This window comes from Thalassophryne amazonica, chromosome 16 (genome assembly GCF_902500255.1).
Source record: "Thalassophryne amazonica chromosome 16, fThaAma1.1, whole genome shotgun sequence".
Classification (NCBI taxonomy): domain Eukaryota; kingdom Metazoa; phylum Chordata; class Actinopteri; order Batrachoidiformes; family Batrachoididae; genus Thalassophryne; species Thalassophryne amazonica.
Genome location: NC_047118.1, coordinates 61,233,176 through 61,508,851, shown reverse-complemented (window position 1 = coordinate 61,508,851; position 275,676 = coordinate 61,233,176). Strand labels below are relative to the sequence as shown.

The following is a 275,676-nucleotide window of genomic DNA, read 5'->3' as shown; positions in this document are numbered from 1 at the left end:
GGGGGGGGGGGTGCGAAAGTTGTGTGAAATTGCAATTGGTTGCAGACAAGATTGTCCAGAACTTTATTCTGAAGCAATTGAAGATGCTCTTTTGCCGGTCCGTCATATTTGACTGAAGTCACTGTTCTGAGACGAGTTCAAGTATTTAAAAAGAAAACTGTCTTGCAAATGACTACAGAGTCATTATTTAGCTTCCCAGATTGCCTTAGAATGTTGGAAACAGGGCCTAGATTTTTAAAATGGTCTGGGATGGCACGCTGCTGGACTCCCCTTGCCACAATCCTTCCTTGACCTGAAGCGAGATACACTCCTGGTCATTGGGCATTTTTTCTGAAATGTGCCCAGCATGCAGTCATCACACCACCACAATGGCATTACAAGAGCGCAGCAGCCGTGACCTCAGCCAGACCTACCCACAAGAATTACCAGACATGGTCACTACTCAACGTGATGAATAATTTACAATGTCAACATGACATGCTGCTATATATAAAGATGCAGACAAGACAATGCCACGATGCAACAGTGGAGCACCAAAATCTCCCATATTCATCAAAGTGGCATACCGTGTATCCAGAAAGTATTCACAGCGCTTCACTTTTTCCACATTTTATGTTACAGCGTTATTTCAAAATGGATGAAATTTTTTTTTTCACTCAAAATTTTACACACAATACCCCATAATGACAAACTGAAATGTTCTCGTTTTTTTTTTTTTTTTTAGATTTCTGCAAATTTATAAAAAAAAAACAAAAAAAACTAAGAAATCACAGGTACATAAGTATTTACAGCCTTTGCCATGAAGCTCAAAATTGAGCTCTGGTGCATCCTATTTCCACTGATCATCCTTGAGATGTTTCTACAGCTTAACTGGAGTCCACCTGGGGTAAATTCAGTTGACTGGACATGATTTGGAAAGACAAACACCTGTCTACACCAGTCAAGGTCCCACAGTTGACAGTGCATGTCAGAGCATAAACCAAGTATGAAGTCAAAGGAATTGTCTGTAGACCTCAGAGACAGGATTGGCTTGAGGCACAAATCTGGGGAAGGGTACAGAAACATTTCTGCTGCTTTGAAGGTTCCAATGAGCACAGTGGCCTCCATCATCTGTAAATGAAAGAAGGTCGGATCCACCAGGACTCTTCCTTGAGCTGGCCGCCCATCTAAACTGAGCGATTGGGGGAGAAGGGTGTTAGTCAGGGAGGTGACCAAGAACCCAATGGTCACTCTGTCAGATTTCCAGCATTCCTCTGTGGAAAGAGGAGAACCTTCCAGAAGGACAACCATCTCTGCAGCAATCCACCAATCAGGCCTGTATGGTAGAGTGGCCAGATGGAAGCCACTCCTTAGTAAAAGGCACATGGCAGCCCATCTGGAGTTTGCCAAAAGGCACCTCAAGGACTCTCAAACCATGAGAAACAAGACCAGACCTGAATCCAATTGAACATCTCTGGAGAGATCTGAAAATGGCTGTGCACCGACGCTCCTCATCCAACCTGATGGAGCTTGATAGGTGCTGCAAAGAGGAATGGACAAAACTAGCCAGAGATAGGTGCGCCAAGCTTGTGGCATCATATTCAAGAAGACTTGAAGCTGTAATTGCTGCAAAGTGCATCAGCAAAGTATTAAGCAAAAGCTGTGAATACGAGGTCTGTGAGAAAAGAATCCGACCTTTTTATTTTATGCAAAAAATATATAGATTTGATTCATATGTTTTTACGTCAGCCAAGCTTGAACCTTCGTGCACATGCGTGAGTTTTTCCACGCCTGTCAGTTGCATCATTCGCCTGTGGGCAGGCTTTGAGTCAGCACTGCTCCACCCCTCTCGTCGTTGTTTCATTGCGAGGAAATGGTGGAATGATTTGGGCTTTGTTCCATCAAAATTTTTTCAGAAACTGTTAGAGACAGGCAGCTGGAAACCATTCTAAAAATTTATCTGGATTTCGGTGAAAATTTTACGGGCTTCACAGAGAATAAGGAGTGTTACTACAACTTTAAGGACTGCCCACAATGGCGCATGGCGTGCCACGCTCTGAGCCGCCATCGAGAGGCAGAAACCACCACATCATTTCTAAACGGATGGCTGTGTGAAGCCGGGACCATCGTGTGCAATTTCTGTGGTTATCACAAGAGCTGCACATCAGCCATTTTCCGGCAGATTTCACTTTTAACAAGAGATTTTGTCATGGAAAGCCGCGCGGAGGCTTTGCGCATCACGACCGATTCGCTGATGAAGCGAGACAAAGGAACACCTCCGTTTCGGAGTGTTAAAGGACAAGTTGGGACAAGCCCAGCTCTCCACAATTTCTCTTATACTCACTCGACTGGTAAGCACTGAAAGCCGAGATAGGCATGTCCCAACTTGACCTTTAACACTCCGAAACGGAGGTGTTCCTTTGTCTCGCTTCATCAGCGAATCGGTCGTGACGCGCAAAGCCTCCGCGCGGCTTTCCATGACAAAATCTCTTGTTAAAAGTGAAATCTGCTGGAAAATGGCTGATGTCCAGCTCTTGTGATAACCAGAGAAATTGCACACGATGGTCCCGGCTCCACACAGCCATCTGTTTAGAAATGATGTGGTGGTTTCTGCCTCTCGATGGCGGCTCGGAGCGCGGCGCGCCGTGCGCCATTGTGGGCAGTCCTTAAAGCTGTAGCAACACTCCTTATTCTCTGCGAAGCCCGTAAAATTTTCACCGAAAGCCAGATAAATTTTTAGAATGGTTTCCAGCTGCCTGTCTCTAACAAGTTTCTGAAAAAATTCTGATGGAAAAAAGCCCAAATCATTCCGCCATTTCCTCGCAATGAAACAACGATGAGAGGGGTGGACCAGTGCTGACTCAAAGCCTGCCCACAGGCAAATGACACAACCGACAGGCGTGGAAAAACTCACGCATGCGCACAAAGGTTCAAGCTTGGCTGACGTAAAAACATATGAATCAAATCCATATATTTTTTGCATAAAATAAAAAGGTCGGATTCTTTTCTCACAGACCTCGTATTTATGTATGTGATTTCTTAGTTTTCTATTTTTAATAAATTTGAAAAAAAAACTTTATTCATGTTGTCGTTATGGGGTGTTGTGAGTAGAATTTTGAGGGTTAAAAAATTAATTTGCTCCATTTCGGAATAAGGCTGTAAAATAACAAAATGTGGAAAAAGTGAAGCACTGTGAATACTTCATGGATGCACCGTATGGGCAGTGATTATGAAGGACAGATGCTGCTGCAACCAAACAGCTAGAATGTTTGCCATCACGTGATCTTGATGGTGCCCAGGTGGTGTCTTGGTGGTGTCTGCTGAGTTTCATGTTGCATTTGTGACAACATCTTGCTGATTTGTCATCTTCATTCAAGTACTGCCAAGATTAGTCATAATTTGGCCAGACGCTGTGACGAATCCACTAGGACATCGATGAGACTCAACTTCAATCTAGGGATGGGCACAAAACCACCTATAATGATTCAGAGTCCAGACCAAAACTTTGGGATTTTGGAGTGGCCCAGACAGAGTCTTTGGGTGAGGTGACCCAGACTCAAGACTGAGACCTCGAAAAACACAAGTCTGAACTTACAGACCCCATGTTCCAAATGACTTTTTTTTTTGTGACTCATGAAACCAAATTTAACAACTGTGGACTGTTTGCTCATTCAAAAGTTTAACACCTTATGGGGACGTGATGGTCTAGTGGTTAAGCGTTGGGCTTGAGATCAGAGGATCCTCATTTCAAGCCCCTGCCTGATTAGAAAATCACTAAGGACACTTGGTCAAGGTCCTTAATCCCCAGGTTGCTCCCAGTGTGTAGTGAGCGCCTTGCATGGCAGCACCTTGACATTGGTGTGTGATTATGTTTGTGTGAATGGGTGAAAGTGAGTCATAATTGTAAAGCGCTTTGAGCATCTGATGCAGATGGACAAGCGCTATATAAATGCAGTCCATTTACCATTTACCGTTGACAAGAGCACTGCACTATGGGATTGCCTATAAAATATAGCACCAGTCAACACAATGTGACTTTATTATTCTAAAACTATAATTTTTAATTGGCATATATACTTGGTCTAGTCTGGCAGATTCAATATTCAGTAGAATTATTTTCAATTTCAAGATGACAAGTCTGATCTCGAGACCAGACCTAAGGACTACAGCACAAACATCACCACAACGTATCATGTTGCGTCCAAACGATGGCTATTTTTTGAACTTTTCAAAACTATTGCAGCATGTTGTGGTCCCTCCCAACGGCATACCATGACATCAACAAATTCACCAATCTTATGTTGAAGGTGGAAACTCCAGTTAAACCAGACTGAGGCAGCTGCAGGAGTAGAGTAATGTATTTTTCCACGCCCTAGCTGCCCTACTTCTTGAGCAATCAGCACACTTTCACAGAATGACACTGAACTGATTTTTGCAGCCAAAATACGTGTTTGGCTTTTAACCATTTCTACTACTCCTGTGGTGCATCAGCACAATCAAGTCCCACCCAGGCACCCATTTGCCTACAACACTGTGCTAACTTCGAACTGCCAGAGTTAACTCAGAGTTTCCATCACGACTGAGCCATGATCTGAGTGAATACGACAGGTATTGTATTTTAAAGAATCAAAACTGGTTGGATGCATGTTATTTGGCGGCAGAGGGTTCGTTCTGCGTTGGTTCCTCCGTCTGTCTGTCTGTCTTAGATCTTGCTGTTTTCTCAGTGTTTCTTGCACCATTATGTAACTGCAGCAGCTGTCTGAAGCCAGAGGTACAGGAGGAAGGTGTATTGTTCAAAGTACTGCTCTTGCTGTGTGATCAGAATAGCAGAGATACACCGGTGACAGTTTCTGGTTCCATCATCTCGGCTCATAAATGCTTGCTCCCATTTTTCTGTGCACAGTAATAGAAGTTATTTTTTCCCTACTTATTTTGTGCCTCTCTTTCTCCACACACAAACAAACTGGAAGGGCACTCGGAGAGCCGACAGCAGGTTGCTACAGGGACAGTAATAGACTTGATACTCTATGCCACTCATAATGCCAACATTCAAGGTTCCTCTTCTATTACTGACTCCAAATACACTTTCCCCTTGTCTTTCATTTTTGCTTGGTTTCTGCTGGCACACTGCTGGACAACAGCACCGCTGGCAGTTGTGCTTAACCAGGGCCTTGACAAATCTCTATGGAAATTCAGTTTGTGATCTGCATGTCTGGTTTGGCAAAATTTAAGCAGGATATCCTTCTTGATGCAACCCACATTTATCCAGGGTTGGGATTGGCACATAGAAGGCACTGGCTTGTCAGCCTCATGTGGCTGACTTGATGACTCAACGATGTGATTATGCATTTCCTCAAGATCATTGGTGCACATGTTGTATTGTCTGTGCTGTTCACAAACACATCGATGTTTTAATTTCAGAATATGTGTCATTTCTGATGAATAGTAAACAAATGTTAAACGGTGCCACCGGCAATATTATTCAAACAGGTGTGTTCACCTGACAAGCCAGCAGTGACACACACACAGTTTATAGATGGGCCAGTCAATGTTTGCTTAAATAGATACGGTCTCTATAGGTCTGTTTGTGCAGGTACCTATCCAGATTCTGTACCATGAAGCAGATTAGAGTCTGACTCTCCCTGGAAAGGGTGCCAGATTGAATTAGGTTATTTCCCCGGCCAAAGCTGTGTGGACTGGGACAATGCTGATGATGTGTCTCACCAAAACACACGGACAAGTAGCATGGCCGCAGTGATGCCGGTAACGCGTTACTAAGTAATCTAACCACTTTTTTTTAGTAACGAACAATCTAACGCGTTAATCTTTCCAAATCAGTAATCAGATTAAAGTTACTTCTCCAAGTCAGTGTGCGTTACTATTATTTTTGCATTGTGGGTCGATAGTAGCATTAAACTTGGTCCATGGACAGGGGGTCGGGGTTTGACTGAAGTGCCCACTTTAAGCGAGCTGTGAGCTTTTCATCCGCGGTTTTCTGCAGCAGCTAAGACTCGTCCTCACCTCTTAAAGCGCAGTGACAACAGCACACCTGCACTGAGCTTTACAAAGACATTTTTATGCTTTTTTTCCTCCTTTATTTAGAATTCTGAGCTGAGCCGCTCAGTATCTGCTCGTTAAAAACAGCTGATCCTCCGCGATGCATCAATAATTAACACTATTTTCCACTCAAATGCACCTAAACTCTCTTTCTGAGGACCACATGATGTGAAAATGCAATTAAACTTTCTTACCTGTAAATCTGGTCATGTTTTCTACATAAATAAATGTTATCTATTCTTTGTGCTCAAACGCCAAAGCAGGAGTGAATCCAGATGGAATGCGGGCGTGGGGCAGGGATGTGCCCCCCCCCCCCCCCCACACACAACACCCCTACATTAAAGGTCCAGTTTTGAAGCCTATAAATACTACTTATAATAATAATAATTTCGACAAGTAAAATGTTTAGAGAGACTTTAAATGTTAGAAAAATGTTAGAAAGAATTTAACAGTTACATTTATAAACAATGTAGGTTAGAAATTGCAAGTTTTACTGTTACAGTGCTGTCAACAGTTAAATATGAGTTCAAGAAAGAGGTCTTTATTTTACTTTTTATAAAACAAGTATTTATTTTCATTGAAGTCAAGAAAAGGTGACTATGAAGTGAATTTTGGCAAAACAGGTATCATTGTCATGTTGAGGTGGCAGAGGGTTGTTGTCGGCAGCTGGGGGAAAGTAACTAAAAAAGTAACTAGTAATCTAACTTAGTTACTTTCACAATTGACTAATCAGTAAAGTAACTATTACTTTTTCAATGAGTAATCAGTAATCAGTAGTTGGATTACTTTTTCAAAGTAACTGTGGCAACACTGCATGGTCGGGAGTCAGACCGAGGTCTACATATGGGTAGCCCAACTGCTTATGCTGGTGACCTACCTGCTCTACTTTAAACAAATGTATGGCTGGATATTTCCCTTTTATTTTGAATGTTTGCTTGTGATGTCATAAGGATCTGGTGGGAAATATTGGAGCCTTGATGGCACCTGTCCATCAGGTTGCAGATGTAATAATAATTTAGATTTCTTCAGTGAAGGTATGCACTCTCTGACTGCCCATGCATCCCCTTTCAGGGGTGTCAAATAGTAATTCTTTGTCAGAGCTCCTCTGCATCACTAAATCCAGGAGACTGTAGCTGAGACATGAGAGTGAGTTGCCCATTAACCAAAGCTTTAGTGGATCAATTCCTGCTTCTCCCTGTCTATGTTCTGAAATGTCCTTGAACAAGACATGGACCTCAGATTACTGCCAGTATATCAGCCTGTGGATGTCTATGAGTCGCTTTGAATTAAAGTATCTGCCAAATGTAAAAATGCCAGCAAAAGAATCCTGTATCTTTTGTAGGTAACTCTTGCAGAAATATATTTTTGAAAATTGGCTGGAATACATATCAGTCTTTTGTGAATGTGACTAAAATGAACCCAAACCTTAAATTTAACAATCACAAGCAATATTAACCTGGGACAGCTGAAGTTAATGGATAATTTTCAGATTCTAAGGCATGTTACCAACGTGCGCAGACTGAAATCACCTGGACCTACAATCAATCAGAGCAATGAAACACAGTGTGCTGAGTGATGCAAAAAGCTCATATGAACTGTAAGCTTAACTGTAAGTTTAAATAAGCTATCAAGCTACTATTAGCATTAATAACGCAACATAGTTAATAAAGGGGTGAGGTGAGTTGTAGCTTGCTGCCTTGATTGTACTGGTGTTGTTATCATGTTCTGAACTCACACTACATGTACTTGCAGATTAGCTTCCATAGCTACACCTAGGGTTGGATACGTAGCTACTTACATCTACGTGGGCTGCAGTTCGACATAATACACAGGCCTTTGCTGTGACATTGTTTATTCAACAATTTTTAGCCTTTACATAAGGTCTGTACTACGACTACTCTTCTATCACGGTACTACTCTGTGTTCCACTGCAGTAAGAGCTGTATTTGAAGATACTAATGCCATGTCTTTTGACCTTCTCAGGGGAAAGTTCTGACTGCAGGGCAGGTTCTGCTGACAGTTGGGAAAGACCAAAAGCCTGGATGCTTTCAGGGGCACATAAGACAAACAGGCCAATTATGAGCTTGAACAGTGTCTGGGGTGGGATCTCTCTTGCTTAGCTAGGTTTGTTTCCATGTAGCTATGTCCCTTATTGACTTAGTGGGGTTTGCCCTTTGCATCTCCACCCTTGTAACACATCTAGACCCTGAAGGGTAGTTAGGGGCTGCTGAAGTTGGTAGGGGAACTGGGATGTACTGCATTGCAAGGTGTATTTGAAGGTTGTAACCAAATCTTAGCCTTTACATGAGGTGAAGTGAAATCCCTGGAAAGTTTTCATGGAAATGCATGTCTCGTCAAGGTCAGATTCTGTGGAGACTTTCAAGTCCAGACTTAAGACACACTTATTTTCCCTTTCGTATGGCTAGCATACTGGCATAGTATAGTTTTGCACTTTTTACTCTTTTAATTCATTTTTTTTCCAATTTTCAATTTCAATTTATTTTCATTTATATAGTGCCAAATCACAACAGAGTTGCCTCAGAGTGCTTCACACAGGTAAGGTCTAACCTTACCAACCCCCCAGAGCAACAGTGGTAAGGCAAAACTCCCTCTGAGGAAGAAACCTCAAGCAGACCAGACTCAAAGGGGTGACCCTCTGCTTGGGCCATGCTACAAACATGAATTACAGAACAATTCACAGAACAATTCACGGACGAATATACAAGAAATGCTATTGGCGCACAGGACAGGAGGATCGCCAACACGAATACAACTCCCATCTCTGGATGGAGCTACACCTTAAACAGAGAAAAAAAACAGAATCAGGCATCAGAAAGACAAAAAATACTGTATAATTTGCCAGCATTAAACAACAAGAAAAACAGAGAAATACTAATGTGATTGCCGGCCACTAGCCCTAAACTTCACTAAAAGACCCAGAATTTAGGTAAAGTTGAGGCTGCAGCCCACTCCAGTTACTAATAAATGAATTAAAAGAGTAAAAAGCGTAAAACAAAACTGTACCAGTATGCTAGCCATATGAAAGGGAAAATAAGTGCGTCTTAAGTCTGGACTTGAAAGTCTCCACAGAATCTGACTGTTTTATTGACGCAGGGAGATCATTCCACAGAACAGGGGCACGATAAGAGAAAGCTCTGTGACCGCAGACTTCTTATTCACCTTAGGGACACAAAGTAGTCCTGCACCCTGAGAACGTAAAGCCCGGGCCGGTACGTACGGTTTAATTAGGTCAGCTAGGTAGGGAATTATTAGGAAACGGAGCGTGCCGCGGACTCAACTTTACCTAAATTCTGGGTCTTTTAGTGAAGTTTAGGGCTAGTGGCCGGCGATCACCTTAGTATTTCCTGTTTTTCTTGTTGTTTAATGCTGGCAAATTATACTGTATTTTTTGTCTTTCTTTGTCTTTTTTCTGTCTGTTTAAGGTGCAGCTCCATCCAGAGATGGGTGTGGTATTTGTGCTGAAAACCCGCCTGTCCTGTGCGCCAACAGCATTTCCCGTATATTCGTTTTGTGAATTGTTTTGTAATTTGTGTCTGTAGCATGGCCCAAGCAGAGGGTCACTCCTTTGAGTCTGGTCTGCTTGAGGTTTCTTCTTCAGAGGGAGTTTTTCCTTACCACTGTTGCTCTGGGGGGTTGGTAAGGTTAGACCTTACTTGTGTGAAGCGCCTTGAGGCGACTCCGTTGTGATTTGGTGCTATATAAATGAAAATAAATTGAAACTGAAAATCGTCACTTGCAGCCATGACTCTAGGCTTCCAACTGAAAACTGGCAGTGCTCCATGTTGATTTCTTCCTAATTGTGGACCCTGAGCGGCATGACTGTAATTCCCAGTTTGGTTGGTTCCCTGATCGGATTCCAATCACAGATCAAATGCACTAACCTGAGTGTAAACATGGGATTTGACTGTTAACCCACAAAACTCTTAAACAAATAAACAAAAAATATTTTGTCAAGAGTGCTGTTAATGAATATCTGTGCTGACTTTGCCAATACTTTAACACAAATCTCACTGAGCCCATCAGTCATCCTTTGTGATGATCATGAGCTATTTTCATCCTCACTCTGGGCATCAAGAATCAGTCTCAATGGTTGGGCAGCTGTGAATCTTGCTATGGGTCTGTTGGCCATGCTTCCTTGCAAACCAGTAAAATATAATTATCTGAGTTGGCAAATTACAACACTGTCTAAAGCTATAATGTCACATCTCATAGATATTCCTGGGGGGTCATAAGTGACCCCACACAAGTTTGGAATGTATCCTTGGAAAATTCTGTGAACAAATGCAGCACAAATAGATTGACAAATTCATGGTAGGAAACTTTTTTCCAATTAAAATTACAAAAATGCTGAACAAAAATATATCCCTGGGGTCATACATGACCCTACTTGGTCACATGAGGGTTAATTACTTAAACCCACCACTGTGACTATGAACTGTGGAAGGACACTCAGGGAGGACAACCTTAGATGATGGAGTATTAATGAGCAGAACCAATAAGACAACAGATTTGAGAATCTAGAGTGAATGCAGGGGCGGCTCTAGGTTCAGGTGAAGGGCATCCTATCCCTGAAAAACCTATCAATCTATAGCTTTTTTCCTGCATTCTAGGGCAATCTGGGAAGCTAAATACTGCAGCAGCCTCATCAATTGGCCTTTGTTTATGCAAAACTGTTCCCATATTTCCTTACACCTTTGGTCAGTGGCTCAGGGGGGTTGCAGCCCCTCAACACTCCATCCCCCCTTCCTCCCAGATCCGCCACTGGAAAGAACTGAGAAGTGAAGAGGGATGAGAAAAGATGGGTGAGGAAGGAGGAGAGGAGGGAAAGTGCGCAATAAGAGAGGAGGAGGAGGAGGAGGGACAAGGACAGCTCATGAACTTCACAGAGCTGGACACCTGCCAGATCGCTTTAATGAGCAAAGTGCTGCACCCGACACCTCGCCCCTAATTGTGCATGCACGCGCCATCGCAGGAACCTTATTTTGCCTCCACTGCTCTGCAGCATCCCACCATCCACCGCTAAGTACTCCCTCCAGATCAAACAAGCGGTGCGCACTAACCAGAATACAGATGAGGCTGCGCTCTTCCTCTACAGCTTCTCCTCTCTCTAAACTCACAACCGCCCTCCTTTCTCTGCTCCGCCTCCCACTGTGATGTTCCTCACCCTCATGGACAGAAATGCGTCAGCCCTCACTGGACGAACACGCTCCACTCACACTGGCCTGGTTCGTCCGACAAAAACACAGTACCTGGGAATGAAGCTCAGCTGCATGTGCATGCACAATGTGCTCCTGATCTGATCTGGGATGGCGTTGTTTACAAAAAGGAGGTACCCGCCATTGCACGCCACGAGAGAGTTTCGAAGGACAGTTTGCTTCACTGCTGTGGAAGACTCAACAATCAGCTAATCCTTTGAGCCGATGCAAACTATGGGGGCAAAAAATATCATCACCTTCAAAATGGGTGTGAAATTTTTCAAAAAGCACACACTGTGCCACCCAATGCACGGTACTGATGGAACTGTCAAAGTGTCAACTTAATGGGTTCTCCTCACTCCTTTTCGAGTACGTCATCACAACCAGGCTTTTGTCTGTTTTCAACAATCTGAACAGGCTGTTGGATGAAGTCTGCTGTCACCTTCACGATGATAACACCAAAGCTAATCCCTCCCCAGCACATCTTTCCTTTTCTTTCTCATGAATACTTGGATCTTGGAGAGATTATCCCTCTTAGAGCCGAGCACAGTCGCTTGCCAAAGATTGTAAAAGAATTGTTTGTTCATATTTTCGGCTGTTCAACTTGATTTATTCGTGTCTTAGTGTGGCCATGTCCAGACTCAAATCTGAGTATGAGTACTTCTTACAAACATTTTTCTTTTTTGTCAATAAGGATAAAATCAGGTGCCAAAATCAACACTGGTGGAAAGTCTTTGTCAAATAAGTTTGTTTATGCACTGTTACTTAACACCAGTTTAAATTTCCATTTTTGATCAGTTCTATTTGAAAATGTGTGGGTAGAAACTAGAGCCCGACCGATATGGCTTTTTTGAGGCTGATGCCGATAATGATATTTGGATGAAAAAATGCCGATAATCTATAAATCGGCTGATTTGCAGAGAGCCGATAAATCAGCCGATATTATTATTATTTTTTTTTAAATGAATAAAATGTTCTTTTTTGGACCCTTAACAAAAAAGGTATGAGCTAAAAGCTGAAGCATTGTCCTCATATTGATTAACTTTATAACAGAGAAGAATTTTCAAGTTCAAAAAATGCAATCAAGAATTAAACCTTTGTGAAATTAGCAAATACATATCCTTAAAAAGAGTTGTGAAATACATCTGATCTCGTACCTCTTGTTGCTGCAACTTAGATATAGGTTCAGGATAAGGATATAGATCCTTATAAACTTACTTGTATGCTTTTGTCAGCCGATCAGTGCAGTGTGACGGCAGACTACGGGGGCCGGTGATGGACACATTTAAGCAGGGGTGTAAGCAGCTCTCAGTTGAATGGAGTCAGAGCTCCATCTACTGGACAAACAGTGCAAGGACATTTTACATTGCCGACAAACATTATTTCAGTAACTGTTCTGTTTATGAGAATTTATCGACGTTCTATCAGCAAAATTTCGGCCGATAGTGAGTACTTTGAAATGGGCTTATATCGGCCAATAATATCGGCCGGCTGATATATCGGTCGGGCTCTAAAATATACAGAAGAAGAAACAGCTCTCAGATGGCAACACCTGCACTTTACATCCTTGATATTATGTTATCTTGCCTATAAAGGTCAGCTGTATATACGTATATGTGTCTTGAAAAACATCCACATCGACCATCGTAGTCCAATAAAAGGAGGAGAGAAACATTGACCCAGATAAATGGCTGAAAATGAATGAATGATATAGAATTTCTTGATTATGTACTTTATGTACACAATCACCACCAGGGGGCATTATGTGCATTAGCTCACACAGTCAACACCAGGGGATATTTCAAGGATGTACAAAAACTGTATAATCAAATGCCTTAAAATATTTTATTGATGTTTAGTCAGGTGAACATGCCTTTTCATACTTCCAGACACTTCTAATGACATTTTTGCCTGTTTCTCGCTTGCCACATCAGATCACATTATGTAGCTCATTCGTCAGGGATGATGTTTGTGTTCTAAATCAATGTTATGCTGATTAAGTTGGGTGTTGTTCTGACTGAAAAGACAAATCCCCAAACATGTAAAAAATATCACCATTCACCCTTAAAAACGTCACATAAAGATGATATATGGGCATTTCATTGGTAATGGAATTGCAATGACAGCAAAATCGCTCCATATTTTAGCTTATTGTTAAAAATTTGTTCTGATTGTAATTCTGTTGCCATAGAATTAATCTGCCTGCCTGCCTGCTCATCTGTCCATATGTTAGTACATATGTATGAGTGCCAACTGAAAACTTTTGAGCCTAATCCAGAAAAAGTAGGGTGTGGTTCTCCATCTTTTGCATTCTGAGAAACCGATATTTGTTAAGAACAAGTGAAGTTTTGACTCACTGGCTGAAATGTTGCAAAATGCTGGTGCTGAACACAATCATGTGGAATGCAACAGCCCAGCTGGACATCATTCCAAAGGAGGCCTTCCAGAAATGCTTCCATCAATGGCAGAACTGCCGGAAGAAATACATACGAGAGAGTAGGGCTCCTGAGGAATCACAAGAGTGATGTGTTTGACTAGGAATGCCTGAAGCAGCTGAGGAGAATGAGCGCCTACGGGACCTCCAGATGCAGTTGCTTCTCCTCCGCCATCAGTGGTTGCGACACTAATTTCACTGACACTCTCCGCATGCCCAAATCCTCCATCAAAATGGAAAGTACCGAACCTATGTTAATCCCACATCCTCTGCAAGTTCTTGGATGGTGACATGACGGTCATCCATGACCAAAATCCATATTCTGTCAATTACTTGGTCATTTCGACTTGTGGATGGCCTCAAGTGGTTCTGTCATGTTACAACAAATAAAAATCTGAAGGGTGTTCAGTATTTGCCTTAATTTGAAGGCTTGCTGCTCATGACTGATCTGCTTTGTGGATGAGAAAAAAATTCATGCATGCACAAGAAGGTTCCGTGCACCTCTCCACCAAATGACAACTTGCACACCTCACTTGTTTCTGTAGCATAAAATAAGGTCAAATATGTTTCGGATACACCTCGTGTATGTACTACTCTGTTTTTCCGTATATGTGTGATTCCGAAAAAATGGACGTAAGAGTGAAGGATTCATGGATCTTTGTATCCATATTTAATGTTGAGCATAAGTGAGCGTTTAGTCCGACACGTGCCGAGGCCCGTTGGGCCAGTACTTATTCAATGCTCTGCTCTGCTGCTGCACGTGGATGTAAAAAAAAAAAAAAAAAAAAATTGGCCCATCTTGTGTCACCATTTCAAATAAACCTGTCAAATTGCCCCTGCCCAAGAAGTCGGAAAAAAAAGGCACATGGGTCAAAATTATGTCATTCATGATGTGTTTGTTGATGTAATTCTCAGGTCACACAGCTTTGTTTATTCATGATCTAACGTTTCGCTATGTGCCACCCCCTCAAAATCACTGCTCCACCTTTGGCCAGGTCACTTCCTGTGGGTGGTCCTGTTTGACTGAGTTTTGCTGCTGTGGTCTGGTGGCTCCCTGCAGCCTTTCTCTTATTTGTGACACTTGTCTTTAATGAGGGACAAACTCTGTTTCTGGCTGCCTGCCTCCTAACCCCCCGCAGTAAACACACATGAGCCTCTCGGGGCAATTAGTGGAGCACTTGGGGCTTGTAGCACGGTGCACGCACACACACTCACATACACACAAACTAATGACAACAAACTAGTTAAAAACCGAGGCTTCAGTACCTGAGGAAGCAGACAAACAAAGGTGATGGATCGATGGACAGACACACAACAGAAAAAAATAAAGGGAAGGATTGTAACAACCAGTGTGATGCAAGTTCATCTTTGGTGAGCTTGGGTGAATCTGATTCGCTGTCAGACTGCGAGCTGCTGTGACATGGTGTCTGACCTTTGGCAGTACGATGGCGATGCACCTGCAACCTTTTCTCAATGAAAAGTCCTGATATTTCTGAGCCATAAGAACGTTCTTGCCTTGTATTCCTCACATCTTTTTTCCTCCTCGTCAAACTGTTTGTCATCGTCTGTGTATTCCGCTGCTACATTTACCATCTACTTCTCTTTTAAATTTCTTAGCAGGATTTATTTCATGAAATGAGGTTAAAACTATACTAGCTGGAGTACGTATGAGGAAGAATCTTTTATATTTTTTTAAATAATCTTGATACTTAAGAAAGGACTATGTACTGTGTCTTGGATAAAGCCTGGTGGTTATGAAGGTCTTTTAACTAAAGGAGCACAGTGGGGCATTTTTCAACATTTCTTAAAAAATCTTTAACTTGTTAACAGTAAAATCAGACATGAAGACAGTAAAATCTACAAATATCTGACATTTAACCTCAATGACCTTGTCCCAAGTGATTGACCTCTGGCTAATCTTGCTAGAGCAATTCAAGAATCCACCTCCATATGTGTGCCACGTTCGGTGCAAATCAGAGTAGAAAAACTAAATTTTGAACCTCTGACTCCAGTAGACTTGACCCCAGTGATTGACCTTTGGCAAATTTGATCTCACCTGGGCAATTCCAGCATCCACTTACTTACTTACTGAAGCCAAGCTTGGTGCAAATCAGAGTGGAAAAACTAAAATTTTAACATTTGACCTCAATAACCTTGACCCCAATGATTGACCTTTGGTAAATTTGATCACGACTGTGCAATTCCTGAACCCTTCTCCATGTGTGCAATGTTTGGTGCAAATTGAAGTGACAACAAACAAACAAAAACAACAACAACAAAAAAAACCTTAAATTTTGACCTTTGACCCCAATGACCTTGATCCCAATAACCATTTTTTGGGTATTTTGGTCTTGCCTGCACAATTCTGGAACCCCACCTCTACATGTGCGCACATCACATTGGGAAAATTTAAACTCTGACCTTTGACCGAAATCATCTTGGACCCAATGACTAATTGTTGGTAAATATGATGCAGAATGCACCTCCACAAACAGTATATTCCATATTTGGTGCAAACTGGAGTGAAAAATTTAAGCCTTATCCTTTGACCCCGATTAACTTGACACTATTTTTTGACCTTTGGAAAATTTGAACTTGAAAAGCCAAATTTTAACCTTTGACCCCACTGACTTTGACCTTTCCTCAACAAGCCCCTTAAGAGCAATTTTGAGGTCGGTGGTCATACACATATCAAATTAGGGGGAAATTAGCCCAAGCAACTCGTAGTGGTACACACACACACACACACACACACACACACACACACACACACACACACACACACACACACACACACACACACACACACACACACACACACACACACACACACACACACACACACTTCTGAAATTATAGTATGATGCTGAGAGGAAGACTGTTTTTCAGCTTTGCCCTTTTCATATTCACACTTGTAAGCTGCTTGTTGTCACTGAGCAGTTCCACTGCAGCAGCTGTAATTAAGGACCTAGCTCAAGGGCACCTAAGTGGTGGTAATAATTTTATTCATCTGGTTATTTGAGCAAACCTGCAGACCTTCAGCCACTTGAACCTTTAACCTACTAGATCCCATTTGATTCAGTTTCCTCTGTGCTGCAGTAATTCCATAATGAAACCTGTTGGATGTTCACGTAACATAACAAACAGCTGAGTGAAATCTCAGGCAGAACTTTTCTGTGTTTTCTACTGTATAAGTTGAAACAAGCATGATGGAAGTTAAAGAAATTCTAATGCAAAAGTTGATATTTGGCAGAAACCAAGTTTATCTTTTTGATTCCTTTACACGGAACATTAATGGAACATTTCAGCTCATGCTCTTCTGCAGACACACAAAATGATTCTGACCAATCACAGCAGTCTACCTCCCAAACGTTTTACAACATTTTGTCAGTTTGAATGCAGGGTGGTCTTCCATCAAAAGTGTGAACAAGGTCATGATCAAGGTCAGAGGTCCAATTCTATGGTCACAATTGACTGTTACGAGCTGCAGCATCACTGAAACACTGGTTGTTGTGATGTGGATGCAGATGCAGAAATTATATGTCTATATAACTTTTTACTTTGTAAGATACTTTTGATCAACTTTAACAACTCAAAAATCCATGCAGATATCTTGATGAGCAATTATGACTGTATTATGCAACTGATTAGCCGCAAATACAATTTGGTTATGATCCAGAGAGCTCCAGATGGAGGGCAGGAGATGGAGAGACACTCGGTGGGGAGTTTTCACCTTTCATTTCACCACAGCAACGGGTTGCCAATTTCAGAATGCCCTTTACTGACACACACACACACACACACACACACACACACACACACACACACACACACACACACACACACACACACACACACACACACACACACACACACACACACACACACACAGAAACCTGCTCACTGCACACCTCCCAATCTCCATCACAATCAGCCTCCTTTCATTGTATTGCATCATTCGGAAACCCAGTGTTAGTCTGTACGCGTGCATGTGAAGGAGAGAAAGTCAGAGGAGAAGGAAGGCGTGTGCACTTTGTGTGCCCTACCATTTGTGTGTGCGTGTGTGTGCACCGTTTTTTTTTTTTTTTTTTTTGCTCTCTCTGGCAGCTGTTATGTATTCCAGGTACGCTGCCATGCTGTGCCAAGCCAGTGGGCTGCCTCTTGCCTTATCTTTTTCTTTTTTGCTGCAGAAAATGTCGCTGTCACATGCATGTGCACTGAAATACACAAACACATGCACACACACAAAATCCGTAGACTGCTGAGCAGAACACTGAAGTGCACATAGAAGTCCACTGTCAGCTAAAAGTTTCACATTTTGTAAAAGGAATATGTGTGTGTGTGTGTCCATTGTAAGTGAACGGGTGAGTGAGTTACTCTATCCCAGCCAGCCTGTGTCGACAATAACTCAAAAACTAGTAAATGCTATCACCTTGTACATCTCTAATTTATAGGTCATCTAATGAGAACGCACGGATTAACATCTGGCCAAATTTGATCCACCAGATCAGTCAAAACAGCAGCTTTGTTTCGCCTGTGTAATCTCCCATAGACATGTCTGGATGTGGCATTTGCCTTCATGTGAGCCAACAACTGAAGCCAGCGACTCCAGGTTGAAACATAACGCCCACTACATCACCAAATACAGGCCAAAATAAACAATAACGAGATGATACCAACACTTTTCATTGTTACTCCAAATTAGGGAAGGAGTGACAATACTTTTTCATGTCTTCTGTATCTGCTGATACAAGTTCCAAGGTGACTTTTTCCTTTTTCCTCTCTCTTCAAATTAGTAATCTGCAAACAAATGTGTTTTTCTGGATATCTAACAAAATATCAACTCAAAGGGTGAAAGAAATATTCTACTTCTCTAAATGAACACATACTTACAAAACCAACAACACAATTCAGATATGCAACTGAAGACGCTGATCAGATTTGGCTTTGTTAAATTTCTGAAGCAGCGATTCTGGCCAATGTCAGGGCGATATGAAAAAAATTCAGATCAATGCACCACTACTGCAACTTATTTCATTTCATTTCATTTATTTATTTATTTATTTCATTCATTTAAAAGAAAAAAAAAAAACAAAAAAAAAAAACAGAAAAGCAGAAATAAAGCATCTCCATTACCAGAATGAAAAGGAGCAGAGAGAAGAACAAGTCTTATATTTTATGCCCCTTTTTACAATACAATCTTTCAATATTCAGCGTCATTTTTCAACATTATTTATAGCAAACTCAAGCTTTGTCCAAAACCTTTGAAACACCTGTGCTTTGAACATTATTCAAGACTTCGCATGAAAAGGATGTTGAGCGCTGTGCTAAACACTCCCACCTGCTGGATGTATGAAAGAATATGTACCTATGTCAAATCCTGAATGTAATATCCAAGGGTTGACGTTGACAGCATGGTGGCTTAGTGGTTAGCACTGTTGCCTCACAGCAAGAAGGCCGTGGGATTGCTTCCCACTGTTGGCCTTTCTGTGTGGATTTTGCATGTTCTCCCCGTGTTCGTGTGGGTTCGCTCCAGGTGCTCTGGCTTCCTCCCACATCCAAAGACGTGCTGGTTAGGTGAACTGGAAACTTTAAATTGTCCGTAGGTGTGCCATCCAGGTGTGAATGTGTTTATCTAAAAACTGGTGTTCTGTCCAGGGTGTACCACACCTCACATCCTATGACTGCTGGTAGAGGCTCCAGCCCCCCCAATCACCCTTAATTGGAGTAAGCGAGGTAAGCGGGTATAGAAGAGGGATGGATATTCAAAGGTTGAAGTCAGCACAGAGTACCGCTCCTATCAAGGCAGTACCTGCGAGTCCTGAATGGATGAATTTCAAAACAATGTGATTACAAAGGACACAGTGTGAATATGGCTAAAGCGAGTTGTCTAACTGAAACGTGTGTGATTCAGAGACTTGACTGTTGCTTTGTGCCAAAATGTCCTTAAGGAAAAACACAGAAGTTTGTTTGCTTTGGCTGAAGTATTGACTCTGTTCTAACAGGTAAGGGTGAACTGAATTACTTACAAATTCGGGACAAGGAAGTGTTTGTAAGAGGATGATTTATTCGCATGGAGGTGAAAAAGAAAAGTGATTCTCTTAATGAAGGTGAGAAGGTTAAACTTGGGTTGTCATGACGATGCGTTATAAAGCACTGCGAACAAGCGGAGTGGTGCTGACACACGAGTGATACAAAAATCCATTCATATCTTTGAGATATCCTGCTAATAAACACTTTTGTTCTGTGGCGGTGATAATCGGTGAGTACTGTAACATATTGCATATCATCGGCTTTCCCCCTGCAGCTGCTGTGTATATTGTAAGAAGCATTTCGTAGGAGACCGCACTGTGTCAGAGGTCACAAGTCCAGATCCTTGGTTCAAATCCGCATCAGACCAGAAAGTCATGAAGGGCCCTTGGACAAGGTTCAGCTGTGAATAGGAGCATCCTGATGTTGTGTGTGTGTGTGTGCTTGAATGGGTGAAGGTGAGGTGCTCCATCTATGCAGTCCATTTATCTTTCATCCCAAAGCATTACAATTAATGAGTAAATGGAGCAGTAATCCTGGCACCATGTTGAGCATTGCACATTCATTTTTTTAAATATGTTATTCATGCAAACATACCTGATAATATACCATAAAGTCCAGAATTTCTGTGCGTTTATGGTTGCATTGGAGCATTTGACTAAAAGGTACATAACTATGCCTATATATTGCAAGACCATGGTGAAAATTTTAATGTAAATGTGCAATATGAAAACACATTGTGCTGCCACATTTCAATATGCAACATGAATGCACAAAGTCCAATATGGTGCCTGGATGCATGCCTATGATACAGGTGTGAATGTTGAAAACTCAAATGTGAATCAGTGCCAACTGTGCAATGTCCAGTATGGTGCCCAGTGTGCAACATGAATGTGCAATGGCCATGCACGATGTCATATATGGTGCATAATATGGTGAGCAATGTGCAGCATCCAATATAGTGTTAGGTTAGTGTTGTTTTCACCCCTGTTTGTTTGTGAACATCCTGTACTTCACAATTTTTCATATATTGTTATGAAATTTTTAGAGCATTCATATCCTGATAGGCAACAACTGATTTAGTTTTCAAGGTCATAGGTCAAAGTTGGTAAAAATCTTGGAAAATTGGAAAAAAAAATCCCTATCCTTTAACATTGAGCAAATTTTCAAAAATTCATAACTCTGTCAAAAAAGATAGAGTTTCTTTCATATTTGAAAGCATTATGTAGCATGGTATCCTTTACTGACTGACAGAGTTTGATCTGGATCTGATCTGGATTACAGATATTGTGGCCATTTAAATTTAACATTGAAAACCCCATTTAATATATATTTTATATTATATCTCAGTCAAATGTGCTCCAATCACTCTCATATTTGAAAGTGAGGTTCAAACTGGCACTCATTATCACCTGACAAATCAAATATCCGCTTAATCCACAATCCGGATCCGGATTGTGGATTAAGCGGATATTTAATTTTAACATTAAAAAGCCCTTTTGATCTTGATCTGAAAAGCCACTTCTAACAGGACTTTGACCTTCAAAATTTATCTCAAGATAAAAATTGGTGTAATTCGAAGTTAGTGTTGGCGGAGAATGCGCTCTATGAGCACAGTGCTGTACTTGTAAGCGGTCGTTCTTAGCAAAAAGAGGCGCTCGACAGAGTGCTGCTGTAGTTCAACACATCTTACACAAACGGTATTCCTGCATGTTCTTGTGCAGTTATTTACATTTTGTCGTCTGTGTTGCTGCGTTGCTGCAGGGGGTTTAACTGTTCATCTTCCATTCATATATTCTTCCTTCATCTCATTCTGACTCTTGCACACATTTTCTCTCCTTCGAGGCACACCTTCGCTCCATCGTTCACTGTCTCACCCCTGTTTTCACTCCCCTGACACCTCTCGGCACCCTCTCTCTGTTATTGGCCCTCACCCCTCCTCTCTTCGTCTCCCCTAAAAATTCACACAAACAGAGCTGCTTACACGCACATGCAGCCTCATCTGTCTCCACCTCCCTCTTGCCCCCCCCTCTCTGTTTGTAGCATCGTTTTCAGTCAGCAGTGACACTGCAGTCTCAGTGCATCATTTAAAGGCCCACTGTGGTACAGCGAGCTTTGAAGTGAGGATATCAACCATATTACATAGGTGCAATGCAGTAAAGTAAAAATTAGAGCCCAACCGATGTATCTGTTGACTGATAATATCTGTTGAGTGATAATATCGGTACATATGAGCCTTTCACAAACATATCAGTGTCAGCATTAATTTTGCTGATATGAAAACTTTTATTTTACTGAATAAACAATGCAGAAAAAAAAAAACACTTTGGTGTTGTAAATTTGTCCAGCAGAGCGTGCTCTAACGGCATTGTTTACAATGCTGTTAAGCATAGTTGGGACCCCATCACCCCTTGGCCACATTAGCTTACAATAAATGGAAGCAAAGGGACCAGCTGTCATTCATTTTCAATCAGAAAGAGCATTTTTTACAGTGACAAGAGACAAGTAGTTGCTGTACCACCAGGTGAACTGGGTCAAAATCGATGAGAAATCTGTTTTATGCAAATTCTGAGCGCTGTGATGTGGTGAATACCAATCCGAGTGAAGGCAGCAAGTTAGTTGGATGTTAAACAAAATAATCCAAAATGCCAAAAACGCTCTTAGACACCTGTATTTCTGTATAAATATATTAAGGTTGCCATTTTCCTGCTTATATTTAGTGAAACATAACGTGAAATAAACAATTTGATATATTGGCAGATGTAGGTAGCGTTGTTGTAAATTTTTTCTTCCACAATGTCAGTATCGGTCCCCAAAAATCTGTATCAGTCGGGCTCTTCTAAAAATATTTTAAAAATAGCAAGATTAAAGCTGTATGGCCTTTCAAATTTCACAAAACTGATAAGATTTAGTTTCTACTGAAATCCAAGTGTTATAATGTTGGTTTAATTTTGAAATGTGCACCCACCCCGTGGAACAGTCTTCCTGCGACCGTGAGGCAGTCTGAGTCTGTGGACATTTTTAAGTCAAGACTCAAAACCTATTTTTATTCTCTTTCTTATGAATAGTTTTTATTTTTATTTGATTTATTCTTTTACTTCTGTTTTTATTTATGTATTTGAATTTTTTAAATTCATTTTTAATTATTTTTTCAATTTTATGTTGACTTGTTTTATGTAAGGCGCCTTGAGATGGCTTTTGCTGTGATTTGGCGCATTATAAGCTAATTAAATTAAATTAAATGTGTTGCAAAATTACAGCTCATTTTAATGAAGAACATATTGACCTTGGAGGGGGGGATATTCCTTAACAAATATTTTAGTTTCCTTTTAATGCTGTTTGCAGGAAGAAGTGCGTGTGCACATGCCAGCACAGTCTCATGTTTTTTTTTTGTGATCTTGCCACGAAATCTGTAACATTTTGGTAACGCAGTCAAGGTTAGTTCACTATTTTTATCCCTAACCATAACCACCACACTGTGCCACCCCAGATTTTGTGATACTATCACAAAAAAAAAAAAAAAAAAAAAATTGTGATATGTCACAAAAATCACCAACTGCCATGACATCCGGTTGCACTTACATGAGGTTTTGAAATTACCAGATGATACTTTTGACCTTGTGTGATGCACGTACATAGGGTGTGCACCCGAGCATCCATAAAATGTCTTGTAAATCACTTCAGAGATGTTATCTGGTTTTGAAAACAGTGTTTTTAGATATGGAATTGTTGATTTTAGATTTAGTATTGTTTATTTTTACAAAAATTTTAGATTTACACATAAATAAGCTGTTTTGCGGCGTTTTCCACCATCTTGAATTATTTTGGTTAAGAGCAGCCAGCTGACTTTACGAGGCCTTTCTGTACTCTGATTGGCTGTCACCATGTGCTTCCCATCATCCTTCGTGCAAGTCGGGGGAAGAGCTCCCTTGCGATCTATGACATGGCTGTCATCGACTGTCTGGGTCATTACTGAATGTAGCTCAAGGCTGTCTGTTTGTTTGTTTGCCCCCCGTTTAGGGGAACCATTTAGGGGAACCATTCCCCATGCAATACAAACTTGGTCATATTGCCAATGTCATATTATGAGTCCCCTTTAAATTATAGTGGTGCCAAAGAAAATTATTTTTCTGACTTAAATCTTTAAAAAGCAAAGGCTGTACAATTTTAAGTTTTTATATCTTCACTTGAGATGCTCAAATAGGAATTTTTGACGAGCCCACTCTTTAGAAAACAGTAAATCTTCGAGTAAAAGGACCATAAACGTGTGATGGATGTGGTAACATCAGTTATGTCCACCTCCTGCTGTGACGGAGCCGCCGTGGCGCCTTGCTGTCCTCTCACAGCACTATATGTCCCACACGCTCAGCCTCAGGATGCTGAAACGGGAATTTTGCAGATGATCCCTAACTGCACGATGGGGGGGGGGGGGACAAGGTGCTGGTGAGGAAACGGGGTCGAGGCAGGTGTCCCGTGATGTGCGTGTGCATAGGAGCCGCTTTCTCCCTTGTAAGGATGCACCACGCAGAAACCGAGTCCCATGTGGTGGACCCCACTGTTCTCCGTTTGACATGCACACGCATGCACAGACAGACAGAAAGACGCACGCACACGCCCCCCTCTCGCGCTTCCATCCGGTCCAGCACGCACGCGGCGGTGTGACAGAAACGTCGTGCTACCTGCGTTCGGGCTCAGCCGTCCTCCTCCTGCTCGTGTCCCTCCGTCCTCCTCCGGTCCAACTGTTCAGATGCGAGCTGAGCTGATCCGAGCGGGAAGAACAGTGCCGAGGCTCAATCCTTTTCCCTGCGATGCTGAAAATGGCACCAGTATTCCCGGATAGAAACAGCCTGCCTGACACTCTCTCACTCTCTCTCTCTCTCTCTCTCTCTCTCTCTCTCTCTCTCTCTCTCTCTCTCTCTCTCTCGCCTCCCTCCTCTATTTGTCTGATGCCATGTTGCGTGCACGCAGGGCAGGAGGCGGGCTGAGGGGGGGAGGCTTAGGGGGATAAGAAAGCAATTAGAAGACACCCCATCTAACTTCCACTCAGGAATATGTTTCATGGAATTAACTTTTGGGTGGAAGTGGAGGTGTGAGTGTCACCTGACAGCAGAGACATTGGGGTGTGTGTGTGTGTGTGTGTGTGTGTTGTGAGACCACCTGCTCCGTACCGTCTTTCAACTCTATGTATATTACACTGCTTGCAGGAGAGAAAATAGGCTGGACTGATAAAATGCCAAAAAATAGCATTTATTTGTGAAATAAAAACTGCTCCCCTTAAAAAAAAAAACTTTCTGGAATTCACCTAGAAAAAAATTAATTGATATTAAAAGCCCCCCCCCCCCTCGCTCACACACACACACACACACACACACACACACACACACACACACACACACACACACACACACACACACACACACACACACACACACACACACACACACAAAAATTAAAAATTAAAAAATAAATCTGCAACAACCAACCAAACTTCTTCCTCTGGCTGCTCCTGTTAGGAGTCGTCACAGCATCAGTCATTTCCGTCTCACCCTGTCCTCTCTGTCTTTGTCCGTCACATCAACGACCTGCATGTCCTCCCTCAGCACATCCATAAACTTCCTCTTTGCTTCCTCTTTGGCCTCCCTCTTCTCCTCCTGCCTGGTGGCTCCATCCTCAGCATCCTTCTCCCTATATTGACACCTTTACGGTGTCAAATCTCGCGCGTAATCACGTTCTTGCTGGGGAGGCTGAGATTTCGTTGTCAGTGTAAATAAGCGTTTGCGGCAACTTGTTTGCGGCAACTTGTTTGCAACATTGCGTCGTTATGGAGGTGAGTTCAACCAAAATATGTATTTAGGTGTTTAACTAAGATAACTGTGAGTCTTTAATGTGAGTTTTATAAAAAAAAAAAAAAAGTGTTGCTGTTATTGTTGTGTGTCATGAACCGGTTCTTTTCGGGTATCCTTAAGAAATAATTCAATCCATCGGCATCAGTAGCCTTTTTGCTTAACGATTCCCTTATTGGTCCTTCAGAGCAGCCGCTGTTTTGGGGGGTGTTTTTCAGGAAAATGTTCATTTCTCTACATTGATTACAGACCCTGCAGCAGTTCTATATAATCAACCGTTTCTGCAGCACAGCTTTGCTTTGAACCTTAATGAAGCAGTGCCTCAATCTTCGATCTGCTGCTTCATTGGCTCTTTGTTTTATTTTGCTTTATCTTAATTTTTCCCCACTAAATCCCTAAAGAGCATATGTTTGTGAGTAATATTTACCTTTTTATGTTAAACTGACCTGTTATGGTCTTCTGAAACAGTTGATAGATGCATTTTATAACTTAAAAATGGGACTGATGCTAACAGGTTAGTGTGACTATTGCATTTTCAATGTTAAGGTTAGCATTAAGCTGAGACATTATCAAGCCTCCCTCTCCAGCCAGGATTCTGGGATACTCTAAAGGATTCTGGGATACTCTAAAGGATTCTGGGATACTCTAAAACCATGAATACCCTGGACAGTGGCGAAGCAACCTCAGCACAGGCCCCAGTGCAAGATATATTGGGCACTGCAGTCTTGTTTGAGGGTGGGCGCTGAAGGGGTAAAATATGACGCATATGACATAATTTCTCTATTTCCGGGGGAAAAAACACGGCATTTTCTCTGAGTTTTTGGGCAAATTACACACAAAGTGAAAATGCAAAGAAAAAGTGTTTGTTTATGACGCTGAGCACAAACATGTCGAGGCGGTTTTGCAGGCAAGAGAATGGAGCTACTCTGGTTAGCTGCATAGACTAATACTTATTGCCACAACCTCTACCATCTGCTTCATCTTTTCTTCTCCACTGGGAACCGAAAAAAAAACCACTTTTTGCAACTGCTTCGGTGGATGTAGCTGAAAACAAAACAACACACTGTGTGAAGTTATGCTGTGTGTATTGCACAAACACAGTGGAGGTCCCCGTAAGTGCACATGTCCAAACCATCTAATTCTCACCTGTCTGACTTTGGCTCCAAACCGTCCCACCTGAGCTGTCCCTCTGATATGTTCATTCCTAATCTTGTTCATTCTCGTCACTCCCAAAGAGAATCTCAACATCTTCAGCTCTGCCACCTCCAGCTCTGCCTCCTGTCTTTTTGTTAGTGCCATGTCTCTAAGCCTACATCGTAGCTGGTCTCACTACTGTCTTGTAAACTTTCCCCTTCACTCTTGCAGATATTCTTTGGTCACAAATCACTCTTGCTACCTTTCTCTGCCCTCTCCACACTCTCCATTACTTTGGACAGCTGACCACAAATATTTAAACTCATCTACTTTCACCACTTCTACTTCCTGTAACTGCACTATTCCACTGGGATCCCCCTCAATCACACACATGTACTCAGTCTTGATCCTACTGACTTTCATTCCCCTTCTCTACAGAGCATATCTCCACATTTCCAAGATAGACTCAACCTGCTGTCTACTCTTACTACAGATCACAATGTCATCTGCAAACATCATAGTCCATGGAGACTCCTGTCTGATGTCATCTGTTAACCTGTCCATCACAATTGCGAACAAGAAAGGACTGTGAGCTGATCCTTGGCGTAATCCCACTTCCATCTCAAATGAGTCTGTCATTCCTACTGCGTTTTTCATCGCTGTCACACAATCCTTGTACGTGTCCTGCTCTATCCTCACATACTTCTTTGCCTCTTCAAACTCCCTCACACAATACCACAAATCTTCTCTTGGCACCCTGTCATAAGCTTTCTCTAAATTCACAAACACACAATGTAACTCCTTCTGGCCTTCTCAGTACTGCTTCATCAGTATTCTCAGAGCAAATATTGCATCTGTAGTGCTCTTTCTCAGCATGAAACCATATTGCTGCTCACAGACCTTCACCTGTTTTCTAAGCCTAGCTTCTACTACTCTTTCCTATAACTTCATGCTGTGGCTGATCAACTTTATGCCTCTGTAGTTACTGCAGCTCTGCACATCACTCTTGTTCTTAAAAATAGGAACCAGCACACTTTGTCTCCACTGTTCAAGGCATCATCTCACTTTCCAAGCTTTTATTAAATATTCTACAACAACCAAACAACAAAAAACAACCAACAAGCATGGCAGGGAATAAATAAATAAAACTAAATCTGTGAAAATATTCTCATAAAATTTTAACTCGAAACAGTTCAGACTACCAGTGGTCAGACTATTAATTCCACAAAATTTTGTTTTTGATGAAGTAAAAATAAAGATTAAAAAATTCAGTCTTAACATCTACGTTAGCAAGGAAAGGAAGTTAAAAGATATTCTGCTTAATGTTGCTGTTTTGAATTGTTCTGTTTCTTCAGCTTCCGGTTTATGCGAAATTAAAGCAGAGCAGTCACTGTGTGTGTGTCTGTCTCTCACTGCGTCTGTGTGTCTGTCTCTCTCTGTGTCTGTGTCTCACTGTGTCTGTGTCTCACTGTGTGGGTGTCTGTCTCTCTCTGTGTCTGTATCTCTCTGTGTCTGTGTGCCTCTCTGTGTCTGTCTCTCACTGTCTGTGTGTCTCTCTCTGTCTGTCTCACTGTGCCTGTGTGCGTCTCTCTCTGTGTCTGTCTCTCACTGTGTCTGTGTGTCTCTCTCTGTGTCTGTCTCACTGTGCCTGTGTGCGTCTCTCTCTGTGTCTGTCTCTCACTGTGTCTGTGTCTGTCTGTCTCTCTCTGTCTGTCTGTTTGTCTCTCTCTGTCTGTGTGTGTCTCTCTTGGTGTCTGTGTCTCTGTGCCTGTCTCACTGTGTCTGTGTGTGCTTCTCTCTCTGTGTCTGTCTCTCACTGCCTCTGTGTGTGTCTCTCTCTCTGTGTCTGTCTCTCACTGTGTCTGTGTGTCTCTCTCTGTCTGTCTCTCACTGTGTCTGTCTCTCTCTGTGTCTGCGCGTGTCTGTGTCTCACTGTCTGTGTGTGTCTTTCTCTCTCTGTGTCTGCGCGTGTCTGTCTCTCACTGTCTCTGTGTGTGTCTTTCTCTCTCTGTGTCTGTCTCTCACTGCATCTGTGTGTGCCTGTCTCTGTCTGTCTCTCACTGTGTCTGTGCGTGTCTCTCTCTCTGTGTCTGCGTGTGTCTTTCTCTCATTGTCTCTGTGTGTGTCTGTCTCTCTCTGTGTCTGTCTCTCACTGTCTGTGTGTGTCTCTCTGTCTGTCTCTCACTGTCTCTGTCTCTCACTGCCTGTGTGTGCCTCTCTGTCTGTCTCACTGTGTCTGTGTGTGTTTCTCTATGTGTCTGTCTCTGTCTGTCTCACTGTGTCTGTGTGTGTCTCTCTGTGTCTGTCTCTCACTGTCTGTTTGTGCCTCTCTGTGTCTGTGTGTATCTCTCTCTCTGTCTGTCTCTCACTCTGTCTGTGTGTGTCTGTCTCTCACTCTCTGTGTGTGCCTCTCTGTGTCTGTCTCTCACTGTCTGTGTGTGCCTCTCACTGTGTCTGTGTGTGTCTGTCTGTCTCACTGTCTGTGCGTGTCTGTCTCTCAGTCTCTGTGTGTGTCTGTCTCTGTGTCTCTCTCTCACTGTCTGTGTGTCTGTCTCTGTGTGTGTCTGTCTCTGTGTCTGTCTCTCACTGTCTGTGTGTGCCTCTCACTGTGTCTGTGCGTGTTTGTCTCTCAATCTCTGTGTGTGTCTGTCTCTGTGTCTGTCTCTCACTCTCTGTGTGTGTCTGTGTGTCTCTGTATCTGTCTCTCACTCTCTGTGTGTGTCTGTCTGTGTGTCTGTCTCTCACTCTCTGTGTGTGTCTGTGTGTCTCTGTATGTCTCTCACTCTCTGTGTGTGTCTGTCTGTGTGTCTGTCTCTCACTCTCTGTGTGTGTCTGTGTGTCTCTGTATCTGTCTCTCACTCTCTGTGTGTGTCTGTCTGTGTGTCTGTCTCTCACTGTCTGTATGTGTCTCTCTGTGTCTGTCTCTCACTCTGTCTGTGTGTCTGTCTCTCACTCTCTGTGTGTGTCTGTCTCTCACTGTGTCTGTCTCTGTGTCTGTCTGTCTCTCTCTGTGTTTGTCTCTCACTCTGTCTGTGTGTGTCTGTCTCTGTGTCTGTCTCTCACTGTCTGTGTGTGTCTGTCTCTCACTGTCTGTATGTGTCTCTCTGTGTCTGTCTCTCACTCTGTGTCTGTCTCTCACTCTCTGTGTGTATCTGTCTCTGTCTGTCTCTCACTGTGTCTGTGTGTCTGTCTCTGTCTCTGTGTCTATGTCTCTCTCTGTGTCTGTCTCTCACTCTCTGTGTGTGTCTGTCTCTCACTGTGTCTGTCTCTCTACCTGCCTCTCTCTCTCTCTGCATCTGTGTGTCTCTGTCTCTCTGCCTGCCTCTCTCTCTGTGTGTCTGTGTGTGTTTGTCTGTCTCCCACTGTGTCTGTGTGTGTCTCTGTGTCTGTTTCTCACTGTGTCTGTGTGTGTTTCTCTGTGTCTGTCTCTCACTGTCTGTGTGTGTGTGTCTGTCTCTGTGTCTGTCTCACTCTGTGTCTGTCTCACTCTGTGTCTGTGTGTGTCTCTCTGTGTCTGTCTCTCACTGTCTGTTTGTGCCTCTCTGTGTCTCTGTGTGTTTCTCTCTCTGTCTGTCTCTCACTGTGTCTGTGTGTGTCTGTCTGTCTCACTGTGTCTGTGTGTCTGTCTCTGTGTCTGTCTGTCTCTGTGTCTGTCTCTCACTCTCTGTGTTTGTCTGTCTCTCTCCCTGTGTCTGTCTGTCTGTGTGTGTTTGTGTTTCTGAGTGGATGGGGAGGAGGCTGTGTGTGTGTGTCTGGCAGCACAGCTGTGTTCACTCTGAGGGAGCTGGAGAAAATTTAAACGCAGTTTTGCGCCTGCTTCATGTTCCCTTTTTTTGTCTGTGTGAATTTGTTCATCCTTTTGGATGTCTGTTGTCATTTGGGACGAGTGCGTGTGCCTGCCCGAGTGGGAAAGGAGATGTCCAAAAAAAGTCAGCATGATGAAAGCGAGTGATGAGATGAGAAAAGGAGGACACAAAAAGAGGGATGTCTGTCCCCTACATGTGAGAGAAAGAGTTTGGGGAAGGGGGGGGGGGGGTACAGTGCAGGGTTTGATGGAGATGGACAGAGAAGCCTCTCCGCAGGGGACAAGTGTGTGTGTGTGTCTGTGTGTGTGTGTGTGTGTGTGTGTGTGTGTGTGTGTGTGTGTGTGTGTCACAGATTGTGCCATGAATGAAAATAAGGATCGAGGAAGAGGGAGGTCTCTCTCTCTAATTGATTGACAGGTGAGGGGTTTTTTGCAGCCTGCTCAGGTCAATAATTAGCATCCTCTCCCCTGATGTCATCTCTTTCTTTCCCCCACCGCTCCAGTTTCATCTCGCCTTCTCTCCTTTGCTTTCCTCTTCTCCTTTCTTCAATCCATTCATCCAATCCCACTTCAGTCACTTTTCCTGCTCCCTCTCTCCTCTCCTCCCCTCCGCTCCCCTCCTCTCCTCTCCTCTCCATAATTGCTCATTCATGCCTTTCACACATCACGCCGCCTTTTTCCTCACTTTCATAAACGCGCGCACACGCGCATTGACAGACGCGTGCAAGAAGGTTCAAATCCGATTGATTTGGGTTTTAATTTCTCTCCTTCGCGATCTTGATGTGAAACGATGCACCACAGGTCCGTGACCTTGACGGCAGATGTGGAGACTTTATTCTCCGTGGAATGCGCGCACGCGCGCTCACACGCACTCACACGGCGCCGTCACCTGGAAATGTCAAAACCTTCCACGACATGAACGCTTTCCATCTGCGTTCTAATTATAACCAGCGTGGCGCTCGTCCTAATTTTAGCCACAGCCGTGAAATAGTCGTTTAATTGATAATTCATGAGCTCAGACTGTCTGCTGCTTCTGCACTGAAAACAAGAAGAAGAAGAAGAAAAGGAATGTCGATTGAACTTTAAAAAAATAAACAACCAATTGCTTTAAGAGATTTTCATAGAATTGTTGTCTTTGGCTTCTGTCCTTGTGTTCATGCTGATCAGAGTCAGCAGGGGCGGATCGAGCTTCAGCTGCGAGGGGTGGGGTGGGGGGTGTGTGAGTTGAATTTGGCACACCCCTGCTAGAGGGGGAGTCTAAATAGTGACTCTCCAGTCATTATTTTTAATCCATAATTAAGATGAGAAACCTTCCACTTCTGCATGCTGCAGCCTTCATCAATCAGTCTTTGTGATCAAACCTTGAGCACACCTTTGGTCGGGGGCTCTGGGTGTGGGAGTGATTCACCACAAGACGTGTGTCGCTGTCAATCTTGATGAAAGCCTGCGTCTGCTGGCCACGTGCAGGTCTTCACGAGGAACATTCCTCCCATGGTGTGTAGAATGGGCTGTGCATTGAGGTGATGGACAGGAAGGCTGGGACAGCGATGGAAAGCCCCCCGATGGGCCTCCTGAGTGTTGGTACCATCGTAACCGTGGGGGTTGCGAAATATATATATTTTTTTCTATGGGGAAGAGGCATCTTTTTGACATTTCTGTTCATTTCTCAAAAACTAATACTCATTGCTGAAACCTTACTTGGTGACAATCAACAAGTGAAACTTTAGATTAATTCAGTTTTTAATGGAAAGAAATGGAGTTACAAACATCATTCCACAGTTATTGCCACAGTTATTATCCCGTATTATTATCCCCCTCACGTAGGGGAAGAAGGAGTAACAGGAAGACAGAGGCAGGGAATGAGAGGAACAGCAGGAGCCATTAAACCAGCACTGATGAGTATGTCTGGTATTTATATTGCAAACTGTTTTTCTTTTTTACTTTCACTTTTGATACTCTGTGTGCTTCTTACTCTGTGTGCTGCTATACAATGCTGCTGGAACCTCAGTTTCCCTGAGGGAGTCTTCCCAAGGGATCAATAAAGTTCTATCTAATCTAATGTAATTTTATTCAGCCTTGGCATAGGTCTGCACTCACCAAGTACCACTGTAGTTATGATTTCTCATATGCCATATTCTTATAGTATTTAAAGAACAAGCTTTAAATGGTATTTTCACCCATAAGTTTTATATGCTGGTATCACATTAAAGTGTTATATAGTGTTGACTGATTTCTTTGTATTACAACAATAATAACACTTATAATCCTTTCAAATGAATCATGTCAATTCAGGCTCATTTCAAGTTCATTGGTGGGTCAGTGTGGGAGGTGTAAAGGTCAGGGTCGATGAGGACTCATCACACCTTGGATCAATGGGAGGCAGGGCAGCTCTGTGTTGCCATAGAGACAGGAGGACATTGGTGTTGGATACTGTTACTAGGCAGGAGAAGCTGCCTCTGGGTGATGCGAGAGAGCTGGACAAAACATCAGGAACAAACCCAGAGGACATGGAATGCTGTGACTGGGTTATTGTTTTGGAACAGCTGGAGTTATACAGTAAAACTTGTGGTCACATGGTTTGGTCACGTTTGTCAGAGCAGTTAAGAAACATGTTGTGGTGTGCAGGAGTGGTGCACAATCTAGTGGTCAGTGCTGTGAAGTGCACCAGTGTGTAAATACATAGACTGGTGATAAACACTGAAGTCTGTAAGTTCTGGGCCACCACAGGAGTTCTGATGCTTTGGAATCTGGTGACTGTATTTTTTTAGTCTGCAGAATTTGCACTTTTGTGGAACCTTCTGTATTTGTGGTTTTCTCCACTTATTTATTCAGCTTTTTCTGTTAATTTCTCTTTCACTCATTTGTATTGTGTTGTAAAGGGTACAAGGGAGACACAGAGCTGCAGCACCTGTGTCCAACATTAATACTTATAAAAATACAAGCATCACTTTTCAAAATGCTCATGTATGAGCATCATTGGATATGTTCTAATTTTATAAAAGCTTGAGGTCATACTGCTGTTTTTCGCCAACTTTTTGAAGATCCATGGTCAAAGGGATGTTGTCACAGAAGTTAAAAAATCAAGCTGCAGTTTATGAATCACTCATATTGATACATCTTTGGCTAAACTTGGATTGTGGTAGTTCTGTATGATTGTGAGACTTGGACGGGAATCAGTGAGCTAAGGTGACAACTTGGGACCAGTGTTGTATAAAGTACCGGAAAATCACACTTAAGTAAAAGTACAGACACCCCTTTAAAAATGACTTTGGTAGAAGTTAAAGTCACTGATTGAAATGCTACTCAAGTAAAAGTCTTAAAGTATCTAGTATTTGTTGTACTTAAGTATAACAAGTAATGTACAACTAAATGTACTCAAGTACTGAAAGTAAAAGTACAAGTAAATGTTAATAATCAAAAACGGACTGATTTTTTTATATTACAAAGTTTATCTAGGCTTGTAAATGACTGGTAGTATTAGTCAAAATACTTAAACTTGTGCACATCACACAAAAACACTTCAGAAACAAGGTTTCAAAACCTAAACGAGAGTAGGCTACTCACTAGGTGTTCACAGGAAAGTTATTTATTTCTATATGTATTTATTTATTTTCATTGTTACATGGTTTTATCTTTTCTGTTGTGTTTTGTTTCATTAGGTTCTTTTTGTCTCTTTCTCTAAAATTGTATTGTAACATTATTAGTCTATTATTATTGACTATTATTGTCTATTATGTAGACTATTATTGTTGTTGCTATTATTAATATATGAATAAAAATAAATTTAAAAATTACAATTTGACTCTTTTACGACAACGAACGCTGAGCCATTAACTATACAGAAAACAAATCAACACTAAAGTGCTGATGCGAACAGCTTAATGCTAACTTTAACATTGAAAAGGCCATAGACATGCTAATGCGTTAACATCGGTCCCATTTTTAAGTTATAAAATACATCTATCAACTGTTTCAGAAGACCATAACAGGTTGGTTTAACATAAAAATATTAAATATTACTCACAGACATATGCTGTTCAGGGTTTTAGCGGGGAAAAATAGGATAAAGCGAAATTAAACAATGAATCCACGAATCGTAGATTGAAGCAATGCTTCGATCTGCGAATCACTGCTTCGATTGGTTCAAGGTTCAAAGCAAAGCCGGGCTGCAGAAAAGTTGATTACAGTCCCACTGCAGGTCTGTAATCAATGTAGAGAAATGATCATTTTCCTGACAAACACCCCCCAAGTGCACAAGTGCATAACTGCAAAAAAGCCTACCGGACATGCCTCATGACAAATTGGCCTGACTTCGTTGCAGTTACTAGTTGTCTCTGGGTGAAAACACGACTTTTTTCGTGTGTGGGTTTTTTTTTTTTTGTAACGAGTAACGGCATGGTGTATAGAAAATGTATCGGAGTAGAAGTATGCAATTAATTTTGGAAATGTAGTGAAGTAAAAGTGAAAGTAAGCTGAATTAAAAAAACTCAAGTAAAGTACCAAGTCTCCCAAAATGTACTTAAGTACAGTAGTGAAGTATTTTTACTTCTTTACTATACAACACTGCTTGGGACTAGGTCTCTGGAGGATCCTTGGGTATCACTGGAATGACTTTGTGTCAAATGAAGGGTTACTTAGGGACACGCTGTCATTATATATATATATATATATATATATATATATATATATATAAAAAAAACTTTCATGAAAAATTAGTTCAACTGCAGATCCTTTATTTTTTGGAACATTACGCCACCTGTAGGACGAAGATGGAACATCTGTAAAGATAAACACAATGGTTGCGTGCCATCTACTGTCCGTTGACTGTAATTACATCTCAAGCGTCCACAGATCTCTTGTGTATCTGTAGTGAAAGGTAGACTTCTATTTTATTGGGCTGCAGGAAAAGCCTTTTTTTTTTTTTTAAATATGACGTGGTGTGAAGTTTTAAAGGGTAAAACACAAAGTTTGTATTGTAGACATTTACAGGTGAGCTTAACCTTAAATCCAGATTTACACAAATCAAGTTTTATTTCCAAAACCTGCCATAAAAGACAGTATGATTCTCCACCCAAATTTTAAAATAAGACATAAATTGCACTAAAATGCCACAGATAAACAGTTTTAAGCATCTTACACATTTCTTTTATATATTGTGTGGTGTTATGGGGTAGGGGTGGTGGCCAAGCCTTGAATGAGATTGTTTCCAGGGCAGAAGGTTTCTGCTTCTCCATGTCATGTGGAGAGATGTCAGGAAGGGCATCTGGTGTAAAACTTGTGCCAATTCACCATGCAGATTCACCTCAGATTTGCTGTGGTGACCAGGGTGCAAACAAGGGAGCAGCTGAAGGGTCTTACTTATCTTCTGGATGTGCTTCATATTTTTGCCATGAGAGCTGCTGACCTTAAGGTTGATGCTGTTGAGAAATTTGTGGAGGTGACCTTGGGAAACATTTCTAAATTAGGTGTAAGAATGATTTTGTCTGAACATTTTGGCTGTAAAGTGGATGAAACCAGATGATGTTTCTTGATCTGTTTCAGCTCTTTTGTTGGTTTTGGCTTTGAGTTTTCACATATCTGATGTTCTTGTTGTACCTGCTGTATCATCATTGTACAACTGGAATTGTGGAATAAGGCTCACAACACCACATAATTTTCATTTTTTTTATTTTTTCAAATTTATCAAAACAAAACAAAAAACTAAGAAATCACATGTACATAAGTATTCACACCCTTTGCTCAATATTTTGTTGATGCACCTTTGGCAGCAATTACAGCCTCAAATTCTGGCGATCCTCCTCTGCTGCCTGCCGGACCCTCTGCACCACCAGTCCTCTTTTGGCTTTCGAATTAGCTTTACTCCACCTCTTGCCATCGTAGTTCCCAAGACCCAAACGGCCTTGACATACCACGCCGACGATCTCCTGATGTCTCAAGTGTGCTTCTGCCTCAGTAACTGCCTGCTGAGGCCTCCACTTTCTACCGCACTTGATGTTCTTACTTGCGTACCTCACTTTCCCATCATCAGATGAGTGGAGTGTGCTGACTGCTCTCACCTTGGCGGCTTTAAACTCTTCAGCCACCGATGTTACTGGTAGGGAGAGCTTTGAGGTCTTGCTATAGAGACTGACTGAGCTGAAAGATGGAGGGAGGCCCATCTCCGCAGGAACTTGCTGCAGAGCCTTTCCATCCCTTCTACTTGGTACATGGGGAAGTCATAGAGTGAAAAGGGCCACTGCAGTCGTGGTATGATCCCATATTGAAAGCACCACACCTTAAACCTCCCAGGCAGTTGGCTATTGTCAACTGCCTTCAGCCACGTGCACAGCTGGACTATGGTGCTAGTGAGGTTATCGCCGTCCTTAAGGGAACTGTCATAGGCCTTTCCAAGGCACCTGATTCCCTGCTCCTGACTCCTTGGGATGTCCACACCTTGAATGCTAAAGGAATTTCATTTTGGCTTCCCTTTCAGGATAGTAAGGCTCCTCGACTTCTCAGGCTTAAACTGCAGCCGGGCCCATGTCGCCATCCTTTCCAGTGCACTTAAGATCCATTGTGTTCCTTGGATTGATGGAGTCATGACCGTAACGTCGTCCATAAAGGCCCGGCAGGCGGTGTCTTATGCCATCATCTGCTTTCGGGCCCCTACACTGTGCCCCTCCAACCTCAAGCAATAGATTCATTGCAGCTATGAAGAGGGCCACTGAAATTGTACATCCTGCCATTATGCCTTTCTTAAGCCTTTGCCATTTGGTGGTGAAGTCATTCGTAGAGAACCTCATCCTTAGCGCGTCCAGATGTGACATGGTAAGCTCAACTACCTCTGCCGGTACACGGTAGTGGTCCAATGCCTTCTGGATTAACTGATGTGGGACGCTTGGGTAGGCTTTGGCAAGGTCCAGCCATACAACGGAGAGGGTTTTGTTATTACTCTTGGCCTCCTTAATAAGCTGGCTGATCACTGCTGTATGTTCCAAGCAGCCAGAGTAACCTGGAACCCCACCTTTTTGAACACTTGGGTCGATAAACTCGTTGGCAAGCAGGTATGCTGTTAGCCTTTTGGCAATGATGGACCAAAATATCTTGCCCTCTACATCCAGCATAGAAATCTCCCGGAATTGATCGAGCCTCTCCGAGTTTAACTCTTTGGGCACGAAGCATCCCTCAGCAAGTGTCCAGAACCCAGGTTCCTGCTTTTTCTTCCACAGTGTCCTTAGGAGCTTTGCTAACCTCTTCAGAAGCTGTGGGCAGTTTTTATAGATTTTGTAGGTGGTACCTGATGGCCCTGGCGCTGATCCTGCTCGTGCTTTTTCAACTACCGCTCTTACTTCATCCACGGTGAAGTCTGCCATGTTGAAAGGGGTATGTGGCGAAAGTGCTGACAGTGGGAAAGGGCATTCCCCCAGAGGGACGTCTCTAAGGGGGTCGCCATGTGCAGCTGTTGTAGAATCTTCTACCTCTGCCTTTGAGCATTTCAGTGTCACGCTCTTTTGTTTTCCTAGGAGCTCTGTTGTAAATTGGAAAGGGTTATTTACAAATGCTTTCCTCTTTCTGCGCTTCTCCCTCTGCTTCTTGCGTAATGTCTCCACTCTGTGGAGGTGGACCAGGTTTTTCCGGACCTGTGCCCTGACTTCATTCAGGTCTGTCCTCTCCACTATGTTTGCTTCCCGCCATCTTTTCCTAAGTTTCTTCAACTCTCCTCGCAACTCTCTAATCTGTCTCTGCCTCCTGCTAGGGCGTGATGGTGGACTAAGAACCTTCCCTTCCTTCACGCCAAAAATGTCGTGGCATGCCTGGTACACCACTTGGACCATGGTCTCGATTTTCCTGGCTGCCTCTCCTTTCAAGATATTATCGAGAGTGGTATTCAAGTCTTGATCCAATTGTTGCCATCTGTGGTCTGCTGCTGATGGTAAGTTCAAACGTGGTTTCCTCAAAAAGTCTTTAGGACTTTTGGATTGGCTGCCTCTTCCAGTGCTCCGAGCAGTTAGAGCGGAGAGGTCCGGTGCACTGTGGTTTGCCTCCTGGCCCTGGTCCTCCATCGACTGACAGGCTATACTGATAAACTCAGAGATAACTCACTGTGTAGTATCAGTTGCCTTGCGTTGCTGGCTCTGTTCTTTGCACTTAGACTTGCCTTGATGGATTTTGACCCCACGCTCGTTCTTGAAAATTCTTCTGCAGACATTGCATCTTTATTTAACTTCACCTTCATGACTTGAAGCATCCTTTCTCGTACTCCTTATGCCATTGCCCAGGTCTTTAATCGTATAATCCGTCTGTGGTGGCAGATTATTCTCCCCCCCTCCTCGGTCTGCCTGGGGGTATTCTCTTTGTTCAGTAGTTGTAGCTTGTTTGTGCAGTGCTTCGGGGTGCTATCCCTGGCACTATAGCGTGCCGTCTTTCCAAGCTGTCATCCATTCTTTCATGGATGTCAGTGGGTCTTCCCCACCGCCAGTGGGCCTTTCCCCACGGTCATATCAGTACAGGTGAATAAACATCAAAAGATGCTACGCTACAAACAACTACAGACTATGTAGGCTGGATCCTTACTCCCGTTCCTTGCTTCACCTCTTCTGTTGGAAAACCCTTCTGCGTCATCAGCAGGTATCTCAGGGTCACAGGTGTTTCGCCGCTTAACCTGTACACCTCGCCTGAGTGGGGCTGCGGAGGCTGACTAGCCTTCGCCTGCAGAAGGGTTCCAACTTTGGGCCCTCATCAGCCACAGCCACCTTGAGCTCGACTCCGCCATGCTGGCTATTTCCCTGATGGCTTGCTTCAGCTGTTTCGACTCCAGACCCACTCTCTGGAGGAAGTAGTGCACCGATTTTGCTGGAAATCCACGGCAGCCTACTTCAATTGGGAAAAAAGTTGTATGCCACCCTTTTAATGCTGCTTCGTCCGCCAAGTCCTGATACTTGGTCTTTTTTAGATGGTGGGACGTGGCTAGCCTCTCCTCCCAAGGCACAGTCAGCTCTGCCACAATAATGGTTTTTGTTCTCCTGGACAGGAGGACCATATCTGGTCGAAGGGTAGTTACCACCATGTCCTGAGGGAAGACAAGTTTCCTCTTCACATCCACGCTTAACTCCCAATCGAAAGCCTTCTGCAGGATGCAAGGTAGGTTTTTGGCTGCTGTTCTGCTCTTAGGTACTTTGCCGCCCTCTCTTAGGAATTTTACGCCAATGGATGGCGGACTGTGGTTGTTATTCGTCTTAATCCTCTGGTTTTCCACCCACTCGGCAATCTCCATGAGAACCCTGTCATGTCTCCACCTGTAGCATCCTTCCGCTAATGCCTTAGAACAACCAGTCAAGATGTGGTTCAGAGTACAATAGGCCACCCCACATTGCTTGCAAGAGGGGTCCTCCTCTGCACCCCAGATCTTTAGGTTGCTTGGGGTTGGCAGCAGATCAGACACTGCTCGTAAGAAGAAAGACAGCTTCCCCTGGTCAGTTTGCCATAGCTCCTTCCAGGACAGTCGACGCTCCAGTGCCTGGTCCCACAGGGTCCACTGGCCTTGGGAGGCTAGCACTACTGCCTTCACCTGGCGATCCTCCTCTGCTGCCTGCCGGACCCTCTGCACCACCAGTTCTCTTTTGGCTTTCGCATTAGCTTTACTCCACCTCTTGCCATCGTAGTTCCCAAGACCCAAACGGCCTTGACATACCACGCTGACGATCTCCTGATGTCTCAAGTGTGCTTCTGCCTCAGTAACTGCCTGCTGAGGCCTCCACTTTCTACCGCACTTGATCAATTTAGTCTTACTCCTTCCAAAATTAGCTGGGAGATGTACCTAAATGTTCTTTAACAGAATCTAAAACAGCACACATGCAGTCCTACGTACACACAGAAATGTGGTCTTTTGTTGCACATTTTAATTAGAATAAACAGATCTTCACAGTAACAATGCAATAGCAGAAAACATCAGTAAATCAGTTTGTGGTGCAGCCTGTTAGGTCTTCAGAGTATTTATAGCTATATTTACACTGGGAATATGAAAATCCAAATCCAGTGCTCAGCATCCTTACTGCTGTGGGACAAATCTTTTTAAACCCCCTTTTTACCTGCAAGAGTCCAGCTGGTCAGACGTTACATGTTAGTAGCTTTATCAGTCCGATCCATACTGACAAAACAAAAGCATTCAGGTCGTGTTCTTTCTTGTTTTTCTTTCTTTTTCTTTTCTTGTCCATTGCACAGAATCTGGGTTCACCAGTGCACAAAACTCTTAAGAGAAAAACCGCACCTGAGCCACTCAAAATATTCATTGTATTTAATAATTATTATTATTAGAATGAAAATAAGAGTGATGATAAAAATAAATTTTATCATCTAAAAATAAAAGTATCCAGAGGCAAATCAATTGAAATTGAATTCAAATACAAAAGTGAATTCAAACTACGAAGGAAAATTATTACCAATGATCTAGTTCAGACACCTCATATCTTTTCAATGCGTGAATAACCTGTAGTTTGGTCAAATATAAATGTAACTACATACTAATTATACTTTTTAAAAAATGGCTACGGACAAACGGCTACAAATTAAATTATGTTGCAGATACTAATTGGGTCACAGGAAATGGATCTGAAGAAATGGATATACACAATACTAAAATGCATGTACACAAGTGTGATGTCACACTGATGCTAGTTTAGATTTTTGGAAAGTGTTTTCTGACCTTACTGTTGTAAAGCGCCTTGAAGTGACACATTGTGATTTGGTGCTGTACAAATAAATTAAACTGATCAGCTGTCAGACTACATTTGGTACTGAGCTTCCAAAAAGAGGAAATATGTATAAAAGATACAAAATCAAAATATGGCAACATGAAGGAAACAGCTGAATTAGAGTTTAAAACAGAAGGACAATATTTCCCTGCATACCTCCACCAAGGCCAAACATGTTGAGCGATGTTAAAAATGCTTTTTTTCAGGCGCAGCACAAATGTAGTGTTTTCTGTTTTTAGGCCAGAACTAAGATGTTTTAGATAAGTAGTTTGTAGATAGGTAGCTTTTGGAAAAGTTGTTGGAAAATAGTTCTGTTATGTGTCTTTTCCCCCAAACTGTATAGTTTCTATTAAAGAACACACCTAACCACCCTATTTTATTTTTTTTAATTCAGGATTTCATTTTCTAGTAATGAGCTCTCCATTGTGCTGATCACACACACACACACACACACACACACACACACACACACACACACACACACACACACACACACACACACACACACACACACACACACACTACACACTCTACATCACATCAGTAATGTTTTATAAAAAAAAAAAAAACAAGATCAATCCAAGATTTCTGACATCTACCAATCAGAATTCAGATCACCTCCAAAATTCACCAGAGTCTTCCATGCCCTTATATCTTATCTGTGGTGAGAATTTGTCGAGAATCCGTGATGTAGTTTTGACATTTTCCTTCACAGCCTATATAAACAGAAATCTTGATCCAAAATCAGGATCTGGATCACCTCCAAAATTTAATGGAGTCTTCCACACCCTAATATCTATCTATGGTGCAAATTTGGTGAGAATCCGTGAAGTAGTTTTGTCGTAATCCCGCTAACAGACAGGCAGACAGACAGACAAACAAATAAATAAACCCTGTATATATATTAACACCTGAATGCATCATGGGTCTTTACTTAGACAGTCATAAAAATGTAGGTGAATGAACCCAAGTAATGACTTAAATGTGTTATTTTTGGTTCCTCGTGAAAGTTGTGGTGCTCATTAAGATGCTATTAAAAGACTACAAGCAGTCAGGCGGCACTCATCAATCATTTTAATGAGCATCTTTCACTTTGAACGGAATGTAAATTTGATTCTACAGACATCTGAGCCTTAACATGCTTTTGGGAAATGGGGGTCCAGTATTGAGAAAAAAAAAAATCACTTTATTCATTTTTGATTAATGTTGCGCAAACACTTGGTGAAAGCATGACTTCCTTGGTGGAGGTAAATATGTTGGAGCATCATGGTACGGGCTTATTTTCCTGCTTGCAGATGGTCTTTAATTCACTTTGTGATCACTGAGGTGGAAAAAAATGACTTCTGACGCGTTTTACAAAGTGAGTAATGCAGTGAAATTTTATACACTTTCAACCTTGTCATAAGTTGCGATGGATTGATAAAGCTTATTATCAGATGATACAGCATCCAGTCAGTGATATTTCTCATTTGGTACTAATATCATAAAACACTGAAACTGAAAGCAAAACATACAGGACACTTATGTCTCATAGAACCTCTGAAAAAAACAAAAATACTACATCTCTAAATAAAGTCTCTGAGCACAGTCATCAGTAGTGTCTTTAAAAGCAGGATCCGCAGAGGCATTGATGGCAAGTTTAGGAATTCACTGAATTCAGCTCCATGTGAGGAGGATTTTTGGTTCAGTCCCATTTGTCTGTTGTCCATCTGTAATTGCTGGTCCCCATCATTAAGCCTTGTCCTCACTACCTGTGTCCTGGGTTCCTGTGCATACTCGTTTCTCCAGATAAGTCATCCATCACAACATTGGAAAAGCCTTCTTTGTCGACGCAGTGTGCCAGAACCTGTAGCAACAGGTGGAGCCTGCGGTCCATGGCCTGCAGGTGAGGCTGGATCAGCACGGGGGACAGGCGGTCATGCAGCAGCGACTCCTCCATCAGGGAGCTCAGCTGGTACTTCTCTTCGGCCAAAAGCTGCAAACGCAGGTATGTAGACTTTCTCACCCTGAACAAAGATTAAATGGAAAGATGATTAAAAATCAGATTAAACGTGATTAGTGTTAATGACACGACAACTTATAATACTGTAATCTCTATTAATTATGAATACATACTTTTGATAATGAAATAAACTATTTTATATCTGATCCTGGCTGATGATGTATTGTTGCTGTTTTTGCCTACATTTGTTTATTTATAATTTGGCAGCACTACATTTTATTATAATATGCACTATGTGCTGGATTGTCTCTGGGGCACACTTCCTCTATCTATCGATGGTCTTCCATGATATCTCTTCTTCCTGCTCCTTATTACCATCTGTCTTCAGCTGTCTGAGGTATTATTGTAGGCATTCATCTGAGGCATCTTCATAGATGCTCCTCATCTCATCCTAGATTGTGGCTCTGACACACATTAATCCTCCTTCCATTGCTCATAGAGTCTTAGCATACTGGACTTTCTGTGGCCAATTTATTGTGGCCTCTCTCATTGGGTTTGTTATAGTAGCATGTTGTCAGTCCTTGTATGTCTTGTTCCAGTAGCCCATTTCCCATCAGTGTGTCCTGGTTCCTCAGGAACTGACACAGATCTTGTTCATTTACATGTTTCTTGTTCATGTTCCAAGGTAGGCTGGGGGAGGAGATAGCATGGGGGTGTCTAACCTGAGGACCCTTACTGGATATGTGTCCTGACTGGTGTTCAAACCGGGGTTTGAATCCCAGTCAGGGGCCTTTGGAAGGAACAACCTGTTGTTCCAAAGGACCACTACACTACTCAGCTGCGCATATATATATATATGTATATATATATATATATATATATATATATATATATATATATATATATATATATATATATATATATATTTACAAACATTAGACAGTTATTATTATCATCTCAAATACAAATTTTCATATATATTTCAGTTCTCATTTTTTTAATTGAAGCAACATGTTTGATTTTCCTGTGTGTGTGTGTGTGTGTGTGTGTGTGTGTGTATAACCAAAGTGCCCAATAAAGAAATAAATAAATGAATAAATAAATAAATGTGGAAATGCAGGGTTGTAAATGAATAAAAAATTATAAAAATAAAATAAAAAAGTAGAAAATGGAAATGAAAAAGGAAGTAAAGTTAAGCAAATTACAAGTAGTAGAAAATATTTATTGTTTATATATATGTATAATTTTGTAGGTCTGGCTGTAGTAACATTGCAGTTGGCAGCGTTTAGTTCTCATGCACACCCAGTGCATCTAAAATTCCCTTTTTATGAAAGCTCACAGTATTCTTGGAGCAGAAAAATGTGAAACAACACTTTTTTTTTTTTTTTTTTTTTTTTAACCATAAAATACCTGTTAATGACCAAAGAGATCAGGAGAACTTTAATTCATTCATAGTATTAACCTGATATTCTCATCAGAAGTTTTCAACATCTTATGGGTTCTGCAATTTGTGTAAAAAAAAAAAAAGAAAAGAAAAAGAAAAAAGTGTAATTTCTTTGGCCAAACTAATACTTGACCATAAAGTCTTTTGTGTTTATCAAAAGGAAATAAATGCGTATAACATCGTCTGTAACTCAGAGTGGAAACACACAGATGTCTGACCTGCAGCACTGACTAAGAGGCACCAAGATGGAGAGTTCATCATGGGAATGTTTTCCAAACCTACAAAGTTTAGGACACAGGAAACAAAAGACCAGTCAGGTTTTATTACAAAACAGCTGAACATAATGAAGAATACTTGAAATCTGTATTTTATAAAAAGTACAAAACAGGATCTGGCTGCATTTTTTCTTTGCACTAAATGATCATACTGTCAGTATTGGGACTCAGTTTTGTGCAACAAAGTGTGACAGTGTTAAATTAGCTTTTTTGTGCATTCCATTTTTAATCAATTATTTCATATTTACAGTAAATTCTAAACACATTTTAAAGCTACAGTGTGTAGTATTTACTGACATCTAGTGGTGAGGTTGCAGATTACATTTTGCAGATAATCAATGTGTATGATTCTCCATTTCACAAACATGACAGTTCTCAAACCTTTTAGCCTGTATGAACGATCTTTACTATTTTTTTGTTGTACTATTATACAACCACTTTAATAAGATAATAGCACACATTTATTTTCACAACAGCTAACATTTTTTGACAATATTTAAGTCTTAACCTTAGACTATCAATACTTTTTATGTATTTACTTTGAGCAAAAGGGTCTCTATGGCTGTCTCTAAAGCCGAAGCACCCACTTGGAACAACATGTGGAATAGAAGTGGTGACAGCAGAACTCCCTAAAGGAGGTGGTGTTTCTAAATAATACATAAAAAAACTATTTTTGCCTTTTTGTTCAATATACAATACTGTGCAAAAGTCTGAAGCACTCCACTGTTTCTTTATAAATAATCCCCCCCTTCTTTTTTAAGTTGCTATAAGGACCCAGTCACACGGCGATAGCTGAACGAAAAAAAAAAGTCACAAATTGTCGAGAAAATGTAGACGAACGATTCTGCACCTTCCCCATCATTGAAAAACCTGTGATTCAGGTGCGCAAAAAGGAATGAAACAAAACGAAAACTATAACAAAAGAAAAACTAAGCAACCGTTGACCTTGGCGCTTTAAACAAAATCAAAACATTCGCGATGACGTGACTGACAGCGGGTATGAGACCGAGCGCAACCAACCCCGTGCACATGTCTGTAGTACTCGCATGGGCAAGATTTGGTTGTCTGGACAACAGATGAGAGATGTTTGTCTTCACAACAGTGTGTGTGACACACAAGCCAGCCACAAACAGCTGGAACATGCGTCAATAGTTAAAGTAGTTGATAAAACATCCTTACCACTGTTGTTTCTGTATGACCACGTTGCTTTTCGTCCCACACATAGACGAGTCGTCAGTGATACAAGGACGTTACGTGCAGATCATCGGAGCTTTACTTATTGATCCGTTCAGATATCAAACGTTCGTGCAAGACGTCGGACTTGGGAGGTTGGACAAAGTTGGACGACAGTCAAATGGAACGCTAATATTACGGGGAACTATGCAAACAATAAGGAACCGTCAAAACAGACAGCAAAACTAAATATAGATGATAGTTTGAAAATTCTGATGAACCGCCAGCTGCAGGAACGAAGCTGGACGATGATTAAACGAGGCCTCCAAAGGTCAATGTAAGTCCAGATTTCTTGTTTCGGTTGTACTTCGTTTAGTGCCGTGTGACTGGGTCTTAAGTTCACATTTGAAACTGTAATTTTTGATGATACCTCTATTAATTTTATGACATTAAATATGAATGTGTGAGGATTTGAAAAGAATTACATCTACTTTAAAAGGCGTTAAAACGTTTTACCCTCTTCCGTTGTCCAGGTGAATAATGAAGGTGTCGTTACCAAACTTCTCAAATGTTTCGTAATGGTGGCGATCCATGTTACCTGTTGTAAGAGAAGCAATGAATGTTGGGGAAAAATAGATGTGATGGTTTAATGAATGGATGAATGAATTTCTTGTTACCCATTAAGAAGTCAAAGATGGTCATGTCCATGATGTCCAGCAGACGAGGGCCTCGGTCATATGGAGGGGTCTGCTTAACCTCATCACAGTAATCTGGATCCACCTCCCACCTGAGAATCAATGAAAAATATCCAGAAGTCATTTCTTGGCAGCTTGACAAAGAAACACTGATGATGATGATGATGATGATGATGATATCATCGGTGTTTGACTACAGCTGATCCTATTAAAAACAAAACTGTGGCAATATTGCAGAATTGAGCAGATTTAATCAGGTTCTGATTTGATCGTGATAGTTCAGCAGACCTGTAGTAGGGGTGGTGGCCAAGTGGTTAATGCGCTTGGTTTCAGTGTAGAAGGTTCCGGGTTCACATCCCACCCCTGCCACATTTCTCCATGTAATGTGGAGTTGCGTCAGGAAGGGCATCTGACATAAAACCTGTGCCAATTTAACATGCAGATCCACCTTGGATTTGCTGTGGCGACCCCGAGTGCAAACAAGGGAGCAGCCGAAGGGACTTACTTTAGTTCAGCAGACCTGTAATATTAGACTGTTCTGCTTCTGTAAATGCAAAGAGAATATTTTTATTTATTTATTTATTTTTAAGTCTGTGTGACTCATAACATGGAGATGCAATACGTTTATGGGGATATTCACAATTTACTGTGTACTTAGTCTTTGTGGAGTAAAGGCTAAAATATTTAGCATCATGTTAGTGGTGGAGCTGAAATTATTAAATTTGCTGTTAAAATGGATTCAGGCATAAAACTAATCCCACATTACTGTTTAATACTGTGCACAAAATTATTGTTAAAGAGGTAGATGGAACATTCCAAAGAGATTACAGAGACAGCGGTGGGCACAGTTTAGCTAATCAGCTAAACGCTAATTAGAGAAGCTATGCCGTTTCATCAGCTGATGAGCTTCTCAGCCAGCTTTGAAAACCATTAGCGGACCAATTAGCCTCAACTTTGAGGCTAATTGGTTTTTATTTTCTCTAACTCCAAGTTACCAAACAGTTTTAGTATAACATTTAATGGCCAAAAACAGTTGTAAAATCTAAATACGTACATATTTGTTCCTTTTAGAGTTCATATGTTAAACCAATAAGTGACACAATCCTTGAGGAGATGGAGGTGGTTATTCAGGGTTTTAGAACCAAAAAGACCAAGCCAAAGTAAAAGACATACAATAAATTTGTAATAAGGTACAAGGGCGCAATTTAGAACTAGAACTTAGGGGGGACAAAGTGTGAGGCCCGCAGCGCAGAAGCCCATGTGCTGGGGGTCTGGGGGCCGCTTTAGGCCCCCAGAAGCCAACGGTTTCTAGATAAGCTCAGATGCATTCTGAGCATCCAGAACAGTAATTTTAATGTTTTGAGAAGACCATAAAGTGGACACCATTTGACTTATGCAATTTGAAACTGTGGATATAAGTACTTTATTCTGAGAATAGCCAGCATTGATTTTATTAACATCCTGGTGTAAATAAGGTATCACCACATGTGTAGAACTCAAAAAGAATGATAGGTTGAATTCTCATTAAAAAAAAACCAACTGCAATGTGGTAAAATGTATTCATAAATATGAAAGAACAGGCTCTTAATAATTATTAACTATCGCATACTGTATGTTTTTTTCTCAAGATTTGTTTTTGCATAAGTTTGAAAAAACAACAGATCATAAGTTTAGGATAAATTACTTATCATGAATTTAATTTTCGAAGTGGCACTAATGACAACACTCATACTGAACATAATTTCGCTTGCATAGACTGATTTTGGAGATCGAGCAATAATTGCAGAAGGGCTTTCTGAGGTCCCAGATAGCTTTTCTGATTTCCTTTTCTAACTTTCAGAATTTAGTAAATTAGCATATGGTCCATTGATACTTATGTGTAGACACTAGTCCCTAGAGGCAACTATTTTTGGTTTCAAATCTGGGCAAATGCAGTCCCAGAAAATTCCGAATGTGACAAACAAGAAACAGGTGTTGTAAACAAGTCAATGCTGCTAAAAATACAAACTTGCAGAAACAAAGCTACTATTCTGACATGGTTTTGCACATAAGACTAACATGGTTTGCACATAAGACTGGCATAGCATGTTTCAAGTGCACACATATGGGTGATTCTTAGACTACGGGCACTTATTATGTCCTTTGATCATATTGTATGAAAAACAGAAAAAAGGGGAAATTTCACACTTTTATAGTTATCTTTACAATGAAAGTGTGTTAAGAAATTTGTTCTAGTAGTCTATGATGACTTTTTCACCTTTTGTCAGCATCTTTACATGCAAATACTGCCGTTTTGTGATTGTCCCACACCCAGACTTTTGATCTTCAATGATAAAAATGAATGGTAAAGAAACGTTTTTTCTAATGTTTTAAAATATCTCTGAATAAAATATCAGTAAAATAATCAAAACATAATTGGGGTATTCAATGTCATACAACTGTTGTGATTTTTTTAAACAAAATGTAGTTGTCCCACACTATTGCCGTAATTTCCACCACAACACTGTAATGTCCCTTTAAACAGTTTGTATGAAAGATTGTTTGGGTAGTTTCTATGGAGATAAACAGTGACATCAGAGCACATGTATATAGCGCCAAATCACAACAAACAGTTGCCCCAAGGCGCTTTATATTGTAAGGCAATGGTGTGGTGGAAATTACATTTACAAGGCCAATAGTGCCCGTAGTTAAAGAATCACCCATATATGTCAGAAGGTGGGGGGCATACCATATTCTGTCCCCCCTGGTTGAAAAGGTGGGGGGGATATGTCCCCCCCATTCCCCACCAAATTGCGCCCATGATAAGGTAGATTCAGCTAAATGTTTTAATGGTTTATGAGTTTAGTGTTATCACAGGTATCTTTTCAACTAACAGATTAGCAGTTATGAAGTGAACTTTTAGGTTCGCTGCGCCCACCACTGGAGAAACAGCAAGACGTGTTGTCATTTCTTACTCGGCTTTCTTGCGTTTGTGGTAGGAGCGTCTCCAGGGGTTTCTCCATGTTTTGCGTTTTGCTAAGTTGAGGTCTGGCAGAAAAGCTGCTAGCGAGCCCTCTATCTGGTCTGGTTTGCCACACAGCGCGTGCTCAGTGGAGCAGTAGTAAGAGCATTCTCCATAAAAGCAGACATTGTTGGCTGAAGGGAGAAAAGCAAACACTGATTTAGATGAGGAGGATGAAAGGTCAGGCTGGTTAGCATTTGTTAAGAACACAGTAACTGGAAAGCCACTTTGCTCAGAAACCTTGAGGCACAAACACGTGCTTTTAGCAATGTGACTGTCACTGCCCTTGTGACAACACAAGCATCCCAGCAGCAAGTTGCACGGTGGCTAAGCAGTTAGCAAGAAGCTCCAGGGTTCAAAGCCCACAATCCCACACTGCAGAATGTTCTTGTACATCTGATGTAAGTTTAACGAAAGTCAAAAGAAATTTCATGACTGTAAACTGCAATACCTCTATCAACTACAGGGGCAGTATAATGCTAATCATCAATGGCTGTACTGCATACAGTAGTGTTCAGAATATTAGTAGTGCTATGTGACTAAAAAGATTAATCTAGGTTTTCAGTATATTTCTTATTGTTACATGGGAAACAAGGTACCAGTAGATTCAGTAGATTCTCACAAATCCAACAAGACCAAGCATTCATGATATGCACACTCTTAAGGCTATGAGATTGGACTATTAGTAAAAAAAAAAAGTAGAAAAGGGGGTGTTCACAATAATAGTAGTATGGCATTCAGTCAGTGAGTTTGTCAATTTTGTGGAACAAACAGGTGTGAATCAGGTGTCCCCTATTTAAGGATGAAGCCAGCACCTGTTGAATATGCTTTTCTCTTTGAAAGCCTGAGGAAAATGGGAAGTTCAAGACATTGTTCAGAAGAACAGCGTAGTTTGATTAAAAAGTTGATTGGAGAGGGGAAAACTTATACGCAGGTGCAAAAAATTATAGGCTGTTCATCTACAATGATCTCCAATGCTTTAAAATGGACAAAAAAAAACAAAACAAAAAAAAACAGAGACACGTGGAAGAAAACAGAAAACAACCATCAAAATGGTAAGAAGAATAACCAGAATGGCAAAGGCTCACCCACTGATCAGCTCCAGGATGATCAAAGACAGTCTGGAGTTACCTGTAAGTGCTGTGACAGTTAGAAGACACCTGTGTGAAGCTAATTTATTTGCAAGATTCCCCTCAAAGTCCCTCTGTTGATTAAAAGACATGTGCAGAAGAGGTTACAATTTGCCAAAGAACACATCAACTGGCCTAAAGAGAAATGGAGGAATATTTTGTGGACTGATGAGAGTAAAATTGTTCTTTTTGGGTCCAAGGGCCACAGACAGTTTGTGAGATGACCCCCAAACTCTGAATTCAAGCCACAGTTCACAGTGAAGACAGTGAAGCATGGTGGTGCAAGCATCATGATATGGGCATGTTTCTCCTACTATGGTGTTGGGTCTATATATCGCATACCAGGTATAATGGATCAGTTTGGATATGTCAGAATACTTGAAGAGGTCATGTTGCCTTATGCTGAAGAGGACATGCCCTTGAAATGGGTGTTTCAACAAGACAATGACCCCAAGCACACTAGTAAATGAGCAAAATCTTGGTTCCAAACCAACAAAATTAATGCCTCGCAGATGTGAAGAAATAAACTAAACTAAACTAGTATTTAGTTGTGTGATTCACAGGATTGCTAAAAAAGCAGTTTGAACATAATAGTTTTGAGTTTGTAGTGTCAACAGCAGATGATACTATTATTGTGAACACCCCCTTTTCTACTTATTTTTTTTACTAATAGCCCAATTTCATAGCCTTAAGAGTGTGCATATCATGAATGCTTGGTCTTGCTGGATTTGTGAGGATCTAATGAATCTACTGGTACCTTGTTTCCCCATGTAACAATAAGACATATACTCAAAACCTGGATTAATCTTTTTAGTCACATTGCACTACTATTATTCTGAATACTACTGTATGTTATAAAGAAGAAAAAACAAAGAAAAGAAACATGGCTGGGACAACAACAAAATGAAAATGGCAAATGTTTTCTGTCACTTTGTCCACACTGTTTCTGGCTCTCCTCTGACAAATTTATCAGTAAAACTGGAGTGACACCATAAAAATAGTTCATATTCAGTGCTAATTTTCCAACTGGTTGATGAATGCTTTAACACACTGGTAAATATGTGAAAAATTACACTAGCGACACATGATTTCTCATGAAATTCAAGTATATTCATGATTTAATGATCAGATTGTTTCCCTGCAAATGTAAATTTACGTAGGTAAATTCTAACATACAAATTTCTGTAAAAAAATGAAACTTTTTAAAAACATGAAAATAAAATATTACCTGACACTTTTGATTACTTTTACTAAATGTTTGTCAGTATGGAACTCATTTATTCAAATTTTAGTCATGACAACTCAACTGTTATTTGCATACGTACAAAATTATAGACATAAATTAAAAATATGGTGTCAACAATTGTGACTGGTATTTATATATCGATGTATGTAAATGACATACCCTTCCTGTCTCTACATCTCCAATAAAATGCTAGAAGTACCTCTAAGCTGATTAATTTGAAATGTTTTCCACATCTTCACATCCAGATGACTATTTGTAAGATGAAAACTATGACCGTAGTGTCCCCCTTTTTTTAAAAAAATATTTTACGTCATTCAACAGCCACAGTACCTGCAATATATATAATATCAAACATAAATTGCGATGTAAATAATGTTCTGTGTGTTCCATTATTTGGCCAGTTAACCTTTAGCACTCTTCCAGTTTCTGTTTAATAAATGATCTGGTTCATTTTAATGCTCCATCCTTTTCAGACTTACAGATTCTCTCTTTAGGTCTGTGCACACAATCTGCTGTTTACATCTACACATTCTATTGGATTATTTTCAGTTTTTTATTAGCAGAGTCTAGCTACATAAATTTATATGATTTTTTTGCAGCATTTTGAGTATACTTGGTTCCAGTGTTACCAAATGTTTGATTCTGGTTTTGGATGAATCATCACATGCTGGATGGATCATTAATGTCCTGATCCACACAATCCAGTCTTTGCTACATGTTCTTGTAAAGACGACAGGTTACATAAAATGTGAATTTTTTTTTCAAAAGATAACAGCACAGAGATGCAGATCTTCTGAATCAACAGCCACAGCAGCTACATCAGTTAGCTCAGCTTCACGGAGTTCCTACCTGGTGAGATGAAGAAGGTTCTCCAGAGCTTCTTATCACGAGTCGCGTCTCTGATCTCCTTTGTCATGTTGACGAGTCTTCCTGCCACTGGGGGTACTCGACGGAAATCAAGGATCCTGCAGTGAGGGACAAATTCGAGGCTTTTTGTAGTAAAATGTAAAACTCTACAAATACAACCAGTTTGAATTAAATTGTAAAGTAATGCAGATTGACATATTGGATGGATGCAACACCATATTAGATTAGACTATAAGTAAAGTAAGGGGCATTTTTTTTAACCTCAGTGAGATTCATGCACATTGTCTCAGTTAGTGTTCCCTACTTGCATGATGGTCATTGATATCTTTTACCGGCACACACTTTAGTTAGTTTGGTTAGTTTGTCCAGTTGACTGAGTTTTGGGACAGATTGGTCATGGTCAAGCAAAACATGCTTATCATAATATGTCTGCTTCCAGTGTGGCTAAAGATTTGATCAAACACTCATTACATCCGCCAAGGATGTAATAAAATCATTGATGTTTATTTATTTATGTACAACCCCTGGCAAAAATTATGGAATCACCAGCCTCTGAGGATGTTCATTCAGTTGTTTAATTTTGTAGAAAAAAAGCAGATCACAGACATGACACAAAACTAAAGTCATTTCAAATGGCAACTTTCTGGCTTTAAGAAACACTATAAGAAATCAAGAAAAAAAGATTGTGGCAGTCAGTAACGGTTACTTTTTTAGACCAAGCAGAGGAAAAAAATATGGAATCACTCAATTCTGAGGAAAAAATTATGGAATCACCCTGTAAATTTTCATCCCCAAAACTAACACCTGCATCATATCAGATCTGCTCGTTAGTCTGCATCCAAAAAGGAGTGAACACACCTTGGAGAGCTGTTGCACCAAGTGGACTGACATGAATCATGGCTCCAACACGAGAGATGTCAATTGAAACAAAGGAGAGGATTATCAAACTCTTAAAAGAGAGTAAATCATCATGCAATGTTGCAAAAGATGTTGGTTATTCACAGTCAGCTGTGTCTAAACTCTGGACCAAATACAAACAACATGGGAAGGTTGTTAAAGGCAAACATACTGGTAGACCAAGGAAGACACCAAAGCGTCAAGACAGAAAACTTAAAACAATATGTCTCAAAAATCGAAAAATGCACAACAAAACAAATGAGGAACGAATGGGAGGAAACTGGAGTCAACGTCTGTGACCGAACTGTAAGAAACCGCCTAAAGGAAATGGGATTTACATACAGAAAAGCTAAACAAAAGCCATCATTAACACCTAAACAGAAAAAAACAAGGTTACAATGGGTTAAGGAAAAGCATTCGTGGACTGTGGATGACTGGATGAAAGTCATATTCGGTGATGAATCTCGAATCTGCATTGGGCAAGGTGATGATGCTGGAACTTTTGTTTGGTGCCGTTCCAATGAGATTTATAATGAGACTGCCTGAAGAGAACATGTAAATTTCCACAGTCATTGATGATATGGGGCTGCATGTAAGGTAAAGGCACTGGGGAGATGGCTGTCATTACATCATCAATAAATGCACAAGTTTACGTTGATATTTTGGACAATTGAAAGGATGTTTGGGGATGTTTCAAGATGATAATGCATCTTGCCATAGAGCAAAAACTGCGAAAACATTCCTTGTAAAAAGACACATAGGGTCAATGTCATGGCATAGGGTCAATGTCAACGAGTAGATCTGATTTGATGCAGGTGTTAGTTTGGGGGATGAAAATTTACAGGGTGATTCCATAATTTTTTCCTCAGAATTGAGTGATTCCATATTTTTTTCCTCTGCTTGGTCTAAAAAAGTAACTGTTACTGACTGCCACAATCTTTTTTTCTTGATTTCTTATAGTGCTTCTTAAAGCCAGAAAGTTGTCATTTGAAATGACTTTAGTTTTGTGTCATGTCTGTGATCTGCTTTTTGTCTACAAAATTAAACAACTGAATGAACATCCTCCGAGGCCGGTGATTCCATAATTTTTGCCAGGGGTTGTATTTGTCTGTCTGTCTATCTGTCTATTAGCAGGATTACGTCAAAACTACTGCACGGAATTTGACAAAATTTTCACCCCAGATCAATATTAGGCCATAAAAGAATCTATTAAATTTTAGAGGTGATCCGGATCCAGATTCTGGATCAAGTTTCACTTCATATAGTCTTTGAAGGATTACATCAAAACTACTTCACAGATTCTCACCAAATTTGCACCACCGATAGATATTAGACCACGGAAGACTCCATTGAATTTTGGAGGTGATTCGTATCAGGATTGGTGGACGTCAGAAATCTCTGATCGCTCTTGTTTTGATCAATAAAATATCTGACCGATTGGTAGAAGTGAATTCATAATTTGAAGTTGTATATCGTGACGATAAAAAGCCCCATCTGACTTCTCCATAACCAATGGAGCTAGAGAGATGATCCGAAGCTCATTGATCAGCGATTCAGCAAAGTTTAACATACTATTGTACAAAAGAAATCATAATGAAGTTATTAGAATGTAATAAAATGACATCACAGCCTAAAACACACATTTATTACATATTTCATAAAATAAACATATTTCAGACAGCAGAATAGGGTATGTATCGGCCTTCTGATACCTTTTATTCAAGTACATGTCTGTGAAATAAGTTACATTTTTACCTTTTCTGTTGGATGGTTTAGAGGCAGACATTCAAAAAAATATGATTTTTAAACAATAAATTAACAGTTAAAACTATGTTAATATAAGCGGTTACCTGATAGCTTTTTGCAGTGAGTTTTACAAGTGGAGAATTAAATCAATCGATCAGTTGAATCGTATGTGTGGGTGGTTCATCAGATAACTGAAGGAAATATACTCTTCAGGGGCCTCATGTACAAAGTGTGCATACGCACAAAAACCTGGTGTACACACATCTGCACGTCCACGTGCAGATGTATAAAAAGTAACTTGAGCGTAGAAATATGCAGTGCATCCCTTGAGAACCATCCCTGGTTCTCAAGACCAGGCACATAAGTGGCTCTACTTTACTCTTTTCTACTCTCCTATTTTACTCTTCCTTTTTAGATATTTAGATATACCTTTGTATACTGGCATAGTTCCACCTTAGAATTGGAATATAATATATAAGATATACCTTACTGAATTTTCACGCAAAAATCCTGACTGGTGTACTCACGTTTCTACAACTATTGTGTCATCTCAGACATGTACAGGTGACGAAGGGGAACCCTTAATGGTGTGAAAACAAGAAGTCATCAGAGTGATGTGCACATCAGAGACACACTGATGAACATTTAACACACCCACATGTTTGCAATTATATGGATGGATATAAAAGCACATGCAAAGTGATGCGGAAAATGGCACTAACAATGGCTGCATTAGCGTTGTTGGACGACTTTGCTAATGGTGCAATCCGACGTGAGCGTGTACTCGGAGAATGCGAGGATTACTTCCAAATGAGGATAATCTGGTCTGAAACCGATTTTGATTACCAAGGCCACTGTTACTGGAGTTGTGCACAGAACTGCAGTCGGCCCAGAGTGCAATACGGCAACACATTGCTGACCACGCTGGGCTTCCTGGCATCAGGGGCATTCCAGCGGGAGCTGGTCGATCGGTCAGGCATGTGCAAGTCAACCTTGCGCCGAGCCACCAGCTGTGTGGAACGCAATCATCCAAATGTCATCCAGGTACATTCCAACATTGCAGCACATTTTGCAGCAAGAGCCGGTTTCCCGAATGTAATCGGAGCTGTTAACTGCACATATTTTGCTATAAAGGCGCCATTACATGATGATTTTGTTTCTGTTAATAGGAAACATTTTCATTCCATCAATGTTCAAATCATATGTGATGCACAAATGTGCATCAGGCAGCTGGCACGGCGAGCCATGGAGTGCTGCTTGTGTTAAAACAGTTTATTCGTGTAACTGTTCCAAACAAAAACCAGCGTGGACACATTTGGGCATGTGCACATTCAAATATGTTTTATTATTATTATTATTATTGTCTCTTTTAAATTTTTGCTTGATGGTGAGCTGCAGAGCTTCTTAACAGGCGTCATGTGTTCAGCATTTGTCAATAAATGTGTGTGTAAATTGTGAATGTCTCACCTTTTTAAACGTCAGTGTGTGTGAGATGTTCTACGTCGGCCTCACACACACTCACGCTCTGTAGTTACAAAGAACATTTTTCCAGTTCCATGTGCACTGAATAACTGTCCCTGCATGTCTCCACAAAACTTCCAGTCATCTATAGTATAATTTCTTTTCTGTGTTACTGTTCATGTTGTCTGATGTGATGTCATGGGGAATCCCTGCTCCAAGGGCCTATTAACAGTGATGCCGGTAACGCGTTACTCTAATCTGACCACTTTTTTTAGTAACGAGTAATCTAACGCGTTAATCTTTCCAAATCAGTAATCAGATTAAAGTTACTTCTTCATGTCACTGTGCGTTACTATTATTTTTCATTGTGGGTCGATAGCAGCATTAAACTTGGTCCGTGGGCAGGAGGTCGGGGTTCGACTGAACTGCCCACTTTAAGCGAGCTGTGAGCTTTTCATCCGCGGTTTTTTGCAGCTGCTCGACTCGTCCTCACCTCTTAAAGCACGGTGATCAGCACACCTGCACTGAGCTTTACAAAGACATTTTTATACTTTTTTTCCTCCTTTATTTAGAGCTGAGCTGAGCTGCTCCGTATCTGCACGTTAAAACAGCTGATCCTCCGCGACGCGTCAACAACTAACACTATTTTCCACTCAAATGCACCTAAACTCTCTTTCTGAGGACCACATGATGTGAAAACACAATAAAACGTTCTTACCTGTAAATCTGGTCACGTTTTCTGCATAAATAAATGTTATCCATTCTTTGTGCTCAAACGCCAAAGTAGGGGCGAATCCAGATGGAATGGGGGCGTGGGGGAGGGATGTGCCCCCCTCACAACACCCCTAGATTAAAGGTCCAGTTTTGAAGCCTTTTTTTACTACAACTACTAATATTACTTAAAATAATATTAATTTCGACAAGTAAAATATTTAGAGAGAATTTAAATGTTAGAAAAATGCTAGAATGAATTTAATAGTTACATTTATAAACAATGTAGGTTCGAAATTGCAAGTTTTACTGTTACAGTGCTGTCAACAGTTAAATATGAGGTCAAGAAAGAGGTCTTTATTTTACTTTTTATAAAACAAGTATTTTCATTGAAGTCAAGAAAGGGTGACTATAAAGTAAGTTTTGGCAAAACAGGTATCATTGTCATGTTGAGGTGGCAGAGGGTTGTTGTCGGCAGCTGGGAAAAGTAACTAAAAAAGTAACTAGTAATCTAACTTAGTTACTTTTACAATTGAGTAATCAGTAAAGTAACTAAGTTACTTTTTCAAGGAGTAATCAGTAATCAGTAATTGGATGACTTTTTCAAAGTAACTGTGGCAACACTGCCTATTAATATGAAATTGCATATTTAAATGGGGTGTGGCCAGGGAGGTCTTTGGTTCCACACTCAATTCCACGTTCAGTGGGATGTACAAATGGAACATGCGTAAATTCATGCCTACACACACTTTCATACATCTGAATATTTTTGTGCTTACACCAGATTCAGGGTTTTGGCGTACACCAGCTTTGAGTAGAAAGTCCAAGCAAGTCTTTGTACCTGAGGCCCCTGGTGTCTATATAAGACTAAGAAAAAAGTAAGGACATCAGGATGTGTTTTTTTTCCCTCTGTCCCTTGGTGCAATAGCGTTTAATGATTCCTAATCCAAACTGTCAGGACTTGAATTTTGCTCATGCTGGATCATAAAACATATTAATAATTCATCCACTTTACAGTGCTTTCTGTCTGCTTGTGTGATTGGCATCTTAAGCAGCTTTTATTGACAGCTGACACCCGGCTTCCAGGAAAAACTAAAGTATTTATATGTGCTTCTGCCCCTACAACCCACATCAAAACGCACAGGCACACAAACAAACACACACAAAGGTACCAACCTACAAACACGTATTGTATTGACATGCCAACCGTTATCTCGGCATTTGTCACTCCCCATAATGCAGCGTATCACTATGAACGGTGCAAGCGAGCACTGGTAGAGTTCCAGTTCCACACTGTGCCTTTTACTCTGCATTATTTGTGTCCCATCATTGAGTATACAAGCAAAAATGCACTGAACAACACCGAAACTCACAATTTGCCTTGCTGAGCGGGATCGTAGGATAGACGTATTCCTGACAGGTCTGAAATATTGGTGTTGTAAAAGAAGAATCCATGTAGAGAAATACACTCAACAAAAATATAAACGCAACACTTTTGGTTTTGCTCAAAGATCTAAAACTTTTTCCACATACACAATATCACCATTTCCCTCAAATATTGTTCACAAACCAGTCTAAATCTGTGATAGTGAGCACTTCTCCTTTGCTGAGATAATCCATCCCACCTCACAGGTGTGCCATATCAAGATGCTGATTAGACACCATGATTAGTGCACAGGTGTGCCTTAGACTGTCCACTATAAAAGGCCACTCTGAAAGGTGCAGTTTTATCACACAGCCACAGATGTCACAAGATTTGAGGGAGCGTGCAATTGGCATGCTGACAGCAGGAATGTCAACCAGAGCTGTTGCTCATGTATTGAATGTTCATTTCTCTACCATAAGCCCTCTCCAAAGGCGTTTCAGAGAATTTGGCAGTACATCCAACCAGCCTCACAACCACAGACCACGTGTAACCACACCAGCCCAGGACCTCCACATCCAGCATGTTCACCTCCAAGATCGTCTGAGACCAGCCACTCGGACAGCTGCTGAAACAATCGGTTTGCATAACCAAAGAATTTCTGCACAAACTGTCAGAAACCGTCTCAGGGAAGCTCATCTGCATGCTCGTCGTCCTCATTGGGGTCTCGACCTGACTCCAGTTCGTCGTCGTAACCGACTTGAGTGAGCAAATGCTCACATTCGCTGGCGTTTGGCACGTTGGAGAGGTGTTCTCTTCACGGATGAATCCCGGTTCACACTGTTCAGGGCAGATGGCAGACAGCGTGTGTGGCGTCGTGTGGGTGAACGGTTTTCTGATGTCAATGTTGTGGATCGAGTGGCCCATGGTGGCATTGGGGTTATGGTATGGGCAGGCGTCTGTTATGGACAAAGAACACAGGTGCATTTTATTGATGGCATTTTGAATGCACAGAGATACCGTGACAAGATCCTGAGGCCCATTGTTGTGCCACATCCAAGAACATCACCTCATGTTGCAGCAGGATAATGCACGGCCCCATGTTGCAAGGATCTGTACACAATTCTTGGAAGCTGAAAATGTCCCAGTTCTTGCATGGCCGGCATACTCACTGGACATGTCACCCATTGAGCATGTTTGGGATGCTCTGGACCGTCGTATACGACAGCGTGTACCAGTTCCTGCCAATATCCAGCAACTTTGCACAGCCATTGAAGAGGAGTGGACCAACATTCCACAGGCCACAATTGACAACCTGATCAACTCTATGCGAAGGACATGTGTTGCACTGCATGAGGCAATTGGTGGTCACACCAGATACTGACTGGTATCCCCCCCCCCCAATAAAACAAAACTGCACCTTTCAGAGTGGCCTTTTATTGTGGACAGTCTAAGGCACACCTGTGCACTAATCATGGTGTCTAATCAGCATCTTGGTATGGCACACCTGTGAGGTGGGATGGATTATCTCAGCAAAGGAGAAGCGCTCACTATCACAGATTTAGACTGGTTTGTGAACAATATTTGAGGGAAATGGTGATATTGTGTATGTGGAAAAAGTTTTAGATCTTTGAGTTCATCTCATACAAAATGGGAGCAAAACCAAAAGTGTTGCGTTTATATTTTTGTTGAGTGTACAAACCAGAATTCTTCGGATTTCACCCGCATGCACTGTTGCATAGTGATATGTTGCCTTATGGGTAATGACAAAAAAGCCATATAAAGTACAAAACACAACAGCAAGGTTAAATTGTTTTTATAATCACCAACTGGGTAGCAGGCTAACATAATTTGATGGACACACAGTGTCAAAACACATTAACTTGCACATAAATTTAGCAAACTCACTTGCTAGTTAGCAAAACTAGCTAGCTTGATAAGGCACTGTAGTAATTTACTTACTCAAATTAGCTTGCTATCACCTTCGGTCACTATACTCAAATAAGTAAGTAAAATTAGTAAGTCATATTTATGCAATCCAGACTTTAAAAAAATACAACTGACTAAAAAACAAAAATGAGTCATCACACAACTGCAAGGTTAAATAAGTCTGCATAATCACCAAATAGGTAGCAGTCTAAAATATTATGATGGGCACATATTTTTGAAAACATTGCTTGCTTGCATATAAATTTAGCAAGCTAGTTTTCATGTTAGCTGCATGATAGTCAGCAAAACTGGCTTGATGAGGCGCTGTTATGCTACGTTCACACCGGGCGCGATCAGACGCTACAAATTCGTGGGGGTTGCGTGGCGATGGACGCGCCTCCTTTGCCCGGTGTGTCGCTCTGCTTTTGCTGTGAAAAATTCGCCCCGGTGCGTCATCAAATAGGAGGAACTTCCATTCCGCTCGCAGGCTCCGGTTGTCAGTCAAGTTAACATGACGGACCTTGATCACATGGAGCGAGTTGTTGTGGAAAGCTCCCAATACAGGGAGTATCATTATTGGCTGCAGGAGCTGCGTCTGGATGACGGCCGCTTTCAGTGGTCCTTCCACCTCTGCTGGACCCAGTTTGAGGACCTCCTGTCCCGTTCACGCGCGCACATATAAACAATAAAAAAAAAAGAAACTCCGCTGCTTGCTGCAGCTCACTCTTCCCCTCAAAAAACTCTGTCATAATTGTGTTTAGAAACCAGTCACCATTTGTTTTATTATACACGTGTTTAGTTAATAAGTAAAATAATCTTCAGGTACGATTTGCTCGCGCGCGCACGTAAAAAAAAAAAGAAAGAAACTCCGCTGCTTGCTGTGGGGCTGCTCCTCGCTCGTCCTCAAAAACTCTGTCATAATTGTGTTTAGAAACCAGTCACCATTTGTTTTATTATACATCTGTGTAGTTAATAAGTAAAATAATAATAATAATAAAGTTGGCAGCACCCTCACATCGGGGTGGCATTATTTGTAAAGTGCTTTGAGCGTCTGATGCAGATGGAAAAGCGCTATATAAATGCAGTCCATTTATAATGTCTGTGTTTGTCTACCATCGTTTGTGGCTTTTTACAACAACAGTTTGTGGCTTTTTCCCCCACTGGGGAGATTTTTTGTGCCATTTCTGGTTTGTGTCTTCATCTCCCATAAGCTTGTATTAATTTGGGTTACACAGATGACAGAGAGAGCAGATGTGCAAAGAATGGGAATAGCATCGAGGTGATTCACAAATTATGAAAACTGCAGGAAAAATGTATGAAAATGATTTAAATAACTTGCTAGAGTCGTTTATGTCTTCTGTACATTGTAATCACATAGTAACATGGCTCATCCATTTCTGGGCTTCCAATATCAACATCACTCAAGAGGTGGTATTATGAAACTCGTCATTTGGACTATGTGATCCTATATTATGTTTGCAGTCCTTGTTTTTGATGCTGCTTCTGTCAACTCAAATGTCAGCAGCTACAAATTCACCAGATTTGCTCTGGCACAAGACATTTTATAACTATAGTCACAGCCGAATTCACAGAATGTACTGCAAATTACTTAATTCTAAATTAACCCATCAGTCATCCTTTGTGACAATCAGAAGCTGTTTTCATCCTCTTGGCATCAAGAATCAGTCCCCATGCTTGTGCAGCTGTAAATCTAGCTATTCTAGGTCTGCTGGCCATGCTTCCCTGCAAAACAGTAAACTATAATGATTTGAGTTGACAAATTTCAATGCCATCTGAAGCTATAATGTAAAAAATCTCATAGATCTTCCTGGGGGGCATAAGTGACCCCACACAATTTTGGATTATACTTGCCACATGGATCGGCTGATCCTTGCAAAAATTCTATGAACAAATGCAGAATAAATAGATTGACAAATTCATGTTAGGAAACTTTTCCCGATTAAAATTTGCAAAATATGCCCGGGGTCATAAATAGCACCCCTCGGTCACTTGAGGGTTAATCATTCATATCCAGAATTTATGACTTTCAGATCAAAGACTGATTTAATATCGATCATAACATGATGTTCCTACACTTCTAAGTAGGTGGTGTCCCTTTTTGAGGCATTTAATTATATTTCAGGTTTAATTAAATATTGTTTTAACTTATATCCACTACAGCTTTATTCAATTCATGCTAATGCATGCGTCTGTAATTTTTTCTAAGCATTCATGGCCAAAATGCCAGTGGTACCAAATAAAGGAATACATGTTTTTTACTTTATGCTCTTCCTGTGTTCAGACAGGATGTCTGGGTGTTCCTATTCTCTCTGCTTTCAGCTTTTCTTGTTCTCCTTTTCTCTCATTCTCATTCTTGTTTCTAACCGTGTCATATCAGAACACTACACCCATTCAGTGCCTGTTTAGCCTGCCTGACTCTATGTTTGGGGTCCAAATGACCCAGTCCCCTTTGAGAGTAAATGTAATCCTCCTGGGAGCAGGCAGACACACAGACAGACTGACTGAGTGAAACCCAGTTGGTGAAACTCTAGACTTCACAGGACGGCATTCAGGAGCCGCAAACTGCACCGTCATGTTCGGCCCCGGTGACAAAGGAACACTTGTGTGTGCGTGTGCATGCGTGTGTGTGTGTGTATTTGTCTGTTAGAGCTCACTGAAACACTTCCCCTCCTACGCACCAGTCACAAAGAGTTCAACAGATGGCACACAAACACAGAACGGAATAGAGGATAGAATATTTTCTTTACACCACCTCTTCCTTGTTTTGATATGTTTCACAGTCTGGAATTGGAAATCATGAAGTGGAAACATGGACTTCTAATCGGACACGCAGCCTGGCAGTAGATCAAACTGATATCGAAATTCTGCTGAGGTCACGCATCTAAGTTATAATTGATAAACTGCTGTCTATGCTGCAACAGAATCTAAAACAGGCACTCCAGCACTCTAGCTTGTCTCACTGGGAATGGAGCTGTGATTTCCTGTTTGGCACTATCATCGTGCCTACGCACGCACACCCCTTACCTCATTGGAGAGTCAGACTGTGGTCATAGCAGAGATTGGCAGAGCAGATTTTATCTGTGCAGACTAACAGAATGGTCGGGACACAGGACTGGAGGATCAGTGAGGCTGGATCCTGCTGCAGCTCTCGTGTTGTTGGTGTGGAGATAATTGCCACACATATAGCACCTTAAACATTTGCAAGGTTAAATGACTGGGGAGCACACTAGGATTACCACTTACTGTATTACTATAGTACTACAGTTAATAGTCAAGAGGTTAAAAAAAGGATTGATTTCGCTGTTATATAGGAAAAACACATTTGGGCCATTAGACAAGGTGCTTAATCCCCAAGCTATTCCCTTCAGTACAGTTGAGCACCTAGCATGGCACCATGCTCATACAGAAACGTCTTTTGATGCGATGCTGGGGCACATCAGCAGTGGTGCATCTCATGTTTAGTGCTGCTTGTTGGACCCCTGGTTGAGGATGCAACTCCATCTTTCAGAATAATGACATGGACAACTACAACAATCTACAAGCTGACCTAATTAAACCTTACGTACCGGCCCGGGCTCTGCGTTCTTAGGGTGCAGGACTACTTTGTGTCCCTAGGGTGAATAAAAAGTCTGTAGGTCACAGAGCTTTTTCTTATCGTGCACCTACTTTGTGGAATGATCTCCCTGCATCAATAAAACAGTCAGATTCTGTAGAGACTTTCAAGTCTAGAATTAAGATGCACTTATTTTCCCTTTTGTATGGCTAGCATACTGGCATAGTGTGTTACTATGGTTTTTACTCTTTTAAATAGATTTTATTAGGAGGAGCGGGCTGTGGCCTCAACTTCTACAGTCTGGGTCTTTTAGTGAAGCTTAGGGCTAGTGGTCGGCGATCACCTTAGTATTTCTTCTGTTTTTCTTGTTGCTTAATGTTGACAAATTCTACTTTATTTGTTGTCTTTCTGCCACCTAATTCTGTTTTTTTTCTCTTTCTGTTTGAGGTGCAGCTCCATCCAGAAGTGGGAGTGGGTGTCTTCTTCTGCAAGCCTCCCATCCTGGACACCAGCATGGCCTCCCAAAATTTGCTAAATATTTGTATTGTCAAGTGTGTTGGTAGCATGGTTCAAATCACCCCTTTGAGTCTGGTCTGCTTGAGGTTTCTTCCTCAAATCATCAGAGGGAGTTTTTCTTTACCACTGTCACCTGTGTGTTTGCTCTAGGGGTTGGTAAGGTTAGACCTTACTTGTGTGAAGCACCTTGAGATAGCTTTGCTGTGATTTGGTGCTATATAAATGAAATAAATTGAAATTGAGTTAATGTGGAGTAAGGTGAAAAGAGAAGTGGCAAAAGCTAAGAGCCCCTTCACACATAACCCAAAGTTGGGAAAGAAACAGAAACCATCTGAGAAAGAGTGAAAAGAAAACTGAATTGGCGAGCTGCAAAAAATTCCAACCTGCTCTCAGGAGAGACACAGATTTTGGACAGGGGTGAACGATCCTGCAGTGCCGGTTTTGTGCACATGCATGAACAGTGCGAGGATGTACATTGTGCTCAGACAGCAGTAGCAGCTCTGGACATATTATATACGAGGGCTGTCCGTAAAGTATAGGTCCTTTTTATTTTTTCAAAAACTATATGGATTTCATTCATATGTTTTTACGTCAGAGATGCTTGAACCCTCGTGCGCATGCGTGAGTTTTTCCATGCCTGTCGGTGACGTCATTCGCCTGTGAGCACTCCTTGTGGGAGGAGTCGTCCAGCCCCTCGTCGGAATTCCTTTGTCTGAGAAGTTGCTGAGAGACTGGCGCTTTGTTTGATCAAAATTTTTTCTAAACCTGTGAGACACATCGAAGTGGACATGGTTCGAAAAATTAAGCTGGTTTTCAGTGAAAATTTTAACAGCTGGTGAGAGATTTTGAGGTGATTCTGTCGCTTTAAGGACTTTTCACAGTGCGAGACATCGCGCAGCGCTCTCAGGCAGCGTCATCAGCCTGTTTCAAGCTTAAAACCTCCACATTTCAGGCTCTATTGATCCAGGACGTCGTGAGAGAACAGAAGTTTCAGAAGAAGTCGGTTTCAGCATTTTATCCGGATATTCCACTGTTAAAGGAGATTTTTTTAATGAAAGACGTGCGGACGGGTCCGCGCGTCGGGACGCAGCCGACGCGGCGCGGCGGCACAGGAAAAGCACCTCCGTGTTGATAACCATTTGTTAAAATCCAGTTGGCTTTTGATGGCTTTCAGTGGAGTGAGTATATGAGAAATTGTTTATCAGCTGGAGATGTTCCAACTTGTCCTCAAGGCTTCCAACAGAGGTGTTTTTCCTGTGACGGAGCGTCGCGGCGGCTGCGAGCCGATGCTGCAATCCGCCCGCACGTCTTTCATTAAAAAAATCTCCTTTAACAGTGGAATATCCGGATAAAATGCTGAAACTGACTTCTTCTGAAACTTCTCTGTTCTCTCACGACGTCCTGGATCAATAGAGCCTGAAATGTGGAGGTTTTAAGCTTGAAACAGGCTGATGACGCTGCCTGAGAGCGCTGCGCGACGTCTCGCACTGTGAAAAGTCCTTAAAGCGACAGAATCACCTCAAAATCTCTCACCAGCTGTTAAAATTTTCACTGAAAACCAGCTTAATTTTTCGAACCATGTCCACTTCGATGTGTCTCACAGGTTTAGAAAAAATTTTGATCAAACAAAGCGCCAGTCTCTCAGCAACTTCTCAGACAAAGGAATTCCGACGAGGGGCTGGACGACTCCTCCCACAAGGAGTGCTGACAGGCGAATGATGTCACCGACAGGCATGGAAAAACTCACGCATGCGCACGAGGGTTCAAGCATGTCTGACGTAAAAACATATGAATGAAATCCATATAGTTTTTGAAAAAAATAAAAAGGACCTATACTTTACGGACAGCCCTCGTATGCTGTGCATAAATCAACGGAAATGTGAATGCACAAAATAATGTGAGTGCACAGAACTTCATAAGAACAATGAATGTACTGTTTAAATGTAAGACAATCATGTTGCCGGCCATGATTCTGCACTCACTATAAAGAAAACACACACACACACACACACACACACACACGCACAAAACAAAACACAACTGCACTTTTTAATATTCTTGTTACAAAGAGTGGACAGTACAAGAATGATCCTCCTCCTGGACACCAGGAAGTAATGAAGTGACATGGATGACTTTTTCTTCCTTTTATTTTTTACATAAATGAGCTGATGTTCTCGTATCATGAACACATCAGCTGGCTACGTATGAACCTCTGTCCAGCGTGCATGGAGGTGCTGGTGACTGCGTTGGTGATATGTGGTTTTATTTATTGCAATGTGAGAAGAGCCCACCGATGCACGTGCCTCGCGGTAGCATCTCATTAGGTGATATTCTGCATAGCATGATATGTGTTCCCTAGCTGTGCATAGCGATGATGCAATGGTCAGCTGCAGCTTTGACTACCTGCTTGTTGCCGTGCACACTGAGACGTGGTTGGGATGATCCAATGTGTTTTTATTTTTCCCTATGTCATCATCGTTTGCAGACACGTGTGCAGCATCGTGCGCTGCACATGGGTGAGTTGAGCACATGTGACAATATGTGTCAGCTGTGCCATCATGTCTGACGAAGGGCTCTTGCCCGAAACATTACATTCATTTTTTTGTTAAATAAAAATTTTCTTTCTGGGAGCGCTGTGGCTGTGTGAATCATTCGGTTTTTCCCAGTTGTGCCATCATGGACATGGCAACCATTCAGCTGTACGCACTTTGCTCACTGCGATCACACTGCACTACAGCCATTGTCCGCAACCTCAGCCACACCTCGACTATAGGCTCGTGATGTGGGGGGGGACAACACACTCACACGCCATCTGTGTTGCGGGTGGGTGGGTGGGTGGGTGGTAGCACACCATTTGTGTTGCAGGTGAGGAGAGAGAACACTCACCCCTTGTTAGTGTTGTCCGGTAACACACTCATGGAGCACTTACAAAATGTGGGGCCATTTGCACTCGCAGCGCAAAAGTGGTCACCTGCTTTCTATGTTCGTGCTGGGAGTGCAAATGGCCCCACATTTCATAGTGTCCCATGAGTGTGTTACCGGGCAACACAAATGGCATGAGTGTGCCGTCCCCCTGTGTTAAATAGGGAGTTCTCAAAAACTGACGGACTATGCTGGAAAGAGACTAATGATGGAAGCCACCAACTTGCCCTGACAACTCTGAGTTCTTGGCTTGCGTGGTTGTGGCTGAAACTGTGCATAAAGCCCTAGTCCCACCGATTACTGAACGATTAATGATGAGCCACATAGCATGTCTTTTTTGGTACAAGTTGAGTTATTCAACAAATGTTGGAGAATAGTGGCTCTGAGAGGCTCTTAGAGGCAGAATATTCAGCTCATCTTGGAGCATGGACCTAATTTCAAGAAGTTCAAAATTCAGCAAAAACAGTGTGGGACAGTTTGTATATGAGGTACTACGAGGACAAACAAGGATGTTAGAGGCATATTAGTGGTGAGGACGAGGCTGTTAAAAGCCCATTATCTGAGTATCTGGCAGCTACGAGGATAGGACAGTCTATTTATATGAAATTATTTTGTCGTAGTGGATTAATCATTTTCTGTCAGATTTTGACTGTTGAAAACACCTCTAATCGCTTCCAGACTCACAGAGGACTGTTTCAGCTGCTTTTTTTTCCTCTCACTCCTGTGGTTCAGGAGGTGGAAAACATATTTGGAACAGTCTAAAAGGTAATTATTTGTAATGTTTTAATTGTAATAGCTTGGTAAAACAGTTGCATGTTCATTCCTTCTTATGAGCTGTTGTAAAAGTATGTTTATGATAGATTTAACATCTCATTATAATCGATCAGATGAGCTGCGCTGTTATGCGGTGTACTGACACAGTCACTCGCACGCAGTGTTTTTTAATTGTTTGCGCAATGAAACTGTGAATTAGGAATGCAACATACGAGGTCTATTAGAAAAGAAACCGACCTTTTTATTTTTTTCAAAAACTGTATGGATTTGAATCACGTGCAATTACATCAGACAAGCTTGAACCCTCGTGGGCATACAAGAGTTTTTTCACGCCTGTCGGTTGCGTCATTCGCCTGTGGGCAGGCTTTGAGTGAGGAGTGGTCCACCCCTCCATCTATTTTTTCATTGCTTAGGAATGCCTTAGAGACTGCCGCTTTCCTTGATCAAAAATTTTTCAGAAACTGTAAGGCACATCCGAGTGGACACCATTCGAGAAATTCAGCTGGTTTTCGCTGAAAATTTTAAGGGCTGATGAGAGATTATGGAGTGTTACTGTCGCTTTAAGGACAACCCACGGAGCCGGATGGCGCGCCGCGCTCCGAGCCGCCGTCGTCAGCCTGTTTCGAGCTGAAAACTTCCAAATTTAAGCCTCTGTTGACCCAGGACGTCGTGAGAGAACAGAGAAGTTTCAGAAGAGGTCGGGATCAGCAGTTTATCCAGACAATCCACTGTTAAAGGCGATTTTGTAATGAAAGACGTGCAGACGGATTTGTGCGTCGGCAGGCAGCCGCTCATGGTGCGGCGCCACAGAGAAACACCTCCGTGTTGATAACCATTCGTAAAATTTAGGCGGCTTTCGATGGTTTTCAGTCAAGTGAGTATCCGAGAAATTGTTTAACAGCTGGGCATGTTCAAACTTGTCCTGTAACGCTTCCAACGGAGGTGTTTCTCTGTGGCGCCGGGCCATGAGCGGCTGCCTGCCGACGTGCGAATCCGTCCGCACGTCTTTCATTACAAAATCTCCTTTAACAGTGGAATGTCCGGATAAACTGGTGATCCTGACCTCTTCTGAAACTTCTCTGTTCTCTCATGACGTCCTGGGTCAACAGAGGCTTAAATTTGGAAATTTTCAGCTCGAAACAGGCTGACGACGGCGGCTCAGGGCGTGGCGCACCCTCCGGCTCCATGGGTTGTCCTTAAAGCGACAGTAACACTCCATAATCTCTCATCAGCCCTTAAAATTTTCACCGAAAACCAGCTGAATTTCTCGAATGGTGTCCACTCGGATGTACCTTACAGTTTCTGAAAAAATTTTGATCAAGCAAAGCGGCAGTCTCTGAGCCATTCCTAAACAATGAAAAAATAGACGGGAGGGGTGGACCACTCCTCACTCAAAGCCTGCCCACAGGCGAATGACGCAACCGACAGGCGTGAAAAAACTCTCGCATGCCCACGAGGGTTCAAGCTTGTCTGATGTAATCGCACGTGATTCAAATCCATATAGTTTTTGAAAAAAATAATAAGGTCGGATACTTTTCTAATAGTCCTCGTACAAGACTGCACCATTCCCTTTCTCCACTCAAATCCACAAAAGCCTTTAACACCTTCAGAGTTGTCTGTGTGTCTTGATGGCTTCCCTCACTCGTTTCCTTGCAGCATGGTCAGTACATTTTTGAGGACTGCCACCTTGACACAGATTCCCCATGCAGTACCATATTGTTTGTATTTCTTAATGACTGACGGACGTAAATAAAAACCAAGAAATGATCATGTATCCATCCCGTGACTTGGTTCAGGAAACCTGGCTGCAAAAAAGTGTTGATTTAATCCCTACATTTAGAATAAATTACCCTCACCCAAACTTTTTTTGGAAGGTGTTGCGGGGCCTTAAATGAAGGAATTGATGTATATATAAAAAATTGAATTAAGTTGGCCATGTGAAACATCTTGGGTTCATCCTGTCTGCAATGAAATAAATAGAAATCAAAATAAATATAAGGATCACAGCATTTTCCATATAGTACCAATGTTTTCTGATTTGGGGTTGTTCATTTTGATGTGGTAGACGTGCATACACGTTCCATCTGTGTCAGTAAATTTGATTATAAGTGAAGGTGGAGTCTGTAACATGGCATCAAAGTAAGAGCAGTGAGTTACATTACCGCCTGCTGCACCGATTCTACCCTCCAGCTTCTTCTTGGACTTAACAAATCCTACGGTACTTTAGGTCGGCCAATTTCATCTTTTCCATTATGTGCATGATTTTCCTCAAAGAGCCGGAACATTTTTTATAATTGTCTTAGCACTATTTTAAAGAAAGATTTCACAAATGTAATTGCCAGTGGTCTCATCTCTTCACGTGTAGGTTTTCTAGAATGTTTGCCGGCTGCCTGTAAAAGGCTTTTTTCCTAATTTATTATCCTTCCACAACCCATTCAGTCATATTTACTTTTCTTTGCTTGTTTTTTTTCTTCCCTTTAGAGGTATCACTCCTCAGCGTGCTTCTTTCATTTATGAAATCCTCTTTAAATGTACATGGCTGAAATCCATTACCTTAGCTGTGTAATGGCCTTAAAATGTTCTCTGCAGGATTGAACACATGTAATCTGACATTCTTCCTGGAACACACTGTGATGGATGAGTTGAAAAGCACAATCATACAGGAAAATGGGGGAGAAAGAAGTCAGCGCACAACAGGTTTTGGGAGAAAATGGCCAGAAAATTTACCTGTCGAGATGAAAAGCGGCAATCTCTGCATTGTGTCTCTCAAAATCGGAGAAATAGAAGAAGTCTGGAGGGGTTTCCTGCTCCCGTGTTTGTCTGAAAGAGAGCAGATATTTTATTGTTAGATTCTCATATATTCTATTGATATTTGGATCAACTTCACCCTCAAATTCTAATCACTTCCATGACGGCAGCTGATTCTGGATCCAATGCCATATCAAGCAGCCATTCCAGACAACCTGGATAGAGACAAGTGTGGACCCAGACATCCCATCTGGGAGGTACCACAGTTTTGGTCCAGTTTCCAAAATCAGATGTGTGCCAGCTCATGGTACTAAAAGATGTATTTACATATCTGGGCAGGGACTTTTTCTTTGTCTATGTGTGGCCCAGACTGACATCCTGTCCAGGGTGTATCCCGCCTTATACCCATGACTGCTAGGATAGTAGTCCATGAGCCAGTCATGAATTTTGACCTAATCGGTACCACTTAAGGGGACGAAATGATACTTAGAATCCAACCTCAGTGTATCATGGCTTACACAAAAATGTATGATAGCCATCCCAGGGTGGTAGCTATAGCCAGGTAGGGATCAATGAAGAATTACACAGAGGTCAAACTTGAAAAATGCTCCAATCATGTTGAAAACTATATCACATTATTTGTCTGATCATAACAATTCCAAAAAGGTATAGTTGTACTATCTATGATGGAATGTTCTGGAGTAAAAACAGCAAAAATGGTGACAAAGGTCAATTTCAGTTTGTACAGGCGTCAAAAGTTAAAGTTGCTCCAATTTCAGCAAAAAAATATGCAAATTATTGGTTGAAATAAAAGGATCAATAAATGGAATAGTTTTGACTGTGTTGAATGCTTTGTCTCCAAAGTTAAGGTCAAACAAGGTCAACATCCATTGAATTGTATGACATGTGACGTTACCCTGTATCATGGTAACGAAGCATGACAGATGGTGCAAAATATTCCTTTTTAGAACCCTATTAACCCAAACAATAATTTGCATAATTGTTTTACTGAAATTGGAGCAACTTTAATATTTGACCCCTGTACAGACTGAAATTGACCTTTGTCACCATTTTTGCTGTTTTGACCCCATAACTCCAGAACATTCCATCATAGACAGTCCAAACTATAACTTTTTGGAATCATTATGATCAGACAAGTAATGTGATGTAGTTTTCAACATGATTGGAGCATTTTTAAAGTTTGACCTCTGTGTAATTCTTCATTGACCCTTACCTGGCTATAGCTACCACCCTGGGATGGCTGTCATACATTTTTGTGTTGGCCATGATACACTGAGGTTGGATTCTGTGTCGTTTTTTCCCCTTAAGTGGGACCGAAAACCTGCTTGGCCCATGGACTATAGGCTCCACCCCCCCCAATAATTTCCATCACTTTTTACCATTATTGGAACAACTTTAACTTTTGACCCTTGTAAAAACTTAAACTGACCTTGCATTCCATTTTTTGTTATTTTTACCCCATAACTCCATTGAATTCAGTCATAGATAGTCCACATTATACCTTTTTGAAATCTTTACAATCAGACAAATATGATTGGAGCATTTTAAAATTTTGACCTGTGTAATTCTTCACTTGACCCCTACCTGGCCGCCTATTGAATATTCAGGTGTACACTTTGCTTTATCAACAGAGTAATGTCTAAAGAGTATTTGTGCCATATTTGGCGCTTGCATCACCATTTGAAGGATTCCTCTGTAAATATTCTCTTATCTGCTGCACTACTACTTGGACAGGATGCCAATCCGATACAGGTTAGATCCCCAACCAAGGCTGGTACTCATTTACAGCTGGGTGGGCTGAGACAGTGCAGGTGAAGTGTCATTTTGAAGCATACAAACAGATACTGTGATCAGTAATCTGACTCTAGTCTTCATATTCAGAGGTTTCAGTAGCTGCTGTCAGCAATCACAGTTGTCAGGCTACTTTACAAAATGCCAACAATAACTTTTAGAGAAGTCACAAACCACCCCTTAAGTTTCTGCACGCATATTAACTGCAGAATAATTGTAATCCTTACATAATGGTGTGAAATACAGGTTTATTGTCATGGTGAATTGTTTTTAAAGTAATAACTGCCTAAACCTCAATGCAAAGATCATGTGATGTACTATAAGCAGTTGTGAGCAGAGAAAAAGGAGGAGCTACATGTTTATGTGAATGGTGCCGACATTGGTTCTAAGCACAGAAATATTCACTCTAAAATATCAGGTGTTGAGAGTAGAATGTGTGCTCTGATATAATTCACTGACTTTGTGTTGCATCATCTTCATGACTGTGCTGTGGGGTGGAGCGACTGGAAGTACAATGGGACTCTCTTCCCCCCCACACACACACACATACACACACCACCACCACTTTATCAGTTCTGTGCTCGCTAAGCTGTCAGTGTGTTTTTAAGTATTTCAGACATTTTCCATAAATCTGAAAAAAAAAAGTTTTCTAATGCGAACCACTGAATGGGTTTCAGATTCACTCAGACAATACAGATGAATTAATGTATGCTGACGTTAGATTTATTTGTGACCTTTCCGAGTGAATTAAAGCCATTAATGAATCTCTGATGTTTTAGATGAGGACATAATACAATATTTCATATTGAAACTATCCAAAAATATGTGTAAATTTATTTCATTCACGCATGTCCATAAATAGTCATAATGTGAATGCACGTTTCCAGGGATGGCACTAGAAATTTTTGATTTTTTTTGGGGGGGTGGGGGGTAGGTGGAGGCATGTTAAAAACATGTAAAAAGTATAACGATAAAAATTACAGCCCTCGATTCATCTGAAAAGGCACCAGACGTCATCTACAGAAGCATAGAAATTCTAAAGTTGATCAGAAACCCCTTCCTGGACTCTCCCCCTCAAACACCTTTTGGCATTCACTATGGCCCCAAGAAAGTATGTAAGTGTTGCTTTTTCATTCCAACTTCTACTTCCTTTCTTAAAGCCACTCAGTGACATGTCATTAATATACAAATTAACTGATGGTATTCAGGTTGTACTTCCCATTTTTACCAAAGGTCATCAAATATGGCCATCGGGTATTGTGAAGGCTTTGCATCCGTCTGTCCATCTGTCTGTCTGCGCTCAGCATAAGCCCAGTCCTACTTACTGCCAGAGTGTTCAAATTCACAGGGAACATTCTTGGGACACAGACCTAGGACAAGTTCAAAGATGGCTAACCTTGACTTATTTTAAGATGGTAAAAAGTCACATTATGTTTCAATCAGTTCGGTTTGTTTTTGAGTGGTATAGAGCCGCACCTTGACATCAGTGGCTGCTTTCTCCAAAACCACTTCATTTTGTGTGTTTATATAGATGTTTCTCATATATTATGGAAAAGCTAGTGAGAAATAAACACTTCTAAAACTGAAAATGTTGTTTTTGGAACCTAACAACAACTCTGAAGTTATTATTTCACGGACGTTAGCATGGTGACGTCACAGGCTGGTCACTAGCTGCAAAACTCCATTTTGTTTGTGTGTAAATATAACCTCTTTGTATCAGGTCTGGTTGACGGATGAGGCAGGACACAAATGCAGGACTCGGACACAAAGCTCTCTATGTAAAAACAGTTTACTGAGATAGTAAACGGGGTCTGGTACACAGGAAGGCAGTCTAAAATGAGCAACAGTACAAGGAGCAGGCTAAGGCATGGTCGAGGAAACAAGCAGATCATCAAAACACACATGAGGCTAGCAGGTCGAGAATACAAAAACAGAGCTGGAGAGAAGGCACTAGGTGCATCAATCTGGTGAAGGACTGGGGGATCTGGAGAGCTACAGTAGTGTTCAGAATAATAGTAGTGCTATGTGACTAAAAAGATTAATCCAGGTTTTGAGTCTATTTCTTATTGTTACATGGGAAACAAGGTACCAGTAGATTCAGTAGATTCTCACAAATCCAACAAGATCAAGCTTTCATGATATGCACACTCTTAAGGCTATGAAATTGGGCTATTAGTAAAAAAAGTAGAAAAGGGGGTGTTCACAATAATAGTAGTGTGGCATTCAGTCAGTGAGTTCGTCAATTTTGTGGAACAAACAGGTATGAATCAGGTGTCCCCTATTTAAGGATGAAGCCAGCACCTGTTGAACATGCTTTTCTCTTTGAAAGCCTGAGGAAAATGGGATGTTCAAGACATTGTTCAGAAGAACAGCGTAGTTTGATTGAAAAGTTGATCGGAGAGGGGGAAACTAGAAGACGCCTGTGTGAAGCTAATTTATTTGCAAGAATTCCCCACAAAGTCCCTCTGTTAAATAAAAGACATGTGCAGAAGAGGTTACAATTTGCCAAAGAACACATCAACTGGCCTAAAAATAAATGAAGGAATATTTTGTGGACTGATGAGAGTAAAATTGTTCTTTTTGGGTCCAAGGGCCACAGACAGTTTGTGAGATGACCCCCAAACTCTGAATTCAAGCCACAGTTCACAGTGAAGACAGTGAAGCATGGTGGTACAAGCATCATGATATGGGCATGTTTCTCCTACTATGGTGTTGGGTCTATATATCGCATACCAGGTATCATGGGTCAGTTTGGATATGTCAAAATACTTGAAGACGTCATGTTGCCTTATACTGAAGAGGACATGCCCTTGAAATGGGTGTTTCAACAAGACAATGACCGGAAACACACTAGTAACCACGCAAAATCTTGGTTCCAAACCAAGAAAAGTAATGCCTTGCACATGTGAAGAAATCATGAAAAACTGTGGATTGCTAAAAAAGCAGTTTGAACATAATAGTTTTGAGTTAGTAGCGTCAACAGCAGATGCTACTATTATTGTGAACACCCCTTTTCTACTTTTTTTTTACTAATAGCCCAATTTCATAGCCTTAAGAGTGTGCATATCATGAATGCTTGGTCTTGTTGGATTTGTGAGAATCTACTGAATCTACTGGTACCTTGTTTCCCATGTAACAATAACAAATACACTCAAAACCTGGATTAATCTTTTTAGTCACATAGCACTACTATTATTCTGAACACTACTGTATATACACATCCAGGTGATTAGGTGCAAATTGAGAGCAGGTTTGCATGGAATGCACCAGAATGAGGGAGTGGCCAGAGAGAGGGAGACGCCCACCAACAAAAGCCAGGACAGAGAGACAAGACAGACACAAGCAGAAAGAACCCAACAAGAGAATACACACACAGGAAAGCAACATAACCAAGAACATCTAACAAAAGAACACAACCAAACCAAAACATGAAAATAAAGCCAAACAAAACTCACATCCTGACACTTTGTCATATATTATATGAAAGCTAGTGAGAAATAAAGACTTGTGAAACTGAAGACGCTGTTTCTGTAACCTGATAACACCTCTGGAGTCATTTACAAGACATTTTGTGGACATTAGTGTGCAGGCTAACTTAGGCTAACTCAAAGGTAACTTCCTGTGGAGTTATACGAGGTCTATTAGAAAAGTATCCGACCTTATTATTTTTTTCAAAAACCATATGGATTTGAATCACGTGTGATTGCGTCAGAAAAGCTTGAACCCTCGTGTGCATGCGTGAGTTTTTCCACGCCTGTCGGTTGCGTCATTTGCCTGTGAGCAGGCTTTGAGTGAGGAGTGGTCCAGCCCCCTCGTCGGATTTTCTTTTGCCAGGAAATGGCGGAATGATTTGGGCTTTTTTTTTCCATCAGAATTTTTTCAGAAACTGTTAGAGACTGGCAGCTGGAAACCATTCTTAAAATTTATCTGGCTTTTGGTGAAAATGTTACGGGCTTGGTAGAGAATAAGGAGTGTTACTGTCGCTTTAAGGACGGCCCCCAGCGGCTGTGGGGCGCGACACGCTCCGAAGCCGCCATCAGCAGGCTGAACGACCATTTCATTTCTAAACGGATGGCTGTCTGGATCCATGACCATCGTGTGTCATTTCTCTGGTTATCACAAGAGCTGGACATCAACCATTTTCCTGCAGATTTCACTTTTAACAAGAGATTTTGTCATGAAAAGCCGAGCGGAGGCTTCGCGCGTCACGATGGATTTGCTACTGGAGCGAGACAAAACCACCTCTGTTTTGGTCTCACAGGACGGCTTTGAGATGGCGTTCAGACAGCTGTCGGTGGTTTTTCCATCGAGTGATTATCCAAGAAATTGTGGATGTGCCTGGACATGCCAGAACATGTCCCGTGAGGCTTCATCACGGCGTTGCTTTGCGCCATGCGGCACCGCCGCAACGCGCGAAGCCTCCGCTCCTCTTTCCATGACAAAAACTCCTGTAACAGTGGAATGTGCCGTTCATTTCCAAACTGGACGCTGTGTTTTATCCGGGACATCGTCTGACTAGCACAGGAATTGTGAAAAGACGTGGACAGCACTTTTTCGGCACATTGAGACAGACGTGCGGAGGAATTCCGCTCGTCACGGCGGTGCCGCATGGCGCAAAGCAACGCCGTGATGAAGCCTCACGGGACATGTTCTGGCATGTCCAGGCACATCCACAATTTCTCGGATAATCACTCGATGGAAAAACCACCGACAGCTGTCTGAACGCCATCTCAAAGCCGTCCTGTGAGACCAAAACAGAGGTGGTTTTGTCTCGCTCCAGTAGCGAATCCATCGTGATGCGTGAAGCCTCCGCTCGGCTTTCCATGACAAAATCTCTTGTTAAAAGTGAAATCTACCGGAAAATGGTTGATGTCCAGCTCTTGTGATAACCAGAGAAATGGCACACGACGGTCTCGGATCCAGACAGCCATCCATTTAGAAATGAAATGGTCGTTCAGCCTGCCGATGGCGGCTTCGGAGCGCGGCGCGCCCCACAGCTGCTGGGGGCCGTCCTTAAAGCGACAGTAACACTCCTTATTCTCTACCAAGCCCGTAACATTTTCACCAAAAGCCAGATAAATTTTAAGAATGGTTTCCAGCTGCCAGTCTCTAACAGTTTCTGAAAAAATTCTGATGGAAAAAAAGCCCAAATCATTCTGCCATTTCCTGACAATGAAAATCCGACGAGGGACTGGACCACTCCTCACTCAAAGCCTGCTCACAGGCAAATGACGCAACCGACAGGCGTGGAAAAACTCACGCATGCACACAAGGGTTCAAGCTTGTCTGATTCAATCAAACGTGATTCAAATCCATATGGTTTTTGAAAAAAATAATAAGGTCGGATACTTTTGTAATATACCTCGTATTTGTCTCATTAATACTTGCAAATGTACAGATCTACAAATATTCCTTGATTTTCACAACTTCTGCTCTTGTCAAAAGCTCATGTACTCACACACACACGCAAGGCCTCCTGCAGACGACGTTAAAACATAAATATTGTTTTTGATTGATAGAGGGGTATTGTTGAACATGTACAAATTGTATGTAAGACAATAGGATCTTAATAATTAACCAACTTCAAGTTATAAAGAACACATTGCTCATACGGCCGAGGGTATTCTAGCATTGCGTTATATTTTAACTTTGCATGGTCCATGTTCTTTCAGGTGCTATTATTTTATTTACTTGATTTAGTGGCTGAGAGCTGCTGAGTGGAACACACAGGGTGGGAACCCCCAACACACACCTGTCGCTATAGAGTAAAAAACAGACCTTCTTCTCTCTGAGGCAGCAGACATTAACCAGCGCTGTAACCGCGCTGCCCTCGTTTATCTTTTGTCCCCTCCACCACTCCATTAGTGCGGATTGGACTTCAGGGTGGAGCTGTACATTAGTTTTCAAGGCGCTCTCTTTCTCTGGAAAGCCAAAGCACTGACAACAATAACAACCTGTCCTGTTGTTCTTTCATATGTCAGGGAAGCAGCCATTTACCATAAATCAATTGTTGCTATTGTCATCCCTGCTTTTCCGCCAAGTGCAAGCGGGGGTGTCACTCAGTTTTTCTTTTTCAGGGGATATAAGATGTTGTATAGATTAAAGAGCAGGATGGCAGCGACAGGTTTGGATTTCAAAAGGTGACCTTATGAGGGGAGAGCAAACTGTATCTGTGATACACCTCCTTCAAATCAATTCCAGATACTAAGAAGTGCTTCAAAAGTCACCAGAAAAACACTTAAACATTGTTATATCAGGCTTTTTTCCACATGAGCCATAGTTCCTGAAACATACTTGGGTTTAGGTAGTCTCTGTTGGTTCTGGCCTGTTGACAGGTCATCTGGTAACGACCACCAAATGGCAAGAACCTTTTGGAAACACCTGAAATCTTGAGATTGGGGGAAATGCACCAAAACCTTTTGACTGATAAAATGATAAACCTTTCTGGGTCTATCTAAAGCTTGGTGCAAAGCAGTGTCAGTCCACACTCTCAATAGCAGTTTGTCTGATTCCAGTGCGCTCTTAAAGAAGATTAGAGATGATAATCTGATTGGTTTAATTGAAATTACACCAAAAAGCACGCCCATGACCAGTTAAGTGACAAAATGACTAATGGCATGAATAAGAGAGTGACTGGACTGGGGACCGATTTCGCCAGGTCCAGGCATCGACACAGTCCATCAAAAAACAACCAAAGAAATTATCGATCAGTTCAACTGGTCGTGGTGCGGCTGATGGCTAAACAGACCAACTGTGGATAAGCAGACATAGCCACAGATGTCACAGTGCTACATGTTAGCTACAGTAGTCTACCAAGGTTGGCATTTTGGTTGGTTTTGTTTTCTGCGTCTTTGCTTCTCTTGTAAGTCTTTAATCCTGCTCAGCTTGAACAACGCTGCACCAGTCCTGATTAAGTGGTGCCATGTGGATCGATCATGGGCTGTCGTCTCCCAGCTGTCTCGGTCCAGGTTGCAAATTTCCAGGTTGGATTTTAGTACATCCCTGTACTTGTTCTCTTAGGCTGGGCAGACACTATACGATATTTTCAATTGTTTTACTTGGCTCCATGTTGTGTGGGCCGCCTGAAGAGGAGGTACTGCTGGCCCACCACCAGAGGGCGCCGAGATATCATCTACCTGTGAAGGTAATATCCTCAGCCAGAAACTAACTGTGTCCTAGTCTGAATTCATTTTGCAGCTGCTTTCCTGTGGAGTGCCTTATCAGTGAGGTTGGCATAATCCACGACGGCTTCGCTTCACACCCCAACCAGATAAGTGTTTGACAGGAGCTGCACGAGTGTGTGTTAGAGGTGGAGGTGACTTTCCACCTTCTGACTGTTTTTGTTACTGGGTGAGCACACACCCACGTCTCATTGTTTGTGCTCCTCGCCAGCAGTACCAGGTCCGACAGTCGAGGACGGTGATCACCTGGGAATTCGGGACTTGGCGGCTCCAGTATTCACCGGGTTCTGTGGCGGTGGAAATCGTGTGGTTCCGGCTGTTCTCAGGACAGACGTCTTCTATCCTCGAGCCTGCCCACACGTCACTTTTGTGGATTGACTGCTATTAGATTCTGTGATTGTCTGTATATTCGTTGTGCACATTCACAACATTAAATTGTTACCTTTTGGCTCATCTATTGACCGTTCATTTGCACCCCCTGTTGTGGGTCCGTGTCACTACACTTTCCCCAACAGGATATCTCGGCCAACGTCATGGATCCCGAGGGGCGTCTACCATCTGTTGGACAGCCAATGGAAGAGCAGGGTGCACAGGCGTCGGCTGGAGGCGTGATTGGTGAGTTGCAGCACATCCTCACCGCCTTTACCGCTCGGATGGACCTGATGACCGAGCAACACATCAACCTTAATCGCAGGATGGAGGCTCTCACCGCACAGGTGGAAGCGCACGCTCAGGGCGCTGCTGCAGCTCCTCCTCCTGCCGACCCAGTGCCGAATACAGACATTCCACTGGTCATTCAACGACCCCCCCACCATCCCCTGAAGCATACATAAGCCCCCCAGAGCGGTACGGAGGTTGTGTGGAGATGTGAGCGGACTTTCTTATGCAGTGTTTGCTCGTCTTTGCACAACGTCCCGTGATGTACGCGTCTGACACCAGCAAGGTGGCCTACGTGATTAATTTGCTTCGAGGTGAGGCACGCGCTTGGGCTACAGCGCTTTGGGAACAAAGTTCACGGCTCCTTGCCTCTTATACTGGGTTTGTGAGGGAGCTCAGAACTGTTTTTGATCACCCGAACAGAGGCGAAACCGCGTCTACCATGCTGCTGTCAATGAGACAGGGGCGCCGGAGCGCAGCCGCATATGCAGTCAACTTCCGCATCACGGCTGCGAGATCCGGCTGGAATATGACTGCGGTCCACGCCGCCTTCATAAACGGACTGTTGTCGGTCCTGAAGGAGCACCTGGTGGCTAAGGAGGAACCGCGGGATTTGGCGGAGCTTATCGATTTGGTTATATGGTTGGACAATCGGTTAGAAGAACGCCGACGGGAGCGAGGTGAAGGGCGCGGTCAGGCACAAGCCGTCCCTCTTCCTCCCGGGTCCGAAAGGGAGTCGTCTTCCCCACGCTTCACAGCCACAGCGCTCCGTGTGGCTACAGCTCCCCCTGCTGACGATGCTAGGGACACGAGCAGGGCCACATTCAGCAGGGCCACTAGATGGCACTCTTCTCCCTTTTATCACACACAAGACACTACCTGTAACCCTGGTAGTGTCTGGGAATCACCGGGAGGACATTGAGTTTTTTGTAACTCCATCTACCTCCCGCGTGATTTTGGGCTTCCCATGGATGACTAAACACAATCCCCGGATCGATTGGCCGTCTGGAGTTGTGGCTCAGTGGAGCGAAACCTGCCACCGGAATTGTTTAGGATCCTCGGTTCCTCCCGGTGTAAACGCTAAGGAGGAGGTTAAAGTCCCTCCCAATCTGACGGCGGTGCCGGTTGAGTACCACGATCTTGTTGACGTCTTCAGCAAAGATCTGGCGCTCACCCTTCCCCCGCACCATCAGTACGATTGTGCCATTGATTTGGTCCCGGGCGTTGAGTTCCCGTCCAGCAGGCTGTACAATCTCTCACGTCCCGAGCACGAATCAATGGAGACCTACATCTGGGACTCATTAGCTGCCGGGTTGATCTGGAATTCCACCTCCCCAATGGGTGCAGGTTTCTTTTTTGTGGGCAAGAAAGATGGCGGACTCCGTCAATGCATTGATTACAGGGGGCTGAACGACATAACGGTTCGTAATCAATACCCTTTACCCCTGTTGGATTCAGTGTTCACACCCCTGCATGGAGCCCAAATTTTTACCAAACTGGACCTTAGGAATGCGTACCACCTGGTTCGGATCCGGAAGGGAGACGAATGGAAGACGGCATTCAACACCCCATTAGGTCATTTTGAGTACCTGGTCATGCCGTTCGGCCTCACTAACGCCCCCGCGACGTTCCAAGCATTAGTAAACGACGTCTTGCGGGACTTCCTGCACCGATTCGTCTTCGTATATCTGGATGACATACTCATCTTTTCCACGGACCCTGAGACTCATGTCCAGCATGTACGTCAGGTCCTGCAGCGGTTGTTGGAGAACCGGCTGTTTGTGAAGGGCGAGAAGTGTGAGTTCCACCGCACCTCTTTGTCCTTCCTGGGGTTCATCATCTCCTCCAACTCCGTCGCCCCTGATCCGGCCAAGGTTGCGGCGGTGAGAGATTGGCCCCAACCAACAAGCCGTAGGAAGCTGCAACAGTTCCTCGGCTTTGCGAATTTCTACAGGAGGTTCATTAAGGGCTACAGTCAGGTAGTTAGCCCCCTGACAGCCCTGACCTCTCCAAAAGTCCCCTTCACCTGGTCGGATCGGTGTGAAGCCGCGTTCAAGGAGTTGAAACGCCGGTTCTCGTCTGCACCAGTTCTGGTGCAGCCCGACCCTAGCCGCCAGTTTGTGGTTGAATTGGATGCCTCTGACTCAGGGATAGGAGCCGTGCTATCCCAGAGCGGAGAGACTGATAAGGTTCTTCACCCGTGTGCCTACTTTTCCCGCAGGTTGACCCCAGCTGAACGGAACTATGACGTCGGCAATCGAGAACTCCTTGCGGTGAAAGAGGCTCTTGAGGAGTGGAGACACCTGTTGGAGGGAGCATCTGTGCCGTTCACGGTTTTCACTGACCATCGGAACCTGGAGTATATCAGGACTGCCAAGTGGCTGAACCCCAGGCAAGCCCGCTGGTCACTGTTCTTCGGGCGTTTTGACTTCCGAATCACCTACCACCCCGGGACCAAGAACCAGAGATCGGATGCCTTGTCCCGGGTGCATGAAGATGAGGTCAAGACTGAGCTGCCCATCATTCCGGAGTCTGCTGTCGTGGCCACCCTCACCTGGGACGTGGAGAAGACCATCTGGGAGGCCCTGGCACGGAGCCCGGACCTCGGAACTGGGCCGAAGAACAAACTCTACGTCCCACCAGAGGCCAGGGCTGTTGTCTTGGATTTCTGTCACGGTTCTAAGCTCTCCTGTCATCCGGGGGTGCGAAGGACCGTGGCAGTGGTCCGGCAGCGCTTCTGGTGGGCATCCCTGGAGGCCGACGTCCGGGAATATATCCAGGCCTGCACCACCTGTGCCAGGGGCAAGGCAGAGCACCAGAAGGCACAGGGACTTCTTCAGCCACTTCCCGTGCCTCATCGCCCCTGGTCCCACATCGGTCTGGATTTTGTCACGGGCCTCCCGCCGTCCCAGGGCAACACCACCATCCTCACGATAGTGGACCGATTCTCCAAGGCGGCCCACTTCGTGGCCCTCCCGAAGCTCCCCACGGCCCAGGAGACTGCAGCCCTTCTGGTCCACCATGTCGTCCGTCTGCATGGGATACCCACCGACATCGTCTCTGATCGTGGTCCCCAGTTTTCCTCACACGTCTGGAGGAGCTTCTGCCGGGAACTGGGGGCCACCGTGAGCCTCTCGTCCGGGTATCACCCACAGACCAATGGACAGGCGGAACGGGCTAATCAGGAACTGGAGCAAGCCCTGCGCTGTGTGACGTCCGCACACCCAACGGCCTGGAGTGACCATCTGGCCTGGATCGAGTATGCGCATAACAGCCAGGTGTCCTCTGCCACCGGCCTCTCCCCATTTGAGGTGTGTTTGGGGTATCAGCCCCCATTGTTCCCCGTGGTGGAGGGAGAGGTTGGTGTGCCCTCGGTCCAGGCCCACCTGCGGAGGTGCCGTCGGGTGTGGCGCTCCGCCTGTTCTGCCTTGTTGAAGGCCCGGACGAGGGCGAAGACCCATGCAGACCGCCGGCGGTCCCCGGCCCCTGCTTACCGGCCCGGGCAGGAGGTGTGGCTATCCACAAAGGACATCCCCCTCCAGGTGGACTCCCCGAAGCTCAAGGACAGGTACATCGGACCTTACAAGATCCTCAAAATCCTCAGTCCTGCTGCAGTGAAGCTCCGACTCCCAGCTTCACTGCGGATCCACCCGGTTTTTCACGTGTCACGAATCAAACCTCACCACACCTCACCCCTCTGTGCTCCCGAACCGGCGCCGCCTCCTGCCCGGATCATCGATGGGGAGCTGGCTTGGACGGTGCGCTGGCTCCTGGACGTCCGTCGGATGGGCCGGGGGTTCCAGTATTTGGTGGACTGGGAGGGGTATGGCCCCGAGGAACGCTCCTGGGTGAAGAGGAGCTTCATCCTGGATCCGGCCCTCCTGGCCGATTTCTACCGCCGCCACCCGGACAAGCCTGGTCGGGCGCCAGGAGGCGCCCGTTGAGGGTGGGGTCCTGTTGTGTGGGCCGCCTGAAGAGGAGGTACTGCTGGCCCACCACCAGAGGGCACCCTGCCTGAAGTGCGGGCTTCAGGCACGAGAGGGCGCCGCCGCCACGGACATAGCCGGGGGTGACAGCTGTCACTCATTATCTCTTGACAGCTGTCACCCATCTACTCTACATCATCTCACTCCATAAAGACCGGACATCATCTCCACCTCGTTGCCGAGATATCATCTACCTGTGAAAGTAATATCCTCAGCCAGAAACTAACTGTGTCCTAGTCTGAATTCATTTTGCAGCTGCTTTCCTGTGGAGTGCCTTATCTGTGAGGTTGGCGTAATCCGCGACGGCTTTGCTTCACACCCCAACCAGATAAGTGTTTGACAGGAGCTGCACGAGTGTGTGTTAGAGGTGGAGGTGACTTTCCACCTTCTGACTGTTTTTGTTACTGGGTGTGCACACACCCACGTCTCATTGTTTGTGCTCCTCGCCAGCAGTACCAGATCCGACAGTCGGGGACGGTGATCACCTGGGAATTCGGGACTTGGCGGCTCCAGTATTCACCGGGTTCTGTGGCGGTGGAAATCGTGTGGTTCCGGCTCTTCTCAGGACAGACGTCTTCTATCCTCGAGCCTGCCCACATGTCACTTTTGTGGACTAACTACTATTAGATTCTGTGATTGTCTGTATATTCGTTGTGCACATTCACAACATTAAATTGTTACCTTTTGGCTCATCTATTGACCGTTCATTTGCGCCCCCTGTTGTGGGTCCGTGTCACTACACTTTCCCCAACACTCCAGCTCAAACTGTGCGACAAAACCGCAGGGTTTAAAAGTTCAGAGCGCACGATTCTAAGGTGATACTAAGGTGATCACTTTAGTATTTCTTCTGTTTTTCTTGTTGTTTAATGCTGGCAAATTATACAGTATTTTTTGTCTTTCTGATGCCTGATTCTGTGTTTTCTCTGTTTAAGGTGCAGCTCCATCCAGAGATGGGAGTTGTGTTTGTGTTGGCGACCCTCCTGTCCTGTGCACCAACAGCAATTCTTGTATATTCGTCCGTCAATTGTTCTGTGAATTATTTCTGTAATTTATGTTTGTAGCATGACCCAAGCAGAGGGTCACCCCTTTGAGTCTGGTCTGCTTGAGGTGTCTTCCTCAGAGGGAGTTTTTCCTTACCACTGTTGCTCTGGGGGTTGGTAAGGTTAGACCTTACCTGTGTGAAGCGCCTTGAGGCAACTCTGTTGTGATTTGGCGCTATATAAAGGAAAATAAATTGAAAATTGAATTGAAATTGAAAATTGAATTGACGATTCATGTTCTCACACTGTACAGCCCGATGCTCTGATACAATCTAACTGCTCACATTGTACGTTCAAAAACCACATGTCGGGCTCGTGTTTCCAGAAGCAAAACGTAACAGAAGTTTTTTTTTTCTTTTTTAAAAAAAAATTATTTCATGCCTATCAACGCGCACAGTGAGTGAAATCAGGTGGGGGGAGACTGAACGCATATGCACGCGCACACAGAGAGACAGCAACATGATTCACAGGAAGACGGTAAAAAGAAAACAAACATTCCTAACAGGTGTTGCTACTTACACTGTTGTATAAATAAACTATATTTCATACGGAGTCTTACAGCTGTGCAAGATGTAGCAATTTACTCCCTCATCTGTTGTAAATCCTGTTGTTGTCTGCTGTGTGTGCGCGCGCGCATATACGTTCAGTCTCCCCCCACCTGATTCCGCTCACTGTGTGCGCTGATAGGCATGAACTTTAATATGATATTAGGTTATTGCAAGGGAATGCAATAAAAAAAACCCCACAAGACTTTACATGAGATCACTGTTTGCTCTCTCCGGTGTTTGCTCATGGACAGTGCGCGAGGTAATCAGCGCGTAGACACTTGTAGTGCTGCTTCCAAAGTGCGGAACGCTCACGAGTCACGACGGCTGACCAAAATATCAAACAGGTTTGATTTTCATCCGACCATACGATTCCCGATCGGGAGGTGGTGGTGAGATGTTAAATGCAGCTTGTTACTCCATGTAGACTGCACGATGCAGGACGCACGATTAAGCTGAAACTCGGCGCGATCCAAAAAATTCTCGCATGAGTGAAAAATCGGCTGAAAAAGGGCCAAAACTCACACAGTGTAAGCCCGCCTTAGCCACTGTGGTTCCTTTTCCCCTTTTTTAATTGACTGTAGAAGAGGATTTTGGGGATGCAGTCATCGGACAGTCTAACTTGATGTCTTGACCAGTGCAGTGTGGACCGACTGAATCAGGTAGTAGTCAATCTCCTGAATGGTGGACCTCTTTGGGACGTCACTGTCTACATTTCCATGACATGTTGCTGATCTTTCTTAGATACCTCATGGGGAATTGGTTCAGTTGGCACATGTCGCATTGATGGGTGGTCCATCACTCACCGCCACGGAAATTTTTGTCTGGAGCTTGATCCCTGTGACATTCCAGAGTCTGTGGTTCAGTCTTTCAAATGCTCCAGTGGCTTTCCCAGTACCGGCCTGTACCTTGTCATCAATCACAGCATTCTGTGATAACACAATACCACGGCACCAGAAGTTGTTCACAGCATGCCGGAGTGTGTCATCAATTAGCACCTCAGGTATGACTGGACGAAACCCCGGCCTTGGCTGTAGCATCATGTCTGTTTGCTTGATACTAATGGTGAGACCAAAGTGAGTGCAGGAGTGAGCAGATCTGTTAATGATGAAATGGATGCCAACCTGACTGTGGGCAGCCCGGGCACAGTCATCAGCAAAAAGTAGGATGAGGATGAGATATTAGTTCACTTTGGCTTGACCTACTTTTACTCAGATTAAGCACCTGTTAAATAGCAAAAATGAGTTGGACATGCTCCAAATACACTTGCACTGTGCACTTTAGACCTTGCACAGTGCAAGCACATTTGTTATCCTTATTAACAAGGAATTCTTAATCAAGATAATATAAAGTCATGTTAAAAGAACAAATTATATTTTTTCACTGAAGAATTGTAAGGCAGCCCTTTCACTTGTAGTTTTGAGTCAAACAGTACATTCTATTTTACAGTGTTGACTCTTTGAACAGTCAAAGATAAAGAATTTGGAATGTGTGAAACAAATCCAGTTAACTGGATGCCGACATTTTCTGACAGAATGCAATGACTTAGTAAAGGTAAGTACTTTTCTAAAAGTGAACTATGCACGTGCAAACTTGAAAACAAGTTCAAGATGCTATAAATTATTTTTTCTCTCAATAGCTATAACATGAGCTCAGCCATTTCAAACCTTATACAAGGTTTCCCTCTTCGGAGCAGAAGGAAGGCCAGTTGGAGCCTTCAAGTCGAGTCGCCTTTTGAATATGGTTTCTTTTCTCACTACTGCCTGCTTTCTTGAATAACGTAGCAATGCGGTGAGTACTGCTCTCTTTTTATAAATATGGGGAGGGATAAAGGATTCACAGGGTGAGTAAATGTGCACCTGCAGGAATCTCATACACTAAAAATGGGCGTGACTATCCTGGCTTCTAAATAATAGACATAAAAGCTAAGAAAACAACACACACAGAGGGAGTGTTGCTTCATTCTCCTCACAGAGCAACAACAATCCACTAAATGTTGAAAATAGTTCCTAGCTGCTATACTGTGCTAATGTTTCGAATTTCACTTAGAGCACCTTTAAAATGCCTCTTGGCATCAGACATTTGTATCAGCTGGGAATATTGCATGATAGAAAATGGAGAAAAAATGAAAAATAAAACAAGGTTTTCAATTTTGAAGAAAAAACCGTGAACAAGTTATTAGTTGAAGCAGCTTGCTACAAATTTATAGAACCTTCACAATAACTGAAAGTCGCTCTGACAACGATGAGAAAACTGGCTTAAATAAGTCCAATGTGAATACTGAGGATGAGGTAAAATGTCTCAGAATTTAGTTCAAACCCATTTCTGCAAAACAGGCTTTTCATGTGTAATAGAGCCCCAATAGATTTGGCTTCATATCTTTACCATGTCTTCGGAGACATGGACAGAATAACACACATGTTAAATAACACAATTTAGTCTTTCCCATTACTGAGGCACAGACGAAATGAAATTGAAAACTATTTCCGTCTCTGGAGCTGTACTTTTGTCTGCACTCGGTTGGTATAATGATGTATTTCTTACTGAGCAGAATGTGACATTTTTCACTTTAGGCTGAGTGAAATGTAACGTAAACCTGACCGAGAGACATTACAGGCTTTGGTTACCATGGTTACCAAGATATGAAATAAAATTTGCCGGGGGAGAGAGTTTGGAATGCAGACATCAGAACCTGGTTTCTGATGTGACAAGCTGAAAGGCGAACACATTTCCTCACATGCATAATGCACACTTTATCTGACATGTGTTAGCTCTGCGTCCACCACAGACATCATCATCATCATCTTCACAACAGGGTTTTATCCATGATACAGGTCGACAGAGAGGGGAGCAGCCTCAAACCTAGTGATAGAAAATCAATTCATGAGCCACTTTCATGCCAGTTCTTGTGTCACCGAATGAGGCAGAGTGAAACAGAACGTAGGTGAGTGGCACGCCGAAAGAAGACTACTTTGTGAAACCACAGTGACAGCCATGCTTGATCAAGATTCTAACTAGAAGGTGCACTTAAAGAGTGCACACCTTAACTAGATGTAATTTCAGAAAATGGCCAGATGGTGGTGATACATACAACAAATTTCACATTATTTCACATTATAATATCCATAGGAGCTGGAACATTTTAAGGTCCCCTTCACACATTTGGTCGAAGTGCACATGAAACAGGAATCGTATGCAAAACGTGTAAATTCGTAGCTGCCTCGAACACCTCGTACACCTGTTGCTGCAATTATTTGCACACTCCAGCAGCTGAAAGACAGAGTGTGCACTGTGCGAGCCCATTGAACCCTCTCGCGACAAGTGTCGGCCAAATTCCAGGTGATGCGCACGAACATCTAACACCACTCATTTGGCACTTAGAAAATGTGTGGACATTCGTACTATCATCAGCTGGATTCCAGCGGCAGCTTGGACTCCGGCAAGGACGGTTGCATTCCTCCCCTCTCCTCTCCTCCTTTCTGCTCTGTATCTCTGATCCGACCTTCAAAGTCCCAGCTTCACCAGACTGTGAATTCTTCAAATTATGATTTGGATTAACTATGGAATTGATCAGCTGGTCTCTCAACGCCACTGACACCATTTGTTTTCGACAAGGAGATCAGGGTTTGGGGACCCTGCGTGCCCTGATGGAACCTACCCAGCGGGCTTTGCTCTCGACGGCTGAGAGAATGGAGTGTGACATGTGGCTCCACTCTCTGTGGAAGATGTTGAGGATTCATTCATATTTGCTTTTATGGTGGGAGGTTTGGTGCTGATTGGTTTGTGCGCTGCTCTGACCCACAGGAATATTAGCAAGACGGCTGCTTCCAGAATTTTGTCCCCTCATCAGTCTGTCATAATTAATGAGTTGGGCAATGCAGGGCAAGGCAATCTCAGATTGCGTGAACTCTTGAACTCAAACACAAAATGGATTCAATCTCGGAGTAAATCACTGCATTGCAAAGGAATGTACTGCTGAGGACCAGAGAATATTCTTCATAAATTTGGACTCTCGACGGTCAGGGGTGCAGTAAATAGAATTCTGTATCTCTCCGCCAAACATCAACATGGCAGCCTTATCGGCTCCTGAAGGCCAAATTCCCTGCTCTTCCCCCAGAAGGATCTACAGCCCCCCCCCCCCATTGCCTAACAACATCATACTTTACACACACACGGACAGAAACTGTCAGACTTTACACACACACACGGACAGAAATTGACAGAAATTTAACTCATCTGCACACGACGCATGTCTCCCTTCCTCCATCCCTATTACCCCCCCCCCCCCGTGTCTCTCCACTACCCCCACCCTGGCTTCCTCCTTGCCACCTTGAAGGCAGCGCAGTTTTTTACTGCTGCAGCCTTCAACCCCCAGGCTGGGCGGCGTGGACCCCTCCTGCTGCGGCCTTCACTCGGAAGATGGACTACTTCAAGTTCAGTGCATATAAAAAATGTCAAATGTATATGTGTTGTCTTTAATTTTGATGTGTGCCATTATTACGGTAAACAACTAATAATTGTGGATTCATTGCTGTATCTTGTCTGAGGTAATTGGAGTGTAAAAGTAATTGCCCTTTTTTGGGATCAATAAAGTTGTCTGAAGAAGTCTGAAGTCATCACAAAAACAGTCAGCAGACGATCACTGTTGAGCTGGATGTAAAATTTGTCTAACTGCCCCACGACTGTGGAGTTGCCGAGTGCACAGGTGACGTGCCAGAGTGTCGGCTTCCCCCACAACACGTGTGTGTCATGCACTCCCCTGCCCCCCCAACAAGTGCATGCGTGTGGTTTGTGCGTCCCCCGCAGGCAATGTGCCCATCATCAGATCACAGAGTGACACCTTGGTCTGTGCGCTGAATGGACGGGGGCGTGGCAGCTGTTGACAGCTCTGGTCCTGGATGTCAGAGCTGCAGAATAGACACTGTGTTTTGACGGACATGTGTGTGTGTATGCTTGCTGTCCTCACATCGAAATACATAAAAACATATAGTGCTTCTGCGACGGTCTGTAGAGCGCACACATCGACAGGCTGTTCCAGCTGAACCGGACCATCATTTCATGTGGACATGCAGCAGGCGATATATATATATATATATATATATATATATATATATATATATATATATATATATATATATATATATATATATATATATATATATATATATAGTGTGACTTATACTCCAGAAAATATAATAGTTACTACATTGTGTGGCATAGCTCATTTAATTGAAGTCACCCTCCTCAGAAGATTTCCAGTGTCATAAATAACAATTGTGGATTATAAACAATAACTTGACGGTTAGTATTTTGCGTAACCACACTGACTTTGAATGCAGGAAGAAAAAAAAAAAGACTTTTGATTTTCTAAAATTTCCCCCAGTAGGGGTGTGCTGAAGGTACACCCCACCATGTCACAACCCCCTCCTCAAACTAGATCTGCCCCTACCCCCTGCACTGCCCCCCACTGGAGTCTGGGAGTCTACATTTCAATGGGCAGTTTGGTCTTTTCAGGTACATATATGTGCTACAAGACAAAGAAAAAAAAAATAACAATAAAACCTCCACCTTGACAAAGAGGGCAAGAAGTGACAGACATTTCTGTAGAGCAAGAGAGAGAGTTCACATGGGATTTCTGCCATCTTTTGGTAATCCACAGCACATTTCAAATCCCCCATGGACAGTTCTTTGTCTCTGTCTGACCTTCTGTCCTGCACTGTGAATATATCTTTGTGTATGTGTAGCAGAGAGCACTTTATTGTTTGGTTAGATACAACATATATGAATATATGCAACTACATACAAATATTGGTACCAACCTGTTAAAACAAAAAGCAAAATGCATACTAGCACACATACAGACCCAACTCCGGGTACCAGATTTGCTGCTACATGCGATGCGCTTGCTATATAACCAAAGTAGGAGGTGTGTCTGCATTCTCGGCATTACATCAGACCTGTTCCTGGTGGGCAGTGGTAGGTACAGTAAACCAAAAAGTTAGCTTCGATAACAGATAATCAGCTAGCTATCTTTTATAAAGCGAAACTGATAAACCACCCAAAAATTTATTGGAAGCTACAGCTAAGCGATAACCTTCAGTATTGTCTCTGGTACACTTGCAGCTAACAAGCTGATTTTGAGTTTTAACACCACGATTGCTTCTGGTTGCATCAAACGTGACCACAGACCCAAACAATGAGTCAGCATATATCTCTGAAATTTTCACTTTATAAAACTTCAGACGTGATGTTACTTTAAATAACTTGTCTGAAATTAGTTTGGTTAAAATTCTAACCATAAGTTAAAACTGTATGCCTCTGGATGACTTGGGTGATATTGCCAGCGTATTAGTATGGGGTCAAAAGAAATGAACTTTTTTCTTTTCTGTGACCAGTTCTCCTTTGCCTGCAGAGGATAGAACTGTGCATCTACTACAAAACATTTAACAGGTAGGTTCTCAACTGATTTTAGACTTCATAAATGTTTGGAACTATTAAGCTTTGTTTCCCACATCTGCAAAAATATGATGGCGGTCTAAAAATTATCGGACCAATACTTAGCGGAAGATAATTAGTCCGATAATGGTTTTCAAAGTTATCTCAAATGCTAATCTAATAATGAAAACATTATCTTCGATAATTAGTGGTTTGCGGAACTGTGCCCACCACTGCTGGTGGGTGATGAACTCCCCAGAGTTGCATGTCTGCTTTTTGTGGTTGATGTGGTTCTGTTTGCTTCATCAGGCAGAGACCTTCGATGTGTGCTGAGCAGGTTTGAGGCCGAGTATGAAGTGACTAGGATGAGAATCAGCACCTCCAAATCTGAGACCATGGTCCTTTGTCGGAAAATGGTGGACCCCTCCTGGTCAGGGGAGAGTTGTTGCTCCAAGTGGAGGAGTTTAAGTATCTTGGGGTCTTATTCACAAGTGGGAGTAAGTCAGAGTGTGAGATAGATAGACAGATTGGGGCAGTGTCTGATATTTTACAGACGCTGTAACACCTGTCTTGTGAAGAAGGAGCTGAACCAGAAGGCGAGGCTCTCAATTTACCCATCAAATTGCAGTCATATCCTCACCTATGGTCTTTGAGTAATGACTGAAAGAATACAATCACGGATATGAGCGGTAGAAATGAGATTGCTTCGGTGGGTAGCTGGCCTCCTGGATAGGGTGAGAAGTGGGACTATCTTGGAAGGACTTGGAGTAGAGCCACTGCTCCTTCACATCAAAAGGAGCCAGCTGAAGTGGTTCGAGCATCTGGTGAGGATGCCCCCTGATTGTCTCCCAAGGTAGGTCTTCCAGGCACGTCCAACTGGGAGGAGGCCCTGGGGAAGACCCAGGACAAGTTTGAGGGACTGTATTTCACAGATGGCTTGGGAACACCACAGGATCCCCAGGAAGAGTTACAGGAGTTGACTGAGGATAGGGACGTGTGTGATGAGCTGCATGATGAGCTTGCTGGATGACTCTCCTCCTTAATGCTTCTTTCCTACCATATCTCATGGCAAGTCGTGATTCAGCAGCACAAAATATACATTAATCTATTGGTTTGTGATATTGTCACGAAAAGCGCAACATTTTCATAATGGGAGCATGAATTAATTCTAATACATTCTGTGACGGTTGCACGAAATTAAAAGTGAAGCGGGGGGTCAGGGGTGGTTATGGTTAGGGGTAGGAATAGGGTTAGTAATAGTGAGTTAAAAAACCCCGTCATGAAAATTTGAATCATTTCATGACGGGAGCATGAAAAAAAAAAGTGAGATTGACTTGTCCTTTCATCATGCTAAAACAAATAAGAGCTCCAGCATTCCATTTCTGTAGCAATCCACCAATCAGGCCTGTATAGTAGAGTGGCCAGACGGAAGCCCCTCCTTAGTAAAAGGCACATGGTAGCCAACCTGGAGTTTACCAAAAGGCACCTGAAGGACTCTCAGACCACGAGAAACAAAATCCTTTGGTCTTATAAAACAAAGATTGAACTCTTTGGTGTGAATGCCAGGCGTCATGTTTGGAGGAAATCAGGCACCATCCCTACAGTGAAGCATGGTGGTGGCAGCATCATGCTGTAGGGATGTTTTTCAGTGGCAGGAACTGGGAGACTAGTCAGGATTGAGGGAAAGATGAATGTAGCAATGTACAGAGACATCCTGGATGAAAACCTGCTCCAGAGCAGTCTTGACCTCAGACTGGGGTGACGGTTCATCTTTCAGCAGGACAATGACCCTAAGCACACATCCAAGATATCAAAGGAGTGGCTTCAGGACAACTCTGTGAATGTCCTTGAGTGCCCCAACCAGAGTCCAGACCTGAATCAGACTCAACATCTCTGGAGAAATCTGAAAATGGCTGTGCATCGATGCTCGACATCCAACCTGATGGAGCCTGAGAGGTGCTGCAAAGAGGAATGGACAAAACTGCCCAAAGATAGGTGCACCAAGCTTGTGGCATCATATTCAAGAAGACTGGAGGCTGGAATTGCTGCCAAAGGTGCATCAACAAAGTATTGAGCAAAGGCTGTCAATACTTATGTACAAGTGATTTATTTTTTTTTATTTTTAATAAATTTGAAAAAAAAACTTTTTTTATGTTGTTATTATGGGGTGTTGTGAGTAGAATTTTAAGGGGAAAAATAATTTACTACATTTTGGAATAAGGCTGTAACATTACAAAATATGGAAAAAGTGAAGCGCTGTGAATATTTTCCAGATGTATTGTAACATACAAGCTGTGACGTAAACCACGTGTTGTGTTGCTCCTGTTCACTATGGAATGGACAATCTCAGGGAGCCACTGAAAGCTCTGCAGTGTGTATGAGGGCTTTTCTTTGATGTGAGCGATATATTAGGGACGCCTCGTAAAGTCTAAACAGCTCTGCTCGCAGTGAGGCACAGGTGGATGGCAGGAGGAGTGGATAAATGAGTTTTATTTACAACAAACCTCGTCAGTGTCGTGATTTGTGTCATCTGTAACACATGCAGACGTATCGCGCAGATCGCTGACAAAGACTGCAGCCTGCACACCTGCATGCTTGTGTGCACGCTCATGTCTGAATCAGCAAAAAGAACCCTCCAGGTCTCTGCGTATATACTGTACGTAATGCACGTTCTCATGCTTTCCTTTCAGTGTGAGATCCGAGAAACAGCTTGGGGCTGTCTGGATTGAATTTCAAATCGGTTGTGTTTGAGCATCAGCTATTTTCAACACACAGGGTGAGACACCATCGGGAGGGAACAACGAGTCACCACCATGTGTGGGAAACAGTGTGGACAACATTATCATAAGACTGCTGTGAAAATCATGGCCCAAGTCTGCATTTCATTCTATGTAATTATTGGGTGGCGTTTCCATGAGGTAATATATGCAAGAGAACAGGTAAATTATTCCTTTGTAATCACCAATATTTTAATTAGGCAATGCAATTAGATATTTTTCTCCATAAATGTAAAGGTGCGTTTACACATAAGCAAGACGCGTTACAAATGTCATTTTTCTGTCATTCGTGACACATTCCTGACATTCTTAATGTGACTTAACGCATCTGAATAGGTTTCTTAATAGTGCGTGTTGGTGCGTGATATGCTTGATATTCGTGGAGCATGTTTTTGCCTGTCAAAAAATCTTCCACGAATGTCACACACCACCTTCATTTCGTCTCACGTCGTGGAGGTCACAACTGAGCGTATTGATCCGTCTTGATGAGTATTGATCCTTAATAGAACGTGACAACGTTCGTAGTGGTTCCTGTGATGGTTCTTGGAGCCCAAACTGTCACGCGTTATTACGAACAGAAACTGTCAAGTTTTGACACGACTTGTAACGCGGCGTCACATTTCACTGCGCGCCACGACGGATCAGTTTCCTGTCACGTGCGCACAATTGAACTCGGCTCCAAATGTCGTTCCACAGTTCCTGCTGAAGCTCCTCATGACGCTCCTGCAGGTGTTCCACCTGCTGTTGTAACCGATGAGCGGGAGAATGAGTCTGAACCAGAGGAGCGAGAGGAGACTCGCGTGCAGCCAGACATCTCTGCACCTCCTCCATTTCGGCGGAGGAAGAAGCGCGCGCACAATTAAACCCTGCGCTGCACAACACTGTTTGATTGCTGACACCAAGTCGGCTAAAAGTCCAATTTCAGTGCTCTTCAGCGCGCTCATGCAGGTGTTCCACCTGCTGCATGTGCCTGATGTTTGGGGAAATGTGCCAGACGAGAGCCGCATGAAGCCACACATCTGGCTCTGTCCTCCTCCTCCTCTCTGCGCCACTCCATGGCACAGAGCCCAACTACGCATGCAGTCACATAGTTCTTCTGAAAAACTGGAGCGATCTGAATTCGGTTGGATGAATATGGGTGTGTGTGTGGAGACAGTTCACCTCGTTCACAACGTGACAGAACTTAACGATGCGCTGTTTGCGCAATAGCAACGCGGAACACTATTCTTGACCGTGCGTAATGGTTCCTGATAATTCTCCGGCAACATGTGCCATTAATCGTAACGTGTGGTAACAGGTTGCAGCAGTTCCTGAGGAGACCTGATGCCTCTGGTTAAAAAAATCTCCTTTAACAGTGGAATATCCGGATAAAATGCTGAAACCGACTTCTTCTGAAACGTCTCTGTTCTCTCACGACGTCCTGGATCAATAGAGCCTGAAATGTGGAGGTTTTAAGCTTGAAACAGGCTGATGACGCTGCCTGAGAGCGCTGCGCGACGTCTCGCACCGTGGGAAGTCCTTAAAGCGACAGAATCACCTCAAAATCTCTCATCAGCTGTTAAAATTTTCACTGAAAACCAGCTTAATTTTTCGAACCATGTCCACTTCGATGTGTCTCACAGATTTAGAAAAAATTTTGAACAAACAAAGCGCCAGTCTCTCAGCAACTTCTCAGACAAAGGAATTCCGACGAGGGGCTGGACGACTCCTCCCACAAGGAGTGCTCACAGGCGAATGACGTCACCGACAGGCGTGGAAAAACTCACACATGCGCACGAGGGTTCAAGCATGTCTGACGTAAAAACATATGAATGAAATCCATATAGTTTTTGAAAAAAATAAAAAGGACCTATACTTTACGGACAGCCCTCGTATGTATCTGTGATGAAAATTTTGTCAAACTACGTGCAGCAGTTTTGATGTAATCCTGCTACAAGTCAGACAAATAAATAAGCGCCAATGATTTTATTACGTCCTTGGCAGACATAAAAAAAACCACAAGGAGAAATTTTATTTTCTTATTTGTAGGTCTTTGAGAGCGCTTGCTGCAGAAAGACTGTCAAAATAACAAAAATTGTCAGTGATGTTGCTGGGTTACAGATTTAACAAACGGGAGCGGCCGAAATGACAACACACAGTATCAGAACAGCTTTGTCCTACAGTGCCACCAAAAGTCCTGGTGCTGAGCTGCTGTCTTCACACACAATTATGAAAGAAGGCAAGAACAATGACAGTCCAGCTGTGCAGGAAGTCTGCTTCTACACAATATGCTACCACAAAATGTACCGTCTAGCCATTTGCACACTGTGTCAGTCTGTGCACAAAGATCAGCATGGCTTGCGGTCAAAATTTAAGAAACTTTTGCTTTAGGATGCTTTGTGCATACGAGCCCAGGTCTACATGTTAGCTGTCCAACTTGTTATCCCACTAAGCCACCTGCTCTAATAGAGAACACATGAAAATATATGTTTATTGCATTCATAATAAAGCCCGATTAACTTATTTTGATTTATTTTTCAGTCTGTCATTTTTTCCCCATCACCATCAATTCTGACACTGACCTTCTTCCTTTGACAAAAGCTGCAGACACAAACTGAGACTGGATTCTAAATATTTGGCCTTGGGCAGTCCTGCAGAACTTTGGGACAGGTCACTATCTGTGTCCACCAGAGCTCTCCGGCACCTCTGGAGATGGACGAGGAAAACGCTCAGAAGCAAACTGAGAGTTTTATGGTTGATGTTTTGGAGTCACAGAGCTCGGGACTATCCAACTGTGTCATCTAGCCAGATGGCCCGGAGTACCTATCTGTCAGGGATCTGGCTTATTGGTCCGCAAAGCCCCCTGCTCTCTAACTGTCCTCTATGTATGCAGTTCAGGAAAATGGACTTCAAATACCAATTTCCCGAGGGGCCGTGTCAGTGCTGGAGCCAAAATAGGAACAGCTCATTGCATTTCAACCGCAAAACACTTAAACTCAGGCAGAAAACTAGTTTCAGTGCTGTTTTCATTTTTTTTTTTTTCTTGCAGAAAGTCTGCCTCATCAAACGTCAGAACAGTGATTTGACATTGTGGGGAAATAGGAGACGTGAGATGTTTACATCAAGTTCTTTGAAACAACCAGCAGCATCACACTGATGCCATTTATTCTTCACAGGAAAAACCCAAGTGTTAAAATCAGAGTTTAAAAAAAAAATCTGTTTATTTTAATTACATCGTAATAAAATCATCTGCATTTATTTGTTTATTTGTCTGTCTGTCTATTAGCAGGATTACGTCTAAACTATTACACAGATTTTGTCGAAATTTTCACCACAGATACATCGGCCATATTCTGGATCAATATTTCCCTTTATATAAATGGTAAATGGACTGCATTTATATAGTGCTTTTCCATCTGCATCAGATGCTCAAAGCGCTTTACAATTATGCCTCATATTCACCCTGATGTCAGGGTGCTGCCATACATGGTGCTCGCTACACACTGGGAGCCAATAGGGGATTAAAGACCTTGCCCAAGGGCCCTTAGTGATTTTCCAGTCAGGCGGGGATTTGAACCGAGGATCTTCTGGTCTCAAGCCCAACACCTTAACCACTAGACCATCACCTCCCCCATTATATAGGCTTTGAAGGATTACTTTAAAACTACTTCACAAATTCTCACCAAATTTGCAACACACATAAGGCATGGAAGATTCCACTGAATGTTAGAGGTGATCCAGATTCTAGATCCTGGATCAAGATTTCACTTTATATAGGCTTTGAAGGATTATGCCAAAACCACTTCACAGATTCTCACCAAATTTGCACCACAGATAGGTACTAGAGCATGGAAGACTCCACCGAATTTTGGAGGTGATCTGGATTGGCGGACGTCAGAAATCTCTGATTGTTTTTGTTTCTCAAATGCTATTTGAGCATTTAGTGGGGTGGATGTGTGAACCGATTTATGTTACGGTGAAAACAACAAATTTTTCACAGACATTGTTTGATACATAAGAAAAAATAGTTATATCAAGGTCATTTTTTTTTAAAACTAAATGTAACTGTGGTTCAAATGGATTAAACATCTAAGAAAACTTGGAAAACACTTTGTGTTTGTATGACACATAGTAATAAAGACACAGCATTCTGAAGATATTTGGGAAGGCCATGGTGGCCATCTTGGATTTCTGTATATTTTATCAGGAGGAAAAACTGATCTTGGTACGATATCTAATTATTAGCTATTATTTTTGTTATTATATATCAAACCATGTCTGTGAAAAATTTGATGTTTTTACCATAAAATGCACAAATATACAGGCAGCAGCAATCACATAACCTTCGCCCTCTATTGGATGATGGAGGTAACTGAAGACAGATTATGTACAGCAACAGTACACAGTGGGGGATTTCATAAATAATAAATTACAGCTTTTCTGTTGACAACACTATTTGCTGGTGGCAAAAATTAATGTGCTAATGAAGCAGAAAATCTGAATTACTGTCTTTCTTCTGCATATTTGAGAGTCCAAAGCTCTACTCCCACTAACTAAGACAGTAATTCACTCACCTGAGAATATGAATTAAGTACAGATGGCTAAAGATGGCATCATAAACATGCAAATGCAATGTGATCTTTATGGTCCAGTGAAACATATTTGTGAAGCTACATGTTTTCAAATGATGGATCTGGTCTTTGTACTTATGGTTCTCTCTCCTTCTTCCCCACACAACAAAGTGCACACCAGTTTGTCCTCAGCAATCAGCAGTGTTCAGCAACACTGAGCCACACTTCATCATATTTACACATGCATCCACAGAGGATTTGCTGTTTTCAATAGCAGACGTCAGAGGCAATCTTTGGAAGAGCGTGCAATTCAGGGCAGGCTTTGCACACAGTATGCACGATAAATTATGCAGTGCATATACAAACATCGGGGGTATTCTCAGGTCAGCAGTAATTATGCATCAAATTGCATAAATACAGGATATTTAGGGCAGCATGCTTCAAAATGTGGTTGAGGGCAAATTGACACTTGTACATCTTGAACTGTGAGGGAGTACAGGCAGTTATAGAATTAACACAATATGCACCCCGTAAGTCGCACATATACAAAACACCCTTCCATTCTTGCTGCCTATTTAAGCTGTCAAAACACTGCTGCTGCTCACCTCTGCTCTTAACTGCTTAAGCAGAGTTTCATGTGAGTTTCCACAGCAGGGTCATAGCACAGCTCCATGTGCCGGGGGCCAGCATGCTGCTTGGCATAGATCAGGAAAGGCCAGTTAAATTATTGACGGTTTTTCAGCTATATTAGTCAGTATAAACATTTAGTAGAAAAGTAATCAAAAATAACAGTGTAAAAGGTATTATTATATGGCTGCGACGCTACGCGTGCTCTGATTGGCTGATTACCGGTTGGCTATTTTCCCATATCCATATTTTCGTTACAAACCAGGAAACCAAAAACACGCTTAAAAAAGCCAAGTCGGCCATAAACGTACTCCGTAAATATCTAAACAGCATCTGAAAAAAACACACAGATTGAAAACTTGAAAACATCTGTTAGCAAGTTCTTCATGGAGGTGAAGCGAACAAGTCTGACTACGAGCCGTCAGCAGTTTTCATATTCAGGCAATACTGTAAGTTTGCATCTTATATATATATATATATATAAATAGTCATATAATAAACTAATTATTAACCTCAGTCTGTATGGGGATATCAGACCTCTGTGTTTTTCGCACAGACCTCACTAACGCTCCGTACTGACAACACGTCGGTCTGATATTTTCCCGTACAGACCTCGCGGTTGATTAATAATCCTTTAATATGTAAACTATTACATTTGAAAAGTAACCTTCAGCCACCTTGACGCTTGCAGGAATTTGATCCCCGAACTGCTGCACAATTCGTCATGCCAATGTGACTCGCTTTGTCCCTCTAGACGCCGCTCTTTGTCCTGTTAACATAACATAATCATTCCATAGCCGATGATGCATTTGCTCTCAGAACATGGCTGATGAAGACATTCTCTCATCGCTCCCAAAATCACAGAGAAATGATCTACAGCTGCAGCTTGTCTCGTGTGCGTCGTGCAGTACAGAATGCTTTCGGGATAGTCTCAAAGGTAATTGTTTATAATATGTATACTGTAATGGATTGGTAAAACAGTTGCATTTCCATTCTTTCTTATGAGTAAGATAATGTATCTGTCAAATTATGTTTATTATAGATGGAACATCTCATCATAATCATTCAGATGCGCTGCACCGTGGCAACTGACTCGCAGTGACACACTGTTTTTGAATAGGTTGCACAATGTTCACATGTAGTTCACAAAATTAATGCATGCCAGAAGTTTTGAACATTTCTAAATTTTCTTTGCACAGCTGCACACAGCTCATGCACAGTTTACAATGAGTTTACTTGCTGGCATGTCAGATTGCGTGGCCAGAGCGGGGAACAAATTTGTACTAGTGTCAAGTTACCTTCCCCGACACTGGTCCTGAAACAAGTACAGGTAGGGCCGAGGTGGCTGGGAATCCACTCTTGGAAAAAAAACAACAACAAACAACTTTTCCCGACTTATGCTGAGTGGCGTGCCTGTTTGAGAGGACTCGGAGCCGATCACTTGAGGAAATCAGCCGAGGTGCACTGAAATGGCACAGACTGGCCAGATGTGAGCGGTGTTGAACACTCAATTTGTTCCTCCTACACCCAGTCTGTACCTGCAGGGTTTGATTGGATTCTTCAGGGTGAAAAAGTGCCATCATCTCTTCCTTATTGTCCTCTGCGCAGGCCGAGAAATGCAGCACGAAGGGAAACCGCAGTACCACTGAGTTCCACAGTACTTGCATCCTGCAGTTGTGACTGCAGTGCAAACAGAATGATATCACAATAACTGAATCAGTCTGCGAGAAGCTGCTTGTCACATCTGACCAGTCAGCCACTACAGTTTTGGATTTGCAGTGAAATGTATTAATTTAGACTAAATAAGATCACATCAGACTGTTGTGTTTGCAATATTGGCTCAGTATATCGAGTCAATTCTCAGAGCAAGCCATGGGTCGCCGCATCCACCACACCACGGAACCACGCCGGGTCCTAGATGGTAACCACCCAGGTAGACGACCGCTCCATCCCCACTTGTTGAAAGTAACTACCAGCCACAGCCAGGTGAAATGTAGCTGTCATCTTGGCCTTCTCCAACTGCTGGCATCCTCAACACTGAGGCATGTGCTTGCTGCATCATGCACTACAGCTAACTCTAGCTAATCTGAACAAAATCATTATCTTGCCAGGCAGCTGCAGCTTGGCAGCTATGTCCTTCCAACTTTTATCTTTAGCATTTTTGTTAGATTCAAGGGGACCAGTGGCGGGCACAGCTAACCAAAAAGTTATCTTCAATAACCATTAATCTGCTAACTGAAAAGCTAACTTTTATAAAGCTGAACTGATAAACTCCTAAAAAAATTTAGAAGAAGTTACAGCTAAAAGCTAAACCAATAACTTTCAGTATTGATTCCAGTACACTGGCAGCTACTGACAGAATGAGTCAGCGCTTCTGTCTCAGATCAGCCTTCTCTCAGCAAAAGAGATGTGGTGACAGAGAAGAGAAGAAAAGAAAAGAGTTAAAAAAAAATCATTTATTTTCACACCATACAGATTTACAGGCATATCATAGGAGTCATGCACAAGCAGACAGTTTTGACTTATGATTAAAATTTTAAACAAACTAATTCTGGACAAGTTATTGAAATTATGGTCACCTCTGTCATTTGACAAAGTGAAAATATCAGCTATATGTTTTAGTTTTAAAGTAATACACTAATTTTGAAGGTTTTAGCATTTACAGAGTACAGACACATGCTGCAGTACATTATGGGAAAATTTCCATCTACTGGCCATCCAGTAGATGGCAGTATTCATGAAGTGTGAACAGCAATTGCCACACATTCGCTAAAAGTGCTGAATCACTTAACAAACAGAATTTTCAGTTTTCAAATTGCCTTTTTTACAAATAAAAAAATTTACATATTTACAAATACAGATTTATTTGTAAAACCCAGCACACATTTCAGACCAACCAACCACTGACAACCAACCGACCAACCAACCACTGACATCAGAAAACTAATGTTCCCAAAATGCGTTGCGGCATGTGTGTCTATAAATGCTAAACCCTTCAAAATTAGTGCATTACTTTAAAACCAAAACACATAGCTGATATTTTCACTTTGTAAAACGACAATAATTTGTCCGGAATTAGATTGTTTAAAATTTTAACCATAAGTCAGAACTGTCTGCCTGTGCATGACTCCTGTGATACGCCTGTAAGTCTATATGGTGTAGAAAAAAGTTATTTTTTCCATTTCTTCTTCTTTTTCTTCTTTTCTTTCTGTTAGCCTGTTCTTTTCTGCTGGCAGAGGATTGAGCGTTGCTACTCATAGCTGTCTATTAACTACAAAACATGTAACAGACAAGCACTAAAATCTGTGATATCAGACTTTCCAAATGTTTTTAACTGTTAAGCTTTATCCAGTATGCCCACAAAAATGTTAGCAGTTTAAAAGTTATATGAACTAAATTTATCGGAAGCTAATTGGTCAACTGATGGTTCTCAAAGTTATGTGAAAAGCTAATTTGCTCACGAAAACATCGATAATTAGCGGTTTGTGGATTAGCGTAACTTTGCCCACCACTGAAGGGGACACACTGGAGAGTTCTCTGAATGACTCTCCCATAGGTGGAATGAAAGCGGGGAATAAAGGCCACCCTAGGTTTAAGGGAATCAGCTCATGGCTCTGCTTCAACTGTGTGAAACACTCACAAGGGGTGACCAATGAATGAAATTGCTGATATGTCGGAAAGTTCATTTGCCTATCTGCTGGTAGAAAGAGGTAAATCATCTCCGGACCCGGCGCCACGAGGGGGCGTTTGGGGCGACGCCCCCTCATGTCATCAACCTCGGATGTGAGAATTATCAAAAATAAAAATAAAAAAGAAAGAAAAAGAAATACTGGAAAATAGCGCCTCGCAGTTTCGCGGATTTTTTAGTCCAATTTTGCATGCTTTTTTTTTTTTTACAGCGCATTGTGCTCTGCGTCCTCATGGAGCAGGTCGGTGTCGTATCGAGATGGCAGAGTATGAGCATTGTGTTCTGCATGTCTGTTTATAAGAATCTTCTCGCCCAGAAGAAAAAAGAGCGCCAACAACTACCCATAACTGTGTTCTTCACTTGGAAAAAGACACCTGCAGCGAGGTGTGAGTGGAAAAAGGTGCGACAGTGGAGCGGCGCCAGGACGAAGAGGCGCGATCAGAGGAACTATGAAATACTGGTCAGTCACTATTAATAATTTCTTATGTGTCCCTAACCCTCGTAGGTTGATAGTTAAAGTTAAATTCGTTAGTTCTAAAAGCCATCATAATTATTTATAGGAAAACGTTCTATTTTTATTTCTCAAACAAATGTTTGGGCCTGAAAACAGGTTGGTCTTATTTTTCTACTAAGGTTTGAACTTTGAGTGTTTACACACAAGAGAAAAGTAAGAAAATGTTCATGCCTGTTTGAGAAAAATGTTTAAAGTGTATAGTGAGGGGTTTTACAGCCTTAAAACGTCTATAATAATTGTAAAAAATAATGCTGACTATTTCGCAGATTTCGCCTATTGCGGGCTATTTTTAGAACATAACTCCCGCGATAAACGAGGGACCACTGTATATCTACATGAAAAGGTTTATCTTTGACCTGTTGTGTGACTGTCATGCCCATTTGGGGCTGTATGTGGGGTTAATCTACTGTCTCGTGTCGTTTCTCAGATCAGTTGTTGGTTTGGTTTTGTGGTATGCAGGAGATCACTTGACCGAGGGTCTATACGTTCAAATAATAATTAAAAAAATACTGTCATCACTCTTTACTCTTACTCAGTCAGTCTCTTACAACGGTGTAGCCTAAATACACAAGCTTTCTAGGAGCGCAACCAATTCATTACGCACGCTCAGAGGCAGGTACCCTCCGGTGTGCACTTTTTTTGGGGGGGGGGCACCCCGCCCTCTGTGATAAACTCATCGCCCCCTTAATATTTTTTTTCTGGCGCCGGGCCTGATCATCTCTCGTTACTCCCTGTGCACTGCATGACAAACAGCACACACCAAAGCTGAAATTCAGCCCAACACAAAAAGAGCTGTACACCTCAGGACTGGCCCCAAAATCTGACTGAAGGAGCACAGTGTATGCTCATCTTACGTAACCGCTCATTTGAACCAAAGTTCTTCCAGCAGTACCCAAGGATCCTCCAAACAGACCTAGTACCAAACACACCAGTCGTTGCCTTTGGTCACTCACTGGTTGGTGTCCAAGTCTCACAATCAGACAGGAAGCGCTAAACAAATCAGTCTGACTGTACTGAAACAGTTTAGAGATAATCATAACAGGACGACATCTGAGGATTAACCAGCTGACGCTGATTCATCCTACATCTGTCTCGTTCCTTTGTTCATGCTTGGAGAAGCAACTGGAAGCCAGGTAGTTCTGTACTCAGGATCAAGTTCCTGCGGTGGAACTAAGCCTCATGTTGCAGCTTGAGCTGAAGTAGTATTCAAAACCACCACCTGTCTCTCCGATGTCTCAGAGACTGACAGTTATACTGTATGTGCACACAGCGCAATCCACCATCACACGAGTGCCACGCCAGATTGTCTTGGAATGTGTGAATGCTACGGATTGTTTCCCTCCACACAACCGCAACTTTGCCCTAAAGACAAAACCATTATTGATGGGGAAAAAATGCGCTAATACACACTGACAGTGACGTAAAGTTGTATTCCAGCAGCAAATTCCACCACAAAGCCTCCAACAGTTGTTTCTGTCCTTCAGTGCTTCAGTCCTTGTAGCAGAGAGGGAACAAATGGAGTGTCTGGGGAAGGACTCATACTTCAAACAATCAACAGCCACATTTAAAGTGCATGTGGGAAAAAGAAAAGATGCCCTGAGTAAGTCAACAAAACATTTCAGCGAGAACCTATATTACTTTCATAATGAAAACAAACAATGAATACTGCAATCAATGGAGGTTTTAAGCACTTTGAATGCATGTGTGTGCGTTCACGTTATTTCTGCCTGCACACAAAAATCAATAGGCATATAGTGAGCTTTCCTCTCACAGTGGCTGACTACCCAACCTCGATATTCAGCATGGCTTAAGTGGATGAGAGGGTGGGAAAATTCCCGATCTGAGCATGTCAAGAAACTGCAGTGTTAGCGAAAAAGCGTTTTTTTGCAACAACGGAGGAGAACGCTTACATGCAGCTAAGTTTCTTTTAGTCCATCTTGTTCTGTCAATTTGTCCAATGGTCTTCAGTACTGCACCTCGTCTCCACTCAGGTCCTTTTCCTCCAGGTCTTCATCTGCATTCTGATGGAATCAAGGCTACACATGACCTCTGACCTCATTGAAACTAGATTTTAATTTGATATCTTGTTCTACCGTAGGGCAAAAAAAATTCAGAGCAGCACAAATCGGCAGATTGGCTGCACCAAAAAGAGTTCTGAGAGTAAAGATCCGAAGCTTCCCCAACGGTGCAGACCATAAATAATTTATTTGATTATTGCTAAGTACTTGCTGAACAGCAAAGTCCAATTAAAACAAATGATGTTAAATCCTGCACAGCGCACTTAAACCACTTTGAGCTCAGACGCGGCGCACTGGTGTGGCTGAGAGAAGTTAATTGGATTGGAAGTATTTCTGACATCAATTATCTTTGGCCATCTGTGAGGGTGATTACCTTCAGCTGTTTCAAACAAAACCATTGTGTTATTTTGAGCAGATAAGACAAAATATTACATGCTATAAAATCATTTTTGGTCAATATCACTGGCTGGTTCTCAGTGAAATCACTCCACAGATTATCTGCGGTTGCGTTTTACTTGATTCTTCAAGTTTGACTGACCCTCCACCCAACAAGAGCTTGCCACTAGAGGGCAGTAGTGCACTTCCATTAATGTGAAGGTATTCATTAAAAATAAAAAGCCACTATATTTTGTAGTTTTGTATTTGAAATGTGCTCAGATCCATTCTTTTTTATGACAAAGTCGCAATGAGTGGGGGGTAAGAAATAGCAATGCAGTATCTTCCTGCTACTTCATAACTCTTTTAACATGCCGGGCCGGATCTAGCTTCACATGGTGGGGAGAAGGGGTGACTTGTGGTGACTTGATGTTGGGGGGGAGGTGGGGGTCAGAGGGCATTCACCAAAGGAAAATATAGAAAATTGTATTGCCTTTTTCCTGCTTTCTAAACAATGTGGGAAGCTAAATAATAACTCTCTCGCCATAATTTGTTAGTGCAATTTTTTTTATTTTAAACACTGGAAATCTTCCAAAGATGGTCGCTTTTGTCAAATGAGTTGAGCTGCGCACTTCAGTAAAACCTTGGTCCTGCCGAATAATGAACCAAGTAGCATGTTTTTTTTTTTTGGTACAAGCCCAGTTATTCAACAATCATGTGAGAATAGTGGCGCTAATTTCAACAAGTTCGAAATTTAACAACAGCATGAGGCAGTTTGTGTACGAGGTATTACAAGGTCAAATGAGGATTTTAGAGGTATGTTTGTAGTGAGGATGAGGCTGTAAAAACCCCATTATCTGAGCACCTGGCAGCTATGAGGAGAGGACAGGCTATTTTGGACAGGCTCAGCCCTCTTGTGCATAATTCCACCTGCTTTGTGCGCTAGATGCTATATATAAAATAATTATTTTGTTGCGGATTAATCATTTTCTGTCAGAGCTTGGATGTTGAAAACACTTCTAAGCACTTCTGGAATCACAGAGGACATTTGAAGCTTTTTTCCTCTCTCTGTCTTGTGCGCTGAGGTGGAGAACATATTTGGAACAGCTTAAAAGGTAATTATTTGTAATGTTTTTATTTAACAACTTGGAAAAAGAGTTTCATGTTCATCCCTTCTTATAAGCAGCTGTAAAAGTATATTTATGGTAGATTTAGCATAATGGATGAGATAAGGTGCACTCTGTGTGCACTGATGCAATGACTCGTGCTCATGAGCATTACGCAGAACGCGAGCTCACAAAAGAAGGATTTTGCTGTCAGTAACGGACAAAGGCAAAGTTAAAAGTTGGATCATGGTGTCAAAATGAGTGTAAGCCGCGGAACAAATAACACCAGTGAGATGAAGCACAGAGGCACAGGAACCCGTGGTTTGGTTCTAGCTGGTCTGGTGCATTTAGTGTGTCTGGAACACAAGTTGAACAGCAGCCTGGTGCATGGATGAGCCACGCATGGGTGTGTCGGCGATTATTCAATGAATGATCCATGTTTTAAGCTATCACGTATCTGCTACTAAGGCGCCTCTATGCGCCTCTCTGTACCGCTCCTGTTCAGGAGTGCCTTTTTTTGGGCTGCGTTTAAAAAAAATGTGAGATCGAGAATGGATGCTGTGATTTGAAAACCCACACTTTAAAGGGACCAAGTGCGGGAAGGCTGGAGGTTTGGACCAAACCCATGCCTAAATGTGCACCAACGTCATCTTACATGGCGCTACATGGAGCATATGTAGCTTGACATGGATCATATGCGGCGGCACGAGCCATTCGAGGCTGGACGGAGTTCAAATGACAGGTTGGTAATGGCTCACTAGAGGCTGATACGTGGCACATGTGAGGTACAAAGAGGCACATAGAGGCGCCTTAATAGCAGATACATGATAGCTTAAAACATGGATCATTCATTGAATAATAAATTGGGTGGGACTGAGGCTTAACTACTTTTGCATGCAGCAGCATTCACCAGTCAGCCTTTGTTTAAACAAGACCTGCATTTTGTCACACCTTGCAACCCCACCAAGCTGTGAGGATGACGCTATTCATGGCTTGGGTGATAGGTTTGACTGACAGGCATGCATGGAGTTGATATTTTTCAATAACGTGTTATCTTAAAATTATATTTGTAAAATATGTTGACAAATGAGTGTAAACTAAGTCTGCAAGAAGTGTATAGGAAGAAAAAATTATAGTCACAGTGCTACTGTGACAAGTTGATGGGTTGTAAATTGCCAGCTGATCCTGAGCCATTCTGAGTCGGAATTACTCTCACAAACTGACATATGTAACAAACACAGTTGGGAAAGACTGAAGGGGAGGTTTTTTTTCTTCTTTTTTTGTAAAGCCCCTTTCACACCAGACCTGCATAGAGTTGCATTGTGCTGTGTATCTATTACGCAGGAATGGCTGTGTATGTTGAACGCAGGGGGAAGCTTTGGCCAGCCTCTTCTTCTGTGGTTTTGGCCTGCCTGTTCTTCTGTGGTTTTGAAGGTTCAATAGCAGAAAAGTTCAGCAGAGCCCAGCAGCATGAATAAAATCAAGAAATGCAGATTAAAAAACCTAAAAGGATTTTTCACTGGACTGGCATAAGGTAGTGTATAATTGCGGAGACTTGCAGAGGTGTACAGTAACGCATTATTACGTAGACTTGCATACAGTAGCAGAGTGTTGCATAGATTTGCATAGAGCACTGGACGCAGTGCTCCATGCCGAACGTCCGATAAGAAGTTAAACATGTTTCATTTTTTGCGTCCGTTTCGCAGACCCCTTTGCATCCCTCAGTGCAGAGATTTTCAACCTTTTTTGAGCCGCGGCACCCTTTTTATATTTACAAAATCCTGCGGCACACCACCAACCAAAATAATATTATAATTCTATTACCTCTGGTTTTGCGCAAAACCCAATTATCGCAATAGAAAATCGTTACAGAAAACACCGCATTTCGAAAATCCTCAAGCATTTTGCGCTCTGATCTCAAGTAGGGCTGTCACGATTAGGAATTTCTGGAGACGATTAATTGTCAGACAAATAATTGCGACTGACAAATATATTGTCTATTTTTTTTCTTTTTTTATTCCCTTCTTTATATTCTACTATTGTAGTATAATTACACAACTCTGCAAGAACGGTTGGCTTCTGTGAGTGGAGAAACTGGGAATGGTGCAACATTTTTATTTTTATCTTCATTTTACATACAGTCCCAACTTTTTCTGAATTGTGGTTGTTTCTGTTGCATTTCTGAAATTGTTTCTCCTCATCAGTCACGTTTTGTGCTTAAACACTGCATTAAGCCCATATTGAACAAATAAATACCTCTGGAAAGTAACAGCTGTTAAAGTTCAGAGTTCTGACCTGCTTTTTGTGATCTGTGCATCTGAACATCACCACAGCTTCTCCATGTCAGGGTTTTTTTTTTTTTTTGTGGCTCAGTTCATTCATATATTCTCATTTTTTAAATATGTTTTTAAAGCTATTTGACCGTTTATTTCATCTCATGATCTCAAATTCAGCATACGACGCGCACATGGTGTGAACAGGACGGTAGTAAAAGTAAGAAGTAAAAGCAGCACCACGTTTTATTTTGTTTTTTTAACATGTTCACTCGGGTTAAAATCCTCTCTGCTCCGCGCTCGCTGCGCACTGATGGTTCTCAGACTGTAACGTGTCGCGCCTGCATTCAGGAATCTCCCTCACGCACCCCCTCCCTCGCAGTCTGCAGCCTGTTGACTCCATGCGCGCGCACACAGAGACACACATAGACACACACACACTGACAGCTCCGCATTTTACACGGCTTTTGAAGAAGACGGCCACTGTTTTAATCGGCCGTCTTATTCAAACGGCAGGACGGATCGCTCTTCAGCCTCCATGTTATTGTCCCGCTTTAAGACGAGAGCAAGGCTGCAGCACAATGACGTCGTTTTATGCTTTGTGGATAAAATAAATAATTCACGGTAATCGTGAATATGAAAAATAATCGCGATTGACGAATATTGTAATAATTGTGACAGCCCTAATATCAAGAGTTTTTTTTAGACGTGTCGACACTTTTATTCACAATAATCTGCCACTCTAATAATCACGGAGCACAGAGACTGCCTTCAGCGAACCCAGTTGTGAGCGAGAAGGCCCAAGTCTGACCACTGTGACATCAACGGAGGTCAGGCCGCCTTCCCCGCACACCTCCACAGCCAATGCGGTTTCTCCTTCCCCAGAGGAGCCATGCTCCGTGAGCAGCTGAGATTCATGCTGTAGTCAGCAACCTGTAACCATGGAGACGCACAACGCTATGTGCGCAAGTATGTCTATTATACTATAGTACAGTGCTTTGCTGCCATCTACTGGAATAAAAGAGCATTACATCATCTGCCACACTATTACAGCACATACACCCGATAATGGTGATATTTGATAATTGCCCACGGCACCCCTGACGATCGATCACGGCACCCTAGGGTGCCGCGGCACACCAGTTGAGAATCACTGCCTCAGTGTACTGCCACATGGGGCTGCATATGCTTGCCGTAGTTGGTACGCCGCATTACGCAACACTACATTGGCCCAGTGTGAAAGGGGCATAATCAAAGCCACTCTGTGACAAGAGCAGTTAGGCTTCACAATCAGGAAGACCACCATCAACCACAACGTAGCTCTGAAAGTGCTAACAGACAACAACCGTGAATATCAGCAGTGCTTCTTTGCCGCCTATGTACAACCCCAGTTCCAATGAAGTTGGGACATTGTGTAAAATGTAAATAAAAACAGAATACAATGATTTGAAAATCCTCTTCAACCTATATTCAATTGAATACACCACAAAGACAAGCTATTTAATGTTCAAACTGATAGACTTTATTGTTTTTGTGCAAATATTTGCTCATTTTGAAATGGATGCCTGCAACACATTTCAAAAAAGTTGGGACAGGGCAACAAAAGACTGGGAAAGTTGATGAATGCTCCAAGAACACCTAATTGGAAACAGGTGAGTGTCATGATTGGGTATAAAAGGACGTTCCTCAAAAAATCTCAGCCATTCACAAACAAAGATGGAGCGAGGATCACCACTTTGTGAACAACTGCGTGAAAAAATAGTCCAACAGTTTAAGAACAATGTTTCTCAATGTTTAATTGCAAGGAATTTAGGGATTCCATCATCTACAGTCCATAATATAATCAGAAGATTCAGAGAACCTGGAGAACTTTCTACACGTAAGCGACAAGGCCGAAAACCAACACGTGACACGTGACATTCGGTCCTTCAGGCGGCACTGCATTAAATACTGACATCATTGTGTAAAGGATCTTACTGCGTGGGTTCAGGAACACTTCAGAAAACCATTGTCAGTTAACACAGTTCATCGTGACATCTACAACTGCAAGTTAAAACTCTACCATGCAAAGTGAAAGCTATACATCAACAACATCCAGAAACGCCGCCGCTTTCTCTGGACCCGAGCTCATTTGAAATGGACAGACACAAAGTGGAAACATGTGCTGTGGTCTGATGAGTCCACATTTCAAATTGTTTTTGTAAATCATTGATGTCGTGTCATCTGGAGAAAAGAGGAAAAAGACCATCCAGATTATTACCAGCGCAAAGTTCAAAAGCCAGCATCTGTGATGGTATGGGGGTGTATGGGGGTAGTTGCCCATGGCATGGGCAACTTACACATCTGTGATGGCACCATCAATGCTGAAAGGTACATCCAGGTTTTGGAGCAACACATGCTGCCATCCAAGCAACGTCTTTTTCAGGGACGTCCCTGATTATTTCAGCAAGACAATGCCAAGCCACATTCTGCACGTGTTACAACAGCATGGCTTCGTATTAAAAGAGTGCGGGTACTAGACTGGTCTGCCTGCAGTACAGACCTGTCGCCCATTGAAAATGTGTGGCGCATTATGAAGCGCAAAATACGACAAACGGAGACCCCGGATTGTTGAACAACTGAAGTTGTACATCAAGCAAGAATGGGAAAGAATTCCACCTACAAAGCTTCAACAATTAGTCTCCTCAGTTCCCAAACACTTATTGAGTGTTGTTAGAAGGAAAGGTGATGTAACACAGTGGTAAACATACCACTGTCCCAGCTTTTTGAAACGTGTTGCAGACATCCATTTCAAAATGAGCAAATATTTGCACTAAAACAAAAAAGTCTATCAGTTTGAACATTAAATATCTTGTCTTTGTGGTGTATTCAATTGAGTATAGATTGAAGAGGATTTTCAAATCATTGTATTCTGTTTTTATTTATATTTTACACAAAGTCACAACTTCATTGGAATTGGGCTTGTAGTATAATGTTCATTTACAATTGTTGTCATGTGGATTCTCTATGCTGTTTTGACTGCAGTGACACGCAAAGGGTTTATGGGATATCTCAATAGCGCAAATATATTCACAAGAGTATTAGGCACAATATACAAAGAGTTTTATCTTGGGATGTTAATGCTGTTGTTTGTGTGCAGTGTTGCAGTTAAATTGCAGCCTGATCAGGCAGTCTCAATGCAAACTCTCAAAAATTTTATGACTTTTTGCTGGATTTGAAACCTTAATACCACACACAAATTACAGCTGGTCTATTCACACTCACATCCAGTAGATGGTAGTGGTCTCTGCATTCTGACAGCTGGGGGGGGGGGGATATTTGAATTTCCTATAATGCCTTTCAGTTTGTGTCTGTTTAATGCTCAAACCTTCAGAAATTAGTGCGTTACTTTAAAAATATGTGCAATACCACATTTTCACTTTGTAAAAATGAGAGAGTTGCCGTTAATTTCGATAAACTGTCTGGAATTAGTTGGTTTTAAATGAAACCATGGGTGAAAGGTGCTTTGCGCATGATGTCTCCTGCCCACTGTCTGATTGGATGCATGTTGAAAGTAGATTACAGTATGTTTCTTTTATTTCCATTTTCTCCTTTTCTCCTTTTCCTGAAGCACTGGGCCAGGTGCACAAAGACAGAAGCTTTGGCTTTTTGTTTGTTTTTGGTTTGTGATTGCCTTTGAATTTACCCAGCAGCACTTGCGGTGCTTAAACTCGAAATTGGCTAAGCTGACTGCGTACTGAGTCAATACTAAAACTTAGCGGTTAGCTGTAACTTCCGCTAAATTTTTAACAATTTATCGGTTTAGCCTTATAAAAGTTAACTTTTCACTTGGCGCATTAGCGGTTATAGATGACAACTTTTTGGTTAGCTTGGCTACTAATGATCACCTAATTGTACCATTTAAGGGTACTAGCAACATTTACAAACCAGCCTCAGTATGCCATGGCCTATACAACAATGTGTGGTGGCCGTCCCAGGATGGTAGCTACTGTACAGCCAATGAGGGATTACACAGAGGTCTACATTTAAAAGTGTTCATATCATATTGAAATGCACACCACTTCATTTGTCTGATCACAGGGATTCCAAAAAAGTATATTTTAGATGATCTATGACAAAATGCTATGGAGTTATGGGGTACAAACAGCAAAAATGGCCACAAAGGTTAATTTCAGGTGCTCAAAAGCTAAAGTTGCTCTAACATAGTAGAAAAAAAAGGCAATTATTGGTTGAGTGAATAGGATTAATGCTTTTGTCCATACTGAATGACTGGTCAAAGTAAAGGTCAAACATAGTTAAAATCCATTGGATTCTATGACTTATGATACTGTATATTTCCCTGTCATGTGATAATAGGGCAGTGTGGTCTCGTTTGGGGGCGGGTGCTAAAGGGGTAAAATATGATGTAATTTTTCTATTTCTGGGGAACAAACCACATCATTTTCAATGGGGTTTTGGGCAAATTACACTCAAAGTGAAAATGCAAAGAAAAAGTGATGATGCAGTGGCAAAGTGGACATGTGTTGCAGTTTGTTTATAATATGGAGCACAAACGTGTTGAGGCGGTTGTGCAGGCGAGAGAACAGAGCTAACCAGAGCAGCACTGTTCTCCCACCTCCTTGCCTTTTCTTCTCCACCGGGAACCAAAGAAAAAAAAAACTTTTCACGACTGCTTCGGTGAAAACAAAACTGTGCATCATTTATCCACATGAAGTGCGTATACGAGGGCTGTCAATAAAGTATAGGTCCTTTTTATTTTTTCAAAAACTATATGGATTTCATTCATATGTTTTTACGTCAGACATGCTTGAACCCTCGTGCGCATGCGTGAGTTTTTCCACGCCTGTCGGTGACGTCATCCACCTGTGAGCACTCCTTGTGGGAGGAGTTGTCCAGCCCCTTGTCAGAATTCCTTTGTCTGAGAAGTTGCTGAGAGACTGGCGCTTTGTTTGATCAAAATTTTTTCTAAACCTGTGAGACACATCGAAGTAGACACAGTTTGAAAAATTAAGCTGGGTTTCGGTGAAAATTTTAATGGCTGATGAGAGATTTTGAGGTGATACTGTCGCTTTAAGGGCTTTCCACGGAGCGAGACGTCGTGCAGCGCTCTCAGGCGGCGTCATCAGCCTGTTTCAAGCTGAAAACCTCCACATTTCAGGCTCTATTGATCCAGGACGTCGTGAGAGAACAGAGAAGTTTCAGAAGAAGTCGGTTTCAGCATTTTATCCAGATATTCCACTGTTGCAGGAGATTTTTTTAATGAAAGACATACGGACGGGTCCGCGCGTCGGGACGCAGCCGTCGCGGTGCGGCGGCACAGGAAAAACACCTCCGTGTTGATAACCATTTGTAAAATCCAGGCGGCTTTTGATGGCTTTCAGTGGAGTGAGTATATGAGAAATTGTTTAACAGCTGGACATGTTCCAACTTGTCCTTAAGGCTTCCAACAGAGGTGTTTTTCCTGTGGCGGAGCGTCGCAGCGGCTGCGAGCCGACGCTGCAATCTGTCCGCACGTCTTTCATTAAAAAAATCTCCTTTAACAGTGGAATATCCAGATAAAATGCTGAAACCGACTTCTTCTGAAACTTCTCTGTTCTCTCACGATGTCCTGGATCAATAGAGCCTGAAATGTGGAGGTTTTCAGCTTGAAACAGGCTGACGACGGCGCCTGAGAGCGCTGCACGACGTCTCGCACCGTGGGAAGTCCTTAAAGCGACAGAATCACCTCAAAATCTCTCATCAGCTGTTAAAATTTTCACCGAAAACCAGCTTAATTTTTCGAACCGTGTCCACTTCGATGTGTCTCACAGGTTTAGAAAAAATTTTGATCAAACAAATCGCCAGTCTCTCAGCAACGTCTCAGACAAAGGAATTCCGACGAGGGGCTGGACGACTCCTCCCACAAGGAGTGCTCACGGGTGAATGACGTCACCGACAGGCGTGGAAAAACTCACGCATGCGCACGAGGGTTCAAGCATGTCTGACGTAAAAACATATGAATGAAATCCATATAGTTTTTGAAAAAAATAAAAAGGACCTATACTTTATTGACAGACCTCGTATATTGTGTATATATTAAATGGAGGTCCCCATAAGTGGTCAAATCCCATGATATTATGGAGGGTTCAAACGAAACTACGATCGCCTACTGGGCAGCATAGTCTCGTTTGTGGGCGGGCGCTAAATGGGTAAAATATGACACATATGATGCAATTTCTCTATTTCCAGGGACAGAAACATGGCACTTTCTCTGAGATTTTGGGCAAATTGCACACAAAAAACTGAAAATACAAAGAAAAAGTGACGATGTGGTGGAAAAGTCGACGTGTTGCTTTTTGTTTATGACCTGGAGCTCAAACATGTTGAGGCAGGCGAGAGAACGTAGCTACTCTGGTTAGCTTTGTAGTCTAACACTTAACGACACAACGTCTCCCATCCGCCTCGTCTTCCCTTCTCCACTGGGAACCGAAAAAAACTGCACTTTTCCTGACTGCTTCAGTGATTGCAGCCGAAAACAAAACGGTAAACCATTTTTCCATGTGAAGTTTTGCTGTGTATATATTGCGCAACGGGAGCGGAGGTCCCCATAAGTGGTCAAATCCTGCGATATCACACAGGGTTCAAACGAGACAGCGCTGCTTTATTAAGCATGACACATTGTGCAAAAAAGGAAACTCTTAAAAAAAAAGAGCTCAGTCAATAAATAGCATCACATTTTTCAGAAAATTAGAGCAACTTTAACTTTAACTATACAATTGAAATTGATCTTTGTCACCATTTTTGTGCCCCCCACCCTTAACTCCTTAACATTCAGTCACTGATAGTCCAAACGGTCTCTTTTTGGAATTTTTATGATCAGACAAATAATGTGTTATACTTTTCAGAATGATTGGAGCATTTTTAAACTTGGACCCCCTGTAATCCTTCATTGGCCCCTACTTATATTTGCCACCCTGGGATGGCCACCATACACTTTTGTGTTGCCAGTGGTACACTGAGGCTGGGTTCTAAACACTGTTTATTTCCCATAAGTGGCAGCGAAAACCTGATTTGCTCATGGACAAACAAGTTTGCCTCTGTAAAAACTGTCAAATGCACATGTACACACAAACACAGCAAAAGCAACACAGAATCATGCCAGCAGTTTATTTTCGACTATCTCTAACAGATCACCACTGCCTGGAAACCTTGTTACCACTTTGTTCTAATTAGTGCAACGTGAGGCTGTTTAAAACGTTACTTCCCAGCAGTGCATGACAGATGACAGAACACACTCTGATTAATACTGCTGTCTTTTGCTTTATCTCCATAATGAATATGCTTATTAATTACCCGAGAAGCTTTGTCTAACTTCCTCTGTTGGCTGCTAAAAGTTGCAAACTGATGCAGTTCATCCATCACTGAGCACGGAGCAGGAACGGCTCCGTCTTAGCCGCTGTCAGTTATTTTCCGCGCTCTTTGTCCTCACCCTTCTAGGAAGCATTTTTTTTCAACACTGAGTGAAACGCAGCCACACAAAACTTAAATACCTCAACCAAAAAGAAAGTGATCACAGTAGTCTTTCCAGGAAGCTATTTTGAGGGCGAGGTCCCTAAAGTGATGCCTGAATGTTTACGCTTTGTTTCTTCCACTTCTGAACTGTTTCTGTTTGGACCTGTCAGCAGTCTTGTTATGATCTGTGGTTTGCGGTCACATGGCCTTTCCTAAATAGCAACCATCTATCAGAGGCTAAGTGGCTGCTGAGACATGTCATTGTGGTCATGAGTGGGTGACGGCGGTGAAGGAGGAAGTAGTGAAACCGTCCGAAAAACAGTTCAGAAGGCTTGCATATATCCTTGTTTACAAGCCAAGAGGGACGTAATGAGTCAAGCACGGTTGTGGGTAAACAGAGGTAATTTGTATTTGGACAGGATAAGAGACACGGACCCCTGTTAACTGTACATGCTCTACGATGAGTGCAAAGTGTTAATTTGTGCGTATAATGACTGTGGATGTTTCCCACCGCTTCTTATCTGGTTTGTAAAAGTGCAGTGGTGCAGCACAAAGAGGATGTAATACAGTGTGTTACACTGTCTCATGTCATACTTTTGGCAGTAATACTTGTGTTTGGTGAAATGGTATACTGTATATGTTTAAAACAGCTGTTCTAATTGACATGGAAAGGGTGCTTAAATTGAAGCACAGATTGCCATGAACCTAAGTGGCGGTGGTTCGATTGCTAATTACTCCTGGTTAACGCTGTAGTGGTCTTGACTAAGATTAGCTAATTTCTTTTGGCTTTTTTCCCATTCAGAGCTCAGGGCCAACACGTTTGGTCAGGCATGGAAGGTTTATGTCAAATGCCATTAAAGAATTATTATTGCTATTAGATTAGTTTAGATTAGACAGAACTTTATTGATCCCTTGGGAAGACTTCCTCAGGGAAATTGAGGTTCCAGCAGCATTGTAAAGCAGCACACAGGATAAGAAGCACACAGAGTATCAAAAGGCACACTGATCAATACTGGTTTGCTGGCTACTACTGCTGCTCTCATTCCTGTCCTGTGTCTTCCTGTTACTCCTCCTCCCCCTGACTGAGGAGTTGTACAATGTGATGGCCTGAGGGACAAAGGAGTTTTTCAGTCTGATGGTCCTGCACTTCGGAAGGAGCAGTCTGTGGCTGAAGAGGCTCCTCTAGTTAGCTGATGACGGTTGCATAATAATGGTAACACCGCACACAGTAGCAGTAAGCGTAGCATAGAAGAACCCCAGAAGAAGAAACCACCTGTTTTTAAACACAGTATAACTTTCCCAATCTGAACAGGCATAACAGTGGGAACATGTGGTGAACCAAATGTACCGTTCAAATGGGTACAGTCATGTTATACCACCTATCACTATCGGACATGTTAATTTTGTCTGTACCTCACAAAATGAAATGTTCCTGTGATCAGTCTTGTGAACCCCTTGTGCTAATCTTTGAATTTGTACGAGAGTTTGAGAAGTATCAGTGAAACCACCATAACTGACTCGTGCTAAATCGAGCCATTGAGCGGTTCATAGAACATTGTGATTGATTCAGGAGTCTGCTTATTGGTGGAGTTCTAGCTATTATTTTAAAGATTAATTTCACTATGTATGGGTTAATTGTTACATTCCTACACAGTATGGAATAGTGGTACAGCACATAGCTCAATGCAAAGGAGCTGGGATTGTTGGGAAAGTGTAGTGACACGGACCCACAACAGGGGGCGTAAATGAACGGACAATGGAAGGAGTCAAATTATAACACTTTACTGTTGTGAATGTCACAACCAAACATAGCAGATTCAGAGTGTGCAACAGTCAATTAATAAAGGTGTCGTGTGGGCAGGCTCGACGATAGGAGACGCCCGTCTGGAAACGAACCGGAACCACACGATTTCCACCGCCACCTGAACCCGAGGAATACTGGAGCCGCCAAGTCCCGGAGTCCCCAGGTGGCCACCTTCCCGGCGTGTCGGATCTGGTACTGCTGGCAGAAAGCAAAAGACAGTCAAAGGGTGGGTGTGTGAACACCCAGTAACAATGGTGGGAATGCCACCTCCACCTCTCACTCAACACGTTGCAGCGGTCTCAGATGAAAAGGAGCGCCGTCTTGCACAGCCTCCGCAAAAACGACCGGTTCTCCTGCAAACACTCACAATAACAGATTTATAAATCTCACAAAAAGGGCTGAGAGTATTACCTCCAGATGAAGATGATATCTCGGCAGTTTGGTGGAGGTGTCTTCCTGCTTTTATACCAGATGTGTTGATTAGTGACAGCTGTCACCACGGCTTGTTCCTGAGGCGGCAGCGCCCTCTCGTGCCTGAAGCCCACACTTCAGGCAGGGCGCCTTCTGGTGGTGGGCCAGCAGTACCTCCTCTTCAGCGGCCCACACAACAGGACCCCCCCCCCCCAACGGGTGCCTCCTGGCGCCCGACCAGGCTTGTCCGGGTGGCGATGATAGAAATCGGCCAGGAGGGCCGGATCCAGGATGAAGCTCCTCTTCACCCAGGAGCGTTCTTCGGGTCCATACCCCTCCCAGTCCACCAAATACTGGAAACCCCGGCACATTCGACGGACGTCCAAGAGCCGGCGAACTGTCCAAGCCAGCTCCCCGTCGATAATACGGGCAGGAGGCGGCGCTGGACCGGGTGCACAGAGGGGCGAGGTGTGATGCGGTTTTATCCTGGAGACATGAAAGACCGGATGGATCCGCAGTGAGGCCGGGAGTTGGAGCCTCTAGGACTGAGGACCTTGAGGATGGGGAAGGGTCCGATGAATTGGTCCTTCAACTTGGGGGACTCGACCTGGAGTAGAATGTCCTTGGTGGAAAGCCACACCTCCTGCCCGGGCTGGTAAGTAGGGGCCGGGGACCGTCGACGGTCTGCATGGGCTTTAGCCCTCGTCCGGGCCCTCAACAAGGCCGAACGGGCGGTGCGCCACACCCGACGGCATCTCCGCAGGTGGGCCTGGACCGAGGGCACACCGACCTCTCCCTCCACCAAAGGAAACAAAGGGGGCTGGTACCCCAGACACACCTCGAACGGGGAGAGGCTGGTGGCAGAGGACACCTGGCTGTTATGAGCGTACTCGATCCAGGCCAGATGTTCACTCCAAGACGTCGGGTGTGCGGAGGTCGTGCACCTGAGGGCCTGCTCCAACTCCTGGTTGGCCCGTTCGACCTGTCCGTTAGTCTGCGGGTGATACCCAGACGAGAGGCTTACAGTGGCCCCCAGTTCCCGGCAGAAACTTCTCCACACCTGCGAGGAGAACTGGGGACCGCGATCCGAAACGATGTCTGTTGGTATCCCATGCAGCCGGACAACATGGTGGACGAGGAGATCCGCTGTCTCCTGGGCCGACGGGAGCTTCGGGAGGGCCACGAAGTGGGCCGCCTTGGAGAAACAATCCACTATCGTGAGTATGGTGGTGTGTCCCCGGGACGGTGGGAGGCCCGTGACAAAATCCAGACCGATGTGGGACCAGGGGCGGTGAGGCACAGGAAGTGGCTGTAGAAGTCCCTGTGCCTTCTGGTGGTCAGCCTTGCCCCTGGCGCAGGTGGTGCAGGCCTGGATGTAAGCCCGGACATCAGTCTCCAGGGATGCCCACCAGAAGCGCTGCCAGACTACTGCCACGGTCCTACGCACCCCTGGGTGGCAGGAGAGTTTGGACCCGTGACAAAAGTACAGGACGGCAGCCCTGGCCTCTGGTGGGACGTATAGTCTGTTCTTCGGTCCTGTTCCGGGATCCGGGCTCCGTGCCAGGGCCTCCCGGACAGTCTTCTCCACGTCCCAGGTCAGAGCAGCCACGATAGTGGACTCCGGGAGAATGGGTTCCGGTGGATCCGACAGCTCGGTCTTGACTTCCTGTTCATGCACCCGGGACAGGGCATCCGATCTTTGGTTTTTGGTCCCGGGGCGGTAGGTGATCCGGAAGTCAAAACGGCCGAAAAACAGTGACCAGCGGGCTTGCCTGGGGTTCAGTCGCTTGGCAGTCCTGATATACTCCAGGTTCCGGTGGTCAGTGAAAACCGTGAAAGGCACTGACGCTCCCTCCAGCAGGTGTCTCCACTCCTCAAGGGCCTCTTTCATGGCAAGGAGCTCTCGATTGCCCACGTCATAGTTCCGCTCTGCTGGGGTCAACCTGCGGGAAAAATAGGCACATGGGTGAAGAACCTTATCGGTTTCTCCGCTCTGGGATAGCACGGCTCCTATCCCTGAGTCAGAGGCATCCACTTCAACCACAAACTGGCGACCAGGATCGGGCTGCACCAAGACCGGTGCAGTCGAGAACCGGCGTTTCAACTCCCTAAACGCGGCTTCGCACCGATCCGACCAGGTGAAGGGAACTTTTGGTGAGGTCAGGGCCGTCAGGGGGCTAAGAACCTGACTATACCCCTTAATGAACCTCCTGTAGAAATTTGCGAAGCCGAGGAACTGTTGCAGCTTCCTACGGCTTGTAGGTCGGGGCCAGTCTCTCACCGCTGCGACCTTGGCCGGATCCGGGGCGACGGAGTTGGAGGAGATGATAAACCCCAGGAAGGACAAAGAAGTGCGGTGAAACTCACACTTCTCGCCCTTCACAAACAACCGGTTCTCCAACAACCGCTGCAGGACCTGACGTACATGCCGTACATGGGTCTCAGGGTCCGGAGAAAAGATGAGTATATCATCCAGATATACGAAGACGAATCGGTGCAGGAAGTCCCGCAAGACGTCATTAACCAAAGCTTGGAACGTCGCGGGGGCGTTAGTGAGGCCGAACGGCATGACCATCAATCAATCAACTTTTTTCTTATATAGCGCCAAATCACAACAAACAGTTGCCCCAAGGCGCTCCATATTGTAAGGCAAGGCCATACAATGATTATAAAAAACCCCAACGGTCAAAACGACCCCCTGTGAGCAAGCACTTGGCGACAGTGGGAAGGAAAAACTCCCTTTTAACAGGAAGAAACCTCCAGCAGAACCAGGCTCAGGGAGGGGCAGTCTTCTGCTGAGACTGGTTGGGGCTGAGGGAAAAAACCAGGAAAAAGACATGCCGTGAAGGGGGGCAGAGATCGATCACTAATGATTAAATGCAGAGTGATGCATACGGAGCAAAAAGAGAAAGAAACAGTGCATCATGGGAACCCCCCCACAATCTACGTCTAAAGCAGCATAACCAAGGGATGGTCCAGGGTCACCCGATCCAGCCCTAACTATAAGCCTTAGCGAAAAGGAAAGTTTTAAGCCTAATCTTAAAAGTAGAGAGGGTATCTGTCTCCCTGATCTGAATTGGGAGCTGGTTCCACAGGAGAGGAGCCTGAAAGCTGAAGGCTCTGCCTCCCATTCTACTCTTACAAACCCTAGGAACTACAAGTAAGCCCGCAGTCTGAGAGCGAAGCGCTCTAATGGGGTAATATGGTACTACGAGGTCCCTAAGATAAGATGGGACCTGATTATTCAAAACCTTATAAGTAAGAAGAAGAATTTTAAATTCTATTCTAGAATTAACAGGAAGCCAATGAAGCGAGGCCAACACGGGTGAGATATGCTCTCTCCTGCTAGTCCCCGTCAGTACTCTAGCTGCAGCATTCTGAACCAACTGAAGGCTTTTTAGGGAACTTTTAGGACAACCTGATAATAATGAATTACAATAGTCCAGCCTAGAGGAAATAAATGCATGAATTAGTTTTTCAGCATCACTCTGAGACAAGACCTTTCTGATTTTAGAGATATTGCGTAAATGCAAAAAGGCAGTCCTACATATTTGTTTAATATGCGCTTTGAATGACATATCCTGATCAAAAATGACTCCAAGATTTCTCACAGTATTACTAGAGATCAGGGAAATGCCATCCAGAGTAACGATCTGGTTAGACACCATGCTTCTAAGATTTGTGGGGCCAAGTACAATAACTTCAGTTTTATGAGTTTAAAAGCAGGAAATTAGAGGTCATCCATGTCTTTATGTCTGTAAGACAATCCTGCAGTTTAGCTAATTGGTGTGTATCCTCTGGCTTCATGGATAGATAAAGCTGGGTATCATCTGCGTAACAATGAAAATTTAAGCAATACCGTCTAATAATACTGCCTAAGGGAAGCATGTATAAAGTGAATAAAATTGGTCCTAGCACAGAACCTTGTGGAACTCCATAATTAACTTTAGTCTGTGAAGAAGATTCCCCATTTACATGAACAAACTGTAATCTATTAGACAAATATGATTCAAACCACCGCAGCGCAGTGCCTTTAATACCTATGACATGCTCTAATCTCTGTAATAAAATTTTATGGTCAACAGTATCAAAAGCAGCACTGAGGTCCAACAGAACAAGCACAGAGATAAGTCCACTGTCCGAAGCCATAAGAAGATCATTTGTAACCTTCACTAATGCTGTTTCTGTACTATGATGAATTCTAAAACCTGACTGAAACTCTTCAAATAGACCATTCCTCTGCAGGTGATCAGTTAGCTGTTTTACAACTACCCTCTCAAGAATCTTTAAGAGAAAAGGAAGGTTGGAAATTGGCCTATAATTAGCTAAGATAGCTGGGTCAAGTGATGGCTTTTTAAGTAATGGTTTAATTACTGCCACCTTAAAGGCCTGTGGTACATAACCAACTAACAAAGATAGATTGATCATATTTAAGATTGAAGCATTAAATAATGGTAGGACTTCCTTGAGCAGCCTGGCAGGAATGGGGTCCAATAAACATGCCGATGGTTTGGACGAAGCAACCAATGAAAATAACTCAGACAGAACAACCGGAGAGAAAGAGTCTAACCAAATACCGGCATCACTGAAAGCAGCCAAAGATAACGATACATCTTTGGGATGGTTATGAGTAATTTTTTCTCTAATAGTCAAAATTTTGTTAGCAAAGAAAGTCATGAAGTCATTACTAGTTAAAGTTAATGGAATACTCAGCTCAATAGAGCTCTGACTCTTTGTCAGCTTAGCTACAGTGCTGAAAAGAAACCTGAGGTTATTCTTATTTTCTTCAATTAGTGATGAGTAGAAAGATGTCCTAGCTTTACGGAGGGCTTTTTTATAGAGCAACAAACTCTTTTTCCAGGCTAAGTGAAGATCTTCTAAATTAGTGAGACGCCATTTCCTCTCCAACTTACGGGTTATCTGCTTTAAGCTATGAGTTTGTGAGTTATACCACGGAGTCAGACACTTCTGATTTAAAGCTCTCTTTTTCAGAGGAGCTACAGCATCCAAAGTTGTCTTCAAAGAGGATGTAAAACTATTGACGAGATACTCTAACTCCCTTACAGAGTTTCGGTAGCTACTCTGTTCTGTGTTGGTATATGACATTAGAGAACATAACGAAGGAATCATATCCTTAAACCTAGTTACAGCGCTTTCTGAAAGACTTCTAGTGTAATGAAACTTATTCCCCACTGCAGGGTAGTCCATCAGGGTAAATGTAAATGTTATTAAAAAATGATCAGACAGAAGGGAGTTTTCAGGGAATACTGTTAAGTCTTCTATTTCCATACCATAAGTCAGAACAAGATCTAAGATATGATTAAAGTGGTGGGTGGACTCATTTACTTTTTGAGCAAAGCCGATAGAGTCTAATAATAGATTAAATGCAGTGTTGAGGCTGTCATTCTCAGCATCTGTGTGGATATTAAAATCGCCCACTATAATTATCTTATCTGAGCTAAGCACTAAGTCAGACAAAAGGTCTGAAAATTCACAGAGAAACTCACAGTAACGACCAGGTGGACGATAGATAATAACAAATAAAACTGGTTTTTGGGACTTCCAATTTGGATGGACAAGACTAAGAGACAAGCTTTCAAATGAATTAAAGCTCTGTCTAGGTTTTTGATTAATTAATAAGCTGGAATGGAAGATTGCTGCTAATCCTCCGCCACGGCCCGTGCTACGAGCATTCTGACAGTTAGTGTGACTCGGGGGTGTTGACTCATTTAAACTAACATATTCATCCTGCTGTAACCAGGTTTCTGTTAGGCAGAATAAATCAATACGTTGATCAATTATTATATCATTTACCAACAGGGACTTAGAAGAGAGAGACCTAATGTTTAATAGACCACATTTAACTGTTTTAGTCTGTGGTGCAGTTGAAGGTGCTATATTATTTTTTCTTTTTGAATTTTTATGCTTAAATAGATTTTTGCTGGTTATTGGTGGTCTGGGAGCAGGCACCGTCTCTACAGGGATGGGGCAACGAGGGGATGGCAGGGGGAGAGAAGCTGCAGAGAGGTGTATAAGACCACAGCTCTGCCTCCTGGTCCCAACGCTGGACAGTCACAGTTTGGAGGATCCAAGAAAATTGGCCAGATTTCTAGAAATGAGAGCTGCTCCATCTAAAGTGGGATGGATGCCGTCTCTCCTAACAAGACCAGGTTTTCCCCAGAAGCTTTGCCAATTATCAATGAAGCCCACCTCATTTTTTGGACACCACTCAGACAGCCAGCAATTCAAGGAGAACATGCGGCTAAACATGTCACTCCCGGTCCAATTGGGGAGGGGCCCAGAGAAAACAACAGAGTCCGACATTGTTTTTGCAAAGTTACACACCGATTTAATGTTAATTTTAGTGACCTCCGATTGGCGTAACCGAGTGTCATTACTGCCGACGTGAATTACAATCTTACCAAATTTACGCTTAGCCTTAGCCAGCAATTTCAAATGTCCTTCGATGTCGCCTGCTCTGGCCCCCGGAAGACAATTGACAATGGTTGCTGGTGTCGCTAACTTCACATTTCTCAAAACAGAGTCGCCAATAACCAGAGTTTGATCCTCGGCGAGTGTATCGTCGAGTGGGGAAAAACAGTTAGAGATGTGAACGGGTTGACGGTGTACACGGGGCTTCTGTTTAGGGCTACGCTTCCTCCTCACAGTCACCCAGTCAGCCTGCTTTCCCGACTGCCCGGGATCTGCCAGGGGGGAACTAGCGGCGGCTAAGCTACCTTGGTCCGCACCGACTACAGGGGCCTGGCTAGCTGTAGAATTTTCCACGGTGCGGAGCCGAGTCTCCAATTCGCCCAGCCTGGCCTCCAAAGCTACGAATAAGCTGCACTTATTACAAGTACCGTTACTGCTAAATGACTCCAAAAGACGTATAAAATCAATACCCAGCTTGTCAGATTGACAGCAAACGTGGATATTAAAATCTCCATAAATAAGGAGTTGATCATACTTAGGGGCCACCTCAGCCAAGAACTCAGAAAACTCCTGAATGAAGTCTTTATTAAATTTAGGTGGACGGTAGACAACAGCACATAGGATAGGGCAGACAAGCTCCATTGTGAATAACTGTACTTCAAAACAGGAATAGTTATTCACATGCACAGATTTACATGTAAATTTGTCCCTAAAGACTGCAGCAACTCTGCCTCCTGATGACCCGGAGCCTTCGGAACTTGAAGATGCAAAGATGTAAGATGCAAAGTGGCATCTTGGACCTGAAGATGCTGCAGTTCACGAGGGAAGTGATGAAGATAGACACGACACTAGAAGATATCTGGACTGTCTTGGACTTCTTCGACCTGTTTTTCACCAATTATTTCATCGGTCTGCTGGTCATGGAAAGTAACAGGTATGCCCAGGATTTTTGTGGGTTCAGACAAAGGGAGAAACCTGAAGGCAAATTCAGCTGTCTGTTTCGCTCTGATTCCAAACCCCCAACGGACCTTTTCAGGGCCACCCAAATCCATGAAAGAATTAAAGACTCCTTTCAAATTAGATAAATGGTTGAATAATACATCAGTCATATTCCAGGATGGCATCTTTGGGTAGGTCATATTCTTCTATATATGCATGATGGCCCTCTAGTTTTACTGCATCAGGGTAATAGTCGCAATACCACCATGGTTGCATTCTACATCCTTCTGCTAATTTATTGTGACTTTCATGTGGGTATTGTGTGTTACAGTGGGGTGGAATGGCTTTTTTCACTGCACATGCCTTTGACATACATGTAATACAGCCTGGCACACAGGCAGGCGGGGAAGCATAATATGCTGGCATGGGGAGGTGGTCTACTGATAGACACTGAGGCAGGACTAGGGTTAATTGTTGTATTCACTAGTTGCATGAATGGGGTGAAGTCTGCTGTCGCTGATGGCCTTGTTTAAGTTTCCAAATTCATGTACACACCTAACGAACATATTGTGAAGGTGAGATGAAATCTGAGAATTTAGAGGAAACTCATTCAGACATGGGAAGAACATCCAAATCACACAGGAAGGAACTATTGGTGGAATCAAACCCATGACATTTTTTGTGAAGCAGGCATGTCAAACATAATTGGTCCAATGTAAATAAGAATAGGCATGGTGGACACTGAACCCATGATTTGCTGGGAGGCTAGAGGGCCAAGTGCTGCACCACATGTTGTCTTGGTCCACCTTTGCTCTGGCCCTGCAGAGGCCCTGAGGTCCTCCAGACCGGTGCTTATCACCAGATACCAGAACATGAAACAGATGAGAGTCTAAGACTGGGTGGACTTTGACAATACAGATGAAGTGTCTTTTCCAAAGATACAGGCAGGTAGTGTGAAGAACAGACCTGAGTTCATTCCCTGGTCTATGTATTGGTAGTCCAACTTCTAACCTACAGAGCCACCTGCTCTGTGAGTCTTGGTCACATGCCTGATAAAATCAGCAAACAGTTTGCCCTGTATCAGTGTCATTACTGTTGTCCTTTCATTGGTCGGCAACCTTGGAGTTCCTATAGAATGAAAATGTCCGTGCACAAAGGGAATTATACATTGTGGGCAATGTAAAACCCACTGAGATAATTTAAATTGAGACATTTCTCCAGATAAACTTTTGTCTGGATGGTGTCGAGATTCCAGCAGCAGTCTTTTTGTGGACAGTCTTACCAGCAACCTTCTAGCACAGAGGTTCCACTGTCTGGATCACTATTGCCCAGGCTGAGTCAGGCAAACATTTCAAATAGGTTGTGGCCCCCATGGCCTGGTGATACCAGACCTGGCTACTGTTGCCCCTCCTACATGCTTCCATAACAGTGAACAAAGTGAGGGAGGACCATCTTCCAGTTTAGTTGGTAACAATGGTTGCATTCTCCTCAACCTCTTCTGCCATCTGTCAGGGGAATAAGGGGAGTTGCACATGGCCTAATTGCCACCTTGCATGGGACAAGCTTCGACAAGCACTGAACCTGGGACACAATGGCTGTATTAACCTCTGTGCGTAGAGCAACAATGCTCTCCTTTCTCTACCAGAGCTGTTCTTTCATTCATTCAGCTTGGAGAGACATTCAGGTGGACTGTGATAGATCTACCTGGGAAAGGTCATTATTTAATGGCTGTGTTCACTTGTAGAGGTTGCTCCAGTGTGTGTGGTCCCATTGTTAAGCGCCACTTGTTCATTTAGACCCAAAGACAATTTGTCATTTTCAGCGTTCAATAAAAACAAGAAGAAGAATCATCCTCTGTCTGCCTGAGCCTGACTAATTATCTTCATTATACATGAAGGGAAAAACTGCAGATTAAAACCATTAAGGTCATTAGAAACATTTTCTGTCCCATGACAACCTGTCAAGACAAAAAGCTGTGACTTCAGGGTGCTTAGATGACTTTAAAAATACTGCAATGTTCCAGAGTGCTTATGTGACATAACTGACCCCCATGACCCTTTATGTACTTTAAGAAGAGACTCTGCTAAACCACAGATCAAAATTTGGCCAACTTCGTTGCCTTGTAAAAAGAAGTGCTAGTCTGTGATGTCAAGAATGTCTTCTGAAGAAAAATGGATTTTTAGCATTCCAGAGGAAGTGTGGGAAGCTGAGGAATTCCTCCATCCAGGATTGTAGACTGTAATGATATGATAGAAGGCGAAAAAACCAAGCATGTAACCCAGGGACAAAGGTCAGCAACCACAAGCACGCACGGTCACAGAAATATAATCCACTTTATGTGCATATGCAGGTCTCCACCCAGATATCGACATACCATAACACAAATCTGTAGCATATGACTGAAACTTCCTGGTTAACAAAAAACAGTCTTCGATTAGACTGTTACCCACACACACACACACACACACACACACACACACATCTGCACCAAGAAGATTTACATTTCCTCCCATGTCCAATTTTCATGACTTTCCTGTCATAAAATATTTGAAGGACTAGTTCTTTCAGTTAGTCTGTAAATTATTTGTGTAATAAATTGATTACTGGAAAAATTATTTTTTAATTCACAGTTTTCAAAAATTAGGCATTTTTCGCCAACCACTAATTGAAAACCCAGCAACATTTAATTTTCAGAGTATAAGATGCTCCAGAGTATGTCGTACCTTCAAAAAATTGCATTGCAAAGAGAGAGAGGGGAAAAAGTATATGTCACACCAGAGTACAAGTCTCTTTTTTTGTATGTGAAACTCACATTGTAACACAGTTTCCCCCCAGGGTGAGTTTATCAACGGACAGGAACTCACTGTAGCCAAATCGTATGCACACCACAGTCTGTGCTGATACTTAGCATAAGTAATTCCTTTCCTCACCACCTTATAAATGGTAAATGGAGTGCATTTATACAGCGCTTTTATGGTCAAAGCACATAACAGTGATGCCTCACATTCACTCATTCACACACTGATATCATGGTGCTGCTATGGAAGGCACTCAAATGCATACTGCGAGCAACTTGAGGATTAACCTTCTGGGGCCGACGCCGTCGGCTAAAACCAAGCTTTTCTAAATTATAAATAACTAATGATATGAGATAGAAACGTACTTTTTTTGCTGAAAAGTTAACTCCGCGGACTTTCGAGCCAGCCATTGGCCATCTTTGTACTCCTCATAGAAGCTGTGTGATGACATGTGCAATGTGAGTGTCCAATTGGAATTGGTTCACCGTCACATGGTTTTCCAAAATCCAATCATCGGGCAGATTTACCTCATGTGAAAATCCAAAGATCATTTTCAGGAGTGATATGTTACTAGTTGGCCCATTTGAATAGTCCCTTGGGTGTTCCAGTGAGTACATACTATTCCAATGCGCCCTGCGCCATTACACACAGCGATCAGTGAAAGTGAGCACACGGAGGGCCTCTGATGGCAGTCTCACATGCTCAAACAAAGAGTGTGTAACTATCAGGATTGCTCCACTAGTTTGCATGTGAATGTTACTGGATAACTCTGTTGCTTTCTTGGCGTAAAGCACTGTTTACCATATCAATGGAGCGAGGGGGAGGGGCACTCCTCAGACTGTAAGGAGCCAAAGTGTGAATGAAACCTGCTTTAGGAGCAGCACAGAACACTCCAAAACAGTAGTAGAATTAGAAGTTTGTGATGTAACCTTTGTGTAATAGTAGACAGAAATTGCTTTGAAATGAGACAAACAAAACGCATAGACCATTTTGTATATATTGTTCAAAATGTGCATTTGTGTTTATTGTTTGAACCTTTTTGTTGTACATTCTTTCACACAAGACCTCAAATTACCTTCATAAAGTGTCAAAACAGTTGTTTATTATAGTTTGTTGTGTGTTTTGAATAAATGTGTGTAGAAAATTATTTTCCGCTTTATTTTTCCTTTCTTATTTCTGATTGCAAACCTTTATTACACGTATAAAACACAACAAAAGCATATATATTATAAAAGCACATGTCCTGAAAAAAGCGACATAAAACTTGATTGTGCAATGCAGGGAGAGCTGTTAACAGCAATAATAAAACATTTATGCCAGGCGAGTGAACTGTCCAAAAAATGCCCTTGGACCCCAGAGGGTTAAGGACCTTCTCCAAGGGCCCTTAGTGATTTTACAAGGATCCTCAGGTTGCATACCCACTGCTTGGACAACTTGACCATCACCTCCCCACCATCCTACTTTAGTCAACTCTTTGTCAGGTGCCCCTTTTACTGCTGCATGAGCAGCAGTCCCGGCCAGTGCTCAAACCAGTGACCTTCTTCACAGAAGGGCAGTGTTCTAACCCACAGCCATCACACCCTTGTGAAACATAATGACGGTTAACTTCCAAAATAAGCAAAATGGACAAACAAACATGCCTTGGACAACATGCTGGATGTTATTTGGCACATTCTTGGCACAGGAAATTGCCAGATGGACAGTTTGCTAGCCCACAGTGTTGGGAAAACTACAATAAACAGGTGAGTACATTCAGGGGTGCCAAAAAGGGAGAATAAGGAGAAGGATTCTAGGGGCCCAGAGAGGCTCCTAATACAATTATAATACTGGCAAAATAATATGGAGGTGGCCATGTAAGATTTCTTTTCATGAGGCCCAAAATCCCTGGCGGCGACATTTAATTATTTTAAATCAGCTCTTTAATTTGTGAGTTTTGTGCATTGTTGTAGTCTGTAGTTGTTGGCATTTCTCCTTTTATTATTAGCATTTATTTTGATTTAGTGCTTTGATTCATGGAAAAAGCTCTGTATAAATAGTGTTGGTTCAGTGCGGTGGTTTTCAAACTGTGATTCTTCAAAGATTTCTTCGGGTGGGGTGCAAAAAATAACTGTAAACACTGTTAACCAACAAACGAAGAAGGGGAAAAAAGGAAAAAGAAAACATTGTTAGCTAACATGCCAGGAGCAAAATGGATACATTTTTAGTGTGTAAATCTACCAGTCAGAAGACAGAGTTTGGGACAACCAAAAAAGAAGTAGAGGACGATCTTTGTTTGCTGCTCTCCACAGTGCATCACCGCATCAGCAGCCTGTGCGCGTCAAAAACCCAGACTCATCGCTCGCACTAAACAAGAGCTGAGACTAGATGAGACTAAATATGTATAAAAGTTCAATTCATATTATTTATGTTAAAATGTGTTAGTTATGTCAGACGTTTAAAACAGCTCAGTCTCGTCTAACCATAACAACCCCGACCCCCCTCTCCCTGCGCTTCACTTTTAATTTCGTGTAGCCGTCACCGAATGTATTAGAATGAATTTGTGCCACCGTGACGAAAATGAAGCACTTTCCGTCACAATATCACGAATTAATAGATTAATGTATATTTCGTGCTGCTGAATCACAACTTGCCATGAGACTGGGTTGTTTAAAAACACACAGAGATGTTTAAATGTTAAAAAAACGATCTTTAAAATATGACAAAAGGTAACAATAGAAGAATAGTTTTTAAAAGTTTTTAAAAACACGTTTAAAATGTTTGGAAAGGGCTTAAAATGTGTGAAAGAACAGAAAGTTATTTAAAAATATGCTTAAAATGCTTACAAAGGCTGTAAAATGTGTAAATGCATAAACAGTTCCTTAAAAACACAAATATTTTTAAAATGTGTTTAAAATGTACAGTAATTTTGGACTCTGTTGCACTGATGTGCTGCAAATCCAGGAAATCAAAATCTGACCCCTGGTTAAATGCCATGACCCGTGCCCTCAGGCAACGCTGCAGACGGGCAGAGAGAAAATGGAAAAAGGACAAACTACAGGTGTCTCTGGGTTTTCTGAGGGACAGTCTAAATGACTATCAGAAGGCTGTGAAGGAGGCAAAAGCACAATATCTGTTGTGTGGGCCGCCAGAAGAGGAGGTACTGCTGGCCCACCACCAGAGGGCGCCCTGCCTGAAGTGCGGGCTTCAGGCACGAGAGGGCGCTGCCGCCACGGACACAGCCGGGGGTGACAGCTGTCACTCATCATCTCATGACAGCTGTCACCCATCTACACTTCATCATGCTACTCCACAAAACCCGGACGTCATCTCCACCTCGTTGCCGAGATATCTTCGACCTGTGAAGGTAAACTGCTCAGCCGTTTGTTTTGTCTTTCACAGACAGTTTTTGCTTTTGTGTTGTTTGCAGTCGGTTCTGTGAGTGCTTGCAGCTGGAGGCTGGGTTTGTGGTACATGGAGGGCTGATGTCTTCGCTCCCCACGCCAAACTTTGATAAGTACACTCACTAACACTGCACGTGCCAGGGTTCTGGATTTGAGGTGGAATCTCCACCTTTGTTGTTACTGGGTGTACACACACCCACATCTTATTGTCTCTGCTCCTCGCCAGCAGTACCAGATCCGACATTCGGAGACGGTAGCCACCTGGGGACTCGGGACTTGGCGGCTCCAGTATTCTCCAGGTTCGGTGGCGGAGGAAATCGTGTGGTTCCGGTTCTTCTCAGGACAGACGTCTTCTATCCTCGAGCCTGCCCACACGTCACCTTTGTGATTGACTGTTTGCAAAATTTTATATTCCTCTGTATTGTGGTTGTGCTCATTCACGACAGTAAAGTGTTCATATTCGACTCTTTCATTGTCCGTTCATTTACGCCCCCTGTTGTGGGTCCGTGTCACTACACTTTCCCAACAATATCTGTCTCATATTATTTCTAGCAATTGTCATCGTCCCAGTGTGTTATTTTAGACTACAAACTCAGTTGTAAATCCACACACCTCTGTTTTGATGGATGCTACAACCGCAACCTGTGAGGAGTTTCTTCAGTTTTTTCTGACAAGGTTTCATCAGTCAGACAGAACGCTGATCAGAACTGTAATTTTGAGTTGTCTGCTCCTCGTGCACATTCTGTTGTGCAAGAGCAGTTTGAGCCCATTTCTTTTGCATCTCTTGCTGATGTTGTCAAACACATAAAGTTGTCCTTTAGATATTGTTCCAGCTAAGGTGCTGAAGGAGGTTTTCAATACTGTTGGAGCAGGTCTCCTAACTTTTATCAATGCTCGTCTTAGATCAGGGTCTGTTCCAGCTGCTTTTAAACATGCTGTGGTTCGACCTCTTCTTAAAAAAACCTCACCTGGACTCGTCAGTTTTATCCAATTTTAGACCTGTGTCTCATCTGCTGTTTCTTTCTAAGGTTTTAGAAAAGGTTTTACAGTTACAATCATTTTTAGAAAACAATCTCACCCTTGAAAAATTCCAATCTGGGTTTAGATCACGACACAGCACTGTCAGCACTGTCAGCACTTTTAAAAGTTCATAATGACATTACTTTGTCCGTGGATGCAGGGAATCCTGCTGTGCTGGTTCTGTTGGACCTCACAGCAGCCTTTGATACTGTGGATCACACAGTACTTGTCTCTCGGTTAGAACATTTTATTCGCATTCAGGGTACTGCACTTAAGTGGTTTAGATCATATTTGGCTGAAAGGAGTTTTTCTGTCATGATTGGGACCTCTCCTCATCAACTGCTCATCTGTCTTGTGGTGTGCCGCAGGGTTCTGTCCTTGGGCCGATTCTATTTTCTTTGTACATTCTGCCATTGGGGTCAATTATAACCCAGCACAATCTGTCCTTTCATTGTTATGCAGATGATCTGCAAATCTATCTGTGAGGACTAATGGGAGTGATGCTTTGTCATCATTATTTAATTGTATTCACGATGTAAAGCAGTGGCTGTCCCAAAACTTCCTTTACATGAATGATGGTAAAACGGAGATCATGGTGTTTTAGCGCTCTGGCATACCAAATGTGGTAACACCAAATTTTGGTGCTTTGGCTAACTATGTAAAACCAGCTGTCATGAATTTGGGAGTGATATTTGAAAGCTGTTTGAGGTTTGATCAACAGATAAACTCTGTTGTCAAAGCTAGTTTTTTCCATCTTCGCCTTTTGGCTAAAATAAAGCACTTTCTCAGTAGACGTGATCTTGAGACGGGCATTCATGCTTTCATCAGCTCCTGTAATGCACTTTATTTGGGCATTAATCAGTCGTCTCTTGCATGTCTCCAATTGGTGCAGAATGCTGCTGCTCATCTTTTAACAAACACTTTTAGACGTGAGCATATTATGCCCGTCCTGTACTCACTCCACTGGCTTCCAGTTCGTTTTAGAATTGATTTTAAATTTTTAATGTTTGTTTTTAAAGCTGTTTATGGCCTTGCACCTCCCGACTTGTCTGAAATTTTAACTTTGTGCACCTACAGTAGAACATTAAGGGCGTCTGGCCAGCTTTACTTAGATGTTCCAAGGTCAAGATATAAACGCTGGGGGGATCATGCTTTCGCGGTAGCTGGCCCCAGACTGTGGAATGAGCTACCTCTTGAGTTACGTACTATTCCTGACCTAGCATTTTTTAAATCTAAGTTAAAGACTTATTTATTTAAACTGGCTTTTAACACTTAGTGGGGAGGTGACATGTTCTGTTTTATTTGTGCTGTTTTAAAATTTTATTCTATATATGTTTTATTTTTGTGAATTTGTGTTTTTAATGTTAAGCACTTTGGACACCAGTCGGTGCTGTAAAGCGCTTTATAAATAAATGTTGATTGATTGATTGATTGATTGATGTGTGAAAGAATAAAAAGAAACACATTAAGATGTTGAAATTGTGTGTGTGTGTGTGTGTGTCGTGGGGGGGGGGGGGGCACAGCTATTCACTTGTTCTCTGAGAGGGAGCTCACTGTCCCAAACTTTGAAAACCCCAGGTCTAGTGGTTAAGCATTGAGCCTGAGACCAGAGCATCCTCGGTTCAAACCTCAGCCTGACCAGAAAATCCCTAAGGACCCTTGGGAAAGGTGTCAAATCCCCAGATTGCTCCCGGTGTGTAGTCAGAGCCTTGCATGGCAGCACCCTGACATCGGTATGCCAGTGTGAGTGGGTGAATGTGAGGCATCACTGTAAAGTGCTTTGAACTTCTGATTCAGATGGAAAAGTACTATATAAATGCAGATCATTTACAATTATTATTATTATTAATGAACTAGCTGAGTTACCCGTTCTGCGCATGGGTAATAAAGAAGAATTTTAGCCACGTCATTGTATATTTCATGTCACTTTAGTTAAGATGTAGTAAGTTGCATTGCATGTTTGTTGTTGTCATTAATTTTCATTGAGCAATTTGTGACATTCATGAGACCCAAGTGAATGATGATAAAAGGTGACAGCATGTCATATCACTGCAATGCTCTGGCAGCTGTACACAGCAGGTACATTTTAACTAAAAAAATGCACGCCTTAAATCGCACGTGACACGTGCTGGCCCGTTTGGATTGCAATTAAAGTGCACCCTAAGCAGCTGCTACTACGTAGTCAGTAAAGTGTGATGCTTGTTACCTGCTTAATTACTGGGCTGTGTATAGCGAACACAAACCGTGGCACATACATACATACATTGCCTTTTATATTTAGAAATGCAAGATTTTTTTCGGTATGTATTTCGTACCGGAGTATAACATTCAGGACATCCCAAGCTAGTACACACAAAAAAAACCACAAAAAACAATACCATTACTTATACTCCAGAAAATATACCAGCTAAAATCACCTTCTCAAATTTAATTTGTTTAAATCCGGTTTTAAACCTGCTTAAAGTTTTCTAGATATTTAATAATGCAACACATGCAAACATGTTGTATTTAGTAAATTAATTCATACTGGAAACCAATCACTTTGTCACCTTTACACTTGAAAGTGGTGCTTCGCTATTTAAATAGCAAATTGGCTTGATGACAGAAGTGAGAGGTTTTGTGGCGAGAGACTGAGTTGCACGTGAGCACACAATTGACACCAGTGATATGAACGCTACACACGTATAGTGAACCTGCCTGTGCATGTAAGTAGAAGTAAGTCCAATACAGGCCCAGGGAGCCATCGGGCCTCTGCTCATTCGAATATATCATAGCATGAAGTGGACAAGCCTACAACTTACCTGGATGGGACACCAATCCATCACAGCTTACTTCACCAGCCAAGGCCAGTACCCATTTACAGTTGGTTTGACTGGGACAATGCAGATGAAGTGTCTGGTCCAAGGACAGGGACAGGTGGACTGGAGCCCACAACTGGAATTGGACCTCGTCTATACAGTGAGGAAAATAAGTATTTGAACACCCTGCGGTTTTGCAAGTTCTCCCACTTAGAAATCATGGAGGGGTCTGAAATTTCATCTTAGGAACATGTCCACTGTGAGAGACATAATCTAAAAAAAAAAAAAAAACATTGGAAATCACAATGTATGATTTTTTAATCATTTATTTGTATGTTACTGCTGCAAATAAGTATTTGAACACCTACAACCCTTGGCAAAAATTATGGAATCACCGGCCTCGGAGGATGTTCATTCAGTTGTTTAATTTTGTAGAAAAAAAGCAGATCACAGACATGACACAAAACTAAAGTCATTTCAAATGGCAACTTTCTGGCTTTAAGAAACACTATAAGAAATCAAGAAAAAAAGATTGTGGCAGTCAGTAACGGTTACTTTTTTAGACCAAGCAGAGGAAAAAAATATGGAATCACTCAATTCTGAGGAAAAAATTATGGAATCACCCTGTAAATTTTCATCCCCAAAACTAACACCTGCATCATATCAGATCTGCTCGTTAGTCTGCATCTAAAAAGGAGTGAACACACCTTGGAGAGCTGTTGCACCAAGTGGACTGACATGAATCATGGCTCCAACACAAGAGATGTCAATTGAAACAAAGGAGAGGATTATCAAACTCTTAAAAGAGAGTAAATCATCACGCAATGTTGCAAAAGATGTTGGTTGTTCACAGTCAGCTGTGTCTAAACTCTGGACCAAATACAAACAACATGGGAAGGTTGTTAAAGGCAAACATACTGGTAGACCAAGGAAGACAAAGCGTCAAGACAGAAAACTTAAAGCAATATGTCTCAAAAATCGAAAAATGTACAACAAAACAAATGAGGAACGAATGGGAGGAAACTGGAGTCAACGTCTGTGACCGAACTGTAAGAAACCGCCTAAAGGAAATGGGATTTACATACAGAAAAGCTAAACGAAAGGCATCATTAACACCTAAACAGAAAAAAACAAGGTTACAATGGGCTAAGGAAAAGCAATTGTGGACTGTGGATGACTGGATGAAAGTCATATTCAGTGATGAATCTCGAATCTGCATTGGGCAAGGTGATGATGCTGGAACTTTTGTTTGGTGCCTTTCCAATGAGATTTATAAAGATGACTGCCTGAAGAGAACATGTAAATTTCCACAGTCATTGATGATATGGGGCTGCATGTCAGGTAAAGGCACTGGGGAGATGGCTGTCATTACATCATCAATAAATGCACAAGTTTATGTTGATATTTTGGACAATTGAAAGGATGTTTGGGGATGATGAAATCATTTTTCAAGATGATAATGCATCTTGCCAAAGAGCAAAAACTGCAAAGTTTTTCCTTGCCACTGTTGCTCTGGGGGTTGGTAAGGTTAGATCTTACCTGTGTGAAGCGCCTTGAGGCAACTCTGTTGTGATTTGGTGCTATATGAATGAAAATAAATTGAAAAATTGAAAATTCCCTCAGTAAGAGCATTGAAGATGGGTCATGGCTGGGTCTTCCAGCATGACAATGACCCCAAACACACAGCCAGGGCAACTAAGGAGGGGCTCCGTAAGAAGCATTTCAAGGTCCTGGAGTGGCCTGGCCAGTCTCCAGACCTGAACTCAACAGAAAATCTTTGGAGGGAGCTGAAACTCCAAACCTGAAAGATTTGGAGAAGATCTGTATGGAGGAATGGGCCAAAATCCCTGCTGCAGTGTGTGCAAACCTGGTGAAACTACAGGAAACGTTTGACCTCTGTAATGGCAGACAAAGGCTACTGTACCAAATATTAACATTGATTTTCACAGGTGTTCAAATACTTATTTGCAGCAGTAACATACAAATAAATTATTTAAAAAAATCATGCATTGATTTCCAGATTTTTTTTTTTTTTTTTTTTTTTTTTTAGATTATGTCTCTCACAGTGGACATGCACCTAAGATGAAAATTTCAGACCCCTCCATGATTTCTAAGTGGGAGAACTTGCAATACCCCAGGGTGTTCAAATACTTATTTTCCTCACTGTATATTGGTAGTCTAACTTGTTTTGCCACAGACCCTTGTTATCTTAAGGTGTATCTGAAAATGGCCCTGCATTTATAGCAGGAAAACTCTGTGCTCAACATTTGTGCACACGCTCCTTCACAGACACACAAACACCAGTCAGAGTATTTGCTGTCCTGTAATCACATTATGATTAAGTGGTGCCTCTGCAGCTTTACACATCGAATGCAAAAATGGCCATTAGACTGAGAAAATGAAGGGACTCTAAAAATACAGAGCAGAGAGGCTGTGAACAGAGACGAGGGACAAGCTTAGGATTTAGTACCGCCTCAGCGAATCAAACAAGAAGAAAAAGGACAGAGTTGGACAGATGGAGAGGGAGGATGATGAAAAACAGCACTTCTTCTGGAGTTGACCAAGTAAAACATGCATGAGACTGTAAATGTGTGCGGCAGTGAGGCAATGCACGGCTTCAGATTCTAAAATAAGACAATCCTCTGTTTTTCTTTTTGTTTTTGTCACCCTGTGTTTGGGTGTGAGTGGCTGTCAGAGGAAAAAAACAAAGTACATTGAGATTTGCGATGGCACACAGTCACGATCAGCGCAGCAACGTTAACCCTTCGAAACAAGAATAGATTTCAAAAGTGAAATGGAGAGCACAAAAAGAACTCGTAAACTTTAATCACAGCATGTAATTAGCTTATACTGTAAGGTCAATACATCAAGTAACTAAGAAATCAAAGGTGCCAGATAGAAGTTTATATTATGAATTACAAATGCTTTCTGTCAGCAATACACGCAGTTAGTTTTGAGGGACCACACATAGCTGAGTAAAGTGTTTTTTAAAGTCCACATTTTCTGGTGTATGAGTTGCACCAGTCAAAAAATGCCTCTTGAAGACAGAAGAAAACAGTTTGCACTGAAGTATAACTGGAACTTGCTTGATAACACAGTATTTCCCTAGGGGTGGATTTAAGAATGGACAGGAACTCTGTAGCACAAGTGCGCACTACAGTGTGTGCTGTTACTTAACATGAGGAGTTATAAATTCTAAAAATAAGCAAGATGAACAAATAAACATGCAGTGGACAACATATTGGATTTTATTTGATGCATATGAACGCAGATTGCTGACCTACACAGGTGTTAACAGTGCAATAGAAATGTGAGTACATTTGAAATTTTTAATAAGCTCCTCAATTTGGGATTTTTGTATATATTGTATATATTGTTTTTGTAGTGTACTTTTAGCATTTGAGTTTATTTTATAGAGTGCATTGATTCCTGGAAAAGTGCAATATAAATACTTATAACAGAAATATTTCATACTTATTTTTATTAATTTACACAATTGTTTTGATGTGCAAGTTGCACTGGAGTATACAGTGAGGAAATTAAGTATTTGAACACCCTGCGGTTTTGTCAGTTCTCCCACTTAGAAATCATGGAGGGGTCTGAAATTTTTATCTTGGGTGGATGTCCACTGTGAGAGACATAATCTAAAAAAAAAAAAAAAAAAAAATCCGGAAATCACAATGTATGATTTTTTAATAATTTATTTGTATGTTACTGCTGCAAATAAGTATTTGAACACCTGTGAAAATCAATGTTAATATTTGGTACTGTAGCCTTTGTTTGCAATTACAGAGGTCAAACGTTTCCTGTAGTTTTTCACCAGGTTTGCACACACTGCAGCAGGGATTTTGGTCCACTCCTCCATACAGATCTTCTCCAAATCTTTCAGGTTTGGAGTTTCAGCTCCCTCCAAAGATTTTCTATTGAGTTCAGGTCTGGAGACTGGCCAGGCCACTCCAGGACCTTGAAATGCTTCTTACGGAGCCCCTCCTTAGTTGCCCTGGCTGTGTGTTTGGGGTCATTGTCATGCTGGAAGACCCAGCCATGACCCATCTTCAATGCTCTTACTGAGGGAAGGAGGTTTGCCAAAATCTCGCAATACATGACCCCATCCATCCTCTCTTCGATACGGTGCAGTCGTCCTTTCCCCTTTGCAGAAGAGCACCCCCAGAGTATGATGTTTCCACCCACATGCTTCACGGTTGGGATGGTTTTCTTGGGGTTGTTCTCATCCTTTAAACATGGTAAGTGGAGTTGATTCCAAAAAGCTCTATTCTGGTCTCATCTGACCACATGACCTTCTCCCATGCCTCCTCTGGATCATCCAGACGGTCACTGGTGATTTTTTTTTTTTAGATTATGTCTCTCACAGTGGACATGCACCTAAGATGAAAATTTCAGACCCCTCCATGATTTCTAAGTGGGAGAACTTGCAAAAGCGCATGATGTTCAAATACTTATTTTCCTCACTGTAAGTCACAGGACCTCTCAAACTAGCAAAAAAGCCAAAAAAAGCATGACTTGTACTCCAGAAAATATGACACATTTGAATTCAAATTATGATTCATTAGTGAGTTCATCATGAAGTCATTTCAATCGATCACAAATATTTTACTGATCAACATGAGGTTTTATTTAACTCTTTAACCATGATGGTGGCAGAGATATGATCGTATTATGGTATATCTGTCTTTTGGGCTCCACCTTGATGCTGACCTTTCACTGATTGGTTCCAAAAGGGAATCATCTGGAGATACTAACCCAAGTAATATTCTTGTGAAATTTGGTGAAGTGATAAAGTGAAACTAGAAGGAGCCTGTGATATGCACACAGTCAAGCCAAATATGTTCATCCAATAAGGGAACTAAAAAGTTTATGTTCATCCAATAAGGGAACTACGAGGTCTCTTAGATAATAAACCGACCCTTTTATTTTTTTTTTTTAACTATATGGATTTGAATGACATGCGATTACACCAATCATGCTTGAACCCTCGTGCGCATGCGTGAGTTTTTTCACGCGTGTCGGTGACGTCATTTCCCTGTGGGCAGGCCTTGAGTGAGATGTGGTCCCGCCCTCTCGGCTGAATTCCTTTGTTTCACACGCTGCTCGAGACGGCGCGCGTTGTTTTATCAAAATTTTTTCTGGACCTGTGAGGAATATCCGAGTGGACACTATTCGAGAAATTAAGATGGTTTTCTGTGAAAAGTTTAACGGCTGATGAGAGATTATGGGGTGTTTCTGTCGGTGTAAGGACTTCCCACGGAGCGGGACGTCCTGCAGCGCTTCCAGGCGCTGTCATCGGCCTGTTTCGAGCTGAAAACATCCTAATTTAAGGCTTAATTCACCCAGGACATCGTGAGAGAACAGAGAAGATTCAGAAGAGGCCGGCATGAGGAATTTATGCGGACATTCCACTGTTTAAGGACATTTTTCTAATGAAAGACGTACGCGCAAATTCGCCGGCTCTGGGTTTAGGTATTAATTCATTCATTTAATTCCTCTGTGGTTCTCTAGTTTTATTTCCCATATGTTCATACTTTGTCTTTTTAGTCTCTATTCGGTTTTGTTTATTGCTTTCCTTTGTGTATACTGTAGTTGTTGTGTGGGCCGCCAGAAGAGGAGGTACTGCTGGCCCACCACCAGAGGGCGCCCTGCCTGAAGTGTGGGCTTCAGGCACGAGAGGGCGCTGCCGCCTCCAGGAACAAGCCGTGGTGACAGCTGTCACTCATCATCCATGACAGCTGTCACTAATCATCTACTCACATCTGGAATAAAAGCAGGAAGACACCTCCACCACATTGCCGAGATATCATCTTCTTCAAGAGGTAATATCCTCAGCCGTTGTGTTACAATATTATTTGTATATTGTGAGTGTTTGCAGGAGTACCGGTACCTCTGTCGGTGGAAGCTGAGAGAGCGCTAGAAGGCACTCTTTTCCCCTGAGGAATCACTACAGTACTCTGCAAGTTATAGAGTGAGAGGTGGAGGTGGAATTCCCACCAGGATTGTTACTGGGTGTTCACACACCCACCCTTGACTGTCTTTGCTTTCTGCCAGCAGTACCAGATCCGACACGCCGTGACGGTGGCCACCTGGGGACTTCGGGACTTGGCGGCTCCAGTATCCCTCGGGTTCGGTGGCAGTGGAAATCGTGTGGTTCCGGTTCGTCTCCAGACGGGCGTCTCCTATCGTCGAGCCTGCCCACACGACACCTTTATTAATTGACTTGTCTACATTCTGTAATCTGCTGTGTTTGGTTGTGACATTCACAACAGTAAAGTGTTCTAATTTAACTCCTTCCATTGTCCATTCATTTACGGCCCCTGTTGTGGGTCCGTGTCACTACACTTTCCCAACAGTAGTAACTGGTTCATGCGTTATTTAGTTGTGCAGTCATTCATTTATTCATGATCTTCTGTAGTAGTTAGTTAGTAGTTGTAGTAGTAGTTATGTATTCTCTGGTTTTGCTTTATTTGTCTTCAGTGCCTTATTTTCAGGTTGTAAATGGTAAATGGACTGCATTTATATAGTGCATTTATATCTGCATCAGACGCTCAAAGCGCTTTACAGTTATGCCTCACATTCACCCCGTACATACCATTCAACTCGGCATCACCTCGTTGAATGGTATGTTCCAGCTTTCACATCATGAAATATTCGTACCATTGAATTCTTAAACATTCATTATTTGTATACCATATGTGGAGCTGCGATAGACTGATGGCCCATCCAGAGTGTACCCTGCCTTTCAACCAGTGACCATTGGGATAGGCTCCAGCCCTCTTAGACTAAGCACTTATAGAAAATTAATGAATATAAATGTACATTGACATTTACTACACAGATTGCTGTGGTCTGGTGGATTTTAGCAGATTTACATTACAGTTGATTTGTAAACCTATAGGTCAGGGGTCTTCAACTCCAGTCCTTGAGGGTGAGTGTCCTCCACCTTTTAGATGTGTCCCTGATCCACCTCAGTATGCAGTCAAGTTCTCCAGAGTGCTGCTAATGACCTCATAATTGACTCAGGTGTGTTGAAGCAGAGACACATCTAAAAGTTGCAGGACACCGGCCCTTGAGGACTGAAGCTGAAGACCCCTGCTATAGGTGAACTAGCAGAGCAAAGAGTTGAGTTGTGGGGCCAGTGTTCACAAAGCTATTGGGTGAAATGACTGCTGATCATCTCCAGCGGCTAAAATGAACTCTGTCAAGTTGCTCTGACACTTGCACGACTTTGATCCGCACACTGACATACACTTCGTCATGATGATTCCACCTGCTGTGTTCCCAGCTGGATGCTGCACTTTGTGCCACTGGGCACTGCATACATAAAATAATTATTTCCTAGTGGATTAACCATTTTCTCTGAGTTGGCTGTTGAAAATCGCTTCCGTAATCACAGAGGACCGTTTCATCTGGAGCTTCTCTCTCTCTCTCTCTCTCTCTCCCCTGTCATGAGGTGGAGAAAGCATTTGGAACTTACTAAAATGTAATTATTTGTAATGTTTATATTGTCATGGCTTGGTAAAACAGTTGCATGTTCATTCCTTCTTGTAAGCAGCTGTAAAAGTATGTTTATGATAGATTTGACATCTCGTTATAACTGCTCAGATGAGCTGCACTGTGATGCGGTGTGCTGACATAATTACTCGCACTCACACATAGTGTTCTTGAATTGTTTGCGTAATGTTCACGTGAAGTTCACATAATTGTGTGATGGAGAGTTTGAAAATTTCAAAATTTTCTTTGTAACTTTGATACGAGTTTACTCTCCTGCACAGCAGAGTGCATAAGTCATGCAAGTGTCAGGGCACCTTAAGTGTCAGTGAGACAGACTGTTTCTGAGAAGTAAGGTCACAGTTTGAAATTTTTGCCATACTTTCAAATGCCTTTAAATAGCCTGGGAAGGGTGTTGGTGATGAACCGGGATATTTCATCATTGTGGCATATTCTTGTTTTAACTTTGGCAAGATATTTAAGATGTTTGAAAGTTTCTTTTTTTCATTGTGAACTTTGACATGCTTTGGTAATTCCTTATAATTCCATGGAGCCTGTTGTCGTACATGCCGTGACATCACTGTGACATGGCCACGGCGTTTTCTGGAAGTGCCATGGTTGTGCTAAATTATGTGCGTGTTATGGTTGTTTTGCAAACGTCACATGGTGCAAGTCTGACATGCTGCATTATCAAAGCATGCACCAGATCACATTCATGGGCAACCGTGATGTTCGCACAGCAGTCTGTCATGATTATAGACCATGATCTTCCAGGCTGCATGTGCTTGGATAGTTTCACAGAGGATAAGTTCTACAAGTAATGACTGCCATCCTTGCCACAGGATGCTCACCCGCTAGAGGAATATGTTCAGCAGCAGACTCCTGTCGCTGTCATACACAATGGACAGACTGAGGAAGTCATTTTACCCCAGGCCATACAGCTCTTCAACACATCACAGACGTGGCAGGGAGCTAGACCTACTGACATCTAAAATTTGGAAACAGTGCACCTACTGGCTACATTAGCCTGAGCACATTTGTGGTCATTTTAGATTTGAGAGGGTTTTAAAAAATATCTTCCTTAGTAGTATTTAGTATGTTATATTTAGTATGCATATATCAACCCTTAATTGGGGTAAGTGGGTATAGAAAATGGATAGCCAAGATAGCCAAGTCAAGGTCTTTTAATCAACAAGGCCACTATTGCTTAATGGATAACACAACTCTTCAACCTAATAAGTCTACAAAAATCTAAAAAATACTAACTCAATATGACATTCACTGAGAAGGTATTTTAGTTCCCAGATCCACAAGTCACAGTTGCACAAAGTGATGCACATATTTTTGACTTCTGAAGTTTGTTTGTGTCAGTTTCAAAAATAGACTAAAGCACACACACATTTCATCAAAAATAATGAGCTTTTCATCTGATCCCTCTTTTAAGTTAAGTTAAATGCAAGCCTTTGAAAGCAAAGTTGCAAAAGGTGAGATAATCCAGTTACAAGTTAACTGGTTCAATATGTCGATGACAAATCTAAGGGCCCCTTCACACACAGTGGTAAAAAAGAAGAAAAAGTAAATTTCCTGGCTTGGCCCTGTTAATTACAGGTATTGTGCAAGATTTGGACAAAAAAAAAAAAAACTTTTGTCGGGTAGCTTTGCCCCTTTTTAAAGATCTGAACCAAACTTGGTTGCTGCAGCTCCACATCAGACTGCATCATCTCAGTCTGAATCGGTGAATTTTTTTGTCATAACAAAAAGAATAATAATGGTAATAATAGTCATAATAGTTTATATACATAGCACTTAAAGTGAAGACGCAACAAAATCCTACATTCATAAGGGCCCCTTCACACATAGTGCGAATTTGGTTGAACTGCGCATTACGTGCACATGAAGCAGGAATCGTATGCAAACCGTGTAATTTCGTAGCTGCTTCCAATGCCTCGTACGCCTGTTGCTACAACTGTTTGCGCACACCAGCGTATGAAAGACAGAGTGTGCACTGTGCATGCCCATTGACCCTCTCGCGGCAGGTGTCGGCCAAATTCCAGGTGACACGCATGAACATCTAACACCACTCGCATGGCACTTAGAAAATGTGTGGCCATTTGCACTCTTGGCACGATAACAGACTGCAGACAATCACTGTCGTACTCGCAGTGAAATTTGTATAAGTTCCCAACGAATGTGGCTTTGCAAACACACACACTGACACATGGGTGTGTGCGCTCCACTGACAGGAGGTGTGGCTTCCGACAGAAGCAGCTGTGGGGATCTGTGGATCTAGACATCCCAGCTGGACAACTCCTACTGTGTTTGGACAGACATGGACTAACAACTGTCCACTGTGACGCATGTGTGTCTGATTGCTGTACGTATGTGGACATAAATAAATCCATATATTGCTGTGGCGACAAGCTGCAGTGAGCACATGCATGGAGTGAACACTGACAGACTGCCAGGTTGTAACGGACCGTCAGATCAGAACACGCAGTGGGCGATCTGACCGTCACGTCACCTACGTGAGCTCTGTTCCACATGACACGGTGTCAGTGCTGAGGTGCACTGTCCATAAGACATGCATGCCGGGCAGAACACATGCGCAAGGTGACTGGATGCACCGGACCAGTTGATGTGGACATGATCAGAGCCCACTGCTTCTCATTCATGTTATTTCATGACTGTATGTCTGTGGCCATGGGTCATCTACAGAGGAACAGACGGATCATATTTGTATTGCTCGCTTGATAAATGTGGTGTTTTTATATGTCATATGTGGGATTTAAATTTTTTTTTGTAATACTTCCATGTCCTTCCTGATATGAGGCAGCTTTCAAAGGACAGCTCCGTAGCTCAGTGGTAAAATTTCTGACTAGCAATCAGAGCTTTTGGAAGGTGCGGGTTTGAGTCCTGTGGTTGGGATGTTTTTTTTTCTTTTTTTTTAATGTTTTCCACATAAGCAGCGTGATGTGGTTCCGCAGGTACCAGCTGGTTTTTATGTTTTATTTATTCCACATAAGCGGTGCGATGTGGTGCACCTCAGGTTAAAGCTCAAAGTCAGGAAAAATCTTGGAAAATGGAAAAAAATCCCTAACTTTTAACACTGAACAAGTTGTCAAAAAATATTGACTTTCTTTCATATGTAAAAGTGTTATGTAGGATGACTTTATCGACTGACAAAGTTTGGTCTGGATTGTGGATTTTGTGGACATTTCAATTTAATATTGAAAAGCCCATTTGATGTACATTTTACATTATATCTCAATCAAAAGTGCCTCAATCACTCATTTGTGACAATGAAAACAGGCACTCTCAATGAATAGACTGTTTGATCAGCATCTGATCCGTATTGCAGATTTACCGGATATTTGATTTAAACATTGAAAAGCCCTTTTGAGCTATGTTTTGTATTATATTTTATCTTAGGAAAAGCCACTTCTAACAGGACTTTGACCTTGAAATTTTTTCCAAGTTAATTTGTGGAATTGGAAACTAGTGTTGGTGGAGGTTTGTGCTCTAAGAGTGCAGTGTTCTAGTTTTCTTAAGAGTTTTCACTTTCTCCAAACAGAAGCATCAGCAAGAATCAAAAACTCTTGAAACAATATCACCGGCATACAAACATGCACACTTTCACTGCAAGTACAATTCCCCCTCTTTTTTATGTTAATCACATTAAATCATTATGCTGCTCTATGCACACGTGATCCTGTCAGATCTCAGAAGTCAAGCAAAGCAGTTCCTGAGTAGTCCTTGGTTAGGAGAGCACTTCGAAACACCAGAAGCTACATGCATGTTTTTCCATCAGGACGAGCATCGGGCATATACCTTGTGACAAATCCCTACCAGATCCTCTGTGGCAGGGGTGGGCAATCATGTGCCATAAAGGGCTGAGACATTGCAGGTTTTCCTTGCTACCAGTCACCTTCACAGGTGATTTCATTAATGTTCAGGTGTCTCAGCAGGTGATTTCATTGATGACCAGGTGTTTATGTGCAGGGGAGAAGCTCATCAGCAACCCACCTAGTGAGGTGATTGGTTGCAAGGAAAACCTGCAGTGTCTCGGCCCTCGTTGCCCACCCCAACTCTGTGGTAACCCAGAGCACCCAGAGCAGGGGTGGGCAACGAGGGCCGAGACACTGCATGTTTTCCTTGCAACCAATCACCTCAGCAGGTGGGTTGCTGATGAGCTTCTCCCTTGAACATAAACACCTGGTTGTCAATGAAATCACATGCTGAAACACCTGAACATTAATGAAATCACCTGCTGAGATGATTGGTAGCAAGGAAAACCTGCAGTGCTTCGGCCCTTCATGGCACATGATTGCCCACCCCTGACCCAGAGAGGCATAATATTACAAGAAAAAAGTCAAAATATTATGACTTTTTTCTCATAATATTACGACTTTATTCTCGTAAAATTACAAATTTATTCTCATAATATTACGACTTTTTTCTCGTAAAATTACAAGTTTATTCTCGTAAATTACGACTTTATTCTCGAAGTCTTAAAATTACGACTTTATTCTCATAATATTACGGCTTTAGTCTCATAACATTACAACTTTATTCTCGAAGTCTAAAAAAAAAAAAATTCTATGTGGCCCTAAAACACCGTTGTATCACTTGACCCTTACATGGCTGCCTATTGAAAATTCAAATGGCCAGTTGTTTTTTTCAGAAGAGTAATGTCTAATGAGGATTTGTGTCAAATTTGGTGCTTGAATCACCATTTTAAGGGTTGTTTCAGGTATCTGCTGCACACGACTCAACTCCACATTATAGAGAATGGGCACGAATTGTCTTGAACCAGGAACCTTAAAATTAAATAAATGTCTCAATTCTGTAATAGTTTAAATTACTGCAAAATAACTGATTATTTTAAAAATGTACTCAGATGTAATAAAACATTTTGCTACCATTCGTGGCCAGGTCCCAGTGTGTCTGACTGAACTGCAGTTTTCTGCACCACGTCGGAGGTATTATGAACAACCTGACTAGACTCCAGCCCCTTTCTTTTTCATTAAACGACAGTCATACAATGACTCATTCGTGAAGGTAATCGATAGAACACTTGATTTTGAAAGGAACTGATTCTTGTAGCCCTACTCGTGAATGTCAGAGTGTGAGTGGTCTGGATGAAATAAGTCTTTTTCTTGGGTTCACAGTCATCACTTTTTGTGTAATCTACCCTCAGTTCTGAGTGAAGAGCTCCAGCTGCATCTTGACAGATCCTGCTCACATTTTTCCAGCACCAGCCCTTCGTGACGAAGGCTGAGCGAACTCCGCGACCTCAGCACCATCCCGATCTTTGTGTGAGCGCGCAGCTGTGCAGGCAGCTGTCTGGAGTGACATTCGTGTCTGCGCACACACCCACAGATGAGTCAAGCAGCATCTCTCAAGTGTCCAACTTATTACAATCAGAGATATTTTCTTGGAACGTTGTGGGAGCCTTTTTTTGGGGGGGGGGAGGGGGGGGGAGCACGATGAAACGGGTGACTGCGAGTGAAGGGAAAACAAAACTCAAACAAATTGCACCTCATTTTTTTCATTCAGTGTGTGAATGGTAAAAGCAGATGAATAAAGGGTGGGCATTTATAAGCTTTTCTTTCTGCCTACACCCTTTCGGGCACATGGGTACGTTGTTAAATTGTTTTCTTTATGTGCTTTTTTTTTTGCTATTTTTGAGTCTGTGTGTGCAGAATAAATTCATTAATTCATTCAAATGGTAAAAACAGATGAATGTTAAGTTTTGGTGAATATCTCGGAGGAGGTGATGTGAGAGGAATGTATGTGTTTGTGCAGGTGTTGCTTCATCTTATCAGGACGATGGGTCAGCAGAAGAGGACGATGAAATGAAATACATCATCTTCTTAATGTTTATTTCAGTTCGATTTCTTCATCTTGGTGCATTTCTACACGTTTGATTTGGTTTAAAGTTGTATTTAAACATCGGCATTTAAGCACAGCATTGGAACTGGAGTACACACCGGTGACCATGAGATGGACAGAATGGAATAAAAAAAAAAAATTAAAACGCTGCTTTACAGTCATGAAGTTCAGATTCTAACTAAAGGTTGCAGTTCTTTGAGATACAGCAGAGTCTACACTTTTTTGTAAAAGTAGAGAATAATAGTTGGCCATGCCTTTGTCGCAAACAAACTACACCCACAAATCAAGGCCTGCACCATACCCCCCCCCCCCCCAAAAAAGTAGGGATTTTACAACATTTACCAGTTTTTAATGTTGCCATTCCTTCTTACAACACGTATACTCAACAAAAATATAAACACAACACTTTTGGTTTTGCTCCCATTTTGTATGAGATGAACTCAAAGATCTAAAACTTTTTCCACATACACAATATCACCATTTCCCTCAAATATTGTTCACAAACCAGTCTAAATCTGTGATAGTGAGCACTTCTCCTTTGCTGAGATAATCCATCCCACCTCACAGGTGTGCCATATCAAGATGCTGATTAGACACCATGATTAGTGCACAGGTGTACCTTAGACTGCCCACAATAAAAGGCCACTCTGAAAGGTGCAGTTTTATCACACAGCACAATGCCACAGATGTCGCAAGATTTGAGGGAGCGTGCAATTGGCATGCTGACAGCAGGAATGTCAACCAGAGCTGTTGCTCGTGTATTGAATGTTCATTTCTCTACCATAAGCCATCTCCAAAGGCATTTCAGAGAATTTGGCAGTACATCCAACCAGCCTCCCAACCGCAGACCACACCACGTGTAACCACACCAGCCCAGGACCTCCACATCCAGCATGTTCACCTCCAAGATCGTCTGAGACCAGCCACTCGGACAGCTGCTGAAACAATCGGTTTGCATAACCAAAGAATTTCTGCACAAACTGTCAGAAACCGTCTCAGGGAAGCTCATCTGCATGCTCGTAGTCCTCATCGGGGTCTCGACCTGACTCCAGCTCGTCATCGTAACTGACTTGAGTGGGCAAATGCTCACATTCGCTAGCGTTTGGCACGTTGGAGAGGTGTTCTCTTCACAGATGAATCACGGTTCACACTGTCCAGGGCAGATGGCAGACAGCGTGTGTAGCGTCGTGTGGGTGAGCGGTTTTCTGATGTCAATGTTGTGGATCAAGTGGCCCATGGTGGCGGTGGGGTTATTGTATGGGCAGGCGTCGGTTATGGACGAAGAACACAGGTGCATTTTATTGATGGCATTTTGAATGCACAGAGATACCGTGACGAGATCCTGAGGCCCATTGTTGTGCCACATCCAAGAACATCACCTCATGTTGCAGCAGGATAATGCACGGCCCCATGTTGCAAGGATCTGTACACAATTCTTGGAAGCTGAAAATGTCCCAGTTCTTGCATGGCCGGCATACTCACTGGACATGTCACCCATTGAGCATGTTTGGGATGCTCTGGACCGGCGTATACGACAGCGTGTACCAGTTCCTGCCAATATCCAGCAACTTTGCACAGCCATTGAAGAGGAGTGGACCAACATTCCACAGGCCACAATTGACAACCTGATCAACTCTATGTGAAGGAGATGTGTTGCACTGCATGAGGCAAATGGTGGTCACACCAGATACTGACTGGTATCCCCCCCAATAAAACAAAACTGCACCTTTCAGAGTGGCCTTTTATTGTGGACAGTCTAAGGCACACCTGTGCACTAAGCATCTCAGCAAAGAAGAAGTGCTCACTATCACAGATTTAGACTGGTTTGTGAACAATATTTGAGGGAAATGGTGATATTGTGTATGTGGAAAAAGTTTTAGATCTTTGAGTTCATCTCATACAAAATGGGAGCAAAACCAAAAGTGTTGCGTTTATATTTTTGTTGAGTGTAAGACATGTTGGCGTTGAGGATACCATCAATGAAGCATTTTTGGTGTTTGTTTATGATATTCCATTCATCCTGCAAACGTGTCTTAAGGTGTGCAACAGTATGGGGTCATTGTTCCAATTTTTGTTTCAAAGTTTTTCACATTCACTATTGCGGACAGCTCAGGACTACAGGCAGGTCAGTGTAGTATTTTACCGTCTTCTTCCACAGCCATCCCATCATATTGTGTGCAGAATGTGGTTTTGCATTGTTGTCCCTGGAAAAGATGTCAACTTGAAGGCAGCATATGTTACTCTGAAATTTTAGTGGACTTTTCTGCATTAATGTTGCCATCACATAAGTGTAAATTACCTTTGCTAGGTGCAGTGACACGACCCCAAACCATGACACACCCTGGCCTTTTGACTTGTTGTTGATAACAGTCTGGATGGACTTTTTTTTTATATATTTAGTGTGGATCACACGGTTCTCATTTCTTCCAAGAAAAGATCTGGATTACTGATTTGTTTGACCACAATACACATTTCCACTGTGTGATGGTTCAACCCAGATGCCTCCAAGTCCAGAGACGTTGATGCTGCTTCTGGATAAGATTTATATAAGGCTTTGTTTTTGCAGAGTAAAGTATTCTGTGGTATTTGTGGATGGAACCTGCACTGTAGTCCTTTTAAAAAGTTTCCCAAAATAATCCCTTGCTTATCCATTTTCCATACTGTTCCAACATTTTCTGATTAGGGGCTGTATATTTCACAACACAAGTGCATTTGGGGTGTATCAAACACCACTGTGCTGTTTACATGTAAAGTAAGGCACAGGGTGCAAAGGGGCTGTATTTAGTCTCTTCATTATTCATGGGTGTATTTGGAGGATAACATGAATTAAACCAGTCAGATTGTCATTCATCATTAGCTTTAAGAGCTGGATGTGTTGGAATATGCCAGAGTCCTACTTATATGGTGGACACAGATGAGGTTTTCTGGTGAGGAAATTGATCTGATGTAAATCATCAAAGAAAGTGAGTTTATACATGCTTTATACAAGCAGCCACCAAAGCTCCCTGAGGTGTAGCAGTGATGAAGAAATGTGAAGTTTTTTAATTTTTTCCACTGGTGTGTACTGTTATTTCATTTTCAAGTTTTGCTTTCACTGTAGTATAGTTGTAATTGGTAGCTAATATACATCTCTGTGTGTACAGTTGAAAAGATCAGAATGAGAACCCCATAGCAGAGAACACTATGGGGGTTTCTAAAAAGCTAGATTTAATTAACACCTTAGATTTAGCCAGTTAGTACAGTCAGCCAATGGAACTCTTACACAAATGATTTCTGGGCAGAAACTGGTGATCCAGGTACTTATGTAGATAGGCAAGAGCTTGGTACACAGGAAATCTGTCCAACAGGTGAATGTATTCAATAGGGAACCGGCAAATGAGCAATCGGGCAAATACAGGCAGAGTTTTAAAAACAAGCAGTCATTCATACCAAGAAGTCAAATTAACAAAGAGGCAGTGTGAGTCACCAACAGACAGGCTATAACAGGAAATGAAGGTGGGAGAGCTGACATGGAACCTAGACAATCTGGTGAGGAAGTATCAAATTGTTAATGAGGAATCCAGAACAGGAATTAAAGTCACAAAAGATAAACACAGAGCAGTTTTGAAGCTAAGAGCACGAGGTAACTTTCACGAGAAAGACACAAGGAATAGTTAATAGAACACTAGAATATAATAGAGAAGATACCATTAAAGACAGAAACCTAGAGATCATAAGCTAAACACCTGAAATGCAAACGGTGACAGCTACGGTGCAATTACTTTCTACTGCCTCACGATAGCAATGAGCAAGTAAAATTTATTTGTATAGCACCTTTCAAGGTAAAATCACAGTGCTTTACAGTGAAAAAGTAAAATAGAAATACAGAAAGTAAAACCAACAATAACATAAAACTAGTTTAAAAAATAACCTGTATAGGGTCTTGAGCTTATTAAAAGCTCCAACAACGTCCACAGAACATAGATGCAGTGGCAGCATATTCCACAGTTTGGGACAAACAACGTCAAATGCACAGTCTCCTTTGGTCTTCAGCCTTGACCTAGGTACAACCAGTAGGTTCTGGTCTGAGGACCTTAGAGACGTACTTGTTACACATGGGTACAAGAGCCAACATGGCTCACAGGTGTAGTCTTACTATTTGCACAATGTAGTCACTGTGCCAGCTGGAAATTAGCAATGACACTTCTGCTGTGCACTGGGGGCGGTGGCCAAACTGTTCAATGTGCTTGTTTCCAGTGTGAAAGGTTTTTGGTTCAAGGCCACCCATGCCCATTCTCAAAGTCACGACATAAAACCTGTGAAATCAACATGCAGATCCACCTTCAATCGTGGTGTGGGAACCCAGAGGGAAACAAGGGATAAGCTGAAAGGACTTGTCCTGTGCACTCCTTTGACAGATAGGGCCCATAAAGATCAATAATAGTCTTTCATGATCTGATCAATAACCAGAACAGGAAATAACGCTTCATGAAGGACTTCCCGGGTTTTCAACCCAAACTGAAATTCAAATGGTGTGAAATGTTGAAAATGGTTTACTACAGCCTGTTTGCAGCTGAAAAGGCATCACTCACTCGTCAACCACTTACTCCAACTTTGGAGGCTGGAGCCTATCTCAGCAGTGCATCACAGACCTGTAGAGCCCAAACGTTAAATCTGATCAGGTTAACGTACATGAGTTGCAGCTGAGGTCGCTGTAATGCACAAACATGGCACAGCATTACTAAAGAATGAACAAATGAGCAGTGCAAGCTGTTATTTCATGCATCTTCACACGTAACAGGTCCTGACAGGAAGGTGGGACAATCAAAACCATTTCTGTCACTTTTGGAATCTTTATACATTTCAATCAATGGAGGAAATTGGAGATAGAAATGTCAAACAGCATGTGATGTAGAAATAAATTCACTTGCATATCTCAGTCTTACATCTCCTGTTGTCTCTCATCTGACAAATGCAATTAGCATGACATGGATTTTTTTTTGGGGGGGGGATGGGACCACAGCCACATTTTTTGGCATGAGGTACCAGAGACATAAGCCAGACAGACACACAGGCACGAGACATGTGGGGCTGGCATGGTGGGTCTCCACTTGGCTGGTAACTTGGCTCCAGCTGAAGGACCTGTTTCCTTGACAGGTTGGCAGCGCTCAGCGCGCCTCTCCCCTCCAGCCGCCCTGCGCCTTTCATCTCTCTTCCAATATCAGCGCTGTCTCTCCTCACATAATAGCTCCTCATTCCCTTCCTTTGTCTACACCTCTGACCCTTCTATCTTACAGCCATCTGCTCCTCCTCTGTGCTCAGTCGTGGCACGTGTTTTGCTCTTGGAATCGTTGCTCTCTGCTTCCACGAGTCTGAGAGTAGAGTAGGTGTGGGTCCACGCTCATTTACAAAAACTGTTCATTGACTCATCATCCATAATCATTTGATCCCTTCTGTGCATCACATTGGTTGTGACTGGATACAGTTTACACAACAACACTGTAAAAATGAAAAACAGAAATTACTATCACAATTTTGAGTCCAAATTAAATTCTTAAAGCTACAGTGTGTAGGATTTAGGAGTGTTTATTAGCCTGAAACAATAAATTAATGTGTTTTCATAACCTTAGAATGTGTTATTGCTCTGGGGAGTGGGCCCCCTTGTGGAGGCCACCATGTTGATACAGAAGCCCAAAAGGGACACACTTTACTCTGCTGCCATTCACATTTTGCAGCATGGCAATGAGACTGAAGGGAAAATAAAAGGAATCCGTAGGTGCTCTCTTATACACTGTCTACTGGTTGCAAGTGAAGGCTAATAAGTTTGAGAATCCTCACTTTTTTGAAACAGAGAATCATACATGTTATTTATCACAGGAGAAGACAAAAAGCATGAATCTCATCACCACTAGCTATAAAAAGAAGTAATATGTTCAGGAAATTTAGTTCAAATAAAGTGGATGTTGATGGTGGATGCTACAACTTGCACAGAAAGTGCAAGTCCATTTGGGGTTTGTCCATGAAAATTCAGTAAGGTATATCTTATATATTATAATCCAATTCTAAGGTGGAACTATGCTAGTATATAACGGTATATCTAAAAAGGAAGAGTAAAATAGGAGAGTAGAAAAGAGTAGAGTAGAGCCACTTAGGTGCCTGGTCTTGAGAACCAGGGATGGTAGGTTGAAAAGCTTTTTTTATCTCATGGGAACTCTCCCTACCCACCCAAGCGGCTCAAGAAAAAAAGTATATATAATAAATAATAAAAACATAAGGCATCACAGGAGAAGATTGTAGTATAGGTAATTTAGTATGCAGACTAGTAGTAAAATTAAATATAGTTAGTAGGCTAAGCTATAAATCTGGTATTTTATTATAGAAACAGAAGCTATGAGTGTACTGGCATCTATCTAAAGTAACTCTACTAGCATACTACAGGAAAATAAAAAGTATAATCATTATGCTAACAAATGGAAACCTAAGAACTTAGGTACTATATGTTGATATCTTTAAAAGAACACATAAACTGATGAATCATTAAAAATCTACACCATGTAAAATAAAATTGTAAATAACAAAAATAAGCTAGTTATAGTAGAAGAGCTAAATTAGCCGTTAATATGCCAACCATACCCAGCAAGCTAACACGATAAACAAAAACGGTAATTAGTGTATAAAGTATAATAGTGTAGGTAAACCTACAGTAACGGTATTAACAAATACATATAAAATAAATGTGGACAAAAGTATGAATTAATGTGGGTTATCAAACACAAAAGAACCAACTATTTTGTAAGCTACGATGAACGTTGCTACAGCTGGCTAGATAAGCTAATGTTAGCTGTTAGGTATAACTAATTGTACCCCACTCCTCCAATATTTATTTAAATATAATAATATTAAAAGGGGGGAACAAGAAAAAGTAAAGCGTGTAGAAATGTATATGGAGACATAAGTACATATATTTGCAGAAAAGAAAAACGGCGGCCATGTTAAGGAATGGGAAATATCGCTACAAAGCTGGGCAAAAAAAAGGGGGAGCTGGATTTTGCCATGTTCATTAAGCATGGGAGTACTGTAGTCTGAACAATGATATCAACCAATCAGAGTGCCACCTTTCAATCCGTTAAAACTAGAGCACACCAGGTGCACAGTGCTACGAGAATGAGGAAGCAGATGCAAGTGAAAGGATTTCTGGGCCAACAAAGCAGTGGCCACCAGAGCTCCCTGAGGTGAAGCAGTGAAGCAGCAATTACTTTTTTATGAGTGTTTACTCCAATTTCATTTTTTATTCACATTGTCATGTATTTTATGCATATGTCACCTGTCTGTCTGTGTGTGGGAGAAAGGAGGAGAGAGGAGATCTTGTAGAATGAGTGTTTTTCTCACTCCACCCGCTCAGGTTTTTCTTTGCTTACAGTGGCCATAATACACATTCATAATAATATTACACTATTGCTGGTGATGATGTACAGGCAGAGTGTACATACATTGTGAAGGTACAGCTGATTGTTGCGGTGTTTGGTTAAAGGTACAATCGGGGACAGAAAAAATTAATGCACGACCTACACATTCATGTGGGCATGTTAATTTTAGGCCAACACACCCACATGATTGAAGTGATATATTGTTATTTAGAAGAATCAGGATATACCTGTATACCTCAGACCTCTGCTACAACTCTTAGCTGTGTCACATTCAGAAGTTTGGAGATGATACAACCATTGTTGGATGTATCAGGGATGACAGAGAGGAGAAGTACAGGAGCCAAGCCTAGTGAAGGACTTTGCTGCCTAGTGCCACACAAACCATCTACAGCTCAACACCTCAAAGATAAAGGAGCTGGTCATTGACTTTGGAAAGTCCAGACCAAGTCCCCGACCAGTTCTGATGGAGTTGAGGTGGAAGCTGTGGATTTCTACAAGTACCTCAGCCTGCAGTTGGGCAGCAAACTAGACTGGACAACCCACACCAACCACCTGTACAGGAAGGGACAGAGCAGGCTGGACTTTCTGGGGAGGCTGTGGTCGTTTAACATCTGCAGGAAACTCCAGTGGATTTTCTACCACTCCGTAGTAGCCAGCATCCTCTGTTACACTGTGGTGTGCTCGGGGGTGGGGGGGCAGCATATCCAAGAAGGACACATCCAGGCTGGACAAACTGATCAGGCGAGCTGGCTCTGTGGCTGGCATGAAGCTGGACTCTCTGCTGGCGGTGGCAGAGAAGAAATGGTAAATGGACTGCATTTATATAGCACTTTTCCATCTGCATCAGATGCTCAAAGTGCTTTACAATTATGCCTTACATTCACCCCAATGTCAGGGTGCTGCCATACAAGGCGCTCACTGCACACCGGGAGCAATAGGGGGTTAAAGGCCTTGCCCAAGGACCCTTAGTGATTTTCCAGTCAGGTGGAGATTTGAACCCATGATCTTCTGGACTCAAGCCCAACACCTTAACCACTAGAAGAAAACAGTGGACAAACTCTGGACATTAAGGACGATGCCAGTCACCCTCTGCACACCGTCATCAGCAACTAGAGGAGCCTCTTCAGCCACAGACTGCTCCTTCCCAAGTGCAGGACCAACAGACTGAAAAACGCCTGTGTTCCTCAGACCATCAGAATGTACAATTTCTCACTCAGGGGGAGGAGGAGTAACAGGAAGACAGAGGAGGGGAAGGAGAGGAACAGTAGTAGCCAGTGAGCCAGTGAGCTGGTATTTATATTTGTATTGACTTCTTGCAAAGTGTTTGTTACTTTGATACTCTGTGTGCTTCTTACCCTGTGTGCTACTGTCTAATGCTGCTGGAACCACCTCACTTTCCCTGAGGGAGTCTTCCCAAGGGATTAATAAAGTTCTATCTATCTAATCTAATCTAATAAAAACCAATGTAAACTAACAATGACACATCTGGTGGCCTTTGTGCTGCTCTGCATCGTTTTTGGCTAAGATGAGCCCTCAACCCAGCAATTATTATTATTTTTTAATGATTCAGCAGAATGTGACGTTCCACAATGTTAGATGTCTAAGACATTATGTGCATGTGTGAATATGCCATTAATCACACACTATGAGTCTGTGTTTGATTGTCGGATAGCAACTGAATGACTTGGGGGGTGCATCACAAACATTTGCACAAACATTTGGCTAACACATTATAAATCACAACATATTTTATGAGGGGAAATAAAATGCTTGAGCAAGTTTTGCAGTTTGAAAAACTAAATGAGCATCTTCCTCCCCCTCGCTGTGAGCATACACATTACATCAAGGAAAGCAATCACAGAGTCAGTCTGACAGTTTAAAGGAAGAGCCAAACTTTTCCCGGTGCACAGTGGGGACGTGTCTGGCAAGCTGTCAGCTCGCGCAGTCTCCTGTCCCACGCTAGTGTGTGGATTTGCATCCAGCACAAAGAGGGCCTGAAAATCAAAGCTCCTTTGAAGCAGTACTTGATGCTTTACAATGGGACAGGTGAAGGGGAGAAAAAAAAAATAAAAATGCAGCCCAGCAACTCTCTGAACTACTCTTTATGTAAGACCATACAGTGCTGTACCTTGTGCGATAAACTCCCAAACTATAATATGTAGCCCTAAAAACAATATATATTCGGAATCCTCATGACATGGGGAACAAACTGGTACCATTTTTTTAAAAGTTGAACTGAAAATTACCCTCAAAATGTCCTGTGAGGCTTCATCACGGCATTGCTTTGCACCATGCGGCTCCACCGTGACGCGTGGAATTCCTCCGCACGTCTGTCTCAATGTGCCGAAAAAGTGCTGATGTCCACGTCTTCCGCAATTCCTGTGCAAGTCAGAGGACGTCCTGGATAAAACACAGCGTCCAGTTTAGAAATGAATGGCACATTCAACTGTTACAGGAGTTTTTGGCATGGAAAGAAGAGAGGAGGAATTCCGTGCATCGCGGTGGAGCCGCATGGAGCAAAGCAACGCCGTGATGAAGCCTCACAGGACATGTTCTGGCATGTCCAGGCTCATCCACAATTTCTCGGTTAGTCACACGACTGAAAACCCACCGACAGCTGTCTGAAAGCCATCTCAAAGCCGTCCTGTGAGACCAAAATGGAGGTGGTTTTGTCCCGCGCCATGAACGGCACGGTGGCGCATCCATCCGCTTTTCTTTCCATGAAAAAAACTCCTTTAACACTGGAATGTGCCGAAAAAGTGCTGATGTCCACGCCTTCTGCCTTTTTTTGTGGAAGTCAGACGATGTCCCGGATCAACAAAGCCTTCACGTTGGAAATGATCTGGTTGATTCAGCCTGTCGATCGGTGCTTGGAGCGCGGCGCGCTCTCAGCAGCTGTGGGCGGTCTTTAAACCGGCTGGAGCACTCCTTAAAGCCAACGTCCCTGAAAGCCAACAGAATTTTCCAAATGGTGTCCACCTGGAGGTCTCTCACAGTTTCTGGAAAAAATTGATGCAGCAAAGCTCCAAATTGTTCAGACATTTATTCGCAATAAAAACCGCTTGGGCTGTTCAAATCCATATGGTTTTTGAAAAATAAAAAAATAAAAAGGTCCGATACTTTTCTGACAGACCTCGTGTATATATATATATATATATATATATATATATATATATATTTGAATCACGTGTGATTACATCAGCCAAGCTTGAACCTTCGTGCGCATGCGTGAGTTTTTTCACGCCTGTCGGTTACGTCATTCGCCTGTGAGCAGGCTTTGTGTGAGGAGTGGTCCACCCTCTCGTCGATTTTTTTCATTGTTTAGGAATGGCTCAGAGACTGCTGCTTTGTTTGATAAAAAATTTTTTAAAACCTGTAAGGCACAACTGAGTGGACACCATTCGATAAATTCAGCTGGTTTTCGGTGAAAATTTTAATGGCTGATGAGAGATTTTAGAGTTTTACTGTCGCCGTAAGGACGGCCCACGGCGCTTGACGGCGATCTGCGCTCCGAGGCGTCGTCGTCTCGCTGTTTCAAGCTGAAAACTTCCTAATTTCAGGCTCTGTGGACCCAAGACATCGTGAGATAACAGAGAACTTTCAGAAGAATTCGGGATCAGGAGTTTATGCGGACATTCCACTGTTAAAGGAGATTTTGTAATGAAAGAACGTGCGGGCAGATTCGCATGTCGGGCCGGACCCGACCGCAGGGGGTCGCCACAGGAAAAACACCTCCGTTGGAAACCTTAACGGACAAGTTGGAACATGCCCAAGCTGTTAAACAATTTCTCAGATACTCACTTGTTGAAAGCCATCAAAAGCTGCCTGAATTTTACAAATGGTTTTCAACACGGAGGTGTTTTTCCTGTCGCGGCGCAGACGGATTTGCCACGTCGTCACGGATCCGACTCGGCAAATTTGTCCGCACGTTCTTTCATTTTCAAAATCTCCTTTAACAGTGGAATGTCCGGGTAAACTCCTGATGCCGGCTTCTTCTGAAACTTCTCTGTTCTCTGACGATGTCCTGGGTGAACAGAGCTTTAAATTAGGATGTTTTCAGCTCGAAACACCAGACGGACGCCACCTCCGACCGCGCCGCGCCGATCCGCTTTGTGGGCTGTGCTTAAAGTGAAAGAAACTCCACAATCTCTCATCAGCCGTTAAACTTTACACCGAAAACCAGCTGAATTTCTCGAATAGTGTCAACACGGATATCCCTCACCGGTCCTGAAAAAATTTGATAAAGCAACGCGTGCCGTCTCCCTGCAGCTTCCCAGACAGAGATTCCGACGGGAGGGGGAATCCACACCTCACTCAAAGCCTGCCCACAGGCGAATGACGTCACCGACAGGCATGACAAAACTCACGCATGCGCACGAGGGTTCAAGCTTGTCTGACGTAAAAACATATAAATCAAATCCATTTATTTTTTTGAAAAAAATAAAAAGGACCGCTTTTTTTTTTAACCACAGACCTCGTATATATATATATATATATAAATAAAATATTAATGTATTCCTGTCTGAATACATTCATTTTATGTTTGTAAAATTGCAATGTAAAAACAGTGAAATACACCACTACCTCAATTTTGATTCACTGATATTGAAATTTACTGTTACCTACCCTTTGTGTGTAATTTTGTTATAAATTTGATTGCAAAACAAAGTCTGCATGAAGGATGTCAAACGTGTTTGTCTTTTAACCAAGTATTTCCACTTATTTTGGGGAGTCCACCTCTTATAGTTCTGCTGGACAAACTTTAGCCCATTAACTATTATATTTATAAGACATCAGCATTACAAAAACAAATGTTGGCCAATTGTTTTGATTAAAATGATTGGCATTTGGCTTATGTCTAAAACAAGTTAACCCGGGCAACGCCGGTACCCCAGCTAGTATTCAAATAAAGGATTCAGAACCTTATATTGAGAATATAATTGAATATAACCCATTTGGAGCACAATTTGGTATTTTGAACCATGTGGTTTAAAATACACCATGAAAAACTTTCTGTGGTGGCATCATAGAAGATTTGTGGGTGTTTTGAATGGCACTACTGTGCTACAGGTACCTTCAATTGTGAAAGAAAATCCAAAACAGAAAACTGAAACAGAATGATGGCCACAGACACAACTTGTTAACAAAGATAACCAAAGATCCCTTTGGGAATAATTCAGTGCCAGATGATGAATGCATACTTATATTTTTTATGTTGTTTGCCAAAATTACTCCATGTTGCCTCACAGCAAGAAGGCCATGGGTTCGATCCCCACCTCTGGCCTTTCTGTGTGGAGCTTGCATGTTCTTCCTGTTTTGCGTGAGTTTCCTCTGGGTGCCCTGGTTTCCTCCCACATTTAAAGACATGCAAGACATGCAAGACAATGCAGGTTAGGTGAACCTGATTAAATAAAATTTTATATATATGACTGCCTTGCAAAAGTATTCAACCCCTTGGTATTTCACACATTTTAATTTGTTTATACCATTTCAAATACAATTAAATCAGGCTCCTCAATATAAAAAAAAAAATTCTAAAATGATCTTCCTTAAATTCAAACTCAAAGCAAATCTCTACAATCTGATATAATTTAATTAAAATATAAAAGCCAAGATGAAAGGTTGCATACGTAATAGAACACTTTGGCATAATAACTGTAAATGATCAGTTTTATTGGCAGTTTTCTTCAGACAAATCAGATGATGGATACATGAACATGTCCAAATAACTGAATATGTCTTGAACTTTACATCAGTTATGAAGAAATACAAACAGTGTGGCACTCTGTGGTAAATCTGTGTGGAGTAAACAGTTCTCAAAAACTGAGTGACTGTGCAAGAAGGACTGGAGAAATTGTGCATCGTCAATATTTTGCATTTTGTATCAACAGTTATACAGCTTCATGATGAAGTGGTACAGAGGAGGATTTTCTTAATATACATAGATACATTTGACATGCAAGCTGAGATTTGATCTATCTATCTATCTGTCTACGCCTGCACCTTATGAGCTACAAAACGACTCCTCACCTATGGGTGACATCTCAGAGGGTTTGTAAACAGTCTATTGGTAACACGCTGACATTGGGGTGTGACTGAGTGAATATGAGGTATCATTGCAAAGCACTATCAGCAGTGCATCAGATGGAAAAGCACTTTTGACATGAAATCCATTTATAATGTCACCAAGCTTCCAGTACCACAAATTTATCCATCTGGTGCAGATAAAATCAGCGTTACAACCTCGGGCAGTGAATGCAGCTTGAGGTACAAACCCATCAGGAGGCCTGTCTGTGACCGTGCCATCGGCAGCCTGGCCCATTGTTGAAACAGAATGTGCAAGAATCATCAAACTGTGCAGTTGCCAGTCAATACATGATACTTTGGGTTGTCACAAGTATCATCAAAAGAACCCTCAGCTCTCCGGGCGAGGAAATACAGTCACACACACATCTCCGTGCTTAGGCTTCTCTCACACACAAGCTGCTGCGCTCCACTGTGAAAATCATTCTGCATTTCACACCAATCAAACCAGGCTGCTGAGCAATTACTTGTGATCGCAGCCCAGTTGGTCTGGACCCAGTTTATCCGTGGTGATGTGGGAATTCACCAGGCAAAACACCGACACCCCAACAAGAAGGAATTTCTTTTTCATGTGCAATGCACCACTGCCAGCATGCACGTCTCCCCAAAGACATGCTCACAATGGCTCAATGCACATTTTAATTAACACATATGCCTGTTGATGTTAATTAAAAAGCAGAGAGACGATTTCCCCTTCGAATCAAGATCACACGCGGAGAGATCTGAAGATGCACTGCAACAGTCTGATACTTATTCTGATGAGATTTTCTGTGGCCACATCAAAACAAAGTGTATCAAAGCCATGTCTGATATTTTTGATTTTGTAGATGAAAATCCCGATTTACTGAACTCTCAAGAGGAAGTGCTGTTAAATGTTTTAATGCTCAGAATATGTGTGGTTCCAGGATGGCACAGAATTAGGTAGAAGTGGTTGAAATGTGACTTACTTCATGGGCTTGAACAGAGCTTGTCCATAGTTCTGGAAAGTCATAATCAACTTCAGCTGAGTGCCTCCTGATTTCATGGCTGTCAAAAAACAAACCAACAAACAAGATATTAGGTGACCAATTTTTGTTCAGAGTATTACATTACATATGTTCATTTTCTAAATTTTCTCCCACTTATCCGGGTCACAGTGGCAGTTGACCAAACAGCTCCTTCCACACTTTCCAATCCTTGGCCAACTCTCACTCTTCCCAGGGGATCTCCTAGTTGGACATCCCTGAAAGACCTCACTAGGAGGATGACCAGGGGGCATCCTCACCAGATGCCCAAACCACCTCAGCTGGCTCCTTTCAATGTAAAGAAGCAGCGGCTGTACTCAGAGTCCCTCCAAGATAGTTGAGCTTCTCAGCCTGTCCAGGAGTGGAAGCCCAGATACTTGACAGAAGAATCTCAGTTCTGCTGCTTGTATCTGCGACCTTATTCTTTAGGTCATTACCCAAAGTGTATGACCATAGGCGAGGACAGGAGTATAAATTTACAGGTAAATTGAGTGTCAGTCCAAACATCACATGCTGCTCCGGTCTGTCTATTGATCTCATGCTCCAACTTACCCCCACTCATGAACAAAACCCTGAGATAGAGACAGAGATTGGGGCAACAATTCTTCTCTGACCCAGGGGAGATAATCCATCATTTGAGGACCATGGCCTCAGATTTGGAGATGACTGCCGAATAGCGACACTGTGTACAACAGAAGTCTCAAACCGGTTCCAGAAAGGGCAGAGAGGGTGCAGGCTTTCTGTGCAGCCACCCACTCCACCAGGTGATTTCACTGATTAACTGATTTATCACCTGGTGGAGTGGGTGGCTGCACAGAAAGCCTGCACCCTCTCTGCCCTTTCTGGAACCGGTTTGAGACCTCTGGTGTACAATGATTTCAAATCTGTACAGAGTGAGGTTTTATGAGATGCATCATTTGTGCTAAAATCAAACAAACTTAAAACAGACAAAATACTGAAGGTAGTCTGGCAACTCATGCAACATAAAAACAAACAAACAAAACACAATGCACTGCACAGTAAATTCATACCAACATGAATTACAAGAGATGTAATCAAATTTATAAATGTTTAATGAAGAAAGTTTACATAGTTAGAATTGGTCTCACAGAGCTAAAGTGTTTGATGGTTGCTCACAGATTAAAGATACTATATAAAGATTTGAAGAATTTTCAAAAATTGAACCTGTACAGAACTGTGACCTCTAAACCGAGGTGGGAACCGAACTGTGACACACACACACACACACACACATATATATATATATATATATATAGACAGACAAGCGACATTGGTCTTAGAGGTCTGACATTATTTAATGTTATGGTCACTGTGTATGTTAAAAGATGCCACCATGGCCCAAAATAGGAGATTCACTGGTCATCATCTGTATGTATCTGAACCCAAAATTTCAGAGACAAATATTCAATAGATTTTATGGCGTTACATACAGAAATTTTGCAAGTCCACCAAATGACTCAAGGATTGACAGCATTCATTTTATTATCTTTAATATGCATATGTATTTATTTAATTAGTGTATAATATATAGTAGAGATTGGCTGGCGAATCGGCGCAGCAGGGGCGGTGTTGCTTTTGCTCTACTGTACTGTTGTGATGAAAAGGGAGCTGAACCAAAAGGCGATGCTCTCGATCTACTGGTCAATCTTCATTCCTACTCTCATGGTCATGAGGGTTGGGTCATGATTGAAAGAACTAGATCACAGGTACAAGCGGCCGATATGGGCTTCCTTAGGAGGGTGGCTGGTGTCTCCCTTAGAGATAGGGTGAGAAGCTCATTTATCTGTGGGGAGCTCGGAGTAGAGCTGCTGCTCCTTTGTGTTGAAAGGAGCGCCTTGAGGAAAGGAGCCCTTTGAGCGCCTTGGGGCAACTGTTTGTTGTGATTTGGCGCTATATAAGAAAAAAGTTGATTGATTGATTGATTGAAAGGAGTCAGTTGAGCTGGTTCGGGTATCTTGTAAGGATGCCTCCTGGGTGCCTCCCTAGGGAGGTGTTCCAGGCACGTCCATCTGGGAGGAGACCCCGGAGAAGACACAGGACTAGATGGAGAGATTATATCTCCACATTGGCCTGGGAGCACCTCGGGATCCCCCAGTTAGAGGTGGTCAATGTGGCCCAGGAAAGGGAAGTCTAGGGTCCCCTGCAAGAGCTGTTGCCCCTGCGACCCGAACCCAGATAAGCAGTTGAAGATGAGAGATGAGAGTATGTATAGTAATTGCAGTGGTGGGCACAGATAACCAAAAAATTAACTTCGATAACAGATAATCAGATAACTGAAAAGTTATCTTTGATAAAGATAAACCACACAAAAATATATCGGAAGTTACAGATAACTGATAAATTCCAGTGGTGTCTCTGGTACATTTGCAACTACTAACAAACTGAATTTGAGTTTTAAGACCACAATCGCATTTGAAAGGGACAAAAGACTCAAACAATGAATCAGCATTTCTATGTTTGAGCATGCTGCACCCTGCTGGAAGCTACACAGCTACAGGACTGAAGCACCCTGAGAGCAGTCACAAAGCCAGTTCTCTACTAATCACAATGCTCCAGTCAGGCGGAGGTCTTGAAAAATAAAGGCATCCTGACTTATGGTTTTGTGTGAATACTGATAGAATAACGCTATTAATGTCAATTCTGTCATTTGTACAAAGTTAAAATATAACATATATCTTTTAATGTTGAATAATGCACTAATTCTGAGGTTTTGTAACACACACAGACAGATCACAAAGGATTCTGGGTAAAATGTGCCTCTGCTAAACACTAATTGGTTCAATCATTCATTATGTAAACCAACACGTTAATGTGACGTGTGTCGTGTATTGGTGTTTACAGATAATTGAGATAAATGTGCTTTTGTAAAATATTCCAGTTTTATTTGTAAAAACAGGCATTTTTACGCAGCCCTGGAAGTGTCATCGCAAAATGTTTTACATGTGGAGAGAATGTGCGCACGTTTTATGATGTTGTAAAACGTGCACTCAATATTGTTGACATATAAATGTTGGCTTTACACTGTGCGAGAGAATTTTTTGGACCGAATCTCAGGTTTATCGCACATCCTGCATCGTTTAGTGTACATGGAGGAACAAGCTGCATTTAACATCTGACGACCACCTCCTGATCGCCGATCGTATGGTCGAATGAAAATCAAACCTGTTTGATATTATTCTGGTCGGCCGTCGTGAGGGTATCTTGCTGCTGCAGAGCTACAAGTGTCCAACCGCTCGCACTGTGCCTGTGCAAACACCGCAGAGCTGTCTTGTAATGTTTTTTGTTGTTGTTGTTCTTGTTTTTAAACTTAATTTGTAAAAAAAAAAAAATACTGCCATGAACACCACTGGCCAGTAGATGGCAGTAGAGGCCTTGAAATCTTTCCAAAACAAAATCCCAGATATTCCGTCTGCTACATTTAAGATGCGTGGAATTTAACAAACGCAAATACAATAACATCTATAAACCCAGAGAATATATTCACGAGAGTTTTAGGCACTAGAGTTTAATGTTGCTGTCCGTGGAGCCTGAACAGAGTGTCTGAAATGCATTTGTCCTGTCGTGAACACCCTGTTCTACCCATAATGCACTGCTGGGCTCAGCATGTGCTCACAAAACCTTAAAAATTAGCACATTATTTTAAAACTAAAACATATATCTGATATTTTCACTTTATAAAACTTCAGACATGACAGTAATTTTAAATAAAATTAGTCCAAAATTAGTTTTGTTAAAATTTGAACCATAAGTTAAAAATGTATACCTCTGGATGACTTGGGTGATATTGCCCGCATATCAGTATGGTGTTAAAGAAAATGATTTTTTTTTTTTTTTTTTGGTGATTAGCTCTCCTTTGTCTGCAGAGGTAGATTGGTTTTTCCTGGAACTATCTCTCTACTGTTTGCAGAGGGTAGAACTATATATGTGTTAGAAAACTTTTAACAGGTAGGTCTCAACTGTTTTTAAACTTTAAAAATGTTTGCTGTTGTTCAGCTGGGTTTATTGCATTATCAGTCTAAAAGTTATCGGAGGACATTTCATCGGAAGATAATTAGTCCGATAATGGTTTATAAAGTTATCTAAAAAGATAACGTGATAACAAAAACATTATCTTCAATAATTATCTGTTATCGGATTATCAGAAGTTTGCCCACCACTGAGTAATTGTACTATAGAGATGGGATTTATGGCTCTTTGGGGGGGGATCTGGATCTTTATGGCTCGTTCCTTTCAAAGAGCCGTTCAAAAAACTGGCTCATATGGCTCTTTTTTTTTTTTTTTTTTTTTTTAAGTATTTTAGGCTTAATTATCAATTTACGCCCTATGCGCATTCATGGTGGTGCATGCTGCAGCGTGCATGCGCACTTTGCCATTACAATGCATTCTGATTAGAAATTCCTAGCGCCATTTGTGACATAAATTGATAATTAAGCCTAAAAATATTGAGAGAGAGAGAGAGAGAGAGAGAGAGAGAGAGATGAGCCATCTCAATGTCACTTTTCAAATTTGCTCCCCTATTCTGTGTCTCCCTACCTTTTCTGCCAGCAGTGGACATACGAGGGCTGTCAATAAAGTAATGGTCCTTTTTATTTTTTTCAAAAACTATATGGATTTCATTCATATGTTTTTACGTCAGACATGCTTGAACCCTCGTGCGCATGCGTGAGTTTTTCCACGCCTGTCGGTGACGTCATTTGCCTGTGAGCACTCCTTGTGGGAGGAGTCGTCCAGCCCCTCGTCGGAATTCCTTTGTCTGAGAAGTTGCTGAGAGACTGGCGCTTTGTTTGATCAAAATTTTTTCTAAACCTGTGAGACACATCGAAGTGGACACGGTTCAAAAAATTAAGCTGGTTTTCAGTGAAAATTTTAACGGCTGATGAGAGATTTTGAGGTGATTCTGTCGCTTTAAGGACTTCCCACGGTGCGAGACGTCGCTCAGCGCTCTCAGCCGCCGTCGTCAGCCTGTTCAAGCTGAAAACCTCCACATTTCAGGCTCTATTGATCCAGGACGTCGTGAGAGAACAGAGAAGTTTCAGAAGAAGTCGGTTTCAGCATTTTATCCGGATATTCCACTGTTAAAGGAGATTTTTTTAATGAAAGACGTGCGGACGGGTCCGCGCGTCGGGACGCAGCCGCCGCGACGCTCCGCCACACGAAAAACACCTCTGTTGAAAGCCTTAAGGACAAGTTCATTAAAAAAATCTCCTTTAACAGTGGAATATCCGGATAAAATGCTGAAACCGACTTCTTCTGAAACTTCTCTGTTCTCTCACGACGTCCTGGATCAATAGAGCCTGAAATGTGGAGGTTTTCAGCTTGAACAGGCTGACGACGGCGGCTGAGAGCGCAGCGCGACGTCTCGCACCGTGGGAAGTCCTTAAAGCGACAGAATCACCTTAAAATCTCTCATCAGCTGTTAAAATTTTCACTGAAAACCAGCTTAATTTTTCGAACCGTGTCCACTTCGATGTGTCTCACAGGTTTAGAAAAAAGTTTGATCAAACAACGCGCCAGTCTCTCAGCAACTTCTCAGACAAAGGAATTCCGACGAGGGGCTGGACGACTCCTCCCACAAGGAGTTCTCACAGGCGAATGACGTCACCGACAGGCGTGGAAAAACTCACGCATGCGCACGAGGGTTCAAGCATGTCTGACGTAAAAACATATGAATGAAATCCATATAGTTTTTGAAAAAAATAAAAAGGACCATTACTTTATTGACAGCCCTCGTATATATATATATATATAGAGAGAGAGAGAGAGAGCAGCCTGTGAGCAGGACTTATGTCTCTTTTGTCCTTTATTTCACAATTATGACAAGAGTTTTTGGAGCGAGCAGCAGCCCCACAGCAGCGGGTAGAGGAGTTTTTTCTCCCTTTCTATTTTACGTGCGCGCGCGAGCGAATCGTCTGTTGAGAATATGTTACTAATTAACTACACAGATGTACAAGCAAATGGTGACTGGTTTCTAAACACAATTATGACAGAGGTTTTTTGGGGGGGGGAAGAGCGAGCTGCAGCCTCAGCAGCAAGCAGCGGAGTTTCTTTCATTTTTTTTTTTTTTTTTTTACGTGCGCGCGTGAGCGAATCGTCTGTCCAGAATATTTTATTAATTAACTTCACAGATGTATAATAAAACAAATGGTGACTGGTTTCTAAACATAATTATGACAGTTTTTTGGGGAAGAGCAAGCTGCAGCCTCAGCAGGCAGCAGTTTCTTTCTTTTTTTTATTGTTGTTTACATGTGTGCGCCTGAACGGGACAGGAGGTCCTCAAACTGGGTCCTGCAGAGGAGGAAAGACTGCTGAAAGCAGCCGTCATCCAGACGCAGCTCCTGCAGCAAATACACTGCAGGAAAAATACTGTCTGTATTGGGAGCTTTCCACAGCAACTCGCTCCGTGTGATCAAGGTCCGTCATGTTAACTTGACTCTGACAACCGGAGCCGGCAAGCGGAATGGAAGCTCCTCCTATTTGATGACGCACCGGGGCGAATTTTCGCAGCAAAAGCAGAGTGACACACCGGGTGAAGGAGGCGCGTCCCACACGCAACCCACACAAATTTGTAGCGTCTGATCGCGCCCGGTGTGAACTCGGCATAAGACAACTCATTGTATAGCGTGGTGAAAATACACTGAAGGCTAAATGTATGCTGTTCTCCATTAATTCAGAAATTTACCTCAGCACCTCTGTCCGTATGTGGGTGGCACAAGACTGGCCTGGCCTGACTCTGGGTGACTTTTTTTTTCCCTCACCGTGTGCGCGTGTCGGCATGGCGCCGCTTGTTCGTGCCACAAGAACCCCCCTCCCCCCTGCAGGAGAAGTCACATGCTGCTGCTGCCTGTGCGTCTCCCCTCGTAGCTGCTCTCTTTCTATGCGGGGGGAGCCACAGCCGCAACCGCAACTGGATTATGTTCCTGGGAGTGTGTGAAACAAACACGCATGAAAAAAAAAGAACGACAAAAAGAACAGCTCCCACGCAGCCGCGACTCGGCTCCCTTCGTTCATATTAAAGAGCCGTTCAAAAGAATCGGCTCGTTTGCGAACGTCACAACACTAGTTGACAGACACCTGGGAAGATCTTATGGTCTGTAAGGGTGTTTTTTCCTGATTTTTCCCAGTTTAATGTGTAAGTTGTGGAGGGCAAACTCAGAAGATTCAAAAACAGACTTCAATTTTAGATGTTGTATTGAAAGATGCCTTCAATCAACAGAAAGTTGTTACGTCAGCTTGCAAGCTGATCACACAGCACTCTGCCTGCGTCTTCCGCGTGCTCTCCAGCTCCGCACCCAGATGGGCGGGACGTTGCCCTCAGCGTGGATCAGTAAAGTTATGTGATTGGTTGGAAGATGTTGCATTTGACATTTATATGCGGTGACTGCTCACATTGTATTATCTGAAATGGTATGTGTAAAAGTACTGTTCCAGAGGAGATATGAAGTTATTATTATTATTATTTGTATAAGGAGATGAAGAGAAGTTAGCAAAGTAGCAAATTGGCCATGAGACATACTGCCCAACAGACTCATGAGACCATCTGATGATGCAGATACCTTTGCAAGAGAACAAAATTCCAAATCTTTCAGTTCCAAGTGCTTCCCATGTTCTTGTATTGCTGTGATAATTGGGTGCCAACCAGTGGTGATGACTAAATGTCATTGGAGGATGCTTACACTGGAATAACTCTGTGGCAAATGAATACCAATGAATACTTGGGGAGTCTTAGATGAGAATTATGACTTGCACTGTGAGGGAATGTCAGCTATGACATTTTGCCCATATGGTGCGTTTCTCTCAATATGATCCTGTGCATAGGTGCCTCAGTGTTGAGGACCCCAGCAGTTGTAGAAGGCCTAGGACAAGCCCATCTTTCACCTGTGTGCAGCAGATAGACGGTTACTTTTGAAAAGTGGAATGAACTGTTTGTCTGTCTAGGTGGTTACCATCCAGGACCCAAGAGGGATCCTTAGTTTGATACATGTGTAACACGCGGCACCAGTGCATGCTCCATGACGTGACCCTGACTTGTAATCTAACTCTTAAACGAAAAAGAATGACTAGAAATATGTCAATTAGCAGTATGATGCAAGATTTCAGTACTTTCTTTCACTATTTAAATATGCTTAATGACAAGTAATTTAGAAAGCAGACAGAGCTTTAATGGTATTCACTGTCACCTTTGATTTAGAAAATATGGCTTCAGGAACAGCAGTATGACCTTAAGCTTCAACATCATCTTAAATGATCCAAGTACGATCTAAACAAGAGCAATTTGAAAAGTGTAGCCTTTTATTTCTAAATGTAGAGTTTTAAAGCAGTCCACTGTTATATTTTCACTTATGTAAAAAATCAGCAGTATGACCTTGAAAACTGTCTGCAGCTTCATTTTTTTTAAGATAGAGCATTAAAGTTATTCTTTGAAATATTCAACAAAAAACTCAAAAATAGTTTGACCTTAACCTTCGTGGATGTCCCAATTTATGAGCTTCAATATGTATATATTTTTTAATAAATGGGGAAAATTAAAGTTCATTTAAATCTTTGACAAGTAGTAAAAAATAGTTTCACCTTAACTACAAGGCCTGTCCCCTCGATGCTTATAAGCAACAAGTATTAAAGAAGTAACTTCTTTTTTGTTTAGAAGATAGAGCTGTAATATTTATCACTATGATAAAGATTATGAGCTGACGTATGAACTTGCCGTTTGGGTCACGGATGAGCAGTAACCACATCGTGCAGTTGGTGGCACTGTGTTCCGTGGTGCACGAACCGTTGTATCAGCATCGTGCACGCCTGTCTGTCTGCACGATGTTTCGTGGTGCGCATAATTTGAACTGTTTCGTGCTGTTGCGCCGTACTTGACCAAACTTCGCACTATGTGTGAAGGGGCCCTTAGCTAACAACACTGAACAATGCGCACTATTTCCATTCTTGATTTACATGCCAATCCAGCAGGGGGCGGTATATCATCTATATATTAAAAGTGTGTGTGTGTTTGATTTTATTTAGTAAGTTGTATGTAATATACAGTGAAGAAAATAAGTATTTGAACACCCTGCGGTTTTGCAAGTTCTCCCACTTAGAAATCATGGAGGGGTCTAAAATTTTCATCTTAGGTGCACATCCACTGTGAGAGACATAATCTAAAAAAAAAAAAAAAAAAACAGAAATCATAATGTATGATTTTTTAATAATTTATTTATATGTTACTGCTGCAAATAAGTATTTGAACACCTACCAACCAGCAAAATTTCTGACTCTCACAGACCTGTTAATTTTTCTTTAAGAAGCCCTCTTATTCTGCACTCTTTACCTGTATTAATTGCACCTGTTTGAACTTGTTACCTGTATAAAAGACACCTGTTCACACACTCATCAATCACACTCCAACCTTTCCACCATAGCCAAGACCAAAGCACTGTCTAAGGACACCAGGGACAAAACTGTAGACCTACACAAGGCTGGGATGGACTACAGGACAACAGGCAAGCAGCTTCGTAGAAGACAACAACTGTTATGATTATTTATTAGAAAGTGGAAGAAACACAAGATGGCTGTCAGTCTCCCTCGGTCTGGGATTCCATGCAAGATCTCACTTTGTGGGCTAAGGATGATTCTGAGAAAGCTCAGAACTAGACAGGAGGACCTGGTCAATGACCCGAAGAGCTGGGACCACAGACACAAAGATTACATTAGTAACACATGATGCTGTCATGGTTTAAAATCCTGCAGGGCAGCAAGGTCCCCCTGCTCAAGCCTGCACATGTCCAGGCCGGTTTGAAGTTCACCAGTGACCATCTGGATGATCCAGAGGAGGCATGGGAGAAGGTCATGTGGTCAGATGAGACCAGAATAAAGCTTTTTGGAATCAACTCCACTTACCATGTTTAGAGGATGAGAACAACCCCAAGAAAACCATCCCAACCATGAAGCATGTGGGTGGAAACATCATACTCTGGGGGTGCACTTCTGCAAAGGGGACAGGACGACTGCACCGTATTAAAGGGAGGATGGATGGGGTCATGTATTGCAAGATTTTGGCAAACAACCTCCTTCCCTCAGTAAGAGCATTGAAGATGGGTCATGGCTGGGTCTTCCAGCATGACAATGGCCTCAAACACACAGCCATGGCAACTAAGGAGGGGCTCCGTAAGAAGCATTTCAAGGTCCTGGAGTGGCCTGGCCAGTCTCCAGACCTGAACTCAATAGAAAATCTTTGGAGGGACCTGAAAGATTTGGAGATCCGTATGGAGGAGTGGACCAAAATCCCTGCTGCAGTGTGTGCAAACCTGGTGAAAAACTACAGGAAATGTTTGACCTCTGTAATTGCAAACAAAGGCTACAGTACCAAATATTAACACTGATTTTCACAGGTGTTCAAATACTTATTTGCAGCAGGAACATACAAATAAATTATAAAAAAAATCATACATTGTGATTTTCGGATTTTTTTTTTTTTTTTTTTTTTTTAGATTATGTCTCTCACAGTGGACATGCACCTAAGATGAAAATTTCAGACCCCTCCATGATTTCTAAGTGGGAGAACTGACAAAACCGCAGGGTGTTCAAATACTTATTTTCCTCACTGTATACTCCAGTGCAACTTGCACATCAAAAAAATTTACACAAGTATCAAATATTTCTGTTCTAAGTATTTATATTGCACTTTTCCAGGAATCAATGCACTCTATAAAATAAACTCAAATGCTAAAAGTACACTACAAAAACAGTATATACAATATATACAATATATACAAAAATCCCAAATTGAGGAGCTTATTAAACTTGCAAAATCGCAGGGTGTTCAAATACTTATTTTCCTCACTGTAATTTTAAATATGTTAAAAAATACATGGATGATGCAAGAAAGTGAAAACACTTATTTCCATTGTGGTCCATTTAAAAATCAAATTACAAAATAGAAGTAAAAATAAATAAATAAATAAATAAATAAATAAATAATAATAATAATAATAATAATAATAATAATAATGTGTATATGATAACAAGAACCTAAACAATTTCTAAATACATTAAGACAGTAAATTAACATTAAAAAATTATGTAATTAACAGGAAATAAAAGGGTTGAGTTCTAAAAACTGTTGACGTCTAATGACTAAGGTTCTAAAAACATTCCAACTCATTGTAGAAACTTTATTTATTTTCAATTTATTAGCACCCTTGAAAAATGTCAGCTACCTATTTTATAAACACGACCCAATCTAGACCCCGTGGATCCCCACAGGCAACATGCTAGTTACTTATTATTATTTGTAAATAGAGTAAAACACTGTCAGTGTACAGATGCATGGTTGTAGGAGCTCAGCTTAGCCCAAATATGTGGTGAGAGCTGTAAAATTACTGTTCAAAAGCTGCTAAGGGACATAGGTAAACTTTGGGCAAGCTTGGAGACGCCATATAACGAACACAACTCTGTCCACATCTTCCTTTTTAAGCCGCCATTGATTGTGTCAGAAAGTGGTTGTACACAACACCATTCACAACCACTTCCCTTCTTATTGATCTCTCAGAGCGTGGCGAGCAGCGGGGGCATGCGTGTGCGACTGTCAGATCTGTCATATCCTCAGCGTCTCCCACAGGCCGATGGAGACTAACTCTGAGTTTTCTGCCTGCCTTCATCTGAAACAAAGCGGCCGCCGGGCCTGTCTAAATGACTTGTGTTTCTGTCATAATGGAAAAGCTTTCGGGGGATTTGTCCATTTATTACAGCGTATTAACTTGAGTGTATTACACAACGATGCACTTCTGCCTAACCCCAGAATCCACATAAGCCCCCTGCAGTGGACCCACTTACTGACTGGCTTGCTGGCTGACTTGCAGGCTGTACTCTACCCCCTGCACAGACATGTCATTTGTTTTCATCCACTCTGTTTCTTTCTGAGCCCCCTTACTTTCTTCTTGTTTTCAAGTCTTTTTCTTTGCATATGCCGTTTTTTTCCGTCCCTATTCTCTTGGTTATATTCTGTGTCTCAGCACATCTTACTCACTGCTGGCAAGTCGCCCCATTTACTGTGACTCACTTCCAAAAGCTTTTGGGTTTTACATATACTTTTGCACAAAGTACAACCTACATAACCTCGGGTCAGTGTCTTTTCTGGAATCAAAAGATCAGACATGAATATTGTACTTCAGGCATTAGGTCAACACGTGTGCTTGCTGATTCATTGAAGCTAGGTCAAATGGATAGTGCATCTACTCTCGCTATCCCTCATTACAGCTACCCATGACTAAAACCTTGAAGAGATTGAAAACGGCTAAACTATGTTTTAATGTTATGAGCGTCCATCCATAAGTCTAAATTCTTCAGGAACTGGCCTCAATTCAGTGCTCGTCCCTCATACAGTTTTGTGTCTCTTCCATTTAGATGATCAAAGCAGAGCCAGGATATGAATGTTTCAGTTAAAATGAAAGTTCCTCAAAGTGACAATCATTGTGGCTGACTGAACCACAATGTTGTGCCTTAGAACTGATGCACATCCGTGGATACTGTAAAGCACATGTGTCTTGGAGTCCCCCTTTGATGAGACACTGGTCAACCATAGGTTAATTTCCCATCTAAATCTGGTTCCCATATATAGAGAGGTAGACTTGGACAATGTACACTCAACAAAAATATAAACGCAACACTTTTGGTTTTGCTCCCATTTTGTATGAGATGAACTCAAAGATCTAAAACTTTTTCCACATACACAATATCACCATTTCCCTCAAATATTGTTCACAAACCAGTCTAAATCTGTGATAGTGAGCACTTCTCCTTTGCTGAGATAATCTATCCCACCTCACAGGTGTGCCATATCAAGATGCTGATTAGACACCATGATTAGTGCACAGGTGTGCCTTAGACTGCCCACAATAAAAGGCCACTCTGAAAGGTGCAGTTTTATCACACAGCACAATGCCACAGATGTCGCAAGATTTGAGGGAGCGTGCAGTTGGCATGCTGACAGCAGGAATGTCAACCAGAGCTGTTGTTCGTGTATTGAATGTTCATTTCTCTACCATAAGTCGTCTCCAAAGGCGTTTCAGAGAATTTGGCAGTACATCCAACCAGCCTCACAACCGCAGACCACGTGTAACCACACCAGCCCAGGACCTCCACATCCAGCATGTTCACCTCCAAGATTGTCTGAGAAACCATCTCAGGGAAGCTCATCTGCATGCTCGTCGTCCTCATCGGGGTCTCAACCTGACTCCAGTTCGTCGTCGTAACCGACTTGAGTGCGCAAATGCTCACATTCGCTGGCGTTTGGCACGTTGGAGAGGTGTTCTCTTCACGGATGAATCCCGGTTCACACTGTCCAGGGCAGATGGCAGACAGTGTGTGTGGCGTCGTGTGGGTGAGCGGTTTTCTGATGTCAGTGTTGTGGATCGAGTGGCCCATGGTGGCAGTGGGGTTATGGTATGGGCAGGCGTCTGTTATGGACGAAGAACACAGGTGCATTTTATTGATGGCATTTTGAATGCACAGAGATACCATGACGAGCTCCTGAGGCCCATTGTTGTGACACATCCAAGAACATCACCTCATGTTGCAGCAGGATAATGCACGGCCCCAAGTTGCAAGGATCTGTACACAATTCTTGGAAGCTGAAAATGTCCCAGTTCTTGCATGGCCGGCATACTCACTGGACATGTCACCCATTGAGCATGTTTGGGATGCTCTGGACCGGCGTATACGACAGCGTGTACCAGATCCTGCCAATATCCAGCAACTTCGCACAGCCACTGAAGAGGAGTGGACCAACATTCCACAGGCCACAATTGACAACTTGATCAACTCTATGTGAAGGAGATGTGTTGCACTGCATGAGGCAAATGGTGGTCACACCAGATATTGACTGGTACCCCCCCCCCCCCCCAATAAAACAAAACTGCACCTTTCAAAGTGGCCTTTTATTGTGGGCAGTCTAAGGCACACCTGTGCACTAATCATGGTGTCTAATCAGCATCTTGATATGGCACACCTGTGAGGTGGGATGGATTATCTCAGCAAAGGAGAAGTGCTCACTATCACAGATTTAGACTGGTTTGTGAACAATATTTGAGGGAAATGGTGATATTGTGTATGTGGAAGAAGTTTTAGATCTTTGAGTTCATCTCATACAAAATGGGAGCAAAACCAAAAGTGTTGCGTTTATATTTTTGTTGAGTGTAGATAAAGTGTCTTGTTCAAGGACACAGACAGGTATGAAGCACTCACCTGGAATCAAACCCTGGTCTAAATATATCTGTACCCCAACTCCTGTTCCATAGGGTCACATTCCCTTCGGTATATATGTAGGCCTTGGGCCATCCCCCTGAGGGTGGACATGTCGCTACCACCTAGGGCGGTAAAACTTACCATCCATACTTTACTTGGTATATATTCCTCATTCCCCATGACCCTTAATTGGAGTAAGCATGTATAGAAAATGGATGGATGAATGGATATACCTTGTTAGTATTTATATATGATAGACAGCCCATCCAGTAATAAATGGAGTAGTTTTGACTATGCTGAATGCTTCATCTCCAAAGTAATGGTCAAACAAGATCAACATCCACTGGATTCTAAGACTTATGACATATGTTACTCCATAATGTGATAAGTAAACATGATGCATGGTGCAAACTATTCCCTTTTAGAGCCTTATTAACTCAACCAATAATTTGCTTCATGTTTTACCAAACTGGAGAAAGTTCAACTTTTGCCCACTGTACAAACTGAAAATGACCGTTGTCACCATTTTTGCCATTCCTCCCCCCCCCCCCCCCCCCCCCGCACCATACTGTCATAACATTCAGTCATAAATAGTCCAACTATACATTATTGGAATCCCTATCATCAGACAAATAAAATGTTGTACTTGTCATTATTATTAGAACTTTTTTTTTTTTTAAGATTTTGAACCCTGTGTAAGCTTTCATACACCCCCACCAGGCTACATCTCCCAGCCTGTGATGGCTGTCATACATTTTCAACTCCCTATAGAAAGGTAACTTAAATGCTGTATACTGTAAACTTATTTGGCCTACAGACTAATGTGATGATGCCTTTTCTGGACCTAGGTTGCCTCCAGGAGGACAATTTTCCAGGAAATCCACGAGAACTGTTTCAAAGCACATGAGCAATCAAGTGTGGGGAGGCTGTTAGGTTAACGTCTCTCTATCAGTGAACATCAAGGTATCTTTTTTTTTATCAATACTCTTGTGGAGCTGGATTGGTATACCATGTTACACTTTGAGATAATAGTAAACTCTACTGTCCCATGGAAATGTTTGACCTCCAGGTCTTAATGCACTTCATCGCCACCTGGCCTTGGTCTTTCTAGTCTTAATTTCTCTGGAGTCAGCTTTAGAGTGCAAGTACTGAAAACAGTAAACCTCCTTCTGTGCTGTCCAGTGTCTTCTCAGCTGTATGTTTACAGATGTGGTTGAGTAGAAGTCTCAAGTTCTTGGAAAGTTTCTCCAGCGGAAAGCTGTTTATGTGCCTGTTCTGCCCTATTTGATGCAATCACAATATTGTTTGGAAAGTACAAATCTGTTATCAGAGCCTGCTGAGACTATTTATCTAGGCTCTTGGTTCTGGATGATGTATGACAGTGTAATGTATGGTGGTTAGATTACCACCCTGGCCAGTATGGTTGTGGCAAAGTTCTGTTTGGATCATCAAAGTGCTGGGCAATGGGGCTTTGATGAAGCTGGGACTGTGATCAGCTAGTGTTTTCTTGTTATGTCATATGGTTTTCATACATATCTACAATATGCACAGATTTGCAAATCTAGGCTTTTATCTCTCATGTGCTTTCTGGCAAACTGTAGCTGAACTTTCAAGTCATCTTTTTAAAAAAAAAAATCCTTCTCCATACCACTTCATCATGAACCTGTATGAACTGATGACACAAACTGCTAAATGTCTCCAATAGCAGTCACAAAACCCTATAACTTCTTTGGAGGTGTCATGGGTGTCTTGGTTCAAGACATATTCAGTGACTTGTAAATGTTCATGTATCCATCCCCTGACTTGTCTGAAGAAAACAGGCTGTAAAACATAAGACTTAGTTGTGTTACACTAAATGTTGCAATTACTTATGCAACCCATCATTTTGGCTTTTTGATTTTTGTTTCATTTATGTAATACTGTAAAGATTTATTTTACTGTGAGTTAAAATGACATTTAGAAATCTATATACTAAAAGACAATTGTCCTGTCTAAATGGCACCTTGGAATTGAGCCAAACTAGACACGCATACTTTGACATATCAGAAGTGACATAGGCTATTGAGCATTTTAGTAGTAGTAGTTGTAGATAAGGGGAGAGATACTTTTGTGCTGCATTATCATTGACAAGAGTGCTAAAAGGTCAGTATCATACTTTTTTATTTTCTTGTTTTACCTTTCAACTTTTTACTACCTCATTTTTTCAAGTAACAGTAGCGGTAGCATAGTAGTAGTAGTAGTAGTAGTAATGGCAGCTGTCTCTTCTTGAGGCACCATTACTTGTACCTTAACAGTTCTCTGGAATCCAGGATAGGTGGGAGGTGATAGCTTTGTTGCTGAAGATGAAGTATCCATGAGTCAAACCTGCCCAGGGTTAAGTAATCAGTAGCTTTTACATACAAAAGACTGATTTTTTTTTTTCTTAAATTTGTTGTCATTCCAACATTCAGATGCATAATAGCCAGGGTTGGCTAGGATTACTTTGAAGGAATACATGTGGATTACATGTATGTATGTACATACATTTAGATTACTTGTAATCTGATTACTTTTGGATTACATTTCAAAGTAATCCTACCCAACCTTGATAATAGCTCAAGGGTTAACATAATTTTTCTTGCCACTGCAGTTTTAAGGGTGGACTCACAGTAGTCCCGAACAATCCTACAAAAGGATAAAAGGCACAGCAATGTCTCCCTCAACGTCTTTAGAAGAGGAACACACAAGTCCAATATAGGCCCCAGACCCAGTCTTGCCTGTGCTTATCTTGAGATTCCTTATCTTAAAGTTGATAAAAGTTCACAAATGTTTTTGGATGAGACACCAATCTGACACAGGTTACTTCCCCAACCACGGCTGGTATTCATTTACAGCTGGGTGGACTGGGACAATGCAGATGAAGTGTCTCATTAAAAGATACAAACAGATCACATGACTGAAAATTCAACCCAGGTAAACATACTGATAATCCAACTCTTGTTCTACTGAGTTACCTGTTCGAGAGTAGTTTAGGATGTGGTGGTGCAGCTTAGCTAAAATTTCCATAAAAATTGTTCATTTTGTGATAAAAGCATAGAATTTGGCACACATATTCTAAATTAACTAATGTTTATTTCAGATATGGAGCCATCCTGGAGCTGACCTCTAATGAGCTACAGGGGTCAATAAAGAATTACACAGGGGTCAAAATTTAAAAATGCTCCAGTCATGTTGAAGACCACATTATTTGTCTGATCATAACAATTCCAAAAAGGTATAGTTTGGACTATCTATGACTGAATTCCATGGAGTTATGGGGTAAAAACAGCAAAAATGGCGACAAAGGTCAGTTTCAGTTTGTACAGGGGTCAAAAGTTAAAGTTGCTTCAATTTTGGTAAAAAAAATATGCAAATTATTGGTTGAGTTAATAGCATTTTAAAAAGGAATAGTTTGCACCATCTGTCATGCTTAGTTATCATGTTACGGGGTAACATATGTCATACGTCGTAGAATCCAATGGACGCCGACCTTGTTTGACCTTTAATTTGAAGACCAAGCATTCAACACAGTCAAAACTATTCCATTTATTAATCCCTTTATTTCAACCAATAATTTGTGTCACTTTTTACCAGAAATGGAGCAACTTTAACTTTTGACCCCTGTACAAACTGAAACTGATCTTTGTCACCAATTTTGCCATTTTTACCCCATAACTCTAGAACATTCAGTCACAGATAGTCTAAACTATACCTTTTTGGAATTGTTATGATCAGACAAATAATGTGGTATAGCTTTCAACACTGTCCAATAAATCCCTACATCACCACACATAGAGGTCATCCAGGGTACAAGACATTTCTCAGTATATTCAAATGTTTAGATTTGAGATACTTGAACTTCAACAATACAGAGAAGCTCGTCTTGATTTTGCATTGAAGACTACAAAAGGTAATCCCTCGTGAAACACTTTGCAGTGCTCGGCTGACGTCTCACCGGATTGTATCGAAGCTGACAAGCAGCCAAACAAGACTTGAACAAAACAAACTGAAACTGCAAGTCCCAAAGACACGGCATTCTTTTGATATTCCAAAAGCCCATCTGTCTTCATATCACAATGGATGTGTTTCTGTTGATGTCACCATTTATCTCTCGCTGCGTCTCAACAAGCATCAAATAATTAATCAACACCACTGTCTTCTTTTGTGAGCCTTCCTGTTCGGCACTCTTTGAAGCCTCGACCACAAGCAGCAGTGATGATAAATCTATCGTGCTTTCACCTGTGCCCACCTCACTGCACCGTACCTGTGATTTATGAGCCCCACTGAAGCCCGAACAAAAGGCCACTGCCGGCACATATGGAGAGAAAGAGGGAAGCGCTACTGCAGGGGGAAAAATGCTGAGTTGCTAAACAGGAAAAAAAAGTAACGTTGTCTCTGTTTTGTAATTTTATTGAGAAAGATAAGTAGGAAGGCTGTGTACTGGTTTAGCAAAACACTGGTTTGGACACAAGATTTTACAGAGAACAAAAAGTCTTGTCGGTGAGACTGAGAAAATGGAACTGCATCATATAATAGTTATTCTGAAATTTTTCCTCCTGGTGATGTTGCGAGTGGGAGTATGAATCCATTGTGTGCTTGTGTAAGTTGCCAGATTTGGTCTTAGTTGATCAGTGCTGTGAATAATTTATAACAGCAGTTCAAAAACCACTTCTTATGGAATGATGTGGAGCTACATCATTTCCAGCTCTTCTTGCTCTATGCAGACCTTATTTGCTGATATATATATATATATATATATATATATATATATATATATATATATTTATTTTTTTTTCCCCATTTGATCAATAGCTGGTGTTGCCGGCTCTTGACAGCTAAACCTGCATGATCTCGTTAGTCAGGTTTACACAGAGCAGAGAGTTCTAAAATCCAAAAGAAATGGAAACTACAGATGAACTAGCTGAGATACTGCAATCCTCTGATAAGTCCAAATGTCCCCATTGTGCAATGTAAAAAACAAAAACAAACTTCTTTTTTTTTTGTGGACTGCATCACAATTTCTTTCAGGTTAGATTCAGTATTTTCTTTCTGAGCATGTTCCTCTGTGTCCTGTGTAAGGATCTGGATTACCAAACTGTAGACCTGGGTTTGAGTCCTGGTCACGCTACCACGTCAGCTGTCCCAGTCCTCCCAGCTGTTAATGGTCATTAGCCCATTGGGCAAGTAACCTGTGATGGATTGGTGTCCCATCCAGAGAGAGTTGTAGCCTCTAATCTGTTTCGTTTTAAGGAATTTTGTTGATAAGCACGGGTACCAGTGGGCCTCAGGGCCGTATACGATTTCGTGAAAATAGGTTCTACGATCTTATCTTATTTGACAATTAGGCAAAAAAGAAGAAAAAGTAAATTTCCACGCTTGGCCCTGTTAATTAGAGGTGTGCAAGATTTGGAAAAAAATAAACTTTTGTCAGGTAGCTTTACCCCTTTTTGAACCAAACGTGGTTGCTAAAATGGTGATTTTTTTTGTCATAACAAAAAGAATAATAATGGTAATAACAGTCATAATAATTTATATACATAGCACTTTAAGTGAAGACATTTACAGAGTATGCACCAAAGTCCTACATTCATAAGGACCCCTTCACACATAGTGCGAATTTGGTTGAATTGCGCATGAAGTGCACATGAAGCAGGTATCGTATGCAATATGTGTAAAATCATAGCTGCTTCCAACGCCTTGTACACCTGTTGCTACAACTATGTGCGCACACCATCGGCTGAAAGACAGAGTGTGCGCTGTGAGAGCCCATCGACCCCTCTCACAGCAGGTGTAGGCCAAATTCCAGGTGACACGCACAAACATCTAACACCACTCGCTTGGCACTTTGAAAATGTGTGGCCATTCACACTGTTAACATGACAACAGTCAGCAGATGATCACTGTCGAGGTGGATGTGAAATTTGTCTAAGTGCCCCCACGAGTGTGGCTTTGCAAACAGACACAGTAACACGTCGGTGTGTGCGCTGAACTAACAGGGCATGTGTCCTCCCACAGGAGCAGCTGTGGAGATGTGTGGTTCTGGACGTCACGGCTGGGGAACATGTACCGTGTTTGGACGGACATGAACTAACAACTGCCCACTGTGATGCACGTGTGTCTGCTTGCTGTCATCACGTAGACATACATAAAAACATATATTGCTGCTGCAATGGGCTCACGCCGCGCACATTGAAAGGCTACCCCAGGTGAAACAGACCGTCAGATCATAACATGCAGCAGACGATCTAAATGTCACACACCCATGTGTGCTCTGTTCCACATGACGCGGTGTCTGTCCTGCGGTGTGCCATTCACAAGACACGCATGTTGGGCTGGACACGCCGCCAGCAGATGTGGACATGATAAGAGCGTCCTGCTTCATCATTCATGCCATTTCAGAACTGTACATCTGTGACCATGGGTCATCTACAGAGGAACAGATGGATCATACTTGTATTGCTCGCTTAATAAGAGGGATTCAATAAAATGTGATGTATTTATATGGTGTGTGGTTTATTTTTTCTTAAATACGTCCATGTCCTTCTTGATATCAGGCATTTTTCTGCACCTTTCACAGGACAGAGATGGTACCTCAGTGGTAAAGTTTCTGACTGGCAATCAGAGCTTTTGGAAAGTATAGGGTTGAATCCTGTGGGTAGCATATAATTTAGTATTTTTTTAATTTTATTTTCATATATATATATATATATATATATATATATATATATATATATATATATATATATATATATATATAAACACACACTCATTCACTCGCTCAGAAATGTAGCCCAACTTTAAAATGCATACACATGCATTCATGCATGTTTTCAAATGCTGCTGTGGATCTGAATGTCTTTTGCTAACAGTGAGTGGGTGCAGAATGGTTTGTATGATAGTTGATGCATTTTTAAATAAAGGGGCGCAAATCCATTCAGACATTGAGGTGTGATCAAAGACTGCTCGAGAGTGATACAGAGACGAGTATCAGTGACAGCAGAGAAAGCATCCATAAGAAGGACAAAGAGCTGTTTTCTGAGCCACTCGTGCAAATGCACAGAGATAACGGATACGCACCAATGGAAGAGAACGTCACATTCAATGGCTGCTTTGGACAAAGATGCTATTAATTAAAAAAAAAAAATCTGGATACCTTCGGGGTCAGTGTGATTAATCAAACTACTATATTTGTCTCATTTATTATGCAAAGGAAATGTTGCCAAGATGGGATCAATATTATAACCAGTTACAAAAGTAAACGGCATTCATAGTGAAGAAGATGTTTATAATAAAACGCTCAAAACAACAGACAACACACCTTCGTAACAGCTAGCACCTGCATCAAGCAACCTCTGAGCAACAGACGCTCTGGGAGTCGGAGATGCTCGGCTCAGCAGTTGTCACTCAAAGCAACTGTGCCCACTTCTGCACTTCATAAATCAGCCTGTTAGGAGGCAACCTGGATGAAGCTGTTGCATCCCGTTTTTACACTTTGTGGGATCAGCGCCCTGTGGAAGAGCCCTGTTACATGGGCCATGCACTGATAGTAGTCAAATAACTCAAACTACTTATTTTTCACTGCAGTGTTTTTCTGTGGTGAATCAGGGGAATTTGGGGAGGCAAACCTTGGAGCTCCTGACCAAAGGTGTGGTAAAATATGGGAAAGGTCTTGCATAAACAAAGGCTGATTGCTGCATGATGCATGAAGAAATAAAGCTAAACACAAAATCTCCAAGAAGACTCAAAATTCAGCATCTCTCACAATCAGCTACTTGACTTCAGCCACATACACAAAGCACCATGGTGGTAACTGTGGCATGTGTCTAAACATATGCCACAGTTAACAATCACCACAAACCAATCGGACGCAGGCACACCCTTTAAAATCTTTGACTCTCACTAACCTCATGCTGTTTTTTCTGTTCCCCGCCTGACGTACCCTCCACCACCCCACCGCCACCAGTTGGTCTTTCTCTGCCACAGGGGATGGGTTTCGCTCCCTTGCCTCCTCCATCGGCAGGACTCAAGATCATCTTAGCTCATCGCACTGTTGCGATGGGGACTGAGGCCAAACCACATTTCTAACTCTGTACTCAATAAATCACTTTCTTTAAGCTGTTGAGTCTTCTGGTAGAACTTGTGACTGCAGTGCACAGCTCATTTGACTGACATCACTATCCTCAGAAGATTTACAGTGTTTAAATAAAAATTGTCTTCAAAAGGATGACTAGAGAGTCAGTATTTTTAAGATTTTCCAAGGGGGTGAGAATCACATGCAGAGGCAAGCCTTTTGCGCACCCAATCTACTCACCCACCCCAACCCTTTTTTACACTCACCTGAATCTGGATCTGCTGCTAATTTTGCTTGAAATATGTTTTTTTAATCTATTTTAATATGCAGGGCAGCACAGTGGCTTAGTGGTTAGCACTGTTACTTCACAGCAAGAAGGTCATGGGATCAATTCCCACCTGTGGCCTTTCTGTGTGGAGTTTGCATGTTCTCCCTGTGTTTGTGTGGCTTTCCTCCGGGTACTACGGTTTCCACCCACATTAAAAGACATGCAGGTTAGGTGAATTGGAAACTTTAGAATTGTCCAGGTCTCCCTTGCAAAAGAGATCTCGATCTCAGTGGGTCTAACCTGATTAAATAAAGGTAAAAAAAAAAAAAAAAAAATACAGTTGAAAACATATTCAAAATTCAGTAAGGTATGTCTTCTATAATATATTCCAATTCTAAGGTAGAACTCTACTAGTGTATACTAAGGTATATCTAAATATCTAAAAAAGAAGAGTAGAATAGAAGAGCAGAATATAATAGAGTAGAGCCACTTAGGTGCCTGGTCTCGAGAACCAGGGATTGTAGGTTGAAAAGCTTTTTTATCCCATGGGAACTCTCCCTACCCACCCAAGTGGCTCAAGAAAATGGACATATCATAATCATATATTATAAGACATATCATAAGAAAATAGACCATGTATATAAGTGATATTTACATAATTAGGGTTATAAACAACATATACAAGAAATATAGTTACTACATAATATTATAGGAGTTAGCTTCTAAAACCTAAATATTAATACAGGAGAAGATTGTAGCATATGTATATTTAGTCTGTAGACTAGTAGTAAAATTAAATTATAGCTAGTAGGCTAAGCTATAAATATGGTTATTTTATTATAGAAACAGAAGCTATGATGTAATATGTTTTAGGTAACTATCTAAAGTTCACCCTGCTAGCTTACTGTAGGAAGACAAAATACATACTCTATATGTTATCTAATGGAAACCCAAAACTTAGATACTATATGTTGATATCTATTAAAGAACCCACAAAGTGAAGAATCATTAAAAATGTACACCATGTAAAATAAAATTGTAAATAATGAAAATAAGATAACTATAACTAGAAGAGCTACCGTTAAATTAGCCGTTAATAAGCCAACCGTACCTAGCTAGCCAACAAGATAAACAAAGCCGATTACTAGCGTATAAAGTATAATAGTGTAGTTTAACCCTACATATATACCCTATATGCATAACATCGCAGCAGGTACATCAAGATGTTCACTTATAACAACCTTTTGGGAATTTCCACATAATGTGTCTGACAATTTCAATTTTCTTCTGTAGTTATATGGGACACATTTAACAAATGTACACACTAGAGTGTTTGGTGATGGTGGCAGAGCACACTGGACAAACTGCTGGACATTATGGACGATGCTAGTCACCCTCTGGACACCGTCACCAGCAACCAGAGGAGCATCTTCAGCCACAGACTGCTCCTTCCCAAGTGCAGGACCAACAGACTGAAAAACTCCTTTGTCCCTCAGGCCATCAGGCTGTACAACTCCTCACTCATGAGGAGGAGGAGTAACAGGAAGACAGAGAACGGGAAGGAGGGGAACAGCAGGAGCCAGTAAACCAGTATTGATCAGTGTGTCTGGTATTTATATTCTGTATTAACTGTTTTTTTACTTTCACTTTTGATACTCTGTGCTTCTTACCCCGTGTGCTGCTATACAATGCTGCTGGAACCTCAGTTTCCCTGAGGGAGTCTTCCCAAGGGATCAGTAAAGTTCTGTCTAATCTAATCTAATTTCAATCAAAAAAATTCACAGAATGTTTTCCATAGTTCACCTCACAATCATTATCTTCATGATATTTCATAATGTTGCAGAAAGAGTTTCCCTTTAAATTCAGGCTGATAGCAGTTGGTCATTTTCCTAAATAATTAAACCTTCCAGTTCAGACACAACAGATACAGCAAGTCGCACAACATATTCTTAGTGTGACCACAGTGGAGCATTTTGAGTTCTGAAGTTAAGCTAAAAAGCAACAAAAATAAACGTTTATTGCTGATTATGTTGGTGCCGAACTACATCAGCACAGTCTTGATTACCGCAGCTATTTACACTTATAATATTAACTCAACGTACACTGCGGGACTTCATGGACTCACCCACGCTGGTGATCTTCTGAGAGACCAGATCCTTGAGCAGGGCGTCCAGCACAGGACTGTGTCTGGAGTACAGCTTGTAGCGGTTGATCCCGATGTGGAACCGTAACCAGTTGGGGTAAGAGTCTGCCGTCACCTCTCCTGTTGGAGACAACTCATCGGCCTCTTCATTCCCCTCTTCATTATGCCTACGGGAGAAAAAGTCGATAAGACAAAATGTGGAGTGTGCACTTTGACTCCTGATAGAATTCTGTTTCTTGCCCGTCAGTGTCGGGTAATCGCGGCCGTGACGACGGCTGTAATTATTGCAGGCCAGGAAAGCGTTGAATTAATTAGATTTGTTGTGGTGAATTAATTAGATGAGTGCACTTCATCTTAATAACACATGAATGTGCTATTATAACAAATGCATTAAAGTACAGCCAAGCAGAGGAGGGATGATCCAAGAAATTTCAATAACATGATGACTCATAAGCTTTAAGCCTCTGGAGGATAAGAGGGAATGAGATGGTTTTGACGAAGACAGATGGATAAGTGGACACTCTGCTACCAGAGAGGTGGAGTGAAATAGACGGAAATTAGATAAACAAATGGGTGGAAGGAAGTAATTGCTGGTTAATGGTGTTTAAATAGTGACAGAGAGGCTGGAGATGACATGAACCATATATGACCATTGTGCAAAGTGTTGCAGATAGACGAATGCAGATTTATGTCTTATAATGTGTTGCTCTGCAATAATAATGGACAGAAATGGATTCTGAAAAGACTTGAAACCATATTTCGGAGTTTATTCTTGCAGATTGGTTCCTTTGTTTTTTGTTGGTAGATAATCATATTGGTCCATTTAAATTGCCCCAAACTTTCCTATTTTTGTTCAAGCATGTTCACACAAGCGTTGGGATGACTAGCCATTAATGACTAGCTCAGCTAGTAGCTGACTGCTCAACTAATGTTCTTTTTGACAGCTAGTTAGCTACTAGCTAATTTTAGTAGGATGTTTCCACAATAAAGACTATTATGAGACTATTGTGACCCTAAACAAAACAGGGGCAGCTGAAAGACAAACAACAACAGTCTGATGCTAGTAGCTGGGCTAATTGTTTTTTTAAATATTGTTCATTGAGAAGCACCACACATATAGCTTCCATGTTAATGCCATCTTTTCACCTTACAGTTCAATTTTTTATTTTCAAATTGAAGTCAACTTGTTCACTGCTCAGATTTGGCCTTATTAATTTAATGTCAAGATTAACCATTCACTAGTCATTTTCATCAATCATCTCAGCCCTAGTTTAACCCGACAAGACGTTAACCAGGTGAACATTGTGGTTAAATTAGCATTCTCTATATGAAATTTCACCAGAGTGCTTAATTCTCTATTTTGTTTTGATTTTCACTACCTGCCGGCATCTATAACCTGCCGTTCTGAGCTCCGATATCACTTTAGCATGACGGAACATCAGGATTATTCACCACATTTGGGTTCACATGTGTTGTAACATAAGTTACTGGCTCTGTCCTCATTGGCTGGCTGGCCTAATTTTGGTCATGTGAAACAAGGACCAGCACAACAATAAAGTGTCTGACATCATACAAGCGGATCACCATTCCACTTTACCATTCCTGGTATAACCAAATAAGAGAGGCTACCTTCACTCCGGCATGCTAACTAGTTACATGGGCCCGTGCGGTCGGCGTCAATTTCTTAGAGGGACAAGCGGCGTTCAGCCACACGAGATTGAGCAGTAACAGGTCAGTGATGCCCTTAGATGTCCGGGGCTGCACACACACCACACTGATCGGATCAGCGTGTGCCTACCCTTCGCAGAGAGGCGCAGGTAACCCGATGAACGCCACTTGTGATGGGGATTGGGGATTGCAATTATTTCCCATGAACGAGGAATTCCCAGTAAGCGCAGGTCATAAACTCGCGTTGATTAAGACCCTGCCCTTTGTACACACCGCTCGTCGCTACTACCCATTAGATGGTTTAGTGAGGTCCTCGGATCGGCCCCACTGGGGTCAGAACATGGCCCTGGCAGAGCGCCGAGAAGATGATCAAACTTGACTATCTAGAGGAAGTAAAAGTCGTTAAAAGCAACAAAACTTTTTTGTCATATTGCTCAATGGGACCAGCTGCACCCGTAAGTGGTCAAATCCCGCGATATCATGCAGGGTTCAAATGAGACTGCACTGCCCTTAAGAAAGTCCTTAAGAAGGACTTTATTAATAACAAAACAAATTTCAGATGCATTTTTCCAGAAGGTACCTGGGAGACTGAAGCCCTGATTCTTGCATTAAAACCCTTGGCGTTACTCACTTGCCAGATTGTCCAGCTTCATGCACAGTAAATTTTGCAGAGTAAAATTTACTCTGCTGGGATAACATTTGGTCCCAGTCCAAATAGAGTTAAATCAACTCTATCACAGTGTAAAATCAACTCTTATTGGAGTAGAAACACTTGATTTGATAAGACTGTAGAGCTGTGTTCACTCTATAATAGAGTGTATTTTACTCTGTTTAGACTGGGATCAAATATAATTCCGGCAGAGTATATTTTACTCTGCAAAGTTTACTGTGTGTCTGATCTCTCATGTTGTGTCTCCATGTATGCATCTGTGTTCGTGACCCACGCTGCCATTCCGTCTTTCCTGAGCTTAGTCTGCCAACTCCAGATTTGGTTGCCTGGTATGACTAATATACCAGACAACCAAATCTGGAGTTGTTTTGAACCTTGACCTATTTTTGGTGGATAACTCTTCTGCTGCTCCCCTCAAGGACAAGGTTGCCTGTTGGACTTTTTGTTTTCACCCATTTGTTAGTATGTTTGTTGTGTGTTTGTGAACAGCCTAAAGCCCACAATTTTTCATGAATTTTTTTTGCTAAAGATTCATATCCTCATAGGCAAGAAGTGATTCAATTTTCAAGATCATATAGGTCAAAGGGCAAAGCCAGGAAATTTGGAAAACTCTATCTTTAACATTGAATGAATTTTTCAAAAATTCATAACTGTCAAAAAAGATTACATTTCTTTCATATTTGACAGCATTATGTGGGATGGTATCCTTTGTCAATGGCCACAGTTTCATCTGATCCCGATTACAGATTTTGTAGTCATTTAAATTTAACATTGAAAACACCATTTAATGTATAATTTACATAATATCTTCATCAAACATGCTCCAATTACTGTCATATTTGAAAGTGAGGTGCAGACTGGCGTACACTACTGCCTGACAAAGTTTGATCCGGATCTGATCTGGATTGTGTATTTTGTGGACATTTAAATTTAATATTGAAAAGCCCATTTGGTGCACATTTTGCATTATATCTCAATCAAAAGTGCCTCAATCACTTTCAGCTGTCACACAGGTGCAAAGTGGCACTTTCAATGAACAGACGAAGTTTGATCCGCATCTGATCCATATTGCGGATTTAGCAGGTATTTGATTTTAACACTGAAAAGCCCTTTTGAGCTATATTTTGTATTATATTTTAGCTTATTAAAAACCACTTCTAACAGGATTTTGACCTTGAAAATTTTTCTGAGGTCAAATTTTAAGAAATTGGAAACTAGTTGGCAGTGGTTTGCGCTCTAGTTTGCGCTCTAGCGGTGCTCTAGTTTTCCCGTGTAATTGACCTCATTCTGTTAGAACATCTAGTCATCTCATCTGAGACTTCATGGACAATTGTGTGGTATAGACTTTTGCTATTGTGTGCATTCATGAAGTCTGCTAAGACTGACTGTAATAAAATGGACTTTTACCAACTTTCCTTAGGGTTCTCTGTGATGGGGTCTCTTAATGACTGAATGCATATTTGAAAATATCACAGAGCCATAACATCTTAGCCTATGAGCAGCTATCAAAGACTATAGCTGTTATAGAGTCAGCCAATGTGGATTACTCATATATATATATATATATATATATATATACACAAGGTTGGGTAGGATTACTTTGAAAGAATACATGTGGATTACATGTATGTATGTACATACATTTGGATTACTTGTAATCTGATTACTTTTGGATTACATTTCAAAGTAATCCTGCCCAACATTGTGTATATATATATATATATATATATATATATATATATATATATATATATATATACAGTATGTATGTATATGTATGCGTGTGTAGTTGTGTGTGCCTATACCACATGTACTTTTGTGAACTGTGCATAATGGACAAAAAGATCAGCTCTGTGTCATGCCAAGGAGGAAAAATAAAGTCAGATTAAGGTCACTTCAGTCAGTAGTGTGAACTGTAGCAGAAATGTTTGGCTATGTTCATGCTGGGAGATCTGTCAGAACAATCAGGCCTGATCTTCTGAGTCATGTGAATATGCCGGATGTCAATTAAAAACACTACTTTCAAAACCAAAGAGAACTGAAACTTAATATATTATCGGATATGGAGTGTGAATATGGCAAAGCGGGGCTTTTTTCCCCCCATCAATCTTGGACCACTTCGGCTCTCTCGTGACGTGAACGCCGTGGGAATCATCAGATTTGATCTTTGGGGAGGGGTGTGGATGCACCAAACCAGTTTTAGTTTTCATTGTAAACTTGGTCTGGAGTCAGATGTGAATCCTATCTGTCAGTGTAACTGCTGTGTGAACAGTCAAATCAGATAGAGGTCACTTACATAAACACAAATGCAAATGTCAGATTTGGTAAAATGTCAGGTTTAGCCTTCGGTGTGATTGTAGCATAATTTATTTGACTGTTTTTCACGGAGATCAGAATCAAACTGAATCCATGTGAACATGTTTCATATCTGATATGGGGGGAAAAGGGATTTGTATTGACAGTATGTTATATGAACCATGAGATTGACATCATTTCAGACGTAATGTGAACACAGCACACGTTAAACTAAGCATTTAAAACGTGTCATATAACTTTTACCCCCATCTATGGCTCTTCTCTGACCTCTAACCCCTTTGATGGATGTAAACACCTCCTCTTACCATCCCTGACTCCCTGCAGTTTTCGGATAAATCCTGATGTCTGAATTGACGTTGAACAAAGTGTCTTCGTCCGTCAGAGGCGGGAGCTCAGTCTTGTATAAGGGATGCTCAAACAGAGCGGCCAGCCTGGACACACCGGGAACCGGGACGCTGCGCCCGCCGCTGGCGTCTCTGATGAGCGGCTTGTGCTCCTCCGCCGCCATCCGCCCGAAGGACTCCGGTCTCTCTCCTCCTGCCGTGATCTTTTCCAGGGAGTGAGACGTGAGGTTGGAGCTCGGCTCGTTGCTGAAATCCTGCAGGATCCTCAGCGTGTGCTTGTTAGGCCAGCCGGCTTCAGCCGCCGACCTGGCGCGCTGCTTCCCCCAGCCCTGCGCCTCCGCGCCCGGCTGCTGCGCGCACTGACAGCCGCCGTCCGCCCGCTTCTCCAATTTTGGCAGCAAGTCTATCATGATGTGCATGGTGCACGCCACCAAAAACACCATGAGTATCAGCACTCTGAATTTACGAAACAATATCATCTTCAGCGTTATTATTATAATTCTTATGAATTTGTTTGTTTTGTTCCGTCTTTGTCCTTTCCGCGCGGCGCGCCTCACGGCACCGTTTTACGCGATGACAAAGCGCCGTTTTCCTCTTGAGGATTCTCGAGGCTCATCGCAGACTTGATTTTTAGTTTTAGTTTTTTTCTATGTTAGGAATTCCATAGTCCTCTATTGTTTTAGGACAGTCCCGAAAGACAGGTGGACAGACGGCGCGTGATCTTCATTCATTGCGCCGCGCGTTCGGATGGATCCAGAGATAAAATCAACCGGAAGAGCCGATTTTCTTCAGCAAATCCTTTGTTCGCATAAGTGTGTTCTTCTGTGGAAAAGTGTCAGAAAAGACTTTGTGTAGTCCACTTAGAGTAAAGACACCCGGAGACGAGCGGAGCAGGGGACGCGCCGGATGCTGTCCAGCTCCCTGACAAAGGAGCTCGGTTCCAGTCCCGTCCGAGAGCGGCTGGCAGGTGCACGGATCCCGGCTTGTCTTCTGAATGCTCATCCAGGCTTGCTGTGTTAAATATTATGATCGGAGCCATCTGAGCCCAGCCTCGGTGGCGTCATGAGGACCAGATTGGCTGCGCGAAAGTGGAAATAGTGACACGGAAAGCGAGACGACTGGAGTCTTTGGAGCCTGCAACTCTCCTGTGCGCAGCCAGAGGGCGGCGTCGGTGATCACAGGGTTTCATGCAACACAAAGATTGCGTGATGTGAAGGATGCTGGAGCCAAGAGCAATAAGGTTGATTTATTTAAATGTTAAAGTAATGCAGAAGCTGTTTACTTCTTTTGTACGACCACTTCTCGAGTATGGGGATGTTGAGTGAGCCTCCCCATGTACAAACAATAATAGTGGAAAAAACACAGAGAAGAGCATCAAAGCTGCTTCTAGAACGGAAAGACCTGCTGTATGAAAAACAGTTATGTCTGAAGATCCCAAGTATACATGGTCAGTTGGCAATATAATGTCTATTCAATGTAAAATCAATATAAACCACTACGTCAGCCGAACATCAAAAATCAAAGTTTTCATTGAGATCAAAGTACGTCATTGAATCAACATCACGGTGCAAAAGCAATGATTGACATCCACTTCCAAACAAACAAGCAAACAAACAAAAAAACAAGCAAACAAAAACAACCATTTCCAAAATTGGAGTAACTTTCGACCGCTGTACATATATCCTCTTTGTCTATGGTTAGGCTTAATAGCCTGTGTTAAGATTTAGCCTATCTGCGTTGTGAATAACCCCTGTACAAACTAAAGCTGACCTTTGTCACCATTCTTGCTGTTTTTACTCCATAACTCCATAACATTCAGTCATAGATAGTCCAAACTACACTCTAAGAAATAAAATGTTGAATTTAATTGATAAAGTTAAGGTAACTTTTTCCACATAACTTTGTCAGTTAAGTTCAACACAATATTTTGGGATTTAAGTAATAATGTTTCATTTGATTTAATTAATGTCAATGACAGTGTTGTTTTGCACTTAATTAACAATGTTATGTGGAATGTATGTATGGTATGTTTCATTTCTAAGAGTTTATACCTTTTTAGAATATTTATGTTCAGACAAATAATGTGGTGTAGCTTTCAATATGATTGGAACATTTTTAAATTTTGACCCCTGGGTAATTCTTAAATTGACCCTTACCTGGCTGCCTATTAAATACTCACTTTTTTCAAAAGAGTAATGTTTAAGGAGTATTTGTGCCAACTTTGGTGCTTGTATCACCATTTGAAGGATTCCTCTGTAAATATTCTGTTATTTGCTGAATCAGCAAGTCCCAAGTCAAGTCTCAAGTCAGCTTGCAAACAATTGGAGGTCATTCTGACTGGAAACTTGCTGATTCATGACTCGAGAGTGACTTGATGGTGACTTACTCACATCTCTGGTTAGCAGGATTACCTCAAAGCTATTGCACGGATTCTAACAAAATTTTCACCACAGATGGCTATTGGGCCATGGAAGAACCCATTCAATTTTGGAGGTGATCCAGACCCAGATTCTGGATCAAGATTTCACTTTATATAGACTTTTAAGGATTATGTCAAAACTACTTCATGGATTCTCACCAGATAGATAACAGGCCATGGAAGACTCCACTGAATTGTGGAGGTGATCCAGATCCAGATTCTGGCTCAAGATTTGTTGGGAGTGATCTGGGTCAATATGCAGGTACTGCAGCAGAAAGATATGATATCATGTTGTAAAACCAAGATCAGGAAGACACTACTTTTTTTTAGTTTGTGAATTAAATATCAGATTGCAACATCTTGATCAGTCAGACCATTCTGGATCTGTATGCAATTATGGCATTGCGTTGTGGAATCTGGATCCAGGTAAAGTCCAGGTCATGATGTCAATCACATATCTTTTATTGTGAGTCCTCGTCAACCATCGGCGGATGTCAGTATTCTCTCACTGCTCTTGTCTCCTGAGTATAATCAAAGTCTGATTTGTGATACATATTTGTACGGTGTATGTGCAGAAATGATGAGCTGCAGGACTGTGGACTCATTCTCAATGGATTCTGCATTGAGAATGACTGTATTATATTATTTTAATGACCACAAAAATTCCATCTAATGAACCTTTGTGTCTGATTTAAAAACTCTGTTACGGCTGAACATTGTCTTACAGTATATCAGCATGCAAGTATTTTGCACTAATTGCTTGCCTCAGGGGTTAAAAGGGTTTTAGTTTTCACAATTATACTTCAAACAGTTCACAGCACTATCCAGCTGCATATAACATATTTGATAGGGGTCATTCCATGTCAATTCAACAAATATTTGAGGGGCCTCATGCACTTTGTCTCAGATTTTCTTTAAATTTTAGTCAAATATTCCCAGACTATTCAGAACAACAAATCTGAAGTTTGAGGCCTATAGGCCAAGTAGTTTCTGAGATATGGACAATTTAGTGTGCATGGGGTCTACCATTTTTTAGGCAAAAATTATGGCTGTCATTTCTGGAGCCATGTTCAAGGTAGAATATCTCAGCAAATAATGGACTTAGAGGCCTGAAATTTTCTGTGGCAGTTGTCATGGACACCCAGACTTGGACTATAGTCAAACAACAGACATTGACACTAAACTGTGAAGTTTATGTATGCACAAACTATGGAAGATATTACATTGACTAATGCAAGCATCCATGTTTGAGACACTGAAGCATACCATTACACTCAAAGAAGCCTTTCCATTTCTTGGCTCCTTAATGCCAGCTATACTGGCATCTGCCAAATTTTGAATCCACAGTAAAACAGGAAATGTTCAAATGTCAAACAGTTCCTGGATTGACAGACGAGATCTCATGGAATCTTATGGGAACTCAGTGGCACGCTCACACTCAAACAGGAAGTGCCAAATTTTCAGTCACAGTGAAACAGGAAATGCCAAATGTTGAACACTTCCTGGCATGGATGGAGCTAGAGTGGAGGCTGGAGTTTCACTGGACTCCCCTGAAATCTGATTGGACACAGATGATTCACATGTCATGGCACCACACATCTGCTTGAAAGAGCTGCATTTTGAAATTAGTGAGTCACATTGACTACTAGGTTCCTCCTGTCCAGTAGTTGATGCTGTGTACTACAAAGAGTTCTAATCCACTTTAGTAGAAGAAGAAAAATGTTTGCTTCAGTTCTGAACTGAACACGTCGTTTGAACTATGGACTTCTAATCACACCAAACTTATATTCGTGAGGCAATGACCATATTTTATGCCAGAAATGAGGTCCAGGTTGTTAAAAACAGCATTTCACCTTTAATTGGGGTTGCCTTATATACACATTTAAGCTACCAGACAGCAGCTGGTTCATGCTCTGTTGGCTTATTTGTGCAGCAGATAACTGAAACAATCCTTCAGATGGTGATGCAAGCATCAAATTCAGCAAAAATACACCTTAGACACTACACTTAAAAAAAATAAATTTGCTCCAGTCAAATTGAAAACTACATCACATTGTTTGTCTGATTATAAAGATTCCAAAAATGTATAGTTTGGGCTATCTATGACTGAATGTTATGAAGTTTTGGAGTAAAAAACAGCAAGAATGGTGACAAAGGTCAATTTCAGTTTTTACAGGGGTCAAAAGGTAAAGAGTTGCTCTAATTTTTGTAAAAAGTGATGCAAATTATTGGTTAATAGGATTAATAAATGGAATAGTTTTGACAATGCTGAATGCTTGGTCTCCAAAGTAAAGGTGAAACAAGATAATGTGCTTTGGATTCTATGACATTTGACATATGTTACCCTGTAACATGAACTAACTAAGATGTAAGATGCTGCTCCTCTGTGTTTCTCAATTGCCCTCAAAAGTATTGGAACACTTCACACATTTTAATTTGTTTATTCAATTTCAAATACATTTTTTAAATTGTCTCTCTTAACTCAAACTTAAAGCAAATCTGTACAACTTGATATAAATTAATTAAAAATATAAAATGCAGGTTCTTGACGAAGTGGTGTAGAGGAGGATTTTCTTAAAAAGACCTGAAAGTTCAGCTACAATTTGACAGAAAGTACATTTGAGATGAAAGCCCAGATTTGATGTTTTGGTGAAAGAAACTTTTGTATTTCTTCATAATTGATGTAAATAAAGTCCAAGACATATTGAGTGACTTGGAAATGTTCATGTTTCCATCCCCTGACTTGTCTGAAGAAAACTGGCAATAAAACTCATTATTATTTACAGGTATTATCAAGTTTTAGAGATTTGCTTTCAGTTTGAGTTTGAGGAAGATCATTTTAGAATTTTTTTTTCTTAATTTTTTTTGTATTTCTTGTATTTAAAATGGCATAAACAAATTAAAATGTGTGAAATTCCAAGTGTTCGAATACTTTTGGAGGGCACAGAATCCTAACCTTATGATGAGTGCAAAACAAGTGTGGTATTATTACGGTTTTGTTTAAGAATGTTTAATTTTCACTGTTGCTGCACTTTGTGTGAGTTACAAAGAAGTTATAAAAGGAAGTCATATTTATTCACAAAATACATGGTTCAGGGTATCTTCTTGTCTTTGAGATTACCACGTGTCCTGCTTTCAATGAGCAGTCCGGTTTTGGAGTGAGAAGAAAAAAGACATGGGAAGTTGCATTAGGTTTGAGTAAAACATTTGAAGAGTCTAAGAAACAAATTTTCACCATATTTTTGAATAATCAAAACATGCGCACACTTAAAATTTACAACTAGAACAGAGTATTGGACAGGGTTTGCATCCATTAAACTATATATATATATATATATATATATATATATATATATATATATATATATATATATATATATATATACAAGGTCTCTTAGATAATAAACCGACCCTTTTATTTATTTTTTTAACTATATGGATTTGAATGACATGCGATTACACCAATCATGCTTGAACCCTCGTGCGCATGCGTGAGTTTTTTCACGCGTGTCGGTGACGTCATTTCCCTGTGGGCAGGCCTTGAGTGAGATGTGGTCCCGCCCTCTCGGCTGAATTCCTTTGTTTCACACGCTGCTTGAGACGGCGCGCGTTGCTTTATCAAAATTTTTTCTGGACCTGTGAGGAATATCCGAGTGGACACTATTCGAGAAATTAAGCTGGTTTTCTGTGAAAAGTTTAACGGCTGATGAGAGATTATGGGGTGTTTCTGTCGGTGTAAGGACTTCCCACGGAGCGGGACGTCCTGCAGCGCTTCCAGGCGCTGTCGTCGGCCTGTTTCGAGCTGAAAACATCCTAATTTAAGGCTTAATTCACCCAGGACATCGTGAGAGAACAGAGAAGATTCAGAAGAGGCCGGCATGAGGAATTTATGCGGACATTCCACTGTTTAAGGACATTTTTTTTAATGAAAGACGTACGCGCAAATTCGCCGAGTTGTTTCCGTGACGACTCGGCAAATCTGTGTGCGCCGCGACAGGAAAAACACCTCCGTGTTGAAAACCATTTGTAGAATTCAGGCGGCTTTTAATGGCTTTCAACAAGTGAGTAACTGAGAAATTGTTTAACAGCTTGGGCATGTTCCAACTTGCCCGTTAAGATTTCCAACGGAGGTGTTTTTCCTGCCGCGACCCCCCGCGGTCGGGTCCAGCCCGACATGCGACTCTGCCCGCACGTTCTTTCATTACAAAATGACCGTTAACAATGGAATGTCCGAATAAACTCCTCATGCCGACTTCTTCTGAAAGTTCTCTGTTCTCTGACGACTTACTGCGTCAACAGAGCCTGAAATGTGGAAGTTTTCAACTTGAAACGGCGAGACGCTGCCGCCTCGAAGCGCAGATCGCCGTCAGGCGCCGTGGACCGCCCTTAAAGCGACACTACCAGACCAAAATCTCTCATCAGCCGTTAAAATTTTTACCGAAAACCAGCTGAATTTATTGAATGGTGTCCACTCAGTTGTGCCTTACAGTTTTGAAAACATTTTTATCAAACAAAGCAACAGTCTCTGAGCCATTCCTAAACAATGAAAAAAATCGACGAGCGGGTGGACGACTCCTCACTCAAAGACTGCCCACAGGCGAATGACGTAACCGACAGGCGTGAAAAAACTCTTGCATGCCCACGAGGGTTCAAGCATGTCTGATGTAATCACATGTGATTCAAATCCATATGGTTTTTGAAAAAAATAATAAGGTCGGATACTTTTCTAATAGACCTCGTATATATATATATATATATATATATATATATATATATATTTATTTATGAGGTCTGTCCGTAAAGTATAGGTCCTTTTTATTTTTTTCAAAAACTATATGGATTTCATTCATATGTTTTTACGTCAGACATGCTTGAACCCTCGTGCGCATGCGTGAGTTTTTCCACGCCTGTCGGTGACGTCATTCGCCTGTGAGCACTCCTTGTGGGAGGAGTCGTCCAGCCCCTCGTCGGAATTCCTTTGTCTGAGAAGTTGCTGAGAGACTGGCGCTTTGTTTGATCAAAATTTTTTCTAAACCTGTGAGACACATCGAAGTGGACACGGTTCGAAAAATTAAGCTGGTTTTCAGTGAAAATTTTAACAGCTGATGAGAGATTTTGAGGTGATTCTGTCGCTTTAAGGACTTCCCACGGTGCGAGACGTCGTGCAACGCTCTCAGGCAGCGTCATCAGCCTGTTTCAAGCTTAAAACCTCCACATTTCAGGCTCTGTTGATCCAGGACGTTGTGAGAGAACAGAGAAGTTTCAGAAGAAGTCGGTTTCAGCATTTTATCCGGATATTCCACTGTTAAAGGAGATTTTTTTAATGAAAGACGGGCGGATTGCAGCGTCGGCTCACAGCCGCCGCGACGCTCTGCCACAGGAAAAACACCTCTGCTGGAAGCCTTAAGGACAAGTTGGAACATCTCCAGCTGATAAACAATTTCTCATATACTCACTCCACTGAAAGCCATCAAAAGCCGCCTGGATTTTACAAATGGTTATCAACACGGAGGTGTTTTTCCTGTGCCGCCGCGCCCCGTCGGCTGCGTCCCGACGCGCGGACCCGTCCGCACATCTTTCATTAAAAAAATCTCCTTTAACAGTGGAATATCCGGATAAAATGCTGAAACCGACTTCTTCTGAAACGTCTCTGTTCTCTCACGACGTCCTGGATCAATAGAACCTGAAATGTGGAGGTTTTAAGCTTGAAACAGGCTGATGACGCTGCCTGAGAGCGCTGCACGATGTCTCGCACCGTGGGAAGTCCTTAAAGCGACAGAATCACCTCAAAATCTCTCATCAGCTGTTAAAATTTTCACTGAAAACCAGCTTAATTTTTCGAACCATGTCCACTTCGATGTGTCTCACAGGTTTAGAAAAAAATTTTGATCAAACAAAGCGCCAGTCTCTCAGCAACTTCTCAGACAAAGGAATTCCGACGAGGGGCTGGACGACTCCTCCCACAAGGAGTGCTCACAGGCGAATGACGTCACCGACAGGCGTGGAAAAACTCACGCATGCGCACAAGGGTTCAAGCATGTCTGACGTAAAAACATATGAATGAAATCCATATAGTTTTTGAAAAAAATAAAAAGGACCTATACTTTACGGACAGCCCTCGTATATATATATTAGATGTTTACTCTTCACCTCTTGATTCTGTTGACAAAATCATAACATTTCTGAAGATGTGCTGTATGCATCAACGCAAGCTTTAAATATATAAAATCATGCCATTATATACGGTGTATTCAAAAATATTCACAGCTCTTCACTTTTTCCTCATTCTGTTACATTACAGCCTTGCTATGAAATGGATGGAATTCATTTTTTTTTTCCTTTAAAATTTTATTCACAATACCCCATAATGACAACATGAAAAAGGTTGATGGTTCATCTTTCAGCAGAAGAATGACCCTAAGCACACAACCAATATATCAAAGGAGTGGCTTCTAGACAAGGTGCATCAACACACTATTGAGCAAAGGCATGAATACTTATTTACATGTGATTTCTTAGTTTTTTAAATTTTGTTAAATAAATCTGCAAAAATCTCAAAGAAACGTTTTTTTCACATTGTCATTATGGGGTATTGTGTGTAGAATTTTGAGGAAAAAAAAAATTAAATTCATCCATTTTGGAATAAGGCTGTAACATAACAAAATGTGGAAAAAGTGAAGCGCTGTGAATACTTTCCAGATGCACAACATATACACACATATATACATCAGCTCTCAATAGGGGGAAAATCATGCTGCTGTTTCCTAATATGGACTGGTTAATGTGTTAGAAATTATAGGATGCCACATCTTTTGATGGATATGAAAATTGTCAACCTACAGGAGGCTGAATTCAAAGACACCCCAAAAACAAACATGAAAAATGACATTGCCATTTTGTCCATTTTGCCAAAATGTCATTGCTGCAACTCAAAATGGAACCCAGTAGTTTGTGTGGCCCCCACATGCTTGTATGCATGCCTGAAAATGTTTCTCATGAGACAACGGATGGTGTCCTGGGGATCTTCTCTGAGATCTGGACCAGGGCATCACTACGCTTATGCACAGTCTGAAATGCAACCTGGTGACATCAGATGGGCCGAAACATAATGTCCCAGAGCTGATCTATTGGATTTAGGTCAGACGAGTGTGTGGGCCAGTCAGTGGTATCAATTCCGCCTCAACACGTTTGACTGTGTCTAGACTGGCCTGCCTGCAGTGCCGATCTGTCGCCCATTGAAAATGTGTGGCGCATTATGAAGCGCAAAATACTACAACGGAGACTTCAGACTGTTGAACAACTGAAGTCGTACATCAAGCAAGAATGGGAAAGAATTTCACCTACAAAGCTTCAACAATTACTGTCCTCAGTTCCCAAATGCTTATTGAGTGTTGTTAGAAGGAAAGGTGATGTAACACAGTCGTAAACATACCACTGTCCCAGCTTTTTTAAAATGTGTTGCAGGCATCCATTTCAAAATGAACAAATATTTGCACAAAAACAATAAAGTTTATCAGTTTGAACATTAAACATCTTGTCTTTGTGGTGTATTCAACTGAATATAGGTTGAAGAGGATTTGCAAATCACTGTATTCTGTTTTTATTTACATTTTACACAACATCCCAACGTCATTGGAATTGGGTTTGTGATGCTTTTTTAAGTATTGTGGTTTTTACTTTGGATCATGTATAAGAAAACATATTTCTAATTAAAAGCAACAAAGACAAACACAATAAATAACATGTAACATAATATTTACTGCCTAACCTAAATCCTTCATCACAAATGCTAAAGTTAGTTCGTGTGTTTGTGTGCACATGCAGGATTCCCAAAAGTGTGCTTTTCTGTCAAACCTGTATTTTACCTTTTACTATTTTCAAAGTTGACCAATTTAATTTTAATCAAACTTTCTCTAATCGGGTTCTTTATCACCCACAAACGTAATCCGCTCAGATGAAAGTTGTGGTGTCAAAACACACCCACCTGCAGTCTCGGGAACGATTTTCCTATTTGCTGATAAAGTGAAACACACCTTTCATTAAAACTGCAGGGGTAAAAGCGCTGGCAGCAGCCACTGCAGTCTGCGACCATAGTTAGAGTGGCTGAGGTTTCACAGCATTTAATGAAGAACACTTTCACTGTTTTTATTTGATAGACCAAATATACGACGAGGAAATTTGTTCATGCATTTTTCTCGTATGGAAAATAGGATATGAGCTATTCATCTGCAAAATGGGTCATAAATATTTGGTCATTGACATAATTTTTTATTATTATTATTATTATTATTATTATAACTGTCTGTCAGACCATTTATTTGTTTTTTATGTATTGCGTTAAAAATAAATACAAGCTCAGGGCAGATTTTTTAGGGTATTTATAGTCAAATCATGAGTGGCATAAGAATGTCAGCATTCATAAGTGATGTCACCATATTAAATGATCAAATATAACTGAACTTTTGTAGTGTCATGACCAGGTGTGTGTTGTTCCTTCTGTGCTTTATTATCTAAATCAAAATTCAAAATCAAATTATCAAATCAAATCAAAATCAGTTTTATTTATATAGCGCCAAATCACAACAAACAGTTGCCCCAAGGCACTTTATATTGTAAGGCAAAAGCCATACAATAATTACAGAAAAACCCCAACGGTCAAAACGACCCCCTATGAGCAAGCACTTGGCGACAGTGGGAAGGAAAAACTCCCTTTTAACAGGAAGAAACCTCCAGCAGAACCAGGCTCAGGGAGGGGCAGTCTTCTGCTGGGACTGGGGCTGAGGGGAGAGAATCAGGAAAAGACATGCTGTGGAAGAGAGCAGAGATCAATCACTAATGATTAAATGCAGAGTGGTGCATACAGAGCAAAAAGAGAAAGAAACACTCAGTGCATCATGGGAACCCCCCAGCAGTCTAAGTCTATAGCAGCATAACTAAGGGATGGTTCAGGGTCATGCAGACTAATAAAATGAACAAATGCTTTTGTACATTGTTCAGTGTGTGGCTCCAACAGCTTCACTCCTGCAGCCCTCCTTGGAGGCTCTGAGTTGGATTTCACGTCACTGTCAGATTTGTGCATCTAAATAAATCAAGATCTTAAAAAATTAACAAGAAAACAAATTGTTCTGCCAAAGGCAAGCCTGCAGTTCTACTTCATCTTGCACTCCAAACAAAACAAATGTCAACGTGTTGGAATCTCCTGATCCTAAAAAGGCCCCTGCACATACATGGTGGGCCAATAAAATGTTACCACTTTCTGATCGCGCACAAGTTTTTGAAATGAGAACTTATTCTAAAATTTTATTTACAGACTTGTAACAGAAGCATCATATTATTTGATATTATTTGAGGGATTCTCCGAATTTCTTTTTCATCCCTCTTGAGATGTGTCATCACAAACTTCAATGTGCGTGTTGCAGCTGTAATCCAAAAAAGAGGAGTGTGGAATGAACATGTCATCAGTTATTGAACTGTGTGGAAAACAAGAGACAAAGTAGGAAACCTTTGGTATCAAATGTTAATTTGATGCTTCTGTTACAAGTCTGTAAATAAAATTTTCGAATAAGTTCTCATTTCAAAAACTTGTGTACGATCAAAAAGTGATAACATTTTATTGGCCCACCCTGTACAGTATATGCTTCAACTCAGACAGTTAAAAGTACATGTTATCCACATGTTAAAACTACACATTTTATGGTAGGAGACAAGAAACATGTTGCATTTGCTTTTGGAATTCAGTAAAATTTCACAGTATCATAAAATGAATGTATTGTTGTGATGACAGTTTTGACACAAACCCATGAATGAAACCCATGAACCAGTCCGGTTCATTTATTTTTCCCAAAAACAACACACGTTAAAACAGTCCAATCCAACAGTGAAAAAAAAACAACAAAAAAAAACGCTTGAGCCCAAACAACAAAAACACCAACCGGGATGCGAGCAGAGAGTGGCAACACAAACTGGAAAATCATGAGAAGTAACAGGCGGCAAAACACACGGAGGGAAATCACGCAAATAGGAACACAAAACCGATAAAGACTAGAGGGGTTACATAGGTCCAAAGGGCACTAACAATACTCACAGAGCGCATGAAGGAGAATGAACCCGCAAAAGGCAGGGAACAAGTGAGGGCTTAAATGTCAAACGATTAACTAAACAGGTGTGTGTAACTAAGGAGGCAGGAACAAAAGATGCAGGTGGAAAACAACAGGAAGGTGGCTGAACAAAACTGACCTCAAAAAGTGAGTGGGGAAAATTAAACATAACAATAACTGTAAACATAGAAAGACAGCATGCTCATGAAACAATAATACAAGATGCAAAACAAAATGTGAGACTCAAATGTGTACAAAAAGAAATGGTAGAAAACAAATGTGAGAAAAAAGAAAACAAGTAATGCACAAATTACAACAAGAACTAAGTAACTAATGATCAAAGTACATTTATAAACCAAAAGCAGGAAACTAGTGTGGAACTCAAACGTGTGATGGAGTGCAACAGGAGAACACAACAGGACTGGCAGGTGAGGACACAGGAGTGGAACATGGGGAACCAGACAGGAGACAGACCACCAGGATACAGACACACAGACAGGGATCAGAACATTAACCAATGAACATTTGCAGAACATAATAACACTTAAAGGGGCACTGATGGGGGGCAACCCACAACAGTAATCTCCCCCAACAGATGGCCTTGACGCCCCACAAAGACCCTCTCTCCCACAACACAAAATGGAACCACAAAAAACAGGAGGAACAAAACACAGACACAAAAAACAAAATGGGGGGGGGGGGGACCTGAAACCCCCCAAAACAACAAAAACTCGTACGGGAGGAGGGAGCCAAAAGGCGGGAACCCCCAAAAACAAAATCAGGTGCACACCAGTTATGACATGAATCAATGCCTACACTAAGAGGCTGATTGACCACCCACTATGGGCCAAAGACCCATTTCAGAGGATGGCCTGGTGGCTGGCAATGGTCCACAGCCAAAGCACAAGGATAATAGGAGCTTCCTGCAGGGTCAGGTAGAAGCAGGAGCCCACAGCGGTGTCCGGAGAGTGATTAGATAGTTCACAGATGGTCCCTGCTGAGGCAGGCTGGAGGCTGACCGCCCCCCAGGACTCCATGATGGAGGTAGCAGGACCACTAAACGGCCCCTGGAGTTCATAGCAGTGTCAAGTGGGCTGCTGGACGGCCCACCAGAATTCTCAACGGCATCAAGTGGACTACTCGACAGCTCACCTGAGTCCAAAGTGGTGTCAGGCGGGCTGTTGGATGGCCGACTGGAGTTCTCAGCAGTTTCAGGTGGTCTACTGTATAGTCCACCCGAGTCCATAGTGGTGTCAGGTGAGTTGCTGGATGGCCCACTGGAGTTCTCAGCAGTTTCAGGTGGGCTGCTGGACAGTATAGTTTTTGGCAGAAATGGGACTTTTGGGTGTCCCCAAAAAATTAGGGTGTCCAAAATTTTAGGCACAGAGCAGCGTCATGTGTAGCCAACCCAAAGGGGGGAGGGACAAACGTTAATGCTGTTGTCCGTGTGCAGAGTTTTATTAAAAAGAAGACCTGAAAGTTCAGCTACAATTTGCCAGAAGGTACATCTGAGATGCAAGCCTAGATTTAATGTTCTGGTGAAAGAAAACCCTCCTCTGTACCACTTTATCATGAAGCTATATAACTGGGGATACAAAATGCAAAACATGCACTATGCACAATTTCTCCAGTCACAACCACAGAAGTCTATAACTTCTTCTGGGTTGTCTGGCTTTCCTCACTCTTCTTGCATAGTCACTCAGTTTCTGAGAACTGTCTCCTCCACACAGATTTACCATAGAGTGCCATACTGTTTGTATTTCTTCATAACTGATATAAATAAAGTCCAAGACATATTCAGTGACTTGGAAATGTTCATGTATCCATCCCCTGACTTGTCTGAAGAAAACTGGCAATTAAACTGATTATTTACAGGTATAATACCAAAGGGGCTGAATACTTATGCAACCCATCATCTTGGCTTTTATATTTTTAATTAATTTATATCAAGTTGCAGAGATTTACTTTCAGTTTGAGTCTAAGGAAGATAATTTTAGAAATTTTTATATTGAGAAGACTGATTTACTTTTGTATTTGGCATGCCATAAACAAATTAAAATGCATGAAATACCAAGGGGCTGAATACTTTTGGAAGCCACTGTAGGTGCAAAGTCAGTGCCAACAGTGCTGCAACACAATGAACTGCAACTAGATTAAATGTGTATAATATAGAAGATCCTTGGAACATGTTTCTCAGAATTTCCCCAATTACCGCTCCAAGTAAAGACTGATGATTTAACAAATTATGGCCTAATTTATTGACTGCAATCATAACAATGTATATTTTATTTCTTAACTCATATTTCATGAATACTGTTGTGTGGGCTGCTGAAGAGGAGGTACTGCTGGCCCACCACCACCAGAGGGCACCCTGCCTGGAGTGCGGGCTCCAGGCACCAGAGGGCGCTGCCGCCTCACAGGAGCAGCCGGGGTGACAGCTGACACTCATCACCTGTGACAGCTGTCACCACTCATCTGATCTGCATCGGTATATCAGCAAGACGTCATCTCCACCTCTTTGCCGAGATATCGTTCTACCTGAAAGGTAATATCCTCAGCCTGACTACTTGATAGAAAGCCTTTTTGTTGTGATTTTTGTGAGTGATAACAGACTTTTTCTCCAACGAGAGGTGGAGGTAGCTTCCCTGTCGTGCAGATTGCTGGGTGCAGACGCACCCACGTTTAATTGTGTTTTTGTTCCTCGCCAGCAGTACCAGGTCCGACACGCGGAGGCAGTGGCCACCTGGGAGTTCGGGACTTGGCGGCTCCAGTATTCCCGGGGTCTGGTGGCGGAGGAAATCGTGTGGTTCCGGTTCTGCTTTGGACAGGCGTCTCCTATCTTCGAGCCTGCCCACACGACACCTTGTAATTTGACCTTTGATCTATTGTGGAATCTGTTGTGTTTGTTGTGCACGTTCGCAACAGTAAAGTGTTGTTATTTGACCTATTCTATTGTCCGTTCATTTGCGCCCCCTGTTGTGGGTCCGTGTACTTACACTTTCCCAACAGAATACAATGATTAAAAAAACATTAAAAGAGTTGGTTATTGTTTTTGTGGGAGATTTTTTTTTTTCAGACCTGTGACATTTAAGTCCTGGATCCTCATCAGAATTGGTTTCACATAACCAATATTTCCAACATATTTTCATTAAAATCAGTTCATTAATTTTCTGATAATGGCACTAAGAAATAAAGACACAAACAGGCAATAACAAAACTTCTCAGCGGAGGTCGTGATTAAAAAGAAATTGCATCATTCACACTTATAGCAGCAAAGCAATTATTGCAATATTGTAAAAGGAAGTTGAAGGATTCAGGACAAAGAAGACCAGCAACAAGAAAAAAGTTACATAAAGCGTAGTGCACCACATATTTTGACTCCTAAATGACCTATGGCAAGAATAGTATTATACTAAATAGCTTCCAAAAGTATGTAACTGTAAATGGAATTACAGTAGGGAAATTAGTATTTGACCCCCTGTCAGTTTTGCAGGTTTTCCCACCTACAAAGAATGGAGAGGTGTGTAATTTTTATCGTAGGTACACTTCAACTGTGAGAGACAGAATCTAAAAAAAAAATCCAGAAAATTGCATCGTATGATTTTTAAATAATTAATTAGCATTTTATTGAATAAAATAAGTATCTGACCCCCTACCAACCAGCAAGAATTCTGGCTCTCACAGACCTGTTAATTTTTCTTTAAGAAGCCCTCTTATTCTGCACTCTTTACCTGTATTAATTGCACCTGTTTGAACTTGTTACCTGTATAAAAGACACCTGTTCACACACTCAATTAATCACACTCCAACCTGTCCACCATAGCCAAGACCAAAGAGCTGTCTAAGGACACCAGGGACAAAACTGTAGACCTGCACAAGGCTGGGATGGACTACAGGACAACAGGCAAGCAGCTTGGTAGAAGACAACAACTATTATGATTATTTATTACAAAGTGGAAGAAACACAAGATGACTGTCAATCTCCCTCGGTCTGGGATTCCATGCAAGATTTCGCTTTGTGGGGTAAGGATGATTCTGAGAAAGCCCAGAACTACACAGGAGGACCTGGTCAATGACCTGAAGAGAGCTGGGACCACAGTCACAAAGATTACATTAGTAACACATGATGCTGTCATGATTTAAGTCACCAGGCCTAAACTCAATAGAAAATCTTTGGAGGGAGCTGAAAATCCAAACCTGAAAGATTTGGAGAAGATCTGTATGGAGGAGTGGACCAAAATCCCTGTTCCAGTGTGTGAAAACCTGGTCAAGAACTACAGGAAACGTCTGACCTCTGTAATGGCAGACAAATGTTTCTGTACCAATTGCTAAGCTCCTTTTTTCTCGGGGGTCAAATACTTATTTCATGCAATAAAATGCAAATTAATTATTTAAAAATCATACAATGTGATTTTCTGGATTTTTTTTAGATTCTGTCTCTCACAGTTGAAGTGTACCTACGATAAAAATTACAGACCTCTCCATTCTTTGTAGGTGGGAAAACCTGCAAAACTGACAGGGGGTCAAATACTTATTTTCCCCACTGTAAATAGATTTTTCTTTCTCCTTAATTTTCCAGAGTGTCAAGCAGCCGGTCTGCTCTGTGTCAGCCTGAGCCCGTCAGATCTCAGAAGCTCAGCAGTGCAGCATCTGGTTAGTACTTGGATGGGAGACCTCTTTGGAAAACCAGTGGCCGTGTGTGTTGCTCCAGGTGAAACTGGAGTTGCTTCGGTAAGGGCATCCGGCGTAAAACCTGTGCCAAATTCCAATGCGGATCTGGTTGTATTTGCTGTGGTGACCCCAAACAATAAAGGGAGCAGCTGAACTGACAACTACATTTTCCAGAGTGTCAATATCAGTTCTGTAGTGGCAACCATAAATGAATGGGAGCAGTCAAAAGACAGAATCAACTTGTTGACATTTGAAACATTTCTGGAACTGCTAATCCATCACAACAAACAAGTTTTCTGTCACATGGTTTCAGAGGTTTAGTACAATTAATACTCCTGAGTGAGATTTATATGGACATATAGACTGGTGCATTCAATTCCTACAATAAAGAACTGACAACACAGTTACACATTTAGCTGCAGTGTAATTATGTTAAGAAGTGGACAACAGAAGAAAAATAGTGGAAAATACACTTTCAGCAGGGGCTGCATGTCAAGGCTAATGTTCCTCTCGTCTATGATGTGCGTGTATGGCTCTATTTGCTACCGTCCCAGTCAAACTCCTCAACAAAGAATCAAACAAGGTAAACAAAGGTAAGACCAGAAAAGAAACCTAACCTAACGAGACAAACGTATGACACAAACAGATCATCAAAGATCAGGACCAAACAGGACAATGAAGAGTGAGGAAGAGCACACAGTTGGGGGCAGACCACAACACTTTGTATCTGTTTTTGTATCCACATTCCCTTAAAAAAATCCATAAGCTTAGTCACATTCAACTCTGTGAGGCAGTTTTATGAGCCCAGTGATTCGTTAACTGCTAATTTCAAGTCTGGAAAATAAACAGGCGCACAAATGTCACAAGTATATAAGATATAATTGGCGAATAATGTGGCCAAGTAATAGCAATAAAATTGTTATTTTGATAAATGGCTTGCCTTTGGATATCAATAGCTTAGTTAAAAAACACAGAGCACATACAAAAGCTGGATAAAAAGATTTGACCCTAAATATGCTGCGCATCTAAATTTTTATTTTTTTCCCCTATTTTTCATCATAGTCCTCTTGGGAGTCCGCACACTTCTGACAGCGATGCTGCTGCTCCTGGATCCCTCCAGAAGGTTCAACCTGATCCTCAAAAATGTCCTCAATGATAACTGTGACATTTACAGCTGTATGTCTGTCTTTGCATGTGTGACAGTTCTCTGTCATTCGTTCAGTTTCTGCTGCTTATGCCGGTCTGGGTTGTTGTGTCAGTAGACCAAGCAGTTAGGGGAGGTGATGGTCTAGTGGTTAAGGTGTTGGGCTTGAGACCAGAAGAACCTCGGTTCAAATCCCAGCCTAACTGGAAAATCACTAAGGGCCCTTGGGCAAGGTCTTTAATCCCCTAGTTCAGGGGTGGCCAAGTTCGGTCCTCGAGAGCCACATTCCTGACACTCTTAGTTGTCTCCCTGCTCCAACACACCTGAATCCAAAGAAAGACTCGTTAGCAGACTTTTAATGAGCCTTTCATTGGATTCAGGTGTGTTCAAGCAGGGAGACAACTAAGAGTGTCAGGAATGTGGCTCTCGAGGACCGAACTTGGCCACCCCTGCCCTAGTTGCTCCTGATGTGCAAATTAGGAAACCCCCTGCACAACCCCTCTGCTTGTTAGACCTTACTCTGGTGAACTGCCTTAACACTCCTTATGCTGTGATTTGGTGCCATCTCTGAATCCTTGGTCAGGGAAAGAATGATCCACGTGTCCACGCACATAACACACCTCAGGTTTGGACTTGGGTGACCCTTCCACCTATCTGCACCTACATTTCACCTGGCTGAGGGCAAATACATGGTTACTTTCAAGAGGTGGGAAAGGATCGGTTGTCTGCCCGGGTGGTTGCCATCCAGGACCTGGTGCATTGAGGTGGATGTGGTGACACGAAAAGGTCTCAGACTTGTCTAGACTTGGTGTTGGTCTGTAGAATAGGTACCAGTATGTAGACCTAGGTTTGATTTCCAGTCATTCCATCTGTTTGAGTCTTTGGATAAGATACTTAGTCTGCATTGTCCCAGTCCACCCAGCTGTAAGGGGGTACCGACTTGGCTGATGATCTCTAGTTCACAGTCCAGTATGGTGCAAGTGCAGCTGAAGTGTGTCCAATTCTACTTTGCTGTTTACACAGCTCACTATCTGAGCATGATGTAAGGTGCAGGGTGGGATGTGGTTGGGTTTAGGCTCTTCAGTACTGCTAATTATGGCTGTATTTTGGGTGTAACACAAATTAAATCAGTCAGTTTGTCATCTGTTTTTCCTTGTCTGACCTTTGGCTCATCTTACAGGTTTTCTCTTTAACTCTTGAATTCTGTTGACAAAACATACATTTTCTGAAGATGTACTGTATGAATCAACACAAGCTTTAAATATATACAATCATGCCATTATATACAGTGCATTCAGAAAGTATTCACAGCGCTTCACTTTTTCCACATTTTGTTATGTTACAGCCTTATTCCAAAATGGATGAAATTTTTTTTTTTTCTTTGAAATTCTACAAACAATATCCCATAATGACAATGTGAAAAAGTTTTTTCTTTTGGATTTTTGCAAATGTATTAAAAATAATAATAAAAAACCCCTAGAAAATCACGTGTACATAAGTATTCACAACCTTTGCCATGAAGCTCAAAATTGAGCTCAGACACATCCTTTTTCCACTGCTCATCCTTGAGATGTTTCTACTGCTTACTTGGAGTCCACCTGGAGTAAATTCAGTTGATTGGACATGATCTGGAAAGGCACACATGTAAGGTCCCACAGTTGACAGTGCATGTCAGAGCACAACCAAGCATGAAGTCAAAGGAATTGTCTGTAGACCTCCGAGACAGAATTGTCTTGAGGCACCAATCTGGAGTAGGGTACAGAAACATTTCTGCTGCTTTGAAGGTACCAGTGAGCACAGTGGCCTCCATCATCCATAAATGGAAGACGCCTGGATCCACCGGGACTCTTCCCAGAGTTGGCCACCCGTCTAAACTGAGCAATTGTGGTAGAAGGGTCTTAGTCAGGGAGGTGACCAAGAACCCAATGGTCACTCTGTCAGAGCTCCAGCATTCCTTTGTGGAGAAAGAAGAACCTTCCAGAAGGACTGGGGGATGGTTCATCTTTCAGCAGGACAATGACCTAAAGCACACAGCCAAGATATCAAAGGAGTGGCTCCAGGACAGCAAAGAGGAATGGGCAAAACTGCTCAAAGATAGGTGTGCCAAGCTTGTGGGATCATATTCAATAAGACTTGGTCTGTAATTGCTGCCAAAGATTCATCAACAAAGTATTAACCAAAGGGTCTGAATACTTATGTACATGCAGGGGTAGCAAAAAGGAGAGAATAAGGTGAAGGATATTAGGGGCCCATGATTGACAGGGGCCCAGAGAGGCCCCTAATACAATTATAATACTGACAAAATAATATGGGGGTGGCCCAGTAATTTATTTTCATGGGGCTCAAAATCCCTGGTGGCACCCCTGTGTACATGTGACTTCTTTGTTTTTTTTTTTGTTTTTTTTAATAAATTAGCAAAAACAATTCAAAAACACTTTTTCACATTGACATTATGAGGCGTTGTGAGTAGAAGTTTGAGGGGGGAAAATAATCTACTCCATTTTAGAATAAGGCTGTAACATAACAAAATATGGTGAAAGTGAAGTGCTATGAATACTTTCCGGATGCATTGCATGCGGTATAAGTAATATTTAACATTTGAAATTGGACAGTTTAAATATATTTCTCATATAATAATTACACAGTGGTTCATGCCTGAACAATGTGTTCTGTGTTTATGTTTTACATTTGTTCATGATTCAATACGTTTCCACTGTTACAAATGGTTTCACATACTGTTATGAACATTTGGTCACGTACATATAGAAATTATTTGCTGATTTTATTCATACTTTATCAGACCTTTTCATGTCAGTAAACCAGTGCAAAAAGTGGAGCAGCATGCAGAATGAGAGTTTTCCTAAAGTCATGCTGTTCTACTTGTGAGCTATACCGGTGGCGGTATACCCTTGTGACTTCCTTGATCTCTATGTAACTGTTTGAATTTTAGAAAGATACCATTAGAGCACCTTTTCTGATCAAATTTTAAGTACATTGCAACAGTGTGGGACTGTATGATAAATCTTTGACAAATAGGCAGTTCTCAAAAACTGAGTGATCATATTAGAAGGAGACTAGTGAGGGAAGACCCATAACAGCTCTGAAAGAATTATAGGCATCTGGAGATGTGAGTGGAGATACCTGTTGCATCCCCATTCACAGCTTCATGTTGGAGTAAAGTGCAGTAGAGGTGGGCAGACCTAATATTGATAATATCGATACCGATGCTGGTATTGATATTGAACGATCCCCGTGTAAAAAGATCGATACTCAAGCTTTTTTTCTCTCCCGCACGCACTGACTGTTGCGCACGCAGATTCATCAAAGTCTACTCTCTGTCTGTAAGAGCAGTGCTGCGCTGTGTCACACAACACGGAGCAGCGCACCCTTGTATTGTGGTTTGTCAGCCCTCTACCTCAGGAGATTTTGTTTTAAGTTCTGTTGAGTGATATTTTTTTAAACAAAAATGTTAACTGTGATAATAAAGTATTTTGTTGTCATGTACAATGATTGGAGAAATTCTATCCTAGGTCTTTTGGATGCTTTGGATCTAAGAAGCTTAAATATGAAAAAGTATTTGTATTGGTATTGATATTGGCAATACTGGGCCTGTATTTACTTGGTATCGGATCAATACCAAAATTCCCAGTATCGCCCACCTCTAGAGTGCAGGAAACAGAAAAACAGATCAAAGCTAGGCTCAGGTTTGTCACTTTCCTTTTGGCAACCTGTAGCTGAAATTTTGCATTTTTTTTTTAAGAAAGGTTTCTTAAAAGGAAACACGCTGCACGCTGACGTCCCTGAAATGTCATGTGAATCACTTCAGAGGTGTTATCTGGTTACAAGAACACTGTTTTTGGATTTAGAAGTGTTTATTTCTCTCTAGCTTTTCCACAATATATGAAAAGCACATTAGATTTACACAGAAACGCAGCAGTTTTGGAGTGTTTTCTGCCATATTGGATTAGCAGCCAGAGAGAGACCAGCCCACACTCTCACGAGCGCCACTAGCTTAGCTTATGACAAGCTAAAAGTGGACGCTCTCATTATGGCCGAACAACTTTCCACAGTTTCTGGATATTCTGTGTTAGTACGCGCCTGCAGCCTATGTGCTTGATGAATTCCTGCACAAAAACTAGTTCCCAGATAACGGATTGGTGAGATTCCTGTGAGATAATGAGTATATCTCATCTAAATTAATTCAAAAATTTACCAGTAATAAAATTATAAAGAGAACTGAAGTTTTAAGAGTGGCCATAATAAATATTTAAGAAACTTAAAAGTTTATGAGTATTGGAAACATTGACATGATGGAGTTTGATGTGGAAGAGTTCAGAAAGATACGATTGGAATGTTTTGATTATCATTTACAGTTGGCGATGAAAGACTTGGGTGTTAACTTTGTGTTAAAGTCAGAACGAGAAAGAAGCTGCACTGAAAGAGTTCTATCTGGGAAGAGACACATTCTGTGTGTTGTCACTCCAACGAGAGCGGCACGCTGAGCAGTTTCGCGAAAGTAGTCCGGCGAGCTCAATCTGTCGGCGCGAGCTATCCCGCAATGCTAAAATAGCTTAGATGTCAGTCCCATGAGAGTGACATTCTGAGTAGGGTGAGACCAGCCAGCAGACGTCACTATGTCTCTCTACTCTGATTGGCTGTCACAAGCTTCCCGGCATCCCTTGTACAATTCTGGGGAAGCCCCCACTTGATCTATGACTTTGCTACCATCGCTGCCATAAGTAATTCAAAGCTGTCTATTCTTTTCACATTTTCCCCCTCAGGGGAACTTTTTATGAATTTTTTCAAGACAACATGAATTTTGAATCATCAGAATATGAAATTGGCAATGTCATTTTATGAATCCCCTATTTAAAAGCTAATAAATAAAACCAAAGTGATGTCAAAGAAAAAATGCCTTAAACTTTAAAAAGCTTAGTGGCTGTATAGCTTTAAGTTCACCACACAACTATACGGTCTACCATGAAGTAGAACTCAAAATGAATACAAGGCTCACTGTGTTTTTAATTTACATTTTCCATATCTTAACTTTTTTTTTTGATTTGGGACTCTTTAGTAATTTAAAGCAATGGGTTTCCACATGATTTCCTCATCAAGTCACGTAATTCAAGATAAGTCTACTTTGAAATATCAAGGTTTTTGTTGTTTAGAGTAGAGAGGTTTAACTGGACCGGTGTAACTGTGGCCTCAATTAAACAGCTTCCAAACAAACAACAAACGAGGTGAATTATATTTTCAACTTCAATGTGACTTATTGGTCATTATGCTTATCAAACAAAGCACATTTAATGACTTTGCTTTTGAGGACATTGCAGAAAGTGATTTATTGTTTCACCTAGAACTTGTTGTTGATGATGTGTAATCTTAACATGAATATGGTGATTAGCGAGTGTAGCATTCGGTGGCTTGACAAGTTAAATTAGCACTTTGTTTAAAATGACACAACCCGAACAGGGAGAGCAGACGGCCTTGTGAATCTTGTAGTTTGGTCTGTTGGTGTTGTGGTTGTAATCTATTGTCACATTAGCTCGGTAGTTGTCAGAATGTGGTGCCTCAGAAGGAGGTTATGAGCCTCCAGCAGGCCTGAAGCTGGATCCTTGTTCAACAAAACATAAGTATTGCGTCTGAGTGATTAATTATGATATGGGTCTGGTTTCTCCCTGGCTGCCAGATAATATTCTTTCTTTCCACTCCAATTTCCGCTCTGCAATTGTAGACTCTATTGCCCCTTTTGAGTGCAGATTTACCAAATCAAGAACCGATCGCTGGTTAAATGCCGCAACCCATACCTTCAGAAAAGGCTGCAGACAAGCTCAACAAAGATGGACGAAGGACCAACTACAAAGGGACAGTCTAACAAACTACTAGAAGACTTGAAGGAGGAAAAATCTCAATATTTATTCTCTGTTATTTCTAAGCAGCTGCCGTTATCCAAGAGTGTTATTTAAAACTATAAACTCTGTTGTTCAACCATGTACCTTTGTTCTGATGGATGCTTCAACCATGACCTGTGAGACATTTCTTCATTATTTCATTAATAAAGTCTGACAGAATGCTGATCATAAATGCAGTGCTGAATTGCCCGTTTTAATGGTTTCGTGCTCAAGCAGTTTGAGCCAGTTTCTCTTTTTTCAATCAATGAGGTGGTGAAACACATGAAACCCACCAACTGTCCCTTGGATGTTGTTGCAGATAAGGTGCTAAAAGAGGTTTTACTGTCGGTACAGGTCTTGTCCAGGTTTAGCTCTGTCTCTCATTTGCCATCTCTTTGTAAGGTTTTAAAACAGGTTGTTTTTATACAGTAACAGTCTTTTAAAGAAATGTCTTTCTTTTTAGAAAATTACTCCGTTCTGGAAAAATTCCAATGTGGATTTAGATTACAACACAGCACCTCTTGATGCAGGGAATCCTGCTGTGTTGGTCCTGTTGGATCTCACAGCAGGCACTGACACTTTGGGCGACTTAGTACTTGTTCCTTGTTTAGATCATTTTGTTGGCATTCAAGGCACTGTACTCCAGTGATTTAAATCCTGGTTGGTTGATAGGTGCTTTTCTGTTGTGATTGGTGTGCTATCCTCAACAAATGCTCCTCTCCCTTCTGGCATGCCACAAGGTTCTATTCTTGGTCCTGTTCTCTTTTCAATGTACAGTTTTGGCTTTAGTGTCAATTGCAACTGTTCTTTCATTATTACACAGATGATCTGCAAATCTATCTGCCTATAAGGACTAATAGAAGTGATGTTTTTTAATTCCTTATTTGGTTGTATTCATGATATAAAGCAGTGGCTGTCTCAAAATTTCCTTTACCTGAATGACAATAAAACTGAGAATATTGTGTTTGCAAATGTTGTAATCTCAGACCCTCATGTTCTGGGTAATTTTTTAAAACCAGCTATTAAGAATTTGGAAGTGATATTTGACAGCTGCTTGGAGCTTGATCAATAGAAATGCTGTTGTCAAAATAAGTTTTCCACCGCTTGTCAAAGTTTTTTTCTTCTTCTGGCTAAAGTTGAGCTCTTTCTCAGCAGAGCTGTCATCAGCTCCAGCTAATTATTGAGTATTGTAACACACTTTATGATGGTGTTAACCAATCATTGCTTGTGATGGGTTTTGCTTTTCTGTGCCTTTTTGATGTTAATCTATAATTTTATTTTATTGTACACTTGTTTGCTTTTTCCCCACGGATTTTATGTCTTGTAAAACACTTTGGTCACCTTTTGTTTGTAGATGTTGATTGATTAATTGCTTGATATTGTCAGGGAGGTGTAACTTCCAATAATACATATTTTGGTCTTGCCTAGCTTGCCATACTGCAGCCTTAAAGAATCACCGTATTCCCTTTGTTTGGGATACTACTAAATAAAATGTCAATTTTTTTTCACATTTCAACAACAGTTCAGGAAACAATACAATGCCAAATCATTAGGGGAGATGTTGTTCATGTTTTTTTTTTCTTCAAAGTATCAAGAGTATTTCCAGCATTCATTGGCTAGACGGATTCAAATACACCAGTGTGCATTGTCATTTCGGCTGCTCCCGTCTCAGGACCGGGTCGCCACAGCGGATACAGCCAGTTCTGCATTGGTAATTGGCACAAGTTTTAAGCGCGATACCCTTCCTGACGCAACTCCAGTTTTACCCGGAGAAACACACACAACACAGCTGCTGATGCTCCAAAGAGGTCTATTCAAATACAACCCCAATTCCAGTGAAGTTGGGACGTTGTGTAAAATGTAAATAAAAACAGAATATAATGATTTGCAAATCCTCTTCAACCTATATTCAATTGAATACACCACAAAGACAAGATATTTAATGTTCAAACTGATAAACCTTTTTGTTTTTGTGCAAATATTGACTCATTTTGAAATGGATGCCAACAACACATTTCAAAAAAGCTGGGACAGTGGTATGTTTACCACTGTGTTACATCACCTTTCCTTCTAACAACACTCAATAAGTGGTTGGGAACTGAGGACACTAATTTTTGAAGCTTTGTAGGTGGAATTCTTTTCCATTCTTGCTTGATGTACGACTTCAGTTGTTCAACAGTCTGGAGTCTCCGTTGTCGTATTTTGTGCTTCATAATGTGCCACACATTTTCAATGAGCAACAGGTCTGGACTGCAGGCAGACCAGTCTAGTACCTGCACTCTTTTACTATGAAGCCACACTGTTGTAACACGTGCACAATGTGGCTTGGCATTGTCTTGCTGAAATAAGCAGGGATGTCCCTGAAAAAGACGTTGCTTGGATGGCAGCATGTGTTGCTCCAAAACCTGGATGTACCTTTCAGTAGTGATGGTGCCATCACAGATGTGTAAGTTGCACATGCCAGGGGCACTAACACACCCCATACCATCACAGATGCTGGCTTTTGAACTTTGCCCTGGTAACAATCTGGATGTTTTATTTCCCTCTTTTGTCCAGAGGACATGATGTACATGATTTCCAAAAACAATTTGAAATGTGGACTCATCAGATCACAGCACACTTTTCCACTTTGCGTCTGTCCATTTCAAATGAGCTCGGGTCCAGAGAAGGAGGTGGCATTTCTGGATGTTCGTGATGTATGGCTTTCACTTTGCATGGTAGAGTTTTAACTTGCACTTGTACATGTAGCGACGAACTGTGTTCACTGACAATGGTTTCCTGAAGTGTTCCTGAGTGCATGTGGTAAGATCCTTTACACAATGATATCGGTTTTCAATGCAGTGCCATCTGAGGGATCAAAGGTAATGGGCATTCAGTGTTGGTTTTCGGCCTTGCCGCTTACGTGTAGAAAATTCTCCAGATTCTCTGAATCTTCTGATTATATTATGGACTGTAGATGATGGAATCCCTAAATTCCTTGCAATTGAACGTTGAGAAACTTTGTTCTTAAACTGTTGGACTATTTTTTCACAAAGTTGTTCACAAAGTGGTGATCCTCGCCCCATCTTTCTTGTGAATAGCTGAGCCTTTTGGGGATGCTCCTTTTGTACCCAATCATGACACTCACATTCTGTCTCATATTATTTCGAGCAGTTGTCATCGTCCCAGTGTGTTATTTCAGACTATAAACTCAGTTGTAAATCCACACACCTCTGTTTTGTTGGACGCTACAACCACAACCTGTGAGGAGTTTCTTCAGTTTTTATTGATAAGGTTTCATCAGTCAGACAGAACGCTGATCAGAACTGTAATGTTGAGTTGTCTGCTCCTCGTGCACATTCTGCTGTGCTTGAACAGTTTGAGCCCATTTCTTTTGCATCTCTCGCTGATGTTGTAAAACACATAAAATCTACAAGTTGTCCTTTTGATGTTGTTCCAGCTAAGGTGCTGAAGGAGGCTTTTAATACTGTTGGGGCGGGTCTCCTAACTTTTATCAATGCTTGCCTTAGATCAGGGTCTGTTCCAGCTGCTTTTAAACATGCTGTGGTTCGACCTCTTCTTAAAAAACCTCATCTGGACTCATCAGTTTTATCCAATTTTAGACCTGTCTCTCATCTGCCATTTCTATCTAAGGTTTTAGAAAAGGTTGTCTTTTTACAGTTACAATCATTTTTAGAAGACAATCTCATCCTTGAAAAATTCCAGTCTGGGTTTAGATCGCGACACAGCACTGAGTCAGCACTTTTAAAAGTTCATAATGATATTACTCTGTCGGTGGATGCAGGGAATCCTGCTGTGCTCCAGACTTGATTATTGTAATGCACTTTATGCGGGCATTAATCAGTCGTCTCTTGCGCGTCTCCAGTTGGTGCAGAATGCTGCTGCTCGTCTTTTGACAAACACTTCTAGACGTGAGCATATTGCGCCCATCCTATACTCACTCCACTGGCTTCCAGTTCGTTTTAGAATTGATTTTAAAATTTTAATGTTTGTTTTTAAAGCTATTTATGGCCTTGCACCTCCCTACTTGTCTGAAATTTTAACTTTGCGCACCTACAGTAGGACGTTAAGGGCGTCTGGCCAGCTTTACTTAGATGTTCCAAGGTCAAGATATAAACGCTGGGGTGATCATGCTTTCGCGGTAGCTGGCCCCAGACTGTGGAATGAGCTACCTCTTGAGTTACGTACTATTCCTGACCTAGCACTTTTTAAATCTAAGTTAAAGACTTATTTATTTAAACTGGCTTTTAACACTTAGTGGGGAGGTGACATGTTCTGTTATTTTTATGTTCTTTTTTTTATGTGTTGTTTTAAATTTTATTTTATATGTGTTTTATTTTGTAAATTTGTGTTTTTAATGTTAAGCACTTTGGACACCAGTCGGTGCTGTAAAGCGCTTTATAAATAAATGTTGATTGATTGATTGATTTAGTGTCCTCAGTTCCCAAACGCTTATTGAGTGTAGTGTATTGTTTGAAGGAAAGGTGATGTAACACACCACTGTCCCAGCTTTTTTGAAATGTGTTGTTGGCATCCATTTCAAAATGAGTCAATATTTGCACAAAAACAAAAAGGTTTATCAGTTTGAACATTAAATATATTGTCTTTGTGGTGTATTCAATTGAATATAGGTTGAAGAGGATTTGCAAATCATTGTATTCTGTTTTTTATTGACATCTGCATGTTTAGCTCACACATTGCTCAAAATGTGTCCATGAAACTGGTTGAGAGAGCGAAGAGCATATATTTCATGTTGCATGGTGCCACATCCCCATGGGGATGATTCCTTAGCAACACACCAGCCTCCATCCTCAGGTGGTTCCAGAGTGAGTAAATGGTTTAACAGTGACTGGAGGCCTAATCATACCTGCTAGGTGGGAGATTTCTACAAGCTATGGACTACCTGCAGACCTACATCCACGACTGAGCCATTTAGTGTTCATTGTTTTGCCAAAGGACATTTTAACATATTCTCAGGGCTATTCTCAGTTCTGCCTGATCCCATGGATTTCAAATATAACAGCTCAAAACCTCAAAATTATCCTTCTATATTCCATCTCTTATAAGAAGGATTGTAGAAATTCTATTAGACCAGTGTATCAGTTGGTCAATAATATCAGCAAATTTGATCCTGTAGTGGCATCTGCACCCCAAGGCACCCCAAGGTTCCATTCTAGGGCCACTGTTGTTTTCGATATATGTAAACAATCTTTGTGGCAATTTATCGAATGCTGTTTACCATTTCTATGCAGATGATACAGTCATCTATTGTTCCTCCTCCTCAGTAGCCAAAAATCTGGAACACCTGCAGTCTGCTTTTGATGTTCAAACATGCTTAACTCATCTCAAACTAGTGTTGAATGCAGGAAAATCTAAATGCATGTTGTTTTCAAATGGCAAAGAGCAATAATTAAACGTCCTAAGATCTCAGTGACTCAAGGGGTTGAAATTGAAATAATCACATTGTACAAGTATTTAGATATCAACATTGATCAAAACACACATTGAAAACCTTATCTCCAAGCTGAAGGTCAAATTGGGTTTCTTCTTTTGGAACAGATCCATTTTCTCCCTCAAGACAAGAAAGTACTTGATATCAGCAACTTGTTACCTCTACTGGATTATAGTGATTTATTGTTTTTGAATGCTCCTGATCAGTATCTTAAGAAATTAGATGCTGTGTACCACTTTGCTCTGCGTTTTAGTACTGGTTGTGGATATCGCACACATCATTGTACATTGTATGCTATTGCTAATTGGCCATCCCTCTATGTACGCAGGTTCTCTCATTGGTTGATCTTGATATCTAAATAAAACTATTCTTAGCATAGTTCATTACAGTAGAAGTCTTTCAGAAAGCGCTGTAACTAGGTTTAAGGATATGATTCCTTCTTTATGTTCCCCAATGCCATATACCAACACAGGGCAGAGTAGCTACCTAAACTCTGTGAGTGAGATAGATTATCTCATCAGTAGTTTTACATCCTCATTGAGGACAACTTTGGATGCTGTAGCTCCTCTGAAAAAGAGAGCCTTAAATCAGAAATGCCTGACTCCGTGGTATAACTCACAAACTCGCAGCTTAAAGCAGATAACCCATAAGTTGGAGAGGAAATGGCGTCTCACTAATTTAGAAGATCTTCACTTAGCCTGGAAAAAGAGTCTGTTGCTCTATAAAAAAGCCCTCCGTAAAGCTAGGACATCTTACTACTCATCACTTATTGAAGAAAATAAGAACAACCCCAGGTTTCTTTTCAGCACTGTAGCCAGGCTGACAAAGAGTCAGAGCTCTATTGAGCCGAGTATTCCTTTAACTTTAACTAGTAAAGACTTCATGACTTTCTTTGCTAATAAAATTTTAACTATTAGAGAAAAAATGACTCATAACCATCCCAAAGACATATCGTTATCTTTGGCTGCTTTCAGTGATGCCGGTATTTGGTTAGACTCTTTCTCTCCGATTGTTCTGTCTGAGTTATTTTCATTAGTTACTTCCTCCAAACCATCAACATGTCTATTAGACCCCATTCCTACCAGGCTGCTCAAGGAAGCCCTACCATTAATTAATGTGTCAATCTTAAATATGATCAATCTATCTTTATTAGTTGGCTATGTACCACAGGCTTTTAAGGTGGCAGTAATTAAACCATTACTTAAAAAGCCATCACTTGACCCAGCTATCTTAGCTAATTATAGGCCAATCTCCAACCTTCCTTTTCTCTCAAACATTCTTGAAAGGGTAGTTGTAAAACAGCTAACTGATCATCTGCAGAGGAATGGTCTATTTGAAGAGTTTCAGTCAGGTTTTAGAATTCATCATAGTACAGAAACAGCATTAGTGAAGGTTACAAATAATCTTCTTTTGGCCTCAGACAGTGGACTCATCTCTGTGCTTGTCCTGTTAGACCTCAGTGCTGCTTTTGATACTGTTGACCATAAAATTTTATTACAGAGATTAGAGCATGCCATAGGTATTAAAGGCACTGCACTGCGGTGGTTTGAATCATATTTATCTAATAGATTACAATTTGTTCATGTAAATGGGGAATCTTCTTCACAGACTAAGGTTAATTATGGAGTTCCACAAGGTTCTGTGCTAGGACCAATTTTATTCACTTTATACATGCTTCCCTTAGGCAGTATTATTAGACAGCATTGCTTAAATTTTCATTGATATGCAGATGATATCCAGCTTTATCTATCCATGAAGCCAGAGGACACACCAATTAGCTAAACTGCAGGATTGTCTTACAGACATAAAGACATGGATGACCTCTAATCTCCTGCTTTTAAACTCAGATAAAACTGAAGTTATTGTACTTGGCCCCACAAATCTTAGAAACATGGTGTCTAACCAGATTACTCTGGATGGCATTACCCTGACCTCTAGTAATACTGTGAGAAATCTTGGAGTCATTTTTGATCAGGATATGTCCTTCAATGTGCATATTAAGCAAATATGTAGGACTGCTTTTTTGCATTTGCACAGTATCTCTAAAATTAGAAAGGTCTTGTCTCAGAGTGATGCTGAAAAACTAATTCATGCATTTATTTCCTCTAGGCTGGACTATTGTAATTCATTATTATCAGGTTGTCCTAAAAGTTCCCTGAAAAGCCTTCAGTTAATTCAGAATGCTGCAGCTAGAGTACTGACAGGTACTAGAAGGAGAGAGCATATTTCACCCATATTGGCCTCTCTTCATTGGCTTCCTGTTAATTCTAGAATAGAATTTAAAATTCGTCTTCTTACTTATAAGGTTTTGAATAATCAGGTCCCATCTTATCTTAGGGACCTCATAGTACCATATCACCCCAGTAGAGCACTTCGCTCTCAGACTGGAGGCTTACTTGTAGTTCCTAGGGTTTTTAAGAGTAGAATGGGAGGCATTCTCCTCTCCTGTGGAACCAGCTCCCAATTCGGATCAGGGAGACAGACACCCTCTCTACTTTTAAGGTTAGGCTTAAAACCTTCCTTTTTGCTAAAGCTTATAGTTAGGGCTGGATCAGGTGACCCTGAACCATCCCTTAATTATGCTGCTATAGACTTAAACTGCTGGGGGGTTCCCATGATGCACTGAGTGTTTCTTTCTCTTTTTGCTCTGTATGCACCACTCTGCATTTAATCATTAGTGATTGATCTCTGCTCCCCTCCACAGCATGTCTTTTTCATGGTTCTCTCCCTCAGCCCCAACCGGTCCCAGCAGAAGACTGCCCCTCCCTGAGCCTGGTTCTGCTGGACATTTCTTCCTGTTAAAAGGGAGTTTTTCCTTCCCACTGTCGCCAAGTGCTTGCTCACAGGGGGTCGTTTTGACCGTTGGGGTTTTTCCGTAATTATTGTATGGCCTTGCCTTACAATATAAAGCGCCTTGGGGCAACTGTTTGTTGTGATTTGGCGCTATATAAATAAAATTGATTTGATTTGATTTAGTTCCTCCTTATTTGTCTACATACATGTGTAGAACCCAACATCAACATGGCCTTCATGCTCATTTTATTTCACAGAGGATGGTCCCAAGAGTGAGAATGGAAATTTGAAGAAAAAAAAAAACTGTTAAATATGCTTCTCCTTCCACATGGACTAATTTACAGGCTGAACTTCGAGAGGAAAGCTCCCTTGGCCATTGTGACTACTTTTAAAGTTTTCCTGTATCCCATGCTGGCTGGATGTTGTGAAATATGTGTACATGTGGAGATGTGGAGATATATGTGTGTGTGTGTGTGTATGTATATATATATATATATATATATATATATATATATATATATATATATATATACTAGGTTGGGTAGGATGACTTTGAAAGAATACATGTGGATTACATTACTTTTGGATTACATTTCAAAATAATCCTACCCAACCTTATATATATATATATATATATATATATATATATATATATATATATATATATATATGTACAGTGAGGAAAATAAGTATTTGAACACCGTGCAATTTTGCAAGTTCTCCTACTTAGAAATCATGGAGGGTTCTGAAATTTTCATCTTAGGTGCATATCCACTGTGAGAGACATAATCTAAAAAAAAAAAATTCCGGAAATCACAATGTATGATTTTATAATAATTTATTTGTATGTTACTGCTGCAAATAAGTATTTGAACACCTGTGAAAATCAATGTTAATATTTGGTACAGTAGCCTTTGTTTGCAATTACAGAGGTCAAACGTTTCCTATAGTTCTTGACCAAGTTTTCACACACTGCAGCAGGGATTTTGGTCCACTCCTCCATACAGATCTCTCCAAATCTTTCAGGTTTGGAGTTTCAGCTCCCTCCAAAGATTTTCTGTTGAGTTCAGGTCTGGAGACTGGCCAGGTCACTACAGGACCTTGAAATGCTTCTTACGGAGCCCCTCCTTAGTTGCCCTGGCTGTGTGTTCGGGATCATTGTCATGCTGGATGACCCAGCCATGACCCATCTTCAGTGCTCTTACTGAGGGAATGAGGTTGTTTGCCAAAATCTCGTGATACATGACTCATCTGACCACATGACCTTCTCCCATGCCTCCTCTGGATCATCCAGCTGGTCACTGGTGAACTTCAAACGGGCCTAGACATGTGCTGGCTTGAGCAGGGGGACCTTGCTGCCCTGCAGGATTTTAAACCATGACAGCATCATGTGTTACTAATGTAATCTTTGTGACTGTGGTCCCAGGTCTCTTCAGGTCATTGACCAGGTCCTCCTGTGTAGTTCTGAGCTTTCTCAGAATCATCCTTACCCCACAAATTGAGATCTTGCATGGAATCCCAGGCCGAGGGAGACTGACAGTCATATTGTGTTTCTTCCACTTTCTAATAAATAATCATAACAGTTGTTGTCTTCTGCCAAGTTTCTGTGTAGGCTCTCAGTTGTCCTGGTGGTTTCCATAGTAGAGAAGCTTGAATCTTCGACTGGACTGGGTTGCTTGACGTGAGGACATTTCGCTTCAAATCACAGAAGCTTCCTCAGCTAAAATTCTTGCTCTGGTAGTCTGACTTCTGTCTTGACTCTTGTAGAGAAGAATAAACCAGAAGTCAACAAAAGGTGGAGTTTTTTAACCTAACCAGACCCCACCTACCGAGAGGCTGACTGCTATAGGCTAGTGACTAAACAATAGCTCTAATTAGCACCTATTGTGCTCTAGTTAGCACTCTCCTAATGACAGGACGGAAGCCTCCCCTTATGGCTCCCTTGACGACTCTCTCCTGATGACGTGAATGACTCATTACCATGAACAAAAGACTGAAACTGCTTTGACCTGAGTACCCCATTGTAAACAGGGGACAAAGTGTGTCTGAGACCCGCTCCGCGGTTAAGGCTGGGTTTCAACTGTTACAAAGAATGCTTCCTTGACACCTCTCTCAAACCATTTCTTCTCTCTGGCTAAGATTTTAACTTCCTTGTCCTCAAACGTGTGGTTAGTGTCTTTCAGGTGGAGATGAACTGCAGACTGAGATCCACTGGCGACCTCTCTGCGGTGCTGGTATAGCCTCTTGTGTAAACGTTGCTTCGTCTCACCTATGTAGTGTTCATTACAGTTTTCCTGACATCTGATATGATACACTACATTGCTCTGTTTGTAACTAGGGATCCTGTCCTTAGGGTGAACTAATTTCTGTCTCAAGGTGTTGACTGGTTTAAAGTAAACTGGGATTTTGTGCTGTCTGAAGATCCTCTGTAGTTTTTCCCCTACTGCTGCTAAATAAGGGAGAGACACTCCTCTTCTTCTTGTCTCCGTCTCCTGTCTATCTGGTCTCTTTGTTTTCTGGGACTTCTGCACTTTGTCCAGGGACCAACGTGGGTACCCACATACTGTGAGGGCTTTCCGTACAAGTTGTTGCTCTTTAGCCCTTCCCTCTGCAGCTGTGGGCTGGTGACAAGTTCAAACAGGTGCAATTAATACAGGTAAAGAGTGCAGAATAAGAGAGCTTCTTAAAGAAAAATTAACAGGTCTGTGTGAGCCAGAATTCTTGCTGGTTGGTAGGTGTTCAAATACTTATTCGTACAAATAAATTATTTAAAAAATCATACATTGTGATTTCTGGATTGTTTTTTTTTAGATTATGTCTCTCACAGTGGACATGCACCGAAGATGAAAATTTCAGACCTCTCCATGATTTCTAAGTGGGAGAACTTGCAAAACCGCAGGGTGTTCAAATACTTATTTTCCTCACTGTGTGTGTGTATATATATATATATATATATATATATATATATATATGTTGTGTATGTTATGCAATGGTGGTCGGACCCCACGTACTCAAACCAACTTCGGTAGGATAAGAGTTAAAGTGTGATGATTTTACACAGTGAGCTTCGGCGTAGGATTGATGTTCCTGCACATTTCATTTTCTGTGTTCCTGACATGGCAGGTTAGATTGACATGTTGCCAGTCACAGCAGAGTCCAGCTACTGACTCATGGAAAAAGTCCCTGCATTTTTTTTTTTAAATAACTTGTTGAATGTGTGTGTGTGTGTGTGTGTGTGTGTGTGTGTGTGTGTGTGTGTGTGTGTGTGTGTGTGTTTACAGGGTGGCCCCTCATCTCCTCCTCTTTGCTCTAGCTGATTTAACTGGCTGTATGTTACTCAAGAGTTTGGCTCGACTCTAGACCTGCTGCTGGGTTCCTCATGGACCACATCCTGTAACCACAGGCGTATTGACACACGGGTCAGTACAGGGCGGTGGCTCTGCTTCCAAACCTAAAAACTCACAGCAGACATACAAACAAGGAAATATATACATACAGACTTGTGCAACCAGCAGATATTTTGCTTGTCGTTAGTGTGCAAAGGTGGCTCGTGCAGTTGTGAAATATGTTTTGCTTGGCCATGACTTTTCGTCCTGGAAACCCATAATTGGACAGCTCCGGATGCTGCAGAGAAAGGATGAGATTAAGGAGTGGGAGCGAGCAGCCTGTTTGCTCTGTGGTTTTCACAAGCACGATGAGCTGTGTTGAGGCTTAATTACAGGAATGACACCCCCGCTGAACCTTGATGACACATTTCCTGTGATTAGAGGAAATGACTAGTATCGACTGCTGGAGGAGAAGAGTCATGTTTAATTGCAGTAGAATAATTACCTATTGATGGCTGAGGTGAGCCATTTTCTTGATGATGCCACTGCAGTGTGTCAGAGGCATCGGTGCATGGCAGTCAGTTTTGTAACCCCACAGTGCACTAAAAGTTAAACACCATCAAAGAAGGATGAAGAAGAAGAAGATGAACTGCATTTCTACAGCACTTTTCCATTGGTCACATGCTCAAAGTGCTTTACAGTGATGCCTAAGCATAATCCCACAGGATGTTTAATGATCAGGTGAATTTCCCCCAGAGGTCAAGTAATATATAAATGTTGAAACTTTATAAGTGCAGTAGTAAGAATACTTGCATGAGATGGAACATTCCATTCAGTAGGATGAAGCATAGATCAATCAATCAATCAACTTTTTTTTTATATAGCGCCAAATCACAACAAACAGTTGCCCCAAGGCGCTTTGTATTGTAAGGCAAGGCCATACGATAATTATGAAAAACCCCAACGGTCAAAACGACCCCCTGTGAGCAAGCACTTGGCTACAGTGGGAAGGAAAAACTCCCTTTTAACAGGAAGAAACCTCCAGCAGAACCAGGCTCAGGGAGGGGCAGTCTTCTGCTGAGACTGGTTGGGGCTGAGGGAAAGAACCAGGAAAAAGACATGCTGTGGAGGGGGGCAGAGATCGATCACTAATGATTAAATGCAGAGTGATGCATACAGAGCAAAAAGAGAAAGAAACAGTGCATCATGGGAACCCCCCCACAGTCTACGTCTAAAGCAGCATAACCAAGGGATGGTCCAGGGTCACCTGATCCAGCCCTAACTATAAGCCTTAGCGAAAAGGAAAGTTTTAAGCCTAATCTTAAAAGTAGAGAGGGTGTCTGTCTCCCTGATCTGAATTGGGAGCTGGTTCCACAGGAGAGGAGCCTGAAAGCTGAAGGCTCTGCCTCCCATTCTACTCTTACAAACCCTAGGAACTACAAGTAAGCCTGCAGTCTGAGAGCGAAGCGCTCTAATGGGGTAATATGGTACTACGAGGTCCCTAAGATAAGATGGGACCTGATTATTCAAAACCTTATAAGTAAGAAGAAGAATTTTAAATTCTATTCTAGAATTAACAGGAAGCCAATGAAGAGAGGCCAACACGGGTGAGATATGCTCTCTCCTGCTAGTCCCCGTCAGTACTCTAGCTGCAGCATTTTGAATTAACTGAAGGCTTTTTAGGGAACTTTTAGGACAACCTGATAATAATGAATTACAATAGTCCAGCCTAGAGGAAATAAATGCATGAATTAGTTTTTCAGCATCACTCTGAGACAAGACCTTTCTGATTTTAGAGATATTGCGTAAATGCAAAAAGGCAGTCCTACATATTTGTTTAATATGCGCTTTGAATGACATATCCTGATCAAAAATGACTCCAAGATTTCTCACAGTATTACTAGAGGTCAAGGAAATGCCATCCAGAGTAAAGATCTGGTTAGACACCATGCTTCTAAGATTTGTGGGGCCAAGTACAATAACTTCAGTTTTATCTGAGTTTAAAAGCAGGAAATTAGAGGTCATCCATGTCTTTATGTCTGTAAGACAATCCTGCAGTTTAGCTAATTGGTGTGTGTCCTCTGGCTTCATGGATAGATAAAGCTGGGTATCATCTGCGTAACAATGAAAATTTAAGCAATACCGTCTAATAATACTGCCTAAGGGAAGCATGTATAAAGTGAATAAAATTGGTCCTAGCACAGAACCTTGTGGAACTCCATAATTAACTTTAGTCTGTGAAGAAGATTCCCCATTTACATGAACAAACTGTAACCTATTAATCTATTATAGATGAATGGAATGTTCCATCTTTCTGCTCATGCAAATATTCTTCCCATTGTGTGTATAAACATTCATTATTTGTTTTATATGACACCTAAAAAGAGCTGTGTCATTTGATTTTATGTTCTTAAAATTAGGCAGGTGTTTCTTTTTGGAACAAGAGGGGCACGGATGGCTGCAGTTGGTGCGACCCAGCAGTTGACTCTGCCGTAATGTGGTGGATGTAGTTATGTATGACATCAGTACACCATCCCAGACATGATCTGATCATGCTACGTTATTGAATATTCAAACTGTTGTATAAGACTATAAACTGTCACAAAGCAATACCGTTTGCAGTGAGTTGTGTAACAAAACACTGAACTGTACTATGAATACATTCCTTTCACACAATTGTGAACCTATTATCCATGAACCTATCCGTGAATGGCAGCCGGGGTGATGGCGCAAACCGAATTCAGTCCGAAATCTCCCACTTTTTGGATATATGCGAAGTCCCAGTTTGCCCAACGGAGTTTAGTTCTGCAGCTTTATTGAGGTGAGAATAATGTTAAAATAAAACGTGACATTTACTGCACTGCTGTGGTTTAATGATCGGCTAATGTTAGCTTAGCCTTTTAGCACAGTTGATCTGAGTGAACGCTTTAATTTCTAAATGGTTCAGTCTTTTTTATTTTACCAAATAAAGCTACAGCTTTTTTCAGACACCACAAAAGCTCAACTTTAAATAACTTATTTTTTCGGGTGTTTTTTTCTATCGTTTTTTTTCCCGTTTTTTTTTTTCCTTTTTTATATATAAACTGTTTAGTGTTTCTTTATATTTAAAGAAATATTTTTATTTGTCCCAATCAGGAACATTTGCTGTGCAGACAACCAAACTTCCATTGATGAGCTGAACACCACGAAGTCCAGTCGAAAGAAAACATCTCTGTTCTTCAGCAACACCACCAGAGTGCAAAGCTGCAGAAGAGACCTTCATCAGGTCCCGAGAATCCAGCAGAACATCACCTGCTTCTAAACAAAAGGCTCTTTCAACAGCAACTATTTTATTATTTTTTAAAAAGCTGTTTGATTTTATATTTTAACAATAAATGAACAGATCATTAAAAATGTCCACAAAATCAAAGTCAAAAGACATTTGCACAGGTAGAAGCTCTCCACTTATTGCACTCAAATTCATATTTTAGAAATGACTCTGTCCTGATAACATTAAAGGCAATTACATATTTTGGTGAAATTACAAGTTGAAATGACTATAAAAAAAATTCATCATGAGGTTTATGTCACAGAAATCCTACTTTACAATCACACTGCAGTCATTGTTAAATTATTTCCTGTTGCATTTATAACATTTGTATTTATTTACAGTGTCTTTCTGGTTGAAATGAGATATAAATAATCTACCAGACTTAAAAAAATGTACAAATTTCCATGTTATTTTGTCTAAAAATAAATGTCTGTGGTTCCTTATGTTAAACAAGAAATTATCTAATCTGAAATCACAGGTGGTTTTAATTTACAGATGAAAGGTTTCTAAAGAACCATTTATTGATTTATTTAGCTATTTTAATTACAAGTGTTCTAATTTTTTTTTTTAACAGTAATCAGAAATTCTGAGGTAACAAACAACAACAAAAAACATTTCCAAGGATTTTTCTTCAGAAAACTGCTCCATAAATGAGCAGTCTTGTGACACGTTTGTTTTGTAGAGATCAGTGGTTTGTTTCTACACTGATCCATTTTGTAGAGATCAGTGGTTTCTGCCACTAGTTTTCCATGTTTTGGCCCGACGTGTCGTTCCTATTGGACAATGCAAAGGTACATCACAGCTCAGAGTGTCGAAAGTTGGATTGGATTGAACTTTGACTGCGTCAGCCTGCCGACAAGCAGCAATGCGCGCTCCCGTCAGAAGCGTCGGTTTAGTTCGGCTTTTGACGCGGCACATCTGACTCATCTAAAAAGCAGCACGTCTCAGTCCTCCAGCAAGACATGACAATCTGTCTGTCTGCAAAATATCTTGAATTTTAGTGACTTATTGTGGCAGGATTATTTATCTAAATTATAGCTGCAAGATCCACCTCTACAAAATTCAAATAAAATCTGTTTATGTCCCTTTGATTTTATTTGAGATACAGTGGGGCACATAAGTATTTGATCCACTGTCAATTTTGCAACTTTTCCCACCAACAAAGAATGGAGAGGTCTGTAAGTTTTATCGTAGGTACATTTCAACTGTGAGAGACAGAATACTTATTTGCTCCACTGTACATATCCTTCTAGCAAAATGACAAATGCTTCTGAAAACATAATCTCCTTGGTAAAGGTAACTAAGATTTGTGTAAGGCTTCATTGCTCTGAATATGGTATATGGAATACTTTGTATTCAAAGGTGCTATGGATGTTTTTTTTTCTGCCAGTAGATGTCGCATTGTCACACTTCAGCTAAATTCAATTCAATTTACTTAATATACCACCAAATCACAGGATGGGTTGCCCCAAGGGGCTTCACAAGGGTAAGATCTAACTTTACCCACCTCCCTGAGCAATCATTGAGGCAACAGAGGTAAGGAAAAACTCCCTTCAGCATTTTTGAGGAAGAAACCTGAAGCAGACCAGACTAAGAGAGACTAAGAGGGGTGACCAATGTCTTTGGTCATGCTAACAGTAACAAGAATCAGGTGAACAAAATACAACAAAGAATTTTCAAATATGCAGACAAAAATTATCCCACACTTCCATATGTAAATAAAGTTACCCTAATTCTCCACTCCTCCTTCAACCTTTCTCCTCGATGGCACAAAACAGAAGTTTAACTGCTCTCTGTGTGAGGAAGAAACAGATGTATGTAACCTAATTTTTAGCCTCTAAATGAGTGGGTTTTAAAAATTTCTTTCTTTGTTTATCTTAATAGCATACATGTCAACCCCTTTGAGGGTCCACCTGTGTAACCAAGTGAGAAAATCCATAAAATCAACACAAAATCCTTATAACCTCCAAATCGCACCAAAATCAGTTTTATTACAGTACACACAACCGCATAGCGGTATCACATAACTGGGGTTTTGTCCACATATTAATAACTAACACCAGGGATCTCCATGAGCTCTTTTATGGTGGAAGTCCTCCACAGTTAAATCCTCTTGCTCCTCAGTAAAATTGCTTGCTCTCAGTAAAATCAATGTCTACAAGTATGTTGTAGGTATTTTGTACAAACTCAATATATTTTTCGTGAATAGTGTCACACCTCTGTTCTATTTTTACAGAAACAAGAACTCACAGAGTAACAGATCATGCTCATAACAATCTTTGGCCCTACCATGTCAGACTGCTCTGCCCTACAATTGGATATTGGAAAACCATGTGACGGTGAACCAAGGTTCACACAGGTTCTATGAGGAGTACAAAGATGGTGGCTGGCTGGCCAAAAGTCCGCGGAGTTAACTTTTCAGCCAAAAAAAGTAAGCTTCTAACTCATATCATTAAAAATGTATTTATAATTTAGTAAAACTTGTCCTCAGCCATCTTATACGACGGCGTCAGGCCCAGAGGGTTAAGACAAACAACAGTAAAATAAATTTACAACAGAAAACCCTGAATATCCGTAAGACTTTATTTGTACATCCGTATGACTTTGAAACTCGGAAAAATCTGTATAATTTATGGACAATCTGTATAGGTTGACATGTATGTAATAGAAAAACGTTTTCTGGCAAATCGCTGCTGGCCCCATTATAATGTTTTGCTTTTGCTGTGGTTAATAGCGAGTATTGCTTTCTCTGTACAGCAGTGGGAGGGGCAACAGTTTCGCAGGGCAGGACTCACATAGGCTAAACATGCACACACAGAAATCTCATGCATGAAATGTGCATGTGCTGCCAGACCAAGAATGTAAATATTGTGTTTTGTGAATTGTTCTGTGAATTGTTCTGTAATTTGTGTCAGTTGCATGGCCCAAGCAGAGGGTCACCCCTTTGAGTCTGGTCTGCTTAAGGTTTCTTCCTCAGAGGGAGTTTTTCCTTACCACTGTTGCTCTGGTGGTTAGTAAGGTTAGACCTTACTTGTGTGAAGTGCCTTGAGGCAACTCTGTTGTGATTTGGCGCTATATAAATGGAAATAAATTGAAATTGAACTTGAAATTAAACAATGGGCAGAAAAGATCAGGGCATAGAGGGAGTATTGCATCATTCTCTGCGCAGGACACCATTAAGCAGCTATTAAGCTTATACTGAAATACTAATATGTAAAATGCTTATATCGAAAATATTTACTGGCAAAGATATTAATGTGTAAAATACCATTATTGACATTTGCATGACACAGTCAACAGGCCTCAAAGGTCAGCAGTTGCAGTAAGGCTCGTGTTTTGTTGTTTGCATTTCAAAGTTGACCTCAGCTACACAAATTTCAGTGAATTATTCAAGGATAAATAGGACTTCCCTGGGGGACATCCAGAAGAATACATTTATCACAGCTACTGTAATTATAACTTAACAACTTATTTATTTTTTCTGACATTTCACAGCCAAAATGCCAGATTGATGACAGTCCTTTGATGGACTGGCATTCCTAACGGTTTCACTCTCTCCTGTATTGACTGTATCATGTCACTCCCTGTTTGTGAGTCTGGCAAATGCAGACAGCTTTGATCTCGGGCCAGAGACAGTGGTTACAGGGCAGGCGAGGCCTTGAAATGTTACCCTGCTCTTAGGTCACTGTGGTCTGGAAGTCAACAAGGACTCACAGCATAAACAAGTGTTTTCAGTCCAGGGATGAATGAGGGCACCCGGTACAAGGATATATGTCTGTTTGTGTACGTACTGTTATTTTTGGCCAATGTGTGACTGTCATTTGCCAAGAAATGTCAAAAGGCCCTGTGTCCTGGTGTCTGCAACAGCATTTTAGAACATTTTGAATGCTAAGAAGCTCAACATTTTTACTGCATGTTAAAATAGCAAAGTAAATATTTGTGATGTTCTAAAATCTGTTTGACTACATTTAATCAATCCCACTTTCAGCAACATAACGGGCAGGCATTAAATAGAAACAAATTTAATCAATTTTCCATGCATATTCCTGCTCGTATATGCAATTGAAACAAACAAAATGATTCTGATATCATGAGATAAAAATGCAGCAAAAATTAGATTAAGCACACCACTGCCATTTGAAGAAATTACTGCCATGACTTATTTGCAGTTTGGTGTGCACAGCATTCATCGTGACTTACATCAACATGATGAAATTTATATAAGTGAAGGTGTGATCCTCCACTTAAGCCAAGGAGTCCACATGAGTGTCACACAGTCCATCCCCATTTCTCTTAAGTAACCATCTGTATCTAATGCAGCTAGGTGAAATGTTAATGTGTTCTTGGCCTTCTCTAGCTGCTGGGATCCTCAACACTGCGGCACCTGGATCATGCTCAGATAAAAGCACCGCTTGAACAACACGTTGTAGCTAATGTCCCCTCTCAATGCTATGATACAACTCATCTGAGTCTCCTTAAGTACCGGTTAAGGGGATTCTTCAAAGGACTAGTTTGCACCATCTGTTTGCACCATCTGTCTTAGTTATCATGCTACAGGTTAATATGTGTCATATATCATAGAATTCAATGGACGCTTACCTTTGGCCATTACTTTGGAGAGCATGCATTCAATACAGTCAAACCCATTTGTTTTGGACTTCCGCTATGGCGTTTAGAGAGTAGATGCACATTCAGCTCACTCCACTGCACTATTCAATTTTTTTGTCTTGCAAACCTTGGACGTTTTGAATGGAATCCCAGTTTTGTTTTTTATATTTTCCACTTTCTGATCACCTGCAAAATGTCCAAGTCTAAAAGTAAGTCCGAATGAGACAGAGAAACTTCACTGCTTGCTGCACCTGTAACAATGGCTGAGATTAGCCTTCTGCTGGAAGACCACAGACACACACCGCGTGACCACGGTTTACACATTAATTCTCTTGAATCCACGCACACTGGTTTTGATCAGTGGTTGGACCAGCTCAAGGCTGAATACACTCTGAAAAGACAAGTGAGTAAAATCCAAGATGCCAGATCTGGAACTGTGAGATTAATTTCCGAAGGATACTTCTTGCATTATGTAAGTTTCTCAGCCAATCAGGAAGTCAGAACTCATTAATGCATAAAGGGGCGGAGCATGCGTGGCTCTACCTGTGACAAAAGACACCCAAACACGTCTCTCTATGAAGTCCGAACACCTATATATATATATATATATATATATATATATATATATATATATATATATATATACACAGTGAGGAAAATAAGTATTTGAACACCCTGCGATTTTGCAAGTTCTCCCACTTAGAAATTATGGAGAGGTCTGAAATTTTCATCTTAGGTGCATGTCCACTGTGAGAGACATAATCTAAAAAAAAAAAAAAAAAAATCCGGAAAACACAATGTATGATTTTTTAATAATTTATTTGTATGTTAACTGCTGCAAATAAGTATTTGAACACCTACCAACCAGCAAGAATTCTGGCTCACACAGACCTGTTAATTTTTCTTTAAGAAGCCCTCTTATTCTGCACTCTTTACCTGTATTAATTGCACCTGTTTGAACTTGTTACCTGTATAAAAGACACCTGTTCACACACTCAATCAATCACACTCCAACCTGTCCACCATAGCCAAGACCAAATAGCTGAACTCTACAAGTGGGGACTCAGGCCTGTGCTGTTTTATCCGGCTAAACTGCGTATCATTCTACTGGAAAGGAAGTGGCTGCAATGTGCATCGGACACTGACAAGTTTGTGCAGGACCTGTGCAAAGACTAGTGCTTTTTTAGATTTCAATTCAAGCTATCTGCACTGTTCCAGGTAAAGTGGATTGATCGTGGCCGTTGCTATTTGTGATTTTTTATGGGTAGACTGAGATGAGACACTTTGTTTTGTGTTCAGTACCTTCTCATAATTAATACCTTTTTCTATTGTTGTTGGCCCTCCGCCACTCCCCCATCATATCATTCAGTGTTGACTTTGTTTCTCCAGCACAATAACTAACCTCTGCTGAAAATCTTCCTATGATCACTGAAGGGGGGGACTGAGGGAACAATGCTGAAGGACCCGAGTTTGTACTGAGTTGCCCTCCATAAGGCCTGTCTGTTTCTCTACACCTGCTTGGACAATACCACCCTCTTGTGGGAACTTGGTGCGATTACAGCTACTGCAGATTTGTGCGAAAGATTAATATAACATTTTGTGCATTTTGTTCACACAGCTGTTTTGGCTGTATTACTCAACAAAAATATAAACGCAACACTTTTGGTTTTCTCCCATTTTGTATGAGATGAACTCAAAGCTCTAAAACTTTGTCCACATACACAATATCACCATTTCCCTCAAATATTGTTCACAAACCAGTCTAAATCTGTGATAGTGAGCACTTCTCCTTTGCTGAGATAATCCATCCCACCTCACAGGTGTGCCATATCAAGATGCTGATTAGACACCATGATTAGTGCACAGGTGTGCCTTAGACTGCCCACAATAAAAGGCCACTCTGAAAGGTGCAGTTTTGTTTTATTGGGGGGGATACCAGTCAGTATCTGGTGTGACCACCATTTGCCTCATGCAGTGCAACACATCTCCTTCGCATCATCCGTGAAGAGAACACCTCTCCAACGTGCCAAACGCCAGCGAATGTGAGCATTTGCCCACTCAAGTCGGTTACGACGATGAACTGGAGTCAGGTCGAGACCCCGATGAGGACGACGAGCATGCAGATGAGCTTCCCTGAGACGGTTTCTGACAGTTTGTGCAGAAATTCTTTGGTTATGCAAACCGATTGTTTCAGCAGCTGTCCGAGTGGCTGGTCTCAGACGATCTTGGAGGTGAACATGCTGGATGTGGAGGTCCTGGGCTGGTGTGGTTACACGTGGTCTGCGGTTGTGAGGCTGGTTGGATGTACTGCCAAATTCTCTGAAACGCCTTTGGAGACGGCTTATGGTAGAGAAATGAACATTCAATACACGAGCAACAGCTCTGGTTGACATTCCTGCTGTCAGCATGCCAATTGCACACTCCCTCAAATCTTGCGACATCTGTGGCATTGTGCTGTGTGATAAAACTGCACCTTTCAGAGTGGCCTTTTATTGTGGGCAGTCTAAGGTACACCTGTGCACTAATCATGGTGTCTAATCAGCATCTTGATATGGCACACCTGTGAGGTGGGATGGATTATCTCAGCAAAGGAGAAGTGCTCACTATCACAGATTTAGACTGGTTTGTGAACAATATTTGAGGGAAATGGTGATATTGTGTATGTGGAAAAAGTTTTAGATCTTTGAGTTCATCTCATACAAAATGGGAGCAAAACCAAAGGTGTTGCATTTATATTTTTGTTGAGTATATATACTAAACAAAAAAATAAACACAACACCTGTTTTTGCTCCCATTTTTCATGAGCTGAACTCAAAGATCTAAAACATTTTCTTTATACACAGAAGACATTTTTCTTTTAAATATTGTTCACAAATCTGTCTAAATCTGAGTTAGTGAGCACTTGTGTTTTGCCGAGATAATCCATCCCACCTCACAGGTGTAGCCTATCAAGATGCTGGTTAGACAGCATTATTACTGCACAGGTGTGCCTTAGGCTGGCCACAATAAAAGGCCACTCTGAAATTTTCGGTTTTATCACACAGCACAATGCCACAGATGTTGCAAGTTTTGAGGGAGCGTGCAGTTGTCATGCTGACTGCAGAAATGTCCACCAGAGCTGTTGCCCATGAACTGAATGTTCATTTCTCTCCCATAAGTCGTCTCCAAAGGTGTTTCAGAGAATTTGGCAGTACATCCAACTGCCCTCACAACCACAGATCACGTGTAACCATGCCAGTCCAGGACCTCGACATCAGCATGTTCACCTCCAAGATCATCTGAGACCAGCCACCTGGACAGCTGTTGCAACATTTGGTTTGCAGAACCAACGAATTTCTGCAGAAACTGTCAGAAACCATCTTAGGGAAGCTTATCTCCATGTTTGTCTTCCTCATCGGGGTCTCAGCTGATTGCAGTTTGTCGTCGTAACCGACTTGAGTGGGCAAATGCCCACATTCAGTGGCATCTGGCACATTGGGAAAGTGTTCTCTTCACAGATGAATCCCGGCTTTCACTGTTCAAGGCAGATGGCGTGGATTGAATGGGCCATGGTGGTTGTGAGGTTATGGTATGGGCATCCGTATGTTATGGACAATGAACACAGATGCATTTTATTGATGGCATTTTGAATGCACATAAATACCGTGATGAGAGCCTGAGGCCCATTGTTGTGCCATTCATCCATGACCATCACCTCATGTTGCACGGTACTATGCTGCAAGGATCTGTACACAATTCAGCTGAAACATCCCAGTTCTTGCATGGCCAGCATACTGTTGGAATGTTCCATGATGCACACCCAAATGTCCTTAGACCACTTAATGTTACAAACTGGATTTGACCTGACTGCTTTGCATGCAGTCATGACACACCCAAATGTCATCAGTTCACTTAATGTTACAAACTGGATGCAACTGATTAAAAAAAACAAGTGCTTCATATCTGGCAAACATGGGACAAACATGGAGGCGCCTGATGGAATGTTCTGTTATTGCTTATGCTGACACAAACAAGTTCATCACAAAGTTTTAATATGACACTTGCTGTTTGAACAATCAATGCGATCACTTCACCCGCTTACCATGTCGATACACCAGGTTGCAGCTACTGATACACAATGACAGGGCAAGACCTCCCACCTGGATGCAGTCAATTGCGGGAAAAAGAAAAGCTCAGCCCTAAGATGAGAGCGCTTCTGTTGCAACGGTGCATGTGACGTTTGCTTCTGGAAGACCCCAGCGTTGCCTTAGTTGACTCTGTTCTCTGTGTAGGCATCTCTTAATACAACATCTGTTTTTTTTAAGTCCATCTCCTGTCAGTTATTGAATTTGTTCACCACATAAAACTACCGGGTGGGGTTCAGGCAGACAGAAAAAATCCCAATACTCATCGGACATGTCAACCATGGGGCGAGTTTTGGATGCTCTGGATTGGCATATACGACAGTGTGTTCCGGTTCTTGACAATATCCAGCCAATATCCAACTTCACGCAACCATTGAAGAGGAGTGAACCAACATTCCACAATCAACAACCTGGTCAATTGTATGTGATGGAGATGTGTTGCACTGTGTGAGGCAAGTGGTAGACCAGATATGGACTGGTTTTCTGACAAAGCCCCCACCCCGGAACCAGAGTGGCCTTTTATTGTGGCCAGCCTAAGGCACACCTAATCATAATAATAATAATCATGCTGTCTAATCAGCATTTTGATATGCCACACCTGTGCGGTGGGATGGATTACGCTCACTAACACAGATTTAGACAGATTTGTGAACAACATTTAAGAAGAATATATTGTGGGGTCATCTGTTCATGTGGTTTTATTGGTTTTTTTTTTTGTTTGTTTGTTTTTTTGCTGTGTTTCATGTTGTCTGTCTCTTTTTTTGTGTGGCCTGGCACATGGGTGTGTGCGCTCCTGGCCTTTGTGTGTCTGTGGCCATCCTGTGTTTGGTCATGTCTGTCCGCAGTGGATCTGCTTCCCGAGTCCTGTGTGGGTGCATGTTTGTGTGTGAGTCCTTTGTGCATTCCTTTGTGTGCAGACCAGTACAGAAGAACAGGCGCCTCACAGCAAGAAGGTTGTGGGATCGTTTCCCACCCTTTTTGTGTGGAGTTTGCATGATCTCCCTCTGTCTGCATGGGTTTCCTCCGGGCACTCCGATTTCCTCCCACAGTAAAAAAAAAAAAAAAAAAAAGATAAAGAAAACATACTTATTTAGGGTCTGCTCATTTCTCTGCCACTGACCAAGATAGAGTCTTTACATCTGGAGTTGGTCCCTGGGTGCTGGACTGTGGCTGCCCACTGCAACTAGTGTTTGGATTGTGTCTAACTGCAATCAGGATGGGTTAAATATAGAGGACAGATTTCGTTGTATGTATGTATGTACAATAAAAGCTCCAATCTATTCTATTAACCTGTTCTCCTGTGGTCTGCATATGTGTGTGCTGTTTTTCCTTACAGTGTCATCCCTGTGTGCTTCAGTCCTGTGCACCTGTCATCCAGCTGTCTGTGTGTGTGGGTGTACCTGTTGCCCCCTCTCCTGTGTGTGTGTATCATGCATGGTAGGTACCCTATCCTCCGTGTCAGGTGTGTCTGATGTCTGCTCATGTTCATCCTCATTTTACGTTTGCCCCTGGTGTGCTCATTCGTGGTTCCTCGTTTGATCTGTTGTATTTTGGTTTATGGTTTCTTTGTGCTCGTCTTGTGTATGTGTTTAGGTTCTTCTCTGTGGTGTTGGTTGGTTTTTGTTCATCATTTCTCATACTCACTGTTTTTGCTGTTCCGTGTTATGATCTCCATATATTGTCTGTTTAGTTATTTATCTTCGAGTGTTAGTGTTAGTTCACGTGCACCGCTTAAGTGGTTTCTCCTGCACACCTGTCAGTCATTAGTTACTCTTTATAGTCACTCCTTGTTCTCAGTTCTGCGTGGGTCCATTGTATGTTTGTCAGTTAGAGTGTTTTGTGGTTTCATCCCAGGTCGTTCGTGAATATTGTTGGTGTTTTGTCCCTCCGTGTCATCCTATCCTTTCGTTAGTCATATTATCCTGGTTCCCTCACTGGTTATTCTTGATTGCTTACTATGTTACTCATTTGACACTTTGTATGATTAAAGCACTTTGTGTTTTTTTTCACACATCTCTCTGAGTCTGGCTGCCTGCTTCTGAGGTTCAAATCATCTTTGTGCCTGCTACTAATCACAACATAGGAGGTCTTTTGTAGAAAATGTTTTAGATCTTTGAGTTCAGCTAATGAAAAATGAGAGCAAAAACAAGAGTTGTGTTTATATTTTTCTTCTTCTTCTTTTTATTTGAACAAGTTAAAAACATTTATACATCAGGCACATTTGTCTTTTAGAGTCCGTACATTGCTCAAAGGGAGTAGGATGAAGTAAGACTTATATTTTCTACCCCCTTTCACATGTACTGTTTTCGGCTGTGTAGACAAGAATAAATAAATTATTCAGTATATATATATATATATATATATATATATATATATATATATATATATATATATATATATATATATATAATACACAGTGAGGCAAATAAGTATTTGATCCACTGTCAATTTTGTAAGTTTTCCCACCTACAAAGAAAGGAGAGGTCTGTAATTTCTTCAACTGTGAGAGACAGAACCTTAAAAAAAATCCAGAAAATCAAATTGTATGATTTTGTCAGTTTTTGAGGAATCATTGGAACAGGGTTCTCTTCACACAACGTTCAGACAGGGCTCCATTTCATTACTGCTCAAGGATGTAAAAGATCTGACTTTCTGTGCTTCTGATAGCCTCCTTAATGTCGATGTGAAAATTTTGGCCAAACTGTTAGCGTCCTGTATTGACAGAATACTCCCTTTTTATTATAGCAAATGAACAGGCAGTTTTTTAATCAAAGAAGGGCATTCCTTTTTGAATATACGTACCCTTTTCAGTATACTGTACTGCAAACAACACAGTATCCCTGAAGTAATAATTTCATTAGATGCCAAAAGAGCACTTGATAGAGTGGAATGAGAGTACTTTTTCAAAGTCCTGAAGAAATTCGGTTCTGGTGATTTGTCTCTTGTATAGCATCTTGTGATCATTTTACTCTGTCAAATGGTACATGGCAAGGTTGTCCCTTCTCCCCTTTAGTTTTTGCTTTAGCAATAAAGCCACTATCAATAAGTCTCAGAATGTCTTCCTTATGCAGGGCGTGACTCGTGGGAGTACAGAACATCATACACCTAATGGTCTATGATGGCTGGGATAGGCTCCAGCCCCCCATGACCCTGAACTGGAATAAGTGGTTGAAGATGAGGGAGGAATGGATGTAACTCCTCTCCCTGTGATATGACATATGTTTTTTCTTTGCCCCAAACTTCAGCCATATTGGATTTCATATTTTGATGTTATTTCTCATGTTCTTGGAGTCAGCCTGGAGCCTTGTCCACTGATAGCTATTTTTGGAGTTTCTGGAATCCCCACTGTGTCCCTTACTAATTTGCAGGTGGGTGTAATTTCCTTTACCTTTTTGCTAGCATGTCACAGAATATTATCTTGTTCTAGTTCCACATCCCCATCTATTTCTTTAGGACCCCTTCATACATAGTGCAAATAAAGTACAACTCAGGGCGACTCACGACAAAACAACTCGTACGATCGAACCACGCAAACATCGTGTCGACGGGCAGGCGTGCACGATGTCAGTGCGACAGTTCATGCACGCAAGGAGCACACTGCTAGCAGCTGCACAATGTGTAAGCACATTGTGCAGCTGCTGTGCAGAAAAAAAAAATACATGCCACAATTGTTTTGCGCACACGGGAACACAGCAGCTTTTCACAGCTACTGCGCGATGTGGTTACACTCTGTGAAAATAAAATAATAAAAATGACATGTCATCCATGGGAAACAAACCCATGCCAAAAGCTCTATTGCCTGTCAGAAACTTTACCACTGAGGTACAATCACTGTCCTGTAAAAGGTGCGAGAACCTGCCTCAGATCAGGAAGGAGATCCACGTATTAAAAAAAAATAAATAAAATAAAATCACACATGGTATAAAACACTGCATTGTATTGAATCTGTTATATGGCTGGGGGGGCCTGGCTGCCGGTTTGTTTGTCTTTTTGTTTTCCTCCCAGGTGGCGTGCATTTGGGACTGAGTGGCTGTGTTGCTGAGGCTGTCAGGACCTCACCCTGATCACCTGCGACTCGTCAGGACTCACAGCTGAGGTGCATCTGGATGGATTGGAGCATGTTGGCATTTAAGACTGGAGTGCACAGTGTGTATTTGCCAGAGACTCGACCTTGTGACCAGACGGGTGAGATCGTCGTCTCGGGAGCCATCTCATCAGCAGCGGATGCTGAGAAACGTCCAGGTTTGATGCACAGTCTGTGAAAGAGGAGGGGGTGAGGTCTCACACTCGTCAGCACACTTCCTGAGGTACGTTAGATTTTGTGACTAACAGTTATACAGTCAGTAAATGTGGTGTCCCTCACACCTTATTGTATTGAGCTGTTTGTTAGTCATGTATCAGCTTCCACTGCGGTGGAGTTTTGTGAACTGGATGTTCCATGCCTGCAGGTTGGAAGCTGATCAGCAATCAAGCCAGGAAGTGTTTGCTGTTTGTACACCTTTAAGTGTTCTGTGTGTGGAGTGTGGACTCACATAATGGTTCCTTCTTTCACAGACTCGGTTGTTGCGGCCACCTGGGGGGTGTCGGCGGGGTCCTTGGGTCCGAAACAGCTTCTGGCTCCGGACCGTTAGCGCTGCTGGGAGCGCACCATGCCAGACCGCACCTTTCTGTATTATCACTGTTATGTATTAAATTCAGTTAGCCTTTGTACCGTGCTCTGCTTATTTCATACTGGGTCCTTCAAACGCTGGTCGGTTCTCCGAGCTGCGTCCGACACATAACAGTAGTCTCTGGCCAAACATCACGGACCCAGCGTTAGCAGAGACGGTAACGCGCCGGGAAGGCGGCAGCAGACGTTCAGTGGTTATCCGGATCAGTTGCGGGGCTCTCCGCCCGGAAGGTGCGTGTTTGAGACCCATTACTGGATACTAATTTGTGCTCTCTTGCAGCCGTGTTCCTGTGTTGTGCCTCATCCGTGGATCGTGGTGGAGTGTGACTGGCGACGGCTTCGCGTCACACTCCGACCGGATGGGAGGTGTAAACGGGAGCTGCAAGAGTGCGTTTGTAATGGGTTCACGTGCACGGCGGAGCTCTGTTAGCACGGGTCGCTGGGCTTCCTGTGTTACAGTCGTAGCCCCGTTTCCCCGGATAAAGGTAACTACTGCGTCTGTTGTATCAGCTCCGGCGTTATTTAGTTGAGCACATTTTGGTTGTGTGTTGCACTCAGCTGCGCACACAAAAGCAGCTCGTTTGTTTTTTTTCTGTCGCCCAAGGGGTTTTTTCATTTTTAGCACTCTGGTTCCCCCTTGTGGTGACTGAATCACGTTACCGTCAAGCTCTTGAGTAGGAACAGGTGTGTTCCATTTGGTTGAGCTTGACGGTATAACTCACTGATTTGTTTTGTGTTAGTTCATTTTGTGTGGGTGTTTTTTGAGTTGGTTTTTGTGTGGGCTTTTCTTTTTTGTTGTCCACTATTTGTCTGGGGGTGTGACCCTGTAGCCTTTGCAAAAAACAAAAAAACACAAAGAGAACAGGGACCCAAACAACTGTGTGTTGGTCTGTTTTTTTTTTTTTCCTTTGTTTCTTTTTGTTTCACATCCCCAGGGTTGGATGGTACGGTCCCCTGGGGGGTGATGGGGTGGTCTTTGGGTTGTTTTTTCTCTTTGTTTTTTGTTATGCCCTCTCTTCTCCTCTGACTCCAGCCGGGTGTGCCGTAGTGTCGGCATTGCTGGAGGGGTGCAGTTAGGTTGTGCTGGGCGTTTCCCAGGTAGCCTCTGCACCCGGGAGGGGAGGGGGGGGGGGTTTGGGGTTTTTTTTGTTTTCCCTCCCCCAGTTTCCGCCCTCAGGGTTTGACTGTGGTGTCCTCTGGGGGGGAACGGGCGTTGGGTCCATCTAGCCGTGGACGGCCGGGGCTGGGTCCATTAGTCATGCGGGGAGGCGTCTCCTGGGGTTGACGAGAGGTCCTCTGGGGGGCGCTGGTGGTCCCCGTGGGTGACGTTGGATCCCAGAGGGACCTCGGCCGTGGTTATTACTCCTGGAGCTGGCGGGTGGCCCTCTGGGGGGTGTTGGTCCCTACGTGTCGTTTGGGGGGGAGGAGGGGGGGGGTATTTTGGCATTTGTTTGTGAGCTTAAATTTGGATTGTTTTTCTTTTCTCCCCTTCCCTGGGGTTTGATGGAACGGTCCTCTGGGGGGGGGGGGGGTGTTTTAGTGTTTTTGTTTGTGGGCTTGGGTTGGGTTGTTTTTCCTTTCTCCCCTTCCCTGGGGTTTGATGGGACGGTCCCCTGGGGCGGGGGGGATGTTTTGGTTGTTTTGTTTTCTGACTAATCACACATGTTTGGTTAAAGGCTGACCGCACAGGTGTAGGAACTCCTGGCCACACCTGTGCTGAGACTGTCAAACAAGGGCAAAGATGCAGCCAGTTCAGTCTGTTGGAGGACGAACGCAGACGCGGTTTCCAGCCATGGTCCCTGGAGGGGGGGTGTTTCTCCTGGGCCAGGTGTGTGTGGTCGCCGGGAGGCTTCCCGTGAGGGTGGGGTACTGTTATATGGCTGGGGGGGCCTGGCTGCCGGTTTGTTTGTCTTTTTGTTTTCCTCCCAGGTGGCGTGCATTTGGGACTGAGTGGCTGTGTTGCTGAGGCTGTCAGGACCTCACCCTGATCACCTGCGACTCGTCAGGACTCACAGCTGAGGTGCATCTGGATGGATTGGAGCATGTTGGCATTTAAGACTGGAGTGCACAGTGTGTATTTGCCAGAGACTCGACCTTGTGACCAGACGGGTGAGATCGTCGTCTCGGGAGCCATCTCATCAGCAGCGGATGCTGAGAAACGTCCAGGTTTGATGCACAGTCTGTGAAAGAGGAGGGGGTGAGGTCTCACGCTCGTCAGCACACTTCCTGAGGTACGTTAGATTTTGTGACTAACAGTTATACAGTCAGTAAATGTGGTGTCCCTCACACCTTATTGTATTGAGCTGTTTGTTAGTCATGTATCAGCTTCCACTGCGGTGGAGTTTTGTGAACTGGATGTTCCATGCCTGCAGGTTGGAAGCTGATCAGCAATCAAGCCAGGAAGTGTTTGCTGTTTGTACACCTTTAAGTGTTCTGTGTGTGGAGTGTGGACTCACATAATGGTTCCTTCTTTCACAGACTCGGTTGTTGCGGCCACCTGGGGGGTGTCGGCGGGGTCCTTGGGTCCGAAACAGCTTCTGGCTCCGGACCGTTAGCGCTGCTGGGAGCGCACCACGCCAGACCGCACCTTTCTGTATTATCACTGTTATGTATTAAATTCAGTTAGCCTTTGTACCGTGCTCTGCTTATTTCATACTGGGTCCTTCAAACGCTGGTCGGTTCTCCGAGCTGCGTCCGACACATAACAGAATCCCTCTTATCAAGCGGGCAATACAAATATGATCCGTCTGTTCCTCTGTAGATGACCCATGATCACAGACATACCAGCCCAGTCTCACATTTTTTTCGTGCTCCCGTGATGAAATGAGTCAAATTTCCGTGAGGGTTTTTTTTTAACTCACTATTACTAACCCTACTCCTACTCCTCCCCCAACCTTAACCTTAACCATAACCTAATCCTGTTCCTTCCCCCCACCCTAACCCTAACCACCTCCGACCCCCCCCGCTTCACTTTTAATTTCGTGCAGCCGTCACAGAAAAAATTATATAAATTATTAATAAATTATTATATTAATTATAATTCAATAAATTATAATTTGTGCTGCCATGACGAAAATGAGGTGCTTTTTGTCACAATAGCACAAACCAATAGATTAATGTATATTTCATGCTGCTGAATCACGACTTGCCATGAGACTGGGTTGGACATACAGTCATGAAATGACATGAATGTTGAAGCAGTTCGCTTGTCTCATGTCCACATCTACTGGTCCGGTGTGTTCAGCCGGCCATGAGCGCGTATTCTGCCTGATACTTGTGTCTTGTGGGTGGCGCGCTGCAGCACAGACACCATGTCATGTGGAACAGAGCTCACGTGGGTGATGTGACAGTCAGATCGCCTGCTGCGTGTTATGATCTGACGTTTTGTTTCGGCCTGAGGGCAGCGTATCAATGGGCTGCAGCAAGGGAGCGTGCACACGCTCGCTGCAGCCAACACATATATCACCACAGCAATATATGTTTTTATTTATGGCCAAGTGACGACAGCAAACAGACACATGTGTCACAGTGGGCAGTTGTTTGTTCATGTCTGTCCAAACACAGTACGTATTGTCCAGCTGGGATGTCCAGATCCACAGATTTCCACAGCCGCTTCAGTGGGTGGACACACCTCCTGTCAATTCAGCGCACACACCAAAGCCACACTCGTGGGGAACTTAGACAAATTTCACTGCCAGCACGACAGTGATTGTCTGCAGAATGTTGTGCCAAGAGTGCGACTGGCTGCACATTTTCTAAGTGCCATGCGAGGGGTGTTAGATGTTTGTGCATGTCAGCTGGAATTTGGCAGATGCCTTCCATGACAGGGATCGACAGGTTCACACAGCACACACTCTGTCTTTCAGCAGCTGGTGTGCGCAAATAGCTGTAGCAACAGGTGTACGAGGCCTTCAAGGCAGGGATGATGTTACACGTTTTGCACATGATTCCTGCTTCATGCGCACTTTGTGCGCACTTCGACCAGACATTGCACTAAGTGTACAGGGGCCTTTTGGTTGAAAGATCTTATGTATTTCTTAAAATTTGAAAAAAATAAATAAAAAAGTTTAGTCTTAAAGGCAGGGTTGATGGGTTCTAAAAATGTGGCAGCCATTTATTGCTTTTCTTGGATCCTTGAAAACTATTGGACCTGATTAAGCTGCTTATCATGGGTGTGTGATGTGTTTTTTAAATGTATTTATTTTAATTATTATTTTGCAGGGCCTTTGGTTTCGGATGGTTTTTTGGTTTTGGAAAAAGAAAATATAAACACATGCTTAAAAAACATTCCTTTCATTCATCATATTATTTCAAGTAACATTTGCATCACTTTTTACAAAATTGGAGGAACTTTAAGTTTTGACCCCTGAGCAAACTGAAATCTGCTTTTTTTTTTCACCATTTTTGCTGTATTTACCCCATAACTCCATTCTGTGGTAGACAGTCCAAGGAATACCTTTTTGGAATCTTTATGATCAGACAAATAACATGGTATACTTTTCAATATGACTGGACCATTATTACATTTTTGACCATTGTGTAGTCATTCATTGACCTAGTGATAGTTGCAATCCAGTGATGGCCGTTATACTTTTTCCAAGTCTGGATAGATAGGTGATGCTTTTTTCAATATGGATGACCAAAATGCAGTATCAAAGGTGGTAGTAATCGACCTAACGGACTATGACAGAGGAGTTCTGACGATGCTCCTGCCCACACTGAAGAAACATGATCACATTGTTCGCATAAAGTAATATTGGTTAAGAACAAAGCCATCAGATTTAAAACTGTAAGATGCTCTGAAACACTACTTGAGAAAATATGGATGAATTCACTTTGATTTGCCACCTGTTTGTTACAGAAGCAAATACAATGCAGGAAACGGGAGAAAACAAGAGACTTTCAATCTCTGTTTTACCTCCTCAAGTTTATTTGTTCAATTTACATTACAGCACTGCTGTGCCCGAAGGCACACTAAAATGCATTTTTCTTTTAGAACGTGAAGTCTTGGAAAAGCCTAATTATCATTTATAGATTCACCTAGGAAGTCTGTTTTAGCTGTGGCTGGTTGTTGTGGTTATACAGCATTCTTCTTTATATTATCTGCCTGCACAGTCAGTGGTGCTCAAGCTAAGAAAACAAAGATAAACAATAATGCTTAATGTTCAGCGAGGTCCTGTGTGTTTGTTGATCTGTTGAATGTTAGCAGGATTATTCGAAATTTAAAAAGATGGGGTTCTCTCACGTACCTTCACCCATATTGAGCGATCCTCTAATTTTGCATTAAAATGGAGAACATTGTTACATGTTTGTCCCTGTATTCCTTACAACCCCAATTCCAATGAAGTTGGGATGTTGTGTAAAATGTAAATCAAAACAGAATACAATGATTTGCAAATCCTCTTCAACCTATATTCAATTGAATACACCACAAAGACAAGATGTTTAATGTTCATACTCATAGACTTTGTTGTTTTTGTGCAAATATTTTCTTATTTTGAAATGGATACCTGCAACACATTTCAAAAAAGTTGGGACAGGGCAACAAAAGACAGGGAAAGTTGATGAATGCTCAAAGAACACCTAATTGGAAACAGGTGAGTGTCATGATTGGGTATAAAAGGAGCATCCCTCAAAGGCTCAGCCATTCACAAGAAAGATGGGACAAGGATCACCACTTTGTGAACAACTGCGTGAAAAAATAGTCCAACAGTTTAAGAACAATGTTTCTCAACTTTCAAGTGCAAGGAATTTAGGGATTCCATCATCTACAGTCATAATATAATCAGAAGATTCAGAGAACCTGGAGAACTTTCTACACGTAAGCGACAAGGCCAAAAACCAACGTTGAATGTCTGTGACCTTCGATCCCTCAGGTGACACTGCATTAAAAACCGGCATCATTGTGTAAAGGCTCTTACCACGCGGGCTCAGGAACACTTCAGAAACCCATTGTCAGTTAACACAGTTCGTCGCTACATTTACAAGTGCAAGCTAAAACTCTACCATGCAAAGTGAAAGCCATACATCAACAACATCCAGAAATGCTGCCACCTGGACAGACGCAAAGTGGAAAGGTGTGCTGTGGTCTGATGAGTCCAAGTTTCAAATTGTTTTTGAAATCATGGACCTTTTGTCCTCTGGACAAAAGAGGGAAAAGACCATCCAGATTGTTACCAGCACAAAGTTGAAAAGCCAGCATCTGTGATGGTAGGGGGTGTATTAGTGCCCATGGCATGGGCAACTTACACATCTGTGATGGCACTATCAATGCTGAAAGGTACATCCAGGTTTTAGAGCAACACATGCTTCCATCCAAGCAATGTCTTTCTCAGGGACCTCCCTACTTATCTCAGCAAGATAATGCCAAGCCACATTCTGCACGTGTTACAACAGCATGGCTTCGTAGTAAAAGAGTGTGGGAACTAGAATGGCTTGCCTGCAGTCCAGACCTGTTGGCCAATGAAAATATGTGGTGCATTATGAAGCGCAAAATATGACAACAGAGACCCCGGACTGTTGACCAACTGAAGTCGTACAATAAGCAAGAATGGGAAAGAATTCCACCTACAAAGCTTCAACAATTAGTGCTCTTAGTTCCCAAAAGCTTATTGAGTGTTGTTATAAGGAAAGGTGATATAACACAGTGGTATACATACTGTCCCAGCTTTTTTGAAATGTGCTGCAGGCATCCAGTTCAAAATGAGGAAATATTTGCACAAAAAACAAAGTTTATTAGTTTGAACATTAAATATCTTGTCTTTGTGGTGTATTCAATTGAATATAGGTTGAAGAGGATTTGGAAATCATTGTATTCCCTTTTTATTTACATTTTACACAATGTCCCAAGTTCATTGGAATTGAGGTTGTAGTACAATATAGCAACTTTATTAATAATACCCATATGCAAATATAAAGGGATTAAAAAGAAGAATACTGAGGCAAATCTGGATCTGCCAAAGTGGTCCTTTCCTGACAGAACAGCCCACATACTAACCTTTATAAAATCCTGTTCGTGGTGATGGGTGGCATGTGTCTGGGAGAGGCTGAAGAGTTTGGTGAGGATCCCTGCCCAGGGATAGTGTCAGGACCAGCAGCTTTCCAGAGGTTCACTGCTCTGAGGTTTTTCCTCACCTCAGGCTCCTGGAGAGAGAGAGAGGCGAGGTGCTGGAACCAGGGGGAGGCAGTGACTGCAGGTGTGTGGTGGCGGTCTCGAACCAAGCAAAGAAGCTGTTTAGCTCCTCTGGCAGTGTGCTGCTAATGCTCGAGGTGGCCTTTGTAGTTTGTTAGAGCCTGGATTCCCCTCCACATCTGACGCGGGTTATTGTCTGTCAGGTATCCCTCTATTTTCTTCTTGTTGGGGTCCATGGCCTGTTTGATACCCCTCCTCAGGTCAGCTCTGGTGGTGCTGTAGAGCGCTCTGTCTCCTATCCTGAAGACTAGGTTATGAGCTCTGATTAGGGTCTGGACTTTCTTTTGTCATTCAGGGCTTCCTGTTTGGAAAGACCCCGGATGCATCTGTCCTTGGTGATGTTTTCTACACAGCACCTGATGTGGAAGAGGACACAGTCTGTGTGTGTGTCCAGGTCCTGATTTTCAAAAATGCTCCACTCTGTGCAGGCAAATAAGTCCTACAGCTGGGCAAGGGCATTTTCAGGCTGGGCCTTGGTTTTCCTATGGCAGCAAGATGTGGCGATGTTTTCCAGGCTGGGCAGAGGGCAGCCGATGATGTTGATGGGCTGGGTGGCTGGTTTTGTTTGCCTCCTGAGGGGGGTGTAGGCTGGAAAGAGGAGCAGAGAAAGGTGGTCTGATTGTCTGAGGTGGGGGAGGGGTGTCGCTGTTTTGACATGCTTTATGTTAGACTAAACATGATCAAGGCGTGCTTTATTAAAGTCCCCAGCAATGATGTGCATGCCATCCGGATGAGCCCTCTGTTGTTTAGACACCATGATGTGATGCAGGCCAAGTGCTGTGCTAACGTTAGCATTCAGGGGTATGCAAACAGCAGTCAAAAGGGCTACTGTTAGCTCCCGTGGCAGGTAGAAGGGTCCACACTGGACAGACATGAGCTCTAGGTCTGGTGAGCAGTGGGTGTCTATTACTCTGCTGTCCGAACACCAGTCCTCAAGCACGTAAACACAGAGTCCCCCTCCTATGCCTCTTACCAGAGGCTTCGGTGCAATTGTAGCGGTGAATGGTGCGGCTTGCTAACTCCACTGTGGCGTTGGGGATATACGGATGCAGCCAGGATTCGCTAACAATCAGCAGACGGCACGCGCTGATGTGGTGGTTGTCGGCAATCTGTGATTGCAGCTCAACCATCTTGTTTGCAAGGCATCTGGCGTTAATGAGGAAGATAGATGGTAGCGGAGGTCTGTGCAGTTGGTTCCTTAGCTGGACTAGCAGGCCCATCCCACAGCCGTGTTTCTGCTTACGCTCCCTGTGCCACCACCTGACAACAAATCATGATTACGTACATAACCTCCACTCTGTTCCATCAGTTACTAGAGGAATGGAAAGTTGTTTGAATTTTGAGCCATATTAGGACAGTGTGACACTTCAGCACCATATCAGTCTCCACCCTGATGAGACAGGATCACTGGTGTTCTCACTATAGTCCAGTAAAGATACAGATATACCCATCACTAATTGCAATAGTTTTAACCTGTGTTTTATTTAATTTTAAGGGACCACTGAAATAACATAGTAAAAGTATATAAAATTCTATCGAAGGAAAGATGTTTTTAAGGCATAATAATAATAATATGCAACTGACTTGTTAATTTTTGCTTCAGGAAAAAATGTCTCTGGGGTCATTATTAGTGTTTTTAATCTCACACTGTTGCATGATGTTTAAGGCTGGCTTTGTTATTGACATAAATGTATCAAATGAATAAGGTTATGTTGTTGGTCGCCATAGCAACTGAATAGACTATAGATACCAATTCAAATGGTTTCAAATCCAGGCTCTATTGATTGCATTGGTTTTACAGACTTCAGTCAAATGCATAATTTATTTTTGTCAGGGGTAGACTTTCTTTCAACTCAAAAGTGAAAGTTGAAATAATTCCTTTTTGTTAGCTAGATATTGAGCTATCTAAAGTGTACTGTTTGATTCTGTCTATGATTCAACAATGGTTTAAAGTAAAACATTTCCAAAACTCTTTTGCGAAGGCAGCTGTTTTTTTTCTCTTGCTGTCATCCATCCAGTCCCACTTTTTTTTGGAACTGATAACTGCAAACTCAAGTACAATCAACAAGTACAGATCTGATGTAAGCTTCAAAGACCACTTGATGAATTACAGTAAGTTTAACTTACTACTTACTTACTGCACTGTTTTACAATGACGCCATTAATATTCAAAAATGTATTTATTTATTTATTTATTTTGTGGATTCAGTACATCTTTAGCTAGATTATTTACAAATAAGGGTGAAACAATACATCACATATTGTGATAATCGTATCATCGGGCCTGTACTGAATTGTATCCTTATTAGTTTTATTTTATTTATTTTTTTTGAATGAGTATTGTGATACCATGAAAGTCATCTATTGCACTCAAGAAATACTAACATCTTGCAAAAGAATGATAAATGATTCATATACAAATATCAACAAGGATTATATTTTATACTTCAGAATGTGTTTCTTTAAAGTTATCCATTTGCCTCATTACTTTCTACATAATTACTGTGAAAAGCAATTATGTATCATGATACATATCAAACTGCAATATGTGTATTGTGATATGTATCATATCATGGAGCTAGTATATCTTTCCATCCCGACGCAATAACTCACAATCTTTTACAAACATACTATACAAACATATTTTTACATACTCTGAGAGCTCACGTTTTGTTGAGACCTGAAACAGTAATTCCGGTCAGCTTTCATTTGTGACCCAGGCTTCAGTCAAGAGTCAATCATTAACTGTAACATCACTGTTATAAAGCAGCTGCTGATAACAGAAGTGGCTAAACTGAACTATGTCAACAAGATTCGATTCATGCATAACTTCATGTACGTCACCAATACGTCAGTGCATACAGCACCAGTTAAAATGCGTCCCATCGCAGAGTAAAAACAGCAGGAATGTGCTTTGCATGCCCAGATACAATACTACAGGCTGAGTAGAAATATATATCACATACTACAGAAACTGCACTGTGGATCAGTGTTGGCCAGCAGGCCATATGTAACAAAATCTGACAAAACAACAGAAGCTTAGAAAAATGTAGCGTCAATCACAAAGTAGTGATGGTGTCCGATTCTTTGTTTTATCTTGGCGTGCCCTATTACACTCCTCGCTGTGTCCCCCAATCAACCTCTCTCCTTGGTGTGACTGCACAATCATTTTGTTCTGTTGTGTTACACCAGCCTAACATACTGTACGGCCACACAGATAACAAGGTCGCACGCACACCGAGGTTCTATGCCTTCACCTGAGGCTAATTTCTTTAATTCTTAAACAAGATGTGCATGACAGAGAATTAATTTTCTGCATAAACAAGTTACTTGTTGTGTCCTCAGGTTGTTTTAGCTCGCTCTTTTTTTGTCGGAAGCTGTACATGATTAATATTGCTGTCTTGAACCTTCTGTTGAGGGAATTAAGAGAAAATGGTGAAAATGAGCTTGAGAGTGGAGTGGGCCTTGAAAGAACATACACGTGGCCTAAAGGCAAACAGTCATGCACTCACACTAACGCTACAATTAGTACACGTGCATACATATTTCCCACTGCAAACACACTCTGCATTGCGTCCTCTGGAATGTCAGTGGTGTGCCACGACCCACGTGCCCCCTCCACTCTGAAGATAATGAGCATATTAATATGTACATACCCAGCCAGGTTAATGCCTGCCTGCTACTCCAATTTCACGGCCCAGTCTCAGGACAAGGTAGTTTCAGCAGCAACAATGCGTTTCTCTCTATCAGATGAAAAGAGAAAAATATGGTTCCGAATTATTGAGCAGATACGTGAATGACAGGTGCATTGATGAAACTGAAGAGCAAGGAAAGAGAAATGGAAGAAAAAACAAAAGTTGATGTTAAGGAACCTGACTGATGACACATAGAACTTTATGAAAGGGGTTGGTGCAGAGTGGGTGCAATTATATTATAATTTCAGAAACGTTATTGTATTTGTTTCCTTAAAGGGTTTGTTTTAGAGTAGGGTTATTAGGTCAAAGGCCAAAATTATGATTTTTTTTTTACTCATTCAAATTGAATTCAGTTTCAATTGATTTAATTTATGTAGAGCCCAATCACAACAAAGCAAATCAAGGTGCTTCACACAAGTAAGGTCTAACCTTACTAACCCTTAAAGCACACAGGCAACAGTGGTAAGGAAAACCTGGCACACATGGTGGGTTCTGGGCATTGCTGGGCACAGTTCCACATATCTGCTAACCGCTAAAGGGTTAGCAGATCAAAAGGGTCAAAATTCACACTGAGTCAAAATGATTAGAACATTGCCATCTACTGGATGGGAGTGTGAATAATGCCCAAAATTCACGCAGTCACCTTGTGCTGAATCACACTTAACTAACAGAATTTTCAGTTTTGCAAATGCCTTTTTTTTCATTTTTTTTTTTTTTACAAATGAAAAAAAAGACATATTTACAAATACACATTTATTTGTAAAAACCCAACACACACATTACAGTAACTTGTGTGTTGGGTTTTTATAAATAAACCAACCAACCAGTGATGAGAGGGGGCTCATTTTCCCATAATGCCTTTTGGTATATGCATGTGTTAACCCTCTGGGGCTGACGCTGTCATATACAATGGCTGAGACCAATCTTTACTAAATTATAAATAACTTTTTAATGATATGAGATAGAAATGTACTTTTTTGCTGAAAAGTTAACTCTGCGGACTTTCGAGCCAGCCATCAGCCATTTTTGTACTCCTCATAGAAGTTGTGCAATGTATGTGTCCAATTGGAATTGGTTCACCGTCACATGGTTTTCCAACATCCAGTCGTAGGGCAGATTTACCTCACGTGATCAACCAAAGATCATTTTTAGCAGTGATGTGTTACTAGTTGGCCCGTTTGAATAGCCATCTGGCTGCTTGATCCAATCCGCCCTATGCCATTACGCACAGTGATCAGTGAAAGTGAGCAGAGGGAGCAGACGAAGAGCCTCTGATGACAATCTCACATGCAGTGTGTGAGTTTTAGAGATGCTCCACTCCTCATTACCTGTGAATGTTATTGAATAAACCTGTGGCAAGCTCTCTCGCTAAGGCGTAAAGCACTGTTTACCATATCAATGGGGTGGGGGGGGGGAGGGGCCGCTCCTCAGAGTGTAAATGGGCCAAAGTGTCAAAGCTGCTTTCAGAGAAGGACAGAGCACTCCAAAACACAGAAGTAGAAGTTTGTGATGTGACCTTTGTGTAATAGCAGACAGAAATTGCTTTGAGATGAAGACAAACAAAACTCATAGACCATTTTGTATACAAGGTCTGTTAGAAAAGAATCCGACGTTTTTATTTTTTGCAAAAACTATATGGATTTGAATCATGTGTGCTTGCTTCAGCCAAGCTTGAACCTTCGTGCGCATGCGTGAGTTTTTTCACGCCTGTCGGTTGCATCATTCGTCTGTGAGCATGCCTTGTGGGAGGAGTGGTCCAGCCTCCTCGGCAGATTTTCATTGTCAGGAAATTGGCTGAGCGACTTCCGCTTTACTGCATCAAAGTTTTTTCAGAAACTGTGAGAGACAGCCAGGTGGAAACCATTTGGAAAATTCAGATGGCTTTTGGTGAAGATCTTATGGGGATCACACAGATTAAGGAGCATTACAACCGGATTAAAGATGGCCCACAGCAGCGGAGGGCGCGCCGCGCTCCGATTGGCCATCGACAGGCTGAAATTGTCAGGGACTGAGGTGGCGAGGCACAGCGGGCGGATGGACACAAATGCATGACTCAGATGTGGGTTAAGGAAAAGGCTTTATCCAAAAAACAGGCTCAGGTCGATACACAGGTTCACAAGCAGGCAGGCGGCAGTACAGACAGTGTTGAGGCGGCGGCGTGGTCAGTGACAGCAGAGTTCCAGCACGAGCAAACAGGTGTATCAGAGAAGGCAAAAACGTAGTCAAAAACAAGCAGGGTTCAGGCACAGAGAAGCAGGTTAACAGGCTCAGGCAGAAATGTGGTCAAGGACAAGCAGAGGTCGAGAACGGCAAAAACACAGACTATGACAGGATACAGGTGGCTTGGAACGAGGCAGAATGCACAACGAACTAGCAGTGAGCTGTTGAAGACAAGGGGTTTAAATCAGAGGATAATCAGGGCGTGATGATGTGCAGGAAAGAAGGCGTGGCTGAGTGAGACGAGTGGAGTGACAGGTGGGCGTATCAGACAAAAGCAGGAAAAAGAGGAATATGACAGTGACAGAACAAATGTTAAACAATAAGGAAATAATGATACCTAGAATACAAATGTGGTAACAGAATAAACAAAGGCAGGAACAGAACAGAAAATTAAAGGCTGGACCTAACCTAGATGAGAACTCAACATGTGGCAGGAGTGTACAGAAAACCCTGATTTACAAATGTGCTCAAGACAGTGACTGAATAACCAGAAAGTAAAGAATGAAGACTAAACTAGAACAGAACTCAAGTGGCTGAAGTGTAACAGATAATCCTCAAAACTTAATGTGATAACACAGTATGACTAAATAAAAAGCAGAGACTAAACTATAACAGAACTTAACGTGGCTGAAGTGTAACATATCATAAAACCAAGACCAAAGTGGAAGAAACAGAAAATAAACATTCAGGGTCAGACAGAAGGACAAAGAGAGGGAAACAGACAGAGACTGGGGGACAAAACCAGATTCGGGGCAGGTCCAGGGCTAAAACCTGACAAATGACCAGATCATTTCCAAACTGAATGCTGTGTTGATCCAGGACGTCGTCTGACTGCTACAGAAATGGCAGAAGAGGTGGACATACCACTTTTTCAGCACATTCCACTGTTACAGGAGGTTTTGTCATGGAAAGAGGAGCGAAGGAATTCGCCACAGAGCCGCTAATGGCGTGGGACAAAAGCACCTCCGTGTTGGTCTCACAGGACATGCCCTGACATGCCCAGCTCTTGCACCATTCAGAAAATTCAGATGGCTTTCGGTGGCTTTTCAGTCGTGTGACTATCCGAGAAATTGTGGACGAGCTGGACATGCCACAACATGTCCTGTGAGGCTTCATCACTGTGTTGCTTTTTGTTCTGCGCCATGCGGCTCCGTCCTGACGCGTGAATTCCTCCGCACGTCTTTCCATGACAAAAACTCCTGTAACAGTGGAATGTGCCAAAAAAGTGGTATGTCCACCTCTTCTGCCATTTCTGTAGTAGTCAGATGACGTCCTGGATCAACACAGCATTCAGTTTGGAAATGATCTGGTCGTTTGAGCCTGTCGATCACCCCTCGGAGCGCGGCGTGCCCTCAGCCGCTGTGGGCCGTCTTTAATCCGGTTGTAATGCTCCTTAATCTGTGTGATCCCCATAAGATCTTCACTGAAAGCCATCTGAATTTTCCAAATGGTTTCCACCTGGCTGTCTCTCACAATTTCTGAAAAAATTTTGATGCAGTAAAGCGGCAGTCGCTCAGCCAATTTCCTGACAATGAAAATCCGCCGAGGAGGCTGGACCACTCCTCCCACAAGGCATGCTCACAGGCGAATGACGCAACCGACAGGCGTGAAAAAACTCACGCATGCGCACGAAGGTTCAAGCTTGGCTGATGCAAGCACACGATTCAAATCCATATAGTTTTTGCAAAAAATAAAAAGGTCGGATTCTTTTCTAACAGACCTCGTATATTCAAAATGTGCATTTGTGTTTATTGTTTGAACCTTTTTGTTGTACAGTCTTTCACACAAGAGCCCAAATTACCTTTATAAAGTATCAAAACAGTTAATTATAGTTTACTGTGTGATTTGAATATATGTGTGTGGAAAATAATTTCCGCTTTACTTTTTCCTTTCTTATTTCTGATTGTAAACCTTTATTACACTTATAAAACAAACTATAGCATATATATTCCGAAAGTACAGGTTGTCCTGAAAAAATAGGCACATAAAACTTGATTGTGAGATGCAGGGAGGACTGTTAACAGCAATAATAAAACATTTATGCCAGGTGAGTGTACTGTCCAAAAAAATGCCCTCGGACCCCAGAGGGTTAATGCTCAAACTTTTATAATTAGCGCATTACTTTAAAACAAAAATATATGTGCAATATTTTCACTTTGTAAAAATGACAGAGTTGACGTTAATGTCGATAAACTGTCCGGAATTAGTTTTGTTTATTAATCAAACAATAAGTGAAAACTGCCTTGCTTTTGACGTTTTGTGCCACATGTCTGTGCTGTTCTATGTTGAAAGTAAATAACACTTCCTTACAGCAGTGAGCAAGGCGCACAAAGACTGACGCGCTGATTCATTGTTTGTGTTGTGTTTGTGATCATCTTTGATCTTATTCAGACACGTCGGCAGTGCTGAAACTCAAAACTGGCTTGTCAGTAGCTGCGAGTGTACCTGAGTCAATACTAAAAGTAGGCAGTTAGCTGTAACTTCCGCAATTTTTTTTTTTTTTTTTTGCCTTTTATCAGTTTAGCGTTATACTTTTCAGTTAGCGGATTAGCAGTTATCAAAGCTAACTTTTTGGTTAGCTGTGTCCACCACTGGTTCTGGGATTGCCTTGACAAGGTCAAATTTGGCAAAAGTCATTCAATGGGGTAAAGGTCATTGAGTCACAAGTAAAAAATAAACATCAATCAGATTTGCACCAATCGTGGTACACATATGTATAAATTGGTCCTGGGACTGCCCAGACAACATCAAATTTGTCAAAAATTAATCACTGGGGTCAAGGTCATTGGGGCCAAACGTACAAATGCAAATGGGTTCTGGAATTGCCCACTCGAGGACAAATTTACCAAATGTCAAACAGTGGAGTTAAGGTCATGTTTGCCTGTCTGTCTGTTTCCCTAGTCCTCCTTGGTCCTTTGGCCAGTTTCCAGCAAACTTGGTATGTCAATGAACACAGGTCAAGGTCAGCAAATTAGATTTTTAACCCAATTTGGACCAAATGTGGCACACACAGAAATATTCCAAAACTTTACTGGCAAGGTCAGCCAGCAGTAAGTCATTTGTGTGAAGGTCAAGGTCACTGGGGCCAAATGTCAGATTGATGTAGCCTTTAGTGTTAAACTTGCTTATTTATGGTTTAGTTTCTCCTCTTATAAACCTGTTAAAATAATTTATTCCTGGCTACCTTTCATATATGAGGTGGTATTTCTTTTTTTTTCTTGCACCGTCAAGAGAAACTTAGAGCAGAATACATACCGAATGTTATGTTCAGTGATAAATATTTAAGAGAACATTTTCAGATGAAGATCATTGCAAATGTCAGATAAAAATCATCACCATCCAGTGTCTGACAGTCAACGTGAGCAGACTAAGTGCTGATAGGAGAAGGAATTTTATCTATCGCTCTGTCCGCCTGCCAATATATAATGTCAGACTGACATATCTTTTATAACATTTTAAAAATCGAGATTAGTATCATTTTGTGACAGCAAATAATTTTATCCCACTCCCATATTTCAACCATCAAAGTTTATATGTGCATGTTTATCCAATCTGGTCTGAAGTTTTTTGGTTTAAGATGCTTGAATACAATCTGTGATGTTGTCCAAGTAGTGCAGCAGATAACTGAAACAGTCTTTCAAATGGTGGTACAAGCACCAAATTTGGATAAATAATCTTCAGACATTACTCTTCTGAAAAAGCAGATTATCCACTTGATTTTTGAATAAGTGGCTAAGTAGGGGTTAATGAAGAATTACACAGGGGTCAAAATTTACAAATGCTCCAATCATTTTGAAAAGTATACCACATTATTTGTCTGATCATAAAGATTCCATACAGGTATAATTTGGATTATGCATGACTGACTATTATGAAGTTATGGGGTAAAAACAGCAAAAAAGGTAACAAAGGTCAGTTTCAGTTTGTACAGGGGGCCAAAGTTAAAGTTGTTTCAATTTTGCCATAGTCATATGCCGTAGAATCCAATGGACGTTGACATTGTTTGACCTTTACTTTGGACAGTAAACATTCAACATGGTCAAAAATATTCCATTTATTAATCATAAAGGACCAAAGTAGGAGCATTCTCACCATTATATTAGGTCCCCTTCACACACAGTGCAGATTTGGCCAATGTGCGCATAAAGCAGGAATCATGTGCAAAACATGTAAAATCGTAGCTGCCTCGTACACCTGTTGCTACAACTATTTGCGCACACCAACGGCTGAAAGAGAGTGTACGCTGTGTGAGCCCATTGAACCCTCTCGCAGCAGGCACCGCCCAAATTCCAGGTGACATGTACGAACATCTAACACCGCTTGAAAATATGTGGCCATTTGCACTATTATCACGACAACAGTCAGCAGACAATCACTGTCGTGAAATTTGTCAAAGTGCCCCACGAGTGTGGTTTTGGTCTGTGTGCTGAACTGACAGGAGGTGTGGCTGCCAACAGAAGCAGCTGTGGAGATCTGCCGTTCTGGACATCCCAGCTGGACAACACATACTGTGTTTGGACGGACATGGACTAACAACTGCCCATGTGACACGTGTGTGTCTGCTTGCTGTCATCACTTGGACATAAATAAAAACATACATCGCTGTGGTGAGGGCTGCAGCGTGCGCGCATTCTGCAGTTCATTGACAGGCTGCCCCCAGGTTGAAACAGACCGTTAGATCATAACATGCAGCAGGCAATCTGACTGTCATGTCACCCACATAAATTCTGTTCCACATGACGTGGTGTCATGCTACAGGGCACGGTCCACAAGACACGCTGGTTGTCAGGCAGGACCAACGTGCCAGCAGATGTGGACATGATGAGAAGAGTGAACTGCTACTCATTCATGTCATTTCATGACTCTACATCTGTAACCATAGGTTATCTACAGGGGAACAGTTCGATCATATTTGTATTGCCCGCTTGATAAGAGGGATTCAGTATAATGCAATGTTCTTATATGGTGTGTGGTTTTATTTTTAAAAATACATCCATGTCCTTCCTGATATTAGGCAGTTTCCTACACCTTTCACAGGCCAGTGAGTCCTGAATGCATTGCTGAAATCCTAATGCATCCACAATTCCCATAAATGATTTGCAGAGGGGATCAGAAGGCTTATTTAGATGAATGTTGAAGTCACCAATAATCAGAATGTTATCTGCACCAGTTCACAAGTTACAGATAAGAGGGCCATATACAATGACAAAATAATTTGGCTGATTTTTATTCTTTTGACCTTGGCAAAACGTAGCATTGTGGGCAGAGTGGAGAATGAGATACTCAATTGAGTTATATTTGTGACTCCCAACAGTTAATAAGTTAAAGCCAGATGTATAAATGAGAGCAACACCGACGCCTTGCTTCGCATCACGAGGGACGTGACTAAATGTGTATGCCGGTGGACAGGCCTCATTTAAGGGGAGGACAGCTGTAGATTTAAGCCAGGTTTCACATAACCCAATCATATCTAAGTGATGGTTTAGGTTTGAGACATTCCATGCGGATTGTAGGTAGCAGACACAAAATATTTGATATTGCTAGAACAGCCAATGGGCCATCCCCAATTTCAACGTCATCCAATGCAGTAATGGGTATTACGTTTGCAAAGCACATCCCTCTGTGATTTTTATGTACACATTTACGGAAACAGGCCAACTTGATGAACTTGCTCCGTGGCCTGCTGTAAAATCCTAATGTTGCTCTCCCTGCAGAGCTCTATCTATGTTTCCAGACAAGATGGCGGCACCTTCCCCAGTAGGGTGAAGGCCGTCCGGCATCAGCAAGTCACTGCATGCCCAGAACAAAGGCCAGTTATCAATAAAATGAAAGCCTTGCTGTCTACAAAATTGCACCAGCCACCTATTTAATGATGTCAGCCTGCTAAACACCTCATCATTACCCCGGGAGGGGAGGGGACCAGAGACCATTAATCAATGATGACACAGCTTTCTGGCAAGGTCACAAGTCCTCTCTATGTTCATTTTTGTGACCTATGAGTGCTTCATTCTGACATCATTGGCACCAAGGTGAATAACTATGTGACTGTATCTCGTGTCATGTTCCTTTGTCTGTCTACCCTTCTGCAACGTCACCACCCTAAGATAGGAGGCAATGTTGGGAGCTCTGGCCCCAGGAATATATTTAACGTCAGCCGGTGTCTGTAACCTGACTTTGCGGGTGATAGAATCCCCTATTACTAAAGCCCTGCTTTTCAGCCTGGAGATAGGAGTGGAAGTCACCCATGGGCTCAAAGAACTCACACCATACCATACAATACCACTTTATTTATATAACATATTTCACAAACAGAGTAGTTTCCAAAGTGCTGTACAACAAATTTAAAAAAACAACACACATAGGACCACACCCTCACATGGTGTTAAAAGCCAAAGCATAAAAATGGGTCTTAAGATGAGACTTAAAACACTCTACAGTGGGGGCTGTTCGGATGTTAAGGGGCAAATCATTCCACAGCTGAGGGCCCACTACAGAGAAATCCCTGTCTCCCCTGGTTTTCAGTCTTGTCACACACACCACAAGCTGGAGCTGGCCCCCAGACCTCAAAGCAAGAGGAGGCTGGTAAATTTGGATGAGGTCCGAGATGTAAGCTGGGGCCAGTCCATTCAAAGCTTTAAAAACAAACAATAAAATCTTAAAATCAACTCTACAATGAACTGGAAGCCAGTGCAGGGACACTAAAATTGGAGTAATGTGCTCTCGCTTTCTGCTACAAGTTAAAATGCGCACACCAGAATTTTGGACCAACTGTAAGTGGGAAAGTGCATTGTGGCTGATGCCGATAAAAAGTGCATTACAGTAGTCTAAATGAGAGGAGACAAAAGCGTGCACGACTTGTTTGAAAGCATTAAAAGTTAAAAAAGGTTTAACTTTAGATAAAAGACGCAAATGATAAAATCCAGATTTTGATAAAATCCAGATTTGACAACCACATTCACCTGCTTGTTAAATTTAAAATCTTGGTGACAGAGTGTTTCACATGCTGTTTAAGAGGGCCCAAGTCCAAGAGGGGGTCAATATTTCAAAATAAAATGACCTCTGTTTTACCCTCATTTAGACTTAAAAAGTTGTGGGCCAACCAAGCCTTTACATCACTCAAACAATTAAAAAGAGGTGCCAAGGGGGCAGAAGCAAGTTTTTTGAGTGGCATGTAAATCTGGAAGTCACCTGCGTAAAAATGATACTGTAAGCCATGGTTTTCGAAAATTTGACTCAGTAGGAGGAGGTAGAGGGCAAAAAACGGACACAAGGATTGAGCCCTGCGGATTCAGCCCTAGGGCTCTCCCCCTGACCCCCACACAGTTTTCCAAATGATTTAAGAGTTGTGTGGTTGACTGTGTCAAAAGCAGCTGACAAGTCTAAAAGGACTAAAATGGCAGAATCACCACAATCAGTCACTAAAAACAAGTCATTAAAAACCTTTAAAAGTGCCGACTCTGTACTATATAGAGCTTTATAGCCTGACTGAAAAATATCAAAAGTGCCATGCGCTTCTAGGAAAAACTGCAGCTGCATAAGAACACATTTCTCTTAAATTTTAGCCAAGAAAAGCAGTTTGGAAATTGGCCTAAAATTACAGACATTAGCAGAATCGAGGCTAGGTTTTTTCAGAAGGGGCTCAATAACTGCCTCTTTTCAAAACAAAGGAACAACACCAGACAACAGACTGCTATTTATAATGTCAAGGACATTAGGGCCAATAGTTGTCCAGACTTCTTTAAGCAGTCGAGGAGGAACCGGGTCAAGTGGACTCGAAACAGGCTTAAATTCACAGACAACTTTAAAGAGACATGCGAGAGACATTGGCTGAAAATGACAAATAACAGATGAGCATAGCATGTCTGGAAAAGGGTTACATGAGGACGTCTGAATATTAGCTCTAATTTTTTCCACTTTCTCAGTAAAGAAGTGCAAAAATGCGTTACAAGACAGGTTTGATTCTAACCCTGTGGGCTGGGAGGGGTAAGCACTGCCCCAATGGTTTTAAAAAGAACGTGGATTATTAACATTATTAGAGACCACCTCAGAAAGATATTTAATCTTTTCATTTTTCACCACGTTCTGATATGCGAGCCAGGTCTCCTTGAAAATATCATAAGAGACTTGAAGTCCATCTTTTTTCCACCTGCTCTCAGCTCTCCTACACATGCACCTGGCTTCACGCATCCTGTCATTTAGCCACGGCACCTGTTTCATTTTAGGGAGCACGGCTTTAAGTGGGGCTACAGCATTGAGAACGCTGCTGCAGGTAGAAAGAAAGTCTTCCGTTATTTTCTCCGTATTTCCACTGGCAGTTACTTCCTCCCTCTCAACAACAAGAGAGAGGAAAAAAGAGCCGCTGTTTCACGCTTAATCCTCTGGAGTCCGAGGGCATTTTTTGAACAGTTCACTCGCCTGGCATAAATATTTTAATATTGCTGTTAACAGCTCTCCCTGCATCCCACAATCAAGTTTTATGTCTCTTGTTTTCAGGACAACCTGTGCTTTCATAATATATTTGCTTTTGTTGTGTTTTATAAGTGTAATAAAGGTTTACAATCAGAAATAAGAGAGGAAAAGGAAAGCGGAAAATAATTTTCTGTTTTGACACTTTATAAAGGCAATTTGAGGTCTTGTGTGAAAGACTGTACAACAAAAAGGTTCAAACAAACACAAAGGCACATTTTGAACAATATATACAAAATGGTCTATGCGTTTTGTATGTCTTCATCTCAAAGTAATTTCTGTCTGCTATTACACAAAGGTCACATCATAAACGTCTACTGTGTTTTGGAGTGCTCTGTCCTTCTCTGAAAGCAGCTTTGACACGTTGGCCCATTTACACTCTGAGGGGCCAGTAAGTAGTCAGTAAGCGCATCGGAGACAAAATATCTTGAGACTGTTATAAAATAGTCCCAAATACTCACACATTTTTATCAAGTTCTGTTAACTTAAATATTTGTGTGTTAGCTCACTGTGTGGGACCATGGTATAAGTGGATTAAACAATGACAAGCTGTGCATTATACGGTTTGAATGCACTTCGCGAAGTAACGAAGCAGTTTACTTCACCCAAGTAAACTGCTTTTACCTACTGAGCCTTGAGTCCGAGTCCTGCATTTGCATCCTGCCACAACCGCTCACCAGTCATGATACAATTCTTTATTGTGCATTTGTTTTTTTTGTTCATTTATTTCTGATAGCATGGCCAGACCAGATGGCTACCTCTGAGTCGGGTCTGATTGAGGTTTCCTCTTATAAACAAAAATGCCTGAGGGTTTTTTTTTATTACTACTGTTGCCAGTGTGCTTACTTAGGGAATGGATAAGGTCAGACCTTCTTTGTGTTTGTGGCTTTTTTTGTGACTTGTGTTTTGACTTGGCACTGTATAAATAAACTGAATTAAAATTCTTGAATGAAGAGCCGAAAGTTCATTTCACCCATATCTTAAATGGGAAGGTGAATAACATTTGTTAGTCTTACTTGTGTTATAATCTTATGATTTTTAAAAATTATTTATTAGTTGGTCATCTAAATGGTTTAAGGGAATGCTGCTGAAAAACCCATTTTTAATATTACATACAGCCTGCAAATGTTTGCAAGAGTCTTAAACACAAATTAGATGGAAGGCCAATCTTGTAGCACGGCTTCAGATGCTCCATAATGGCTGAGTGGGTCCTTGTCATTTGATTGATGCTTTGTATGTCACGTGACATGGACTATTCGTCCCATTTGTGTTGCGTTAAATTTAGCATGCAATTTGGTTTGATTTATATACAATAATAATTGGCTTCAAAAGTCATCACTAAATTCAAATCAGATTTAGTCACTTAATTCCTGAAGCTTTATTTCTCTGCTTTCTTTCCACATTTCATGAGTAACCAAATGTGTCCATAAATGAACTTATTTAATCACTGTCTAGACTCCAAATGACAGTAAACTGTGCATTTTCTTGTATATTTGTAAATAAAATGTAAATACTTCTGATGTGATTCATTGTGTTCAGAAGGAAACGCTTGGCCAATCGTATCATAGAATTGATGACTTTCACATTTGAGACTGATTAATTAATTTGAGACTGATTAATTAATGCTTAATTCAAAGTTTCTATAGCTAAATTATAGGTGATGCTCCAAAGGTAATTAACTATCATTCTAATTAAATTTATTCCAAACAATTATAAAATCATAAAATTGTTAATTATTATGGTGACCTGCTGAATGAGTTCCAGTCCATTTTAATTCAATTTAGGATTTTAATAATTCCATTCACTACATATTATTGGCGGGATGGGATCCCATCGTCATGTCTTCTTATAACTTATAATGCGTCAATGGACAGCAGCAGCAGGCATCTAAGACGCTAGGGTAAGCGGCTAACTGTATAATCCATCTTCTTCAAGTTACTTTGTGGTTACATTTTGTGAAGTAAACGTGGGGAGACCTTCCATGCAAATGGACATGTCTAATAACATTTTAACTGTTCAGTGGCAAAAGGAAGATGTTTACTCTTGAGTATTTTATTGCCTAGTCCAGTAATATTAATTAGCTGGTTAGTCCACACTATAAATCAATAATGCACCAATTCTCCCTACCACATATAGAAAAATATCAACACAGAATCCATCAGTTTGTCAACTGATGAATTTCTATATCCACTGATAACAGTTAACTTCCACATTTTATTTTTAGAGGTGCCTATAAGAAAGTATTGGACATTTATCCTATTTTGCAAGAGTGTGACCTTGAAGGCTTATTGAGGAAGAGACATCAGGTTAGCGACCTCGACAAGTCAGCTGATATGATGACATGGCACTTTGAAGCAGTTAGCACTGCTAGCTGTTAGCGACGTCTATGTTTACCAACTTACTGACTGTGGTTCGACAAATGAAACAATGAAAAGATGCAAAGGTGATGATGGCAATTGGATGTTTAATGACCGTCGTGTGGAACTTGTGGAACGTTGAAATAATGAATTATAATGATAATTAATTAATTATAATAAATGAATTAATTAATTTATTCGGCACACAGGTGAAGAACAAAGACAATAACCAAAACGTAAAAAAAGAACAACGTACAATGAACCCATGTGGCTGAAAGGGTGAAGGCAGAAGCAAAGCTTGTAAATACCCTCCCCTTATAATATAAAAAATAAAGAATATATATATATATACTCATACCAACAGTACAAAAGAAATGTACACAAACAATATAAGTTAATCAATACACTAAAATTTCAAAACACAACCAAACTGGCAATAGTCCACAGTCCCAAGCACAATGACAAATTGGTAAACCTAATTCTTCAAACTATAACGGTTAAATATATTATTTTTGTAAAGCCTTTTAAAGCCACCTAGGGTACCAAGTAATTAAATTTTATCAGGACAATTATTCCAAATATTAACACCTTTAACGGAAACACAATGACTTTTTACAGCAGTTAAGACGTTTAATTTCTCAAATAATAATGTTCCTCTCAAATTGTAGCTGGAGTCCCTCATTCTAAACAGATCCTGGACATATGTAAGGTTATGTTAATATAACCTCAAATATGAAATTATTAAATCTATGACTAACATTTGACTCCTATTGGTGTAAAAGGAGGTGATTTCAATTGATCCCAAATACTGCTGCTCTAACTAAAATAGTAGCTGTGTTAATGCAATTTTTTTTTTTCCTGGATAAGAAATAAAACGTTTCTCTCAGATAAAGTGACACAGCTGTGTGATAACTTTATGAACAGTGGTACAAGCTGACCTACTAACGAAAAGATTTTAGAAAAGATCCTAAAAGCAGATAACATCTTATTTCCACAGTTATTACAAATATTTTTAATGTAGCAATTTGGTCAATTTTGATTAATTTAGTAATCCTCAAGTCAGTTAATCAAATTGGCCGTGTGTTGTTTTTAGAATAAATCATATCGTGAAACATCAAGTACAAAGAACTGCATTTGAAGGATTCTGTCGGTACTCAAAGCGAAATCCAAATGATATTATCAGCATATAACAGCTACAAGTCTGAGCCACAGCATGTTCTGCCTCCAGCGCTGACCTTTGAGGAATCTCTTCTTTAGCACATATATTTTACACTTCAAAGTAAGCACTTAAATTATTCCAATTAGGCCCACAGCGCTGTTCTGGTGGTACCGATCTGCTGATGAAAGAACTATAAGCCGATCAGCCTCCTTCAAAAACACATCGGCACTTGCACATTATACATATTCATTGGACTGATGAGGGAATGGTCTGGTTGTCTTTGCAGCTCCACGCACAGAATTTAGAAGATTAGCTTTTGTTATAACTGCTTAGACAGGAGAGATGTGCAAAGGCAGTGCATGTGCGTGCAAATAATTTCTGGTGAAATCATAAAACAGAGCAGTGGACATTATGACAAGCAGCACAGAAAACCACAATCTACGAGGTCTATTAGATAAGAAACCAACACTTTTATTTTATTTTTTTAACTATATGGATTTGAATGACGTGCGATTACACCAATCATGCTTGAACCCTCGTGCGCATGCGTGAGTTTTTTCACGCGTGTCGGTGACGTCATTTCCCTGTGGGCAGGCCTTGAGTGAGATGTGATCCCGCCCTCTCGGCTGAATTCCTTTGTTTCACACGCTACTGGAGACGGCGCGCGTTGCTTTATCAAATTTTTTCTGGACCTGTGAGGAATACCCGAGTGGACACTATTCGAGAAATTTAGCTGGTTTTCGGTGAAAAGTTTAACGGCTGATGAGAGATTATGGGGTGTTTCTGTCGGTGTAAGGACTTCCCACAGACCGGGACGTCCTGCAACGCTTCCAGGCGCTGTCGTCGGCCTGTTTCGACCTGAAAACATCCTAATTTAAGGCTTAATTCACCCAGGACGTCGTGAGAGAACAGAGAAGATTCAGAAGAGGCCGGCATGAGGTCTTTATGCGGACATTCCACTGTTTAAGGACATTTTGTAATGAAAGACGTGCGCGCAAATTGTGTGCGCTGCGACAGGAAAAACACCTCCGTGTTGAAAACCATTTGTAAAATTCAGGCGGCTTTTGATGGCTTTAAACAAGTGAGTAACTCAGAAATTGTTTAACAGCTTGGGCATGTTCTAACTTGCCCATTAAGGTTTCCAACGGAGGTGTTTTTCCTGTCGCGACCCCCCGCGGTCGGGTCCGGCCCGACATGCGACTCTACCCGCACGTTCTTTCATTACAAAATGTCCGTTAACAATGGAATGTCCGAATAAACTCCTCATGCCAACTTCTTCTGAAAGTTCTCTGTTCTCTGACGACTTACTGGGTCAACAGAGCCTGAAATGTGGAAGTTTTCAACTTGAAACAGCGAGACGCTGCCACCTCGAAGCGCAGATCGCCGTCAGGTGCCGTGGGCCGTCCTTAAAGCGACACTACCAGACCAAAATCTCTCATCAGCTGTTAAAATTTTTACCGCAAACCAGCTGAATTTATCGAATGGTGCCTTACAGTTTTGAAAAAATTTTGATCAAACAAAGCAGCAGTCTCTGAGCCATTCCTAAACAATGAAAAATCGACGAGAGGGTGGGCGACTCCTCACTCAAAGACTGCCCACAGGCGAATGACGTAACCGACAGGCGTGAAAAAACTCTTGCATGCCCACGAGGGTTCAAGCATGTCTGATGTAATCACACGTGATTCAAATCCATATGGTTTTTGAAAAAAATGATAAGGTCGGATACTTTTCTAATAGACCTCGTATTCATGGATGGTCAAAATGATGTTATTATGTGGAATTACATTTTAACCTGACATTCACTATTAACTGTTCTTCTAGACACACACATTTCATTTTGTCTTTTGGTGTTTTATTATGTTGAACATTTGTGAAACATTTCTACTTAAAGGGCTACATAAAATTATTATTAATAATATGTATATGTCACGGACATGAACAAGCGAAGCTCTTCAGCATCTCACCATGTCCTTTAGGTCCTTCAGACTTTTTTTTGAGCAAATGCGTCAGGGGAGCATTAGCATGGATAAAATCTTTCATCTTCTGGGGGATCTCCACCCCCCACCTTTTTAAGCATTTTTCTTTTTTGCCTTTCAGCTTCTGGGGGACCTTCACCCCACAGACCCCCCCCCCCCCAATTACAGCCCTCTTAA

The 275,676-nt window shown here is 41.9% G+C and overlaps 1 protein-coding gene across 2 annotated transcripts; it reads right to left on the bottom strand.

The window, feature by feature from the left end:
• Positions 1–42,285: 42,285 nt before the first annotated feature.
• Positions 42,286–206,102, bottom strand: fam20ca (FAM20C golgi associated secretory pathway kinase a). 2 transcript variants are annotated; one of them, XM_034189534.1, is made up of 11 exons: positions 206,099–206,102; positions 195,892–196,431; positions 190,915–191,099; positions 166,129–166,207; positions 71,622–71,714; positions 52,984–53,099; positions 49,712–49,892; positions 46,740–46,849; positions 46,579–46,660; positions 44,833–44,892; positions 42,286–43,234 (listed from the first exon to the last, which is right to left on the bottom strand). In XM_034189534.1, exons 2-11 carry the CDS (start codon positions 196,407–196,409, stop codon positions 42,976–42,978), a joined length of 1,683 nt encoding a protein of 560 aa, XP_034045425.1. In that variant the 5' UTR covers positions 196,410–196,431; positions 206,099–206,102; the 3' UTR covers positions 42,286–42,975. The 2 variants fall into 2 exon arrangements, with proteins under 2 accessions (XP_034045425.1, XP_034045424.1); XM_034189533.1 differs by lacking the exon at positions 206,099–206,102 and having other exon boundaries at positions 195,892–197,093.
• Positions 206,103–275,676: the final 69,574 nt, after the last annotated feature.

What these genes read in the sequence shown, in the direction of transcription:
- fam20ca (XM_034189534.1), bottom strand. Translation starts at nt 196,409, where the DNA reads ATGATATTGTTTCGTAAATTCAGAGTGCTGATACTCATGGTGTTTTTG. An exon ending in ACTGCAGGGAGTCAGGGATG is followed by an intron (nt 191,100 to 195,891) that starts GTAAGAGGAGGT and finishes TTTCTCCCGTAG; the next exon opens with GCATAATGAAGAGGGGAATG. An exon ending in CACAAACGCAAGAAAGCCGA is followed by an intron (nt 46,850 to 49,711) that starts GTAAGAAATGAC and finishes ATTGATTCTCAG; the next exon opens with GTGGGAGGTGGATCCAGATT.